The sequence below is a fragment of the Oncorhynchus mykiss genome, chromosome 7, assembly GCF_013265735.2.
Source record: "Oncorhynchus mykiss isolate Arlee chromosome 7, USDA_OmykA_1.1, whole genome shotgun sequence".
Classification (NCBI taxonomy): Eukaryota; Metazoa; Chordata; class Actinopteri; order Salmoniformes; family Salmonidae; genus Oncorhynchus; species Oncorhynchus mykiss.
The window spans coordinates 37,015,804-37,257,473 of record NC_048571.1 but is presented as its reverse complement, the minus strand read 5'-3'; the positions used below and the strand labels follow the sequence as shown (position 1 = coordinate 37,257,473).

At 42.1% G+C, this 241,670-nt stretch overlaps 3 protein-coding genes across 4 annotated transcripts; all 3 read left to right on the top strand.

The window, feature by feature from the left end:
• The first annotated feature begins 9,018 nt into the window (after positions 1-9,018).
• LOC110527696 (inhibin beta B chain) lies at positions 9,019-17,909 on the top strand. The gene is made up of 2 exons (XM_021609137.2): positions 9,019-10,001; positions 15,111-17,909. Exons 1-2 carry the CDS (start codon positions 9,503-9,505, stop codon positions 15,911-15,913), a joined length of 1,302 nt encoding a protein of 433 aa, XP_021464812.1. The 5' UTR covers positions 9,019-9,502; the 3' UTR covers positions 15,914-17,909.
• Positions 17,910-48,521: 30,612 nt separating this feature from the next.
• Positions 48,522-169,726, top strand: gli1 (GLI family zinc finger 1). 2 transcript variants are annotated; one of them, XM_021609135.2, is made up of 17 exons: positions 48,522-48,904; positions 117,773-117,913; positions 124,299-124,525; positions 124,754-124,843; positions 125,020-125,218; positions 125,668-125,815; positions 137,420-137,527; positions 141,647-141,784; positions 142,057-142,206; positions 144,162-144,326; positions 144,643-144,888; positions 146,712-147,030; positions 153,529-153,783; positions 165,741-165,991; positions 166,410-166,577; positions 166,702-167,850; positions 168,023-169,726. In XM_021609135.2, the coding sequence occupies exons 2-17, from the start codon at positions 117,843-117,845 to the stop codon at positions 168,923-168,925; spliced, it is 4,587 nt and encodes a 1,528-aa protein (XP_021464810.2). In that variant the 5' UTR covers positions 48,522-48,904; positions 117,773-117,842; the 3' UTR covers positions 168,926-169,726. The 2 variants fall into 2 exon arrangements, with proteins under 2 accessions (XP_021464810.2, XP_021464811.2); XM_021609136.2 differs by lacking the exons at positions 48,522-48,904; positions 117,773-117,913; positions 124,299-124,525; ... (2 more) ...; positions 125,668-125,815; positions 137,420-137,527 and adding an exon at positions 139,240-139,421.
• Positions 169,727-218,664: 48,938 nt separating this feature from the next.
• On the top strand, positions 218,665-226,200 carry LOC110527694 (zinc finger E-box-binding homeobox 1). The gene is made up of 7 exons (XM_021609134.2): positions 218,665-218,919; positions 220,503-220,717; positions 220,968-221,076; positions 221,338-222,692; positions 222,908-223,144; positions 223,423-223,606; positions 223,869-226,200. Exons 1-7 carry the CDS (start codon positions 218,736-218,738, stop codon positions 224,567-224,569), a joined length of 2,985 nt encoding a protein of 994 aa, XP_021464809.1. The 5' UTR covers positions 218,665-218,735; the 3' UTR covers positions 224,570-226,200.
• The last annotated feature ends 15,470 nt before the right edge of the window (positions 226,201-241,670 follow it).

Here is a 241,670-nt window from a genome sequence, read left to right as displayed (position 1 = left end):
GTCAGTAGTTGTGTGGACGTGTTCAGTAATTGTGGTGAGTAGTTGTGTGACTGCAGTCTGCAGTTGTGTGGTCAATATTTGTGTGGTTGTGGTCAGTAATTGTGGTCACTCTCTTCACCCTCATCATAATTGTTGCCTTCTGCGGCTATTGTTGCCTTCTGCGGCTATAGAGTATCCATAGTAACGGTTCGGTTCAGGCTGCTCAATGATGACACAGAGAGCTGTTAGTAGATGTTAACTAGCCACTTTTTGTCACCCTAGAAGCTATTCCTAATCCGCTCTATCCAATCAGAGGGGTACAGCCCACCCGTGTCTTTAGAGACAGGTAAACTAGCCAGTTGGGTTATATAGAGCATGGAGCTGATGCATGATCCTGAGAAGGAGGACAAAGCAATTGAGCCTTAGAAATATTATCTTTATCATTCCAGGTCGTCCAGACCCGGGAAGCATTTGAAATCTTACCACTAGCTGTTCGGTCTGAAAAAGATTCATAAATCATGGGAATTTGTCGAGCTATGAAGACATTCTCTCCTGCCGAGCAAAGCGTTGCTAGGGAACAGTAGCCTTGGAAACATTGCTCCCTTATGGCTAAAGCAAGTGTGAGAAACATGCTAACATACAGTACGTTTGTGATTTAATACTAAATAAATACTGCACTCTGACGCACAAAATGTATTTGTTAGATTCATGATACTGTTGTTAGACAAAGCAACGAAAGTGACCTTCAAAGTGTGATGTAGTTTTATTGGAATTTGCAGCTGTTGTTGCAGCTGTTGTTGACATGACTTGCTGCATCTAGAAAAAGAGCAGTTGATGGCTAACTAAAACAGCTCTATCTACTATCTGATTCAAGCTATTCCTAAAATGTCAAATGCTCTCTTTTTGCTGCCTTGTTGGGGTAGTGGTCAAAATGGCAGATGTTTGCAAAAACGTTGCAGAAAATGTTGTTGATGTGATTACTAAAACAGCTGTAATGTTTTAGCAGAATATTTTGGGGGGTTGAAACGCCATATGAGTAACAGAGAAGTAAACAAAGATGTAAACGCTCTAAATTTTGTCTACGTTGTTGCAAAGCGCTCAAAGTAGCTGAATTGTGTAAAATTGCATTATTGCATTTACAGTAAATGGAAGTTGGAAGTGATAATGTCACAATAGGGCCTGCAATAATGCCTTTTTGATGGATGACAAAAAGGACAAAAAGTTTAATATTTCAAAAAGTTGTATACAAGCAACTCAAGCGTGACCATTATGCACATTTTAAAGTTTGAGCTGCATTTCTAGCTTAAGCGGTGTAAGAGGAGTAGTGTGCTAAATATGAAGAAGAAGACGAAGAAGAGGTATGTCAAATGATTGAAGCTGGAGATTTTGATTTGCAAGCTTCACAATAACTTTTTACAAGTAAAGTTTTGAGGCTTGCTAAAGCTCTTTAAAATTATTTTTGTGGTGGAAGTTTAAAACCTTTTACTTTACTATTTAAAGCAACAAAAAAATAAAGTATGTATGGTTTTGAAAAACATTATAGTAGTGGTAGTGTCTGCGGTAGTAATTGTGGTAACTGGTTATAGCTAAAAAAGTAGGTACATGAAAAGTTAGGATAGCATGAATAATATGAAAGTTTATCGGTGTATCTAGCTTGAACGAATCAAGAGTTACAATTATTATTGTTAGGTATTATATGCTAATTTATACATATTAACGAGTTATATTTTATAGTGCAAACCAGTTAGACCAAAGCTAGTGCGAGCCAGAGTAAGCTAGCTATGCCCAGGACCAGAGCTGGACAAGAGCTAGTGCTGAGCAGTAGTTGTGGTCAGTTGTTTTGTTGTGGTCAATAATTATGTGGTTGTGGTCCTTAGTTGTGTGGTTCAGCATTTGTGTAGTCAGTAGTTTTGGTAAGTAGGTGTGTGGTTCAGTAGTTTTGGTAAGTAGTTGTGTGGTTGTGGTCAGTAATTGCGGTCAGTAGTTGTGGTCAGTAGGTTTGTTGTTGTGACCAGTAGTTTTGTGGTTGTGGTCAGTCGTGTTGTGGCCAGGTAGTTGTGGTGATTTAGATGTGTGGTCAGTAGTTGTGTGATTGTGGTCACTCTCTTCACCCTCGTCATAATCTTTGCCCTCTGTCTGTGAGTATCCATAGCAACGGCTCTGTTCGGGCTGCTTAATTAATGATGACACAGAGAGGTGTTAGTAGACGTTAGCTAACCACTTTTGTCACTCTAAACTCTGATAAACAGCTGTAACTGTTTTTTGGTAGAAGCTATTCCTAATCCGTTCTATCCAATCAGAGGGGTACAGTTGAGTTATTTAAAGCACGGAGCACGATCCTGAGAAGGAGGATTAAGCTAGTGAGCATGAGAAATCTTCTCTTTATCATTCCAGGTCATCCAGACCGGGGAAGCATTCGAAATCTTTGCAATAGCTATTTGGTCTAAAGCCGTTTCACCGATCATGTGATTTTGTCGAGCTATGAAAATGTTCTCTCCTGCTGACCCAAGCATTGCTAGGCAACAATTGTCTTGACAACACTGCTCCCTATGGCTAAAGCAAGTGTAAGAAACATGATAATTTACAGTATTTTTGGCCTTTAATACTAAATAAATGCTGCACTCTGACCCACAAAACGTATTTGCAAGATTCATGGTAGTGTTGTTAGACAACGCAAGGAATGTGAAATTCAAAACGTGATGTAGTTTTATTGGAATTTACAGCTGTAAACTAATGTTAATCTGCTAGTTTCTGACATGACTTGCTGAATCTAGAAAGAGAGCAGTTAATGGGTTATTAAACAGATTTATCTACTGATTGATACAAGGTATTGCTAAAATGTATTCTGTTTTGAAAATCAGAGGAAAATGTCATACACTCTGGGTGGGCTGCACCAACATGGTTTAAATTAATCTAAGATTAGAGCTAATCTAGGTTTTGTAAATCTAGGTTTATAATTAATCAGATATGTGTTGCACCACTTAATTTTAAATCTGGATTAGTAAATATATGATTAACGGTTTTAAACTGTGATTAATAACAATGTAATGTTGTTAGAACTACTGCAACTCCATCGTGAAAGGTTATCATGGGTTGGCGGATTTGAAATAAAATCCGTTATTTGCCTGTACTAGACCAAAAATGTATTTGTTAGCTAACGGTAACTACTGTAGCTAGCTAGTTTATGATTTATTGTTGTCATTACTTAACTTTATTTAGGCATTTTATTATTTGTCCGCTAGCCACCTGATCATTGCACGTCAAAGAAGTTCACATTTCTCCGCTCATGAAAAAAACCTCTTGTCGGAGCTGATGGAGGAATTTAGTAACATACTTGGGGATGAAAAGACAGACAACACAACTGTCAAAAATAAAGAAAATGTAATGAATCGACACAGATTAAAGAGAAGATGGACCCAAATCGGATGAAGATGTGCTTGAAAAACTTCAAAGTGAAAGCCAAAAAGAATGTGGCAGAGGAGAGGCGGGGGATAATTCAGACCGGAGGGGGGGGGGGGGCTCCGTCCAAGGTAATTGATCCTCTCTCCCAGAAGATATGTGAAATGATTCCCCAGCGGTTTGCACCTCTCCTTAACCCCTATGATGTCGGCAGACAACTACTGTAGAACCACCAATACTTAGTAAGCATAAATAACTCTACCGCACCTGCTGTCTCTAACTCTGAATGATCGGCTATGAAAAGCCAACTGACATTTACACCTGAGGTGCTGACCTGTTGCACCCTCTACAACCACTGTGATTATTATTATTTAACCCTGCTGGTCATCTATGAACGTTTGAACATCTTGGTCATGTACTATTATAATCTCCACCCGGCACAGCCAGAAGAGGACTGGCCACCTCTCAGAGCCTGATTCCTCTCTATGTTTTTTCCTAGGTTCCTGCCTTTCTAGGGAGTTTTTCCTAGCCACCGTGCTTCTACATCTGCATTGCTTGCTGTTTGGGGTTTTAGGCGGGGTTTCTGTATAGCACTTTGTGACATTGGCTGATGTAAAAAGGGCTTTATACAGTTGAAGTCGGAAGTTTACATACACCTTAGCCAAATACATTTCAACTCAATTGCTCACAATTCCTGACATTTAATTCTGGTAAAAACTCCCTGTCTTTGGTCAGTTAGGATCACCACTTTATTTTAAGAATGAAAAATGTCAGAATAATAGTAGAGAGTGATTTATTTAAGCTTTTATTTCTTTCATCACATTCCCAGTGGGTCAGAAGTTTACATACACTCAATTAGTATTTGGTAGCATTGCCTTTAAATAGTTTAACTTGGATCAAACATTTCGGGTAGCCTTCCACAAGCTTCCCGCAATAAGTTGGGTGAATTTTGACCCATTCCTCCTGACTGAGCTGGTGTAACTGAGTCAGGTTTGTAGGCCTCCTTGCTCGCACACACTTTTTCAGTTCTGCCCACACATTTTCTGTATGATTGAGGTGAGGGCTTTGTGATGGCCACTCCAATAACTTGACTTTGTTGTCCTTAAGCCATTTTTCCACAACTCTGGAAGTATGCTTGGGGTCATTGTTCATTTGGAAGACCCATTTGCGACCAAGCTTTAACTTCCTGACTGATGTCTTGAGATGTTGCTTCAATATATCCACATAATTTTTCTTCCTCATGACGCCATCTATTTTGTGAAGTGTACCAGTCCCTCCTGCAGCAAAGCACCACCACAACATGATGCTGCCATCCCATGCTTCACAGTTGGGATGGTGTTCTTTGGCTTGCAAGCCTCCCCCTTTTTCCTCCAAACATAACAATGGTCATTATGGCCAAACAGTTCTATTTTTGTTTCATCAGACCAGAGGATATTTCTCAAAAAAGTACGATCTTTGTCCCCATGTGCAGTTGCAAACCGTAGTCTTTTTTATGGCAGTTTTAGAGCAGTGGCTTCTTCCTTGTTGAGCGGCCTTTCAGGATATGTCGATATAGGACTCGTTTCACTGTGGATATAGATACTTTGTACCTGTTTCCTCCAGCATCTTCACAAGGTCCTTTGCTGTTGTTCTGGAATTGAATTGCACTTTTCGCACCAAAGTACGTTCATCTCTAGGAGACAGAACGCGTTTCCTTCCTGAGCAGTATGACGACTGCGTGGTCCCATGGTGTTTTTACTTGCATACTATTGTTTGTACAGATGAACGTGGTACCTTCAGGCATTTGAAAATTGCTCCCAAGGATGAACCAGATTTGTGAAATTCTGAGGTCTTAGCTGATTTCTTTTGATTTTCCCATGATTTCAAGCAAAGAGGCACTGAGTTTGAAGGTAGGCCTTGAAATACATCCACAGGTACACCTCCAATTTACTCAAATTATGTCAATTAGTCTATCAGAAGCTTCTAAAGCCATGACATAATTTTCTGGAATTTCTCCAAGCTGTTTAAAGGCACAGTCAACTTAGTGGATGTAAACTTCTGACCCACTGGAATTGTGATACAGGGAATTAAAAGTGAAATAATCTGTCTGTATACAATTGTTAGAAAAATTACTTGTGTCATGCACAAAGTAGATGTCCCAACCGACTTGCCAAAACTATAGTTTGTTAACAAGACATTTGTGGAGTGGTTGAAATACACTTCGGTTGGAGTCATTAAAACTCGTATGTAAACTTCTGACTTCAACTGTAAATATATTTGATTGATTGATTGAACTGGTAAATATCAATGACTATAATGAACGTTAATGCTACTTTACTACAATCTGACTGTTATCAGGCCTGTTACATCATCATTCGTACCAAGGCTGGGCATATCATAAGCCCCAATTCAATTGTTGTACACAATTGGCACGTAAATTGCCTACTAAAAATGAGTTAATTTTCTTTCCTTTAGTTGAGCCGACACCCTGTGATCTGGAGAAACAGCCGTGCCTGGATATTGCGCCAGCAGCAAAAACACAAGACAGGTGCTCATATTGAAGTTTTGGAGCTGGAGAGAGATCAATCTTTAATTTTATTTTATTTCACCTTTATTTAACCAGGTAGGCCAGTTGAGAACAAGTTTTCATTTACAACTGCGACCTGGCCAAGACGAAGCAAAGCAGTGCGACACAAACAACACAGAGTTACACATGGGATAAACAAACACAATACAAAAAAAAACACAATAGAAAAAGATATATACAGTGTGTTCAAATGTAGTAAGATTAGGGAAGAAAGGCAATAAATAGGCCATAGAGCTGAAATAATTTCAATTTAGCATTATTAACACTGGAGTGATAGATGTACAGAAAATTCTACTGCACATTGAGGTCCTGAATTTACAAAAAGAGCTACTGCAATTTCAGAAACAAAAACTCCTGCAGAGTAACACATGCCCACTGTGTAAAGAATGCTGATCTTTTTATTTATTTAAACAATAATTTATCAAAACAAATGCTTTCCCAAGCAATTTTGTGTCCTCCAGTCTTGTCCCCACTCTTGTGTTCTGGTGCTTCCAGTTCCACCCTGTATGGTATTGAGAATAACAAAGTCTTAATAATACATTTGAATACAGATAGCCTAGTTAGGAATTGTGAGTTTCGATCAAAACATAATATTGCTTTTTACATGTTTCCAATGTTACATTATGCACACCTTTGGCTGCAAAATGGTTCTCAATCAAGGTTCTCCTCACAGCATTCTCATTTGCATTGGCAGCATTTTGCACCTGGCCATCTTCCTCATTCTCCTCAGGTAGGTCCTCCTCAGGTGACTCATCTCCTTGTCTCTTGCCAAAGTTATACAGAACCGCCACTGCAATAATGATTGTCAGGGTAGTGTCCATCTTCGTGCGGGGCCCCTCCTTTAGGCAGGGGAATCATTTTTTTCCACACTCCCAAAAACTCTCTATATGAGACTTCTTGCCAGGATATGAGAGGGGTTGTAATTCTCTCTCTTCAGATGTCTGGGGTTTTAAAAGGGGAGTCATAAGGTACCCACGACAGGCATATCCATTGTCACCGAGTAGGTGGCCTTCATATGCCCCCCTTTCCAGCATTGTCAAGGATTCTGCTGTCATGGGTGGACGATTTGGCGTGGTCTAGTGGAATAACATAATCTCCCGATTGACTCTAGAAAGTTACACATTTTAAAAATGAAGGACAGTCCAAGGTCATTTTACCCCTAATTTTGAGAAATGATCATACCATACACTTTTGGAAAACATAAATAGTAAACAAATTAAATAACAGTACACCAATGTCAGTTTCCATTCATACAAAGTGTTGGGTAAATTGCCACAGTAGATTTGCCATGCTTGTAAAATAGATCAATCAACCTTAGTCTGTTAAAAAAGGACTAAATTGTTCCGATGACGATACCAACCAGAGGGTAAATATATCTTGAAAGACTTTTGTTGCAAGCAGGACTAAAGCAACGAGGAAGAAGTGAAGCGAGAGGGTTCACTCTCACCAAAATAAGACCAATGCATTTCTATGCGTTTAATATGCAAACTTAAACTTGTTGCCTGCTTCACTGCCTTTGGAACGACTTCCATTGTTAGGGCGGAGACATGAGTTTCTCGTCATTATTTACATATCTCTGACTAACACCGAAGTCATCTTTATTTAGGGAGCAGCTGAGCGGGACCGACCAATAATAATTTGCAGAGGTGGGTAGAGTACTGAAAATGTGTAGTTATAAGTAAAAGTGCAGTGACTTAGATTGTAATTTACTCAAGTAAAATAGCCTTAAACTACTCAAGTAAGAGCAAAAATGTACCCGGTCAGAAAACCACTTAACTACTAGTTACATATTTAGTTTGGTAATGTTTTACACCTTATGGTAAACTGTGACAGCAAACAAAAAGGACAACAACTTAGTGCACTTCTGCACTAGGCCTTTACTAGTCACCTATTAGCGGACCGATTAGCGCGAGCAACAAAAGATGTCATTTCACAAGCCACAATAATAAAATGTGCACCTTACTGTAGCCTCTAGTGTTGCAATGCCTGTTGTAGTTTCATTCTAGTATCCACAACTCCCCACATGGTGGCGAGGAAGTACTAGTCTGGGTACCAGTCTTTTTAGCAAACATTCCACTCCAATCCATTCCTGTCATTTGCCAAATAATCATTTGACCAATGACTGGAGTGGCAAGGAGTGGAATGTAATAGTTGAATAGAGATGGCAATCATGCAAGGCAAGTATTGAGATGTGATAAAATAACCATGTGAATTATTATAAAACTACACCTCTGGTTCCACTAGGGTTCACATAGGCCTACAATTTAGGATAATTGGTTACACTATGTGAGTGTCTTCTATTGTGCTGTTATTGTGAATGTCATTGACCTGGTTCAGATGTGTTAGTGTGCAGTGAGTGGGCAGGCAGAGGCAGGCCTATTGGCCAAGGCCTATATACACAGAAATATGCTTGGTACAAAATCTGTCTTTTATTCATAATCTCTTCTTGTAGATGCAGGCTAATATTGTGCTAACATTGTATGAATAGCTGCTTATCTCTATCAATCCCCTTTCAAGCCAATTGCAGCAATGCTTGTTCACCATGGAGCCATTAATAACTTTGAACTGTGTATTGTGAGTTTATTGGACACCATTTTGCATTTTGGCTAAAAACGCAAGCCTTGCTTTACAGTACACATAGCCCATAATAATGGCCACCCAATTCAGACCCTGGCAATAGGCATTAGGCCAAAAATGGTTTTATTTATTTTTAGTTCACCTTTATTTAACCAGGTAGGCTAGTTGAGAACAAGTTCTCATTTACATCTGTGACCTTGCCAAGATAAAGCAAATGATTCACATGGTTAAATACATGATACAGAAAAAGCATAGAATAGAATACACAAGACTTCGATTAACATAAGTACAATTTCAAATTGTAATTGAGAGAGTACTTCAGTTATCAATACTGGCCCCTCCCTCTGCAGAAACCTTCCCGACAGAGCAATAGGCCTAATTGATTGCATCATATTTATTGTAGGCCTACATGTGCTGATTTACATTATCAAGCTATCTGACCAGATGGAGCTTGAGTAAAAAGAGGGGTAACTACCTGGGATAAAGTTCACAGTTCGTGACGCGTCGCGCTGAGTAATACCTTGGCTCCATGCCATTATTCAAATAATGACGCGTCAAAGTTGCCTACGCTTATGGGCTACGTGGCATGCCACAAGTGTTTGGCAACTGGAGTTTATTATTCGGTGATATAGTGTAGTGATGACTGTGATCGATAATATACCCTCTCTTGTCCTTCACAGCACTGTGCGTAATAATGTGGCCAATTTGATCACTGTGCGCTAAAGCGCATGTGCCATGCTCAACCGCCGTCTCTCTCTGCTTTGTGTGTGTGTGTGTGTGTGTTGTCAGAGACAGTGCCTGTCATTTCCTTGATACGCTCATTGGTGTGTTCCTATAACGTGTCACAACTTTTGGTGGATTACCCCAGTTCTGTGGAGCATCATTAGGTGTTGAATTACCACTCACGCTCTCTCATCCTTGTCTTCGAGGTATCCACCTGCAGGAACAAGGTCCCTCTGACTGGAACAGTTCAGGAACTGAATGAATGCAAATAGATCAACATCCAAAGCAACTCGGGGAACAACTTTTTCAAACATGCTCTCTTTAATATTATCGGATCTTAAACTTGCGCCTGCTTCTAAAATACATAGTATCCATGTGTCTAGAGAGCCCACCAACATGCTATTTTCTTCTTCCACATTTCTAATGTTTTCATTGATGACGTCTCTGCTGGTGAAGGGACTGGAGACTGCGACCACCGCAGGGACCACGTCTGGCTGCGCGTCTTGTGGCATTCCGCCGATGGAGAAGAATTCGGAGCAGAGGCTCCTGGTTGAGATCGCCAAGCAACAGATCTTGAACAAGCTGCACCTGAAAGAGAGACCGAACATCACCTCGACTGTGCCCAGCGCTGCGCTTATCACGGCTCTCCGCAAACTGCACGCGGGGCGAGTCAGACCGGACGGCACCATTGAACTTGAAATGAAGATCAATGATACAAAAGATCAGGGATATGAAATAGTGAGTTTCGCAGAAATGGGTAAGTTAAGTTATTTTGAACATTATAGTGTAGCCTACACTAGTGTCACTTTTGTTTACTTTCTTATGGACTTTATTGGGCGTTTGGTTATTACCTCCATTGTGGACTACTGACTGAATCGAATGCGCTTTTGGAGAATTGGAAATAAGCCAGGTCAATTAAAATACTGAGCTCAGACATTTACATTGAAACCCTGACTTGAGATAACTGGGGAATATCAAGGTAGGCCTACAGATGTCTAATCTTAACTTGATCACTATTTTGTTGGCAATACTTTTCTAGATGCTTCAGGAAATTCAAATGAACTTAGTGATTCAAGCTGGTCTCAGAACATTTTGTATTATTCTGTATTTAAATTTAAGACCCTCGATTTAGTTTAATAAGCTACCTTTCTTATTGTATTTATTAATCAGATGGCCATCCTATCCATGCTAGATTTCAGAGATGTAAATTATACATCGGCAGGTAAGGTAGAGCTGCTAGATGTTCTTTAATATTCCGCCATCAGATTTGCCACCAATGCTAATTTAAGGACACATCACTGCACTCTATACTCCTCTGTAAATCTCTGTATTTTATTTTTTTATGTTATTTTTGCCTTTTATTTAACCAGGTAGGCTAGTTGAGAACAAGTTCTCATTTACAACTGCGACCTGGCCAAGATAAAGCATAGCAGTGCGACAAAAACAACAACAACACAGAGTTACAGAACAAATGTACAGTCAATAACACAAATGAAAAATAGAAAGATCTACATAAAGTGTGTGCAAATGTAGAAGTGTAGGGAGGTAGGCAATAAATAGACCATAGAGGCGAAAATAATTACAATTTAGCATTAATACTGGAGTGATAGATATGCAGATGACGATGTGCAAGTAGAGATAATGGGGTGCAAAAGAGCAAAAGGGTAAGTAATAACACAGGGCTGAGGTAGTCGGGTGTGCTATTTACAGATTGTCTGTGTACAGGTACAGTGATCGGTATGCTGCTCTGACAGCTGATGCTTAAAGTTAGAGGGAGATATAAGACTCCAGCTTCAGACATTTTTGCAATTCGTTCCAGTCGTTGGCAGCAGAGAACTGGAAGGAAAGAAAGCCAAAGGAAGTGTTGGCTTTGGGGATGACCAGTGCAATATACCTGCTGGAGGTGTGCTATGAGTGGGTGTTGCTATGGTGACCAGTGAGCTGAGATAAGATGGGGCTTTACCTAGCAAAGACTTATAGATGACCTGGAGCCAGTGGGTTTGGCGATGGATATGTAGTTATGGCCTGCCAATGAGAGCATAGAGGTCACAGTGGTGGGTGGTATATGGTGCTTTGTTGACAAAACGGATGGCACTGTGATAGACTACATCCAGTTTGCTGAGTAGAGTGTTGGGGGCTATTTTGTAAACAACATCGCCAAAGTCAAGGATTGGTAGGATAGTCAGTTTTACGAGGGTATGTTTGGCGGCATTAGTGAAGGATGCTCAGTTTCGAAATAGGAAGCGATTCTAGACTTAACTTCTGATTGGAGATGCTTAATGTGAGTCTGGAAGGAGAGTTTACAGTCTAACCAGACACCTAGGTATTTGGAGTTGTCCACATATTCTAAGTCAGAACCGTCCAGAGTAGTGATGCTAGTCGGTCGGGCGGGTTCGGGCAGCGATTGGTTGAAAAGCATGCATTTAGTTTTACTAGCATTTAAAAGCAGTTGTAGGCCACAGAAGGAGTGTTGTGTGGCGTTGAAGCTCGCCCGGAGGTTTGTTAGCACAGTATCCAAAGAAGGGCCAGATGTATACAGAATGGTGTCGTCTGTGTAGAGGTGGATAAGAGAATCACCAGCAGCAAGAGCGACATCATTGATATATACAGAGAAAAGAGTCGGCCCGAGAATTGAGCCCTGTGGCACCCCCATAGAGACTGCCAGAGGTCCGGACAACAGGCCCTCCGATTTGACACACTGAACTCTGTCTGAGAAGTAGTTGGTTAACCAGGCGAGACAGTCATTTGAGAAGCCAATGCTATTGAGTCTGCCGATAGGAATGCTGTGATTGGCAGAGTCAAAAGCCTTGGCCAGGTTGATGAATACGGCTGCACAGTACTGTCTTTTATCGATGGCGGTTATGGGGGGCACGTTGCTGCAGTTGGTGCTGAGGTGTAGGCCGGAGTAGGGGTTGCCAGGTGGAAAGCATGGCCAGCCGTGGATAAAATGCTTATTGAAATTATCGATTATCATAGATTTATCGGTGGTGACATTGTTTCCTATCCTCAGTGCAGTGGGCAGCTGGGAGGAGGTGCTCTTATTCTCCATGGACTTTAGTGTCCCATGACTTTTTGGAATTAGTGCTACTGGAAGCAAATTTCGGTTTCAAAAAGCTAGCCTTAGCTTTCCTAACTGACTGAGTATATTGGTTCTTGACTTCCCTGAAGAGTTGCATTTTGCGGTGGCTATTCGATGCTAATGCAGAACGCCACAGGATGTTTTTGTGCTGTTCAAGAGCAGTCAAGTGTGGGGTGAACCAAGGGCTATATCTGCTCTTAGTTCTACATTTTTTTGAATGGGGCATGCTTATTTAAGATGTATAGGAAAGCACTTTTGAAGAGCAACCAGGAATCCTCTACTGACGGGATGAGGTCAATATCCTTCCAGGATACCCAGGCCAGGTTGGTTAGAAAGGCTTGCCCGCTGAAGTGTTTTAGGGAGCATTTGACCCACGCATGCAATGAGGCAGTGATCGTTGAGATCCTGGTTGAAGACAGCAGATGTGTATTTAGAGGGCAAGCTGGTCAGGATGATCTCTAAGAGGGTGTCCATGGTTATGCATTTAGGGTTGTACCTGGTAGGTTCCTTGATAATTTGTGAGATTGAGGGCATCTAGCTTAGATTGTAGGATGGCTGGGGTTTTAAGCAAGTCCCAGTTTAGGTCACCTAACAGGAACCACTCTGAAGATAGATTGGGGGTGATCAATTCACATATTGTGTCCAGGGCACAGCTGGGGGCTGACGGTGGTCTATAACAAGTGGCAACGGTGAGAGACTTGTTTCTGGAAATGTGGATTTTTAAAAGAAGTCATTATGGGGTATTGTGTGTAGATTGAGGATTTGTATTTATTTAATCAATTTTAGAATAAGGCTGTAACGTAACAAAACGAAAAAAAAGGCAAGGGGTCTGAATACTTGCACTGTATATGGTAGTCGAGACATTGGAATAATTTTACGATTTCAATAGCGTTAATTAAAAAATGTTCACTATATGATTTCATGTATATGTGATGGTGAATGCATACTAAAGTGTGATGTTTTAATTGTTACAAGTGTTACAACAGTCAAACAATCAATACCGAAATGTCACTTTCAATCATGTTACTAATATGGAAATCAAAGACGTTTCACCATGGAATTAAATTTAAGTTAAAAGTAGATATAGATATATTTTTTTAGCTAGCTACATGGTTGACACTGCAGCTAGCCATCTTAGTCAGCTTGGCAACCTACTGTAATAGCTAGTTAGCTATTGCCACACACATTCGATTAATCTGTTCACTCTTTATGCCAATAACTAGTTGGCCAACAAACAGATCATATGGGGAGCTAAAAACAGGAGATTAAACTTTGTCAGATTGTGGATTAGCCAAAACTAGTTAACTAGTCCTCGAAACACAATTTCAATAGCAGAAATATATCTTATAAATACTTATCTTACTCCAGAAATCTATAATATTACAAACGCTGAAGGTAATTATTAAAGTGTAACTTTCCTCTGATTGAGTCTGGCTAAGAACCCACGAACAAAGATATCCTCAGGAGAGAAGTGAGCGGTGGTGGAGATAAAACTTGGTTTAACGGACAACTTGGAGAGCCAATGGACTGAGGAGTTTGGATGACAAGCTATTTTGAATACATTTCATCGGTCAAGGGGTTGTGAAACGTTCATACAGACGTAAAGGGGAACCAATAGTATCGATTAATGTGTAAAAAAAAAAAATGAGTTAGGTTATCTGACAGTGACGATATAGATTTATATTACTATGTAACTGAAGTTATTTGGTATAAATAATGTAACAGAGTAAAATGTAAGTTGCTTCATTCAGAAATTACTTGAGTAAAAGTACAGCCTACAGAGAGTAACTAGAAAAGTACTAGTTCCTTCAATTTAAAGGGCAGTAGTGGGCCAGATTTGAAGCCATGCCTACATATGTGTGCCATTGTCAGTGGCTGTACCCGCTGGACCTAAGATAAATTAATGGTTATCTCGCGTATTACTTGCCTTCAATATATAATAAAACAATTTATTTTAAAAAAACGGATTATCCCAAATGAAAAATACATCTTCACCCTACAGACATTGGCAATTTATTATATTCCACATAAGAATTCACATGAGACCTGCTGTAGCCTGCACATAGCTTACATAGGCTACTTGAACTGACACCCAGTGAACCTGCGGTCTAAGTAATTGTATAAGCTCCAAACACTGCTTCCAGCTGCCCCCTGGCGGCAATTCTAAATATTAAATGTCCATTAAAATCCTCCAGGAATATTTTCCTCCTGCGATTAAATATTAAGATCCGACATCTGTACCTCGAGCTTTAGCTCATGTCATTTCTATTTGACCTCATTCCAATTGAAACTATTAATGATTTGATTTCAATTTTGAACCTGGATGACGTAACATAGTAAGGTAAATCCAGGACACTTCAATTAGTGTGATATGTTACGTATTTTGAGATTGTATCTTTGCTTAAATAAATAACATGCTGTAACTTTGACTTGTGAACTTATATGAAAAATATTGGCATCACTTAGAACTACCCTGAAAGACTGGTACAGGGTTACAGCAGGGCTGTCAAACTCATTCCATGGAGGGCCTAGTTTCTGCCTGTTTTTGTTTTTTCCTTTCAATTAAGCCCTAGACAACCAGATGTGAGGAGTTCCTTACTAATTAGTGACCTTAATTCATCAATCAAGTACAAGGGAGGAGCGAAAACCCCAGACACTCAGCCCTCCATGGAATGAGTTTGACACGTGATTTACAGTAAATTATATATACACCTACAGGTAATACTGTTTATTGTGATAAAATGCCAAACCAATCCTCACACTCTGTATCTGCTCTCTTTGATCTAGATGAGATGGACACTACTGGTGCTCAGCCACGCCTCACCTTCCAGTTCCTGCAGGAGCAAGGCCACAGCATTCAGGTGCTCCAGTCAGCCCTGTGGCTGTACGTCCGCTCCTCTGACGCCCCTAACTCGGGGCCCCGCCCCACCGTCACAGCCCACATCTACCTCTCCGGGCCTGGGGAAAGCTGCTCTAACCGCACCCTCCTCCTAGAGAAGATCCTGGATGTGCAGAAGAGCAACTGGTACACCTTCCCCATTACACACACCCTGCAAGCGTTCATGGACGGGGGCCAGCGGCTGCTACAGCTGGAAGTCACCTGCGCAGAGACTGGGGTAGCCGGGGAGAATGGCGTTAGCCAGAACCTGTGTGAGCTGGGTAAGACCGTGGACATGGTCCACCAGCCGTTCATGGTGGCCCAGGTGCGGCTCCGCGAGGACCCCAAACACATCCTCCAGAAGAGGTCCCTGCAGTGCGGAGATGATGTTACAGTCTGCTGCAAGAAGGACTTCTACGTGAAGTTCAAGGATATCCAGTGGCAGGACTGGATAATAGCTCCAGAAGGGTACCACATGAATTACTGTATGGGCCAGTGTCCCCAGGCCCTGGCTGGGTCTCCAGGCATCGCGTCTTCCTTCCACGCTACAGTCTTCAGCCAGCTCAAAGCCAATGGCATCAATACAGCAGTGTCTTCCTGCTGTGTGCCCATCCAGCGCAGGCCTCTGTCTATGGTCTACTTCAACTCACAGCACAGCATCGTCAAGACCGACGTCCCTGACATGATCGTAGAGTCCTGCGGCTGTACGTAAAGAAATGGAAGAAAGAGAAAGACGAGACATTCAGCTAGTTATGCTTTTAGTCTGAGAAGACTAGATTGAACGTGTCACACATGCACAGACAGATGCAAACACATACATACATACATACTTCACGATCATGTAGTATAGAATTTAAGATATTCCGTCTTCATCAATTCGATAGAGGGTTTTTGAATGCCAATGGGGAATAGTACTGAGTGCTCAAAGGGGTTTGTTCAGTCAATTGGTCATACACAGATAGCACATGACAGAAAGAGGAGAGAGATTCATGTATCGCCTTCATTCCTTTTTTAATTTACTGTAAAACTATGAGCTGTTATTATTGTATTTACTTTTATACTTTGTTTTTTTTTGTATTACTGGTGAGCGTGAGGTGAGCTAAGACAGTAAGATTTATGCAGTCAGTGCCTGGACCTAAGGGAAATGGAGTAGAGCTTACTCTTTTTCTTTGTTTCTAATAAGATGTGTGTTGCATTGACAATTTCCACACATATCCCACGTACATATCCGACTGAGAATGCCCATCATAATATAGTGCCATTGTATACACTAGTATACAAATCTTAAGTTGAAAGTTGTCTAACTCCTTCTAGTCCATTACAAGTATAGTTACATACATTGTAGAGCATTTTGGACTTCCCCACTGTTTTGTAATTTAGAAGGCAAATTGGGTGTTCTGATTCTGAATTCTAAACTGTCTTGAGAGCCATAGAGGAGCTACGTTCTAGAGACTCATGCAATTCTGATGATTTATACAACACAAGACAGCAGTAAAAGCTTTTAAAAAATCTCACTCCTGGGAAACCACCCAGACAGGAGCAGATATCTGATGTGGATAGGTTAAAAATGGTTTCATCAGCATCTGCACTGTATTATTTGTTCAGATAGTCAGTTAGGCAACAGTCTGGCTTTGACGGCATGAACTCAAGGTTATTACTCAGCTGTACAAGCAAACATTTAGCTATTGCCACAGTGTCAGGGAACGTGAAGGTCCATGAAGCACACAGGTCAACAAGCATGTGCATGTTCCAAGGCACATTGTAGTTTGCATTTTCCAAAATCTAAAGTTTAGGGCTGATGTAAATTAGATTAATCCATTCAAGAAAATGAAGTATCTATCTTTGTTTTCGTGCTATAATGTTTACACTAAATGGGTATAATGTGTGTTTATGATAAGTTTAAAGCTGAAACCTCTTTGCTGCTTTGTTACTGGTGTGCATCTTGCGTGTGGTTGGCAGTAACCGTGTATACTGTACTGTAGACTTTCCTACCCTACCCTGGACTATGGTTCAAAAGTCCCCATATTGCATTGCAGTATGATATGCTAGCATGGCCCTCAGGATCCTATAGCAAACACATCCTGGTTACCTTGCTCTTTAGAACATTAGAATAATAGAACATTATATTGTTTTTCTGCAAGCACTTCCTGTCCTAGAGCTTAATGTATGTCACATTGAGGAGCCATCCTTCCATAGGGAACATGTACTGCAGTCTGGAATGTACCATGATGATAACTAATACCGTTGATTGTGAGACCAAAAAGTGAAAGTTTTTCCAAACAGAAAGCGTCATAACTTTCATGATTGGCAATGATTTCTTCATGAGCACTTTATCGGCTTACTGTATATTTATGAGATTCTGCAACGGGTTGTTCTCTACTGCCATTTCCTATTTTTGGTACTCAGTCACTGCATGTTTAGAACAAGGATACTGGCCAAAATATTGTTATCGGGTTATTTTCGTAAGCCCTTGCTTTATGTACAGTATGTATGGCCCTTGAAATAACTTCATATTGAATCTGTTGTAAACAGAATTTCTCTATACTGTAACTGGATAATGACACCAGCATTTTGATTGAATATCAATTCCAGTAGATTCTATTGTCTTTTTATATTACATGATATTTTGAATAATTTGTATTAATAAACTTTATTTTTTTATGTGTCTATTGTACTGTATTCCATAATTCTATTGAAAATGTATTTTAAACAAAACAAATAAATATTTTTGACTTGACACTGATGATGTTTTTGATTTCTCAAGGAGTTGCACTTCCTGTTTTACCAGAAAGAAAATGCTTACAAAGAACAACACAACACTGCAACTTAAGGGGAAAATTCATTTAAACGTTTTTTTTTTTTACCTGTGGACTTATTTTCACTCTTCTGTCCTTGTAGTTTTTTTTGTATTTTGTTTTGTTACATAGAAAATTGGTTGTCATCACTTGCCTTTGACTACAATGCGTTATGAAAATGTTTAAAGCATGTTAGAAAACACAAACTCTAAACTCATATTACATCAGAATCCCATTCTGAATGATTTCTCTGCACTCAATTTTGTAAAAAAAAATATCCACTGTCCCATAAATCAATATTTGCATATTTTTGTTATTGTTGTAAACAGTATCATTCAAACATGGATTTATGGCACAGTGGAATATATATATTTTTTTTATTGAGTGCAAAGACATCATTCAGAATGGGATGATGCAATATGAGTTGGTGTGGAGAATTGTAGTGTTTTCTAATACGCTTCAGACCTATTTGCATATAGCATTATAGTCAACTGCAGGTGATGACTCGGCAACTTCCCATTTTAATGTTTACACAGCTATGACTTCAAACATCTTCATGAAAATACAAAATTCTAAGCTACTCTCTTTGAAAAGACAGTAACACAATTCAACTTCCCATATTTAAACCGCAAATTACTATGACAGTGATTGGATTTATTTGTATATATATATATATATATATATATATATATATATATCAAAAACGAAAATCAATAGCGTCTGAAAGGCAAAGAGCGTGTTTGCCCGGACAAATACTGGAAGTGGTTTTATGGACTGTCTGTGTTTGTCAGGTAAATAGTTGCCATATTTCTGGCACCCAGCAGCCTCTGTGAGCATATCATGCATCCACCCGCACCCGGGCCCCAAAGGTCAGAGAGAAATAGGTTATGGTCAGCACGTAAATGCTCTGGCGAAGGCCGAAAGGTTGAAAAGTTAGAATGATAAAACTTGAATAGTTGACGCACTCAGTTTGCTGGAGTTTCCGAAAGTTTATCTGGTATGTAGTAGTGTAGTGTTTCATATCACACCAAGTTCTCTATAATCACAAGCTCTTCAAAATACATAGTTGGATACATTGGTAATATATACTGAACAAAGATATGAACGCAACATGCTGCAATTTCAAAGATTTTACTGAGTTACAGTTCATATAAGGAACTCAGTCGACTGAAATTAATAAATTAGGCCCTAATCTATAGATTTCACGACTGGGAATACAGACATACATTTGTTGGTCACAGATACAAAAAAAGGAAGGGGCATGGATCTGAAAACCAGTCATTATCTGGTGTGACCACCATTTGCCTCATGCAGCGTGAAACATCTCCTTCGCATGGAGTTGATCAGGCTGTTGATTGTGGCTCTTTAGAATGTTACCTCACTCCTCTTCAATGGCTGTGTGAAGTTGCTTGATATTGGCTGGAACTGGAACACGCTGTCGTACACGTCAATCCAGAACATCCCAAACATGCTCAAAGAGTGACATGTCTGGTGAGTATTCAGGCCATGGATGAACTGAGGCATTTTCAGCTTCCAGGAATTGCATACAGATCCTTACGACACGGGGCCATGCATTATCATGCTGAAACAGCAGGTGATGACGGCAGATGAATGGCACTACAATGGGCCTTGGGATTTTGTCACGGTATCTCTGTGCATTCAAATTGCCATCGATAAAATGCAATTGTGTTCATTGTCCGTAGTTTATACCTGCCCATACCATAATCCCACCGCCACCATGGGCCCTCTATTCACAATGCTGGCATCAGCAAACAACTCGCTCGCACGACGTCATACATGTAGTCTGCGGTTGTACGAACTAGCAAATTCTCTAAAGCAACGTTGGAGGCGGCTTATGGTGGAGCAATTAACGTTCATTTCTCTGTCAACATGGACATTCCTGCAGTCAGCATGCCAATTGCAAGCTTCGTCAAAACTTGAGACATCTGTGGCATTGTGTTGTTTGACAAAATTGCACATTTAGAGTGGCCTTTTATTGTTCCCAGCACAAGGTTCACCTGTGTAATGCGGAATCATACTGAGTCATGCTGATCATTATACATTTTTTGAGAAATAGGCTTTTTGTGCGTACGGAACATTTCTGGGATCTTTTATTTCAGCTCATGAAACATGGGACCAACACTTTACATGTTGCGTTTATATTTTTGTTCAGTGTCTTTCTTTTGCACTGAAAATCAAGGGGGAATTCCAACTCGAGTTAAATTGAATATAATTTCCTTTTTATACACTTTTATCTCTACGCTTCTTCTGACTTTGACTTAATTCCCTTACAATTCCACCACCTTTGTGCGCAAGAAATAAGATCGAGCAACCTGTGGAACAACATCTACTTTATTTTTCCCGATCGAAATAACACCATTCTTCATGCACTTTAAATTACAAATTGATAAGAGCCTGAGCTATTGATAATAGCTAGGTAAATGAGTAAGCCATTTGGATACATATTTTTTTAATTTAACCTTTATTTAACTAGGCAAGTCAGTTAAGAACAAATTCTTATTTACAATGACGGCTTACATGACATTCTAGACGATCCTGTGCTTCAACTTTGTGACAACAGTTTGGCGAAAGCTCTTTTCTGTTTCAGCATGAGAATGATGAGTAAGTTATTTTGAATCAGATATGTTGTGCTAGGGCAAAAACCAAAACGTGCACCCAGGGGGGCCCCTAGGTCCAAATCCTGTTGTCGATTATTTAGGCAAATTTTGGTCTGAGTTCCATAATGATTCAAATAGGCTAGATGTCCCAAATTATTGCACAACATTAGTGTAACATGATCCACTAATGCTAGCGACCCTCAGGAACAACTACACAGAGGTGACAGAGGAAAGAAAGGTCAACGGAATGGAATGATGCAAAATGTAGGCTACAATTCAAGGAAACTAGCACTAAGTGACAGTTATGAATGTATGTGGGTATTAGTGATGGTGGATTCCGATACTGGCTAATATTTAACATGATACAAATTGTAAAATAAAACAGAGAAAAGCCTGGGCATAAAATAAAAACATTTTAAAGTGCACACCTCAACTCGGCAGGCCTTCAAATTTCATCCACGCAAATTATGAGGAAATAACGGCACAGCTATTTGTAGCCTACTTGTTGAAAAAGGGCCACAACACATGTCATTTTTATATGATTTTCAGTTGACTTCCATATGACTGGTTTCACATTAGTCTCCAGTGATCATAAGGAAAAAAATCATCTAAAACAATTTACTTTGTGTATTTTACAATCCCCTTCTACAAACTACTTACTCATTTACCTGTAGCTCTTATACATTTATAAATGACAGTGCATAGAGAATGCTGTTATTTCTATCTGAAGAAAAAAAAACAAAGTAGAGGCTTTTTCAAATTGGGACTGGCACGTTTGATCTACCTTATTCATGGTTTCCTCGCACTTGAAGGTGGTGGAATTATGAGGGAATTAAGTCATGGTCAGATTAAGGCGTATCTGTAGACACACCTTCATTTCTTTCATTTCCACTCCACGCCGAATGAATAGCAGGTGAATAGCACACTATTCTCATGCTTAAACTGAAGGTCAGAATACGCATAGAGATAAAACGTTCCATTACGAGCACTTAACCCCCCCCCCCCCCCCCATTTAAAAAGTATTGTTGAGTGATGCAAATTCCATACATTTTACATGTCAATAATAATCACTTTGGGATAAACATTTGTTAAATAATAACATGAAAACCATCTCTGCCCATGCACAATTATGCAGCTGTGCTGCATGTGTTCTTCAGTTTGAGGACAGTAGCTTTATGTTGACATGTGAGGCATTCACTGCAGGAGTGGCCTACACACTGCCCCAGGAAGTGAATTCATGGAAAGTAGATTGAGCTCCAGTGGAAACAAACCTAGTGAATCACTGATATACTGACACACTAACCCAGAGACCCACTACACTGTGTCACTAAAACCCTAATCCTAATCCTGGCCGCCTGCAGCACTCTACTTAATCTCCAACGCAAATCCCTAATACAGGGTTTAGAAGTCAGCCGCAACCTGTATACAGGATGTATCCCTTCAGGTGACAGATACTGTATATAGTAAATCAAGGAGAGATGGAATGATAAAATAGGCTTCCATCTAATTGGCAAAAGATTTATTTCAATATTCTAAATTCTTGATGAAACAATATGAGCATTTTCCCACCAGAGAGTGATTTATTGTGGATAAAAGGCTGTAGGCCTACATGATGACGTACAGTATCAGTCAAAAGTTTGGACACACCTACTCATTCAATGGTTTTTCTTTATTTGTACTATTTTCTACATTGTAGAATAATAGTGAAGACATCAAAAACGAGGAAATAACACATATGGAATCATGTAGTAACCAAAAAAGTGTTAAATCAAAATATAATTTATATTTGAGATTCTTCAAAGTAGCCACCCTGTGCCTTGATGAGCAGCCAACAAGCGCTCAGCATAACTCCTTCAAGACAGTTGGAAAAGCATTCCAGGTGAAGCTGGTTGAGAGATTGCCAAGAGTGTGCAAAGCTGTAACTACTTTGAAGAATCTGAAATATATATATTTTTTATTTGTTTAAATGAACACTTTTTTAGTTACTACATGATTCCATATGTGTTATTTCATAGTTTTGATGTCTTCGCTATTATTCTACAATGCAGAAAATAGTAAAATTAAAGTGAAACCCTTGAATGAGTAGCTGTTTCCTAACTGTTGACTGGTACTGTAGTGCACATAAAAATAACTTGTGGTTAAATTCCCATATACCAAATAAAATGTTAAATGGTTTTCCTTCACATTTTCATCTCTACTGATGTTTTTTCCCCCAAACTGTTGCGTTATACAGCAAACGTGCCCACTCTTGTCTTGGCACATGGCTCTAGCCAGCAGATACAGTGCGGGTAGTTTACCTACATGATGAGATTACTTTCAGCAAGATTATTGTTAATTGTCAATCGGCAGCCAAGAATCAATCCTCATGTCACCAGAGTAACACCCTCTATTTATTGGAAAGGAGCATCAAGCTCTTCACCGTGTACTTTCACCACCCCATAACTTATTTCATCTGCAGCCTAATAAACTGCATGCTTGCATGCCCTGATCTTAACCCTCAACATAGTGATATGCTTCCTGGTGTTGATAACTGGAGTTCATAGGGCTGTACGTTTCACTTTATTAAGAGTAGCCCGAGACAAGGAGTGAAATCTTTGGAGAGGGATAGAAGGCCAGCCCTACCCTGCTGGTAGAACGCTCTCCCTGTAACTGTCAGGTAATATCAACAAAAGGAAGAGGAAGCACAGGATGCTAACAAATAGGCTACTGAGAATAAAACTTAACACTACAGAGAAATTTATAGCAAATACAAACAATCTGGCATCACCAGACTGCAACAGAACAGCATTGCAATCATATGTCGTCTCACACACACAATCCTGTGGTGTGTAACAATTTCCATTCGACTTTCCCTATGTGCTATAGGAATGGCAACAGTGTCTTTTTGTAGAGCTACAATAGAGCTTTTACCCTGGTCCCTGGCCACTGTTGATGATGGAAAGGTAAATCCCTGCAGGCCACAGAGCTCAACTATTAAATTACTTGGATTCTGCCACCTCACCTTTTTTGTAAATAATTATTTCACCTTTATTTAACCAGGTAGGCCAGTTGAGAACAAGTTCTCATTTACAACTGCGACCTGGACAAGCAGTGTGACAAAAACAACAACACAGAGTTACACATGGGATAAACAAACGTACAGTCAATAACACAATAGAAAAATCTATATACAGTGTGTGCAAATGTAGTTAGATTAGGGAGGTAAGGCAATAAATAGGCCATAGTGGCAAAATAATTACAATTTAGCATTAACACTAGAGTGATAGATGTGCAAATTATGATGTGCAAGTAGAGATACTGGGGTGCAAAAGAGCAAAAATAAATAACAATATGGGGATGAGGCAGTTAGGTGGGCTATTTACAGATAATACTAGGTACCTGCATGCATGTACCTAGTATTCCATGTTGGGCTCTTTATCTCAACCATGCATGCAAATGAAAAGATAAATCAAATATATGTTCAAAATATAGATGTTATATAGCCTACACATTACAGAATATTTGAATCATGCACATATGATCCTATCTCTTAAGCGTAGTGCACCATTATTCACTAACAAATTATGTCAATGTACACATACAACAGCCAATGTAAACATACAAGGCCTACGGTTAAGGCTGCTTTTGCCTTGTGATGTGCTAGCCACTTCAAATAACTCTTAATCACCAGGCTGATCCCATTACGACAGACAGACCCAGTTATCTGATATACATCAGCCCTGTGTTACATCACTAAAGGGCTAGTTGCTCCACATTGAGGTGAACTAGCTCAGTACTCAGTAGGGTTTAATATTTTCCGGGTATTTCCCGCTAAAACCAGAAGTGTCACTATAAAAGCATCGAAAACAATAGACAGAATCATGTGCCATTCTATGTGCCGTCTGTAATCCCTACAGTGAAGCATGGTGGTGGCAGCATCATGCTGTGGGGATGTTTTTCAGCGGCAGGGACTGGGAGACTAGTCAGGATCGAGGAAAGATGAATGAAAGCTAACTGCGGAGCTCTCAGGACTGCAGACTGGGGCAAGGTTCACCTTCCAACCAGGCAACAACCTTAAGCACACAGCCAAGACAACGCAGGAGTGGCTTCGGGACAAGTCTCTGAATGTCCTTGAGTGGCCCAGCCAGAGCCGGGACTTGAACCCAATTGAACATCTCTGGAGAGACCTGGAAATAGTGGTTCAAACCTGACAGAGCTTGAAAGGATCTACAGAGAAGAATGGGAGAATCTCCCCGAGTGCAGGTGTGCCAAGCTTGTAGAATCCTACCCAAGAAGAATCAAGGCTGTAATTGCTGGGGTCTGAATACTTACGCAAATGTGATATTTCAGTTTTTTTTATTTTATAAATTTGCAAACATTTCTAAAAACCTGTTTTTGCTTTGTCATTATGGAGTAGCGTGTGTAAATTGATGAGGAAAAAAGCAATGTCATCAATTTTAGAATAAGGCTGTAACGTAACAAAATGTGGAAAAAGTCAAGGGGTCTGAATACAGGGCGAACTCCAAATACTGTTGCCATGTTGTGCAATGCTGTGCTCAAGCATGAATTCCACATCACTTGGGAGTTTCTCCCTTTTCAGGATTCACTTAATAATAGGCATGTCAGAGACAAGTGCGTCAAAAATACAGCAAGGTGTTTTTTACTCTGCCGCCCCACAGGCACAGGGTGTATTAAGCTTTCCTCGTGCTCTAGTGGAAGTCTATTGTCAACGGTGACAGCAGTGGCCACAGGCAGAACATCACTACCGGTCCCCACCAACGTCTCCACCCGATCACAGAGGGTGAAGTATGTTTTCAACATGTTGACACGACACAGACATGACAGACACTTTTTTTCCTGTACGGATGATTTAATCCAAATTAAAAAAATAATTACACTATGGGGTAATGGCCTGAAAAGCGAGCTTCCAACTGTGACCCCAGAACTGGCAACAAAAACAGGACTAGGTCACCCACATCTAAAGTGCGGCTTCTGACCTTTTGATTGTACCAAACTTTCCTTTTAATTTGCGCACTTTCCAGATTCTCACTGGCAAACTCACAGGCACGGTTCAATCTGTATCGAAAAGCGCTAACATGCTCCAACAGATGTGTTTTTGTGTTTAAGGTGTTGCCCTGCAACAACCTCTCTCTCAGGACCTCTGACGTGATATCCTAGCATGAGGTCATTCTGACTAAAACCGAGAGTTCCCTGAACAACCTCCCATGCTGCAAACAGCACAAGAGCGATCCCGTCATTCCAGTCGTTCTCAAACTCAAAAGCAGTAAGCTCTCAACATAGACTTCAAAGTCTGCTATAATCTCTCAAGAACACCTTGAGACTCTGGGGTGTAGGCACTAGAAGGAAAATGGGCAAACCCCCAACGGCTGTAGCACTTCCTGGAAGTTATTTGACATACAATTCGAACCTTGGTCTGAATGCACTACTTGAGGAAGTCAAAACATTGAAAATAACTTCACCAGGGCCTTAACAATACTGGGAGCTGTGATTTTCCTCAGTGCAATGGCCTCAGGGAATCTAGTGGCAGCGCACATGACGGTCAAGAGAAACTGCTTATCACTCTTTGGTTTGGGCAAAGGACCAACGCAGTCCATCAGAACAGTTCGCTGAAAGCTTTGTCAAAAGCAGGAATAGGCTGCAAAGGTGCAACCGGTACAACTTTATTTGGTTTACCCGTCCGCTGACAAATGCAACAAGATTTACAGTAAGCCACAACATCCTGTTTCAGACCAGGCCAAAATAAGTGACGCATGATATGGTCATACGTCTTGTTGACCCCAAGATGGACTGCCATACTTCTGTCATGAACCAACCTCAGCATATATTGTCGAAGTGTAACTGGAACGACAATTTGAGATACACTGGACCAATTGGCTGTCCCAGAAGTGGAGCGAGAATACCATTTCCTCATTAGAACACCATCTCTGTCAAAGTAACCCACACACAAACGTCATCATACTCCGGACGAACAGTATCTCAGAAAAGAGTCTGTAGAGGGAAACATCTTTACTCTGTTCAGCAATGAGCTGCTTCCTAGACTTTGATGTGCCAACTGCAGGGACCCTCTCTGTCTTCAGTGGTCCTACAAACTCGCTCACCTTTGGGGTTTTCAAAGGAGAGGTCAACTCAGGAGGTTTACCGAAATCAGGATCACACAAACGTCTTGGACAGATCGACCATGGTGGGATCAGGTTCCTCTACTCTGGGTTCCTTACAAACAAAAGGATTTGGCATGACCTTCCTTCCAGACAAATCATTTCCCAAAATTAACGAGACCCCCTTCACTGCTAGGCTAGGCCTCACTCCAACGACAACGAAACCAGAAGCAAGATTAGACTTGAGGTCCACTAACACACTGTAACCAGTTGATGAAGTGTCAGACAAAGGCATAACATCCTCCAAAATGAAGGATTGGGATGCCCCAATATCTTGCAGTATCTTACCGGCTGCTTAACATAATTGCCACTTGGCAGAGACACGAAACCGTCTGAATCAAGGGGTTCATACACATTGGATCCAAAATATTGTTTAGGTGATACACCAGTCCCAACTAGAGACTTGATGGGCTGGAGGGCTCCCACAAGAATAAACTGCTTTTTCTCTCCCTCTCTCTCTATTTCAACTTTGAACACGGAAGGACATTGTGTCCTTTGTCACAGCAGTAATGACAAACTGGTGGATACTTAAAACCAGTTTTCTGCTGATCCTTATCTTTTGGGATTGTTGAAAAAAGACTGAAACCTCACAGTAGGACGTGGCTCCTCTGGATTGCTTTTTGAGTAGTGATAACTACTGGGTGCTTTATTTGTGAAGGAAGTTTTATGTGTCAACACAAACTCATCTGCAAAGACTGCAGATTTCTCAGGAGTGAGATCCTTGTGCTCATTAATGTAGGTACCAACCCTTTCATAAAGGCAATTCTTAGACTGCTTGAGACGTATGAGTGTCTTTAATTAAATCCTCAAGGTCCTTGGCCTCTTGAGAACCCCACCACCAATCAAAAAGTCATGCTTGTTCCCTTGCGAACTGAACATGGCTTTGTGATTCGGTCTTTCATAATTTATGGAACTCTTGTCTGTATGCCTCTGAGACCAACTCATATGCTTGAAGGATAGCAGCTTTAACTGTGTTATAATCTGAGCTCTGCTCAAGAGATAAAGCGGTGTACACTTTCTGGGCTTTTCCCACAAGAACGCTTTGGAGGATCAGTGACCAAATATCTTGTAGACGTTTGAGGGATGTGGCAATCTGCTCAAACAGGGTAAAATATACATCCATTTCCTTTTTTGTTGAAAGGCGGTACAATCCGGCTGTTCCGACCAAGATCAAACTCTGTTGGAGTAGGACGGCCTGATTTGATTCGGAGTACTTCCAGATCTATCTCTTTTTGTCGCGCTTCCAGCTCCATCTCTTTTAGCCTGTTAAGGATGATGCAGAATCTAATCCCAGTGCAGGAACATCAATCAGCGGAAATTTCAGAGCGCCACCTATAGTTTTCGATAAAACTCAAACTTTCATTAAAACACACATGCAAGGTACTGAATTAAAGCTACACTCGTTGTGAATCTAGCCACCAAGTCAGATTTGTAAAATGCTTTTCGGCGAAAGCATGAGAAGCTATTATCTGATAGCATGCACCCCCCAAAATACCAGAACGTCACCTAAACAACAGATTTTGCGGTAGCCGGTGCTACACAAAACGCAGAAATAAAATATAAAACATTCATTACCTTTGACGAGCTTCTTTGTTGGCACTCCTACATGTCCCATAAACATCACAATTGGGTATTTTTCCCAATTAAATCCGTCAAAGTATGCCAAAAATGTCCATTTATAAAGGCCGTCTGATCCAAGGAAAATGCACCTTTACACGACGCAACATTACTTTTTAAAATTAACAAAGTTGCCTATAAACTTTTACAAATCACTTCAAACTACTTTTGTAAACCAACTTTAGGTATTAATAAACGTTAATAATCGATAAAATTGATCACGGGGCGATCTGTATTCAATAGCAGCAAGTCTTGAAATCATCGTCCATTTTTTTCACTTTCATAATTTCCTGGGTGCACCCCAAGACAGGAAGTGCCTATACGTCATCCCACCAAGGATAAACGTGCAAAGAAATGCCAGTATTGGCGACATCGTGTGGAAGCTGTAGGCGTTGTAAACGCCTCATCTATTTGCTATCGCCTTAGACAATTCAAAGACTGGCGGATGAATTTTTTTTGTGTGTTTTTGGTGAACAGTTTTCCCTGGGATTTTTACTCCTGAACACGTTCTGTTATAGCCACAGACATGATTTAACCAGTTTTAGAAACTTCGGAGTGTTTTCTATACACACATACTTATTATATGCATATACTATATTCCTGGCATGAGTAGCAGGACGTTGAAATGTTGCGCAATTTGTAAAAAAAAGCTGCGAAAATTCGCAGCATCCTTAACAAGTTTTAATCAGATGGCATGTGCACGTTCTCCTAGTTCTTGTTCTAGTCTGCCTGTACCTCTTTCCATTTCCTTGTGCTCAAGGTCTAATATCTGTTGATTCCATTTTGCCTTTAGTTCCAACTCTCACAGTTGCACGTCTACAGGGTGTACTCAATCACCCATAGGATCCTTTTCATCATCCTCCACCAAAGCAGTATAGACCAGCATACTGACTAGAACGTGCACGTGTGTCCTCCATCGCGCGCATGTTGATTTTGTCCATCCACACCAGACACGATCAGGACACGCAGTTTGAAATATCAAAATTAACTCTGAACCAACTATATTAATTTTGGGACAGATCGAAAGGCATTAAACATTCATGGCAATTTAGCTAGCTAGCTAGCTTGCTGTTGCTAGCTCATTTGTCCTTGGATATAAACATTGGATTGTTATTTTACCTGAAATGCACAAAGTCCTTTACTCTAACAATTAATCCACAGATAAAAAGGGTAAACCGAGTTAGTTTCTAGTAATCTCTCCTCCTTCATTCTTGTTCTTATTTTGACTTTATATGGCGGTTGGCAACCAACTTTGAGGTACATTACCACCACCAACTGGACTGGAGTGTGGACCTCAGTTCATCTTTCAATCACCCACGTGGGTTTATGCTCCTAAAAACCAATGAGTTGGCAGAGTAGGGACTTGCAGCGTATCAAGCGTAAAAAATAGAACCAAGTTCTATTTTACCTCCTAGCTATGCAGATGCAAGCAGTTTGGATGAAATGGTTGAATAACATGTACAGTAGGGCAAACAAGTATTTAGTCAGCCACCAATTCATTACCTGTATTAATGGACTGAATCTGACTGAATCTGCAATAGGTAAGCAGCTTGGTTTGAAGAAATCAACTGTGGGAGCAATTATTAGGAAATGGAAGACAAACAACACCACTGATAATCTCCCTCGATCTGGGGCTCCACGCAAGATCTCACCCTGTGGGGTCAAAATGGTCACAAGAGCGGTGAGCAAAAATCCCAGAACCACACGGGGGGACCTAGTGAATGACCTGCAGAGAGCTGGGACCAAAGTAACAAAGCCTACACCGCAAGGGGCTCAAATCCTGCAGTGCCAGACGTGTCTCCCTGCTTAAGCCAGTACATGTCCAGGCCCGTCTGAAGTTTGCTAGAGAGCATTTGGATGATCCAGAAGAAGATTGGGAGAATGTCATATGGTCAGATGAAACCAAAATATAACTTTTTGGTAAAACCTCAACTCGTCGTGTTTGGAGGACAAAGAATGTTGAGTTGCATCCAAAGAACACCATACCTACTGTGAAGCACACCCGGGGGTGGAAACATCATGCTTTGGGGATGTTTTTCTGCAAAGGGACCAGGATGACTGATCCGTGTAAAGGAAAGAATGAATGGGGCCATGTATCGTGAGATTTTGAGTGAAAACCTCCTTCCATCAGCAAGGGCATTGAAGATGAAATGTGGCTGGGTCTTTCAGCATGACAATGATCCCAAACACACCGCCCGGGCAACGAAGGAGTGGCTTCGTAAGAAGCATTTCAAGGTCCTGGAGTGGCCTAGCCAGTCTCCAGATCTCAACCCCATAGAAAATCTTTGGAGGGAGTTGAAAGTGCGTGTTGCCCAGCAACAGCCCCAAAACATCACTGCTCTAGAGGAGATCTGCATGGAGGAATGGGCCAAAATACCAGCAACAGTGTGTGAAAACCATGTGAAGACTTACAGAAAACGTTTGACCTCTGTCATTGCCAACAAAGGGTATATAACAAAGTATTGAGGTGAACTTTTGTTATTGACCAAATACTTATTTTCCACCATAATTTGCAAATAAATTCATAAAAAATCCTACAATGTGATTTTCTGGATTTTTTTAATCATTTTGTCTGTCATAGTTGAAGTGTACCTATGCAAATTACAGGCCTCTCTCATCTTTTTAAGTGGGAGAACTTGCACAATTGGTGGCTGACTAAATACTTTTTTGCCCCACTGTACATATAAGTATATGGATGAGCGATTGCCGAGCGGCATAGGCAAGGTGCAGTGGATGGTATAAAATACCGTATTTACATGTGATAGGTGTAATGTAAGATATGTATAAATGATTAAAGTGGCATTATTTAGAAATGTGGAAAGTGGTATTGTTAAAAGTCACTAGTGATCCATTTATTAAAGTGTTCAGTGATTGGGTCTCAATGTAGGGAGCAGCCTGTCTGAGTTAGTGATTGCTGTTTAACAGTCTGATGGCCTTGAGATAGAAACTGTTTCTCAACCTCTCGGTCCCAGCTTTGATGCACCTGTACTGACCTCGCCTTCTGGACGATAGCGGTGTGAACAGGCAGTGGCTAGGGAGGTTGTTGTCCTTGATGATCTTTTTGGCCTTCCTGTGACATCGGGTGCTGTAGGTGTCGTGGAGGGCAGGTAGTTTGGCCCCGGCAACCCTCTGGAGAGCCTTGCAGTTGAGGGCGGTGCAGTTGCCGTACCAGGCTGTGATACAGCCCAACAGGATGCTCTCAATTGTGCACATGTAAAAGTTTGTCAGGGTTTTGGGTGACAAGCCAACTTTCTTCAGCCTTCTAAGGTTGAAGAGGCGCTGTTGCGCCTTCTTCACCACACTGTCTGTGTGGGTGAACCATTTCAGTTTGTCTGTGATGTGTGGAACTTAAAACTTTCCACCTTCTCCACTGCTGTCCCTTCGATGTGGATAGGGGGGTTGTTTCCTGAAGTCCCCAATCATCTCCTTTGTTTTGTTGATGTTAAGTGAGAGGTTGTTTTCCTGACATCACACTCTGAGGGCCCTCATCTCCTCCTTGTAGGGTGTCTCGTCGTTGTTGATGATCAAGCCGAAAATTATGAAAATGTTTGTGAGTAGTCTCACAAAGAGGGAGAAAGAGTTTTTAACAAATTAATTTCTTCAAAAATGAAGGAGAAGCAAGAGAGACCGAGAGAGAGAGAGAGAGCTATCTATATTTTGCAGTATTTTTTTCCTCACTTTCACTTACTTTCACTTTCACTAATGCAGCTAGCTAGTTTAGCTTACTCAAACACCCAGCTCAAATAGAGAGGGATACTATATTAGCTAGCTGGCTATGGCTATGGCTATCCAACACTGGATCTCTTCCAAGTCAATGTAAGCTTTTGGTTTGATACATTTATTGCCACCGGGACTCGCCACTGCAACTGCTAACCTTATAATGCATTAGTCAACATAGCTACAAGAACTATGATGTTAAAAGTGTGACAAAAATGTAGGTGTGTTGCAGTTATGATAAGAAGGTTTGGTTTGTTAGGTTTTTTCACCTGGTCACAGAGCTGATGTGTTGTGCACTAAAGTCCACAAGCAAAGGGCAAAAGTGAGAGGATTAGAGCACGTAGATGCAAGACGGAATTGTACAATGATCAAAGGGATCATGCTGTTTGTACAGTTGAAGTCGGAAGTTTACATACACCTTAGCCAAATACATTTAAACTCAGTTGTTCACAATTCCTGACATTTAATCCTAGTAACAATTCCCTGTCTTAGGTCAGGTCAGAAGTTTACATATACTCAATTAGTATTTGGTAGCATTGCCTTTAAATTGTTCAACTTGGGTCAAACGTTTTGGGTAGCCTTCCACAAGCTTCCCACAATAAGTTGGGTGTATTTTGGCCCATTCCTCCTGACAGAGCTGGTGTAACTGAGTCAGGGTTGTAAAGGCCTCCTTGCTCGCACACGCTTTTTCAGTTCTGCCCACACATTTTCTATAGGATTGAGGTCAGGGCTTTGTGATGGCCACTCCAATACCTTGACCTTGTTGTCCTTAAGCCATTTTGCTTCAACTTTGGAAGTATGCTTGGGGTCATTGTCCATTTGGAAGACCCATTTGTGACCAAGCTCATGTCTTGAGATGTTGCTTCAATATATCCACATAATTTTCCATCTTCATGATGCCATCTATTTTGAGAAGTGCACCAGTCCCTCCTGCAGCAAAGCACCCCAAAACATGATGCTGCCACTCCCCTGCTTCACGGTTGGGATGGTGTTCTTCAGCTTGAAAGGCTCCCTTTTTTCCTCCAAACATAATGATGGTCATTATGGCCAAACAATTCTGTTTTGTTTCATCAGACTGGAGGACATTTCTCAAAAAAGTACGATCTTTGTCCACATGTACAGTTGCAAACCGTACTCTGGATTTTTTGATGGTGGTTTTAGAGCAGTGGCTTCTTCCTTGCTGAGTGACCTTTCAGTTTAAGTCGATATAGGACTTGTTTTACTGTGGATATAGATACTTTGTACCTGTTTCCTCCAGCATCTTCACAAGGCCCTTTGCTGTTGTTCTGGAATTGAATTGCACTTTTCGCACCAAAGTACATTCATCTCTAGGAGACAGAACGCGTCTCCTTCCTGAGCAGTATGACGGCTGCGTGGTCCATTGGTGTTTATACTTGTGTACTATTGTTTGTACAGATGAACGTGGTACCTTCAGGCGTTTGGAAATTGCTCCCAAGGATGAACCAGACTTGTGGAGGTCTACAATTTCTTTTCTGAGGCATTGGCTGATTTCTTTTGATTTTTCCATGATGTCAAGCAAAGAGGCACTGAGTTTGAAGGTAGGTCTTGAAATACATGCACAGGGACACCTCCAAATGACTCAAATTATGTCAATTAGCCTATCAGAAGCTTCTAAAGCCATGACATCATTTTCTGGAATTTTACAAGCTGTTTAAAAACACAGTCAACTTAGTGTATGTAAACTTCTGACCGCTGGAATTGTGATACAGTGAGTTATAAGTGAAATAATCTGTCTGCTAACAATTGTTGGAAAAATTACTTGTGTCATGCAGAAAGTGGATGTCCTAACCGACTTGCCAAAGCTATAGTTTGTTAGGAAGAAATTTGTGGAGTGGTTGAAAAACAAGTTTTAATGTCTCCATCCTAAGTGTATGTAAACTTCTGACATCAACTATATGTGCCTGCTATGAAAGTGAACGGTGATTGCGTGTGATCAGGGGTGTGTTCCTTCCGCCGATTTTGTTGAAAAACGTTTCTTAAAGAAAAGTAAACGGAACGGAGATAAGCATACCTGAATTTATCCAATATAAACTCTCGTTTGCAACTGTTGGACTAATGATTACCCCCTAGATCAGCTGGATGCAGGCAAGAGCGTGCAAGGCGGCAATGAATGTGCCAATGTCTGTCACTTATGCACTTATGTTGTAAACTTTCATTCATAGGCTAGGTTGTACCGCTCCTCATGATGGGTATAGGGAATATTTGAGTGTCATGTAGTAACCTAAACCTTTCAATTATACATTGTTCTGGGTGAATGGAACATGAATGACAGTCATCCAATATGCTGAAATAGAAATAATAGAAATGCTCATAAAAAATTAAAAAATCGTCCTCCCTCATCTTAAAACGGCACCGACTGACAAAGAGGAAGGTTCATGATGAATTGTTGCACAAAGATGCCAGGGACTAGCAGGAAATGGAACTGGAGAGAGAGAAGTCCCTAATGCAGATTGAAGAGGAAGCGGCGTGAAGCCCAGGACAAACATGACCAAGCCATGATCAAGATGCTCACTCAAGTGATGAGCACTGTTGCTTCAAGCAGTGCTTCTGCTCTCCCTTACCGCCATGCATGAGCCTAACCCCATGCACCAGCCTAAAGATCATAGTCAGGAAACTTCTGCTGCCAGTACAAGCGAGCAACCACTCTTGTCTGCCTTGCATGAGCTAAATAAGTATAATTAACAGAACTAAATATGTTGTTTCAGGCATTGGCAATGCGTCATTCAGGGCAGGTGGGGCCTTTTTTGTGTCCCTGTTTTGCATGTTATTTTGCCGTTATTACGTGTCACATATCAGTTTGCAAACAATGTAAAAAAATATTAAAAATAATGAATTCATAAAGCCGGATTCAAACATGGTATTTTTTTTGCTTTCTTGAGTAAGGCAGCTACAAAATGCAGATGTTTCAGCCTAGCTCAGTGATTTTTGTGGTGGTGGGGCTGCCAGAGGAAAATAGGGAGCGTACGGGTTGGTAATGTTCTCTTGTTGCGCTGTGATTGGCTCAGTGTTCTGTCACTCATGGGGACACTACATTACCGCAAAATCTATAGGTAGAGCTCAAAAATTCAAGCCTCTTGGGTGCTGCCATAGACTTACATTAGAAGTGCCCATCCAAGAAGGGAGAAAAAATGACATCAAATCTGTCAGCATACACAAGGTTACAGTGCCTTGCGAAAGTATTCGGCCCCCTTGAACTTTTGCGACCTTTTGCCACATTTCAGGCTTCAAACATAAAGATATAAAACTGTATTTTTTTGTGAAGAATCAACAACAAGTGGGACACAATCATGAAGTGGAACGACATTTATTGGATATTTCAAACTTTTTTAACAAATCAAAAACTAAAAAATTGGGCGTGCAAAATTATTCAGCCCCCTTAAGTTAATACTTTGTAGCGCCACCTTTTGCTGCGATTACAGCTGTAAGTCGCTTGGAGTATGTCTCTATCAGTTTTGCACATCGAGAGACTGAAATTATTTCCCATTCCTCCTTGCAAAACAGCTCGAGCTTAGTGAGGTTGGATGGAGAGCATTTGTGAACAGCAGTTTTCAGTTCTTTCCACAGATTCTCGATTGGATTCAGGTCTGGACTTTGACTTGGCCATTCTAACACCTGGATATGTTTATTTTTGAACCATTCCATTGTAGATTTTGCTTTATGTTTTGGATCATTGTCTTGTTGGAAGACAAATCTCCGTCCCAGTCTCAGGTCTTTTGCAGACTCCATCAGGTTTTCTTCCAGAATGGTCCTGTATTTGGCTCCATCCATCTTCCCATCAATTTTAACCATCTTCCCTGTCCCTGCTGAAGAAAAGCAGGCCCAAACCATGATGCTGCCACCACCATGTTTGACAGTGGGGATGGTGTGTTCAGCTGTGTTGCTTTTACGCCAAACATAACGTTTTGCATTGTTGCCAAAAAGTTCAATTTTGGTTTCATCTGAACAGAGCACCTTCTTCCACATGTTTGGTGTGTCTCCCAGGTGGCTTGTGGCAAACTTTAAACAACACTTTTTATGGATATCTTTAAGAAATGGCTTTCTTCTTGCCACTCTTCCATAAAGGCCAGATTTGTGCAATATACGACTGATTGTTGTCCTATGGACAGAGTCTCCCACCTCAGCTGTAGATTTCTGCAGTTCATCCAGAGTGATAATGGGCCTCTTGGCTGCATCTCTGATCAGTCTTTTCCTTGTATGAGCTGAAAGTTTAGAGGGACGGCCAGGTCTTGGTAGATTTGCAGTGGTCTGATACTCCTTCCATTTCAATATTATCGCTTGCACAGTGCTCCTTGGGATGTTTAAAGCTTGGGAAATCTTTTTGTATCCAAATCCGGCTTTAAACTTCTTCACAACAGTATCTCGGACCTGCCTGGTGTGTTCCTTGTTCTTCATGATGCTCTCTGCGCTTTTAACGGACCTCTGAGACTATCACAATGCAGGTGCATTTATACAGAGACTTGATTACACACAGGTGGATTGTATTTATCATCATTAGTCATTTAGGTCAACATTGGATCATTCAGAGATCCTCACTGAACTTCTGGAGAGAGTTTGCTGCACTGAAAGTAAAGGGGCTGAATAATTTTGCACGCCCAATTTTTCAGTTTTTGAATTTGTTAAAAAAGTTTGAAATATCCAATAATTGTCGTTCCACTTCATGATTGTGTCCCACTTGTTGTTGATTCTTCACAAAAAAATACAGTTTTATATCTTTATGTTTGAAGCCTGAAATGTGGCAAAAGGTCACAAAGTTCAAGGGGGCCGAATACTTTCGCAAGGCACTGTATGTCTACAGTGCATCAAAACAAGTATAATGTGAAGGTGTGAACTTATTTAATTGGACATGAACTGAAAATAATATATTTGTTAGTGTAATTTGGGTTAATAAAATATTAATATTAACACCACAAAAACAAGACAATATAAATTTAATTACTTTTTTAAAGCAGAATATGACAACGGCATTGTACAGTGGATAAGCATACACATTATGTAGGCTATTACAGATATGTTTAGCTAATCTCTTCATAGTTGTGCAAAATACTCTGTCAGAGGTCTGCATAGGCAATGTGCATCGACGTTGTCTTAAATAGGCTACTCCTGGGGCTGCTCGTCCTCTTCATCCCTATTCTCCAGAATATGTGCCTCAAATGCTTCCCCTCTTGCTCTCGCATATATTATGCTGTATACAGCAAGCTGCTACGATGGTCTTCCAATTGTTGATATTGTGATCATTTTTTTTTCAGTAGGATCTTCTACTGAGCTTTAAGCCTGCCAAAAGCACACTCAACACACATTCTAGCTCCACACAGTTTTCATTTCTGCTCTGGAAAAAATAATGCGATACTAGTATTGTCCCAGCCCTATTCGCCACTCTGTCTGTCTCCAACAGACACTTTTGATAGGTAGGCCTACTTCCAAGAGTAGGCCGTCCTTAACAGATCCCCATGTGAGATATCTCACTAATATCAGAGAACAGGGGTTACGCAAGTAATCTTACGTTTTGGTTTGCTCAGATCTTGGACTGGTTTGACTCGTGCTGTGACCCTGATAACATGGCAGATTTATTTTGCCCCTTTTTATTTTAAGAATAGCCTTTACAAACATATTGTGCCAAATTTGTGTTATTAGTTTTAGCTTTTATTAGCTTTTATCCAGGCTGTACCTGTAATGAGTACTCATGGAGAAAAGGTGTAGGTTCACACGCAGAGCACGGCAGATGTTTATTAAGCCGTCACAGAAGGCAGGAGTCATGGTCACAGGCAGGCAATGGTCAAACACAGGTAGGTAGTCAAAAACAAACAATAACCTCACAACCATACAAACAGAAAGAACTGAACTAAATAGGGAGCTGATGAGACCAGGTAAGAAACGAATACAGGTGAAATCAATGAAAAAAAATGAAAGACAGGACTAAGTTCCAGAACACAAAGAAACAGGGCTACGTTCAAGAACACAAATAAAAAGAACACAAGGTTGACTAAGAAAAGAAAAGCAGAACTTTATAGTATCACAACCGGATGTGATTGTGAGTCCCATAGGGCAGAGCACAATTGGCCCAGCGTCGTCCGGGTTTGGCCGATGTAAATAAGAATTTGCCAATCAAAAAATCAAAAAATATATTTTTAATTTACATTTGATATTACTCACCATTTGTCCTCTTGACTGGCAGTCAGATTACACATATTTTTTACCTCTACATCTCTGATTATAGTACAGGACTATGTTTGAGTGACACTTTCTAATATTGTTTGTCAACAATGAGTCTTGGAAATATAGATTACTAATGAATGACAGACCTTGTAGTATAGCCTACAATACCTTAACCCTCCCAGTCTTGCAGTTATGCAATCACAGCCTAAGGTCTCAGACAGACCAATAGCGTTTGATGGCCTGAGAGCACTTAGCACCTCTGAATGTAATTTGTTAACTAAGTGCGCACTAATTTTACATGAAGAATCACATGAAAAATCTCGGCAGGTGGTCCCTAAAACAACGTGCTGAAGATCGGCAGACGAAAGGCAGATCCAGTTTCGGTGTGAGCCTTAAGACATGTGTGGATCTATGTCAAGAACATTTTGTTTAGTCTTCGTGACGACTGCAGCTGAAGCTGAAGTGTTGGTCCTTGGCCTCATTATGAAACCAAACAGTATATGAACCTATACAGTGTGTACAGCAGCAACAATTTGACAGACTTTAACTGTGATTGATCTTATTTTCTCTGACTGTCACTCAATACCATCAACATGCACCATAAGTGCTCACACCTGCACACCAATGCAATCAGGAAGCCTTGGTAGGAATTGTAATGGAGACACTGGGAGCCGAGAAGCAGGTCCAGGTGGTGAGTTTAATAATGCAATGAACATGGAACAATACAAACCACGAGTAGTGTCTGGACATGAAACACATAACCAATACTGCCTGTGGAATAAAACTAAGGGAGTGACAGATATAGGGCAGGTAATCAGTGAAGTGATGGAGTCCAGGTGTGTCTCATGATGGGGCGCAGGTGCATGTAACGACTGTGCCAGGTGTGCGTAATGATGGTTGTCAGAGCCAGTGATTAGTAAACTAGCGATGTCAAGTGCCGGAGAGGGGAAGGGAGTAGACGTGACAGATCCACACTTCTTCTGCACACTTCTGGAAGATCACATGACCGTCCCTCTGCTCTCGTGGATCCCGAGTTGGGACGTACCAGATACTGCTGAAGCTGGTGCCCCCCTTGACCAAAATAGGGACAGAGCCCCAGCTTTTTCCGTCTGCGTTGCTCAGCACCGAGGGAGGCATGTGACCCCTACCTCCATCTGATAGAGTGTGGTCACTGAGGGAGGGAGAGAAATGATGAGGATACCGACGCTCCCGAAGTAGGTTATACAGATGGATGGCCATCGCGATGCGTGCGTCTTGACGTCTTCACTATTATTCTAAAATGTAGAAAATAGAAAAAATAAAGAAAAACCCTTGAATGAGTAGGTGTCCACACTTCTGACTGGTACTATATATGTATATATATATATATATATATATATATATATATACTCACATAAAAAAAATATGTAAGCCATTTCAATAATTTCGTAATTTAATTTTACGCAAAAAATTCTGAAAAAATCAAACAAACAACACGTTGCTCAAAATCTTTATGAGGAAACAAAAAAAGACAGAGAAAATTGGATGATTTTAATTTACAACATTTTTATTTATAAGATACTTATAAAATACTTATAGGTTACATTAACTTAAGAATTTTAAATTCTTGAAACAACTTCCCACGTGGATTGTGGGTTGTGGGTAATTCAACTTCGATTATTTTACATAATGTTGTGTGTGCGTGTTTGAAGAAAGAAAATAATATTTCTATGTTAGTTTTAAGCAGCTTGTTCTGCCATGTGTAATGGATCCTGATGAGTGAATTTCGAAACCATCAGAGAAATTGACTTTTAATGATGAGACCACCCTTTCCCACCATTAGCACTCTGAATGGCAGAGTTCAATGCAGCATCCAGCAAAACTTGTGGCTCTACCTCAAGTTACTGCTGGTGGATTGAGTACTGTGTTCAACAGCGCCTGCCAATGTTAATTTTTGAAACACTATTGTTGGGTATACGAAATATTTGTGTCACATCAACTCATATTTGATTTATTTGATCAGTAAATCCAACATATTTTAATGGCTATTAGGCTACATTTACACCAGCAGCCCAATGCTTATAGTTTTTTCACCAGTCAGATCAGCTCTGAAAAATATTTGAAGTATAAAGATTTTATGTGATTGGTCAAAAGACAAATTCGTGGGAAAAATAACAAAGTTGGGCTGCCTGTGTACATTAATTCATTGGGCTTACTTTATTTGTGTAAATTCAAACAACTCATTAAAAATAGTAATTTACATAAACTCATTAATATTTAGTGTCTTCTTGTTGCCTTGTTTTTTAAAAGTAGATTCAACACCTTATTTTTTACAGTTTATTTTCCAACGAGGACAACGTACAGGGGCTACTAGATTCAAATAGTCCAATGATCCAGCGAGAGCCTGCATCAGCACACTTCAAGGAATTAATGTTATGGTCTTGTTCTTCCAACCTTAACCCTCACTTACAGTCTTAAGGCTTGCAGACCACACATCGCACCGAATGTGGATCTACCATTCGTCTGCCGATCGTTTAGCGCGTTGTGTGTTACGGACCACCCTCTGTAGATGTCTGACTGGCGACATTTTTCACGCGATGCTACATGTAAAAACGGTGTAAAGTCTGTTCGCAAATTACATTCAGAAGTGCTAAGTATGCCTACTCTCGGTCAGCAAACGTTATTGGTCTGTCTGAGCCCGTTTATACAGCTCTTACAGCACCGAATTTCTTGGGGAGACCTAAATTCTTTCAGTTTGAAGTGAATGGAAAATACCTGGCAACCTCTTAAAGGGGCCATCCGTGATTGGTATATCCATTATGGATTTTTAAATGTAGCCATTGATTCTTGAAGAATATAATTTATGAGTTTATGTCATATAACTAATGATCTTAATTCAACTGTCTTACCCCACCAGAGCCCCAAAATATACGATTTCTTTACTTTGTTGTTTGTAAACAATGTCATTGTAAACTAACAAACTAGCTAGTTAAAACTGTTAGTCCTTGTATCTAGAGCACTGTATTAACTTGGCAGCTCAGGCCATTCGTTGTTTTTTTGAATCCCAGACTGCTGCTTTAATTTGACAGCTAATGGTAAGTGGCAGGTAGGGAGGGTTTCTAATTCAAATCAAATTTGTATTGGTCACATACACAATTTTAACAGATGTTATTGCGGTTGTAGCGAAATGCTTGTGTTCCTAGCTCCAACAGTGCAGTAGTATCTAACAAGTCACAACAATACACACAAATCTAAAAGTAAAATAATGGAATTAAGAAATATATAAATACTAGGACGAGCAATGTTGGCTGCCTAAAATACAGTAGAATAGAATACAGTAGGTACATATGAGAGGAGTAAAGCAGTACAGTATGTGAACATTAAAGTGACTAGTGTTCCATTATTAAAGTGGCCAGTGATTCCATGTCTAAACGTGAAGGCTTCTCCTGAACTCTTGAGTTAACCAAATGCATGCAACATGCTTTTTTAAGGAATAAACCTTTTATCACATGTATATCTACTAAACTCACATCCCCATCGTGATCTGTTTAAGACCTGTTAGTGGACTATAAGGAAATAGAAGATACAATATAAGATATAGCCTATGTTAACATAATATACAAAGGTCATGTACTGTAAAAACAGCTTTTAGATTATTTGCTACACAGCATGTTGTATATTAACTGTTATTCTCTGTGATATTAAGGATCAACAATAGGATTTGTAGTTGCAGTCAATTTATTTGCACTTATTTGCACAAAGGCCTGTGTTTAATTGCTTTACTTGTATTATATCAGCTTCATCATGACATTATTGGTTGTGGTAGTATACCGTATCTGTATCTACTGTATACTTGGTATAGATGGATTAGCTGACAAGGTCACAAGAATTATGTGCGCACTTCCATGGGGCAGAAGTCAGCGTGTTGTTGTGATGGCCAGATTGCTAGCAAGAATGACAAGAAACTGTCATGTGGGGAATCGTATCATTGTCAGCTAGTGTCAGCTAGTTTCATCTTGTTCTTGATACCATGTCTTGTTTTGAGGTGTTTTGACTGTTTTCATATCAATGCTAATATGGCTAGCTAGCTAACCAACAACTGTAATGGTGTATTTGAGAGACAACAAGTGCTCATCGTGCATATGTATTTATTTTTTCAGGAAACATTGGAGACGAAATATAGCTTATCGTCAACACCCAAAGCCAACTGTCTGTTTTGCCCCATAGTTGCACATTCATCAGTTTTGTTGCTAAACAACCAACCCGTCAATTTGTCCTGCACATTATTAATGTTTTAAATATCAGCGCTCTTGTGAGTACGATTTATAATGTATTCATAACAAAAGGCAAATAAACTTAACCTTGAATTGTTTTACAATCCAAATGACATATATGCATGGCTAGAGGCCAAATGGTGGTGTAACGTTGTCTTTATATCAATATGGGGTATCTATAGTTGAAGTCGGAAGTTTACATACACTTAGGTTGGAGTCATTAAAACTCATTTTCAACCACTCCACAATGTCTTGTTATCAAACTATAGTTTTGGCAATTCAGTTAGGACATCTACTTTGTGCATGACAGAAGTAATTTTTCCAACAATTGTTTACAGACTAGATCATTTCACTTATAATTCACTGTATCACATTTACAGTGGGTCAGAAGTTTACATACACTAAGTTGACTGTGCCTTTAAACAGCTTGGAAAATTCCAGAAAATGATGTCATTGCTTTAGAAGCTTCTGTTAGGCTAATTGACATAATTTGAGTCAATTGGAGTCTGGTTCATCCTTCGGAGCAATTTCCAAACGCCTGATGATACCATGTTCTTCTGTACAAACAATAGTACGTAAGTATAAACACCATGGGACCGCGCAGCCGTCATACCGTTCAGGAAGTAGGCGCGTTCTGTATCCTAGAGATTAACGTACTTTGGTGCGAAAAGTGCAAATCAATCCCAGAACAACAGCAAAGGTCCTTGTGAAGATGCGGGAGGTACAACAGTATTTATATCCACAGTTAAACGAGTCCTATATCGACATAACCTGAAAGGCTGCTCAGCAAGGAAGAAGCCACTGCTCCAAACCCGCCATAAAAAAGCCAGACTATGGTTTGCAACTGCACATGTGGACAAAGATCGTACTTTTTGGAGAAATGTCTGGTCTGATGAAACAAAAATAGAACTGTTTGGCCGCAATGACCATCGTTATGTTTGGAGGTCTCACGACTCCGACCGAAGGTGGCTCCCCTTCCCGTTCGGGTGGCGCTCGGCGGTCGTCGTCGCCGGCCTACTAGCTGCCACTGATTCTTTCCTCCCCCTCCTTATGTGTTTATTGAGTACACCTGTTTTGAGTTGGGTATAATTAGTGAGGCTTTATTAGTCAGCCAGCCCGCCTGGTTCTTTGTGCGGGATTAATTATTGTGACCTTCTGTTTTGTGTAACTTGTGTGCACGTCTGTGAGTTACATGTTTTCCCATTTCGTGGGTTTTGCTGGACAGGTTAAGTCTCCTTGTTTGGGGCGTTTGTTTTGTTATACGCCCTGTGTTTTCGTGGGGTTGGCTTATGTTCGCCGTTTTGTGCATTAAAGTAGCACTACCCTGAACTCTCTGCTTCCTGCGCCTGACTTCTCACCCACTACACTCAGAACGTACAGGAGGGAAAAGGGAGAGACTTGCAAGCCAAAGAACACCATCCCATCCGTGAAGCATGGGGGTGGCAGCATCATGTTGTGGGGGTGCTTTGCCGCAGGAGGAACTGGTGCACTTTACAAAATAGATGGCATTATGAAGATGGAAAATTATGTGGATATATTGAAGCAACATCTCAAGACGTCAGTCAGGAAGTTAAAGCTTGGTCGCAAATGGGTCTTCCAAATGGACATTGACTCCAAGCATACTTCCAAAGTTGTGGCAAAAGGGCTTTAAGGACAACAAAGTCAAGGTATTGGCGTGGCAATCACAGCGCGTGGGCAGAACTGAAAAAGCGTGTGCGAGCAAGGAGGCCTACAAACCTGACTCAGTTACACCAGCTCAGTCAGGAGGAATGGGCCAAAATTCACCCAACTTATTGCGAGAAGCTTGTGGAAGGCTACCTGAAACGTTTGACCCAAGTTAAACCATTTAAAGGCAATGCTACCAAATACTAATTGAGTGTATGTAAACTTCTGACCCACTAGGAATGTGATGAAATAAATAAAAGCTGGAATAAATAATTCTCTCTACTATTGCGCACCAGCGACTCCTGTGGTGGGCCGGGCGCAGTGCGCGCTAGCCAAGGTTGCCAGGTGCACGGTGTAGCCTCCGACACATTGGTGCAGCTGGCTCCCGGGTTGGATGCGCGCTGTGTTAAGAAGCAGTACGGCTGGTTGGGTTGTGTATCGGAGGACGCATGACATTCAGCCTTCGTCTCTCCCGAGCCCGTGCGGGAGTTGTAGCAATGACACAAGATAGTAGCTACTACAACAATTGGACAACCACGAAATTGGGGAGAAAAAAAAAAAAAAGATAAACTTGGCTATTGAATCACCAAGACCTGTGAAACACATACTGAGTGTTATTAAGTTAAGCAAAGTTGATAATTTAATTAATATATATGGAGCCAAAGTCAGACTAGATAAATACCTGTTAAATATTCTTAGAATTTAGCACGTTTGTAAGCTAGCTAGCTAAAGTAACTTAGCTAGCTAAACTGAAAAAGCTAGGCTACTTTAATTGGCCACTTTACAAGCTTGCCAGCTAACTCTTTCAAATAAACATATTTTACAAAATTATGGGATAGGCCAAATAGAGCTACAGACCTAGCCTGACATTGGCCTATATTTCATGACGCCATTAGAAGAATGTTGCAGACTGAGAGGAGGTATGTATAAATGATTTATAATACATTATGTATATTAGATTATAGTATTCTATTGATTTACATTTTTAATACCAAGTGGGTCAGTGCATCTTTCCTAAAGTTCCACCTTGATTACTCTCAAAGCACACAATCACAGTTACAGAGGATGTGAGATGTATGTCACTTGTGTATATCTGCTTTCTCTGTGTGACACTGCCCTCTGGTGATGGTGACTAAAAGCACAGAGATTGTATTGAATGTAAGTATTTGTCCCATACCCATGGTTATATAATACATTTGCAGTACTATTTGTCATTTGTATGATCATCAAAAGTTAGATGTTTTACATACATTTACAATGACTTGAAAACAAATTGTATTATGTTTAAATTACCTTTTATTCTGGAAAAGTTTACGTTTATGTATCATAAGAGTATATGTATTTTATAATTGTTATGTTTAAGGCCAGAAGGACCATACTCTAATAGGGTAATCACCCCCCCTTTATCATATCACAATCAACTTCTACCAGTTGAATATGGACATGAATGTAAGGCTTTTGTATACTTTTTTCTTCTGACATATTGTATTAAAATATGCAAATTAGGTGACACCTTTTTAAATATGTACATATTTGTGGATAACCACACACAATTTAATGAATGCATATGCTTCTGAGGCTGAGAAAAATGTGTGTGGGAAGAGTCTGACATTAAGAAAATGGCAGTTAAAGACAGTGTGTTTTATTAAGTGCATTTTGGAAGTGCCATAGACATCAAATACTGCATTAATACTGTATATACATGTGTTTACATACAGTACTAATCAAAAGTTGATATATCTACTCATTCAAGTTTTTTTTTACATTTTTAAAAACTATTTTCTACATTGTAGAATAGTAGTGAAGACATCACGTAGTAACCAAAAAAGTGTTAAACAAATCAAAATATATATTACTTACTCAAAGTAGCCACCGTTTGCCTATATGACAGCTTTTCACACTCTTGGCATTCTCTCAACCAGCTTCATAAGGAATGCTTTTCCAACAGTCTTGAAGGAGTTCCCACATAGGCTGTGCACTTGTTGGCTGCTTTTTCTTCACTCTGCGGTCCAACTCATCCCAAACCATCTCAGTTGGGTTGAAGTCGGGTGATTGTGGAGGCCAGGTCAATATTATGTTTACCATATATTAAGTATATAAATGTACATCTACCATAACTAACTATATTAAACTATTGCATACAGATGTAAAAAAAAACACAACTTATAACACACATAGACATATAGTAACCATCCCAGCTAGCTCAGGAAAACTAGACCAGTAGTAGACCTATAGGACATGTTACTAAGGCCCACTAATGTGCTCCTATTGAAAAGCATAAATCCACTTGACTTGAATGAAACGTCTCTGCACTGACTGTGTGGGATCTTCTGCCAAATTGCAGAGTCAGGTGAAGCATATGGTTGCTGCATCTGTTGAGTCTGTAAGCTCACATCCTATGTTGGGACCAAAGCCATGACATTCATTCACAATCTGATTTAAACACTGGCCATATGTTGTCAATTGACTCTTCATTCCTTAGTCAGCTCACCAACTGGCTTGGCTCACCTCTCATCTTTCACCTGAGGGTGAGTAAGCATAAACAAAAAAATAATTATAAGATATAATTATATATACATATTCATGAATGCATATATATAATGAGTATATATATATATATATATATATGAATGTATATATATAGATTCATTAATTCATGATATACATTCATGAATTCTTGATATACATTCATGAATATGTATATCATTAATGAACAATAAATATACTGCTAATATGTTAGGTTACAATAGATGCAAGCTATATATGTTAGCTTTTCATGTAAACACTTTGGTAACACTTTATATTATAAGTTGATCTTAATATGTGATATGTTACAATGTTGTTACTAGAGTAATTACAATTTTACTCAGGTAAAATAACTTGATGTTAAGTGTTACCAAAATACAATAGCCTACTCTAGTAACAAAATTATATTAACATGCTGTACAGCAATTATGAACGTTGCATCTCAAATTTTTCTGTATGTATTTGTACAAGTTTACTATGACTATTTTTCCATCTATTTGGCAACAGATTTTCATGCGAATATTTAAAAAAAAATCCCAACAGAGATGCTTACATCAAATGGACCTGTTGCAGATACAAGGCTGTGTGTGATGACATAGTTCACATAAAAATACGTTTTGCAGTTAAATTCCCATGTACCGAATAAAGAATACAAATTAAATGGGTTTCCTCGTATTTTCAACTCCACTGAGGGTTTTGTCAACAACAACACAACGTGTGTTATATTCCAAATGTGCCCACTCTGGTCTTGACACATGTGCTCTACCGAACAGCTGGCAAATACAGTGTGGGAGAATAGCCTACATGATGAGATTATTATGGACAAAATAGCGAGATTTTTTTTATATCTGTCAAAAGGTAGCCAAGCATCGATCATCATTTTTCCAGATGAAGACCCTCAATATGTATTGGAAAGGAGCACCAATCACCGCGTGCTCTTTCACAGCACATTGTGAAATTGATCATAATTGGTTTAATCTGTAGCCTAATAAACTGCATTCGTTCCCAAGTGGGGAAACATATAATCGCGTAAAGTGCGCATAAAGGCATTTCCTTCGCTATTTCTCGCATTATTAATTTTACCGACACAAAAAGATACCACCTGTTCTATAGCATTTTATTTTGACAACATTTTGAAAGTTTACTGACAAGTTTGCTGTTTCCAACAGGCCTGGGGTGACATTTTTTTATCCGACATATTTTAACTCGCACAAAAAGGTCGGATGGAAACCTGGTTCTAGATCAATATTATTGCAATGCGCCTTCAATCTTCAAATGTATTGCGTTCCTAACCCACTGTATGCATTCCCTCCTAAAACGTGATGGTCTGACTCCATTCCAGGTTTTGCGGTGCACCTTGGATTCCAGTAAGGCGTAACATGCAGGAATCAGCATCCCTAGTGCCACACACGCTGCTGTTCAAGAAAGAAAAGTTTTATACCCAAGCGTCAAATGAGACCCGTATCATTTTAAAACCACCATATGACCAAACAATTTTATAAACGGTTATAGATAGGTATCATATGGTAAATATGATAGTGAATTATGATTGTAATTGTCAGTAAAACAAACTGACTGACTATGTAAAAAATAATATGTAATTGTACTATTTATCTGTTTTAACATATGGTTAATTTTGTTCGCTTGCATTGCATGGTCTTTAGCTAGTGGAAGAAACTATTATTGCACTCCAAGCAGCCAGCATGGTCTTTCTTTTTTATAAGAAAAACAAAAAGTGAACTTCCTGTTTCGGGGTGGTCCACATACTTTGAGAAAGGAGGGAGGGAGGGAGTGGGGAGGAGAAGAGAGGTCTCGCATTCCACCATTGACTGTGCAACCAACTTCGGGTTTGCGGGAGTTTGGTTACCGAATATGGGGTTTGTTCAATGCTGTCCTGCACACTGATTTCAAGAATTACCTATAAAGAAAACGATGGAAAGAAGCTCCTACAAATTGGACAAAGACGTGAATTGAACACGGGAGGAATAGAAGAAAGAACTAAAGGATCATTCCTGCAGCTCCATCTGTATGTCTGCCAGAACGCAGAGAGAGAGGGAGCTTTATTGGAAATTCTTGAACCCCCAGCGGGACGCAAGAGATCTCACCCCCAAACTTCCAAAACTTCCAAAGTCTTGGGATCAAGTCAACAAACTGATGCAGACGTCTTCAACTTTTCATAGAAGGTATTGCCATGCTTAATCTATTCCATATACTCCATTCTACGTTACCAAAATTCGTCGATATGAGTGGTTTTGGAAGGAAAGGGGTGCTGAAGGTGTCTTTGTTGTTTGTTTCTATGCAAGTCTTATTTTGATTTCCCAGTCATGTAATGTCATGTTGACTATATATTTATGGCTATTGTCAGATTGCTGTCACCTCCGGTGAGGATGGTCTAATTGGGATACATTCAATCTAATAGGTGATGGTGGTGCGTGTGGTGTTTACTTTGAATAAACAGAATTAATCAATGTTAGCCAAAATTCTGCAAATTTCATTGTCTTTAGTTATTTAAGTTTATTGATTATAGGCTATTGCTGCCAGTGGAGCACATCTGAAATATCTTCAATGAATAGTACATTTCAATAGCCTACCTTATTTTAACTAGTGAAGAATGCCTCTCATTTTTAACTGAGCATTGGACGTTCCCAACTCATCTCTCACTTCTTTTCTTGGCTTGTAATTCTTTCAAAGTGTTGATGGTTGAGAATAGCCTTTCAAGAGTCAATGCATGTTTTGGCATTTGTCTTTGCTTGAAGAGATTTTGCTTATCGTGCCTAAAAAAAAATAACTAGAGAATTTTGGAATTACACGTCTCACATGTCCCACCACTACCTCAACATATGCTAGTAGAGGTTTTGGTAGTCTATTCGGCCTGTGACACAGCCACACAGACTCAAAAGCCATCGGCCTGCACAGCTCCTCGCCATGTGTGTCCCAGAATTCCACAGAGGGGTTGTAGGGGCGCATGATAACAGCTGTTTCTCGTAACCTGAAATACTTGAGGTGCCAATATATTTTTCAAATGTCATCTGTCAGGACACCCACAGCCACAGCAAAACAACATCATTATTGACCAGATATGTAGGCCTCTGACATAAGATCCAAGTCCTTTGGTGATCATGTTTTTTAAACTGTCTTTCTTTCTTTCTTTCTTGAGAAATGGCCAAAACCATAATATGAAATCACACATGAAGCTTGTTAATCTCAGTAATTACTCTTAAAGAGTTTTTAGGCGTTGATCTGCTAATATGTTCAGATTATGACCCTTTATGAACTTTAAACTAATATAGAGGGTTTGTCAATACTAGACTGACCTCAACAGGCAAACACCTTTGTATCCTTTATTGACAAGGAGGAGAGCCAGAAGACTGTTGTATGGCAATCAACACACTCCACAGCCACAATATCGCTCAACATCAACAAATAATGCCTGAATGTTTATCTGGTCTGGTCACACAGTCAGGGAAAACCTAACCTTGCGACCTGACAAGAAAAATCTCCTGGCCTTATGGGACAACATGGGACATAATTACTGATGAAATGGAAAGGGATTGAGATTTAGAGCAGCAAGGAGAGGAAAAGAGAGGAGGAGAGGACCGAGGAGAAGAGCAGAGAGGATGAGAGAGCGAGAGGAAAGGAGAAAATAGGAGAGGAGAGAATTGCACTTGTCCCACGACTGGTCTGTGGTCTGGTTGGTGTGAAAACCTCTGCAAAGGATCTTCCTCCTCCCCCTAGTCTTTGTCAGAGTGTGATGGGCCTGTGTTATGGCCAAAAGGCTCCCCGCTAGGACAGGGCCTAAACAAATAAAGTATACAGGAAGTATCTCTCTTCCTCCTATATGGTGGCTACCTATCGGAGCAGTAAGATGACTTGTACTCTGTTTTATCACCAGCTAGCTGAAACGTCTGTTTTCTCATTTTACCTCAGAGTTGATCTATCCTAGTTATTTAACCAGGTGGCTCAGCTAAGAAGCACATTCTTATTTAGATGATGTAATTGAGAGGCAATATTTGTATTACTGTATTATTATTCATCATTAAAGAAAACGGTTTGATCGTAAACATAGACTATAATGTTTTTAGAAGCCTATTTATCATACACATACATATTGTGACTAACGGGTGAATGTTTTTGGAAACATAGGGAAGTGGTCTTGAATTATGGTTGGAGTTTTCAACGAGGCGAGCTTTCAGCGGAGTTAGACACACTCCGGGGATTGTGTTAGTCTGGAAGTCCCTTTCCTACAAGAGAAGACCACAAACAAATCAAAGTGAATACAAATCGAAAGTCCAGGTAAAGATGTAGAAGGAACCAGATTTTGGAAGCTGGCACTTAGCACACACTGGACCTCAGGCCAGACAAGACCATGGCAGACCACTGCCAGGCAGACCAGGCAAGCAGCAACAAGTGGTGTGTTTTTGTCCAGCAGATTCCATTTTAGTCCGCTAAGCGTGGTACACGTCACGTGACTCGCAGCATTGGTCACATCCCCCCTCCCACCTCTCCAAAAGAGAGCGAGAGAGAGACCACCCTCACTGGGATCAGAGGCCCTCAATCAGGCCCTTTCACACCCTGTGAACCTGAAACAATCCGGCTTTAATAGCAGCTGTCTTTCCCAGGCCCATAGACCTTTAGAGCGGCTGCAGCACTGCCATAGGCCCTCTCAGAGCAGAGCGGCTGCAGCTAGCCTAGCGCTGTGTGGTGCAGAGAGCCAGGGACTGGGACTGGGCTGTGGATGCACCAGGGGAGTCACACACACGTGCTAGCTAGCACATGATTCTCGATGCTCCGAGACCCCTCTCTTTCTTTCTTTATCCCCCTGCATCTCTCCTTTTCTCCCTTCATAATTGTGTGTCATTTTCTGTGAGGATTAGACAAAAGAAAGAAAGGGTGTTTTTTCCTGTTCATTTCTCTCTTGCCGTGGTGTTTTAGCATTAAAGCGTGCCCGGTGGCAGTGCTGTTTCTCAGTCTCTTCCTCTCTTTCCACCTCTTTCTCTCGCTCTCGCTCCCTCCCTTTCTCCATCTCCTTGAATGCCTCCTGTCGATCAATTGAAAGTTGTTGGATTTTTTTTTTTGTTACTCTAATGTAATAACCAAGTTATTGGTCACATTCATTGAATGCCTACTGCGTACTAACTTAGTTATAAACTTCTTCCCCATAAAACCTTGATGAAAAAGCTAGTGTCCTTACTCTGCCTCAGAAGGAGGGGAGGAGTGGGGGAGAGAAAGAGAATAGAAGTGGCGGAGGAGCACTTGCTTTACTAAGTAGATGGTTGACACAAGAGGGCAAAGGCATTAGACATTTTGAAAGGTTGAATGGCATTAGCTGTGGATCACACAGAATGGAATGAGAAACGTCATAGTCATGGGAAATATCTGGAACATGGTTTGAGAAATTAAATTAAATGAACTTTCAATTAAAGACATTTCATTTACATATTCTCATCCCCAAAAATGGTATTTATTTAATGTTCATTTTTTACCAGGCAAGTCAGTTGAGAACACAAAACCTTTCATCAATGCCTAATGATTGTGTCTCTCTAAGCATCTATTTTTATATCAGTTGTAACACAATCAACCTTAATGATTTACAAGTAGTTAAGAGCAGAGGAAGCTCAAAGTGTGTGTGTCAGTGTGAGGTGTATGTTCAGAGCCCGCAGGGTGTCCTCTCTGTGTGTGCGTACGTTTGTGTGCGTATGTTTGGCATGCACATGTGTGTGTGTGAGTGTAGTAGCATGTGTCAACGGAATGTGTGGTGTAGTAGTTCGGGTTGAGAGAGAGGCAGAGAGATAGAGATAGGGGGAGAAAGAAGGAGGGAGAGAGAGAGAGAGAGAGAGAGAGAGAGAGAGAGAGTGAGAGAGAGAGAGAGAGAGAGAGAGAGAGAGAGAGAGAGAGAGGGGACAATTGAATTAAAAGAGAGAGAGAGTACTGCTGCTCACAGTAACATGTGGAAAGGGGGATACCTAGTCAGTTGTACAACTGAATGTCTTCAACTGAAATGTCTTCCGCATTTAACCCTCTGAATCAGAGAGATGCGGGGTTCTGCTTTAATCGACATCCACGCCTTCGGCGCCCGGGGGGGAACAGTGGACTGGATCCACCTCTTCTCTCTCTGATCCAACAGGCCTTTGAATGAAGGTGGCGGGCTGGGAGAGACAAAGGGAAAGAGAGATGGAGAGAAAGAGAGAGGCTGCTAATGTCCCATGTGGTTGATATTAAAAATAAAGCGTTGGTAATGGGAACCAGGTGAGGGACACACACACACACACACCCATGGGAGTCGTACGCCACGGTGATCCTTGCTAATTTCCCTGTTGTGTTAGCATAGCCCATCACAATGAGGTCCTAGGAACTGATCAGGGTTTACAGACTGGTACTGATCAGGATCAGTCAGTGGATTGTACCGGGGTCAGATAGAATAGGACTAAAGCAGAGTGAAACATTATGAAATTAAATGGCAGTCAGTGGATGAAATGGAAGTCTATAGTGGAGTAAATGGTAGTCTAGTGAATTGGGGTTTGATAGCCAGCCAGGGCACAAGCTGAATGAAACATGTTCTATCTGTGTGTGATGAAAGAGAGAGGAGGTAGAGAGGAGGATATAACTACACCTCTTTGGATTTATTTTCTTCAGATCACAACTTGCATTGTCTTGAATTTAGAATAATGGTTGGCTGAACAGGTTGAAGCCATAAATTGTCAACATTCTCCATCATCCAGTTGATGTTAATTAGAAGGGCACATGCAAGAGAGAGCTTCGTATCTGTACCGATTGTGTTCACTTTTGAGCTAAACAAGCATATCTAAATGATTGAATTGGAATATTTGTAAGTTAACAATAAGTCCTTATCCCTTCATATCTTGTACAGGTTATACCGCACTTGATTGAAAACATCGACACGAAATACAATGAAGACATTCTATTTGGGGTTGCTGAGTTACTGAGTGATCGCTTTATCTTTAAACTGTGTGTGTGTGTGTCTGTGTGCGTGCATACGTGTAAGTGCGTGCGCATGCAATCTGTGTGTGAGTTTGTGTGTTCTCTCATGAAATGCTGTTGATGACTCACACGGTGTCGTTCTCCCTGCAGACAAAAAAGAGACGACGAGACAGTGTTTTTTATTTCCTTCTGTTGCAATGGCAACCGTGCGCTTGGGTTCCGTCATCCGAGTGACTAGAACACTCTGAATTTTGAATGTTGATGTTCTCCCCTCTTTCCTCTTCTCTTCCAGCTTTCTGTAAAAACTGAACAGATCGGAGAATCCTCCAGAAACAGATCACTAATCCAAATGCCCTCAGTAACATTTAACACGGGTCTATAAGACTGCTAAACTCAAGTCAATAAAGGAGCCGAGAAGTTCATACACAGTCACTTAATTTCCACAGCGTTTATGTGATAAGCTATTACATTTTTATTGCTGGAACAATTATTGCCGACTTCCAGTGGAACTGGAAGGAACGCAGACTTCCGCACACACACGCACGCACGCTCGCGCACACACACACACACACACACACACGCACACACGCACGCACGCTCGCGCACACACACACACACATGCACACGCCCACACACACACACACTCTCTTCATAGCCTCGGCGGTTAGCACATTGCGTGTGTCGATGGGCCTCCAACCCTCCACAACAAATCTACTATCACAGCTCTGAGATAATGATCCAGATCAGGGAGTGACTTGGCTGGCAGAGGTCCTGATTCCTGAACTGACAGCCCTGTTCTGTCCTCACCAGTCCCACTGACTACAGGAAGAAGATTCTCTGTCCTTTCTCTTCTGTGTGTGTGTGTGTGTGTGTGTGTGTGTGTGTGTGTGTGTGTGTCCCCTCTACCTCTGTCTCTGTCTGTCGCCCTATCACTCCTTATCTCTCTACCCTTTTTTTTACCTCTCTCTCTCTCTCGATCCTTCTCAGACTTTGTATCACTTTCATACAGTATGCATCTCCATTTACTTGTCGTTCATATTCTGTTTCGCTCTTTCGGTGACTAGTAGTAAAAATAGTAGCTTTAATATGTTTGTAAATATGTTGTTTTAATAGGTTGTTGGGTAGAAAGTCTCATGATCGCACACCTCTTAAATCAGATCAAATCAGCACACGTGGTCATAACGTTGTAAATGACACACACACACACCTAGATAAGTTACCAGGTAGTTATAGATAGATTTATGTCGAAAGTAAAGTAAATCACTGAAGCTGGAGACTTATATTTCCCTCACTAACTTTAAGCATCAGCTGTCAGAGCAGCTTACTGTACCTGTACACAGCCCATCTGTAAATAGCACACCCAACTACCTCATCCCCATATTGTTATTTAATTTTTTGCTCTTTTGCACACCAGTATCTCTACTTGCACATCATCATCTGCACATCTATCACTGCAGCGTTAATACTAAATTGTAATTAGTTTGCCACTATGGCCTATTTATGGCCTTACCTCTCTAACCTTACTACATTTGCACACACTGTACATAGATTTTCCTTTTGCGTTATTGACTGTACGTTTGTTTATCCCATGTGTAACTCTGTGTTGTTTTTGTCGCATTGCTTTGCTTTATCTTGGCCAGGTCGCAGTTGTAAATGAGAACTTGTTCTCAACTGGCCTACCTGGTTAAACATTTTTCTTTAAAGGTGACACCCAAGACTAGAAACTGTACTTCACTAGTTGTAAGTAAAAGGACACACACACGACTAGATACTTTACTAGACGTAGATAGAGTGATAGGACACACACACGACAACTAAATGCCACAAGCACAGTCACCCCAAACAAGTTGTAGATAGAGTTATGGTCTATTCAGACAACCAGTGGCCATCGTTAGCAATGTCGGAAGTAAGGTGAGGCACAAACATGCAACTAAATGCCACAAGAACTATCACGTACCATCTCCAAGGGCAAAATAATTATTAAGAAAAAAGACAAAAACATACAAAATAATTTATCTTTCTTCTCTCTGTGTTTTATACATTTACTTCAATTTCCAAGGGCTAAATGTATCTCACCGGAGAAAGCATTCGAGAGAACGAAACAGTGCCCTTCAGTATGTGTACACAGTCTATCTGATGCTGTCTGGACAGAAAGACTATGATATTGTTGCTGCCTGAGTGGTGCAGCGGTCTAAGGCACTGCATCTCAGTGCTAGAGGTGTCACTACAGACCCTGGTTTGATTCCAGGCTGTATCACAACCGGCCGTGATTGGGAGTCTCATAGGGCGGCGCACAATTGGCCCAGCGTCGTCCGGGTTGTAAATAAGAATTTGTTCTTAACTGACTTGCCTAGTTAAATAAAGATTAAATAATAAAAATAAATAATAATATTTGAATGCAAGGGAAGCCAGTGAACATCTGGCCTCCATTTTTTAAAATAATAATAGCCAATCAGCGTTGAGCTAAATTGAGTGAGCTCAGATGTGAATGGTCCTGGCACACCCCAAAAAAAGTGTTAAGGGAAGCCAGTTTGGATTTGGCTTCAGACCAAATGCCATTATTGACAGAAAATTGTTGTGTCTTGTTGTGTTGTTGTCCTCCGGTGGCTAGCAAGATAGCTAGCTAAAACTGTCCCTTTCCTAAATTAGCCTAAATTAGCCAGGGATTTGGACTGGTGGTTTTACTTAATTCTCCGTACTGGCCAATAATTATAAAGGTGATTCTGATCCAACCATAAATTCATACATTGTACTCGTGGCCTGAGAGGATAAAAGTTAAACGTTTAGCTAGATGTAGTATGCTAATGTTAACTAGCTGGCCTGGCGTATTGTTGCCCATGAAAGGAAGTTAGGCTAATGAGCAAATATTTTTGCATCACCGTGCTTGACTATGCTGTAGATCATGTAACTGTTTGTTACATGCAATATGTTTTGTGGACTTCACCGAACAGATGTTGCTCTCCGGTTTTGTAATGAAACAAATGTGTGGTTGAATTTATTCTGCCACCGTGTCTTCTTATTGCCTCGGCCTTCGGCCTATTTGTCACAGTGTCAAGGCATGTGAACTAACAGGTTATAGAGCAAAAAACGCAATTATTATTAACACATAGGTTGTAATATTTTTTTTCTTTCTGGATTGGCTTCCCCGGGTGATTTTACCCAAACGTTGCTACTGCTGAGAAGAGCACTCAGTATGAAACCATGTCCAGAAGATTCCTACTATTTACTAAAAGTGTCTTTTAGAGAACTCTAGAACTGACTTTATAGAACAGACTACAACTGATTGTAGAGTGATTAGAATTAGAACTGACTCTAGAACTGACTTTATAGAACAGACTACAACTGATTCTAGAGTGATCAGAATTAGAACTGACTTTATAGAGCAGACTACAACTGATTCTAGAGTGATTAGAATTATAACTGACTTTATAGAGCAGACTACAACTGATTCTAGAGTGATTAGAATTAGAACTGACTTTATAGAGCAGACTACATCTGATTCTAGAGTGATTAGAATTAGAACTGACTCTAGAACTGACTTTATAGAGCAGACTACAACTCATTCTAGAGTGATTCTCTAGAACTGACTGTAGAGTTCTAAACTGTTAATTGTACACAGTGCTTTGATGTGACAGGAGGAGATTTACACCTCTCTATCTGTCTGACATACCTTCTAAACAAAGGAACTTCTGAAGATTACAAATATTTACCAAAAATACAAAATCTGTATGATTTTATGATTTTCAGAATTAAACGTTTAACATCAAGCAAGGTCCAGGTGATTGTGTTTAGTTATAGATTTACTATTTTAGCCATATTTGTAATCAGACATAATTTTAAGATAAACTAAAGCAGGATACACAAAACAACAGCAAACACAATAAAGCTCTCATTGTAATTTTGGGGGGGTTAAATAGACTGAAAGAAGTTGAATGAATTGTTTGCTCTTTCAAGCTACATCTGTGCTTTGTATTACGTTTCTGTTTACTCATGTTGTATGCAAACCGGTAAATGAAACTAGTAAATTAATGTATAAAGGAATAGTTAACTTCCTCTTTGAAAAAAATATTAAACATTGAGACAGACAACTGTTAGTAGTTTTTAAGGGGTGGAAAAAACTATATGGAAGTTACATTTACCCCTTTTGATCTTAACGCGTCTACCAACGTACATTCGAATCTTTATCTAACACGTTATGTGGCGAAAGTCGAACAATACAAGTCTCTCACACACACACACACACAGCTAGCTACAGACACACTGATAACACACACACGTAGCTAGCTATACACCAATACCAATACTGTTTCTGTTCATTCAATGCAACTCACAAGACAAACCCAATTTAGCTTAGCAAAATAATATTGTTGGCAGGAACTGAGAAAGAGTTCTGTTTCATTTACCGCTGGGATTCTCTCTCTGATAACGACGGCACCAAATAGAGTGAATTTGAGATCATTTTAGAGGGGGAAAGGAGAGAGAGGAGAGATAGAAAGAGAGGGAGTGAGAAAGAGAGTGCATTTTAGAGAAAGTGAGTAGGAGAAAGAGAAGGAGAGAGGAAAAGCAGAGAGAAAGGGAGAGGGGGGAGCTAGAGACGCAGATTGTTTTAAATCCGCAGTGAGTCAAGCTTTCAAATTTATGCCCATAGGCTGCTTCTTGGGTGGGCTGCAGGCAGCAGCGGGGAGAGGCTGGAGTAGGAAAGCAGGGGAAGGGAAAGTTGCTGACTGATTCCAGACTACTCAGCTTCAGCTTTCCTGCTGGAACACATTTTACATCTCAACCGTCCTGGTCTGACTGGCAGCACCCCCCCCCCCCCCCCCCTCTCTCTCTCTCTCTCTCTTTCTCTCTCTCTGTATCTCTGTCTGTCTCTCTCTCTCTCTCTCTTTCTTGCTCTCTCTCTCTCTCGCTCTCTCTCTCTCTCTGTCTCTCTCTCTCTCTTTCTTTCATTCTACTCCTCCATGGGGCTTGTTTTTTACTCATCCCTTCAGTCTTATTAATATTAGTATTGTCTCTGAAATAGTATTTCCTTTAGGTTAAGACCACAGACCACAGACCTTTGGGTCCCGAAAATGTTAGACTTTTTGGATCAGAAATACAGTGTAGATGTTGTTAATGTTGTAAATGTCTATTGTAGCTGGAAACGGCAGAATTTTTCATGGATTATCTACATAGGCGTACAGAGGCCCATTATCAGCAACCATCACTCCTATGTTCCAATGGCACGTTGTGTTAGCCAATCCAAGTTTATCATTTTAAAAGGCTAATTGATCATTAGAAAACCAGTTTGCAATTTTGTTAGCACAGCACCGGGGCCTCCCACTCCTCTTTCTATTCTGGTTTGCGATGTTCTGTGAAGGGAGTTGTACACAGCGTTGTTCTAGATCTTCAGTTTCTTGGCAATTTCTTGCATGGAATAGCCTTCATTTCTCAGAACAAGAATAGTTCTTTGTTTCTGGCCATTTTGAACCTGTAATCAAATCCACAAATGCTGATGCTCCAGATAATCAACTAGTCTAAAGAAGGCCAGTTTTATTGCTTCTTTAATGTGATAACATAATTGTAAAAGGGTTTTCAAATGATCAATTAGCCTTTTAAAATTGTAAACTTGGATTAGCTAACACACATTGTTGCTGATAATGGGCCTCTGTACGCCTACTATGTAGATATTCCATAAAAAAATCAGCCGTTTCCAGCTACAATAGTCATTTACAACATTAACAATGTCTACACTATATTTATGATAAATGTTATGTTATTTTAATAGACAAAAAAATTAGCTTTTCGTTAAAAAACAAGGACATTTCTAAGTGACCACAAACTTTTGAATGGTAGTGTACCTTGTTTACAAACATTGGTGGAAAATAAGCTTATATTTTGGGTTCTGGTGGGGTACGACAGTTGAACTAATCCATAAGGCATTCATTTCTAAGTTATATTCTTCAAGAATCAATAGGTACATATCATTCATTTATAAATCCAAACATGTATTGAGCAACTGTAGATTGCCCCTTTAATGTTATTCAAGGCTGGAGTGTGTTCTTGTTAACTCATGCAGAAAAGGAATGAGGAAGAGTGTGTGTGCGTGAGTGCGTACGTGCCTGTGTGATTCTGTGCATGCGTACTGACTGTGTGTGTCCTCTTGAAATATGCTCTCCATTCCAAATAACATGTGTTTACATAATAACTATGTTCTTTTCCATAAAGTGAAAGCAAGTAGTTCATCCAATGGTCAAAGAAACTACATGATTTGCCAAACTTCTACCTCGCTGAGAAGAGGGTATACTAAGTGAAATGACACACACACAGAGAGAGAGAGAGAGAGAGAGAGAGAGAGAGAGAGAGAGAGAGAGAGAGAGAGAGAGAGAGAGAGAGAGAGAGAGAGAGAGAGAGAGAGAGAGAGAGAGAGAGAGAGAGAGAAATCCTCCAGTCAGGCCTTGGATCAGATAAGGAGTAATTCTGCCTCATGGGTTTCATGCCAGTATCCCAATGTTTGTTTTGTACACCATGAGAAAGATCAGGCTCGTCTGCTCAACTCAAAATCGGCCTGTCAAATGTTTTTAAAAAAATGTAATCGAGATAATCGCAGGAATTTGCTTTGATTAATCATGATTAATCGCAAATTCAGAATTTGATCACATTGTGCTGTAATTCCCGATTTTTGTATATATAAAATATTGACGTCTTGATCTTGTCCAAAGTAACGGTTAGCAAAATCAGGTAAAATGTTAAAGCACACTTTCTTTAACCTCAATGTCAACTTTGTTTTGACATGGTTGTTCTTCACTGTAGAGATGACACATTTAGGATGTTTACAGTGTACTTAGAACACTTCCAGACAATGTTATTAATCAAACGCATTTACACATTTTCAAAATACATCAAAAATCCCTTTTAGGCCTGTCTATTAAATGTAACAAAAACCAATGGACGGCTAACAATAAACAGAAGATACAAATAGCTAGCTAGGATGAAATGGAAGGCTAGCTATCGCCTATCTGTCTGTAAACAATTGTTGGAAAAATGACTTGTGTCACAAAGCAGATGTCCTAACCGCCTTGCCAAAACTATAGTTTGTCAACAAGAAATTTGTGGAGTGGTTGAAAAACGACTTTGAATGACTCCAAACTAAGTGTATGTACACTTTAACTGTATGTGTATCTTATAAGCACGTACTCACAATGTCTGGATGTAGCATTTCTATCTTCCAAGCTGGATGTGCTAGGTATATTGGATAGCATAGCTAGCTGTGAGGGCAAGTTAACCAGCTAGCTTAAAATGTGATTTTCACACGTCTTTTGAAATTTCTCTCTCAATGTGCTCTCTTTATTTCTCTCTCTCTCTCTTTCCACCTCCACATTGGTTGCTCTATTTCTATATGAGCTGGGCAATGTTAACTCACTCAGCAACAAACAAATTATGAAATTATGTTTTCCTTTCAAGATTTAGAAAGGACGGTCCAAAACGACGGTCCAGAGTGAAATGTCTAATGCTGTCATTGGAATGAAATGGTGAAAAACAGTGTAGTACAATCATTTCCATTCGATATCCTGACTAACAGCTAAAATAGATGTTCTTGTGTAGAATAGATTTCTGAGTAACCTCAGTTTCTGCATTCTCTTACATTGAAGGGCCATGTTTCATGTTCTCGGTTCCCTCTCTGCATACCAACCTATGGGCCCTGGAGACCATTTTACTAGCCCTGTGTTGTTGGTTATCGGCTAGCATGAAGTGGAGAACCCTTTCTAGTAATTAATGGCCACAATTATGCAATGGACGCAATGGAGGAGGAGAAGAGGGGTCTCGGGGGTCTGCTCTCTACTCTGCAATGAATACCAGATGCCTCCCTGCCTGGCCCGGGTCTGGTCTCTCAAGAGTTCAATTGTTCTCAAACACTTACAGTGGGGTCAACCTGTATACCATGGCTGTTTCCCAAATGGAACACTATTCTCTACAGTGCATTACATTTGACCAGAACTCCAATGGCCCTGGTCAAAGTAGTGCACTACTTTGGAAGCCATTTGGGATGCAAGCCAAGCCCTCGGTAGCCCAGTCCACCCCAGTCAATCTATCCCCCAGAGGCCTACGACAGTAAATAATAACCACCCCTTAATGGTTTACAAGTCTTTCAATAACCCTAATGCCCTCATGTTGAATTACCTCACAGAGATGTAGACAGACAGGCTTGGCCGTGCTGGCGCAGGAGGGTGAAATATGTGCCGGGGTTGCTCCGCTTTGACAAAGATGGTAGTTGAACTAAGGCCTTGAACAAATATTGAAGTGAAACATTTTTAAAAGTCTCTCTCTCTCCAGTTTTCGCCACTTCTCATGGCACTTGTTTCAGTGTAGTGTGTCTGTTCAGCGTATGTTGTGGTGAAACCAACGTCTTAACTTCAGATTATTCATTCATTCAGCTGAGCCAGCGGATTCAAACAGCAATGAAGTCATCCTAGTTGGTTGTCCAAAGTAACGGTTAGCGAAATCAGGTCCATTGTTAAAGCACACTTTCTTTAACCTCAATGTCAACTTTGTTTTGACATGGTTGTTCTTCACTGTAGAGATGACACATTTAGGATGTTTACAGTGTACTTAGAACACTTCCAGACAATGTTATTAATCAAACGCATTTACACATTTTCAAAATACATCAAACATCCCTTTTTAGGCCTGTCTATTAAATGTAACTGGTTCTGGTGTAGTGCCTTAATGAAGGAGAAAAAAAAAACGTGTTTAAGTGCGGGAATTTAAAGAGTGTCAAGTTATTGGACTGCAGCCGATAGGAATGTGACGGCCCAAGTCAACCGTGATGCAATAGCCTGAAGACAAATCATTGGCAGAACACATCAATGAATGCCACTCAACAACCTCAATAGCAAAATGTGTCTTCAGTAAACAACAAATGCCTCTTCAGTAACTAACAAAAATACAGGGCATTAAAAGAGACACGGCAGCTAGTTTGACTAAATTAGAGAGTGAGTCTGGCCTTTTGGGGACCGGGTCCTTTTTGACCACACACCAAGCTCCGCAGGTCTCCTCTCAGGGTATAAGATTCATCACCTGCATGTTGTGGTTGGCTGGAGACTGATGCGATGGGGTATGAAGGAGCAGTAGGTTTCACACCACTGACTGGCTAGAGACAGCGACTGTCTCGCTACTGTGTGCATGTTACTACTGGAGCGAGACCTTTTACCAGGTCTACACTCATCACTTGCTATTTTGTTTGACTAATTTGTGCTAAATCTCTTAGTAAGTCTCCAAACCTAACTATTTTTTAGTTATTTTGTTATTTTGTTTACAAAATTATCTAAGATTTTTTTTTTTTTATGAAAACAAAATGTATGGTAACATTGAAAAGAAATGGAGGGAAATTGGAATTTCAGTTTCCTTCCTGAACTGCCTGAAGTGAAATGTAGTTTAGGAAGTTCAATCAGGAAGGCTGGTCTGAATGGCTCGCCCATTTTTTAAATTAGTAATCTCATATAATTCACATTGCTTCCTATCTCACTCATCAGCATAGAAAATATTTACACTGAGTGTACACAATATTAGTAACACCTGCTCTTTCCATGACATAGACTGACCAGGTGAATCCAGATGAAAGCAATGATCCCTTATTGATGTCACTTGTTAAATCCACGTCAATCAGTGTAGATGAAGGGGAGGAGACAGGTTGAATAAGGATGTTTAAGCCTCTAGACAATTGAGACATGGATTGTGTACTGTATGTGTGCCATTCAGAGGGTGAATGGGCAAGACAGAAGATTTAAGTGCCTTTGAACGGGGTATTATAGTAGGTGCCAGGCGCACTGGTTTGAGTGTGTCAAGAACTTCTACGCTGCTGGGTTTTTCACGCTCAACAGTTTCCCGTGTTTATCAAGAATGGTCAACCACCCAAAGGACATCCAGCTAACTTGACACAACTGTGGGAAGCATTGTAGTCAACATAGGCCAGCATCCCTGTGGAACGCCTTCAACACCTTGTAGAGTCCATGCCATTGAGACTGTTCTGAGGGCAAAAGGGGGTGCAAGTCAATATTAGGGTTCGATTCCATGCTGTTATCAGCATCTGGCTCTGAGGAGCATTCCTCAGAGACGAGGTCTACCACAAACTATTTAATTATATTCCATATTGTATTCTGTATCTGTTGTCATTCAGTTAACCCTGTACTCGATTGAAATGGAATTGACCCTGTCATTCTAGTCTCCTCAGACCCTTAGTGTGATGACCTGTGGCTGCGCTCTGCTTGAAGCTAATTTTGGAAATACAGTGTAACTGTCCTGCCCCTCTGCAGCTGTTGTTACAACCTCCCTCCCAACCTGTCATCTTCTCCTCTCCTGGAGACTCCCCCGCTCTTTTCCTCCTTCTCTCCTTCCTCTACCTCTCCAAGGGGACAGGAGGAGTGCACCTGCCATTGGAGGAGCGGGGGAGTGTGAGAGAAAGAGAGAAAGTAAAAGAGGAAAGGAAAGGAAGGAAGGAAGGAAAGAAAGAAAGGAAACTGGTGGGGGGAGAGAAAAGAAGAGGAGGAAATTATCCCAGTTAGTCAAATCAAATCAAACTTTATTTTTATTTGTCACATGCATGTACAACATGTGTAGACCTTACCGTGAAATGCTTACGTACAAGCCCTTAACCAACAGTGTGTGTGTGAGCGTAGCCTGTGACAGTGTGTTGAAGCTCAGTTACTGTGTGTATGTGTGTTTGTGTGTGTGTGTGTGTGTGTGTGTGTGTGTGTGTGTGTGTGTGTTGAAGCTCAGTTAGTGTGTGTGCGTGTGCGTGTCTGTGGAAGGGAGAGTGGAAGGGTGCGAGAGAGACAGTGAAAGGGAAAGTGTGTGTATGTGTGTGGGAGGCTGTGAGATTGTGTTGTGGCCCTGTGATGCAGGTCTCTCTCTTAGTGTTGGCCTGTTGTGTAGATCCCAGTCTCCTGCTGGGCGTTTACACCCTGCTCACCCTGCCTGGCTTTAATACAACAGGGTCAAAACAAGACCTCTGCTACGCTCCACTGTGCTCGGCCCTGCTCTGCTTCTCATAGGCAAGTTCCCAAGTTCTTCTGGGTTCCCATCTCTTTTCATGTCTTCTGTGCAATGCAAATATCTTCCCAGAGTAGGAGTTTGTACCAATGTTGCTTGTCGAATAGTAGATTCAGGACGTTTTCACAGAAGAGTTCACTCTGAGAGATGTAGAAAGATTCTTATCTGTGTTGTATCTTGAGTCTATTGTTCTTTATAGTTGATAAAGGTGTGTGTGTGTGTGTGTGTGTTGGGGATTTGCATGTTGATTCCCGTCACACCTGAACAAACACTGCGAGGCTACCTGAGACCCCCATGTATGGCCCGCCAGGTAACAGACCCATATTGACATTCTATCTTACAATCTCAGATGCTTCCTTCCCTACATGAGGGAAGCTCTGGCACCCAGCCACTCGGTCTTGTGAGGTTGCAAACTTGAACAGGGATGCCGTTACTGCACTTCCTGAATTGACTGAATGGAAAACTGAATTGACCCAAACCCTGACCCACATGGGGCTGCAAGTGCTCTATAGCGGATGACAGTGTACTTGCCGGGGCAGGAACTGTGGGACTGCGGGCCGGGACCCCGGGTCCTGTTTCCCAGGGTTTTGATCTGAGCTGAGTGTTTCTACAGCCCGAGTAGCAGGTTCAGTCCACTTGTCTAGTTCACTTGTCTTGTTTTGTCCACTTTGGATGGACAGTTGCTCCAATGTGGCACATTTATTATCATTTATGGACCCTAATTATTTGGCACCACATGCAAGAGTCACTTTCCTTTCCACCAGGCCCTAATTTAGTGACAGACAATTACCTGCTTTGGTTTGATTTGGTGAAAGTTAAGCTTTGACAAAGACCACACATGTTTTTTAAAAGAGCATCATGTAATTCAATTCATATATCATTGTTGTTCGGGGCTCCCGTTGCTCCCGACTGGCGCAGGGGTCTAAAAAACTGCATCTCAGTGCTAGAGGGGTCACTACAGACACACTGGTTCAAATCCAGGCTGGATCACAACCGGCCATGATTGGGACACCCAAAGGGCGGCGCACAATTGGCCCAGCATCGTCCGGGTTTGGCCGGTGTAGGCCGTTATTGTAAATAACAATTTATTCATAACTGATTTGCCTGGTTAAATAAAATTAAGAGTTGCGTTCATCTCTTGGTGTTGCTGTTATTTTCATTTGTTTGTAAGGCTCTTATATGGGATCAATATCATGCCAAATGTATTCACAAATGTAAATCACCAATCCACAAATGTGAATCACTTTCCACAAATGTAAATCTCTATCCAAAAATGCAATTCACTATCCACAAACACCTTTTGATTTGTATCTGTAAATCAATATATTGCATTATAATTTATTTATAACTGCAGATATGCAGGTCATTTCCAAAGGCCTTAAGGAAAATGACTGCCATGAAGACAAATAGTTCTCACACATAGAAAGCGTTTTGTAGTCGTAGAAGAAAAGTTTATCCCAATGATGCTGTTGACCCGGACCACTGGTTGCTGTGGAAAAGGAGGAGGTCAAAGGGGGTGAGTGTAACCGGTGTGAAATGGATAGCTAGTTAGCGGTGCGCGCTAATAGCGCTTCAGTCGGTGACATCACTCGCTCTGAGACCTTGAAGTAGCCTTGCTCTGCATTGGTCGCAGCGATGGGTAACGATGCTTCGAGGGTAACTATTGTTGATGTGTGCAGAGGGTCCCTGGTTCAAGCCCAGATTGGGGCGAGGAGAGGGATGGAAGCAATACTGTTACAAAGTCTGATCCCATATCCTAGTCTTCCCCTCTACCTTTTTACATGCCTCTCCTGGGGAAACGGTTAGAGGCCTCAGGAATACTTATGTCTCCTTAATGCTCATCGTCTGTGCAACATGAGACAGCGGATGGTTTATAACCACTTACAATGTATGACATATCCTTCACATTTAGTGGTGCTATCACACTGGCCAGCTAATTCAACTATTTGGGTGATGAATGGGTGTAGACCGCAATAGTGTTGCAAATATAGAGTAATCTAGGGATATGGTTTCTATTATTTACGTTGGACATACTATGGTTGCACGTATGGTTAACATATTATGGTTACCGTACTATAATGTCTGCAGCCTTGAAAGGCAGGCATCAACGTGGTCGAACTAGAGGCTGCCATCAATTTATAGAAATCACTTTCTATGGGTACAAACCTTTTTTTCTATGAATACAAATCGCTTTCTACGCGTGAGAACTTTTCTTCTACGCATGAGAACTTTTTGTCTATTTCTTGTTGTCAAATCCCTACCAAATGTCAGGTGACCTAAGCACTTCCAAATATGGAGGTGCAGGTTTTCCATATCTGTCATGTTTGCGCATTTCTCTCCTACGTGCAAATCTTTATGGCAGTCATTTTACTTAAGCCCTTGGAAATGACCTGCATATCAGCAGTTATTAAAAAAAATCTTACGCAATATGTAGATTTACTAGTACAAATCAAAAGGTGTTTGTTTGGGGATAGTGAATTGCATTTGTGGATTGGTGATTTACATTTGTGGATCGGTGATTTACATTTGTGGATTGGTGATTTACATTTGTGGATTGGTGATTTACATTTGTGGATTGGTGCTTTACATTTGTGAATAGATTTGGCATGATAGTGATCCCATACTCTTAAGCTGAGTTAAGTCATCATATGAAGGAAATATCTCTCATGTAAGCACATGCCCTCTCAATCAGTTAAAATGTATTTATCGATGGCTGTCTCTCACCGCAGCTGTAAAAGAGAGATCTGCTCAGCGCATGTACCGTGTGTGACTGGGTGTTGGGGGGGGTTGAGGAAGGGGGTGGATGTTGTGCAATAAAAAGGACGTTTGTTCATTACTGGCAGAGATCTGAGGTCCAGGTCCTCAGGGAGAGGGCTCAGCCAAGGGTAGGTCATCGTTAGGCTCCGTAGTGTACTGGACTCCTCCTTGGGTTAAAGGGTCATGGACTCGATGTCCAGCTAAACCTAGGGTATGGAAAAGTGTGTGTGTGGGGGGGGGGGGGGGGGGTTATTTACTACATTTCTACATAATTTAAATACTATAAAATTATAATTGGAGAACAGCAAAAACGAACAAAAATGACCCAGCCATTAATCATCCCCGCATGATTAGGTTTAAATGTCTGTGCAATGGCACATACAATGTCAACCACTACTCAACCTCATCGTAAATGTACTCATTTACTTGTGGAGCAGCGCAGACAGTGCAACATGAAATAGATGCATAATACAAGGCCGCCTTCAAATGCCGACATCCATAGGCGGCGGCAGTTTCAAGTTTGGGGAGAGAGGAAAAATCACCATAAAACTGCACCTTTAAAATAAAGGACTGTATCTATCATCACATTTGCAGACTAATGTTAGGCTACTATTCCTAATGTGATGAGTCGATATGCTTAGCTAATAATATAACTCAATCACTGTTATAACTCAATCATCCATATAGTTATACATTCTAATTCCATTCCTTTACTTAGATGTGTGTGTATTAGGTTTTTGTTGTGGAAGTGTTAGATATTATTTATTAGATACTAGAGGTTGACCGATTATGATTTTTCAATGCCGATACCGATGCCGATTATTGGAGGACCAAAAAAAGCAGATACCGATTAATCGTCTGATTTTATTTATTTATTTATTTGTAATAATGACAATTACAACAATACTGAATTAACACTTTTATTTTAACTTAATATAATACATCAATAAAATAAATTTAGCCTCAAAAAAATAATGAAACATGTTCAATTTGGTTTAAATAATGCAAAAACAAAGTGTTGGAGAAGAAAGTAAAAGTGCAATATGTTCCATGTAAAAAAGCTAACGTTAAAGTTCCTTGCTCAGAACATGAGAACATATGAAAGCTGGTGGTTCCTTTTAACATGAGTCTTCAATATTCCCAGGTAAGAAGTTTTAGGTTGTAGTTATTATAGGAATTATAGGACTATTTCTCTCTATACCGTTTGTATTTCATATACCTTTGACTATTGGATGTTCTTATAGGCACTTTAGTATTGCCAGTGTAACAGTATAGCTTCCGTCTCTTTCCTCGCCCCTACCTGGGCTTGAACCAGGAACACATCGACAACAGCCACCCTCGAAGCAGCATTACCCATCGCTCCACAAAAGTAGCGGCCTTTGCAGAGCAAGGGGAACAACTATTTCAAGGTCTCAGAGCGAGTGACGTCACCGATTGAAACGCTATTATCGCACACCCTGCTAACTAGCTAGCCATTTCACATCGGTTCCACCAGCCTAATCTCGGGAGTTGATAGGCTTGAAGTTATAAACAGCTCAATGCTTGAATCACAGCGAAGAGCTGCTGGCAAACACACGAAAGTGCTGTTTGAATGAATGCTGACGAGCCTGCTGCTGCCTACCACCGCTCAGTCTGACTGCTCTATCAAATATCAAATCATAGACTTAGTTATAACATAATAACACACAAAAATACGAGCCTTAGGTCACTAATATGGTCAAAATCCGGAAACTATCGTTTCGAGAACAAAACGTTTATTATTTCAGTGAAATACGGAACCGTTCTATATTTTATCTAACGGGTGGCATCCCTAAGTCTAAATATTACTGTTACATTGCACTACCTTCAATGTTATGTCCTAATTACGTATAATTCTGGCAAATTAGTTCGCAACGAGCCAGGCGGCCCAAACTGTTGCATATACCCTGACTCTGCGTGCAGTGAACCCAAGAGAAGTGACACAATTTCCCTAGTTTAATATTGCCTGCTAATCTGGATTTCTTTTTAACTAAATATGCAGATTTAAAAAATATATACTTCTGTGTATTGATTTTAAGAAAGGCATTGATGTTTATGGTTAGGTACATCTGTGCAACGATTGTGCTTTTTTCACAAATGCGCTTTTGTTAAATCATCCCCCATGTTTGGCGAAGTTGGATATCTTTGTTAGAAAGAAATAGTCTTCACACAGATCGCAACGAGCTAGGCGGCCCAAACTGCTGCATATACCCTGACTCTGTTGCACAGCACGCAAGAGAAGTGACACATTTTCCCTAGTTAAAATAAATGAATGTTAGCAGGCAATATTAACTAAATATACAGGTTCAAAAATATATACTTGTGTATTGATTTTAAGAAAGGCGTTGATGTTTATGGTTAGGTACACATTGGTGTAACAACAGTGCTTTTTTCGTGAATGCGCTTGTTAAATCACCCATTTCGCGAAGTAGGCTGATTCAATGTAGGCCGAAGTAGGCTGATTCAATGTAGGCCGAAGTAGGCTGATTCCAAAAATGCAGATTACCGATTGTTGTGAAAACTTGAAATCGGCCCTAACTAAATCGGCCTTTGCGATTAATCGGTCGACCTCTATTAGATACTGCTACACTGTCAGAACTAGAAGCACAAGCATTTTGCTACACTCACAATAACATCTGCTAACCATGTGTATGTGACCAATAAAATTTTATTTGCTTTGAGCAGAACAGACAGCTCTGAACAATGCATGCCTGAGCGCGTAGTGACATGGGCCTAATCAGAGACGTGGGCCTAATCAGAGACGTTTCTTCTCCTTTCGTTGCACGGGAAAGATGTGGCCTTTCATCCATTTCTACTAAACTTTATATGACTGGAGACATAAGCAGCATATTGTTTAATACAACAGAAATTAGAAGCCTGCTCTGCTGAGACTAACACACAGATCAGTATAAACCGCCTTGTCTCGTATGCAACCATCTAATCTAGGCCTACGAAAAGGGGGAACACAAATTGTAGGAGGAAGAAATTATTGTTGGCCAAAACACTTTCCAGTGGTACTGTTACAATGATAAAGACAGTGAATATGCTTGCACTATGGCTGATGCTCTTCGTTGGTGGCAATAAGGTAGGCTACTGTTCGCTCAATTGGGAGTTGAGAATTTGGATAACTAGAGACAGATTAGAGTATTTTCTTTGTCTTCTCGGTAACAGGGGGGGGGGGGGGGGGGGTCCTTACTACAGTTTAAATACATATGTAATTGCACTGTAACAATTAACAATTATTGTAATTATGAGATGGGCTTACAAAAAAAAAAATCAAAAAGGACTGATTCGAGGTAGAAGGAGTTGGAGCACTCAACAAAAAAAGCAGAGATTGATTTGTTTTAGCTCACTTTAATCCATTGTACCTTTAGGAAGTCTTTTTGGTAAGTTCCTCTCATGATTTTTGTCATTGTTGTTGAGCACCTCCCCTTTCCTTTGTTTGCTATAGTGCGAAGGCCCACCTGAACAAGTATTGTAATGAATTGTAATAATGAATAGTTAAGCTGTACTAACAACATGTACAGTGGGGCAAAAAAATATTTAGTCAGCCACCAATTGTGCAAGTTCTCCCACTTAAAAAGATGAGAGAGGCCTGTAATTTTCATCATAGGTACACTTCAACTATGACAGACAAAATGAGAAATAAAATCCAGAAAATCACATTGTAGGATTTTTTATGAATTTATTTGCAAATGATGGTGGAAAATAAGTATTTGGTCAATAACAAAAGTTTATCTCAATACTTTGCCAGCAAAGGGTATATAACAATGACAGAGGTCAAACATTTTATGTAAGTCTTCACAAGGTTTTCACACACTGTTGCTGGTATTTTGGCCCATTCCTCCATGCAGATCTCCTCTAGAGCAGTGATGTTTTGGGGCTGTTGCTGGGCAACACGGACTTTCAACTCCCTCCAAAGATTTTCTATGGGGTTGAGATCTGGAGACTGGCTAGGCCACTCCAAGACCTTGAAATGCTTCTTGCGAAGCCACTCCTTCGTTGCCCGGGCGGTGTGTTTGGGATCATTGTCATGCTGAAAGACAGAGCCACGTTTCATCTTCAATGCCCTTGCTGATGGAAGGAGGTTTTCCCTCAAAATCTCACGATACATGGCCCCATTCATTCTTTCCTTTACACGGATCAGTCGTCCTGGTCCCTTTGCAGAAAAACAGCCCCAAAGCATGATGTTTCCACCCCCATGCTTCACAGTAGGTATGGTGTTCTTTGGATGCAACTCAGCATTCTTTGTCCTCCAAACACGACGAGTTGAGTTTTTACCAAAAAGTTATATTTTGGTTTCATCTGACCATATGACATTCTCCCAATCTTCTTCTGGATCATCCAAATGCTCTCTAGCAAACTTCAGACGGGCCTGGACATGTACTGGCTTAAGCAGGGGGACACGTCTGGCACTGCAGGATTTGAGTCCCTGGCGGCGTAGTGTTTTACTGATGGTAGGCTTTGTTACTTTGGTCCCAGCTCTCTGCAGGTCATTCACTTGTGATCATTTTGACCCCACGGGGTGAGATCTTGCGTGGAGCCCCAGATCGAGGGAGATTATCAGTACTCTTGTATGTCTTCCATTTCCTAATAATTGCTCCCACAGTTGATTTCTTCAAGCCAAGCTGCTTACCTATTGCAGATTCAGTCTTCCCAGCCTGGTGCAGGTCTACAATTTTGTTTCTGGCGTCCTTTGACAGCTCTTTGGTCTTGGCCATAGTGGAGTTTGTAGTGTGACTGTTTGAGGTTGTGGACAGGTATCTTTTATACTGATAACAAGTTCAAACAGGTGCCATTAATACAGGTAACGAGTGGAGGACAGAGGAGCCTCTTAAAGAAGAAGTTACAGGTCTGTGAGAGCCAGAAATTTTGCTTGTTTGTAGGTGACCAAATACTTATTTTCCACCATAATTTGCAAATAAATTCATAAAAAATCCTACAATAAGATTTTCTGGATTTCTTTTTCTAATTTTGTCTGTCATAGTTGAAGTGTACCTATGATGAAAATTACAGACCTCTCTCATCTTTTTAAGTGGGAGAACTTGCACAATTGGTGGCTGACTAAATACTTTTTTTGCCCCACTGTAACTGGTGGTAATTGCAGTCTGTAATTACAAAGGTGTAACAACAAATGCTTGTTACCATGCTTGTTACAAATGCTCACGTTTCCGATAGCATCCGACTGCACAATGTTTCAGCCTGCATAAACCACATAAGTGTTAGCCAATTGAAAACCAACCACCTCATTGACACAGCTCTGCTATAAAGGACTCTGGAGACTGATGCCCACCCCCAGGTCAAGCTTTCATTTGAAATGCATGGCAGCTTATGAGCACTATGACAATAAACAGTGCATTTGACCTGAATAGCAACAGTAGCTAAGGAGGGCGGGGCTTAACAATGGGTGATTTACTTTATTTTTAACAGTACTAAACAGTTACAGTTAAAACTGTGAGAAAGTCATTCAGTGCTTGCCAAATTGTGAGCCTATAAAAGGTCCAATGCAGCAGTTTTATCTGAATATCAAATCATTTCTGGGTAACAATTAAGAAGCTTACTGTGATTGTTTTCAATTGAAATGGAAACTAGCTTCTTAGTAAATAGAAATTCCTCAAGCAAGATTTAGCTAGGACTGTCTGCAAGTGGTCTGAGTGGCGAGGGGAAAACTGAAAACGAGCTGTTATTGGCAAAGTCGTTTGGAACTCTCTTTCTTCTTGGTTTATTAATTAATTTACCGCCACCAGGCAGGCCAGAACTCCATTCCAACAAAACAGGCTGTATTTTCAAGTAGCTCTTACAGTAAAAGGGCATTATAATAACTTTCACAATTTCAAAGTATTATTTCAACTTTGTGTGGAAATATGTATAAAACACAGGAAAATCTCCGTTTTGAGTGCGCTGGGTCTTTAATGTTGTTCAAGGCTGGAGTGTGTTCTTGTTAACTCATGCAGAAAAGTAATGAGAAGGAGTGTGTGTGCGTGTGTGCTTGTGTGTGTACTGACTGTGTGTGTCCTTTTGAAATATGCTTGCCAGTCCAAATGACATGTGTTTACAGAATAACTATGTACTTTTCCATAAGTGAAAGCAAGCAGTTTATCCAATGGTCAAAGAAACTACATGATGGTATATTAAGTGAAATGACACACACACACACACACACACACACACACACACACACACACACGCACGCACAAACACACACACACACACATAAATCTCCAGTCAAGGCCTTGGATCAGATAAGGGATAAATCTGCCTCTTATTTGTTTCACGCCAGTATCCCAATGTTTGTTTTGAACAGCATCTCCCTCTCTCGCTCTCTCTCTTCCAATGTGTATTTATTATACATTTCTCTTTCTCAGAATATTGACTGTTAAAAATAGGGCTGTCAAACGGAAAAAAAATGTAATCGAGTTAATCGCAGGAATTTGCTGTGATTTGTCACGATTAATCGCAAAATTTGGAATTTGATCAAATTGAGCTGTATTTTAAGATTCTTCACCATGAAAGGCCAAAACACCCTCACTTCAAAACAGGCTGAAATTTCAGGCAGTCTTCAAACAGTTCTTACACTAAAAGGGCATTATCATAGTTTTCACAATTTCGCAGTATTATTCCAACCTCGTAGGGTGGATGTAATGCGTCTGTGTGTAGCTGGTGAGATGAGTCAGGCGCAGGACAGCAGATATGAGTAATGAAAGCAATTTTACTCAATAATATAACAATACACGTCGTATAAATACAAGGCCACAAATACGGACCGCAATAAAATAAACAATTACTCACAACAAACAAACATGGGGGAACAGAGGGTTAAATATTGAACAAGTAATTGGGCAATTGAAACCATGTGTGTAAGACAAAGACAAAACAAATGGAAAATGAAAAGTGGATCGACGATGGTTAGAAGGCTGGTGACGTCGACCGCCGAACGCCGCCCGAACAAGGAGAGGGAACGACTTCGGCGGAAGTCGTGACAGTGGAATATATATAAAACATAGATAAATCAAATTTTTGACTGCACTGAGCCTTTAAGCTTGGTTGAATAATAGTTTATAAATGCACTTAAAATGGTTATAAGACAACCTCTTATTTCATCATGTAACCTTGCATGGGTTTCGCGGTTGAAGAACATTCTTACTTTTCGATGGGATGCATTAGTCGACTTATTTATCTCAGGAATTAAGGCATCATGTCAAGATCTGCCCATTTGTGCAACATGCTCGAAATAACAACAACCTTGAATGTGCCCATTATATTCACACTGACATCCTAGTGACAGCAATAGCGGTGTGTGGGTAAAATCACTAGGGAAGCCAATTACGTTGTTTGCTCCATAACCTGTTAGTTCATATGCCTTGCCACCGTTATATATAGGCCTAAAGCTGAGACAATAAGATGACACAGAGTCAGAATAAATTCAACCACACTTTTGTAACATCACAAACCTGGAGAGCAACCTCTGTCCGGTGAAGTCCACAAAACATATTGCATTAAACAAACAGTTACATGACCGAAAACATAGTCAAGCACGTTAATGTTTCCAACATTTTTTTACTAATAAACAACAATTGATTTAGAACCAGGGAGAGTTACCATCCTCCTCTCTTTCATGTTGACGAAACAATCTATGACTCATACATTACATGCCTTTAGTTTTTGTTTTCCTAGGCTACCTGGCTAAAAGGCTTGCTCGGTAGCCTAACTTCCTTTCATGGGCAACGATGAGCCAGCTAGTTAACTTTAGGATTCTACATCTAGCTACATATTCAACTTCCACCCAGGGGCACAATGTATGAATTGATGGTAGGATCAGAATTGTTGTTATAATCATTAGACAGTATGGAGAATTAAGTAAAACTACAAATTCAAATCTCTATCTCCAGCCATGGCTAATTTAGGAAAGGGCCAATTTTAGTTAGCTAGCTAGCCACCGGAGGACACTAACACAACGAGATGCAACAATTCAAGTTTTTTCTGTCAATTACATTTAGCTCTCGATGTGATTGCTGAGAAGCCAAATCCAAACTGGCTTCCCTTGACACAGTTGAGCTCACTCAGTTTAGCTCACCGTTGATTGGCTATGATTTTATACCTTTTTATCAAGGGAGGCCAAAGGCTTGCTGGCTTCCTTTGCATTCAATGCTACGGGTGGCAACGATACATAACACTTTTTGGCCAGACAGCATCAGATAAATGGGCTATACATACAAAGACAGAGGAGCGCAGTTTCGCTCGCTCGGAGGCTTTCTTCGGTGAGATACATTCAGCCTCTTGCAAATTGAAGTAAAATTATGAAACAAAGAGAGATGAAAGATACATTCTTTTACATGTTGTTTTATTTTTTTCTTGGTCAATTTTGTGGGGAAGCCAGGCTTTCCTTGGCATCCATGAATACATGCCACTGAGTGACAGTGCACAAAGAACTGGGTTGAGATCGAAAATAAGGTTTTGTGCAAAATCCAGACATAATAGATGGCCTTGAAAGAAACAAAGGGCTCTATTCAATCTGTAAAGCTGAAGCATTACAGATTCTGAGATAAAAATTGAAAGGTCATGTTTCGATTGAGCCTCCGCTAAAGCGGGAACATTGCCTAAACATTTAAATCTAGCTGTAAAGCCGAACTTCCGCAATGCAGATTGAATAAAGCTGCAGACAAGAAAAAAATGTCCACGCACGAGAGCGAAGGTAGGTTTTCCATGTAATTTGTTAATATTTTGGATACAGAAATAGTGGCAAACGCTAGCTATCTAACCAACTACATGCAATGTTTAAAAGGGGAATTAGCAAATGTTAGCTAGCTAGGCTACTCATCATACTTACTATGGGCTGAAGATTTGAGTCACCAAATAGTTATTTTATGTTATTGAGTAGGCCTATATTTAAAAAAAAATCTAATTCATCAAATTATTAATACAACAATAAAAAATATTATTATTTTGTAAGAAATGTAAGATATTTATCCATGTTGCAATAAGGTTGAAGCTCATCTTTTGTTTTTAGCTATTTCACTTGGTAATGATTAGTAAGTAAGTATATGGTAATTGCTCATCGGTAACTAGGGAAAATCTAGTCAGTTGCACAACTGAATGCATTCACACAAAATGTTTAACCAAACCCCTCTGAATCAAAGAGGTGCGAGGGCTACCTTTATTGACATTCACGTCATCGGCACCCTGGATGCAGTTTTTTTTGTGGGTTAACTGCCTTGATCAAGGGCAGAACGGTATATTTTTGCCTTGCATATATAACCTTGCAGGCCTTGAGGGTTGACACCTTTTGGTTACTCTTAACTGCTAGACTACCTGCAGCCTAACTATATATGTAGGTACGGTACCATGTAGGTACACAATAATTACAAGAAAGTACCCCTCAAGATACACTTCTGTTTAACTAGATAAATCATGTGTAACACTTAGCAATTACATCGTACTGGCAGATATAACATGTATTCTCTGTTTACATGGATGGTGCGCATCCAGAAGCTTTAAAATGAGGACCATGCTGTTAAGATGGGTAATGGGTTTTATGGTAGTTTTAAGGCATGTATTGAAGAAAGAGTATCTAGTTACCATGGAGACGGCCTGACTAAAAGAGATCTCTTTAATTTTGTGACATGGCAACTACAATCAAGACAGGATAACCAAATTGCTTCTGAAGATAATAAACCATGTTTCTTGTGGTTACTTTTTTCTCAACTTGTTTATATTACTTTCTAGTACATCAAGCTAGTTTACAGATTAGCTATAGCTAACTAGCCAGCTAGCTTTGTAGCCATGGATTGTGCACCTTTCGTTTATCTTAGTAGCTAGCTGGTTGTTGTTTTCCTTTTGTAGTTAACCAGAGCAGATGAAAGCAACATTCACCTCCACAAATGCTGTTTAACATTGATATCCATACTGAATGAAGCAGTAAACGGGTTAGTAAACCGCCGGAATGATGGGAGTAGGATCGATGGACTGGTCTTCAGTGTCATAGATGCGGGACAGCGCGTCGGCCTTAGTGTTGAGGGAACCTGGTCGATACGAGATCGTAAAACGAAATCTGGTGAAATACATGGCCCACCTTGCCTGACGAGGATTCAGTCTCCTAACTGATCGGATATACTCCAGGTTACGGTGGTCAGTCCAGATGAGGAAAGGGTGCTTAGCCCCCTCAAGCCAGTGTCTCCACACTTTCAGGGCCTTAACCATAGCCAACAACTCCCTGTCCCCCACATCATAATTCCGCTCCGCTGGCCCGAGCTTCTTCGAAAAAAAAGCACAAGGGTGGAGCTTCGGTGGCGTACCCAAGCGCTGTGAGAGCACCGCTCCAACCCCAGCCTTGGATGCGTCCACCTCTACTATGAACGCCAAAGAAGGGTCCGGATGTGCCAACACTGGCGCCTCGGTGAACAGCGCCTTCAACCTACGGAAAGCTCCGTCCGCCTCTGCTGACCACTGCAAATGCACCGCCCCCCCCCTTCAGCAGTGAGGTAATAGGAGCTGCTACCTGACCAAAACCCTGGATAAACCTCCGGTAGTAATTGGCAAACCCTAAGAACCGCTGCACCTCCTTTACTGTGGTCGGAGTCGGCCAATTACGCACGGCCTTGACGCGGTCACCTCCATTACCACCCCCGAGCTGGAAATGCGATAACCCAGGAAGGAAACGTCTCGTTTGGAACACTCACATTTCTCCGCCTTCACGTACAGGTCATGCTCCAGCAGTCGCCCAAGAACCTTGCGCACCAGAGACACATGCGCCGTGCGTGTAGCGGAGTAGATCAAAATATCGTCAATATACACCACCACACCCTGTCCGTGCAGGTCTCTGAGAATCTCGTCAACGAAGGATTGAAAGATAGCTGGAGCATTCTTTAACCCGTACGGCATGACGAGGTACTCATAATGGCCAGATGTGGTACTAAACGCGGTTTTACACTCATTTCCCCCCCGAATACGCACCAGATTATACTCGCTCCTGAGATCCAGTTTCGTGAAGAACCGCGCTCCGTGAAATGATTCCACTGCTGTAGCGATGAGAGGTAGTGGGTAACTAAAACCCACCGTGATGGAATTGAGACCTCGATAATCAATACACGGACGCAAACCACCATCCTTTTTCTTCACAAAAAAGAAACTCGAGGAGACGGGTGACATGGAGGGCCGAATGTACCCCTGTCCCAGAGCTTCCGTGACATATGCCTCCATAGCCAACGTCTCCTCCTGGGATGAAGGATACACATGACTCCTGGGAAGTGCAGCGTTTACCTGGAGGTTTATCACGCAATCCCCCTGTCGATGGGGTGGTAATTGGGTCGCTTTCTTTTTACTGAAAGTGATAGCCTAATCGGCATACTCAGAGGGAATGTGCATGGTGGAAACATGGTCTGGACTCCACCGTTGTTGCACCGATGGAAACTCCTACACACCTGCCTGAACACTCATCAGACCACCCCTGGAGAGCTCCCTGTTTCCACGAAATCATCGGATTGTGAATAGCCAGCCAGGGAATCCCCAGCACCACCGGAAACGCAGGTGAATCGATAAGGAACAGACTAAACCGCTCCTTATGATTCCCCTGCGTAATCATCTCCAAAGGAATTGTGGCCTCCCTGACCAGCCCTGACCCAAACGGTCGACTATCTAAAGAGTGCACGGGGAAAGGGGGTTCTACCTTAACTAACGGTATCCTCAACCTCTGAGCGAGTCCCGCGATCTATAAAGTTCCCAGCTGCGCCTGAATCGACTAGCGCCTTATGCTGGAGAGAGGGAACAAATTTAAGGAAACAAATTAATAAAAACATGTGACCAACAGGAAACTCTGGGAGAGTGTGGTGCTGACTCACCTGGGGTAACCGAGGAGTGTTCTGCCTGCCCTCTCGACTCCCAGATGAACTCCTCCAGCACCGACCTGAAGTGTGCCCTCTCCGGCCACAACTGGTACAGGAGGAGCCTCCTCCTCCGATCTCCCTAGATGCGGCGGCCCCTCCTAGCTCCATCGGGATAGGAGCGGGAGGGTCAGGAGGTGGAACTAACAGGACCCTTTCAGAACGTCCGCGAGCAGCTAGCAGATGGTTTAACCGGATCGACAGGTCTATCAGTTCATCCAGGCTGAGCGTAGTGTCCCGACAAGCCAGCTCCCTGCGGACGTCCTCCCTCAGGATACACCTGTACACCTGTAATGGTCTACCCTCCCTGTCGTTCCACCCTGCTCCAGCGGCCAAGGTCCGGAAATCCAGCGCAAAGTCCTGCGCGCTCCTCGTCCCCTGCCGGAGATGGAACAACCTCTCACCCGCCGCTCGGCCCTCCGGGGGGTGATCGAACACGGCCCGGAAACGGCGGGTGAACTCCGGGTAGTTGCCCCTCGCTGAGTCGGGCCCGTTCCAGACAGCATTGGCCCACTCCAGGGCTCTACCCATCAGGCAAGAGACGAGGACACTCACGCTCTCCTCGTCCGAGGGAGCCAGCCGAACAGTGGCCAGGTAGAGCTCTAGTTGTAGCAGAAATCCCTGGCACCCCGCCGCCGCTCCATCGTACTCCCTCGGAGGCGTGATGCGCAGAGCGCTGGCACCGGATCCCGCTGGAGGAGATGGTAGAGTTGGGGTGGGGTAGTAGGGAGACCACTCCTCTCCCAACGGTCCATCCTCTCCATCATTTGATCCATCGCTGATCCGATGCGATGGAGGATGAACGTGTTCCGGGTTGGATGCGCGCTGTGTTAAGAAGCAGTGCGGCTTGAGTATCGGAGGACGCATGACTTTCAACTTTCAACCTTCGTCGAGCCCGTAAGGGAGTTGTAGCGATGAGACAAGATAGTAGCTACTCAAACAATTGGATACCACGAAATTGGGGAGAAAAAGGGATAAAATTCAAAAAACAAAAAACAAGTGAGGGATTTCGGTAACAGAAATGGCTGTAATTATGTAGCAGCTCCAGCAACACGGACAGCGCGACTGTTCGAGGTTGTGGACAGGTGTCTTTTATACTGATAACAAGTTCAAACAGGTGCCATTAATACAGGTAACGACTTAAAGAAGAAGTTACAGGTCTGTGAGAGCCAGAAATCTTGCTTGTACGTAGGTGACCAAATACTTATTTTCCACCATAATTTGCAAATAAATTCATAAAAAAATCCCACAATGTGATTTTCTGGATTTTTTCTCAATTTGACTGTCATAGTTGAAGTGTACCTATGATGGAAATTACAGGCCTCTCTCATCTTTTTAAGTGGGAGAACTTGCACAATTGGTGGCTGACTAAATACTCTTTTGCCCCACTGTAGGTACACATTAATTACAATTAAGTACCCTCAAGACACATTTCATTTTAACTAGCTAAATACTGTTTAACACGTAGTAATGACATTATACCGTAAATATAACATGTACTCTGTGGTGTACTAGTGTGTTTATCCTCCCACTTGGAGGGCAAGAAGGTTCAGGTTGTCATAATGGGTAACGTACAAATTAATTGTAACTTTCCATTCCCTAGCTCAAGACCAAAAATAAAAAGTAGCCAAAAAATATTTGACTCAAATCATTCCAATCCAGGTTAAAATGCAACAGCTTTTTAATCGTATTAGTGGCTGGCTGTAGGACCACGTAGAGCATCGCTCGGAGAGCAGCTGCCAGCCTGCTCCCTTTTCTCTAACAGAGACAGAGACAGTGCCAGAGACAGAGTCGGTGCCAGTCTGCTTTGCTAGTCAGCCATTTAGGCAGTGCGCCGATTCCTTTGAATTTGATGTCGGCATTTGAACTCGGCCGTGTATACCTTGTCGGCCGTGTATACCATGATAGCCATGGGTACTTTGAATTAGCATTTGGGAGGTGAGGGAGCCCTCCTTTTTTGGTGACCATTCAAAACCAAAAGCTATTTTATTGCTATTAAAATATAGGCTGTGATATCTGTAGGCCTAATTGATATCTTCATTAATTTGCCCAGTAGGCTAGCGCAATTTTGGTTTCATGTATTGGTATGAAAATTAACACAACTGAACAACTTGCTATTTAGAGCATTTCCCCAAAAATAAATGTCTTGGCTTCAAAGATGTTTAACAATTGTATGCTGTAACACATGTACGTTGTCATGCAATGGCGGAAAGATAATATATGCAAATCATTATTGAATTAATTGTATTAATGTTTTTTTTTACTACTTGCTGTAGGCCCACTTCATCATCATCCTCTGCCTGCATCCCTAATCCTTACCTGTAGCCCACCTGCTTCTGGTATAATACATTTCCACCTTTTACTCTATCAGTCTTGTTTGTCCATCTTCCTCAATTAAAATTAGATACTTTTACAGATAAATCTTGATGGCAAAACGTCATTAAATATTGCTAAGTTATTTAGCTATAGTGTGGATGTAGGGTTGTTTTTTTAAGTATAATAATCACCCATATAGTGCAACTACTGCATAGGTAATACAATAATATCAGACAGAGACAAGCTGGCCCGTCACAAATACGCAAGCCGGCCCTTCGAGGCTAGTATTTTGAAATCAATATTCTTGGCGCCACATTGTTCATACAAAATGTTTCTATATTCTCAAAGCCTCCTTGTTGACGCTTCAATATTCGCAGAATGTTTCCTGTCCCTGGCGAATAATGCAACTGCAAAAATTAGCTGGGCGTACACATGAGGAACATCTCTGAATCCAGCTCAACGAGAAAATGTTGGTGGGAAGCGAACGAGACAATAACACTGTCATGGTACACTATAGGCCAATGCTCCATTCCACAAGGGTGGCTTCACATAACCTATAGCAGGGGGTCAGGAAACTTTTTCATGTGGAGTGGCAATTTACAATTGATCCTGCTAAAAATCTGTGAGCCAGTTATGATTTTCATATATGATTTATAGGCTACCTAACTGTGGCCCCAATTTTTTTTTAACTGCCCAAAAATGAAATGATTCTATAGCTGGCTACTAGACAGAGGCTCAGTCGATTGTGCACCACGCCATGGAGCTCCACTATGCCTACTTGTACCGAGGCGCTGTCCATTCAGCACCACGCCACGGAGCTCCACTATGCCTACGTGTACCGAGGCGCTGTCCATTCAGCACCACGCCACGGAGCTCCACTATGCCTACTTGTACCGAGGTGCTGTCCATTCAGCGGTGCTGAATCACAGGCGCGGTCTTGGCTCCCTTTAAAAAGGCATGTGTAGATTTTCCTTTTGTATTTCATGATTTTCGTCATTCTTTGGTCTAGTTTGTTTGTCTTCATGCGTCCTTTTTGATTGCGGGCCAAAGTCAATTCTTTGATGTAGGCTATGCCTTTTATACATGTGTAGGATTTATCTGGCATAGTTTGCATTCGAGGTCAGCTGTTTTATGCAGCAGTTCCTGTCACATTGATGGTGGCATTTGAAGAGTGCCTAGTTGTGACTCGATAGCGTGTATTATGCCTCTATTTCTTGTTGAGCCCATACGCAGTTCCACAGAGCTTTAAACCTAATTAATGTCATTTTTGTTTGTTTTTGCTGTTCTCCAAATAGAGTGTGCAAAACTGTCATCAGGGCAAAGGGTGGCTACTTTGAAGAATCTAAAATCTCAAATCTATTTGGATTTGTTGAACACTTTTTTGGTTACTACATGTGTGTGTTCACTATTATTCTACAATGTGGAAAATAGTAAAAATAAAGAAAAAGGTGTGTCCAAACTTTTGACTGGTACTGTATATTATATAGCCTATTGGACGTCATCAATGTGAAAGTAACCAGTGCATAAAACAGCTGGCTGCGAGACTTACAAGGCCAAGTTGAAATGCTGACATCAAATTCAAAGCAATCGCCAAACTACCTAAACGTGATCCTACAGCCAGCCAACCAATACGCTGCCGTTGCATTTGAATCAAGATTGGAATGATTTGAGTCTACTTTTTTTTGGCTACTTTTACGTTTTTGATCTTGCGCAATCGACGCCCTTCTCTCACTCACTCACTCACTCACTCACTCACTCACTCACTCACTCACTCACTCACTCACTCACTGACTGCTTCTCCTTCTGACGAGAATGAGGGTGCAGTGTTTGTCCTCCAAGGTAACCAGTGAGAGAGAGAGAGTTCGCTCTGCCCTCAGTGTAGACCATAAGAAATGATCAGCCAGGGGTTTTATGGAAATCTCTTGGCCTGTGAGCACAATTTTGCATTATCGAATTATTATTACATCTTTATTGTTACATATTATGTATTTAAGGATGTTTCTAAATTGTATTTAATTCCTAGACATGTTCTATGTATAGTGGAGCCCTGCCTCTCACCTTTTGTGTCCTGCTTCTCAAGCCTTTCACTCTGGCTTCCTGTGTGATATACGCCTGCAGGTAAAGAGAACAAGTTCAGTCACACATGCTGAATCTTGTCTGTGTGTGTGTGTGTCTTTGTGTGTCTCTCTGTGTGTGTGTGTCTTTGTGTGTGTGTGTCTTTGTGTGTGTGTGTGTGTGTGTGTGTGTGTGTGTGTGTGTGTGTGTGTGTGTGTGTGTGTGTGTGTGTGTGTGTGTGTGTGTGTGTGTGTGTGTGTGTGTGGTAGACATAGGGGTGTTTTCTTACTTGGGTGGGGGAGCATGTCTGTCTGTCTGTCTGCAACATGAACATTTTATATTAATTTGCAAAAGGTCACCACATCTCAGAATCAACTGTCTCAGGTTTCCTAAACACAACGTTTTGTTTGTGAGTTTTGTCCCTCAGACAGCCAATGGTCTTCTACGAGACAGTTAAACATTTACTATCTCTGGTTACAATGGAAAATAAACAGGGCATGTCAGCTTGATAGCTGGGCTGTACAGAGGAGGTTTTCTCATCAAATTATCCCTCAAGATTTAAGCCAGATCATCAGTTACAAGGAGTGATTTAGGAGAGAGTCTGTGGCATAATATCAATTAGAGGTCGACCGATTAATCGGAATGGCCGGTTAATTAGGGCCGATTTCAAGTTTTCATAACAATCGGAAATCGGTATTTTTGGGCGTAATTTTTTTTTCTTTTTTAAACATTTTTTCTTTTTATACCTTTATTTAACTAGGCAAGTCAGTTAAGAACACACTCTTATTTTCAATAATGGCCTAGGAACTGTGGGTTAACTGCCTCGTTCAGTGCAGAACGTCAGATTTTCACCTTGTCAGCTCGGGGGAGCTAATCTTACAGTTAACTAGTCCAACGCAATAACGACCTGCCTCTCTCTCGTTGCACTCCACAAGGAGACTGCCTGTTACGCGAATGCCGTAAGCCAAGGTAAGTTGCTAGCTAGCATTAAACTTATCTTATAAAAAACAATAAATCATAATCACTAGTTAACTACACATGGTTGATGATGTTACTAGATATTATATAGCGTGTCCTGCGTTGCATATAACCTGACTGAGCATACAAACATACAAGCATACAAGTATCTAAGTATCTGACTGAGCGGTGGTAGGCAGAAGCAGGCATGTAAACATTCATTGAAACAGCACTTTCGTGCATTTTGCCAGCAGCTCTTCGTTGTGCATCAAGCATTGCGCTGTTTATGACTTCAAGCCTCTCAACTCCCGACATGAGGCTGGTGTAACCGAAGTGAAATGGCTAGCTAGTTAGAGCGCACTAATAGCGTTTCAAACGTCACTCGCTCTGAGCCTTCTAGTAGTTGTTCCCCTTGCTCTGCATGGGTAACGCTGCTTCGATGGTGGCTGTTGTCGTTGTGTTGCTGGTTCGAGCCGAAGGGAGGAGCGAGGAGAGGGACGGAAGCTATGCTGTTACACCTGCAATACTAAAGTGCCTATAAGAACATCTAATAGTCAAAGGTTAATGAAATACAAATGATATAGAGGGAAATAGTCCTATAATTCCTATAATAACTACAACCTAAAACTTCTTACCTGGGAATATTGAAGACTCATGTTAAAAGGGACCACCAGCTTTCATATGTTCTCATGTTCTGAGCAAGGAACTGAAAAGTTAGCTTTCTTACATAGCACATATTGCACTTTTACTTTCTTCTCCAACACTTTGTTTTTGCATTATTTAAACCAAATTGAACATGTTTCATTATTTGAGGCTAAATTGATTTTATTGATGTATTATATTAAGTTAAAATAAGTGTTCATTCAGTATTGTTGTAATTGTCATTATTACACATTTAAAAAAAGAAAATCGTCAGATTAATCTGTATAGGCTTTTTTGGTCCTCCAATAATCGGTATCGGTGTTGAAAAATCATAATCCGTCGTCCTGTAATATCAATTGTATACATTTGGAGCAAGTGTAAGTGTGGTGTTAAGTACAGTGTTAAATCAATCTGTAGACACAGTGCGCTATAGCCTGTTTGCTTCTTATTTTCTCTTGGTAGCCCATTAAGAGTTGACTGTTGGGACATCTGAGGTGTGTGGGTGTGAGGCTAACCACTGTGTCATAGGATATGCTGGGATGGTTTTCTCTTCTGTACACACACACACACAGACACACACACACACACACACACACACACAGACACACACACACACACACACACACACACACACACACACACACACACACACACACACAGAGAGAGACTGACAGACACATACTGTACACTGCATATGCACACATGTAAAACACACACATCCACACACAAACACTCCTTCGGGCCCATTTATACACACTACACACACTGGTCAACAAGAGTTGTTTTAACCTCTGCTCCCTGTTCTCTCCTCACGCACGCTCTTCACACAAGAAGAAGTACACACACACACACACATTCCACCACAGTCCTCAACCCGCAGACAGTGATAATTCACTGCCTCATCCCTCGTCACCTCTCCTCTTTGCAAACACACCACAAAAAAAGAGGAGAGCAAACGGTGTTAACTTCACTCGGAGAGTAGCGTCCTCTCCTCAGAGCTCTTCCGCTAACTGACCCAGGCCCTCTGAAGAGCTGCAGTATAACAGGCATGAAACAGGCTCTAACATTGGCTTTTGTGTGTTAGGAGGGTCTTTACATAACCCACATAACCAAGCCGCATTGTCTAGCAACCAGCCGGCTGCTGAAGAGGGAGCCTTGTAAAGAGAAGAGAAGGAGGGTGTTTGTGTGGAGGGCTTGTTGAGGGGAGAGGAGAGGTCTCTAGACCCAACCGGCAGGGAGGGTTATCTGGGATGCAGGCCAAGCCGTTAAAATGCTAATGCCCTCTGGGTAGCCTGGTCTGGCTAGTCACAGGCTTTGACACAGCTCTCTGCTAGATAGATTAGCAGTACAAATCATGGCATCATTAGGACATTTCACCTGTTTATATTGAGATGAGTTACGGCCTGTTAGGAAACTGCTGCCAATTTGAAATGGTTCATGCTTGTAAAATGGAAATACCTACATTAAATTGTATTTCAATAATAAATTGGTATGTGGAAAATTACATTGGTATGTGGAAAATTAGTATAGTGTATAATGAAACGCATTATTTTAATACTGTAAGATGCATTTTGATAAAGAATGAATAGAGGATTAACAGTGATATGGGATAAACATTGATAAAAAGAAGGCTACTGATGCTCTGACTATGTTAGCTACGTCCCCAGAGTGACTGAGTGTGTGACTAAGTGAGGAGCCACCCTGTCCCACCAGGTGTTCCTGGTACTTTATAACGGCATCATTGTGACTTCCTGCTCTGATGATAATGGTCCATTTAGCTGAGACTGTCAACCCTCCTGTTCACCTCACTATTCCCCTCCTTAGTATTCTGTTCCTCCTATCCGTCCCCCTCTACTCCCCACGGGATAAAAGGAAGTGATTATTACCTCTGTGACATGGCACCATTGTCTCCCAATACACAAAGACAAGCTGTCCCATTGGCCACTACCACACTGCTGTTCTCACTATTGTCATTTGGCTGTTTAGGCTGTGATCAGGGATGAGTAGTGGGATAGAGGGGTACAGGGTGTCGTGGAGAGGTTGCGGGGACTAGGGAGCCTACCTGGGTTCAAATACTATTCAAAATCTTTCAAATTACTTTGAGCGTTTGCCAGATGGGTGGGATGTACAATTTTGGGACTTTTCTATTGGTTTCCTCACAACAGGCAAGCTCAATCAAGCAGAGTTGTTTGAAATGATTTCAAATAGTATTTGAAACCAGGTCTGGTGGGATCTAGGGAGGTGTTGATGGAGAGGTGGTGGGTGTTAGCTGCTATAGAAGCTTTGTAAAGATGGTGTGAAATGGGAGCATTGGTATTAAGGGTCTTATCCCAGTCGGGGGTCCATTGTGTGACAGGCTGAGCCCCCCCCCCCCCCCTACCAGCATCCATGATCTCCCCCATTCTCTCTTTCTCTCGCTCTGTATCTCCTTGTATCTTCTCCCCTCCTCCGTACTTGACAAGCTGTCCCAAACAGCCTCCTCTTCACCTCCCTTCCTTCTGCCTGTAGATGGGATACACTCTCTTTCAGGATTTACAACATACCTGCTAAACCACAGCCACAGCAACAGGCAGGATTCACAGTTTAACACCACACTTTCTTGGGATGACACTTGCGGTCTCTCAGCAGTGTGTCATTGTCCCATTTGCCAGTTTAGACACATTTCATCATTTATATATAGGGCCTTGAATTTTTCCTCACCAGGCGACCTAGTCAGGGAAAACCCATGGCCCTATTGTGTAATGGCTATTTACAATGGAAACATAAGTATGATGAAGGAGCTAGGTTTAGCTAGTGTCACTCAACAGGTGGCCCAGTGAAATCTCACATCCTATCAAAAAGCCTAAAGGATTGGTGTCATAAATCGCTAGCTTTTCTCTCCGCCACTTACGTCCGCAGGCAATAGCGGTGCACTTGAATGTGTGTGTTTGGGAGATTGCGGGTCGGTCGGGTGTGTGTACATACACATATTTGCACAGTGTTATCCAGTTTGTGTGGGGCCAACAGGAGTTGTGCGATTGTCAATAGTGGAAGTCTATATAAAACTCATTGACAAAGAGTGAACAAACAGCAGTGGTTTGCTCAGGACTTCCTAACAAACACTCCACACGGAGAGAGAGGGAGAGAGTCCGATGGAGAGGGAGAGAGAGAGAGCGAGAGAGAAAGAGGGAACATTGATGGAGGGAGAAAAGAGGGAGGGACAGAGGGAGCCTTGGATGGGAGAGAGCGGCCGGCAGGGTCCGGCTTAGGTTACGCCCCGATTCTCTACCCTTCTCCCAAAGTGTGCGTCTGTCCACGGCATGGCAACACTCACGCACCCCCAAATAGAAGAGTTGTCCTCAGGATGAGGCTACTGTGTACTACCGGGGATGTTGGCCTGATGATTATGTGACAGCAGCAAATGTTACTGCTCTATCGGTTGGGCTGAGTACAGGTCAGGAGAGAGGACGGGAAAGGAAAGTGGAGCCTCATAGAAAGTTTCACTCGTAATAAGACTGCGTGGAGTGGAGTAATGTTGTTGTAGTCCCCCCATCCCCATAGTAGTGGTTTGGCCCTGCCCCTGGGCTGCACTGTCTCTTGGGATAAACTACTACAATAGGGGGTGTTAGGGTTAGAATGCTAAAGCTCTTGTGCAAACAGAGTTCTTGAATGAAGGGGACATACAAAAAATCTCTCTCTTCAGCCTCCACTGTCAGATCATGACCATCACTTTCCCTCCCCGTTTGAGACAGGAATTTGGACAGGATCCCTGAACTTTAAATGGGAAAATAGTTCCATCCTTTTTGGGTCTGGAGGGAAATGAAAAGGAAAGGAGGCGTTACAGTATATAAGATATGGGCTTAGGAGCAGGGGATGAGTGGGGAGACTCAGGAGAGAGAGAGCGATAGAGAGTGAGAGTGAGAGAGATAGATAGAGGATTCAGACTAAGAGGTGAAAGGCAGGGTGATTCAAATTCATCCCACGGTGCAAACAAAAGAAGGAATGAAAAGAGAGAGAATGCAGCAGGAGAGAGAGAGAGAGAGAGAGAGAGTGGAGAGGGGGGAAAAGATTTGGGTGAAGAAAAGATTGTAAGCCTCCCTTGTAACCCTGCGGATCCCTGAACAGTTCCCCCTAAATCACAACCCTTTGACTCAAAACACAATTACCCCTGTAGAAAACGGAAGAGAGGAGGCGAGAGAAGAAGGGGAATAGATGGATGAAGAGGGAGGGAGAGAACATTTATTATTCCACAGCCCCCCCCCCCCCCCTCACCAAAGTTCCCTCATTGCTGAACAGGAGGTCAACAATTGACTCGATTACTAGACAAACTTTCCAAGGGCCCCTCTATACACTGCCCCGTCCTCTTTTGGGCCCTACACACCATGTACTCACACAGCCCCCATGGCAGCCCCCGGACTCTTGGGACCACTGTTGATTTTTTTCTAGACCCCTTTATTGATGAGCCAGGTCCTTAGGGGTAAATGTTTGGCCCTTTTCAGGTACCCCTGTCTGGCAGTCGCTCTCTCTACTCTGGCCACACACTCCTCCCGCTCGCTCTAGTTTAACCTTTTCAGCTGGTGAATGATTCTCCTCTCCCTCCTTTTCTTTCTGAAGAGCTGGAGGGAGAAGGGAAGAGAGGGACTAGAGAGAGAGAGACTGTAGAGAGAGAGCAGATGAAGGACTAGAAGCCCCCTTTCTTTGTCTGTCTTTCTAGTAGCTAATGAATAGGAAATGGTGGATGTCCCAAAATGATTTTTTTTAATCACACAGGTGTTTTATTCCCGATTTTTCTTAATCTTGTATCTTGTGGAAATTAAATCTTGTGGAAATTAATACTGATTCAAATGCACATATGAATGTCTGCATTCCTTCCAGCACTTTATATGAGTGAGTATTTTATAGATTTATCCTAACATACTATACCAAAAGCAAATACCACTAGCCTATGGTTGTGGCAATAAATTAATCTGAATCTGAATGTAAAATGATGGAGAAATATAATTCAGCTGCTGCTGACACAATGTGAATGGGTGACTCAATGAGGTAAAAACACAAACACACAGCTGTAGGATGGGGTGGGCTGTGCTGATGACCCTACATTTATAAGGTCAGACAATACAGTGAGGAACGGCCTCCAACAATAGCCTTCAGTCTCTCACGTCACTCAAAAGGATCGTTCAAGCATAGAGGAGGACGAAGGCTCGCTCTCTTTCTGTGTCGTTCTCTCACTTTCTCTCCTTCCCTATTTCTTTCACTCTACTTCTCTTTTTCTCTCTCCTCTCGCTCCCTCCTTTACTTTTCAATCTTTCTCCCTTTTCTCTCTCTTGCTCTCTTTCTCTCCCCCGTCTTCTCTCTCCCTCTCTCTCTCTGTCCCCCTATTGCTCTCTCTCAGTGGGAGAAAGAAGAGGGGGGCATAAATGCCACACACAGTCATTGACTCACCCGCCCTGCACAGCTAACAGTGCTCTACTCACAGACAGATTTGTGAAGCACTCTGCTTCTTCCTTTCAGATAGGGAAAATATTTTATTCTCCTTTGCGTGTGTGTGTATGTGTATTGTGTGTATTTATATGTGTACATATGTTTAATTTGTATCTAATGGCTGCATGCTAACCGCTAGCTAGATTAGTGATAGGCAATAGCTAGCCTTCTATTTCATCCTAGCTAGCTATTTTTAGCTTCTGTTATTGTTAGCTAGCTTTTGGTTTTTGTTACATTTAATAGACAGGCCTAAAAGGGATTTTTTATGTATTTAACTAGTCAGTTAAGAACAAATTCTCATTTTCAATGACAGTGGGTTAACTGCCTTGTTCAGGGGCAGAACAACAGATTTGTACCTTGTCAGCTCAGGGATTTGAACTTGCAACCTTTTAGTTACTAGTCCAACACTCTAACCACTAGGCTAACCTGCCAGTTACATGTGTGAATGTGTTTGCTTTTGGAATGAATGTAAACAAATAATTTTCTACAAAGATATGCTTTTGAAGTAGGGCTGTCAGAGTTAATCAGTTAACTCTAGTTAACTTTTTGTCATTTTTGTCCACAATTTATTTTGAAACGTGATTAATCACATTGTCTGGGAGCATTCAAAATATACTGAAAACGTTCAAAATGGGTCATCTCTACAGTGAAAAACAACAATGTCAAAACAAGTTGACATTGAGGTTAAAGAAAGTGTGCTTTAACATTTTACCTGATTTTGCTAACCGTTACTTTGGACAAAAGCAGGACACCAATATTCTTGAAATGCATTTTACAGTATATAATATACAACAATCCTAAATGACAGCTCAATTTGGTCATATTCTGAATTTGAGATGAATCGTGATTAATCAAAGCAAGTTCCTGCGATTATCTTGATGACATTTTTCAACGTTTGACAGCACTTTTTTTTAATTGAACAGTCGAGCCTGATCTTTCTCATGCTGTACCAAGCAGACATTGGGATACTGGCATGAAACACATAAGAGGCAGAATTACTCCTATATATGATCCAAGGCCTTGACTGGAGGATTCCTCTGCCTCTCTCTGTGAGTCTGTGCGTGTGCGTTACGTGCGAGCGAGCATGTGTATTATGACTAGTCCACCCCCACGTGTTATGGTTGGTTTGAATGGTTCATTTGCCAGTTAGTTGCTGACGAGGATTATCCCCATAACTTACCCATTTGTGTTGATCCCTCCCGCCACCCTTCAACCCCTCTACTCCTCCACCCCTGCTCGTCTGCCTGCACCCTATGCTTCACTGACTAATGCTAATGATAGAGAGCAAGGAGTCAGGAATTTTGAATTTGAATCTTTCAAAACTCTCATGTGATGGGATGTGTGCTCTGAAAGAAATGCATTCTTCAATCAGACTGGTTATGTGGTCAAGGTTAGCAGAGTTTGGAATATTTTCCACCTGGCGTATTGTAATACACAGCATTTTACAATCTAGTTTATTCTAATATCAATGATTCCGATTAAATTCTCATCATCAGGTTCACACTCTCTCAGCTTCGTCTATATGTTATATGTAGTTACAGTTGTGGGCACTAACAATTTGTTTTGTAAATCACTGTAATGCGCTACAGGTTTTTGTGACAAACTACTCGCTAGAAGACATTAGACTAGAGCAGTGGTTCCCAACTCCGGCCCTTGATACCCACAATAAAAATGTGTATTGTTGGGGGTGCGCAAGGACCAGAGTTGGAAACAACTGGACTGGAGCACTGTGTTATAGACACATTGTGGCAATTGTTCTGCCAATACTGCAGCGGTAACTCCGTTTTTAGATCAGTTTCCCGCTGTTTAGCTTCCATCGGCAGTAGGCCAGACAAGAGCTTCTCCAAGTGACACTTCTCTGGAGAGGTGCAAGTCGATCTCTGCTCTCTCACTCATGATCTCTGTTTTCTGTGTATCTCTCTTTGTGAGGACACACACACACACACACACACACACACACACACACACACACACACACACACACACACACACACACACACACACTCTGCATTTTCAGAGTCCAGGGCCAGTTCTGTTGATGAGGTGATTTGTTGCCTCTTAGTTATGTAAATGGCCCTTAATTGTGGAACTGTTGGGATGCCCCCACTGCCTATCCCCTCACCACCCTCTGTCCCTGTGTGAAAGGAGACATTCTGGGCTTCAGGAGTTGTGTGAGGGAGAACAATGGTTCTCTGAGAGAGTTTGGCTGGGCTCAGTGGCTGAGAGGAGATCTGTGACACTGTGTCACAACACTGGCTACAGGTGTCCTTCTTAGAGGACAGGGGGACAGAGGGTAAACACTCATGCCTTTATCATCTGTGTGCACACATGGTGATGAGGGAGGGATTAGTGGTGTGTTAAGGCGTCACCCGAGCTCAGCTAGCCGAACTGAATGAGTGTGCTCGCATACTCCCTTAAAAAGTAGAAATAGTACTGTTTGTTATTTTTGAGACGCCTTAGCTAGTATACACTTCCTCAAAATAGTCTGAATTAATCTAAGATAATGTTTTCACCGGTCATATCTTTGACACGCAATTTTACATTTAACTAAGACGGTTGGTGCAGTATTTTTCAATATAAAAAAAGTTTGTCTGAAAACGAGTCGTCTCTCGTTGAATGACAACAAAGACTTTATTGAAGAATCCCTACTGTTGACCAATCACCAACGAAGGGGCGTAGACTTCGGCTCCAAACTTCGTCTTGCCTCCAGAAAAAAATTTGTGTGCCCAAACAGCCGGAAAAACCCTCAACAAAAACGTCACAAAATGTTGTCATAATATATTCAGCCTTTTGTCTGCAAAGCCTATATCACTGGATGTCTTAAACGATGACTACATTGTTCTTATGTTGCATTTTAAAATTGGCATGAATCGTACTCTACACTTTTAGAAAAACAAGTTCCATAGAAACAATTTTTTTTTTAGCACTTCCTTCATTTATGGAACCCCTTAAAGATCTAAATAGAACCCTTTTGTACTAACAAAATAGTAATATTACTATGGAAATAATATAATAAGTGATGAAATAATGCACACATGAATGTCATTATAATCACATTCAAACACAAAACAGTTTAGGTAATGCAAACTGTTTGGAAAGTTCCACTGGTGGCCAGGGAGGCTCTTTGTTTGAATGAGAGCCAACACCAATATCGGTCATTCTGGATGCCTTCAGTGGGTTTATGCCTTATTTATGGAGCAGTACAGTATGGGTTAATGCCTGTTGACATCCGCATCAGCCAATAGAGGGATCCTCTCTCTGCCTGATAGTTGAGTTCAGCGGCAAAATGGACATTCGTGTCCACCTTGAAATACTGAACTAAAAAAAACAATTAGCTAATTGCCTATGTCAGACTGGGTCTGTAGTTCTATTTGGCACGTTCTATAGGTAAAATGAACGTTTATTTGTAAGAGTTAGCTGGCTTGTAAAATGGCTAGCTAATTAAAAAGGGTCTTAGCTAGCTAACAAATGGTAGTCCAGTGGTCACCAACCTTTTCTGAGTCAAGAACACTTTCACAGTCAAAAAGCCAGCCAAGATTTACCGCTCAGATTTATTATTATAATTATTATAATTTTTTTTTTGTTGAATTTTGACCCCTTTTTCTCCCCAATTTCGTGGTATCCAATTGTTGAAGTAGCTACTATCTTGTCTCATCGCTACAACTCCCATACGGGCTCGGGAGAGACGAAGGTTGAATGTCATGCGTCCTCCGATACACAACCCAACCAGCCGCACTGCTTCTTAACACAGCGCGCATCCAACCCGGAAGCCAGCCGCACCAATGTGTCGGAGGCTACACCGTGCACCTGGCAACCTTGGTTAGCGTGCACTGCGCCCGGCCCGCCACAGGAGTCGCTGGTGCGCGATGAGACAAGGACATCCCTACCGACCAAGCCCTCCCTAACCCGGACGACGCTAGGCCAATTGTGCGTCGCCCCACGGACCTCCCGGTCGCGGCCGGTTACGACAGAGCCTGGGCGCGAACCCAGGGACTCTGATGGCACAGCTGGCGCCACCCGCCAGCTGTGGGTGGTACAGCGCCCTTAACCACTGCGCCGCCCAGCTCAGATTTATTTAAAAACAACTTTAAAAATACAAAAATAAACCTAAGAAAAACAGTTCTGTAAGAATGAGGTTTGGGCTATATGCCTGGCTTGCCAATATTGTTCTTCTCAGACCATATTATATTTCAAAACTTGAGCTTTGATAACAAAATAGATCAGTTGGCGTATCACTTCCGTATCACTGCGGAGCATAAATTAAAATAACTAGCTTTTTTATTTTACTGGACTGATGGTACCTGCATGTGATGGTCATGGTGTTTTCAAGACAACTGGGAACTCTGGGGGGGGGGGTGTCAAATAATAATGTTAGTGATCTTCAGGGCGGAAAGTCGGAGCTCTAAAAAGATGCCAGAGTTTCCGATTTGGAATTCCGAGTTGGATGAACGTTAAAAATGATTTTTCACAGTCGAATCTAGTTTTTTCTTGAGTTCCCAGTTGTTTTGAACACGGCGTTAGTATGAGCGTAGGGAGGGAGAGAGCAGCAGAGGGTCCACCTCTCACGGTCCCTGATCTCTCCTTCCTTTCCTCCAGTGAGACTGACCAGAGAGAGGGGACATCATCTTCCACCTGATGTCAAAACTCAAGTTTCTGCCTCATGCACAAATTTATGTTGTTCCTATGACCAGAGTAAGTGAAATATGCCTTGATATTAAAATAGTCATGATGAGTTGCTAATAATACAAAAAATGCTGGGCTATCGATACACTTGGCTACGCATTCATTGCAGCGCGTGTGGAAGTACGGAGAAGCTGTAATGCGCTACAGGTTTTTGTGACAAACTATTCGCTAGAAGACAGACTAGAGCAGTGGTTCCCAACTCCGGCCCTTGACTACCCACAATAAAAATGTATTGTTGGAGGTATGCGAGGACCAGAGTTGGAAACAACTGGACTGGAGAACTGTGTTATACACACATTGTGGCAATTGTTCTGCCAATACTGCAGCAGTAACTCCGTTTTTAGATCAGTTTCCCGCTGTTTAGCTTCCATCAGCAGTAGACCAGACAAGAGCTTCTCCAAGTGACACTTCTCTGCTGGAGAGGTGCAAGTCGATCTCTGCTCTCTCACTCATGATCTCTGTTTATCTCTCTTTGTGAGGACGCGCGCACACACACACACACACACACACACACACACACACACAGGATTACCAGTCCAGAGCCTGTTTTGTTGATGAGGTGATTTGTTGCCTCTTATTTATGTAAATGAGCCTTTATTGTAGAACTGTTGGCATGCCCATCCCCTTGGCAAAATTCTCAGTGTTTGTAGAATGAAGCAAGCATGAACACTGCTCAAGCTGGACTTTCTTTAGTAATAGGCCTACTAATTCCATACAATTCCCTTGTGTTTCGAGTAAGTGTGTGTAGTATTTCAGACGAGAAAGGGGCGATGCGGACTGTAGGGAGAGAGTAGCAAAATGACATGAGCCCTTGTGAATGTGTTGGTGACATAACATAATGAGACACACGTATCCACAAGCACACACGCACACACGCATGCACACATACAGCACACACACGGTACACAAACACTCTCCACTGTCTGTCTGTGAACTGATGAAGACAAGTCTTAACATGTGCTTTCAGCTGCTAGTTCAGATACAAGGCAATCATGCAGAGACATAGGCAGACTGCTGCAGGAAGAGAAGGAGTCCTTGCCGATGCTTCTCGAGGACAACATCGTTTGAAGTAGACATTTTTGGCAAAAAATGTACTTATTTCAAATTGCTGATAAAGGGCCCCTAGGTTATAACTACGAAAACTTTGGGCCCTGCCTGAGATATCAGGAAGTTTCTCATGTCCGCCATGCTGTCGCAGTAAACTAAAGATTTGGGTCGACGTCCATCATGGTTTCTCTCACAGTCTGCCCTCTACACTCGCACACACACACACACACACACACACACACACACACTCAGGGTGTGTATTTCCGCTGTGTCCACCCCCGTACCCCTGAAATCCCTCTTCCTCTCTCTATTGTCCAGAGGTTTCTAACAGCTGCCTAATATTCCCCTGTTAATGCCGACTCTACTCTGGGCCCTGTTATAAAAGTGGAAACAGACAGGCTAAAAATACCCTCCTAGTTCCCGAACTCCCCTGCTCTGGCCACCCAGGACCAACCGTTATGATTATTATTTCTCTTGTAATCACTGTGGTGAACTATAAACTGAACACATTATTATTTGGTTTGGCTTCTCTAGTACTCCCTGCTTAAAGGGAAAGCTCTGTGTATGCATGTGTTTGCATTGCGAGCACGTGTGTGTGAGTATTGTATGCTGAGGCTTTGATGAGTATTGTACATAGCTCAAAGTGACATTGGCGACCTGGATATGGCAAGGACAACAGAGAAGGGAAGAATGAGTGAGAACAGCGAAAGACAGAGAAAGCGAGAGCGAGAGATAGACACAGAGGAAGAGAGAGAGGCTCTCAGTGACGTTCAGAAGCGGTGGTGAAGTTGAGGAGGGGTGCTTTTGGGGGGGGGGGGGGGGATAACGATGACAAAGTCCTTTTTTCCCCCTGATGGGTTTTGGTTGTTTATACATTGGTGCTGTTCCCTCAGAGAGCTGCAGCTGGTCCACAGCTGTGAATCAGTCTATTCCAACACACACTCCTCATCTGCTCTATCCAACCAACCCTCCCGCCCTCTTCTCTCCTTCCCTATTTCCTCTCCCTCACCTCCTTAAATAGAGTTCAAAGAGATGTTTGTGGTTTGGGATAGTACCAACCTGATAGGTTACAGGGCTCTGGTAGAGAGGAAAGTGTAGTAAGATGGAAGGAGATGAGGAGGTGGTTGGAGGTAAAGAGAGAGAGAGAGTGCGTAGAGAGGGAGGCCAGGGAGGAGGTTAAGAAAGTGGAGAAAGAGAGAAGGTAGAGGTTAGGAGAGTGTAGTGAGAGAGGAGAGGGTGGAGGTATAGTAAGAGGAGTAGAGAGGGAGGAGAGGAGAGGGCGGCAGGAAACCACCGGTATGTGCAGGATGGTGGGTGGGTGGCCTGAAAAGAGGGAGAGAGGTAGGGAGGGAGAGGAATAGAGAGGGAATGCAGTGGGAGTGAGTAAAGGAGGGAGAGAGGGAAAATTGAGACGGTAGAAATGGAAAAAAGGAGGGAAAGGAAAACCTCCACAAAATGTTTAGTCACATTTTGCTATTGCTGTATTACTGCAGTCTCTCTCTTTCTATACAGTGAATGCTACTGTGTTAACCGATTAACAAGCATGAGGTATATGCTTCTAGCAGGTGACAGGAGGGACAGGTGTGTGTTGCAGTGTGTTTAAAGGTGTTGAGCAGCATGTGATCTGTCATCAGTCACTCAGTCTCTGTAGCAACAAGGGATCAACGTTTCAGTCTGACAGTTATCCTGAACACAGCATGGGAAAATCAGCAGCAGCCTACCAGCCTATCAGAGTTAACAGTAGTCATAACACACACACACACACACACACACACTTTTTCACGTGTATTAGTGATGCACGGGTTGACTCATAACCTGCAGTCCCCGCGGTTACATCCTTATATCCGCAGGGAAGGTGGGTTTATGGTCATGAAATATTGTGTGGATGAAAGGCGGGCGGGTTGGCGGGCGGGCGGGTTGAATACAGATAAAACAATACATTAAAAAAAATCCATAAATATATAATTATTGTGCAATTCATAGGCTACATTGAAGTTTTTCTTTCATTATTTTAATTTGCCATTAGTGCATAAATCTAAGCTTTAGGGCCTAACTGTACGCACGCCAAATACACGCCAATCCCCAAATGCCTTTTGGGGACTTCGGCAGGAAAAGTTACCGCCGATCCACTGAGGCAAAAAGGACAATGTCGGAGTTGAATTCCACAAGGACATCGTCGGAGTTCTCAAGAGTTGAATTTAATAAGAGGAAAGCTATGAAATGGAGAGTTGAAAATAAAGAGAAGGGAGGGCCAGAACAGTAATGTTTTGGAAAGATTTTGTGAGGTGGTAAAAGAGAATGATAGTAGTGCCGGCTATTTTATGTGTGATGATTGTGAGGTGCTATACAAATTAGATGGGGACTTCAAATATGGCACGTCAAGGGAACTGTAGCCTTCTGTTCAGATGGGTTAAATGGAATAGGAACTGAAATGTAGGTCTATAATCTCTCACCTAATATAATATAATATTAACTCCTGCAGAATTAATAATTTCTTGCAGTAAAATTATACACCAAATGTACATTTTGACTCAGAAACAGGAGTGGAGAAATAGGATTGCTTTCTTTCAGCATCTTGACAGAATGTGAATGCGCAGTTAGGGAAAGTCTGTAAAGGTGCAATCATTATCAGCATCATAAAAGCTGATAGTATTTCAACCACATAAAATATGTATCCAAGCTGACCAGGAATCTTATCAGAAACATGTTGGGTCATGTTCACTGCTTTTCATTTCCTTAATACCGCTCAAACTCATGTCATTTTGAAATTTTGCTGAAAAATGTGTCCAGATTTTTTTTTGGGGGTGGGGTTATTGCCTTTTCTTCCAGGTTCCTAAACGTCACTTGGGCGATAGAAGCAGAGATGAAAGAGAACTTTACCGATGCCAACTAGATTGAAGCATTCATCGACTTAGGGTTTATTTAGTCTTCTAGGACAGTAACGACAGAAGAGAAGCTGCATGTATCTAATTATAGACTAACAAATAGTCTACCAAAATATCGGAAATGATCATCCAAAACATATCTGAATTAGGCTTAAAAAAACGAAATCACGCACCCCCTGTCAAAAAACATTCCGCCATCGCTGACTGTACAGCACATTTTCTATCGGCCTATTTGCAGGTTATGGTCAGAGATTTTCACTTTATCACATAACAGTATGCAGGAAGAGTTATGGCAATGTACGGCATACACTGATTATAGAAAACCTTAAGAACACACGACATAGACTGACCAGGTGAATCCAGGCGAAAGCTATGATCCCTTATTGATGTCACTTGTTAAATATACTTCAAATCAGTGTAAGTGAAGGGGTGAGACAGGTTAAAGAAGGATTTTTAAGCATGGAGACAATTGCAACTCAATGCTATGAAGGTGTTCCTGATGTTTCTTATACTCAGACAGGTTATTAGCAATTGCAGGCGGGTGCGGATGAACAAACAGCTTACCCATGCATCACTAACATCTATCTAATCCCTGCAGGAATTGAACCCACTACATTGGCTTTGCTAGCGTCACACTCTTACCAACTGAGTCACACAGGACCACACATATGGACACATACATCCAAGAGCTTAAGTAGGTGGAACACTTGGACAGGGGGATTCTCATAGACTTGTACAGTAATAGCCACATTTTTGTAATTTCTTGCCAATGGGTCCAACTCCAAATGCAGTATTAATATGAATCATACCTTAATATACTAGCTACAATGCTTCCTCTTGGAGAAAAAAAAGTGTATAATTTTTTACAACAGTTAACTGTTCACTTGTGTTGTTTGAGGCTGGCTTGTCCAGCAGGGCAACAATGTTTTTAATTTTTGTCCTTTATATTGTTACTGTAGTCCGGTGGCTGGACTGTCTGGCAGGGCGTATACAGTATGATACAATGGCGTCTCCACACTGGCCTTTAGTCCTGTAGATACTCACTGATTGGCCCCCATTACCCCAGCTGACAGGAATTCAGAGAGGGAGTGGCCATGGGGAGGAGGGAGAGAAGAGAGAGGGGTGGGGGGTTGACGGGGAAGGGGGGGGGGGGGGGATACATTTAAAAACAAAGTTTACCACTGAAGGAAATCAACAGGATTGAAAAAGTGGGGGAGCAAGAAGAGAAAGAGAGAGATTGACAGAAAAAGAGAGACATAAAGCCGGACATCTCTCTCTCTCTCTCCCTCCCTCTCTGGCCTTAACACAACAGAATCCCCCACAAGTGCAGCCACATCAGGAACGGCTGGCTACATTATAGCTCCCATTATCGTCTCCCAAGTCATAACAGCCTGAGAACACCCACTTCGACTGCTGCTCCGCTCAGAGGCTCAGCGCTCAGCCCAGAGAGGGGAGGAGGCAGGTTGCAAAAGCAGGAATGAGCCGAGAGACGGTGGGGAAGAGGCAGAGAGATGTAAAGAGCGAGGGAGGGAGCGAGAGGGGGAGAGAGAAAAAGAGAGAGAGATGGAAAAAAAGGGGAGTGAAAGAGGAGGAGAACAAAATACTTTCAGATGACTGTTTATGTTCCTTAACCCGTTCCAAAGATGTGCTTTAGTTTTACGCAGTATGTACGTCTGCCTGTCTGTCTGCGGGGCAGATATATAAATTGGTTATCACTTTGACCACTTTGTAAATACGTGTTTTTATCACATTGCAAATGTACATCTTGTTAATGTATGCCTTATTTGTAAAATAAGATTAAATTCAATTCACACATTTTCTCCCAAAGAGTAATTAAATGTAACAGAGGAATGGGCCAAAAGGATTTGGAGCTAATGTGGGATTGTCCCCCCAAAAAATTATCACGAAGACACATTTCTCTCAAATCTCAAATTGGAATGAAAGAAACGTATTTCCCCACTTAAGCCTCTTCGTTCCTGGAGCAACACACAGAAGAAGGCTATAAGGCAGTTATAACATGTGACTTATGTGAGAGGTAGTTCTGTGTTACCTTGGCAGCGAGGTGGTCAGAGAGAGCAGGGCTGTATTATATTTGGGTAGTACTTTGTGTGCGCGAAGTCACTGGGCTATGCAGTCACTGGAGGAGCAGCTAAGGGAATATAGAACACACACAGTCACACATGCACAAACACACAAACACACGCACACACACCTTGGAAATATGAATGTCATTAAGTCAATAGTAATTTGGCCAAAGTTGTTGTTGATTTTCCTGCTAGGTTTTTAACGACAATGGTGGCTGTCTGTGGTGAGGAGTGTGTGTGTGATGATGTTGAGGAGTGTATTTGGCCAGGTTTTGTGGTGAGGTAGGCACAGGTAGAAGATGTGGAATATGCTAAAGGGGTTGCCAGATCCTCCTGTTGTGTCTCTTGTGGTGGTTTAGCACCAGGTTGTGACTGAGGGCTGGCGGCTGGGTGCTAGGGGCTGTCTGGCAGAGAGACTTTGCTTTGGGTCTCTGGGCTTGGGGCTTAGGGCTAGAAGATGGTTTGGGGAATGGGGTTGGCTAGGGGCTAGTTGGTGGTTGGTTGGGTGTGGATAGAGGCTGAACATCCAGGCCTGCCCTCACTGACCAGCTCCTATACCCTCAGGGGAGAGAGAGTTGTTTGGTTAGCAGTTTGATTTATGGGATTGGGTTTTTAATATGCAGCCCTAGCCCACCTCTCTCAACCCTGTTAAGTTTGAAGGATAGACGCAACCACAGGTGTCAGAGCTAACTGTACTCTTAATCGTAACGACAACTGAACAATACAGAACGTGGGGGGCGTAACATAACCCCAGGGTCAACCACTGTTACAATAATATATTGTGTGACTCTCCTACTGTACGTACTAAACAGAGAAAACAACCCTCCCATATCAAACCGGGTGTGAAACACATTCACAAAGTCATGCAGACTAGAGGTCGATCGATTATGATTTTTCAACGGCGATACCGATTATTGGAGGACCAAAAAAAGCCGATACCAATTAAAATTGGCCAATTTTTATTTTAAATTTGTAATAATGACAATTACAACAATACTGAATGAACAGTTATTTTAACTTAATATAATACATCAATAAAAATCAATTTAGCCTCAAATAAATAATGAAACATGTTCAATTTGGTTTAATTAATGCAAAAACAAAGTGTTGGAGAAGAAGATACAAGTGCAATATGTGCCATGTAAAAAAGCTAACTTTTAGAGAACATATGAAAGCTGGTAGTTCCTTTTAACATGAGTCTTCAATATTCCAAGGTAAGAGGTTTTAGGTTGTAGTTATAGTATTTATAGGACTATTTCTCTTTATACGATTTCTATTTCATATACCTTTGACTATTGGATGTTCTTATAGGCACATTAGTATTGCCATTGTAACAGTATAGCTTCCGTCCCTCTCCTCGCTCCTACCTGGGCTCGAACCAGGAACACAACGACAACAGCCACCCTCGAAGCAGCGTTACCCATCGCTCCACAAAATCCGCAGCCTTTGCAGAGCAAGGGGAACAACTACTTCAAGTCTCAGAGCGAGTGACGTTTGAAACGCTATTAGCGCGCGCCCCGCTAACTAGCTAGCCATTTCACATCGGTTACACCAGCCTAATCTCGGGAGTTGATAGGCTTGAAGTCAAACAGCTCAATGCTTGAAGCACAGCGAAGAGCTGCAGGCTAAACGCACGAAAGTGCTGTTTGAATGAATGTTTACGAGTCTGCTGTTGCCCACCACCGCTCAGTCAGACTGCTCTATCAAATCATAGACTTAACTATAACATAATAACACACAAAAATACGAGCCTTTGGTCATTAATATGGTCAAAACGTTTATTATTTCAGTGAAATACGGAACCGTTCCGTATTTTATCTAACGGATGCCTTCCCTACGTCTAAATATTCCTGTTACATTGCACTACCTTCAAATGTTATGTCATAATTATGTATAATTATGGCAAATTAGTTCGCAACGAGCCAGGCTGCCCAAACTGTTGCATATACCCTGACTCTGCGTGCAATGAACACAAGAGAAGTGACACAATTTCACCTGGTTAATATTGCCTGCTAACCTGGATTTCTTTTAGCTAAATATGCAGGTATAAAAATATATGTGTATTGATTTTAAGAAAGGCATTGGTGTTTATGGTTAGTTCCAGTCAGGCAACGATTGGGATTTTTTTTCGCAAATATGCTTTTGTTAAACCATCCCCCTGCGTTGCATCGATTATATGCAACGCAGGACACGCTAGATAAACTAGTAATATCATCAACCATGTGTAGTTAACTAGTGATTATGTTAAGATTGATTGTTTTTTATAAGATACGTTTAATGCTAGTTAGCACCTTACCTTGGCTCCTTACTGCATTCGCGTAACAGGCAGGCTCCTCATGGAGTGCAATGAGAGGCAGGTGGTTAGCGCGTTGGACTAGTTAACTGTAAGGTTGCAAGATTGAATCCCGGAGCTGACAAGGTAAAAATCTGTTGTTCTGCCACTGAACAAGGCAGTTAACCCACCGTTCCTAGGCCATCATTGAAAATAAGAATGTGTTCTTAACTGACTTGCGTTCTTAACTGACTTCTGAAAGCCATCAGCTAAATCATATATATTTTGGATACAGTGTCCATCAATTTAGCTTATGCTATGGTAGTCACTTCTAGACCTTTAGCAGAGTAACGTACACATGTTTGTTAGTTCTATCTTTGACCAACATTAGCTAGCTAGCAGTGACATGTTTCTTTGCGGCAGGGACACTGTAACCGATACTGTTTGTAAATCATGCTATTCCTTTGTATTTCAACATGTTGATCGATTTTTGTACAGAGAAAGGTCTCACTTTGAACATCTATAGCTTTTTACAAACTGTGATCAAAATGTTTTGATTCATTATCTGATTAACAGACCTAACCGTCTAATGCCAGTTCCCTACTACAGGATGGAACCACTACAGTACCAGAATCCTACAGGATATTTTCTCCTTCATTCTGTAGGTTGCATTATTCTAGTTCAGCCCGATTTGGCAATGTTCTCCTACTAGAGAACCAGAATAAGATAACTAAGCTGAACCAGGCAGAACTAGAAGTATGCAACCTACAGCTGAAAGTATTGTATTGGCTCCTGGGTTTTTTAAATTAAAATTAAAGCGAAACCTAAAATGTGTTTGGCCTGGCTTTTTATCAATCTTCTAAATATGTATTCCTGTATAGATTCACAGAAGATATTTACTCTGAGTGTATAAAACATTATGAACACCTGCTCTTTCCATGAATTCAGGTGAAAGCTATGATCCCTTATTGATGTCACTTGTTAAATCCACTTCAATCAGTGTAGATGAAGGGGAATAGACAGGTTAAATAAGGATTTTAAAGCCTTGAGACAGTTGAGACATTGTGTGCTATTCTGAGGGTGAATGGGCAACACAAAATATTGTAGTGCCTTTGAACGGGGTGTGGTAGTAGGTGCCAGGCGTAACGGTTTGTGTCAAGAACTGCAGCGCTGCTGGGTTTTTCACCCTCAACAGTTTCCCATGTGTATCAAGAATGGGCCACCCCCCAAAGGACATCCATTGGAGTCAACATGGGCCAGAATCCCTGTGGAACGCCTGCGACACCTTGTAGAGTCCACCCGTGACCTTAATGTCTTATACACTCAGTGTATATAAACTGTGCAGGGCTCTGTAGCATCAAACAGATGCTAGACATTTAGATGTATCCAAATAATGTTCATTTGTCAAGGGGAATGTACACTAATGCTAACTCAAAAAGAGAATTGGGTATTCAACAAGAATGTTGTGTGGTAAAAGTAACATACAAAAAACTACAAGATGAACAGTGTAGTGCATTTCAGTGTGTCCGAGTATGTCTCCTGTGTAGTAAAGTGGTCATGATGAAATTGCCATTCAAAGACACGTACAGTACGACAAGTGCAGTAAAGTTCAGGGAATAGTTGTACAGCTGTGTGACTTAGCAACAGCTGCTGTGTCGTGTGTGAGCGTGTCTGAGGTAAAAAGTGCAGACATCTGTGGATCAACAAATGACGGGAGGGGTGTGGTCGTGATCAAACTGCCATTCAGCTCCTCTTGAGTCATCTTCTGCTTGAAGTCCAGCATAATGTCCAGTCCATTGAGAGGGATACAGATCATGGGATACTGTTCTGCTCCAATGACACACGCAGGCAAAGGAATTCTGTTTATGTACCTAGAATCAGCTCCAGGAAGAAGCCCAGGCAACACAGACAAAAAATAAATTACACTTATGTAGGCAGGTGTGTGCCTTTCCAAATCATGTCCAATCAATTGACTTTACCAGAGGTGGACTCCAATTAAGTTGTAGAAACATCTCAAGAATGATCAATGGAAACAGGATGCACCTGAGCTCAATTTCAAATCTCATAGCAAAGGGTCTGAATACTTATGTAAATGTTATCTTTCATTTTTTTTTGTTATCTTTAATACATTTGCAAAAAATTCTACAAACCTGATTTTGCTATGTCAATATGGGGTATTTGAGTGTAGATTGATGAGGGGGAAAATTATTTGATACATTTTAGACCAAGGCTGTAACGTAACAAAATGTAGAAAAAGCCAAGGGTTCTGAATACTTTCCGAATATACTGTAACATTAAAAAATTCTTAAGATGACAAAAAAATTGTTGGCACCTTCAATCCCTGAACATTTTCACATAACAAGTAGATTTCAACACTCTGCCGCTCAGGCGAATTTGACAAACTACAGAACTTGGAACCAATCAGAACTCTCGTACTTACCCCTCGTGATGAAGGCAGCCAATGGCCGGATTCTATATATTGTAACGACCCTGGGTTTATAAGCACGGAAATCGACCCTGCCGCACGAGCATGCTTTTGCGGCACAGTCGATAGCGCGCCGGACCTCGGGCTCAAATGTCGAGGGTTCGAGACCTGCGTGGGATCGGACCTCGCATCCACGACAGTGCGTGTGCTTGGCCGGTGAGCTTGAAAGGAGGGAGTAGTGTAACTTGGCTGATCTCTGGGAGCTGGACACAGGAGAGCTGAATAGATCATGTGAGACAAAAGTGAGAGACAAGAATTAATAAATAAATCATCACAGCAATGGAATGTGTTTATGAGCTAGAAAATGAACATCCCAACAGTCTGAGGGAGGGTGCTCTGCAATCATCCTACTCCAAATATTGACAGGGATAATGTGGCATTTTTTATTTGTCAGTATGAATGAAATTAGTGGGTCCTGCCTTGATGACTGTATTAGATTTACACTACTTGTCCAATAGATTTTGTAGTTATTAATTGTAATAAATTGACAGCTAAAACGCTCCTTGTCCCAGAATGACATGTTAGCTAGTGATAAAGCGATCTGTTCCTGCTAGCTAGCTACATTACCAAGGTTGCTGTGTTCTAAGTTGAGATGTCACCAGCTGTCTACTATCTTAGATGCGGATAACGTGATTGGCAGACTTGACCAGCAGAGATTGTAAACCAATCAAAACTTGTGTACTGTTTTGCTAGCGACCATAATAATAATTTGAAATAAAGAGTTGACTTTGTCAACAAACGGAAATGTGTTTTGAATAAATAAATATACACAATATGTAAAAAAACAGATCCCCTCTCGACAGAGATCGATCATCTAAAGCAGATTGCTTGCTACGGCCCACCACCTACCACTCTCCAGAGAAATATGCAATCACACACACGCACATGGACATGCGTGTGTGCACACATAAGGTGGCAGGTAGCCTAGTGGTTAGAGTGTTGGGCCAGTCACCCAAAGGTTGCTAGTTTGAATCCCCGAGCTGACAAGGTGAAAAATCTGTCATTGTGTCCTTGAGCAAGCACTTAACTGTATTTGCTCCAGGGTTGCTGTTGATAATGGCTGACCCTGGCCATAACCCCACTCTCTGAAGGGTGTCTCAGGGGGAGTAGGCATATGCAAAAAAAACATAGGTCAAATATGAGCACCCACCAAATGATTATGCCACACACACTTCTCTAAAGATCTTAACTCCTCTATATACAAGCAAGTTGTCCCGCTGTAACACAATTTTCTGTCACATACTCCGACACACACACACACACGCACAACCATTGAGATTTCATTCATAACCCCACCCTGTCATACGCACGATCTCTGGCGTAGACATATGCTAAATACCTTTACAAAATAAAACATGAAAAATACATGTAGTTTTCAGACACGTGTGCAGTTTCACATGGCTTTTCACATGACTCAGACATGCGATTTCCCAACATTCCACATGTGATACTCTCAGTTTCATATGTGTGCTTTTGTGACCAGCAGGATTAGAACCCAAGTCTCCCAAGGGAGAAGCCAATTAAACCAAGAAGGCTGACACTGGATTTCTCTCCCAATGTATATTTTTTATAAATTTGTCTCAATCTCAGAATATTGACTGTTCAATTCAAAGTAGGGCTGTCAAATGTAAAAAAAAAATAATAATAATACATAATCAAGGCACAATTAATCACACATTTTATTTCTTATTTATTTAACCTTTATTTAACAAATGCAGAATTTGCTGAAATGGAAGAATATTGACGTCTTGATTTTGCCCAAAGTAGTGCAAAATCAGGCGAATTGATAAAGCTTTAACCTCAATGTCAATTTGTTTTGACATTGCATTGTTGTTGTTAGCTGTATATATTATATAAAAGTATCCGTTTACATTCATTCCAGTAGCAAACACATTCCCACATGTTCAAATACATTTAAAATCCCTTTTAGGCCTGTGTGTTAAATGTAGCAAAAAACAAAATGGACAGCTAACAATAACAGAAGCTAAAAATAGCTAGCTAGGACAAAATGGAAGGCTAGCTATCACACATACACCAAAATGACCAGAAAACTCAACACAGTTTTGCTAAACATGTTATCTCTGGATTTTGAAAGCGTGACCGTGCATACAAACCCGGAAAACAGCATACAAAAATATAAGGAGACATGGAAAGATAGACAACTTCTCTCTTCTTTTCACTGGGCTTCTTCCAACGGTCATGGGACAAATGTACAAAGAAGAGAGGCCCACGCCTGCAGACGTAACACTCCGAATGCCTCTCCCTAGCAGTACCACTAAGTATAAAGTACATGCATATCAATGCAACACCGTGGAGGACTACAGTAATATAGGAGTGGATGGCTCAGAAATAAGAAATCATTGTTTTGGATACACTAATTATTATACTCAGGTAGGCTAAGTAACCATTTTACAAAATGGCATTACTGGATTTGCATGCACATGTGGAAACATTGCTACTGCAACATGTTAACACCAACTTTTCACATGTGATGAGAATAACGCTATCTCACCCCCCCCCCCACACACACACACACAAGTTAAAATGCAATTCCGCATGTGAGAATTGTGATTTTCAAATGTTAATGTTTGTCAAACGTGAACTTGCAATTCCACATGTGAAAGTGAGATTTTCGTGAAACTGCAAATGTGAAACTGGCATGCATCTTGTTGATATTAGCCATCTGTTTACAGTGAAAGGCAAGATGTGTTGCTCTGTTCTGGGCCAGCAGCAGATTTTCTATGCTCTTATTTGCAGCTCCTGACCATATAACCGGGCAATAGTCAAGATGTGATAAAAACCAGAGCCTGCAGGACTTGTTTGGTCGAATATGGTGTTAAAAAAGCAGAGCATCTTTATCACAAACAGACCTCTTCCCATCTTTACAACAATTGAATCAATATGCCTTGACCATGACAATTTACAATCTAATGTAACACCAAGAATGTTAGTTTCCTCAACTTGATCAACAGCCACATCATACATTACCAGATTCAGCTGTAGTCTAGAACTAAGGGAATTATTTTAACCAAATGCAATGCTTTTAGTTCTAGTTCAGGACTAGTTTATTACTAGCCACCCATTCCAAAACTGACTGCAACTCTTCGTTTTAGGGTTGCAGTGATTTCAATAGCTGTGGTTGCTGCTGTGTATCATGTTGAATCATCAGTGTACATAGATACAGAGGCTTTGTTTAAGGCTAGTGGTAAGATCATTAGTAAAAATAGAGAACAGATTACCACACTTTGCATGCTTTACGTTAGATAAGCTTCAATTAAAGAAGACCCTCTCAACCCATGATATGGTAGAGGATGTATAGCCATAACACACACGTTTTTCCAATAACAGATTATGGTCATTAATATCAAAGGCTGCAATCTCACAATTTTATTTTTATCGATTGCTTTCTGCCAAGTATCAGTAATTTGTGTCAGCGCAGTAATGCCAGTACATGTTGAGTGCCCTTCTCTACAAAGATGCTGAAAGTCTGTTGTTCATTTGCAATTTAATGTCATTTGTTCACAGAGAAATAGCATTGTATCTGGTCAAACAATTATTTTCAAAAGTTTGCTAAGAGCCTGCATGCAGCAAGCTGTTTGGTCGGCTATTAGAACCAATAAAGGGCACTTAACCATTCTTGGGTAGCGGAATCAGGGCTGTACCCAGGGTTTGAGTTTTAGTGTGGTCTGGAAGGGTGTGTCTCCAGGAATTGTCCTTTATATATATTTTTTTAAACGTTAAAATGCTGTTTGGAGAACAGCAAAAAGCAAAAAACGACCCCATCCATTATCACCTTGACTGCTGTAGGTTCATTCACATCAGTCTATCTACAAACACATAGCCTATTAGCTATACAATTGCAATGTTATACCCCTGAAAGTGGGGAAATATGGGAAATCATTCACACTGATACGTAGCATCAGCGACTGTTCAGTCAGTTGTAATGATGAATTGCATGAAATCATCAACTCTTTACATAGATATCTCTTTTCTTAAATTATATAGCGTTCACATTTGTATTCCTAGGCATTACTAATCAAGCTCCGAACAAACAGACATCAATGGAGCACACAGATTATGACAGTCACGTGAATTATTCAAATATTATTTACAATTCTGTATTAATATCAGTGATGTAGTGATAAAAAAAAAGGTGGTTAATGGGTAAACTAAAAAATCTAGAGGTTGATCGAGATACAGTGCCTTGCGAAAGTATTCGGCCCCCTTGAACTTTGCGACCTTTTGCCACATTTCAGGCTTCAAACATAAAGATATAAAACTGTATTTTTTTGTGAAGAATCAACAACAAGTGGGACACAATCATGAAGTGGAACGACAATTATTGGATATTTCTAACTTTTTTAACAAATTCAAAAACTGAAAAATTGGGCGTGCAAAATTATTCAGCCCCTTTACTTTCAGTGCAGCAAACTCTCTCCAGAAGTTCAGTGAGGATCTCTGAATGATCCAATGTTGACCTAAATGACTAATGATGATAAATACAATCCACCTGTGTGTAATCAAGTCTCCGTATAAATGCACCTGCATTGTGATAGTCTCAGAGGTCCGTTAAAAGCGCAGAGAGCATCATGAAGAACAAGGAACACACCAGGCAGGTCCGAGATACTGTTGTGAAGAAGTTTAAAGCCGTATTTGGATACAAAAAGATTTCCCAAGCTTTAAACATCCCAAGGAGCACTGTGCAAGCGATAATATTGAAATGGAAGGAGTATCAGACCACTGCAAATCTACCAAGACCTGGCCGTCCCTCTAAACTTTCAGCTCATACAAGGAGAAGACTGATCAGAGATGCAGCCAAGAGGCCCATGATCACTCTGGATGAACTGCAGAGATCTACAGCTGAGGTGGGAGACTCTGTCCATAGGACAACAATCAGTCGTATATTGCACAAATCTGGCCTTTATGGAAGAGTGGCAAGAAGAAAGCCATTTCTTAAAGATATCCATAAAAAGTGTTGTTTAAAGTTTGCCACAAGCCACCTGGGAGACACACCAAACATGTGGAAGAAGGTGCTCTGTTCAGATGAAACCAAAATTGAACTTTTTGGCAACAATGCAAAACGTTATGTTTGGCGTAAAAGCAACACAGCTGAACACACCATCCCCACTGTCAAACATGGTGGTGGCAGCATCATGGTTTGGGCCTGCTTTTCTTCAGCAGGGACAGGGAAGATGCTTAAAATTCATGGGAAGATGGATGGAGCCAAATACAGGATAATTCTGGAAGAAAACCTGATGGAGTCTGCAAAAGACCTGAGACTGGGACGGAGATTTGTCTTCCAACAAGACAATGATCCAAAACATAAAGCAAAATCTACAATGGAATGGTTCAAAAATAAACATATCCAGGTGTTAGAATGGCCAAGTCAAAGTCCAGACCTGAATCCAATCGAGAATCTGTGGAAAGAACTGAAAACTGCTGTTCACAAATGCTCTCCATCCAACCTCACTGAGCTCGAGCTGTTTTGCAAGGAGGAATGGGAAAAAATGTCAGTCTCTCGATGTGCAAAACTGATAGAGACATACCCCGAGCGACTTACAGCTGTAATCGCAGCAAAAGGTGGCGCTACAAAGTATTAACTTAAGGGGGCTGAATAATTTTGCACGCCCAATTTTTCAGTTTTTGATTTGTTAAAAAAGTTTGAAATATCCAATAAATGTCGTTCCACTTCATGATTGTGTCCCACTTGTTGTTGATTCTTCACAAAAAAATACAGTTGTATATCTTTATGTTTGAAGCCTGAAATGTGGCAAAAGGTCGCAAAGTTCAAGGGGGCCGAATACTTTCGCAAGGCACTGTATGACAAACAACCACAGATATAAACAAAACGTATTACATTTGGATTGCATTTTAATGTAGGCCTAGGGCATTATGGAAGACAGGCCATGTTGAGATGTTCATATTGAAACATATCATATTTTTATAAAGTTCCTAATTTGTTTGATAAGATTAGTACAGGTTTTCTTAGGGCCCCGACCCCAAGTTCAGGATCCACTGTACTAACCTCTCTCTTTGATTGCTTCCTCTCGCTCTGTCTCCTCTGCTTCCTCTTGCATGCATCGCTGCCTGCCTCAGCCTCACCACATCACTGTCTGTCTCAGTAGCCTACTCTCTGTAAAGCAGTTATTATAAAAACTTGGTAGCCTATTTTTTGCTCCTGCTGAGGTAGGCTCCATTTAACGTTAGCTTCCTACTTCATCCTCCTAGCTGGCTAAGTAAAACTAGCCAGAGCCCTTCAATTTTACTGCTAGCCACCAGTTGTGCACTCATTCTCTGAAAGAAGGTTTTTGGTTGTTTGGGATGTCTATAGACATGGCAGAAGTCGCAGGACGGTTTTAAAATGGCCTTTTGTCCGGCATCTCGCAAAAACACAGTCATCAGCGTCTCTAGTTGCTTATTGGAGCCGACTCCAACCTGGGGTAGTTCATTTCACATCTCAGGCCCTCGGACTGTGCCGCGAGAAGGCGTAGTTTGGCGCCGTTTGAGAAGTGGTTAATGTGTTGCTAAAAAGGCAAATCCGGGGACTCAAGCAAATCAAGAATATAAGCATTCTGAGCTTTGATCAATGCTTTGAGCTATATTCAGATGTTGACCCATAATTAATTTTCTTTATTGTATTAAAAATATATATTTGTATTATATTTTATTTAAAAAAAAAATTATTACGTAGGTTCGGACCTCGGTGTCCTCATACTGCATGTACAGTAGTTAGGGTACTGAGAGGAATGCATTTATGTCTGAGGACAAAGGCTCAGATTAAAGATATGACAAACAGGACTGGAAATATAGTCCAATACCATCCTCAGTAGCTTTCCATCTGTTGTCAATGTCAGGTGGTTTCTCATTATTGATGGACAACAATAATTGTTCCACCTCTGCCACACTAACTTTACAGAATTCAAAATTACATTTTTATTTAATTATTTGTTTTTTTTATGCATGAATATGATGGCTCACAGTTTTTTGAGTTTGATTACTTTGCCAATGAAATATTAAAATAAGTGGCAATAACAAAAGGTTTTGTGATGAATGAGCCTTCTAATTCAATGAAAGATGGCGTTGAATTCGTCTTTCTGCCCATACTTTTATTTAAAGTACTTCAAGGCTTGTTAATCAGCCAGACATTAGCCACTCCTTTTGCTTCTAGATGTTCCTTCTCACAGACATCAGACCAGCAACTATTTTTCACAACTTAGTCCCAGCCTTTGGAACTTTTGATTTTCTGGATGTAACCATTACACTACGGTCACTATATCCAATGGGTATGGATACATTGGTAAAAATGTGATCAACACACGTGGAGGATGTAGGTCCTGCACTATTTGTAAATACTCTGGTAGGCTGATTGCAACATCCCTAAATAAGAACCTTTTGATGAGTCGGGTAAACTTGTAACCACAACACTTCAACAACATTAGACATTTGTCATGGGGTCCTCTCTAAGATTTATAGGAATATGGCTATGAACATATAAAGCAACACACCTCCCCCATAGGCATCCCTGTCTCTTCTGTAGTTGTGATATCCTTGTATTGCTACTGCTTTATCATTAAAGGAATGGATCTTAGACAGTTTCAAAGATGGCCAATATATGAATGTCATCCAATGTTAGCACGTTATTGATGTAATATGATCTATTTTTAGGCCTTTCCTAGGTAGCTCATCGAAGACGGACATAATAAGAAGAAAGAAAACACACAAATCATGACAAGAACGTGGTTTGCCTAATAGAGTCAGTCAATCAGGCACTTGCGAGTGACAGTTGGTGTACGTGTGTGATGTTGTGCTTAAGCTACTGACCTGGAAGCTGAGCTCTCTCACTCCTCCCAGTCTTTTGGGAGGGAGAGTGGACAATGAGCCCATGGTAGGGAATGTAAGCAATGTCCCCAAGCTCTCTGGCAGCTTTCACGGCTGGGATAAGTTCTTTCTGCCTCTGGCGCACATCTCCTGAGTAGTGCTCGTTAAGAAGGAACATGTTGGTTCCTCTCAAGTTCTTGGCTCTCTCCAGAACAGCCATCTTGTTCTAAACCTCAGGAATTTGACCACTATCGTCCTGGGTCTGTTACTTGGGCTGGTTGCAGGTTTTACAGACCTGTGGGTGCACTTCACCTCAATCTTCTTATGATCCATCTGCAGCTTTTCAGTGATCATTTTTCTTAATTTCTCCTCAGACTTGGCCCAGTTCTCATGTGAAGACTCTGGTATGCCATCCACAACAATGTTATTCCTCCTGGATTGTCCCTCTAGACAGTCTGTTTTCCAAGTCATTGTTAATAATGACTCACAGACAGGGCTGATGTCCTCTCGTGTGGACTTACAGTTTGCTGTCATCTTGCTGAAAGTCTCTTTCAGGACATCCACCTGTGCATGGGGGAACTGCAAACTGTTCTTAAGGTCTTGTTCAGATTGTCCATCAGTATTTGGACAAAGCTCTTGAGAGAGACAGGGTGAAGAAGGGAAGAAAGAGAGAGAGGGGAGATAAGTGGGAGAAAGAGTAGAAGAGAGAGAGGGAGGGAAAGAGAGGAGGGGGAGAGAGGGCGAGAGGGTGGAGGGTGTGAAAGAAGGTGGGGAGGGAGAGAGACTGGAGTGATAGATGTGCAGATGAGGATGTGCAAGTAGAAATACCGGTGTGCAAAAGAGCAGAAGAACAAAAACAAATATGGGGATGAGGTAGGTAGTTGGTTGGATGGATGAGCTATTTACAGATGGGCTGTGTACAGCTGCAGCGATCGGTATGCTGCCAGTGAAATACAGTGGGGCAAAAAAGTATTTAGTCAGCCAACAATTGTGCAAGTTCTCCCACTTAAAAAGGTGAGCGAGGCCTGTACTTTTCATCATAGGTACACTTCAACTATGACAGACAAAATGAGGGGGAAAAAAATCCAGAAAATCACATTGTAGGATTTTCTATGAATTTATTTGCATATTATGGTGGAAAATAAGTATTTGGTCAATAACACAAGTTTATCTCAATACTTTTTTACATACCCTTTTTTGGCAATGACAGAGGTCAAACGTTTTCTGTAAGTCTTCACAAGGTTTTCACACACTGTTGCTGGTATTTTGGCCAATTCCTCCATTCAGATCTCCTCTAGAGCAGTGATGTTTTGGGGCTGTTGCTGGGCAACACGGACTTTCAACTTCTTCCAAAGATTTTCTATGGGGTTGAGATCTGGAGACTGGCTAGGCCACTCCAGGACCTTGAAATGCTTCTTACGAAGCCACTCCTTTGTTGCCCGGGCAGTGTGTTTGGGATCATTGTATATCTGCTGGAGCGCGTGCTATGGGTGGGTGTAACTATGGTGACCAATGAGCTGAGATATGGCGGGGCTTTACCTAGCAAAGACTTATAGATGACCTGGAGCCAGTGGGTTTGGTGACGAATATGTAGCGAGGACCAGCCAATGAGAGCACAGGTCGCAGTGGTGGGAGGTATATGGGGCTTTGGTGACAAAACGGATGACACTGTGATAGACTGCCTCCAATTTGCTGAGTAGAGTGTTGGAGGCTATTTTGTAAATGACATCCCCGAAGTCAAGGATCGGTAGGATAGTCAGTTTTATGAAGGTGTATTTGGCAGAGTGAAGGAGGCTTTGTTGCAAAATAGGAAGCCGATTCTAGATTTCATTTTGGATTGGAGATGCTTAATATGAGTCTGGAAGGAGAGTTTACAGTCTAGCCAGACACCTAGATATTTATAGTTGTCCACATATTCTAAGTCAGAACCGTCCAGAGTAGTGATGCTGGTCGGGCGGGCGGGTGTGGGCAGCGATCGGTTGAAGAGCATGCATTTAAATTTACTAGCATTTATGAGCAGTTGGAGGCCACGGAAGGAGTGTTGTATGGTGAAAAAGCTTGTTTGGAGGTTTGCTTACACAGTGTCCAAAGAAGGGCCAGATGTTGAATGTTCAGAATTAAACCCTGTGGCACCCCCATAGAGACTGCCAGAGGTCCGGACAACAGGCCCTCCGATTTGAGACACTGAACTCTATCTGAAAAGTAGTTAGTGAACCAGGCGAGGCAGTCATTAGAGAAACCAAGGCTGATATGTCTGCCAATAAGAATACGGTGATTGACGGAGTCGAAAGCCTTGGCCAGGTCGATGAAGACGGCTGCACAGTACTGTCTTTTATCATGGCGGTTATGATATCGTTTAGGACCTTAAGCATGGCTGAGGTGCATCTGTGGCTAGCTCGGAAACTGGATTGCACAGCGGAGAAGGTACGTGGGATTCGAAATGGTCGGTGATCTGTTTATTCACTTGGTTTTCGAAGACTTTAGAAAGACAGGGCAGGATGGATATAGGTCTGTAACAGTTTGGGTCTAAAGCGTCTCCCCCAGAACAATGTATTGACATAAGCGTCAATAGACTGACACTCATCCTTTCCCATTGACTGCAAATATATTGATAATAAGCTTCAACCCTGTGACACTCATCTTTTCCCATTGACTGCAATCTATTGACATAAGCGTCAATTGGTTGATGCTCATCTTTTACCATTCGCACCGCAAAGCTTGCTGGGAGCATGGCTAGTTGACATAAGCATCAATCAGTTGATACCTAACTTTTTTGCAAAAACGTAACAGGATACATTTTTTAGGCTGATAATGGGCTGTCTTATGATAGATTGCAGTTCCTCATGTCCTGAAGTTCTCTGTTGGCTGACTGTGTTTGATGTCTACTCTGTGTGTACTGTAATATGTTGTACTAATTGCTGTGTTAAGTTCCTACCAGAGCCTACAGCAATAATAGTAATAGTACCTGGAGTGATGTGGGTGGTTGTAATGAGCAGGTGCTCACTAGCTTTCTGAGGCTAATTGCCCACGTAGAATTCTACACACACGCACGTGCACAGTGCCCAAATCATGCCTGTTGATCCCTTGATTTCTGGTAAGGCTCCATTGTGGCATTCCTCTTCAGTTTGGGGACACAGAGACAGTCCAATGGCTCTGTATACTGCAGCATGTCTCTTTTGGCCTGTGTCTTCGGTTTGGAGACAGACAGAGAGAGATTGGCAGTGTGGCGAGAGCTTAATGCAGTAAATCATTGTTTGTGTCCCTAAAGACAGGCTAATCTCTCATAGCCTGTCCAGGCATGTCAACAGTAGGATCACAGGACTTCATTACCACGCGAACACTTTGGGTGGCATCAGAAAAAGCTCATTTAGACACTCTGTGCCTCGTGTACAGGCAAGACAAGTGTGTTTGTGATTCAGCATGTGTCTACAAGAGAGTGTGTCTATGACAGGGTGATTGTGAATAAAAAGTACAATGGTGTGTGTGTGTGTGTGTGTCTACTCATTCATATTTCAGTTCAGCATGTGTTTTCCAAAACAATGCTATCGTTAGCCTAAGACACATTTCAAGAAGTCGTTAGATGGCTGCGGATCCCCCCGGTGGTTATAGTTCTAGGTTCTAAGTTCAAATGTTTGTTTTCTGTCATTGTGTTCCCTAACGGTGGTTCTAAGTTCTAAAAGTTATTATTGTGTTTACGTCTCCTAACGGTGGTTCTCGTTGTCGCTCCCTCAGGGCGTAAGGCTGCTGGCTGGCTGTCCTGTTCCGTCACAGAACAGAATACTGAGCAGAGGACAGAGCCCCAATGCCAGTGGACATGCAGCCACATCAGGGGCTGTATCATTATGAGTCTACACCCAACCAGCCGGCCAGAGGGTAAGATATATTTTGTGACCAACTTTTGATTTTGGTGTGTATACAAAAAAAATGCATAAACAGAGAATCAAAAGACAGAAAATAAGAACAAGCATACAAGACAAAACGCCAAATAAAAACAAAAAGTTAATGAATGAAGTCAATAATTGTCCTGTCTATCCCATCCAGAGGGTAAGACAACACAACAACCCCATCAACAACAACAACAACAACAACCACTCCTCCTCCTTGTCCTTAGTCTAACCAGTCTAACCTAAAACTATCAACACTTTTCTATCATAATCCCTGAACTTTAAATCAAATCTGGTGCACTGGCCAGCTTCTTACTGTGATATTATGTTATTGTAACATGTATCACACAAGAGACTGTAAAGACACCAACAAACAGACAGATATGAATGATTCACTCTCGTTCCTCCATACGTACTGTAAAACAATCTGACGACTCGTCTAGTCCAGGGGCTCAAATCTCTTTATTCTACTCACAGACAGACGGCATTCTCTGAGTAGCTAAAAGCCTAAGCTGCAATTGTTTTGGAGATAGAGAGCCTCTCTCTCGCTCTCTCTCAGCTGCTAATTACAGGCCGGCCAGGCCCCGCTGAGCTCTGCATGACTGCCCTCCCTCCCACCCTACCGTTCCCTGCTCAGGTTACTCTTGATAGCGGGTAAGAGGAAGAGAGGGATAGAGGGAGAGAAAGTAAGGGAGGGAGAGAGAGTGAGAGAAAAGAGAGAGTAAGATGTGAGAAGGAGAGAGAAAAAGGGGACAGGGAGGCAGAGAGAAACAGAGGGAGAAAAATCAGAGGGAGGTGGAGAGAGAGAGAAAGCGTGAAAGAAAAGCTTAATTTACTTCTACCAGAAATCGAGAGTAAGAAAGAGGGAGCGAGAAAGGGGGAGAGAAAGCGGGAGGAGGAGGAGGAATACACAGTGCGGAGAAAGAATTAGAGAGCTGAAAGGGAGACTTAGAAGGTACAGGGATGAATGAAGTCTGCTCTGCAGGAGAGGAATATAGGGAGAGAGAAAGAAAGACAGAGGGGGAGCGTGAGTGAGAAAGTGTGTGTGTGTGTGTGTGTGTGTGTGAGTGGAGAAAAGTTCTGAATCCAGAAAGAGAGTGAGAGAGAAAAGGGAGTAAAGAACACATTGAAATGTATTTGGAACGTTCCAGCTAGGCTTCCCTAGTCTGTTCAGCTGAGAAGGGAAACCCCCATCTGGGTAGCTATTAGCTACAGCTATAACAACATTACTGTGAATTGGAGTACATCACCATCTGGTGGGGAGTGGGAAACGTCACAACACCTCAGAATTCATGGGTTTCCCAAACTCGGTGCACATTTTGGTTTTTGCCCCAGCACTATACAGCAGATTTATATAATCAAAGATTGATGATGAGATGGTCATTTGAATCAGCTGTTTAGTTTGCACTGGCAATTACACCGTTTACGGAAATAATTAGACATGACCCAAATGTAACAGGTATCAGTATTGGTAAACATGAAAATAAACTAAAGGTATTGAAACTCAATGCCCCCCTTGCTAAAAATATTTTCAGAGTACTCTAAAATATCAGGATATTAAATGAACGTGAAAAAAACCCAGGACATAATGGCAATAGGAAAAATAATAACTCATTATCTACAACAATTCTTTAAGTGGACCACAAAAAATATCAAATACTTAGGATGCTTAATAAGTGACAACAAACAACAAACATTTAAGTGATAATGGCCAAAAAGGCTGTTCATTGGGGGATATATTGGCACGGGTTTTGTTAGGCTCAAGACAAAGTCAAAACGTGCCAATATATCCTTGAGGGATATATTGGCATTATCATTTGAGGGCATTATCATTTTTATACAACGGGTTACCAACATATTCAAATAAGAATTATGTTAAAGAATTAATTCATACAATATCAGCCTTCCACAAGATACAGTCCTGACACAAATCTATGGTTGCTACCCAAGCCGGCTGGTCTTTTGGTGGGACAGCTGGAGATCGAATTTCAATACTGAAACAATGTTGCAAATGTCAGAGAGACAGCCAGCCAGGTTTATACAAATGTTCGCTACTGAAAACGAATTGCTAATCTAAAGGAAATGGGAGATAATATCTAGATGCTTTTTACAGTGTAGATCAAATTTATAAATTGTCTGGCTGGGCAAATGAGACAGTGGATTGCGCTGTCAGATGGAGCATTTCAACATCATAGCTTTAGCCGGTGGTAACTTGTGCAATAGACACCGGCTGGAATGCGGTTTTGACCAACCAGCATCCAGAATTAGACTCACCCGTTGTATAAATAAAGATAACTTTATCCCATTACTCAACAAAATGAAAGCGTGAATAAACCTCTTCAGAATGGCATGGCTCCCAAAGTCTTTAGATTTATTCTCTGTAATACCAGTTAGCTCACTGAAGACATTCTTTCAAAAAGTATATATATCATAACATACTTCATATGGGCAAATAAAACTCATAGAATGAAAAGCAAAGTCTGACATCTTCCTAAGACTGAGGGTGGTTTTAACCTTCCAGACTTGGAATTGTATCAACTCGCCTCCCAGGGCTTTTACTTACATACACTGAGTATACAAAACATTAAGAACACCTTCTCTTTCCATGACAGACTTACCAGGTGAATCCAGGTGAAAGCTATGATCCCTTATTGATGTCACTTGTTATATCATCTTCAAATCAGTGTAGATGAAGGGGAGGAGACAGGTTAAAGGAGGATTTTTAAGCCTTGAGACATGGATTGTGCATGTGTGCCATTCAGAGGATGAGTGGGCAAGACAAAAAATGTAAGTACCTTTGGACGGGGTATGGTAGTAGGTACTAAGCTAACATATGCAATTATTTTAAGATGGTCATACCATGGATCATTTAGCCATTTCATTTGGAATTTTAGGAGTCCTTTAGGTATATAAAAAAATTGTCAAATATTATTTGATAAAATATTGAATTTGGCTTTTACTGCTACTGTACCCCATAGAAATCATTGAATAACACATTCATAAATGGCAACAGAGACAGTAAAACTAATTAATCACAATTAAGGTTTTGAAGTGTCTGTCCTATATCTAGGAGATATTAGAAAGCTCTGGAAATATATATAATATTTGACACATATTTAACCCTTTATTAATAGTTTGTAGGCCAAACCGTTCAGACGCTGCAGATGTTTTCGTGAGAAGACCAATTTTCGGTATGTCTCATGGTCTAACAAAACACCACTGTAGCTCTGCCACCTTCCGCCGCAGATGCGGTCGATTGAGACACAGCCCATGCAAAAAACCTGATATCTCCATCTTAAACTGACAGATTTCTATGGGGATTTTTTTATTATGTTACTTAGATTGACGCACGGGTGCATCAATAGACTTAATATAAGGATTTTGAAATGATTTATACTTTTACTTTTGAAACTGTTGGTAGTATATTTTAGCAATTCCATTTACTTTTGATACCTAAGTATATTTAAAACCAAATATTTTAACTTTTACTGAAGTAGTATTTTTCTGGGTTACTTTTACTGGAGTCATTTTCTATTCAGGTATCTTTACTGTTACTCAAGTATGACAATTGGTTACATTTTCCAACACTGGTATTCAGGACCAAAAGTGAATTGCTTTGCCAAATTTTTGCAGTATTACTTCAGTGCCTTGTTGCAAACAGGATGCATGTTTTGGAATACAGTATTTTATTCTATACAAGCTTCCTTCTTTTCACTCTGTCAATTAGGTTAGTATTGTGGAGTAACTACAGTGTTGTTGATCCATCCTCATTTTTCTCCTATTACAGCCATTAAACTCTAACTGTTTTAAAGTCATGGTGAAATTCCTGAGCGGTCTCCTTCCTCTCTAGAAACTTAGTTAGGAAGGACACCTGTATCTTTGTAGTGACTGGGTGAAGTGATACTCCATCCAAAGTGTAATTAACAACTTCACCATGCTCAAAGAGATATTCATTTTGACCTATCTACCAATAGGTGCCCTTCTTTGCGAGGCATTGGGAAACGTCCCTGGTCTTTATGGTTGAATCTGTGTTTGAAATTCACTGCTCGACCTTACAGATTTTTGTGTGTGGAATACGGAGATGAGGTAGTCATGTTAAACACTATTCTTGCACACCGGGTGAGTCCATGCAACTTATTATGTGACTTGTTAAGCATATCTTACTCCTGAACTTAATAAGCTTGCCTTAACAGAGGGGTTAAATACTTATTGACTCAAGACATTTCAGCTTTTCATTTTTTATTAAATTGTAAAACAAATTGAAAAGCATTATTCCACTTTGACATTAGTGGATATTTTGAATTGAGTCCCTTTTAAATTCAGGCTGTAATACAACAAAATCTGGAAAAGTCAAGGGGTGTGAATACTTTCTGAAGGCAATGTAGTTAAATGCACTAAAGAGGAACGATGGGTACATATTGAAGATAGGTGAAAATATTCTGGGGATGAGCATCATCATTAATCATGCCAAATAACGACAGGTATTCAGGTTTCCACAAAGGTACCAAAGGATAAAGCTAAGAGCATTAACTTTTTCTGATTAATGTATTTTCATACATGCAACTTAAAAGGTTTCTATTTGACATTTTTTGGACATCAGAGCAAAATTGAGGGAATCCTATTTGAGTCAGAGAAGGATGTTCAATATGATAGGGAAAATATACAAAACCTTAAAGAATGCATATCCAACTGACAGTCTCTTAGAAAAATATAGAAACTATTGGAACCAAGACTTAAAAATAACTGATATTGGCACAAGATGGAGGGAATGTTGGAACATAACTAACAAAATTACAGTTAACTAAAATGTACTCTTAAAACCTCTTAAGGTTCCGGCCCTTTTTTTCAATTTTCGCCTAAAATGACATAGCCAAATCTAACTGCCTGTAGCTCAGGACCTGAAGCAAGGATATGCAAATTCTTGATACCATTTGTAAGGAAATACTTTGAAGTTTGTTCAATTAATGTAGGAGAATAACACATTAGAGGTGGTAAAAGATAATAAAAATACATGCGTTATTTTGTACCATCTTTAAAATGCAAGAGGAAGGCCATAATATATTATGTCAGCCCAGGCACAATTTGGATTATGTCCACTAGATGGCAGCAGTGCAACGTTTCAGACTGGTCCAATGAACCATTGCATTCCTGTTCAAACTGTTGTATCAAGACTGCCCAAATGTGCCTAATTGGTTTATTAATACATTTTCAAGTTCATAACTGTTCATTCTCCTGAAACAATAGCATGGTATTATTTCACTGTAATAGCTACTGTAAATTGGACAGTGCAGTTAGATTAACAAGAATTTAAGCTTTCTGCCAATATCAGATATGTCTATGTCCTGGGAAATTACCTTGTTACTTACAAACCTCATGCTAATCACATTAGCCTACGTTAGCTCAACCGTCCCACAGGGGGACCCACTGATCCAGTAGAGGTTTTAATCCAGTATAAACTAATGGGAATGCTATGAAGTCCAAAAGTTATGGGTGGGTTTAGAAGGTTGGCTGTCATAAGTATTAAAATGTAAATGTAGTTTTAATTAATCTGTCTGCATATTTCAAGACATGGCATATGGGGGTTCATAGTGAGATACCCGATGGGTTGGACGATACTTTTCTCATCAATCATCTTGAAAAAACGTATACTTAAAAACTGGAAATCAACTAATCCTCCTTCGTTAACACAATGGAAAGGTCAATGCTTTATTATCTAAATGTTGGAAGTGTGTGTGCAATGGAGAGAAACAAAATGGTGCAGTTTAAGGCCATGTGGCGGAGAGTGATGCGGGCGCTGGAGATGAGGGTGTGAGCAGGTGGGTCTGGGCAGAGGGGATGTTGTGGATGTTTGTGTGCGTCTGTCTGTATGTTGTCGTTTGTACGTGTATGTTTTGTATTGTTAATCTTACCAAAAAAAATGAATTAGCTGTGTAGTGTTAGGGCACAAACCAAAGCCTTCACCCAGGGGGTGCCCCGGGACCGAGTTTGGGAAACACTGGTTTAGATCACTGTTCTTTAATCCTTGTGTGCAGGCTTTTGTCCTAGCCCAGCACTAAACACACCTGATTAAACCAATCAACATATGATCACAACCATGAATCAGGTGGGTTAGTGTTAGGCTAGAAGGACCAGAATCGAAGAATACTGACTTAGAGAACATACCAGCCATACTTTAGCTTGGCTCACCCTTACATCGGAGTGACTAAGAAGTTGTTATCTTGGTTTCTTTGTACTGAATGTCTGTATGGGTATGTTGCTTTCTATGTATGTCTGTGTCCCTCTGGATGCCTCTCTGTCTGTATTTCTGTCTTTTTGCATGTCTGTCTGAATGTCTCTCTGTATGTCTCTCCGTCAATGTCTGTCTGTATGTCTAGCCTTGCTTCTTCAGGAAGGTCTCCCTACAGTGAAGTGTCATCCCTGCATGCTCCGCTCCACAATGGCCATCCTCAGGACTGCAGGAACATGTATAACCCAATGACCCCTAACCCCAGAATCAATCCTAACTCCGGTGTCAACCCAATGGACCAGTACATGAGACCCCCTCTGGCTCCCCCACTGCACAGCATGATGGGACACCGCAGCATGAATCAGTCCTCCGACGGTGAGTCAACAGTCCTGCGTCACGTGAAACACTTCTTGACCTTACCCTCATTATAACCAAAGACGGGCTCTATCTCAATTAGTATTTTCTCCATTCCTCCGACTCTGGTGAATTGAGAAAAAAAACAGAAGAAACCTCTTCGTGATGCTCCGGTCCCTCAGGAGTCAGTATGGCTGTGTTCGAAAGCCTGTAATAATGTATTATTTCTTATCCTCTGTGTTTGTCCAGGTGGTAATAGCACCCCCTACTGTCACAACAACCTCATGTCATCCCACCACGGCTTCCCCCATGGACAGGGATTAGACCATGTGGGAGACGGTAAGAAAATAACTGGATCGTGTTTATTTCCGCTGCAAAACGCTTTAAAATGCTTTCCGTTGCAATTCCCCCTCTCCGCTCCTCATCTCCTCGCCTTACCCATCCTTTACCTCCCAATCTCCCCCACTCCCCGTCTCCTCTTTTCTCTCCCCCGCCTCCTCCTTTCGCCTCCCCAGGCTCGCGGTTCTCAACGCCTCGCTCCATGCTGAAGCTGAGTAAGAAGCGTGCCTTGTCCATCTCGCCGCTGTCTGACGCCAGCGTGGACCTACAGACGGTCATCAGAACCTCTCCTAACTCCCTGGTGGCCTTCGTCAACTCACGTTGTGGACCCAACGGAGCCAGCTCCTACGGACATCTGTCTGTGGGCGCCATGAGGTCAGGAGCAGGGACCCTACACTATACTACGCTATGACATATACACCACAATGTATTGCACGATACTATATTACACTGTACTCACGCTGCTGACCCAAAGGAGCCAGCTCCTTCGGACATATGTCTGTCATGAGTTCAGGAACCAGAATAATATCATGTATAACGCAACACTACTTTACATTCTTTGGCATCAGTCACTTTGTATTGAAATGCATACTTTCCCAATGAAAATGTTAACATCAGTTTTAAATCAGTAACATAACCTGTGATCAGTGTAATATTCTTAAACATCATGATGATGATAATATATATATATATATATATATATATATATATATATATATATATATATATATATATATATATATATATATATATATATATATATATATATATGCCCCCATGCACCTGTGAAACTGTTTATGATACCCCTATCTCTTGTATTGTAGTCCATCAATGGGTTACTCCAACTCAATGAACTACCAGTCCAGACAACAGAGCTCTATGTATGGTGGACACACCCCTGGACCCTGCCACGCTCCTCCCCCCCGACTACCCCCCCACAACCCCCGCCTCCACGCACCAAAACATGGACACGTAAGACTATTTATGATTGTCTTCAGACACTTGCTATGGGCTCCACTTGCTACTAACAGCTTCGAGAGAGTGCATACAGAAAGATAGAGAGACATTCTAAAGCTTGTACCAAAGTACTGTATGTACATGTACTTGAGTAGACCCATTTCCCGGCCGCGTCATGAAAAGCCGTGCATGCAGTTGGTCATCAGAAACCTCTGTTTACCTAGCAGTGGATACGATCACATACAACTTCAAATGCAGATCGTGCAAGTTAACAAAACACATCATCAGATGGTTATTGACTACAATTTCTTAGATGTCATCAGAGGAATGATTACCTAGCACGCTTGTAAGCCAGTGAGGCAATGTAAAATATCACAAATAGAGCCAGAAGAATAAAATATAGATGTAGGATCTTAATTTGAGCCAGTATGCTACAGCAGGAAAATACATGTGAATTATTATGTGGATTATAATTAATGGACATTTTTGTAGGGGTTGATACATTTTTTGTTACGGCAAATCAAGTCTAAAATTTCAAAGTGGAAATCAATACACTCAAATACGCTACAAGTTTGCATTACCTGCTGAGCGTAAACATTCTCAGCAACAAAAGAGTGATCAAATTATGATCCTACATCTGTACTTGTTGAACATAGCTGTAGCCATCAGTCTTGTGTGTTTTCATGCTCATCACTTACTCACTATTCAGTTTGTCGGGGGACATCAGCGTTAGATATTTTAATTACATTTCTTTAGGGGGTAGATCAGCTTTAATATTGCAGATAGATTGAAGCTTCCATCAATGTAATTACAGTGCCTTGCGAAAGTATTCGGCCCCCTTGAACTTTGCGACCTTTTGCCACATTTCAGGCTTCAAACATAAAGATATAAAACTGTATTTTTTTGTGAAGAATCAACAACAAGTGGGACACAATCATGAAGTGGAACGACATTTATTGGATATTTCAAACTTTTTAAACAAATCAAAAACTGAAAAATTGGGCGTGCAAAATTATTCAGCCCCCTTAAGTTAATACTTTGTAGCGCCACCTTTTGCTGTGATTACAGCTCTAAGTCGCTTGGGGTATGTCTCTATCAGTTTTGCACATCGAGAGACTGAAATGTTTTCCCATTCCTCCTTGCAAAACAGCTCGAGCTCAGTGAGGTTGGATGGAGAGCATTTGTGAACAGCAGTTTTCAGTTCTTTCCACAGATTCTCGATTGGATTCAGGTCTGGACTTTGACTTGGCCATTCTAACACCTGGATATGTTTATTTTTGAACCATTCCATTGTAGATTTTGCTTTATGTTTTGATTCATTGTCTTGTTGGAAGACAAATCTCCGTCCCAGTCTCAGGTCTTTTGCAGACTCCATCAGGGTTTCTTCCAGAATGGTCCTGTATTTGGCTCCATCCATCTTCCCATCAATTTTAACCATCTTCCCTGTCCCTGTTGAAGAAAAGCAGGCCCAAACCATGATGCTGCCACCACCATGCTTGACTGTGGGGATGGTGTGTTCAGGGTGATGAGCTGTGTTGCTTTTACACCAAACATAACGTTTTGCATTGTTGCCAAAAAGTTCAATTTTGGTTTCATCTGACCAGAGCACCTTCTTCCACATGTTTGGTGTGTCTCCCAGGTGGCTTGTGGCAAACTTTAAACAACACTTTTTATGGATATCTTTAATAAATGTCTTTCTTCTTGCCACTCTTCCATAAAGGCCAGATTTGTGCAATATACGACTGATTGTTGTCCTATGGACAGAGTCTCCCACCTCAGCTGTAGATCTCTGCAGTTCATCCAGAGTGGTCATGGGCCTCTTGGCTGCATCTCTGATCAGTCTTCTCCTTGTATGAGCTGAAAGTTTAGAGGGACGGCCAGGTCTTGGTAGATTTGCAGTGGTCTGATACTCCTTCCATTTCAATATTATCGCTTGCACAGTGCTCCTTGGGATGTTTAAAGCTTGGGAAATCTTTTTGTATCCAAATCCGGCTTTAAACTTCTTCACAACAGTATCTCGGACCTGCCTGGTGTGTTCCTTGTTCTTCATGATGCTCTCTGTGCTTTTAACGGACCTCTGAGACTATCACAGTGCAGGTGCATTTATATCGAGACTTGATTACACACAGGTGGATTGTATTTATCATCATTAGTCTTTTAGGTCAACATTGGATCATTCAGAGATCCTCACTGAACTTCTGGAGAGAGTTTGCTGCACTGAAAGTAAAGGGGCTGAATAATTTTGCACGCCCAATTTTTCAGTTTTTGATTTGTTAAAAAAGTTTGAAATATCCAATAAATGTCGTTCCACTTCATGATTGTGTCCCACTTGTTGTTGATTCTTCACAAAAAAATACAGTTTTATATCTTTATGTTTGAAGCCTGAAATGTGGCAAAAGGTCGCAAAGTTCAAGGGGGCCGAATACTTTCGCAAGGCACTGTATCTGCATCATTTCCAATCCTCCGTATTTTTGTTTTGTAAATATATATACACACACACATACGTGTATATATTTTTTTACTATAATTTTTTTAAATAAAAACATTCCTTTAAATTTTCTCCTAACCCTTCCACCCATCCCCTAATTTGAGTAAACTACTGACTGGATAACAACACAGGCTTCTACTTCCAGTTTAGACATACTATAAACATTTTATGAACACAATGAATTTTACAATAGTTATCTTTGTTTGTTTTTAATCCCATCCTTCAGTTAACACAGACAATTGTTTTCCTTCTATTTGCCATTTTTTTTTTCAACTGTGCTGTGATGTTTCACAAAACTTCTGAACCTTTCTATTCTCATAGTTTCTACAGATTGTAAATTAAATTTACATTTTGCTAAAATTATTATTATATTATTGATCGATTGACTAGGACTTTTCAAATCACCCAGCAGTGTTATTTGCAGAGTTAGCTCCAGATAAACGTTGCAATTCTTCAGCCATTCCTGGACCTGCGACCAAAAACAAGCTACACATGAACAGTACCAAAACAATGATCTAATGATTCTGTTTCTTCACAAACAAAATCTGCAGAGCTGGGATGGTTGTATCCCCCCATTTACAGTATATAACATTCTATTGGTTGAAATCATTTTATAATAATTTAAATTCTACGTTTTGAATATGCCGTCATTTTGCGTATCAGTTCATAAACCATTCGCCTTGGAATCGGTAAATCAAAATAATTTCCTAACTATTTTGCAATCTATATGGCATAACTGTACATTTTCTGGTCCTTAAATTAAACTGGTGTACTTTTTTTATTTGTTACAATTTTCTTTAACCATTTTTGCAGTAATGCTATAGTTAGTTGGCTGTAATTTTGGGTAGAGCAGATATTTTTGTTAGCTGCATGTGTGACATAACTCCACCAGTCCTATTTATGATATAATTTACAGAGATTATACCTTTTATTTTACTTTTATTCCAAAAATAATGTTTATTATCTATTACTATACTTGAGTGTCTTTTCTGGTGGATTAAACTGAAATTGCAACCAACTTCCTATGGCTTGTTTTAGTTTATATAAATAGTTTATATAATTTGGAGATTATTTAACTTTTAAATAAGAGGTTTTAATCTGAATGAAGGGAAAAGGGCCATTCTTGACCATGGGGCGAGACATTCTTACTAATCTGCAAGAGAACCAGTTCGGATTTAAGTATAACTTTTTATGATTGAAGCCTTTAGTGAGAGGTCTAATGCTATAATATTTAATAATTTCTACCCTCCAAAATCATATTTATGATATAAATAGGCCTGTTTAATTTGGACTGGCTTGCCATTCCAAATAAAATTTTATATTTTTTTGCGCATAATTATTATTTTTTTAACACACAAAAACAGGTCGCTAGGTGTAGGCAAGGCCATAAGAAACAACTAGAGAGTTAAGGGTGATTGTTCCACAAATACACAGGTATTTTCCTTTTTTTGCTAACTTTCTATTAAAATGTATCATAGTGAGACATTTTTATTTCGGGATATGAATACTGAGTATGTCCACATCACCGTCCGACCTTATTATTTATTGGTAAATCTAAAAGTTATATATTTTTTTAGTGATCCAATATGTAATATAGTACACTTATTATAATTTGGTTGTAATCCAGAGAGCTAAGAAAAAGTTCAATGGTCAATGCAAATAGTCTGGGTATCCATTTGATTAGCTGTTCAGGAGTCTTATGGCTGGGAATAGAAGCTGTTAAGAAGCCTTTTGGACCTAGACTTGGCACCGTTACCGGTTGCCGTGCTGTAGCAGAGAGAACAGTCTATGACTAGGCTGGCATCTTTGGCAATTTTTAGGGCCTTCCTCGGACACTGCCTGGTATAGAGGTCCTGGATGAAAGGAAGCTGGCCCCAGTGATGTACTGGGCCGTATGCACTACCTTCTGTAGTGCCTTGCGGTTGGAGGCCGAGCAGTGCCAGGCGGTGATGCAACCCGTCAGAATGCTCTCGATGGTGCAGCTGTAAAACATTTTGAGGATCTGAGAACCCAATGCAGAATAATTTCAGTCTCCTGAGGGGGAATAGGCATTGTCGTGTCCTCTTCACGACTGTCTTGGTGTGTTTGGACCATGATAGGTTTGTTGGTGACGTGGACACTAGAGCCCCGTCAATGAGAATGGGGACTTGTTCGGCCCACCTTTTCCTGTAGTCCACAATCATCTCCTTTGTCTTGATCACGTTGAGGTAGAGGTTGCTATCCTGGCACCACACTGCCAAGTCTCTGACCTCCTCCCTATAGGCTGTCTCATCCCTGTCGGTGATCAGGCCTACCACTGTTGTGTCATCATTAAACTTAATGTTGCTGGAGTCGTGCTTGGCCAAGCAGTCATGGGTGAACAGCGAGTACAGGAGAGGACTGAGCACGCACCCCTGAGGGGCCCCCGTGTTGAGGATCAGGATGGCAGATGTGTTGTTACCTACCCTTACCACCCGGGGCGGCCTGTCAGGAAGTCCAGGATCCAGTTGGGCATAGCGACTATGGTGGTCTGCTTGAAACATGTTGGTATTACAGACTCGGTCAGGGATAAATTGAAAATGTCAGTGAAGACACTTGCCAGTTGGTCAGCGCATGCTTGGATTCAATCTTAGTCCTGTATTGACGCTTTGCCTGTTTGATGGTTTGTCCGAGGGCATAGAGGGATTTCTTAAAAGCATCAGGGTTAGAGTCCCGCTCCTTGAAAGCAGCAGCTCTACAATTTAGGTCAGTGCGGATGTTACCTATAATCCGTGGTTTCTGTTTGGGGTATGTACATACGGTTGGTTACCTTGGGGACAACGTCATCTATGCACTTATTGATGAAACCAGTGATTGATTTGGTGAACTCCTCAAAGCCATCGAAAGAATCCCGGAACATATTCTAATCTGTGCTAGCAAAAGAATCCTGTAGCTTAGCATCTGCTTCATCTGATCACTTCCATATAGAGCGAGTCACTGGTACTTCTTGCTTTAATTTTTGCTTGTAAGCAGGAATCAAGATGATATAGGTATGGTCAGATTTGCCAAGTGAAGGGCGAGGGAGAGTTTTGTATGCGCCTCTGTGTGTGGAGTAAAGGGGGTCTAGAGTTTTTTTCCTCTTGTTGCACATGTAACATTCTGGTAGAAATTAGGTAAAACATATTTAAGTTTACCTGCATTAAAGTCCCTGTCAACTAGGAGTGCCGCCTCTGGATGAGCATTTTCTTGTTTGCTTATGGCCTTATACAGCTCATTGAGTGCGGTCTTGGTGCCAGCATCGGTTTGTGGTGGTAGATAGACAGCAACGAAAAATATAGATTAACAATCTCTTGGCAAATAGTGTGGACTACAGCTTATTATGAGATACTCTACCTCAGGTGAGTAAAACCTCAAGACTTCCTTAATATTAGATTTCGTGCACCAGCTGTTATTGACAAATAGAGACAGACTGCCACCCCTTGTCTTACCGGAGGCAGCTGTTCTATCTTGCCGATGCACGAAAAACCCAGCCAGCTGTATGTTATCCCTGTCGTCGTTCAGCCACAACTCGGTGAAACATAATATATTACAGTTTTTAATGTCACATTGGTAGGATATTCTTGATCGGAGCTCATCCAGTTCATTATTCAATGATTGCACGTTGGCTAATAGTACGGCAGGTTACCCACTCGGCGTCAGATTCTTACAAGGCACCCAGACCCACGTCCCCTATAGCTCTCTCTCTTCTTCATGCGAATGACAGGGATTTGGGCCTTGCCTGGTGTCCGACTCGTTAGATTTTTTTATTTTTGTCCAGTACGAGATGAGTAATCACTGTTCTGATATCCAGAAGCTCTTTTCGGTCATAAGAAACGGTGGCAGAAACATTATGTACAAAATAAGTTACAAATAACGCAAAAAAACACACAATAGCACAATTGGTTAAGTACCCGTAAAACGGCAGCCATCTCCTCCTGCGCAATTATACATATTTTAATACCTAACATTTTGATGGCCACAATCAATAGATAAACAGTAGAGGACAACCTTGTTTTACTCCTCTTGACGGTTTAATAGTTTCTGAGAAGTAGCCATTATTTACTATTTTCAACCTAGGATTACTATACATAACCCATTGTATGAGAGCTTTACCAAAATTGAAATATACCAGCCATTTATATATAGATTCCAGTTGTACTTCATCAAAAGCCTTTAAGTCAGCTATGAATACAAGGCCTGGTTTTCCAGATTTTTAATATTGTTCTATTGTTTCCAGTACTTGTCTTATATTATCTACAATGTCTCGTCCATGTTAAAAACCTGTCTGATTTGGATGAATAATATCTGCCAAAACCTTTTTAATTCTATGCGGTATGCATTTTGCATCACAACACTGAAGTGGGCCTCCAATTTTAAGGGGCCTCCAATTTTAATGAACTGGGTCTTTATATTTACCACTTGCGTCCTGTTTCAGTATTAATGAAATCAGACCTTCTTGTTGAGTATCTGACAAGCTACCATTTTGATAGGAGTGGTTAAAACATGCTAATAACGGTCCTCTGAGTACATCAAAAAAGGTTTGGTATACCTCAACTGGTATGCCATCCAGCACAGGAGTTTTCCCGGACTTAATAAATCTTCTTCGGGATCCTGTGTCCCTTCCACGGGATGGTTGAGCTAACGTAGGCTAATGCAATTAGCATGAGGTTGTATCTGATATTGGCAGAAAGCTTAAATTCTTGTTAATCTAACTGCACTGTCCAATTTACAGTAGCTATTATAGTGAAATAATACCATATTGTTTGAGAAGATTGCACAATTTTGAATATGAGAAGTTATTAATCAACAAATTTGGCACATTTGGGCAGTCTTGATTAAAAATGTTGAACAGAAATGCAATGGTTCATTGAATCAGTCTAAAACTTTGTGCATACATTGCTGCCATCTAGTGGCCAAAATCTAAATTGCACCTGGGCTGGAATAACACATTATGGCATTTATTTTCTTTGTATTATCTTTTACCAGCTCTATTGTGTTATATTCTCCTACATTCCTTTCACATTTCCACAAACTTCAAAATGTTTCCTTTCAAATGGTACCAAGAATATGCATATCCTTGCTTCAAGGCCTGAGCTACAGGCAGTTAGATTTGGGTATGTCATTTTAGGTATAACATTTTTAAAAAAAAGTCTGGATCCTTAAGAGGCAGATCCTTGAAGGCTTTAATTGCATCAAGAAGTTCCTCCTCTGTAATTTGGCCTTCACATGAGTCTTTCTGCACAGCTGTTAATTTTACATTATTAATAGAAACAAATCCATACAATTAACTTCAGTTAGTGGAGATGGAGGAGACTGGAACATATGCTTAAAGTATTTGCTTCCTCTTTCAAAATATAGTTTGGTGAATCATGGGTGACTCCATTTGTAACAAGTTTCAGTAAATTATTTTTGGAAGCATTTCTATGTTGAAGATTTAAAAAATAATAGTGCATTTTCCCCGTATTCCATCAGGGTTGCTTTATTTTATACAATATAAACTAAGCAAAAAAAGAAAAGATCTTTACAGATCCTCATTGTAAAGGGTTTAAACACTGTTTCCCATGCTTATTCAATGAACCACAAACAATTAATGAACAGACAGTAGGCAATTAAGGTCACAGTTATGAAAACTTAGGACACTAAAAGATACCTTTCTACTGACTCTGAAAAACACCAAAAGAAAGATGCCCAGGGTCCCAGCTCATCTGCGTGAACGTGCCTTAGGCATACTGCAAGGAGGCATGAGGACTGCAGATGTGGCCAAGGCAATAAATTGCAATGTCCGTACTATGAGACGCCTAAGACAGCGCTACAGGGAGACAGGATGGACAGCTGAACGTCCTTGCAGTGGCAGACCACGTGTAACAACACCTGCACAGGATCGGTACATCTGAACATCACACCTGAGGGACAGGTACAGGATGGCAACAACAACTACCCGAGTTACACCAGGAACGCACAATTCCTCCCCATCAGTGCTCAGACTTTTTAATAGGCTGAGAGAGGTTGGATTGAGGGCTTGTGGGCCTGTTGTAAGGCAGGTCCTCACCAGACATCACCGGCAACAACCTCGCCTATGGGCACAAACCCACCATCGCTAGACCAGACAGGACTGGCAAAAGGTGCTCTTCACTGACGAGTCGCAGTTTTGTCTCACCAGGGGTGATGGTCGGATTCGCGTTTATCATCGAAGAAAGGAGCGTTACACCGAGGCCTGTACTCTTGAGAGGGATTAATTTGGAGGTGGAGGGTCCGTCATGGTTTGGGGCGGTGTGTCACAGCATCATTGGACTGAGCTTGTTGTCATTGCAGGCAATCTCAACTGTGCGTTACTGGGAAGACATCCTCCTCCCTCATGTGGTACCATTCCTGCAGGCTCATCCTGACATGACATTCCAGTATGACAATGACACCAGCCATGCTGCTCATTCTGTGCATGATTTCCTGCAAGACAGAAATGGCAGTGTTCTGCCATGGCCAGCGAAGAGCCCGAATCTCAATCACATTGACCACGTCTGGGACCTGTTGGATCGGAGGGTGAGGGCTAGGACCATTTCCCCCAGAAATGTCCGGGAACTTGTAGGTGCCTTGGTGAAGAATGGGGTAACACCTCACAGCAAGAACTGACAAATCTGGTGCAGTCCATGAGGAGAAGCGCTGCAGTACTTATTGCAGCTGGTGGCCACACTAGATACTGACTATTACTTTTGAACCCCCCTCTTTGTTCAGGGACACATTAATCAATTTCTATTAGTCACATGTCTGTGGAACTTGTTCAGTTTAATGTCAGTTGTCTTGTTATGTTCATACAAATATTTACACATGCTATGTTTGCTGAAAATAAACTGATTTGACATTGAGAGGACATTTCTTTGAGTTTATTACACTTGATCTTTCTTGAATAAGTTCCTCCATTTATTTTTCCTCTAACTGTAATGAATGCTCATGGAGGAAATGTGTAGATTCACGCACAGATGTTTATTAAGCCGTCACAGAAGGCAGGAGTCATGGTCACAGGCAGGCAATGGTCAAACACAGGTAGGTAATCAAAAACGAACAATACCTCACAACCATACAAACAGAAAGAACTGAACTAAATAGGGAGCTAATGAGACCAGGTGAGAAACGAACACAGTTGAAATCAATGAACAAAAAATGAAAGACAGGACTAAGTTCCAGAACACAGAGAAACAGGGCTACGTTCAAGAACACAAAGAAAAAGAACACAAGGTTGACTAAGAAAAGGGAAGCAGAACCTTACACTAACTTATTATGTGCCTCTATGGTACTGTTTTTATTGCTATCTATCTGTACTCTTCGTCCTTCTATTTCCTTTTGTTAATATGGACTCTTGACCTAAATTGCTTTTGTTTTAGTATTGAATTGCATGGCCTCTTAAGGCACATTTAAATGTGTCCTATACAATAAAGGGATCTTCTGTACTAATGTAATGTTGGAAAAAGTCAGTTAAAAAATATTCTGTCCTACTTAAAATCATGTTATCATCCAATAGGCTTTGATTACATTTCGAATATCCTCACCCACGTGGAAATTCTGTTAGAGGAATGTAATATGCCAATTATTTTATGGTCCAACTGCATTCTGTCCCCTATCAACATTTTTATATTTTGGTGCCAGCGAGAATGACATAAGAAAGTAGTCAAGACGACTAATTTGATTGAGCTTCCGCCATGTATATCTCACTAGGTCAGGATATTTAAGCCTCCATATATCCACTAGTTCCAATATATCCATGATGTTCATGATTTCCTTAAGTGCATGAAAGTTCGTAGTGTGATTTACTTTACGGTCCATTGAGGTATTTAAAACCCTATTATAATCTCCCACCATAATAATTGAGTCTTGTATTGCTTGTAGGTTTGATAAAGTAGTATATATATATTTCAAAGAAGCATGGATCATCATTATTTGGACTGTATAGATTAATGATCCAAATCTGTTTACGGTCCAATATTTTTTTTTAAATAATCCATCTACCGTGCCAATCTGTTTGGACAATTTGCACATTCTGATCAAAATAGTTGTTAATAAATTGAGTTTCTTTGCCCATGGAAGAATATATATACCCCCTGTCCTTTTTCTACAAAACCTCATCTGAAATTGTTGTTCCCTGTAAACAATAGATATTATACTCCTTCTCTTATCTGCTAAGCCATTACAATTATAACTAGCTATACTTATTTAACAATTTAACATAATGAAAAGTTTCAGTTCTATTTATCATAATATATGTTTGTAAACTTGTTTGTAAACCATTAAAAAGTAACATCACGATTGAGTGTTCATATAGCTGTACCATGGTATTTGCACTGCTAAACACAACCAGTCATGATGTGTTCATCTGATTGTCAAAGAATCACTTCAAAAGATCGCTCCTGTTGGCTACCCGCGCACGTTTGTCCACTCACAAAATAAATCCAAACAGTGCACTGCAATTTGATGAATGGAAAGAGACATCTGTAACAACAAAAAACTGAAATTGTAAAGGCATTCAGCGATTGATGCATCCACTGCTGTACACGCGTCTCGGTCTTGGGCCACTTTTCTCCGCCTTGGCAAAATGTTAATGTTCTCGTCAAACTGCAACACAATTTGGAGGTTATACCGCCCGTTTTCACTGTGTGCTCTTTTTGAAGGACGGCTCTCAGGGGCCCTGGGATCCAGGGGGACAGGGGTGGTCTGCCAGTCACTGGGACGACAACCCAACTTGGTATGGGGAGAAGTTTTAATGGGTGGAATAATGGAGAACAACTGGAGGTTTACTTAGTAGCAAAACAAATATGGACACTCAATCATTATTGTACTTATTAATGGCATGTTTACAAGCATACGGTTAGCAATCCTGCTTATCTTTTGATGTCAGGATATGTGCGCGTCACTCGAACGCAACGTTTGATGGTGAACAAGAATTGGCTCTATATAGTCCTGACCTGTTTCTCTGTGTGTAGCCAAAGACAGAGGTGGTATTGGGCATTGTGATGTTTTACCAGACATTCTAACGTACCAATGTTGTAACTGAGTGCAATCCTGTCTTTGCTTTTGTGTGTGTGTGTGTGTGTGTGTGTGTGTGTGTGTGTGTGTGTGTGTGTGTGTGTGTGTGTGTGTGTGTGTAGCTAAAGACAGAGCCAGTGCTGGGTAGTCTGATGGATGGGATCAACATTAAGAGTCTGGAGGAAAGGTCTGAGGGTGACGTGGCCAGCCCATCCTCTACTGGCACACAGGTAACAGGTTACACTACACACACACACACACATACACACACAACCTCAGGTAACACTACGCTCATTACACACACATAACATACAATAGGTTACACTACACTATCCACAATACACACACAACCAGGGGTGACAGGGTTCAGTTCTTGGGCCGACTCTCTTCTCTGTATACATCAATGATGTCGCTTTTTGCTGCTGTTGAGTCTCTGATCCACCTCTACGCAGACGACACCATTCTGTATACTTCTGGCCCTTCTTTGGACACTGTTAACAACCCTCGAGGCAAGCTTCAATGCCATACAACTCTCCTTCCGTGGCCTCCAATTGCTCTTAAATACAAGTAAAACTAAATGCATGCTCTTCAACCGATCCCTGCCTGCACCTGCCCGCCTGTCCAACATCCCTACTCTGGACGGCTCTGACTTAGAATACGTGGACAACTACAAATACCTAGGTGTCTGGTTAGACTGTAAACTCTCCTTCCAGACCCACATCAAACATATCCAATCCAAAGTTAAATCTAGAATTGGCTTCCTATTTTGCAAACAAAGTATCCTTCACTCATGCTGCCAAACATACCCTTGTAAAACTGACCATCCTACCAATCCTCGACTTTGGCGATGTCATTTACAAAATACCCTACTCAACAAATTGGATGCAGTCTATCACAGTGCCATCCGTTTTGTCACCAAAGCCCCATATACTACCCACCACTGCGACCTGTACGCTCTCGTTGGCTGGCCCTCGCTTCATACTCGTCGCCAAACCCACTGGCTCCATGTCATCTACAAGACCCTGCTAGGTAAAGTCCCCCTTATCTCAGCTATCATAGCATCACCCACCTGTAGCACGCACTCCAGCAGGTATATATCTCTGGTCACCCCCAAAACCAATTATTTCTTTGGCCGCTTCTCCTTCCAGTTCTCTGCTGCCAATGACTGGAACGAACTACACAAATCTCTGAAACTGGAAACACTTATCTCCCTCACTAGCTTTAAGCACCAGCTGTCAGAGCAGCTCACAGATTACTGCACCTGTACATAGCCCACCTATAATTTAGCCCAAACCTATTTCCCTAATGTATTTATTTTGCTCCTTTGCACCCCATTATTTTTATTTCTACTTTGCACATTCTTCCACTGCAAATCTACCATTCCAGTGTTTTACTTGCTATATTGTATTTACTTTGCCACCATGGCCTTTTTTTTGCCTTTACCTCCCTTATCTCACCTCACCTCATTTGCTCACATCGTATATAGACTTGTTTCTACTGTATGATTGACTGTATGTTTGTTTTACTCCATGTGTAACTCTGTGTCGTTGTATGTGTCGAACTGCTTTGCTTTATCATCTTGGCCAGGTCGCAATTGTAAATGAGAACTTGTTCTCAACTTGCCTACCTGGTTAAATAAAAGGTGAAATAAAACAATAAATAAATAAGCCAGTTTGGTATGGTCCGGTATGGTGTCCCAGGAAAATAAATAGTTGGGGTACGTCATACCGGTAAAACGTGAGCCTATCACAATAATTAAAATGTAATGCCAAGAAAACTATAGGCAATTACACCATTATTTAACATTACCACATGTCAGTTGCATTCAAAAATGCAAACTTACTTGAAAACGGGCGGTATACCCTCCAAATTGTGTTGTGGTTCGGTGAGCCGAGACCGAGACACGTGATGCATGAATCGCTGAATGACATTACAACTTCAGGTTTTTTGTTACAGATGTCTCTTTCCATTCATCAATTTGCGGGTGCACAGTTTGGATGCTGGATTTATTTTGTGAGTGGAAAAACGTGCGCGGGTAGCCAACAGGAGCAACCTTTTGAAGTGATTGTTTTGACAATCAGATGAAATTCATCATGACTGGCTGTATTTATGCCACATTAAAAGGTAATGCATGATCAAAGTTACGAAATATTTGTACTTGCCTACTAGGCCCACGGAGATTATACTAAATCAATAGGGATTCTATATGTAATTCTCTGATTGGACCCATAAAATGTTTGAAAATAAATAGTAGGTCCCTTACCGATACAGGCACACCGAGAAACCTGACTGCAGATAGGTACTGTGCTTAGCACAATAGGAGGCTGTTCCTTCTCTTGCTAGAACAAAAGCTATCCCTGCTGTGTACTGACCTGGTACCAACGATCCTGCCGTTTATGCTTGTAGAATCGCAATGCTCGTCAGTGGCCAAGAACTTGACTTTGAGCCAATCAGAGAGCACAAACCTCCATGTGCTGGAGCCGACAGAAGTGACAAGAAAAAGGGACAAAATAGGTCCACATTTCCCAGTGTTATCCACCCCCTTTTCATCTGTATTGTTCTTAATGAAACATATTTTTATCCATTACTCCTTTTACATCTAGCTAAGGAGTTTTGTGTCTGAATAAATATTTTTTTGTTAGGTTCAGTTTGATAATATGCATCTGCTCATTTTGTTAGCTAGCTAAATAGTTAACGTTAGCTTGATAACTGAGCCAGGAAGTCACATACAGTAAATATGAAACTAAGGTGGTAAGTGCAGCACAATGCATACAACACTAACTGCTTGCCTTTACCAAGCTAGCTTTATACCAATAATTGATTTCACTTTCCATTATCCCGTACTGTCAATGCCAGTTCGCTTGCTATCTAATTTTAGCTAAATGGTTAGCACAACATAGCTAGCTACTCCACCGACTCGACAGCTAACAGGCATCTGCTTAATTCAAAAACAAATCCATTGTGATTTAATTATAATGTTGCTACCTACACCAGTTATTTAGTTGTGGTCATCTGGTTAGTGTCAATAAGGGCTTACTACAAATTCTAGCTAGCTAGCAACAACATTAGCGCAGCTTGCCAGTTAGCTTACATTAGCTACAGCAGGCACAAGCCAAACTAGCTACTGCCCCCTTGTGGCTGGGAGTATTTATGCGAAGCAAAAATCAGAGGTAAAACTGATTTCTCTGTGGGTCTGACCCGTAAGAATGAAATCTTCTGCACACAAAACACACACACTTTGAAAAGAAGGTTGACAACATCTGCTCCTCATTCACTCAGCCTATTGAGTCCACTGTCCCACTCGCACAGATCTACCCTACGCCTGGACCTCTTTCTCCCCTCTCTCTCCAGATGAAATCCTGCGACTAGTGAGGTCTGGCCGCCCGAAAACTTGCCCGCTTAGCCCCATCCCGTCTCCCTTCTCCAGACCATCTCCGGAGACCTCACTTTCCTCATCAACTCATCCCTGACCACTGGCTGCATCCCCTCTGACCACAAAATGGCCGCTGCGTGCGACAGTATGTTGCTCCAAAACATATCCATCATGGTTGACCACTCTATGGTGTCCCCCTCCCAGAATGCAAAGAACCTTGTAAACATCAAAGTAGATACTTGCCCTGGCAGGTTTATGCTCTACAACATCCGTAGAGTACGACCCTACCTCACAAAGGAATCGGCGCAGGGCCTAATCCATGCAATTGTCATCTCCCGTCTGGACTACTGCAACTCTGTCTTGGCTGGGCAGTCGAAGCTTTCATCCACTACAAGACCATGGTACTTGCTTATGGAGCAGCAAGCAGCAAACCCTAAACCCAACCTGAGTACTCTGTTCTGCTACCTCTGGTCTCTTGGCCCTCCCACCCCTACCGGAGGGCATCTCCCGCTCAGCCCAGCAATGGTGAAACCAGCTTCCCCCTAATGCTAGGGTAGCTGAGTCTTCCGAAAACATCTGAAACCCTACCTCTTTAAAGAATATCTAAAATTAAGATGAATGCACTAAATGCACTGTTAAGAGTGTCTGCTAAATGACTAAAATGTACATATTTAATGAAGAACATAACACACAGGTAACAGGTTACACTACACACTCAATCACACATGGTAACACTCAATCACAATGTTAAAACATTTTTCTAACAAAATGTGTGAGATTGTCATTGTGAGAGAGAGAGAGAGAGAGAGAGAGCGATTGTGTGTATGCACCTGCATGTGTGTGTGTGCTATGTGTCTCAACAACTGTTTCAACTATGTGTATTTAATGTTGCTCATCTGAGAACTGCCCATGTACTTCCTGTTGTGTTGAACCCTGACTTCTAACCAATGACCCGTGACCATTGACCTCTACCCAGGATCCTCTGATGGGTCTGCTGGAGGGGCGGGAGGATCTGGATAAGGAGGATAAACCGGAACCAGAGGCCATCTATGAGACCAACTGCCACTGGGAGAGCTGCAGCAAGGAGTTTGACACGCAGGAGCAGCTAGTCCACGTGAGTATGGACAGGACAGGAGGCTTTCCTGACTACGTGACTTGGCCTGGATAAACTCGGGGCCCCCGGCACTAGTTAGAGTTTTTCTGGTCAGGTCATGAGGAAAAAGTGTTGGCCTTACATATACACACTGTATGAGAGAAGGGAAAGGAAGGGAACCATTGGTTTGAGTCTGTTTCGAGTCTGTCTCGAGTAGCGAGTCTGTCTCCAACTATGGTCCAAAACACAGGGGTCCGTGTAAATCAACAATAACATTCCTTTGTCTTCAACAGCACATAAACAACGAGCACATTCATGGAGAGAAGAAGGAGTTTGTGTGCCACTGGCAGGAGTGTTCCAGGGAGCAGAGACCTTTCAAGGCCCAGTACATGCTGGTGGTTCACATGCGCAGGCACACAGGAGAGAAACCTCATAAGTGTACTGTGAGTATACTACAGTATCCTGATCGCTCTCTCGCAAACTGAGCTTTGAAATTGATTGTTGAATGAATTCAAATTCAGTTTAGACTCAAATTTCAAATTCATCAAATAATGAATTTCATAAATCAGTTTGAGAGAGAAACACAGTATAGGTAGTATACTCACAGTGCATGTATGTGGCTTTAATCGAAATGTGCTACCCGACAGTGATTACATCAGACCTTGTCTTTCGGTCTACATTACATATTGGTATTTGTACAGTATGTGTGTTTCAGTTTGAGCTGTGTTATAATGTGTTATGTGTGTTTCAGTTTGAGGGCTGTAATAAGATGTGCGTCTATAGTTTCAGTTTGAAGGATATTATACAATGTATTCGGAAAGTGTTCAGACCCCCCCTTGACTTTTCCACATTTTGTTACGTTACAGTCTTATTCTAAAATGGATTAAATAGGGTTTTTCTCCCCCTCATCAATCTCTTTTTTCCTCACACAATACCCAAATAATGACAAAGCAAAACATTATTTTATTTTTTTGCAAATGATTAAAAAATGTAAACTGAAATATCAAATTTACACAAGTATTCAGACTCTTTACTCAGTACTTTGTTGAAGCACCTTTGGCAGCGATTACGGCCTCAAGTCTTCTTGGATATGACGCTACAAAGCTTGGCTCACCTGTATTTGGGGCATTTCTCCCATTCTTCTCTGCATATCCTCTCAAGCTGTGTCAGGTTGGATGGGGAGCGTCGCTGCACAGTTATTTTCAGGTCTATCCAGAGATGTTTGATCGGGTGCTCTGACAAGGCCATTCAAGGACATTCAGAGACTTGTCATTCAGTGACTTGGAAGGTGAACCTTCGCCCTAGTCTGAGATCCTGAGCACTCTGGAGCAGGTTTTCATCAAGGATCTCTGTACTTTGCTCCATTCATCTTTCCCTCGATCCTGATTCGTCTCCCAGTCCCTGCCACCATGCTTCAGTAGGGATGGTGCCAGGTTTCCTTCAGACGTGACGCTTGGCATTCAGGCCAAAGAGTTCGATCTTGGTTTCATCAGACCAGAGAATTTTGTTTTGCATGGTCTGGGAGTCCTTTAGGTGCCTTTTGAAAAACTCCAAGCGGGCTGTCTTTTACTGAGGAGTGGCTTCCGTCTGGCCACTCTACCATAAAGGCTTGATTGGTGGAGTGCTGCAAAGATGGTTGTCCTTCTGGAAGGTTCTCCCATCTCCACAGAGGAACTCTGGAACTCTCTCAGAGTGACCATCGGGTTCTTGGTCACCTCTCTGAACAAGGCCCTTCTCCCTCGACGGCTCTGGTTGGCCAGGCAGCCAGCTCTAGAAAGAGTCTTGGTGGTTTCAAACTTCTTCCGTTTAAGAATACTGGAGGCCACTGTGTTCTTGGAGACCGTCAATGCTGCAGAAATGTTTTGGTACCCTTCCCCAGATCTATGCCTCGACACAATCCTGTCTCGGAGCTCTATGGACAGTTCCTTCGACCTCATGGCTTGGTTTATGCTCTGACATGCACTGTCAACTGTGGGATCTTATATAGGCAGCTTTTCATTTCGTTTTCATTTTGTCATTATGGGGTATTGTGTGTAGATTGATGAGGGGGGGGGAATGATTTAATCTATTTTAGAATAAGGCTGTAACGTAACAAAATGTGGATAAAGGTAAGGGGTCTGAATACTTTCCTAATGTACTGTAAGATTGAGCTGTGTTGTAATGCATTATGTGTGTTTCAGTTTGATGGGTATTATAAGACAATGTTAACCTCTGTTTCAGTTTGTGGGCTGTAATAAGGCCTACTCTTAGTATGGGTCTTGTGTGTTTCAGTTTGAGCTGTGTTGTAATGCATTATGTGTGTTTCAGTTTGATGGGTATTATAAGACGGCCTACTCTTAGTATGGGTCTTGTGTGTTTCAGTTTGAGCTGTGTTATAATGCTTTATGTGTTGTTTCAGTTTGAGGGCTGTAATAAGGCCTACTCTCGCCTGGAGAACCTGAAGACCCACCTGCGGTCTCATACAGGGGAGAAGCCGTATGTCTGTGAACACGAGGGATGCAACAAAGCCTTCTCCAACGCCTCAGACAGAGCCAAGCACCAGAACCGCACACACTCCAACGAGGTACAATCAATCAACCAATCACTCAGTCAATCAATCACACTATCTCCAACTACTGACATCATCACCTGCTTAAAGGGATTGTTCACTCAAATTATAGCTTTAAATGGTTTTATGAATAGCTAGTGAATGATCTATCAGCATCGATTACATTGAAATCTATGATTTATCTCACAGATTTATCTTATGTTTTGACATCATGAGAGACTATTTGAAAGATGGATGGCATAAGAAATAACTTAAAATAGCTACAAATGTCTGACATCTACCTGAATTGTTTCCATGTCCAATCATGTTGTGTCCTCCTGTCCCACTACAGAAGCCGTATGTGTGTAAGATCCCCGGGTGTACGAAACGCTACACAGACCCCAGCTCTCTGCGGAAGCACGTGAAGACAGTCCACGGCCCTGAGGCTCACATCACTAAGAAGCACCGAGGGGACACTGGGCCCCGGCCGCCTGGCTCATCACTGACCCCTGGTGGACAGTCTGGTGAACTGCTGCTGGAGAAAGAGGAGACTAGACACAGGGAGGACTGCAAACTGCTGGCGCCTGAATCTGCTCTGGTGAGTGAGGGAAGGAGAAGACGGCTCATAATAATGGCTGGAACGGAGCAAATGGAATGGCATCAAACACTTCGAAACCATGTTTTTTATGTATTTGATACCATTCCACTCCAGCCATTACCACAACCTTGTTCTCCCCAATTAAGGTGCCACCAACCTCCTGTGATTTAGACTGGAGAGCTGAGAATGAAATCATCTTCTGACTCAACTCCTGCCCTCTGTGCTGTCCAGCTGCTATAGAGTTCTTCCAAATGTTTGAAGCTACATGTACAGTGCCTTGCGAAAGTATTCGGCCCCCTTGAACTTTGCGACCTTTTGCCATATTTCAGGCTTCAAACATAAAGATATAAAACTGTATTTTTTTGTGAAGAATCAACAACAAGTGGGACACAATCATGAAGTGGAACAACATTTATTGGATATTTCAAACTTTTTTAACAAATCAAAAACTGAAAAATTGACCGTGCAAAATTATTCAACCTGTGTGTAATCAAGTCTCCGTATAAATGCACCTGCACTGTGATAGTCTCAGAGGTCCGTTAAAAGCGCAGAGAGCATCATGAAGAACAAGGAACACACCAGGCAGGTCCGAGATACTGTTGTGAAGAAGTTTAAAGCCGGATTTGGATACAAAAAGATTTCCCAAGCTTTAAACATCCCAAGGAGCACTGTGCAAGCGATAATATTGAAATGGAAGGAGTATCAGACCACTGCAAATCTACCAAGACCTGGCCGTCCCTCTAAACTTTCAGCTCATACAAGGAGAAGACTGATCAGAGATGCAGCCAAGAGGCCCATGATCACTCTGGATGAACTGCAGAGATCTAAAGCTGAGGTGGGAGACTCTGTCCATAGGACAACAATCAGTCGTATATTGCACAAATCTGGCCTTTATGGAAGAGTGGCAAGAAGAAAGCCATTTCTTAAAGATATCCATAAAAAGTGTTGTTTAAAGTTTGCCACAAGCCACCTGGGAGACACACCAAACATGTGGAAGAAGGTGCTCTGGTCAGATGAAACCAAAATTGAACTTTTTGGCAACAATGCAAAACGTTATTTTTGGCGTAAAAGCAACACAGCTGAACACACCATCCCCACTGTCAAACATGGTGGTGGCAGCATCATGGTTTGGGCTTGCTTTTCTTCAGCAGGGACAGGGAAGATGGTTAAAATTGATGGGAAGATGGATGGAGCCAAATACAGGACCATTCTGGAAGAAACCCTGATGGAGTCTGCAAAAGACCTGAGACTGGGACGGAGATTTGTCTTCCAACAAGACAATGATCCAAAACATAAAGCAAAATCTACAATGGAATGGTTCAAAAATAAACATATCCAGGTGTTAGAATGGCCAAGTCAAAGTCCAGACCTGAATCCAATCGAGAATCTGTGGAAAGAACTGAAAACTGCTGTTCACAAATGCTCTCCATCCAACCCCACTGAGCTCGAGCTGTTTTGCAAGGAGGAATGGGAAAAAATGTCAGTCTCTCGATGTGCAAAACTGATAGAGACATACCCCAAGCGACTTATAGCTGTAATCGCAGCAAAAGGTGGCGCTACAAAGTATTAACTTAAGGGGGCTGAATAATTTTGCACGCCCAATTTTTCAGTTTTTGATTTGTTAAAAAAGTTTGAAATATCCAATAAATGTCGTTCCACTTCATGATTGTGTCCCACTTGTTGTTGATTCTTCACAAAAAAATACAGTTTTATATCTTTATGTTTGAAGCCTGAAATGTGGCAAAAGGTCGCAAAGTTCAAGGGGGCCGAATACTTTCGCAAGGCACTGTATTAAGCTACATTATCATCTCTCTTTCTTCCAGAAGTCTCAGCCCAGTCCGGGTGGCCAGTCGTCCTGCAGTAGCGAGCGTTCTCCACTGGGGAGCGCGAACAACAACGACAGTGGTGTGGAGATGAACCTGAACGCAGCAGGGAGTCTGGAGGACCTGACCGCTCTGGAGGACGGAGGGGCGGGAGGAGGGGAAGCTGGGGGAAGAGGGCAGGGTATGGCAGGGATGGGGGGCACGTCGTCTCAGGCCCTAAAGAGACTAGAGAACCTGAAGATAGACAAGCTGAAACAGATCAGGAGGCCCACTCCACCCGGACGCTGTGGTAGGAGTAGCAAGCTACCAGCACTCACAGGTTTGTAAAGTCGCTTATATAGATTGAAAAACTATGGTTGAACCAGTGATTTTAAACCTGGTCCTTGTCTATAGAGGACCATTTACCTAAAATCAGACCCGGGAGTAAGATGCTTAGCTTGGATTCAGTAACACAATACTTATGCTTTCCTCTTGAACAACCCTTGAAGAGTACGGCTAACTAAAATGTATGTGTTACCCTTCCAAGGAGCTTGTCATATAAACTACAATGCGAAAAGTACGGTTGACTTCACTCGTAATCATGTCAGCACAGGTAACAGCTGTTTACAGTCTTACTTTAGTTTTTCGTTCTTACTCTTCCCAATTCACTTAAACTGTATTTCTTTATTTCCCATGGGCTTCACCAGAGTACCCCCTAGTGGCTGGAATACAACTGTATTAAGCCCCTTATAACACCCTCCTGCAAAAACGAAATGTTGTCCCAAACATTTCACTGGCCTCAAAACAAACAGAAGATGTAAGTACTGGTCATGAGAACAATGGCGAAAAACTGGCCTAACAGCCATATAACTATCTAGACATGTCCAGCCTGCCTTTATGGGCAAAGACGAAACCCCCACTAAACATTATCACACTGTGATTAGTAAAGGTAAACAAGAAAATATATACACATCAGAACATCTCTAGTTGGTATCCTGATAAGAGCTTGGCAGCCCTAAAGTGTCATAGGTTAGAATGTCTCTGGGCCTCCTCTGCCGGGCTGAACGGCGGGGCAAGGTCATGGGTGACCCCAATGAATCAGTGTCCACTTCATCATGAGCCCTCAGCTGTTTCCATATTTACCCTTGTCCTCTCCGGGCTCTTTTTGAGGACTGGCACTCCTTCATAGTGAGGTTTCTATCAGTCTGACCCCGTTCCTCACTATTATCTGGTACTAGTTGTGTGCTACTCTGTCTGCTTTATTCATCCCTACGTGGCCTATTGATGAATACTGGATAAGAATCCTCATCTGAGCTCTCAGACTCAGCGCTTTCCCCATTTTGCTGCTTTTGCTGGGGTGGTTCCCTTCTCCACAGACCTCTACCGGGTGTTTCAACAGGTTCTTCAAATGGTAGGGAATTACATGACATGAGCATATTGCGATGCAGAACACTGGCCCTGCCTTGTACCACTCTCAGGTTTTACCTCATAGACAGGGCTGTCATCACCTTTCCTGGTTACCACCACGTGTATTCGGTCTTCCCAGTGTGATCTTAGCTTTCCCGTCCCCCCACATTCTGACATGTTCCTCACCAGTACACGATCCCCTGAAACCAGAAACGAACTAATTTTCTTCCGATCGTAGTAGGTTTTTCCCTTTGCTGTTGACTTCTCCATGTCTCTACTGGCGATGTCATAGGCTTCAGCCATCTGTTGCTGCCACTTCTTAGCTCAATCCTGGTATGATTTCTCCTGTTCCTTTATCTGTAACTCAAAGACAAGGTCAACAGTGGAGCCCTTCCAAATAGCAGGAAATACGGTGAGAACACAGTAGCATCACTGGTGGTACAATTATATGCATGAATGACATTGTTCAGATAATCACCCCAGCTGGCCTTTTTCTCTTCATCTAGTGTGCGCAACATTGACAACAGTGTACGGTTAAATCTCTCCACCGGATTCCCCTGTGGATGATATGGAGATGTTCTGGAATTGGCTATTCCTGTACAGTTCTTCTAGGCTCTGAATAACTGATTTTCAAACTCTCTTCCCTGATCGTGATGGATTTTTGACACAAAGCCAAACTTGGGAAAAAATAATCGTAAAGCTTTTTTGCTGCAGTTTTCCCTGACTTATTTCTGGTGGGGTAGGCTTGTGCAAATTTTGTAAAGTTATCTAAAATAACTCAAATGTACTCGTAGCCCCCTCTGCTTTTCTCCAAATGCACATAGTCAATTGAAATCATCTGGAAAGGAGCTGTAGCTCGTACATGTTGCATTGGGGCCCTAGTTATTACACTGGGTTTATTTTGTTTGATACACTTACACACTTTGGTGTTCAATGTCATGTTGCATTCTCGTGCTAAGCGTTCTCGTGCTAAGCGTTCTCGTGCTAAGTTCAACACTCTCTCTGTTCCTAGATGGGCCATTTCAGTGTGTAAGTACTTGTAAATCAGTGTTCTATACTGACTTGGTACCTCAACTTGTGTCCTTTTTGCTGTTTTCCTTTGTAATAATCCATCTGGTGAGACATGGAGCCTGTTCCATTCTTGCAGTAACTGTTTGACTTTGTATGACTCTTGTTGACATTCTGTTGGTTTAGGCTTAGTTCTTTGACTTTTCAGTTCCAAGATTCTCCATACAGCCGCTTCCTTTAACTGAGCCTGCATGATATCGTGTGGAGACCGTCGGTCTGTAACTGTTCGAGAGCGGGACAGAAAGTCTTTACCTTTCCAGGAAGATACTTCAGTGTGAGATTCAAGTCGGACAGCGATGGCCGGTGGCATTCAGTCTCACTGTAGTTAAAACACATGTCAAGGGGTTATTATCACTGGACACTGTCACAGACGGAGGATAAAATAAGGCATCTCGGAACCACTCAGTCACTGCCCATTTGAGGGCCAAGAATTCCAGTTTCCCTGAGCGAAGGTGATAGTTTCTCTCTGCTTGAGTCAGGGTGCGTGAGCCTTATCCAATGACTCTCAGTTTGCCACTTTGTCGTTGGTATAACACCCCTCCCAATCCCTCTTTGGAGGCATCAACATGCAGGATAAAAGGGTCCTTGAAATCTGGGTGGGCAAGCACAGGTGGATTAGTCAACACACTCTCCAAGTGTGCTAATGCTCTCTGGTGAGCATCCTCCCATATAACTTTCTGGTGGAGCAGAGCCTGTCCCGACTGCATTGGTCCTTCGCTTCCCGGATGCTGGGGTCTCCGACTTCACTGCTAGTAAGTCATAGAGACATTTAACATGTTGTGAAAAGTTATGTACGTAACCCCTATAGTACCCTAGAAACCCCAGTCGTTTCCTCAGCTCTCTCATGTTTGTTGGTGGCCTGTTTACCAGTTCTTGCACTGCCTCAATTTCTTTAACATCCATTCTGTAACCCTCAGCAGAAATGATTTTTCCTAAATAACGGACCTCATTCTTGAATAGGTCACACTTATTAGCCCCGAGTTTAATACCCCATTTCTTTTGCTGCCTGAGTACCTGACGGACATCTTCCCCATGTTGTTCAAATGACTGACTAAAAATAAGAACGTCATCCAAATATGGGTATACAGATTCTACCTCTTATCCCCTCTAAACCTTCCTCCATGCTTCGTTGGAAGGCAGAGGGGACTGCTTGATAAGTCAAAGGGAATTCTATTCCATTCATATAAGGCCCAAGGGGTGCTGAAGGCACTGTATTTTCTGGACTCTCCCACAAAGCCGTGGTGGTCTGCCTTTCCGTAAACCATGAGTTCCCTCCCAAACCATCAAGTATTTCCTGTATACGGGGGTATGGGATGCCTGTCCAGAACAGTCTTCTTGTTCAATCCCCTGTAATCAACACAAAGTCTTAAACTCCCATCCTTTTTTCATACGCGGACCAAAGGTTGACTTCCTGATTAAGTTTTTGTTCAGGAGCCCCTGAAGGTGGCTTTTCACCTCAGCATACAAGGGGCCTGGCACACCGTTGTATCTCTTTGCCACGGGTATGTTATCAGTCAATGTTATCTCCACTCTGAGATGTTCAATACACCCTATGTCCATGTCGTCTTTGGCGAAAACAGCTGATTCCTCTCTGAGCATCCGTTTGACTAATTCTCGTTGTTCTTGGCTCAAGTGCTGATCCTCTACAGGTGGATCCCACCACTCTATTTGACCGTTGTCAGGGCCAGGCTCCGTTGGGGATCTGTCCTGAACCTGTGCTGCAGTAACCTTTTCTCCACTGGGCACAGGAACCGGGTGACTCTCTGTAATGTCCCTATCACTGTTTGTCTTGGTAAGGTAATGTCATGTTTGGTAGTATTCACTACCGCAATGTCAACTTTTCGAGATGGCTGTTTTGATGTTTTCACGACCTGGCTTTGCAGGTCCAGGCCCCAGAGCACTCTCACGTCCGGTTCAAATAACACAATTTCATCATTGAAGGGAGCCACTCTTGGGATACAGGGATGAATCCATTTTGTTTGTCCACCTGGAATGACAACGTCACCTCTGCCTGAGGTGAGCAACATTCCTCTGTGTACTCTGAGTGCTGAAGCAGATTGAGTAGAGCCTTTGCCTTTCCCTGTCCTAGCTTAGGTGCATTTCTATGCATCTTTACTATATACATCAGCTCTGAGGGCTCCTTGTTACTTTTTGTTTGAACTATTTCTTCAATTACATTAAACCCAATGATTGGTTTCTCCAGTCTTTCATTTGTGACTAATATCGGAACCCTCAACTGTTTTCCTGTAATGACCTCAGCTTTGGAATCAAGCAAACTCAAGCAAATGCCCATCCAACCCAGAAAGGGAATTTCAGTGCCATTGGCTGCCTTCAGATCCAGTTTCTCTGTATTGCCCATGATTTCTGCCAGTGGTCTAATTTGTGTGCGTGGCAAATTATGTTTTCTCCATTCCTCACTTATGATGGACACCTGAGCCCCTGTGTCCCATTGTGCTAGAGTCTTTACACCCTCCATATAACACCACACTTGAATTTTTTTTTACCAATGAGCTGTGCTATATTACAATGTCCTGTGGTAGCTGGGGTAATTGGCACCCACTCTCGCTGTGTCATGGGACAAGGACAGTTGTGGTTAGTCTTGCAGGAAAGTCTTACATGTAGGTTGGTGCTGTTTCCAATGATCCTGTTGGCACACTTTGGAACAATAGGCAGCTTTATGACACAAGGAACACAACTTCAACGCTGAGATTCTCTCTACCTTTGCACTGCAGCCACTGCAACACTGGATGGAACTAGATGGATCTGAGGTCACTCCCCGTTCCATGGTTGTGACCCCCAGGCGCTTTCCCGATTGACTGGTGCGTTGCCCCTGCTCCTACATCCTACTGCCCAATGGCTATCACTGCCACATTTGTAGCAATGATGGCAAGTCTGTTGACCAGTCTCAAAACGTTTGCATTTTCTTTTCTCCCTGTTGTTTGGACTTGGTTTTCTGTTGGAGCGATTCCTAACTGAACTGTCACCCTGCCCCTGCACTGACTGTACTTATGAGGCAACCTGACAGGTCAGTTCTTTGACTGCTTCATTGCTCGCATCAATTTTACTCAGGAGAGGATTAAATTCATTTTGTTTTCGGACTGTGGTCTGTGAGGGCTCTGCCTGTGCACATTCCTCTCCGCTACCCCCGTTATCCTCATTCTGTACTGCTTTCACTCGTGTGGGTGTGAACTTACGGGAAATCCAGGCCTTTTGCATGCGTTCACTTTAAATTTGCCGTAGTGTGTAGAGTGTCATGTCTGTTTTTCCCTTCAAAATAACTCCTCATCTTAAGCCCTGGGCTCACAGCTCTGATTAATGCTTCTATGAGTTCTAATTCATGGTACCCTTTTCTCCGTCCTTTTTCAATCTGATGTTCTAGGCTGCTAAAGCTGAGCTTATCATTTTGATTGTGATCTCCGATCTGTCCATGAATTTTAAACTCTTTATTACTGGACATACTCACTCCATTCTCTCTCTGTGGCGGGTGCCTTTCTGGAGCCCCTCCCTCTTCTTTTCGCTCTGCTGCTGCTCCCGTCTCTCCACTGGGTTCGCTGTCCACTTGCCTTGTTGGCGCCGACTGGCTGGGACTTGTAGGCAGACTTTTCACAGTATCCTCAGAGTCCGATATTCCTTTGATTTCGTCTTTCAGTTGAAGCAGACAAGACATTCCCTCATCCTCTGATTCTATTAAATCCTCCTTCTCACAGGAATCTTCCGTCAATTTGCGCCGCAAAGCGCGATGATTCTTTCCTTTTACTTCAGTCAGCTACACCTCCTGTTCCACAACGTACACACAAGTGCCGTAAATTGTCTTCAGTTAAATTCCATAAACTCTGTTTGATTTCATCCAACAACGTTTCCCTCTCTTGACTCATATGTCCTACTCACGTGGCAACAACGACAATGCAGGCAATGGCAAGATAGCTACACTCCGTTAGCTAGCTACTCTCCCAATGTCTCTCACTCGTTGTCTGTTCCAGGAATATGGGCCGGTGCTCACATGAAAATAAATCTCAGCAGTGCCTCCAAATTTGTTACCCTTCCAATGAGCTTATCATATAAACTACAACCCGAAAAGTACGGTTTACTTCACTTTTAATCACGTCAGCACAGGTAACAGCCGTTTACAGTCTTTCTTTTGTATTTCGTTCTTACTCTTCCCAATTCACTTGAACTATATTTCTTTATTTCCAATGGGCTTCAACAGAGTACCCCCTAGTGGCTGGAATACTACTGTATTAAGCCCCTTACATATGCACTACAGTGCATAGATGCAAAAAATGACATTCACTCTCAAATTGTAGCAGTATTTTCTGTGCCAGTCATTGAACCTGATGATTCTCATCCTGTCTTGTTTCTCCAGGTTGTCCAGGAGAGATGATGGGAGGGATGTGTACTCCCTCGCCCCTCCTCTCCAACCGGCGCGTCATGGAACTGTCCAATCACGAGCAGGGCGGCGGACCCTCTGGCATGCCCCCCCCTCTCAGTGACCGGAGGGGAAGTGGCACCAGCAGCCTGAGCTCTGCCTACACAGTGAGCCGTCGTTCTTCCATGGTGTCCCCCTACCTCTCCAGCCGGCGCTCGAGCGAGGTCTCCCAGTTAGGAGGAGGTGGAGGAGGTAATATTTGTGTTTTGTAACTGTCTTCTTTTAATCATTACATGTTATTTGTTTACCCTTGGAGGACCACTTTGTAAACAACTGTTTTAATGAATGTTTTTAAAGAGATTCTCTTGTACTTTTGTATACTTTTTAACCAGTAGTTCTGAAAGTAGTACTCATGAGCCAAAATGTGTCTCCCGGGGGATATATGTGCAGATACAGTACCAGTCAAAAGTTTGGACACACCTACTCATTCAAGTTTTTTTTTTATGTTTACTATTTTCTACAGGGGGGCTGAAGCTCATTGGCTAGAACTTGTGTTTTTTACATTGGCTAAAAGTAGAGACACAGAGCTAGAAAATGGTATATGATACACTACAGTTGAGGAACAATGGGAAAGTAATTCTGCTTTGGAAGTTGATAAACATGTAACCTCAATTTTGAGAAAATGGCCCTTGAATGTTTTGGTACACCTACTGGACAGGTCTTCTTTGTCTACACCCATTCAGCATCGTTCACACCCTCTAAGGCAGGGGTGTCAAAGTCAAATGGACGGAGGGCCAAATAAAAAAATCAGCTACAAGACGAGGGCCGGACTGTTCGAATGTTCATTGAAAAATTTTTAAATGACGCATATAGTCTAGTGAACCTAATTGAACCTACTGAAAACCTAACAAATATATTACAATATGATCAGATAAATAAAGCAATATTTTCTTATGGCTCTGTCAGTAATCTTTAATTTTCAACAGACACAAAAGACAAATTTCCTTTATATAAATATCCCCATAACATGAACATTAAATGAAAGAAACCGGTATTCAAGGCACCATCAGTAGACTATATTTTCTATTTTAGCAAAAGTGGGCTAAATTTACTTCAAAGAAAAAACAATAATAGCAATTTTCTATCATCCACTCAACTGAAATATTTTTAAAATATAATTGGATTGAAATACAAAAAAATAAAGTGCAAAAATCTATTAATCAAAAACAACACTTTGTTTAAGGAGAAGTAACATGCAGTGAAAACAAATATTACATTTTAACTTTTAAACTTGAACTGAGTAAAAACTCTAAATATGTGATTGCACAGTAATGTTCACTTGTTTGAGGTTGAGGGTGATACTTGGTGGTGTCCCATCTTTTCCACAAGTTCATCAATGTTCGGGGTAAGGCTCTGAGCTGAAGAAATCCTCAGAATTGAGTGGAGGTGTTCAGCAGTAAGTCGACTTCTGTGTGATGTTTTGTTCAGGTTCATCAAAGAAAACAGTTGTTCACACAGGTATGTGCTGCCAAACATAGACAACGTTTGAGCAGCCTGGATGCGCAGCTGGGGCATTGTGCCGGGGAGGAAACGGGCGAACTCCGCAGCACCCACTGCCGCATATTTTGCCCTCAGTGCATCATTGCATTGGAGGTCAATCAACTCCATTTGGAGGTTTGGTGGTGAGCTTTCCACGTCAACAGCAAATGGGTTACCGAGCAGTTCCAACCTGCTTTTTTGTGCTTCAAAGTCAGCAAATCGGCGTCGAAAGTCAGCGGCAAGCATACCTATTTTATCAGCCAACTGTGTGCTCGGGAACGCACTGGTAGAGAGCTTCTCTTTCATGGTCTGGCAGCTGGGAAAGTGGCTCAAATTTTCTTTCCGCATCTGCGTCTCCCACAGAGTCAGTTTGGTTTTAAATGCCTTCACTGTACTGTACATATCAGAGATGACACGATCCCGACCCTGCAGCTGCAAGTTTATTGCATTCAGATGACTCGTAATGTCACACAGAAAAGCCATTTCACACAGAAACATTTCGTCTCGGAGTTGTGTTGTGTCTTTCCCTTTGCTGTCCAAGAACAGACAAATCTCCTCACGAAGCTCGAAACATCTTTGAAGCACCTTTCCCTGGCTTAGCCATCGCACCTCTGTGTGATAAGGCAAATCACCATGCTCCGTTTCTAACTCCGTCAGAAATGCCTTGAACTGGCGGTGATTCAAACCTTTGGCTCTGATAAAGTTAACTGTGCGCGTGATGATGCTCATTACATGCTCCATTTTCAAGGCTTTACCGCACAACGCTTCCTGGTGTATGATACAATGATAAGCTGTCAGCTCACCTGTCGCGTTTTCCTCTTGCATCTTTTCCCGTATCTTCGCCACCAGTCCGCTCCTGTGTCCACACATCGCAGGTGCTCCGTCGGTTGTCAAACCCACAAGTTTTTCCCAAGGCAGCTCCATCTCATTTACACATCTTGACACCTCTTCATACAAATCATGCCCCGTAGTTGTGCCATGCATAGGACGTAAAGCCAAAAACTCCTCTGTCACGCTTAGGTTGGAGTCCACTCCGCGGATGAAAATTGACAACTGGGCAATGTCAGAAATGTCGGTGCTCTCATCCACAGCCAAGGAATATGCAATAAAATCTTTTCCCTTTTTCACAAGCTGCTCTTTTAGATTGATGGACAACTGGTCTACTCTCTCGGCAATGGTGTTTCTGCTCAGACTCACATTTAAAAAGAGTTGCCTTTTTTCTGGGCAAACTTCGTCACAAACTTTAATCATGCAGTTTTTGATGAAATCCCCCTCCGTAAATGGCCGGGCTGATTTAGCGATCTCTTCTGCCAAAATAAAACTGGCCTTGACAGTTGCGTCCGCGTGTGTGTCCGCGTGTTTCGTTTCATAATGTCGTCTCAGATTATACTCTTTCAGTACCGCCACACTTTCTCCACACAGAAGACACACAGGTTTTCCAGCTACCTTCGTGAACATATACTCCGACTCCCACCTTGTTTGAAACCCCCGGTTCTCAGTATCCACCTTCCGTTTTGCCATTTTTGATGGGTATCTGAAAGTTAATTTTACTGTGATGCTGACGACTGCTGTGCCAATAAATATTGAAATGAAGCAGCCTACTGCTCGGTGCGTCACCTTTGCATTGTGGGAAATGTAGTATTGGTGCGTGTAAAAGATCTGCGGGCTGCCGGCTTGCTGCTGGCCGGTTCTAATAATAAATCAAGATCATCCCAGGGGCCGTAAAAAACCTTCTTGCGGGCCGGATGTGGCCCGCGGGCCTTGACTCTGACATATGTGCTCTAAGGCCTTATCTTTAAGGATTCACATGTGAAGCTGTGTACTAAACAACCAAAGTTTCAAGACTAAAGCCTGGTTTACACTACGGGTGTGTTCGTACATTTAATCTGGAGTGCCAGAGTGTGCTCAGAGTGCCCTCTGGATGTTCCTAAACCCAGAGCGTTGTCAGATTGCCAATTCGTAAATTCACAGCGTTTCGCTCTTGTAGCATTGAGAGCGCACACTGGACACTCTGGCCGAGTAGGGTTGATCCGAGTGTTCTGACCTAACTACAGCAGTCAAGCATCCAAGTTAACCTTGACTAGCTTGCTAGCTACTTCCAGACACAAGTGAGAGAACAGCTCACTGACAATTTTACTCGCCCTAGCAGAGCTGGGGTGGCTGTTTTTATGTTATCCAGAGTGTTGGTGAATGCAACTGCTGCTGGCAACAATATAATTATGCTTTTTTGCCAACGTTTACTGACACCAGCCATATTCAACGGGTGTTGAGCGTTCGTAAATTTGTCAGTTATTCTCCACTCTCGAATTTACCAGCTGCCTCGAATTTACCAGCTACCAACTGTCTATCAACAGTTGTCGCAGTGACATCATTAACATTCTACTGAAATCGTTACTTGCATAGTGCGATCTTTTGTTCAGACAATGAACCATAATCCCAACTCATAACGTTACTACTTTGCATGAGTCTGGAGGTAGCTAACCAACCAGGTTCAATGTTAGCTAAACTCAGCAAAAAAAGAAATGTCCTCTCACTGTCAACAGCGTTTATTTTCAGCAAACTTAACGTGTGTAAATATTTGTATGAACATAACAAGATTCAACAACTGAGACAAACTGAACAAGTTCCACAGACATGTGACTAACAGAAATTGAATAATTTGTCCCTGAACAAAGGGGGGTCAAAATCAAAAAATAACAGTCAGTATCTGGTGTGGCCACCAGCTGCATTAAGTACTGCAGTGCATCTCCTCCTCATGGAATGCACCAGATTTGCCAGTTATTGCTGTGAGATGTTACCCCACTCTTCCACCAAGGCACTTGCAAGTTCCTGGACATTTTTGGGAGGAATGGCTCTAGCCCTCACCCTCCGATCCAACAGGTCCCAGACGTGCTCAATGGGATTGAGATCCGGGCTCTTCGCTGGCCATGGCAGAACACTGACATTCCTGTCTTGCAGGAAATTACGTACAGAACAAGCAGTATGGCTGGTGGCATTGTCATGCTAGAGGGTCATGTCAGGATGAGCCTGCCGGAATGGTACCACATGAGGGAGTAGGATGTCTTCCCAGTAACGCACAGCGTTGAGATTGCCTGCAATGACAACAAGCTCAGTCCAATGATGCTGTGACACACCGGACCCTCCACCTCCAAATCGATCCCGCTCAAGAGTACAGACCTCGGTCTAATGCTCATTCATTCAACGATAAACGCGAATCTGATCATCACCCCTGGTGAGACAAAACTGCAACTCATCAGTGAAGAGCACTTTTTGCCAGTCCAGTCTGGTCCAGCGACTGTAGGTTTGTGCCCATAGGTGACGTTGTTGGAGGTGATGTCTGGTGAGGACCTGCCTACAACAGGCCTACAAGCCCTCAGTCTAGCCTCTCTCAGCCTATTAAAAGGTCTGAGCACTGATGGAGTGATTGTGCATTCCTGGTGTAACTCGGACTGTTGTTGTTGCCATCCTGTACCTGTCCCGCAGGTATGATGTACGGATGTATCGATCCTGTGCAGTTGTTGTTACATGTGGTCTGCCACTGCGAGGACGATCAGCTGTCCGTCCTGTCTCCCTGTAGCGCTGTCTTAGGCATCTCACAGTACGGACATTGCAATGTTTTGCTCTGGCCACATCTGCAGTCCTCATGCCGCCTTGCAGCATGCATAAGGCACGTGCACGCAGATGAGCAGGGACACTGGGCATCTTTCTTTTGGTGTTTTTCAGAGTCAGGGGAAAGGCCTCTTTTAGTGTCCTAAGTTTTCATAACTGTGACTCTAATTGCCTACCGTCTGTAAGCTGTTAGTGTCTTAACGACCGTTCAACAGGTGCATGTTCATTAATTGTTAATGGTTCATTGAACAAGCATGGGAAACAGTGTTTAAACCCTTTACAATGAAGATCTATGACGTTATTTGGATTTTTATGAATTATCTTTGAAAGACAGGGCCCTTTCTTTTTTTGCTGAGTTTAGCTAACAGTAGTCTATAACTAGCAATGCAAATGGCTCTGAGATACGAATAATATAACTACACAGATCATACATGTAACGTTAGCTAGCAAGCCTGCCAGCTAACGTTAGCTAGCTAGCTAACAGTACACTAACTTGAAATGAAAACGGAAACAGTAATCCGGAAACAGGTGTTTTATACAGCAGCCTTCTGTGTGTTCTCTTTTCAACTCCCTCTGCATATTTGCATTCAAACGCTAGAATTTTCTCCATCTCCTTAGCTATCATGCTGTAATTCCACTGATTTCAAAACTCTGTCCTCCAGAAAGTGGAGAGCAACACTTATCACGTAGTTGAACTGCATATCTTTCAAAAAAGCTGCATTAGAAAGGATTTCCTTGGCCTCCCAAGAGGCGCAGCGTTCTAAGGCACTACAGTTCCGGGTTTGATCCTGGCTGTGTCACAGCAGGTTGCGACCTGGAGACCCATGAGGCGGTGCACAATTGGACCAGTGTTGTCCGGGTTAGGGGAGAGTTTGGCCAGCTGGGATGTCCTTGTCCCATCGCGCTCGAGCGACTGCTTGTACCGGCCAGGTGCATGCACGCCGACCTCGGTCGCCAGCTGTACTGTGTTTCCTCCACACATTGGTGCGGCTGGCTTCCGGGTTAATCGAGCAGTGTGTCAAGAAGCAGTGCGGCTTGGCGGGGTCATGTTTCGGAGGACGCATGGACATTTTTGCCAAAAATATACTTGCCTCTGCTAGGAGGCTGAAACTTGGCTGCAAGTGGCTCTTCCAGCAAGACAATAACCCCAAGCACACATCAAAGTCCACTAAGAAATGGTTAATTGACCACAAAATCAACATTTTGCAATGGCAATATTTGTCTCTGGACTTAAACCTCATTGAGAATCTGTGGTTTGAATTGAAGAGTGACGTCCATAAACACTGACAAAGGATCAGGAAAGAGCACTTTTGACAACAACTTAGAGCGTATGACATCTGTTATTTACATCTGAAATAAGAACAGATCAGATATAACCTCTACCAATCAGGAGGTATGGCTGTTTTAGCAACCGCATCCACTACATTCATTAAGCTAACTACCCACTGTTGAATTAACTTTCATAGAGCTTTAAGAAATTTCAAATTTTTGCACTTGGGGAGCACAATCGAAACATGAGACGATGAGTTAACATTGTGACTTTTGACACAAATCAGCTACTTTGACCATTTTCCCAACAAGCTAGATAAAAACTTAGAGGTATGAAATCTTAGTCTACTTCTCTGCTATTACAATCTGAAATCAGAATAGAAACATATCTTACCAATCAAATCATAGCCTTGGGGGACAGGGTTGGGTAGTAATGGATTTAATGTAACAGGGACTATGGAACCGATTACAAATATGAACTGTAATCAGCTCGGATTACTTTTTCAAAATGTGTAATCGGATTACAGTTACGTTCTTAAAGATGTCTTCCAGTGATTATTTTATTTTTAGTGTTTTTTAGACAACTATAAACTTCAAGGAGTAGGGCGTTCAAGGAGTTGGTCTGATAGGAATCTGTGTGTTCGGCCTCCCCCTTGCTTGAGGAACAATAGAGGAGCTGCCCCCCCCACTCCAGCTATGTCATGATTTACCAGGACCACCTATTGAGAAGTAAACCAGGTGTTAAATGAGGTGAAAATGAGACTTCATCTAATATCAAAAGGAGGAATTTATTAAACGGTCAGCGTTGCTGTCATTTAGCGCACCCTCAAGACATCTCACATGCTTAAAGATTTTATTGTTCTGCTGATTGGCCATCAAGGGTTGATAGCTAATCTTGTATTCGAACACGTTTAATGAAGGCCCAATGGCCAATCAAACAGTCATCTGGACATCTGAAAAAAAGCTCAATGCGATAGAGGAATAAACACTGTCTTGAACGCAACCACTGTTGTTACTGTAGAGGAGAAGAGGGCCAAGATTTCTGTAGGTCTGAATATTATGTATCAACTTAATATTGAACACGCCGGCCACTCAAGGTGAGTGCATTCAATTTGATATAAATTACGCTGCTAACTATAAGTAGCCTAAATATTAGTCTATATTATTTAGAGTAACTGATCTAGCTAACCACTTCCTCAGGTGGTGAATTAGACCCAAATGATTTAGCCTATGTGATATTAGTGCCCAAAAAGATACATTTGTCTATCTCTATTGAACAAACATTTTTATAAATCAGGAACCCTATTTTGGCAGTAAAATAACAGGCTTGAGGTCAAGGCAGGCGGGTACAGAGTCCAGAAACAGGCAAGAGTCAAAACCGGGAGGGCTAGCAAAAAGAGAATAGAAAAAGCAGGAACACGGGGAAAACACGCTGGTTGACTTGAACATACTAGACGAACTGGCACAGAGAGACAGGAAACACAGGTATAAATACACCGGGGAAAATAAGCAACACCTGGAGGGGGTGGACACAATCACAAGGACAGGTGAAACAGATCAGGGCATGACACTTTGGGCAATGAGGAGTTCGGGATCTTACCCCCACGGCCCTTTCCCCCACATGTTTCCATGGCAATTCCATTGTTTTGATCGAGTTTGATTGACCTCTTTACCACATTTATGCTTTCACACATATATAGAACATGTGAATTATAAGATCTTTCTGCTCTCACACTAGTCCCCAATTTGTAAATAGTCATGTTAGGCTACTAAACAAAATAATGCTATAGTGATCAAAAAGTAATCAAAAGTGTATAATTTTGAGTAATCCAAAGGATTACGTTGCTGATTACTTTATTTTACCTGTAACTGTAATCATTAACAGATTACATTCTGGGGGTAATCAGACGATCACTGCTGAGGGAGCATATACAGTATGACTGATTATGCCACACAGCTCACTCCAACCCACTAAACTAACACACTATAACAACCCGCACACTCACTAACCAAATAGCGACTCCACTTACTATAGCTAACCCATGGCCTACATACAGTGCATTCAGAAAGTATTCAGATCCCTTGACTTTTTCCATATTTTGTTACGTTACAGCCTCATTCTAAAATAGTTTCCGTAGTTTTTCCCCCTCATCAATCAACACACAATACCCAATAATGACAAAGCTAAAACAGGTTTTTAGACATTTTTGTAAATGTATTACAAATATCACATTTAAATAAGTATTCAGGCCCTTTACTCAATACTTTCTTGAAGCACCTTTGACAGCGATTCCAGCCTCAAGTCTTCTTATGTATGACGCTACAAGCTTGGCACACCTGTATTTGGGGAATTCCCCCCATTCTTCTCTGCAGATCCTCTCAAGCTCTGTCAGGTTGGATGGGGAGCGTCACTGCACAGCTACTTTCAGATCTCTCCAGAGATGTTTGATCATGTTCAAGTCTGGGCTCTGGCTGGGCCACTGAATGACATTGAGACTTATCCATTGTCCTGTCCTGTTGGAAGGTCCTGAGCAATCTGGAGCAGGTTTTCATCAAGGATCTCTCTGTTCTTTGCTCCATTCATCTTCCCTCAATCCTGACTAGTCTCCCAGTCCCTGCCGCGGAAAAACATCCCCACAGCATGATGCTGCCACCACCATGCTTCACTGTAGGGATGGTGCCAGGTTACCTCCAGACGTGACGCTTGGCATTCAGGCCAAAGAGTTCAATCTTGGTTTCATCAGACAAGAGAATCTTGTTTCTCATGGTCTGAGAGTTTTTAGGTGCCATTTGGCAAACTCCAAGCAGGCTGTCATGTGCCTTTTACTAAGGAGTAGCTTTAGTCTGGTTATTCTACCATAAAGGCCTGATATGTGGAGTGCTGCAGAGATGGTTGTCCTTCTGGAAGGTTCTCCCATCTCCAGAGGAACTCTGGAGCTCTATCAGAGTGACCGACAGGTTCTTGGTCACCTCCCTGACCAAGGCCCTTCTCCCCCAATTGCTCAGTTTGGCCAGGCTGCCAGCTCTAGGAAGAGCCTTGGTTCTCCAAAACTTCTTCCATTTAAGAATGATGGAGGCCACTGTGTTCCTGGGGACCTTCAATGCTGCAGAAATGTTTTGGTATCCTTCCCCAGATCTGTGCCTCGACACAATCCTGTCTCGGAGCTCTACGGAGAATTCCTTCGACCTCATGGCTTGGTTTTTGCTCTGACATGCACTGCCAACTGTGGGATCTTATGTAGACAGGTGTGTGCCTTTCCAAATCATGTCCAATCACTTGAACTTACCAAAGGGTTAGGGTTAGGGTTAGATACTGCATCTCCATCTGTAGAACTCCTTGAGTGGTCTGGACCTGGCTGCTCTCTACCCAGGGCTCTGTTCAAGTTGTAGAAACATCTCAATGACGATCAATGGAAACAGGTTGCACCTGAGCTCAATTTTGAGTCTCATAGCAAAGGGTCTGAATACTTACATACAGTGCCTTGCGAAAGTATTCGGCCCCCTTGAACTTTGCGACCTTTTGCCACATTTCAGGCTTCAAACATAAAGATATAAAACTTTATTTTTTTGTGAAGAATCAACAAGTGGGACACAATCATGAAGTGGAATGACATTTATTGGATATTCCAAACTTTTTTAACAAATCAAAAACTGAAAAATTGGCGTGCAAAATTATTCAGCCCCTTTACTTTCAGTGCAGCAAACTCTCTCCAGAAGTTCAGTGAGGATCTCTGAATGATCCAATGTTGACCTAAATGACTAATGATGATAAATACAATCCACCTGTGTGTAATCAAGTCTCCGTATAAATGCACCTGCACTGTGATAGTCTCAGAGGTCCGTCAAAAGCGCAGAGAGCATCATGAAGAACAAGGAACACACCAGGCAGGTCCGAGATACTGTTGTGAAGAAGTTTAAAGCCGGATTTGGATACAAAAAGATTTCCCAAGCTTTAAACATCCCAAGGAGCACTGTGCAAGCGATAATATTGAAATGGAAGGAGTATCAGACCACTGCAAATCTACCAAGACCTGGCCGTCCCTCTAAACTTTCAGCTCATACAAGGAGAAGACTGATCAGAGATGCAGCCAAGAGGCCCACGATCACTCTGGATGAACTGCAGAGATCTACAGCTGAGGTGGAAGACTCTGTCCATAGGACAACAATCAGTCGTATATTGCACAAATCTGGCCTTTATGGAAGAGTGGCAAGAAGAAAGCCATTTCTTAAAGATATCCATAAAAAGTGTTGTTTAAAGTTTGCCACAAGCCACCTGGGAGACACACCAAACATGTGGAAGAAGGTGCTCTGGTCAGATGAAACCAAAATTGAACTTTTTGGCAACAATGCAAAACGTTATGTTTGGCGTAAAAGCAACACAGCTGAACACACCATCCCCACTGTCAAACATGGTGGTGGCAGCATCATGGTTTGGGCCTGCTTTTCTTCAGCAGGGACAGGGAAGATGGTTAAAATTGATGGGAAGATGGATGGAGCCAAATACAGGACCATTCTGGAAGAAACCCTGATGGAGTCTGCAAAAGACCTGAGACTGGGACGGAGATTTGTCTTCCAACAAGACAATGATCCAAAACATAAAGCAAAATCTACAATGGAATGGTTCAAAAATAAACATATCCAGGTGTTAGAATGGCCAAGTCAAAGTCCAGACCTGAATCCAATCGAGAATCTGTGGAAAGAACTGAAAACTGCTGTTCACAAATGCTCTCCATCCAACCTCACTGAGCTCGAGCTGTTTTGCAAGGAGGAATGGGAAAAAATTTCAGTCTCTCGATGTGCAAAACTGATAGAGACATACCCCAAGCGACTTACAGCTGTAATCGCAGCAAAAGGTGGCGCTACAAACTTAACTTAAGGGGGCTGAATCATTTTGCACGCCCAATTTTTCAGTTTTTGATTTGTTAAAAAAGTTTTAAATATCCAATAAATGTCGTTCCACTTCATGATTGTGTCCCACTTGTTGTTGATTCTTCACAAAACAATACAGTTTTATATCTTTATGTTTGAAGCCTGAAATGTGGCAAAAGGTCGCAAAGTTCAAGGGGGCCGAATACTTTCGCAATGCACTGTAAATAAAGGTATTTTTGTTATTTTTTTTATGTGCAAAAATGTCTAAAACCTGTTTTCGCTTTGTCATAATGGGGTATTGTGTGTAGATGGATGAGGGGAAAATAATTTCATCAATTTTAGAATAAGGCTGTAACTTAACAAAATGTAGAAACAGTCAAGGGGTTTGAATACTTTCTGAATGCACTGTAACTAAAACATGCACTATTAGTACTGCAATATACTGCTACTAGTACTTCTGGGCTATTTACTAAAAATAATACTATTATCTAGTCTCCCACTGAAGGCTCCAATCAATTATCTAGAAAACACTACTACACCAGCCTAAATTTTTCAACACAAACTAAATTGTTAACTTCTTCCACTAGACGCACCATCATATTTCTCTCCCCAAATGATAGCTTAAAACTTTTCTAATTCCTTATTAGTAAAAGTATAGTTATTTGCGCTCTAATATGTGATCTAACTACCCCATACTCCAAAGTAATAAGGTTTATATAGTAGTCGATCAACGTAATCAGACCAGATATATTTATTTATATGTTAACCTTTGACCATATTTTCACTTCTTCAGTAAAAAAATGTAAACTTCCTCCACTACCGCAAAAATACTTTTAAAGAGCTGAAGCAAGTCCCACAATTTTTCTTAATGGAAAATGACCTTCTAGTTTAGTTTAATAACTCAATTTCTAATTCAATTTAAGGGTTCCTGGGTCCTGACCAGGGAGGAGGTGACCCCCTCTCCCCTGAGACCAGCCGCCGAAGAGGGCTCTGCCATGGTGTTGGAGGGGGAGGAGGGTTGCCAGGTCTGCCATGTCTAACACCCGCTCAGCAATACAGCCTGAAGGCTAAGTATGCAGCAGCAACTGGCGGCCCACCCCCTACCCCGCTGTCCAGTATGGAACAGGGAGCAGGGACACCCGGGAGACGAGGAGTGCTCCTCAGCGAGTACCAGGTGCAGACTTATCTTGTTAGTTTGGTTTTTAATTAGTCTGGCTTGGGTTGCAAAATTCTGGTAACTTTCTCAAAATGTCCAGCTTTTCTGAATTCTGGAAAACCTGGGAATTTTGGAATTTTGCAACTCTCAATATGGCTAGTTTTGTATTCTTTTGAATATCTTATTCCTATGTATTTTTTTTTTAGCATTCTTTGCTTTTAGTTATTTTATTATGGACAGCAACTTGATTTAGAGGCAGGTAGCCTAGCGGTTAGGAGCGTTGGCCCAGTAACTGATAGGTGAATAATTTGTCGATGTGCCCTTGAGCAAGGCACTTAACCCTTAACCTCCTGTAAGTCGCTCCTGATAAGAGCATCTGCTAAATGACTCAAATGTAAATGTATGAAATGTGCTATCAAATTATTATTATCCCCAGGGTCAGCCGCTACCTGCGTTCCTGCAGCAGGGGGGTCAGAGAAAACACAGTGCCAACACGGGGGAGTATGGCACTGGGGTCATCTACCCGCACCAAGCCCCAGGGAATGCCACCCGGCGCGCCAGCGACCCTGTCCGCTCCACCGGCGACCCACAGGCCCTTCCCAAGGTTGTCGTTGTTCTTGGTAGAAGTAGTAGATTAAATTACTAAGACTGCTTTAATGTTGTTGCTAGCTATGTATTTGAGTATTTACACTTTTTAAATAAATGTTGATTTGATTTTGTTTCTCAAGGTGCAACGCTTCAACAGCCTGAATAATGTGGCCATGATGGGCAGGAGGAACGCCCTGCAGCATTGTGGGTCAGACGCCAACATCGCACGCCACATGTATTCGCCGCGGCCACCCAGCATTACAGAGAATGTCATGATGGAGGCCATGGCTACAGACTACCATGGAGGGACCATGGATTCCAGGAACCACTGCATGATGCTTTCCCCAGGAGAGAGAGGCTTCCTGGGCTACCAGTCCCACCACATGGGGGGTCCCACCAGCCTGTTATCACCCAGCCACGACAGCCTGGGATGCGCAGAGCAGGGCTACCAGACACAGGGACAGATGTTCATGCAGGGTGGGCACTTCCAGGGCACCTCCAGAGGACCAGGTCAGGGCCAGGTGGGGCAGGGGGGACCCATTCACCCAGAGGGGATGTCCAACATCTTGCTGCAGCAGGCTGAGTACAGTATGAGTACCTGCCAGCTTAGTCCCTCTGGACCACACTACCCCAGCCTGGACCAAGGTGGCCCCGATGGAGGTACAGGGGCCTGGGTAGAGAGCAACCAGGTCCAGACCACTCATGGAGTTCTTCAGACGGAGATGCAGTATCAGGACCAGGGCTCTATGCAGGGCCAGACACAGGGTCTGTACACCCAAGAGCCTGATGGCGGACACAAACTGATCATCAAACCAGAACAGCAGCAGTACCACCCAGCCCTAGCCAACCCAGATGCCTGCCAGAAGCAACTCCATCAACACCAGCAGCAGAGGCCCCATCCAGGGCAGACACCCATGCCCATGCGACCCATGTCCTCCCAGAGCAGTTACCCCCAACAAGGGCAGCCTGGCCAGGGCATGATGAGGACCACCAACCCCAGCTGTGACTTCCATGGAGGAGGCATGGAGAACCAGAACCAGGCCTCCATGCAGCAAGGGAAGCAGCAGGGTTCCTTCCCCCAAAGCGGCGGCATCAACCTGGGGTCGGCTGCGCTGGGTGCTGGGGGTCGCTCCCAGACACCCATGATGCAGGTGAAGGAGATGATGGTGAGGAACTATGTGCAGTCGCAGCAGGCTCTGATGTGGGGTCAGGAGCAGGACCAGAGGGGGATAGGAGTGGACGGGAAACCTCTTCCTCTGTCAGACAGCATGGACATGACAGGACAGCAGGTGACTTGTTTTCCCTCTCCCTTTTTCTTCTGCTCTTTGTTCCCCCTCTTTTTGTAAAGTGTTTTGTGACATTTTCAAAGAAATTTCCTGAAGAAAATGTGTGTGTTTGTTTGTCTTGAAGTATTTATCGTAGCACTTTAACTAAATGTTGATCTCATTTGATTTGTTTCAGGTGGCCATGATGCAGCAACAGCATAGTCCTCAACACCAACATAATCTCTACCCCAACCCAGGCTCCAGCTACCCAGGCTACCCTACCAACCAGAACCTGATGAGCCCCCCAGCACACAACCGAGTCCCCAGCTCTAGCTCCTCCATCCCCCAGACGGAGGTATCCATGACGGGTCTGCCTGGAGGCCCAGGGTCCTGCTACGGCCAGGATATGGGGGCTCCTGTAGTCCCAAGACCCCCCCAGTGCCGGAAGCCCGTCAGCAGGCAGAATAGTCTCCAGTCCCAGGGAGGTGGAGCGTACCTGGGCAGTCCTCCCCACCTCAGCCCAGTCCACTCTACCTCCAGCCCCAGACGTGTGGTCCGTCTGCCCCCTGTCCAGGGCCACATGACCCCCCATCAGACCCACCAGGAGATCTTCCCCCCCTTAAACAACATTAACAATAACATGTACTACTCTGGCCAGATCCACATGGAGCACTCTGACATGGACAAGCAGCAGATCCAACAAATCAGCCACCCTCACCAGGACCCAACTCAGACCGGGCCCTGCCTCAACCAGCACCAACAGCACATGGTAACCCACATGGATCACCAGGGCAATAAGTCTGCGTCCCTAGCCTACCTTCATGAGTCGACCCCCATCTCCAATGCTCTGGAGAACCTAGATCTGGACAACGCCCAGATAGACTTTACCTCCATCATCGATGACCCAGACCCCTCGTCATTCAGCCCCATCAACCCTCCTCTCCACGGGGGTTCGTCCCAGACCTCGTCCCGCCTCACCACCCCTCAGACATCCATCACCATGCCCCCCTCTGGGCTCCCAAACATGGCTGTAGGAGACATGACCTCCATGTTGACATCTCTGGCCGGAGAGAACAAGTACCTTAATACACTGTCTTAGAACCCAAAGACTCGGTTCTAGAACAATAACAGAACCTGAACACACTCATAAAGTTAACTAGATGGGCTAAGCTCCCCGGGGGGGGGGGGGGGAGGAGAGAAAGTACCTAGACATACTCTCGTAGGCTCATCTCCACTGAACAAGTACTGAAACATTTGTCATTTACTAGACAAGTACCGAAACACATTGGTCTAGAACACGTGCGTGTGGATGGACACACTGTCATAGACTAGACTAGGGGGCTCAGCTCGGTGGCTCTGGTGTTAGGTCACCTATAAAGATAAAGGTACTGTAAATATTACCTTTCCTTCTTGACCTCCCACACACTTTTTCCCAGCTACTCCTAGAGACTTTCAACCCAAACCAATGGTACCTATCGATCTTGATCTTGCTCACGGTGTACTATACTCTACTCACATTTCTGGCTCGCAGAGTAGGGGAAGGGTGACAGAATTGTTTGCCTAAAATGACTTGCAGAATGTTTCCATGGGACTTCAACACCATAACGACATCATCTCCATAATGGCGTCATCAGCATAACGACATCATGACCGTAATAACATTGTCACCATAATGACACCAACACCATAGTGATGTCATCTCCATAATGATTTAATCCCCATAACGACAGTCATTCCAGTCACAGAGGGCAACAGAGGATAATATGTAAATAAGTTATACATTTACATATACAGTACAAGTCAAAAGTTTTGACACACCTACTCATTCAAGGTTTTTTTTGTTGTTTTTTTTGTTACTGTTTTCTACATTGTAGAATTATAGTGAAGACATCAAAACTATGAAATAACACATATGGAATCATGTAGTAACCAAAAAAGTGTTAAACAAATCAAAATATTTTATAATTGAGATTCTTCAAAGTAGCCACCCTTTGCCTTGATGACAGCTTTGCACACTCTTGGCATTCTCTCAACCAGCTTAATGAGATGTAATGGATTTCAATTAACAGGTGTGACCTGTTAAAAGATAAGTTGTGGAATTTATTTTCTTCTTAATGCGTTTGAGCCAATCACTTGTATTGTGACAAGGTAGGGGAGGTATACAGAAGATAGCCCTTTTTGGTAAAATAAGTCCATATTATGGCAAGAACAGCTCAAATAAGCAAAGAGAAATGACAGTCCATCATTGGTTTAAGACATGAAGTTCAATCAATTCGAAACATTTCAATAACTTTGAGTAGGTATGTCCAAACTTTTGACTGGTACTGTATGCTGTGTACACTACATATAAAAAAGTATGTGGACAACCCTACAAATTAGTGAATTCGGTTATTTGCGCCACACCCGTTGCTGACAGTTGTATAAAATCCAGCACACAGCCATGCAATCTTCATAGACAAACAGTGGCAGTTGAATGGCCTTACTGAAGAGCTCAGCGACTTTCAACGTGGCACCGTCATAGGATGCCACCTTTCCAACAAGTCAGTTCATCACATTTCTGCCCTGCTAGAGCTGTCCCAGGCCAACTGTAAGTGCTGTTATTGTGAAGTGGAAACATCTAGGAGAAACAAACGCTCAGCCGCGAAGTGGTAGGCCACACAAGCTCACAGAACGGGACTGCCTAGTGCTGAAGAGTGTTGCGCACTGGAAGCAATGTCCTTCACAAGAACTGTTTGTAGGGAGCTTCATGTCATTTGTTTCCATGGCCAAGCAGCCGCACGCAGCCTAAGATCACCATTGCGCAATGCCAAGCATCGGCTGGAGTGGTGTAAATCTCGCCACCTTTGGACTCTGGAGCAGTGGAAACGCGTTCTCTGGAGTGATGAATCACGCTTCACCATCTTGCAGTCCGACGGACAAATCTGGGTTTGGCGGATGCCAGGAGAATGCTACCTGCTCAAATACATAGTGCCAACTGTAAAGTTTGGTGGAGGAGGAATAATGGTATTGGGTTGTTTTTCGTCATTCGGGCCAGGCCCCTTAGTTCCAGTGAAGGAAAATCTTAACACTACAGCATACAATGATATTCTAGACGATTCTGTGCTTCCAACTTTATGGCAACAGTTTGGGGACGGCCCTTTCACTGTTTCAGCATGACTATGCCCCAATGTACAAAGCGTGGTCCATACAGAAATGGTTTGTCGAGATCGGTGTGGAAGAACTTGACTGGCTTGCACAGAGCCCCGACTTCAACCCCATCGAATACCTTTGGCCTGCACAGAGCCCAACATCAGTAACCGACTTCATTAATGCTCTTGTGTCTGAATGGAAGCAAGTCCCTGCAGCAATGTTCCAACATCTAGTGGAAAACCTTCCCAGAAAAGTAGAGGCTGTTATAGCTGCAAAGGGGGGATGAACTCCTTATTAATGTCCATAATTTTGGAGATGAGATGTTTGACGAGCAGGTGTCCGCTTACTTTTGGTCATGTAGTTTATATGACAATGTTGACGGAACTCTACTGTATCGTGGACTGCTAAGGGAATTCCGAGGCCAACAGATCAGATTCTAGATTCTCATTCTGGTTCCGTAATAGGAACTGAGGTCAACAAATCTGTTCCGAGGAAGAATGTTTTGTAGAAAGTGTGCCAGATAAAAAATATTGACTGAAAAATGCATCAGTGCTTTGAAGCTGTATCTATATCCCTAGGGGCACAACCCTGTCAGTGACACACAAAACATGATGACACACACACGATCGTGATGACACACGCACACATACAGTTGAAGTCGGAAGTTTACATACACTTATATTGGAGTCATTAAAACTCATTTTTCAACCACTCCACAAATTCCTTGTTAATTAACAAACTATAATTTTGGCAAGTCAGTTAGGACATCTACTTAATGCATAACACAAGTAATTTTTTACAACAATTGTTTACAGACAGATTATTTCACTTATAATTCACTGTATCACAATTCCAGTGGGTCAGAAGTTTACATACATACACTAAGTTGACTGTGCCTTTAAACAGCTTGGAAAATCCCAGAAAATGATGTCATGGCTTTAGAAGCTTCTGATAGGCTAATTTACATAATTTCAGTCAATTGGAGGTGAGGTGTACCTGTGGATGTATTTCAGGACCTACCTTCAAACTCTGTGCCTCTTTGCTTGACGTCATGGGAAAATCTAAAGAAATCATCCAAGACCTCAGAAAAAAAATTGTAGACCTCCACAAGTCTGGTTCATTCTTGGGAGCAATTTCCAAACGCCTGAAGGTGCCACATTCATCTGTACAAACAATAGTATGCAAGTATAAACACCTTGGGACCACTTTGGTGCGAAAAGTGCACATCAATCCCAGAACAACAGCAAAAGACCTTGTGAAGATGCTGGAGGAAACTGGTACAAAGTATCTATATCCACTGTAAAAACGAGTCCTATATCGACATAACCTGAAAGGCCGCCCAGCAAGAAAGAAGCCACTGCTCCAAAACCGCCATAAAAAAGCCAGACTACGGTTTGCAATTGCACATGGGGACAAAGATCGTACTTTTTGGAGAAATATAACTGTTTAGCCATAATGACCATCATTATGTTTGGAGTAAAAAGGGGGAGGCTTGCTAGCCGAAGAACACCATCCCAACCGTGAAGCACAGGGGTGGCAGCATCATGTTGGTGGTGTGCTTTGCTGCAGGAGGGAGGGAAATTATGTGGATATATTGAAGCAACATCTCAAGACATCAGTCATGGGTCTTCCAAATGGACAATGACCCCACGCATACTTCCTAATTTGTGGCAAAATGGCTTAAGGACAACAAAGTCAAGGTATAGAGTGACCATCACAAAGCCCTGACCTCAATCCTATAGAAAATGTGTGGGCAGAACTGAAAAAGCGTGTGCGAGCAAGGAGGCCTACAAACCTGACTCAGTTACATCAGCTCTGTCAGGAGGAATGGGCCAAAATTCCCCAAACTTATTGTGGGAAGCTTGCGGAAGGCCACTCGAAACGTTTGACCAAGGTTAAACAATTTAAAAGCAATGCTACCAAATAATAATTGAGTGTATGTAAACTTCTGACCCACTGGGAATGTGACAAAATAAATAAAAGCTGAAATAAATCATTCTCTCTACTATTATTCGGACATTTCACATTCTTAAAATAAACTGGTGATCCTAACTGACCTAAGACATGGAATTTTTACTAGGATTAAATGTCAGGAATTGTGAAAAACTGGGTTGAAATGTATTTGGCTAAGGTGTATGTAAACTTCTGACTTCAACTGTACATAATGATGACAGACATAGCGTAATGATGACATATCATATCAGTATTCACTCAGAGGCCTGTTTGGCATTAATCTGCCTCCATACTCTGAATCTGTTGTACGGTAAAGTACATGTTTTTAGACCTGTTACATGTTTATTATACCTAAGTGTTCTTAAAGCAGCTCACTATTTTACAAGTATAGGGGTTATAGGATAAGAATATCAAAAAGTGCCTTTGTCTAAACTTATCCATGATGCTCGAGAGGTACAGAGAATAAAAGAGAGAGAAAGAAAGGTGGAACTTCTGAATGAAATCAAATATTGCATCTGGTACAGTATCATACGACCCAACTTGGTCACATATTTGACAGGGTCTTAAAGATACCTTCCCTCACCCCGGAAAACCTTAAACAGGATTCATAATGGATTGGGGGTACGGCGTTGAGGTACTTTAGCGTGTACAGTATATGGCGGTGAGGCTCTCTGACCATAGAAATAGAATCAGTCCACCTATTATGGCATCATTGACTTGAATGGGGAGGTCCTTTCTATAGATTCTAGAGCCTCTACCTCTGACAGCCTGTCCGCAGCCAACCAGTAGAGCTGACATCACATGACATCATACTGTAGCATTGCACTGACTGCAGCATTGCGTGGACGTGGACGAGTCTCTCTCCTTGACTTTGTGACATAGAGACTGTCTAGAGGCCAACACATTGGCCAACATGGCTTTGATTTCATGTAGCATCAGCTTGGAGGATGATGGAATGTATCTTACAGTAGTATCTATCTGTTTGGATGGTTATTCTAGATCACGTTTACACACAACTACAGGAGATCTTATGAGGCTGTATTTCAAATCAAAATGTATTTGCTCACATACACGTATTTAGCAGGTGTTATTGCAGGTGTAGCGAAATGCTTGTGTTCCTAGCTCGAACAGTGCAGTAATATCTCAGTATTGGTGCCTTTTCAATCATGCTTTATTATTTCTAGTACTTTACTGTTGTTCTTAATGCAGGATTAGAGTTAGTAGTCAGGAAAAACTAATCTAGTCAGGAAAACTGTGTACAACCTATCAACCAACCAAAGACGATTTGAACTAACAATATTCAAGGAGAAAGAAAAAAAAAGATGCACAATACTCATAGTCACGGCTATGAAGGTGTGAATGGTTTGATAGTGCCGTTACTTAGAATGTATGAAATGTTTTGTATAAAAGTAACATGTCCTCTTTTTGTTTCTATAAGAATGACCTTTATCATGGATATTTGCCTTTCTTCTCTGTGTTGTGTGTTTTGATACCTGCCTGTCACCGTTCAATCAGACTTTTTTGCTGGCGAAATAATATTCTGTTAAGCAACAAAGGTTATGATCGTAGCGTTTTCTATTTACACATGATATATTTTGTGTACAATTTTCTAAATTTTATACAAATGTACTATATTTTACCAATTAAAAAATACACATGTTCAGCTTGGGATGGATGAAAAAATGTCTGTCAGAACTTTCTGTATCTTGCTATATATTTCACTTACTGGATCTTACTGTATTTGTAAGAGGTTCTTATTGTCCTTTATTGACTTGGATCCACACCGCCTCTCTTGAGAATGTCTGAATACATGTATTGTCTCCATACAGCCACCAGAGGTCAGTGGAGTATGATACAAATGGTAAATAATCCAGGATGCCAATGATAATTAACTTGTGTGACAGTAACTGTATATTTGGATGGGCAGCCAACCAGATGTGGAAATGTAGGGGAACCCCATTATTTAGGTCTATGGGGAACCTGAGGGAACCACGTTCTGGCAGGGAAATCATTTTGCCATGTTAAAATGTGCATTTTAAGGTGAATTGGACAATTTTTCATTGTTGGGTTCCTGGAGTAACTTTTTTCCATTTCCACTCCTGCAGCCAACACAAACCTACAGTGCCTTCGGAAAGTATTCATACCCCTTGACTTATTCCACATTTTGTTCTGTTACAGCCTGAATTCAAAATTGATGAAATTATATTTCTTCTCACGCGTCCACACACAATACCTCATAATGCAGTGAAAACATGTTTTGAGACATTTTGGAAAATGTTTTGAAAATGAAATACATAAATATCTCATTTGAATAAGCATTCACACCCCTGAGTCAATAGTTTGTAGAAGCTCCTTTGGCAGTGATTACAGCTGTGCGTCTTTCTGGATAAGTCTCTAAGAGCTTTCCACACCTGGATTGTACAACATTTGCCCATTATTCTTTAAAAAATTATTCAAGTTCAAATTGGTTGTTGATCAATGCTAGACAACCATTTTCAGGTTTTACCATAGATTTTCAAGTAAATGTGTTTTAGGTTATTGTCCTGCTGAAAGGTGAATTCATCTCCCAGTGTCAGGTGGAAAGAAGACTGAACCAGGTTTTCCTCTAGGATTTTGTCTGTGCTTAGCTCCATTCTTTCTTTCTTATCCTGAAAATCTCCCCAGTCCTTAACAAGCATACCCATAACATGATGCACTCATCTTTTCCCCAGTCCTCAACGATTACAAGCATACCCATAATATGATGCTTCCTTCTTTTCACTCTGCCAATTAGGTTAGTATTGTGGAGTAACTGCAATGTTGTTGATCCATCCTCAGTTTTCTCCTATCACTGCCATTAAACGCTGTAACTGTTTTTGGCCTTATGGTGAAATCCCTGAGCGTATCTTTGTAGTGACTGGGTGTATTGATTCACCATTCTAAAAGGGGTACTCCATGTCTACCAATAGGTGCCTTTCTTTGCAAGGCATTGAAAAACCTGATCTTTGTGGTTGAATCTGTGTTTGAAATTCACAGCTCGAAATGAGGGACCTTACAATTATCTGTATGTGTGGGGTACAGAGATGAGGTAGTCATTCAACAATTATGTTAAACACTATTATTGCACACAGAGTGAGTCCATGCAACTTATTATGTGACTTGTTAAGCTAAGGTTTATGCCTGAACTTATTTAGGCTTGTCATAACAAAGGGGTTGAATACTTATTGACTTAAAACGTTTCAGCTTTTCATTTTTTATTCATTTGTAAACATTTCGAAGAACATAATTCCACTTTGACATTATGGGGTATTGTGTGTAGGCCAGTGACAAACAATCTCTAATTAATCCATTTGATTTACTTAATTGTCTTTTTTCTTTTTAAAATGTCTTAAACGCTAATTAGAAAAAGGCATTTCCTCTTTTCCCATTAGAAGACGGTTATAAAGTGGTTATAAAAGCAGACCAGCGTGAGGGTGACCACTGAAAGTGACATCAGCTTCTGAATGGGATCCACTGTGGTCAGTGGGGCTGGCAGGCATGTTCCTCTGAGGCCAGTAGGGATTGGCACCTTGAGCTGGTCCATGGTACTTCCTTAACCCTAGTGCCTTACCCTGGTGCTCTGGGGCCACAGGGGCTGGCAGACCCTAGGCTCTTCATTGGTCCTGGTCCCTGGTTGCTGGCCCTATGAAGTTAGTAGAGTTGGCACCCTGGGTTGTTCCTCTGAAATCAAACCGCATATTTCTGGAGTGCACTTCGTCTAACTTCTCTCCCGTGTGAATGAGGGTTTGATTTATGAGTTGATTATAAAGGGTGAACCTAACAACACTCCTGACCAAGAGATTTGAAAGGCGACTTTGATGGCATATTCTCCCGAGTAGCAATCTGCCTTAATAAACATGTAACACCACACAGAGAAGATCTGATGCTGGGCCCATCTGATCATGTAAATAAGAGAGAAATAGTTATCTGAACAACTCAATATCATCCTGTATGCAATGGTATCTATCTTTTAAACATAATAATATTGATGAGAGGATAGCGTGAGCAGTACTGAGGCCCTTTCCCCTCACAACTGCAACAACGTGACTTATACAAATGTAAATCTCCCAAAATAAGTTATTTTTTTCAAATGCTAAAAAGTTTCATAGGCTGAGAATAATCACTTTTTTTACTTTCTTGTCTTGCCATCTATTCAAGCGACAGCTTTTTCTCTGCCTTTGTCCCAAAGGTTGGCATATAATTAACTTGTGCTTAATATGCGGTTAAAGAGGTCTCCTCCCCATGCTACCAGCTTTGAACCCTGGCCACAGACAGGGACCAAACCCCAGTGAGTGAGTGAGAGAGAGAGATGAACACTTCATGACTCTAGGACTAATCAAGGTAATTCAAACACCTTGTGAAGTTATGTGACTTCAAAGCTATGGATCTGAAAATGCACTTTTGTTTTTTTTAAATCCAGGATGCCAACGATATGTTTGGATGCTTAACCCATCAATGTGTACACTCAGATCCACACTACTGGTATGTACAGGCACAGAAGTAGAGGGAGCAGCTTGGCGTGTTTTGTCGACACAATCAAAAGCATGGAGAGAGGTAATAATGTGTATGCAAGAGTTATCTTTTATAAAACAAAGTCAACTCTTGGGTTTTAAATTGCTGCCGGTGGTGGTGTGCTTGTTATCAGCTCTCCCAGGAGTTCTGCACTCCTAGCTCAGTCCCCTGACCTACTGGGTTTATGATGCACCCCACTGCCCCCCTCTTCCATCCCTGGACAAAAGGGCCATGACCTCCCTCTCTCTCTCTCCCTGCTCCCCTCCCTCTCTCTCCTTGCAACTAGGATGCATCTAGAATCGAGATGGCTTTTAACAAGTCAGAGGATAGCTGTGAAGACCACAGAGAAAACATTCTTAATTTGGGAAAAAAAAGAATAATATAAACCTACAACAATAATATGAGTGATTGCAAATTGCACAGATATGATGCTGTGTTTTCAACAAGTTTGCAAATGACAAACTGACAATTTGACAGGGGGGATTAAAATGCATAATAAAACATGTATAACAAGAGAAAGAAACATTACCATGACATTGTCCTTCTGTAAAAATGTAAAATGTAAAAGGTGACTCCCATGTCCCACTCGGATTATCATGATCGAAAAACAGCATCCAGGGGTTTTCTAAATATTCTAAAGGACACCTGGGAGAAGTGGGGGTTCTATTGGTTCTACAAGGGTTAGAATGCCAAGGTAGGGGTCCTCAACACCGTGTTAGCGGTTTTTTTTTTCTCGAATGTTTTTTTCAGTTGCAAAACAGATTACGGTCCAGTTCTTCACACAAAAGACTGACAATTCCCCACTTCCTCGAGCTATCCAGGGGTGAATAGGGCGCAGGGCAGGGGGCACGACAGGGCACTTAAGTGCAGGTGCGATGCCTATAACATTCAGGCCACAAAGCATCAGGGGGGCTATGCATTCCCTTCGAATACCTACAGTGACCATATAAACATGTTTGCATTTGGTAATGCCGATTTGTTGTGTGGTGTTTGGGATAGTTTGCAAGTTTTGCAATGTCAAACTTCTCCGTTTGGCCATATGTTTGGCCATATGCAGCCTAGCGCTCAACATGAACAATTATTTAACAAATAAATGACAAAGAATAGGTTGTTCGCATATGAACCTATTTTTAAAATTGTATTTACTGCAAGAATTTGTTAAAATATTATTGGACAATATAATGTTTCCAAAGAAAAAAACACAAGAATATCAGATATTAAATAAAGAGTCTTAGACCACCAAAACGCGGCTTGCTGCTTCTTTGTGCAAGCCGTGCTCTATTTGTGGCTGGAACTCGATAGAATTGAGAGATGATAACTTAGAATTGACTGTGTATAACTTCAAACCATAACTTTTAAATTGCGTTTTTAGATGCCACAACGAATGCGCCGGTGGAGAGAATCCACTCACTATATCACGGACAGGAGGGACTAACCTTCTCCAATGACATCACTCACTTCTCTCCTCGCTCTCAGCTCATCGACTTGAGGTTACAGAAGGGTTATAGTCACCCGCTGCGGACGCAGGCAATGTTTCACACCATTCGTTGTCAATTGTCACGCACCGACACTCCAAAAAGTGCTTCTTCGGGCAAAGGGAGCCTTTGGGGGCATGATGGCAGAGGAGAGCAGGGGCAAACGAAGGAAGCAAGCGAACCCGAGAAGGAATCAAGGTATGGAATATGACTTGTGCAGCGCATTATGTAGTTGAAGTTGTTGAACACATTGCCATTACGTCCTTGTGATGTCGTTCACATCTCATGATGTAGCGGATCTTTCATTATTGAGACGGTATTGAATAGTAAATGACTCGGGTTGGTTTCTCTAAGTAGACGTTTTTCTCATTTAAAAACTTTGGGAAATAGCAGCACATTCTAGAGAAGTATAAACATGTGGTTTCGATGTCACTGATATTGTCATTATGCATTTTTTTTTGCCATAACAGCAATTGATGGCATGTTTAGAGAGAGAGATTTGCAAAACAGCGAAACATGCCAAATTTAACCAGTAGACTAGACACGTGCCATTCAAGAAATAACCCTAAAATTCCAGAATTGTGCGGCAACGTGAATGCAGTGCATGCAGTGCGAAACTGAACATCTTTGGGCTACTTACTGTTTCCAAGTTTCCAAGTGTTGATATTATAATTAATTATAATAAGACGTTCTTATATTTAAGTATAATGCCTTGTTTGAAAATGAGAACATATTTTGAACTATAGCCTATTGTCATAGGATTTTGCACCCACGTTTTTTGTTCGTTTTAATTGTCTCTCCGTGATTGTTGTAGTATATCGGAGTATTTATTTTAAAACACGTGTAAAGTATATTGTAAAGAAGAACGGGATAGACATGAACAGCAGCATTTGAAATGCAACAGGTCGCAAGCAATATTTCCTCCAAGACAACAATGTATAACAGGCTTACATTTTGTTTACAGTGATCATTGCGCTCATAATAATAACTGGTTTTGAACATAATAACTCAATTGAAACATATGTTACAATTATTAAAAGCTTTGTATTGGTTATATCACCCAAACAGAATTAAAACCCGCTTATTCTAGACACGACAAAAGACACAAAGAGCAAAGGGACTGACTGAGTTGGACAGGGTAGATATACAAACAAATGAAACGATTATTTACAAAAATCCTAAGAGGCCTACTATTGTGATACATTGATCAAAAATAGATAATCGTATTCCTGCATCATTTATATTTAGCAAATTATTAAGAATAACATCATTCAAATGAGTTGAAAAATAGAACAGATAAATACTTTTGACTCCTTTACCAAATAAAAACGCATTGTATTATAATATACAATTCTCTTTTTTTGCGCGAGTATTGCAAGTTAATATATCCATCTATTTGATTAACTGTATTTTCAAACAAACAAAAATAACTACATTTCATAGATGTACCAATGCGATATCCAAGTCCTACCTCATTTCCCCACACTCGTAGTCTACAATTAAAACATGCATATGCATAACACTCTATTTGTAATGTATGTAGGTTATTACTGAGGTAGCTCAGTGTTTTCATATGTAAATACTGAATAGCTTCTCATCAAACTGATGATGTCAATCACTTAACAGTGACAAGTGGAGCTGAAGCCAGAGAGTGCTACAGTGGGTCAGATAGGGTCTCTCTCTCTCTCACACACACACACACACACACACACACACACACACACACACACACACACACACACACACACACACACACACACACACACACACACACACACACACACACACACACACACACACACACACACAGTAATGAGAAACTGTAAATTATACTACAATTTTTTGAATTATCAACAATAAAATACTCAAACGTTTTACTGCAGGACACTGTAAATGCGTTTTGGGAAATGTTGTGTGGGGGAAAGAATCGCTTTATCATGATACCTTATCTTTGGAGCTCCAACAACCTTTTGACCACTAGTGGTGCATGGCACAGTAGCAGTAGCAATTCTACACATTTTGCCATGGGGCAACAAGAAAATGTTGCAGTATTATAGATCATTTTATGTTACTCTACACTTTTTGCCATGAGGTTGAGAGAAGAATTTGCTGTTTTAAAGCTAATTTCCTGCAATTCTACACATTTTGCCATTGGGCAGAAAGGAACATGTGCAGTTTTATAGATAATTACATGCTATTCTACACATTTTGCCATGAGGCTGGGAGAAATGTAGCATTTTTTACAGCTAAAATATACTGTAGGTGTTGACTGTGATAAAGGCACTGGATTGTTTTTTAATTGTATTTTATTGAACCATTATTTAACTAGGCAAGTCAGTTAAGAATACATTATTATTTACAATGACGAGCTACCCTGGCCAAGCCCTCCCCTAACCCGGACAACGCTGGGCCAGTTGTGCACTACCCTATGGGACTTCCAATCACGGCCGGTTGTGATACAGCCTGGGGTCGAACCCAGGTCTGTAGTGATGCCTCTAGCACTGCAATGCAGTGCCTTAGACAGCTGCTTTGCACTCAGGATTTTGAGCTGTCTTTTTGCGAAATGGACAGATGAAGAAGGCAATGGCATGGTGCGTATAGCCATAGAAACATAGTGACATATGCCTCAGTACGGTCATATTCATGACTTATTGGGGGTGTGGCTTTCAGTTACTTATTTTCGGCCACCCATCCCATGAGAGTGAATGTCATTCCAGTTAATCTGAATGTCATTCCAGTGCACTGCTTGCTATGAATTCTATCAGATGGTGTTAGCATGTTTAGGTAGAAAGTAGGTAATGTCCTGTTTGGAACACTGACAAGTAGAGAGCATAAAAAAAAAATGCTTGGCATGCCTCCATGGCTTTGTTTCTGGCTCATGAATATATTTGGAGGTGTGCCTTCAAGAGGTTATATTTGATGCACCCATGAGTGAGAAGGCAGTACCAATTGAACTCCTATGTGGTTATAGTACCCCGTCAATGTAAAATGTATATGAGACAGATTGGAGTGGCAGCAAGTCTTAAACCTTACATGGTTGAGCATTTTGCCATGTCCTTTTGTTCTGTTTTGCCCTGTAGTCACTGCAAGTTTGGAAGCCTTTGTTAAGGCCTCTACTATGAAATACAAACCCCTCCTCATCCATTCATTAATTCATTCCGATTACGGTAGCATTTACTGTTTTACAATATCATACAGTAAATGTTATGGTATTGTACTTTGTGTCATTACACAGTACTTGCTTTGCTACCGTATTTCTATTACAGCAGGTGTACTTAATTTTATTTGCCACTGGGCTGCTTGTAGGCTACTGTTAAATTCATGCAATGTTGACTTTAACTATGGCTGTGATGAGATGAAGGCTACACACAACAGTTGACTGCTAGGAGTGTTCCCCAATTTTGATGCAGAGCGAGATGTGTGTGGTTGTGTGCGTGCTCCCATCACTGTCCCCTCCTTGTTAAATATAGCACCCGTCTTCCCAGGACCTCCTTTTCACAGTTCTACTCACACTAACGTAAAGATAGTAAAAAAAAAAAAGACATATTACCGTAATTACTTACAAGGAACTAGAAACAGCAACCACCACATTACTTGTAGATCAGGGAAGTTCCTCTCATCAAACCAAGAGATTGAGGTGTGTATAATTTGATGATGCATGTTGTGTTTAGAGGCACGGTCAGAACTTGCTCGTTGTTTCTGAGACAAATAAGTTCAATTACTTTTCTTTGTGGATTTAGGGGTCAGCTATAGTTGAAAGTTAAATGGTGTTGTGACTGTCGCAACTACTATCAAGGAGATATTCCTACCATGAAACAGAAAATTTTGTGACTGAATATAATACGACTATAATGCCTGGGATATGTGTTTTGTTCATTCACACAACAAGACGAGGTGAAATGGCTCCGACACATTGCCGCCTCAGATGTTTGCTGATGCTTCCTCTTGTGGTGGTACAGGACTTAATGCAAATGCACAACAGATGGAAGTTAGAGAAGAACATACATGAAAACAGTCCTAAATATTCTAAATTTTCGAAGATTTTTTTAACAATGTATATTTGCATAGTTTGCTTCATAGACAAATATTGATGGCAAGAGATGGTGAAGGGACATTTTTAATTGCCGTCTAAAGAATGATCAGGTGATGGGAGTATTTATTTTTTGTAGTATCTCCCTTTTTTTGTAGCTTTCATTCTCTGAGCCGTGTGTGCTTGAGTGTGCATGTGTGCATGCGTGTGTGTGTGTGCGGAAACCTCTGGAGAGAATGTGTATGTGAGGAGTGGGGCCCCATATATAACCAAATGAATTTGGCAACACTAACTCAACAAACAGGGATTAAAGTGTCTGTCCAAAAAAAGAGATGCTACGACGTTGTTTCTTCTGTCTCCATGACTCTTATTGATTACAGTCTCTGTCTTCCAAATAAAAATGTCAATGTCCACAGATATCAACCAAAGTTGAGATTATTGCTGTCTATTGTCTCCAGAATGCAGGAGATCATGTTATAGGGTATTTATGTAGACAAGTCTCATTGAAAATGGTGTACAATTTCAATAAGATGTGACTTCCCTAGTTTGATATGAGAATGGTTGTAAGCATGGTGATGCAGGTACAGGTTTGCACTCCATGTGTGACATTGTTAACACTTCCTACGAATACCTTCTTCATAATGCATATACGCACATTTGTAATGCCTCGTGAATGGTGTGTGGTGCATTATAATGCATGGCATCGCAATAACAACTGCCTAAATAAATAACTACATTCATGAAGTGTACACATATTATATCTCACAGCACTGTCTCTGAGTAGTCTCTGAACTCTGAACTCTCTGAGTTCACGTTGTGCTAAGGTGCAGCAAGAGTCACCCCCCCCCCCCCCCCCTTTGACCTCTTTACCATACTACTTGATCTTGGATTCATTTACAACTGTACTGTACTGTTGAGCTGATAGTCAATTTAACTTTTTCCTCACAGTTCTCTCTCTCTCTCTTTCCCTCACTCACTCTTTCTCGGTTTCTTCTTTTGTCAAGTGCCAATTTATTTAAACTCTTTCCACTTTTTCTTCTTTCTCCTTCATTGATTTCCAAACCCCAGTCTTTGTGTGCAGCTGGGGCCCAGCTGTGTGTGTGCATGTGCACACATGTATGTGTGTGTGGTGTGTGTGTGTGTGTGTGTGTGTGTGTGTGTGTGCGCCCAAATGTGTCTTTCTCTGGCACAGAATTGTCACAGGGGGCATGAGTACAGGAGAGAGAATCGAAGGGAGAAAGAGAGAGAGTCGTAATGAGTGAAAAACACATTGAGAGAAAAGAGAGAGAGAGAGAGAGAGAGGGAGATGGTGTGGTATTATATGAGCAGCAGAGTGAGTGAAAGTCTATATATCTATAGCAGCACTGTAACGAAAAACTTTAATTTATATGGTAATTTTAGGTAAATATCAAAAGTAAACAACTCTGAAATAGTTAACTGCAGCATACTATGAATTATGGTGCACTGTGGGAAAATTACTATATTTTGAATGGTACTCTAATTCCACCCCACAGAATACAGTGCGTACCGTATATTTAGAGTGTCTAAAACTTTTTGACCACTAGTGGGTGTATGGTATTGTTGTTTCTGCCTCATTAATATATTTGGAGGCGTGCCTTGTAAGAGGCTATATTTGTTGCACCTGTAAGTGAGAATGCAGTACCAATTTAACTCCTATGTGGTTGTAGTGCCCCATCAATTGAAAATGTATAGTGGACAGATTAGAGTTGCAGCAAGTCTTGAACATGAAATGGTTGAGCATTTTGCCATGTCCTTTTGGTCTGTTTGCCCTGTAGTCGTTGCCACAATCTAAACACCTTCTGTGCCACCGACGCAACACCCTCCCATGGACTGACTGTGGGCTCTCGTTCTTTGTGGTCGACGTGAGTAAGACATTTAAGCGTATTAACCCTCGCAAGGCTGCCGGCCCAGACGGCATCCCTAGCTGAGTCCTCAGAGCTTGCGCAGACCAGCTGGCTGGAGTGTTTACATATATTTCTAGTCTACTGTTCCCACTTGCTTTAAGAAGTCCACCATTGTTCTTGTACCCAAGAAATCAAAGGTAACTGAACTAAATGACAGGGCAAACAGCACTCACTTCTGCCATCAGGATCATATTGATCTTTCTGTCATTAAGGATCATATCACCTCCACCTTACCTGACACCATAGACCCACTTCAATTTGCTAGCCGCCCCAATAGATCAGGGCACTCACATCCGCCCGAGTGGCGCAGCGGTCTAAGACACTGCGTCTCAGTGCTAGAGGTGTCACTACAGACCCTGGGTTGATCCTGGGCTGTATCACAATTGGCCCAGTGTCGTCCGGGTTAGGGGAGGGTTTGGCCAGGGTAGACCAACATTGTAAAATAAGAATTTGTTCTTAACTGACTTGCCTAGTTAAATAAAGGTACAAAATTAGATCCACAAGCGATGCAATCGCCCTTGCATTGCACACTGCCCTATCCCATCTGGACACAAGGGACACCTACGTAAGAATGCTGTTCATTGACTAAAGCTCAGCCTTCAACACCATAGTACCCTACAAGCTCATCATTAAGCTCAGGCCCTGGGGTCGGAACTCTGTGCACCTGGGTCCTGGGCTGCCCCCACTACGCTAATCCTCAACACAGAGCCCCACAAGGGTGCATGCTCAGCCCCCTCCTGTACTCCCTGTTCAACCATGACTGCGTGGCAATCACACCTCCAACTCAATCCTCAAGTTAGCAGACAACATAACAGTAGTACCTGATTACCAACAATGATGAGACAGCCTACAGGGAGGAGGTGAGAGCCCTGGCGTAGTGGCCAGGAAAATAACCTCAAAGTCAACAAAACAAAGGAGATGATCGTGGACTTCAGGAGACAGCAGAGGGAGCACATCAACAGGACCGCAGTGGAGAAGGTAAAAAGCTTCAAGTTCATTTGCGTACACACCTGATAATCTGAAATGGTTCACCCACACAGCCAGTGTGGTGAAGAAGGCGCAGCAATGCATCTTCAACCTCGGGAGGCTGAAGAAATTTGGCTTGTCCCCTAAGACCCTCAAAACTTTTACAGATGCACAATCGAGAACATCCTGTCGGGCTGTTTCACCGCCTGGTACTGCAACTGCACCGCCCGCAACCGCAGGGCTCTCCAGAGGGTGGTGCGGTCTGCCTAACACATCACCGGGGGCACACTGCCCGCCCTCCAGGACACCCACAACACCCGATGTCACAGGAAGGCCATCCTGTCACAGGATATCACCCCCCAACCCATGGCCTGTTCACCCTGTTATCAACCAGAAGGCGAGGTCAGTACAGGTGCATCAAAGCTTGGACCGAGAGACTGAAAAACAGCTTCTATCTCAAGGCCATCAGACTGTTAAATAGCCATCACTAGCCGGCTAGCACCCGGCTACTCAACCCTGCACCTTATAGACTGCTGCCCTATGTACATAGACATGCACATAATGGAACGCTAGTCACTTTAATAATGTTTACACACTGTTTGAATCATTTCATATGTATATACTGTATTCTACTGTATTTTAGTCAATGACACTCCGACATTACTCATCCTAATAGATTTCTTAATTCCATTCTTTTATTTTTAGATTTGTGAGTATTGTTGTGAATTGTTAGATATTACTGCACTGGTGGAGCTGGGAACACAAGCATTTCGCTACAACCGCAATAACATCTGCTAAAATATGTGTATGTGACCAATACAATTTTATTTTTGAAATTTGGAAGCCTTTGTTAAGGTGATATAAAACACCAAATATTCAATAATATGTTGTAATGTGTAAACACTTTACCTAGCAGCCAACCTGCTTGCACCAGTCCCTTGTAATTACAGTAAAATGCTGTGAAATACAAACCCCTCCCCTCGATGAATTTCAATCATCCGTTCATGAATTCATTCTGATTATGCTACCATTGACCTTTTTACAGTATAATACAGTCAATTCTAAGGTATTGTACTGTTTGTCATCACACAGTACTTGCTTTGATAATGTATTTCTATTACAGTAGGTGTGCTGTAACATGAAATACAGACTTACTCATCACTAAGCTGCTTGTAAGATACTCTCAAATTGCGTAGCTGCAGCACTGAGTTAGGCCAGATTCCCACAGTGGTAGGAAGGCAAGACCAGGGGAGAGTGAGACAGCAACAAGCCCAGGCACCAGGCCCTATTTACTAGCCCTCTTCACGAGGCTCGACACAGGCATCAGACCCAGTGAGCGAGAGGGATGGAGGGAGAGGAGGAGGATAAGAGAGGATCAAGTGCTGTGGTCAGGGTGAGGGATGGAGTGAAGGAGCGCAGGAGGGGTGGAGGGGGTTTGGTGGGAACAGAGCAGAATTGGATAGAACTGAGGACCAACTCGAGCAGCATTTATTTTCTTTCTTTTTTTTGTAGCAGGGACCAGTAGATCTCACAGATAACATAACTGGGGAGGTGTGTGTACTGTCATAGGCAATATTCACACCTTCAAGTCTTCAACTGTATTTCCTGTGGTCTCTCACTCATTTAGATGTAGCTATTTTCATTCAGTATGAAGATAAAAAATCCACATCATATTGATACATTTAAACAAATTGGACAATTGCTACCACTGCAATGACACAACTTTGCCAACACGTCCCATTTGGGGTTGCTATTTTGGATGCTCCATCCTGAATGCCCCATGCAGGTGAAAATAATCTGCATTAACTTTGCAGACTGTGTTGCATGTACATGTGTTTAGCAGAGAGAGGCTTTTCAAACAGCCAGCCGGCTAGGGTTGGCTGGCTGACTAGCTGACTGGCAATTTATAGATATGTGCCGTTTAATCACACCTCAAATTAAACGTGGAAACCCTACTTCAGCTGTCATGTGTTACAAGACCCAGATGGGTGCCAGAGAGAGAGAGAGAGAGAGAGAGAGAGAGAGAGAGAGAGAGAGAAAGCTGTTAACAAAACATTTGAAATGCCTTCATATTATTCATACCTTTGTGACTGCAACGTAAACTGTTCATTTCTATTGTTGTTTTTTTATTTATTTTTTATTCTATTTTTTTTCTTGTTTATTTCACTTGCTTTGGCAATGTAAACATATTTCCCATGTCATTAAAGCCCCTTTGAATTGAATTGAATTTAGAGATAGAGAGCACGACAGAGACAGAGAGAGACAGATACAGACAGAGGGAGAGAGAGCTAGAGAGAGAGACAGAGAAGAACAAAGAGAGAGAGCTAGAGAGAGAGAGAGAGAGGTGAACACGTCACCTAACTAACCAAACTTCACCTAACTGACTTGTTTACTAAGCTGATGTCAGTGTTGACTAGCAAGGGAACTAGATGTTGAACTAGAGGTTGGATGGGCATGTTGTGGGTAGGATCTTGCTCTGATCTAGACTGTATCAACAGAGAGAGCAACAGGTGGGCATTTGCTCAGGACGTTTGTCTTGATCACCCCAACAGTGCTGTAAACATTACACCTGCTAGGAGTGGACATGGATGTACCGGGCCAGATTAATGCATGGGTTTACAGTGGGTGAAGCCCCTGGGGCCAGGCCCGTAGGTGCCCCAAGAGGCATTATATAGATATATAAATAAAACACAGTATATATTATATACAGTTGAAGTTGGAAGTTTACATACACCTTAGCCAAATACATTTAAACTCAGTTTTTCACAACATTTAATCGTAGTAAACTCAGTTTTCCTCACATTTAATCCTAGTAAAAATTCTATGTCTTAGGTCAGTTAGGATCACCACTTTATTTTAAGAATGTGAAATGTCAGAATAATAATAGAGAGAACGACAGAACGCATCTCCTTCCTGAGCGGTATGACAGCTGGTGTTTATACTTGCGTACTATTGTTTGTACAGATGAACATGGTACCTTCAGACATTTGGAAATTGATCCCAATGATGAACCAGAATTGTGGAAGTCTACAATTTATTTTCTGAGGTCTTTGCTGATTTCTTTTGATTTTCCCATGATGGCAAGCAAAGAGGCACTGAGTTTGAAGGTAGGCTTTGAAATACATCCACAGGTACACCACCAATTGACTCAAATTATGTCAATTAGCCTATCAGAAGCTTCTAAAGCCATGAGATCATTTTCTGGAATTTTCCAAGCTGTTTAAAGGCACAGTCAACTTAGTGTATGTAAACTTCTGACTTACTGGAATTGTGATACAGTGAAATGATCTGTCTGTAAACAATTGTTAGAAAAATGACTTGTGTCATGCACAAAGTAGATGTTCTAACCGACTTGCCAAAACTATAGTTTGTTAACAAGAACATTTGTGGAATGCTTGAAAAACGAGTTTTAATGTCTCCAACCTAAGTGTATGTAAACTTCCAACTTCAACTGTATGTAGTATATATATATATATATATTTTACTGCAACTGCCAACCACAGGAGGACTTAGGAGCCCGCTCTCAATGAGTTTAGACAGCCTGTTGCTGCCTGGTGCCGCTCTGCTAATCATCAGATGTGGGAGGAGAAGAGGTAGGGGGCCTATGTGTGTAACTGAGGGAGAGACAGGGCCAGACCTAGCCTTTTTATTCAGGGCCGGCCCAAGCCTTTAGGGGGCACTGAAGCGAGATTTGGTTGCTCAACAACCATTTTCAAGTCTTTCCATAGATTTTGAAGCAGATTAAGTTAAAACTGGAACATGGCCACACAGGAACATTCGTTGACGTCTTGGTAAGCACCTCCAGCATAGGTTTAACCTTGTGTTTTAGGGTATTGTCCTCCCAGTGTCTGATGTAAAATAGACTGATTTTGGTTTTCCTCTAGGAAAACTCCATTCCATTAATTTTTTATCCTGAAACACTCCCCAGTTCTTAAGAATTACAAGCATATCCATAACATGATGCAGCCACCACTGTGCTTGAAAATATGAAAAGCGGTACTCGGTAATGTGTTCCATTGGATTTGCCCCAAACATAGCACTTTGTATTCAGGACAGAAGTTAATTGCTTTGCCACATTTTCTGCAGTATTACTTTATTACCTTGTTGCAAACAGGATGCATGCTTTGGAATATTTTTTATTCTGTACAAGCTTCCTTCTTTTCACTCTGTCATTTAGGTTAGTATTGTGGAGTAACCACAATGTCTGTTTATCCATCTTCAATTTTCTCCTATCACAGCCATTAAACTCTAACTGTTTTAAAGTCACCTTTGGCCTCATATGGCCCCTGAGCGGTTGTCTTCCTATCCGGCAACTGAGTTTGGGAGGACGCCTGTATCTTTGTAGTGTATTGTGTATTGAAGGTAACATCCAAAGCTTAATTAATATCTTCACCATGCTCGAAGGGAGTGGCCCATTGGTCTAAGGCACTGCATCTTAGTGCCAGACACCCTGGTTTGAATCCAGGCTGTATCACAACTGGTTGTTGTCCGGGTTTGGCCGGTGTAGGCCACCATTGTAAATAAAAATATGTTCTTAAAACTTCTTCAGCCTAGGGTCTATTTTTCTCAATTTCCACCCGACTAACGTGCCCAAAGTAAATTGCCTGTTGCTCAGGCCCTGAATCCAGGATATGCATATAATTGGTAAAAATAATGTAGGGGACTATAACACAATAGATATGGTAGGAGAAAATCCAAAGAAAAACAACCAGATTTTTTTTTGAGACCCCAATCTAGCTCCATGTAACGATTCTCGTCCTCCTCTTCTGAGGAGGAGTAGTAAGAAGGATCGGAGGACCAATGCGCAGCGTGGTAAGTGTCCATATTGTATTTATTATATGAACACAAAACAAAAACAACAAGAACGAAACGAAACAGTCCTGAACGGTGAAATACAAAACACAGAACAGAAAATAAACACCCACGAAACACAGGTGGAAAAAGGCTACCTAAGTATGATTCTCAATCAGAGACAACTAACGACACCTGCCTCTGATTGAGAACCATACAAGGCCAAACTCAAAACACAACATAGAAAACTGAACATAGACAACCCACCCAACTCACGCCCTGACCATACTAAAACAAAGACATAACAAAAGAACTAAGGTCAGAACTTGACACTCCCGGTATGCAATTCCTATAGCTTCCACTGGGTGTCAGTAGTCTTTGTTCAAGGTTTCAGGCTTGTTTCTTCCAAAACATAGGGCTGATCAACGTAAATTTGTGTATGCACGCGAGACGAAGAGGACACACACCTGCTAATATTGTTTTCCTATTGAATATACTTCTTTCCGTATGAAACATTATATTTTATTTCCATTTTAGGGTATCTAAGAATTATATAGAAACGTATTTTGACTTGTTTTAACAAAGTTTAGCGGTAGCTTTTTGGATTCCTTTCTCTGCATGTTGAACGAGTGGAATACTCAAATCGATGGCACCAACTAAACAGACTTTTAGGGATATAATGAAGGATTTTAACAAAACGACACTACATGCTGTAGCTGGGACCCTTTGGATTACAAATCAGAGGAATATTTTTTAAAAGTAAGTGAATATTTATTCGCTATTTGTGAATTTATGAAACCTGTACTGGTGGAAAAATATTTTGATGTGGGGCGCCGTCCTCAAACAATCGCATGGCGTGCTTTCACTTTAAAGTCTACTGTAAATCGGATGGTGTGTCACATCTGCTCCTGCTACGCCCCTTAGTGGACATCCGGTGTCTCCTTGACCTGCAGCCATTCCCCCAGTTCTCTCCCTCTCCCTCTTGTTCTCTCTCTGTGTGTGATTGTGTGGTTGGAGACAGGTGTACTGGAGTCAGAGCAGTTCCCCACCAGCTGCAACTCGTTCCATAATCAAGACCTCTACAAATACTCAGTCCTGCCACTTCCACTTTGCCAGATCGTAATCTCCATTCAGTCAGTCCTGCTTCTAGCTATTTGTTGTTATTTAAGATCCTGTATCCTGCTGTGCCTATTTCCTTGCCCGACGCTGTTTCTCATCTCACTGCAGTTTTTCTGCTCTGACTCTGGTTCTTGTCTCCTGTTCCACATCTCACCACTCTGCTACCCTGTTCTGAATTCAACTCATCATCACTCCCTTGGATTCCCCTCCAGACCTGTTTACCCTGTCCCAACCCAGCTCAGTCCAACCTCAGCCTCCACATCGGGTTTCCTACAACTCATCCAAGCTTCCCTGGACCTGCACTTCATCTCTCCCTGTGTTACAATAAATATCTTGGTTCATTCATCCCTGTTTCCTGGTCTGAGTCTGCTCTTGGGTTCCCCTGTGCTGCTCCGTGTAACACAGTGCAGTTAGATTAACAAGAATTTAAACGTTTAACTGCTTTAAGACACTTGTATGTACCTACATGTTTAATATCCATAATTTTAATGATTTTTATTTGAATTGTGCGCCCTCCAGTTTCATCCCACTAGCGGGACGCCTAGCCTTAAGAAGTCTGGCTTGCCTAGTTAAATAAAGATAAAAATTAAATTAAAAATATATCCAATGTCTGCTTTTTTTTACCCATCCACCAATAGGTACCCTTCTGTCACATCTGCTCCGGCAACGCCCTCTGCTGCTCATCATGTGTCTCCTTGACCTGCCGCGACTACCCCAGTACTCTCTCCCTCTGTGTGATTGTGTGGGCAGGAGTGAGAGCAGATCCCCACCAACTGCAACCTGTTCCATAATCAAGACCTCCACAAATACTCATCCCTGCCACTTCCACGCTGCCAGATCGTAATCTCTGCTCAGTCAGTCTATGTTTCTAGCCGTTTGTTCCTGTTAAGATTCTGTTGGGCCTGTTTTCCCTTGCCTGACGCTATTTTCCTCTCGCTCCAACCTGGTTTCATGCAACCCACCCAAGCTTCCCCTGGCCTGCACTCCATCTTCTTCCTGTGTTTCAATAAATACCTTGGTTGCTTCATCCCAGTCTCCTAATCTGAGTCTGCTCTTGGGTTCCCCTGTTCCACTCCGTGTAACACCTTCTTTGCAAGGCATTGGAAAACATCCCTGGTCTTTATGGTTGAATTTGTGTTTAAAATCCACTTCTTGACTGAGGGACCTTACTGTATCTGTATGTGTGGGGTCCAGAGATTAGGTAGTCATTCAAAAATCATGTTAACTATTATTGCACACAGTGAGTCCATGGAACGTATTATGTGACTTGTTAAGCACATTTTTACGTTTACTCTTGAACTTATTTAGGCTTGCCATAATGGGATTGAATACTTATTGACTGAAGACATTTCAACTTTCCATTTGTAATTCATTTGTAAAAATTTCGAAAAACATAATTCCACTGTGACATTATGGAGTGAGACCGACTAACAAAAAATGAATGGGGGCCCCATGGAATTCAAGGCCCCTGGGCATATGCCCTGCATGCCCGGTCGGTATTCGGCCATTTTTACTACAAGACTAGACTCATTTATCAATTTTAGCTGACATGGCTAATTGAGTGACATAAGAGAAACTGCTGATGCGTAACAGCATTTAAAAATGCACCTTGTTTATTCTAACTGTCAACAGTAGGTTGAGAGCCTGACTGAGTCCCCCCCCCCCCCAAAAAAAAAAAAACAGGCGCCTATGATTTGTTAATCTGGCCCTGTGAATGTTTGCTGCTTGGTGTCTCCCTCTATGTCCCTGTCTGTCTCTCTCCCTCAATCCTTCTCTGTCATTGTTCCCCCTATCGCTTGTTCTCTCTCTCCTCTCTCTTCTCCCTCTTAACCTATTCATCAGTTTTCTCTCGCACTCTCACTTACACATGCACATACAAACACACCCGTTTCTGAGGTTTTGCTACAGTGCAGTTCAGGTGAACTCAGAGCTGACAGTGAGAGAGCGTGGCATTGGCAGAGACTTGACTGTTGGGTGTACTTTACTCCTACCTCTCAGTACCTGTGATCAACAGGTACCACCTTGATATGCTCTTTACACTAGCTGCCCTGTAGACCAGCTGCTCTGCCGTGCCCTCACTCCCACCTACAGGGAGAGAACACATTCCATCAGCTGCCCTTCACCTGTGGTATTACTGATAAAGGAAGACTGTGCATCCCAAATGGCACTCTATTCAATATATAGGGTGTTACTTTTGGCCAGAGCCATGGTCAAAACTCTTGCACTTTATGGTGAGTAGGGTGCAATTCAGTGGGGCTTACCTGAACAACACATTTGTATTTATGTAGAGCAATTAGGCCATCATTGTAAATAGGAATTTGTTCCTAACTGACTTGCCTAGTTAAATAACGTTTTTTGTTTTGTTGACAGATTCTAACGGAGTAGGTAGAAGTTGCTGTTCCCAACCACAATGTCACACATATTTCTTTATATATTGAAAAGCGCTTCAACTCTTGTGCTACGTTGTTACAATTTGCTTGATTCTAACTAAATAGGTCGAAGTTGCTGCTCATAATCACTGATACAGAATCTGGTTAGGGATAATCTGACCCTAGATCTGTGGTTAAGGATATGTTTTAATTAACCGAAGAAGTTGTAACTGCTAATCAATAGCAGAGAGCAATACAAACAGTAATGTTGTGAATGGAATGAACTGCAGAAGGAGGTCTTTTTTCAGCTTTCTACAGAATTAAGACGAGACATTTTGATTAGATAATCATTGCTAATGATCAGTGTAGTTCAGGTATGATAGGGGGAACAGGATCCTCGAGGCCGGAAACTGTGTGTGAGAAATTAAGGCTTAAAGATTTTACACATTCTTTTTTTTTATTTGCAATGTAATTTCTGGAAATGTCCATAATATATCTGCAGTAATAGTGGAATGATAGTGTTTCACAGTATTACTTAGCCGCCAGTATTGTGTTTGGATGTGAGATTCGCCTATTGATTTTAAGCCAGGCCGGCATCTATAGTCAAAATGCGAAAGCTGTTTTGACTTTGCGGCTGTGTTGTCCAGTGGAAACTGGGGCGCTCTGTAATTTCCTGGTTGCAAAAATCCAGGTAATGTCAGGTAATGTGAGAAAACAGGCACTGAATAGTGTAGGGAATCATTGTACCATCTAAATTGATGTGAAATATATTTTCAATAAAAAAAACATTGTTTTTACACATGTTTGAAGCTGGTGGACTAAAACCCGAAAGTAAAAGGCTCAAGCGTGAGTCTCCACCATGTTAATGGGAAATGGGATGCGGGGGGATATATTTTTGAATGCAGGCTAGTGCTGTTTCAATTTGCCTAACTTCCACATAGGGGAGAAATTCTATGTGTAGCACATTTAAGGTCCTTTGACAGTCAGTGACTACAGTAGTGTTAGTTGAAGGAGAGAAACAACACAAAATGTGTAGACCCTGATGTTGCTTCTGTAGGGCATGCAGGCTTAAATGGGAGTCAAAGTCCCACCTCTTTTAGGAACGAGGAAATACTGGCTGTGCCAGCCTTCCTGGACCTCTTACATAGGAACCTCTCGGATTGCCTGATTCTGGAGAAGGGAAGAAACCTCCTCCCTCAAAACAGGGGCTGAGGTCTTGGGAGCAGTCGACGTGATGACTCAGTGAAAACCTGGGGGACGCACAACGTCACTGTTTGCATAATACAGGGCTTCGACATAGAGAGTGAGTGTCCCGTAAAGTGCCATCTGAAGGGGCCGAACGTCAATTTGTGGATTAGGAGAATTTGGGATTTTTTTTCATGCGTTTTTTTATTTCCACCACTCTCAACCACTGAGTGTCTGTCTGTGAGGAAGGGACTCTTTTTATTAAGCCCACATGGAGGACACAGCACTCTTGACACCAGTGAACACTTGGGGTAGAAATCATGTGTTTAAGGGCCGAGTTTGCCTGAAGCTCGGTCCAGTCTGGGTTCGAGGGCTTCGGCTACCAGTGTCTCCCCCTGATTGGCCGTGCCACTTGGGGGTACTGTTGTCACAGCGAACATCTGGGGAGGGGGGGAAAGGGGAACTCCAGTCCGTGCCACCTCCACTCTCATTGCGCTAGCTGAGCAAGGGCTGCTGCCTTCCCAGCTCCTTGCAGGGACCAGCTTTCACTTCACCCTTGGGCGTAACCTGCGACAAAGTCAATCAAAGTTGCCGCTGCCCCATCCACGGTAGCCCCCATGCCAAGGGACATGCGCAACGGAACATCTAGGAGCTCAGCATGGGGCAGCCAGAACCATGGCCAGGTCAGCCAACAGCTCAGTCTGGCAAACATGCAGCATTGTGAACGTGTTCAGGGACTTGGCCACCACCCCCCTGGGCCCAGTGCTGCTCCCCCGAAAAACGACTACGCTTATTCGGCAGTGACGGGTTATGGTTAGCCATCCCTTTATTAGCCAACGGAGCTAGGTAGCCAGCTAGCTTCCCTTCCCCCGGAGGCGTGTAGACAAGCCCTGCCCCCTCCATCCCCTCCACATCCATGAAGTGGGAGACCCATGCAACATCAGGTTTGCTGAATGCGGCTGGGCCCCATTAAGGTCTTTAGCTCATCGACAAAGTCTGGAAAAAGAGACAAGCGGAGCTAAGCAGTGCCCAAAAACTTGTCAAAGACCCCAGTCACCCAAGTCATAGACTGTTTTCTTTGCTACCGCATGGCAGGTGGTACCGGAGCTAGGTCCAAAAGGCTCCTTAACAGCTTCTACCTCCAAGCCATAAGACTGCTGAACAGTTAATCAAATGGCCTCCCGGACTATTTATATTGACACCCCCCGCTTTGTTTTTACACTGCTCCTACTCACTGTTTGGAGAGGAAGGTCAACTTCAGTCAACTTCAGTCCCACCAAGCCTTCTAAGGAAGGCCACATGCCTATCGAGTGAGCTTGGACGCAGCCAGCAACAGTTGTCGCACAAGCTAGTTCGATCCAGGGAAGCCTGAGCATGCACCCAGATGAGAAATACAAAGCAACACTCGTGAGTACCATTCAAAGACACTGTGAAACCAGGTGACTGTGGGCAAGGTCCTGAACTTAACAGCCTGCTTGTCATTTTACTTACAACAAGTTAGCGAGGCTAAACAGGCAGAAGAATAACTAACAAATTGACCCTCTGTAAAGATTGACTCAGCGATATGACTTAGATGCAGAAAACAAACAGCATAGTGTGTCGATTTTCACAACAACTAAGAGCATTAATGCGCAAAGCTCAACTTCTCTGCTCTTTTGGTGTATGGTGCCCTGGCTACCACGCTGTGAAAAGTGAGAAGTGATCCCGTGCACGTGCACAAAAAAATCCTGTACCAGCTGTGGAAGACTTCAGGCGAGGCACGGTGTTCATTGGCATTGTCAGGCATGATTCTAATGTTTTTCAGTAGAGGGCGCTAGCGAGCAAACTCCTCATTAGCTGTTGTACCGAGTTGACCAACTGACTGAAAGGGAACCTCTGGTTATCACTGTGAAATAACAGGATTATCTGACATGTGAGGAATTGAATTGCTTACGTAAAACAGTTACCTTTATTGATTTTTATTGAGAAATCAAACAAATTTGAGAGAGCTCACAGGGGTGTCCAACGTAAGCAAAATGTATAGTTGCAGTATAGCTAACATGAATATGAAACCCCAAATTACTTTTTTAATGCACTCGTCATGGTACCTAATAGCAGGATTTTCCGTCATAGGTAGAGAGAACACATATTGAAACCTATAATGAATTTTCTTCAGGCTCTTGTCACAGTGGTCATGGAGCAGTGGTCTCACTCACTCACACACACACACACACACACACACACACACACACACACACACACACACACACACACATTGGAGGGGAAGGGTTCTACCACGTATTGGAAGTGTATCTGAGAATGGTTGCATCATCACAGTATGTGTGTGTGGATGATATCAGAGCTCTGACTGTGCCTGGTCCCAGATCCTGGATCTGAAAACCACCCAGCCGGCAGTGGCACGCACTCAGCCTTCTTCTTCTTCTTCTTCTTCTTCTTCTTCTTCTTCTTCTTCTTCTTCTTCTTCTTCTTCTTCTTCTTCTTCTTCTTCTTCTTCTTCTTCTCTAGCATTCCTTCTCCTCCTCCCTCCTTCTCTCTATCCCTTTTCTATCACTCCCCTTCCCTCCTTCACTCTCCTTCCACCCTGGTTGAATCCCCCTCAGCCGGTGCTGTCGCCACCCTGGCTCCCCCCCGGAGCTACCATGGTTGGGTCTCCCCACACTCTACCTCTCCTCCACCCCCCGCTCCCCAGCCCTGTGCTGTCGCCACCCTGCCTCTCCCCCCCTCCCTCCCCCTCCCTAACTCTCCCATGTCTCCCACCTGCCCTCCCCCCCTTGCCTCCCGTCTGTCCCACTGACGCCACACGCTGCTCCCATCCCTCTGCTAACCACTTCAAACACCACAGCACAGCCATCAAAGCCCCATGGCCAGGCACACAACTTCTGCTTCGACTTAACACAGCTCTAATCCCAGTCACAGGGCTTGTGATATACTTCAAAGATACTCTTAAACTCCCAGTTTGCTTTTTAAACCGAACCCTTTTTTTCTAGTTGAATTTGAGTTTTTATTCCATAGATTTTTTTTATTTCTTTTTTTTTATCCCTTGCCACACACACGTGTGCATGGACACATGCACACACACTCTCTCCCGCTCTCTTCTCTCTCACTCTTTCTTTGTTCTGTTCTTTTTTTTTCCGATCTGGGTCAGTGTCAGCAATTCAGGCAGTAATGACATGCACATATTCTCTCTCTGGTGCGGTGGTTCTGCACTTTTCACACAGTTTAATTAGTAGATTTTTTAAGGTGTTGGCTCTGTTTCACACGCACATCACCACACACATACAAATACACACACATAAATGCACTGTTGCTAGAACACACACACACATACACACAGACACACGCCCCCACATACACACAGTTGCTAGCATGCTCACATATGGCAGACGCTCACAATTGCAATCACACATGACTACACACACATGCATGCACGTATGCACACACACACATGCACACACACACAAACACGCCAGGTTGTTTGGGAGGTTAAAAGTCCTTAATGTCGTTTTATTAGACATCAACTCAAAATTCTAGAAAGCACTTCAACACTTCAGCAGCTCACTGAACTGACGTTTTCTCATAGGGCAGAAAGCACATGACTCAATTTACACTGTATCCTATCAGAGTGTGTGTGTGAGATCCTACCAACAACATGCTTGTGTGTGTGTGTGTGTGTGTGTGTGCGCGTGTGTGTGTGTGCGGTGCGCGTGTGTGTGTGGTCATATCTATAGCAAGGCCCTATATATTGGTGTTAAATTAAGTACAACATCAGCCATGTAGTCCATGGCTCAATTTGTCTTGTGACGATTTGTTGAATTCTCTTTTTTTCCTCCTTCAACCGTATTGAAGGAGAAGGTCCATGGTCCCGCCCCTCAGACTTTCTTCTCCAATGTGTTTTGAGATGGAGGAGAGGAGAGAGGATGCATCTAGGAAAGATGAATTGTGAAAAATCTCTTCATATATTCACCTGGGCGGCATCACCAAGAAAAATGATAAACAGAGGCTGAGTTGTGTCATGACTGTGAAAGATGATCTATTGAAACAATGTAATACCAGTATGTACCAGATGGGGGTGCCCAGTATGTGTGTAAAAGGAGGGAAAGATTGGAAGAGTCATGGGCCTCGTTTGAGTGGTAAGGCGAAAGCAACCGGCTGTAGAGGAGTGAAGTCGGGGGAGGTGCGTCTGCGACAGCCGAAAAGTCGGACACTGATGTGGTTTTCCAACAGCAAGGCTCAGTGCAACATAGCAGTGTTACCATTGTTTATAAAAGTTGTTATTTTTAATGTCGGAATAAACATGTCTCCAACCCCCAGATCACAGTCTCATAAACGGAAAATATCAATCAAGTGGTGAGAGAAAGCCTCAAATATCATCATTAGAGCATATCCACTGTACACGTAAATTGCGGCAAAGTAGGTTCCTGTTTCAGTCACTTCTTTGGTCACGTTCGCTTGAGTCAAACAAAATACCCTAATGACTGCTTCACAATAGGCTCTATTGCTCTATTGTGAAGTTGGTGAAGAGCAACTGCAGAAACTTGCAGTCGACCTTTGGTCACATGATTTCTGTAAAGTTCATGTAGTGAACCCCCCCCCCCATAAAGCAACACAATTTGAAAGGCGGTGACCAACAATGTCCAGTGTTTCCTTTTCTCCATGCTGATGTGCTGAGTCACCCAAGAGTACCATGCAGCAAAGAACAACTCAGAGAAACAACCTTTATAGATGTTTACTTTATGTTTAAATCTGATCCTTCTGTTGTCTAGATTTAGTTTTGGTCGATAAAGCAAAGGCTTTTGATGACTTTAATGCAACATTTCATCCCATTGTGTTTATTCCTCTGTGTCTGTGTTTGTATTGCTGTGAAAACACCTCAATTCCTAATCTCATAAAGATGTTTTAGATCATAAAGATGTTGTAGAGAGACAAAAGGTTTCTATAGGGAATAGGGAGCCATTTGGGATTCACCCAGTGTTGTGGATACCAGGCATACCAGTCAGACCTCAGCCCCCCATCTCTCGGACCGTAACAGAAAAGAAGTTGCAATTCAACTAGAAACTAAACCCATAACTGTCCCACATTATATAGCTGTTAAACTCAAAGAGGAGTTTTATTTAAGACTACCCTATTAAAACTTCAAACCTTTTGTCTTCCCCCTGGAGAATGTTTTAATATTCTAGACGCAGAACCACCATTGTGTGGTTTTGTTCAAATGTACAAAATAAAGAGCCCACATCAGAAAGAACTGGAAGATGCAGTGAAGCATTTTCATGTGCTGAAAAAAAGGGAAAACAAATTTTTGGGGGAAAGTAAGGTATTTATAGAGTGGTGTGAGAGACTTTGAGATGACAGAGCAGTTAATGAACTGAACTGGAGTTGGGTTTTTGATTCATATGCGGTGTGGTGTGTGTTTGTGTGTATGTGTGTGGTGAGTGTGTGGGACTGGTCCCTCCATGTGTCCTTGCATTCCTACCCAACCCAACATCCCACCGCTCTACACGGAATAGAACAGAACTCAGGCAAGGCACAGCTGCACAGGGATAGAGCAAGACACCTCAAAATAATGTGCACAACTCCACTCACTGACATTTGAGGGGCGGCAGGTATTGGGACAGTAACCGAAAGGGCACTGGTTTGAATCCCAGAGCTGGCAAGGTGGAAAAATCTGCCGTTCTGCCCTTGAGCAAGGCAGTTAAAACCCAACAACAACTGCACCCCGGAGTACGTGGGTGTTGATTAAAGCAGTCCCCCGCAACTCTCTGATTCAGAGTGGTTGGGTTGAATGCATTCAGTGGTGCAACTGACTAGGTATCCCATTTCCCATTACACACACAGACACATGCATGCACACACACACACACATACATACAGTACCAGTCAAAGTTTTAGAACACCTACTCTTTCAAGGGTCTTTATTTATTTGTACTATTTTCTACATTGTAGAATAACAGTGAAGATATCAAAAATATGAAATAACACACATATAATCTTGAAGTAACCAAAAAAGTGTTAAAACAAATCAAAATATATTTTAAATGTTATGATTATTCGAAGAAGCCACCCTTTGGCTTGATGACAGCTTTGCACACTCTTGGCATTCTCTCAACCAGATTCACCTGGAATGCTTTTCCAACAGTTTTGAAGGATTTCCCACATATGCTGAGCACTTGTTGGATACTTTTCCTTCACTCTGTGGTCCAACTCCTCCCAAACCATCTCAATTGGGTTGAGGTCGGGTGGTTGTGGAGGCCAGGTCATCTGATGCAGCACTCCATCACTCTCCTTCTTGGTCAAATAGCCCTTACATTGCCTGGAGGTGTGTTTGGGGTCATTGTCATTTTGAAAAACAAATGATAGTCCCACTATGCACAAACCAGATGGGATGGCGTATCGCTACAGAATGCTGTGGTAGCCATGCTGGTTAAGTGTGCCTTGAATTCTAAATAAATCACAGACAGTGTCACCAGCAAAACATCCCCACAACATCACACCTCCTCCTCCTTGCTTCATGGTGGACCACACATGCAGAGATCATCTGTTCACCAACTCAGCGTCTCACAAAGACATGGCGGTTGGAACCAAAAATCTAAAATTTGGACTCATCAGAGAGATCCTTGATGAAAACCTGCTATAGAGTGCTCAGGACCTTAGACTGGGGCGACGGTTCAAACTTCAACAGGACAATGACCTGGAGTGGCTTCGGTACAAGTTTCTGAATGTCCTTGAGTGGCCCAGCCAGAGCCCGTACTTGAACCCGATCGAACATCTCAGGAGAGACCTGAATTAAGCTATTCAGCAATGCTCCACATCCAACCTAACAAAGCTTGAGAGGATCTGCAGAGAAGAATGGGAGAAACTCCCCAAATGCAGGTGTGCCAAGCATGTAGTGTCATACCCAAGAAGACTCGAGGCTGTAATTACTGCCAAAGGTGCTTCAATAAAGTACTGCGTAAAGGGTCTGAATACTTATGTAAAAACCTGTTTTTGCTTCATCATTATCGGGTATTGTATGTAGATTTAGAGTAAAGCGGTAACCTAACAAAATGTGGAAAAAGTCAAGGGGTCTGAATACTTTCTGACTGTGCTGTATACACAAGTGCATGCATTCACACAAGTACACACACACACACAAACAGATCCATATAGGCTAATCTCTCACACCATATCTCTCCATTTCTCCAAATTTAGAATATATGGGGAAATAGTGGGAAGAAAGTGAGGTTTTCTTGGCTTGCTATCTAGATGATTTTGGATAATTGTTGTTTGTGTACGTTGCCATACGATCAGGTGTTACACTGTAAGCACCTAATGTGAAGTCCCTGTCGAAGAAATCAAACTGGGAGTTGAAGCCAAAACTCTTCACTCTATCTACAGTGGGGCAAAAAAGTATTTAGTTAGCCACCAATTGTGCAAGTTTAATTTTCAAATAAATTCATTAAAAATCCTACAATGTGATTTTCTTGATTTTTTTTCTAATTTTGTCTGTCATAGTTGAAGTGTACCTATGATGCAAATTACAGGCCTCTCTCATCTTTTTAAGTGGGAGAACCTGCACAATTGGTGGCTGACTAAATACTTTTTTGCCCCACTGTATTTGCCTATCTTCTCCTTCTATTGTCCTTCTCATTCTGTTCTCAGCCTCCCCTCGCTTCACAACACAGTGAGTGAAATGAGTCAATATGAGACTGAACAACAGTACAGGTACATCCGTTGTTAACCCTTTCTGTGGTTTGGACTGTTGCTGTGCATTTCCTTCATGAGACCCCGATCCCCTATCACTGATGTAGATAGATAGATACAGTAGATTGGTGCTCTGCACTTTCTAATCCTCTAGACCTCCTGCTCACAGTCATGTTGCATTGCCTGAAGAAGATCTGGTTGAAATATGTTGCATGCTGTCGATGCCAACAGACCTGGCTCTTAGATGGTGACAGACAAGGGAGTCCACACGTTGGCAATTAAGGAGAAACAAAAATATTAAATCCCTACAATTCTCATTGCAATAGTCGCACATGTAGCCGCTAACAAAAACAAATCCTTATGACATTCCCTTGCCTGCATACGCCAAAGCATACATACAGTCGCAACCGTATAACATTGAAATAATTTCTGTCTCACCAGAGCCAACCAGAGGAGGGCTCTGGTTTGTTCAGACAATTATTAAAGCCTCTACCTGTCAGGTCCGGCGTTATGGGTGGGCCTTAGGAGGCCTGGCACACCCTACCGCACGACCTTGCCTGTCCAAATAAAATATAGAAATATTAACAGTTCATTTGAGCGAGACACGCGCCTACAGAAAGACGCAACAGCGCACCTCTGTCTCAGTCTGTGTAGACCATGTACAGTTGAAGTCGGAAGTTTACATACACTTATGTTGGAGTCTTTAAAACTCGTTTTTCAAGCACTCCACACATTTTCTTGTTAACAAACTGTAATTTTGGCATATCGGTTAGGACATCTACTTTGTGCATGACACAAGTACATTTTCCAACAATTGTTTACAAACCGATTATTTCACTTATCCAGTGGGTCAAAAGTTTACATACACTAAGTTGACTGCTCCTTTAAACAGCTTGGAAAATTGCAGAAAATGATGTCATGGCTTTAGAAGCTTCTGATAGGCTAAATGACATCATTTGAGTCAATTGGAGGTGTACTTGTGCCTGTATTTCAAGGCCTACCTTCAAACTCTGTGCCTATTTGCTTGACATCATGGGAAAATCAAACTTATTGTGGGAAGCTTGTGGAAGGCTACCAGAAACTTTTGACCCACTGGGAATGTGATGAAAGAAATAAAAGCTGAAATAAGTTACTCTCTACTATTATTCTGACATTTCACGTTCTTAAGATAAAATAAAGATCCTAACTGACCCAAGACAGGGTATTTTTACTAGGATTAAATAGAATTGTGAAAAACTGAGTTTAAATGTATTTGGCTAAGGTGTATGTCAACTTTCGACTTCACCTGTATCTGATACTGTCTGGACCAGAAGAGTCATACTATTTCTGTCCAGACAGCATCAGATACATTAACTTCATATAGAGGGGCGCTGTTTCACTCGCTCAGATGCTTTCTCTGGTGACAAACACTACATGACCCAAAGTATGTGGACACCTGCTCATCGAACATCTCATTCCAAAATCATGGGTATTAATATGGAGATATAACAGTCTCCATTGTTCTGGGAAGGCTTTCCATTAGATGTTGGAACATTGCTGCGGAGACTTATTTCCATTCAGCCACAAGAGCATTTGTGAGGTCGGGCGCTGATGTTGGCCGATTAGGCCTGGCTCGCAGTCAGCGTTCCAATTCATCCCAAAGGTGTTCGATGGGGTTGAGGTCAGGGCTCTGTGCAGGCCAGTCAAGTTTTTAACATCCATTGTGAATGATAGTTTTAAGTATTTGAAATATCTTTTTAGCAACACTCTCGGCTTCGATAATCACCAAGCCTTGGTGTGAAAGAGCATAATGATCTGATGATTCCATAAATCCAGTGGAAACGTCATTAAAAAAGAGCTGTCTGTCCCGACGGTCTGTCCTGAGCTCACTGGTGCGGGAAACTCTGAGGGCCCGGAACAGGTTAGTTGATGTAATGTTGCAAGTTCGCTAGCTACAGCTACAGCTTCCAGTTGATGATTTGATACAATGTTGCACTTCACTATTAATAGCTCAAGTCAAGGCAGATAGAGATGAAGGCAGACAGGCGGAGTAGAGAGATGAATGTCAAATATTTTCGACTGTTTTTATTTGTCGACTTTAGGCCTATTTACATATTTTACTTAGTTGACGATGAATATAGGCGATGTTATAGGCTTACTGCTGCATTGGCCTAAAGGCTATCTCTGAGCTCTATGCACTAATTTCTTTAGCCGCCAATGGATCACAGTGTATCAATGTGTCCATATGGCAGAGGCTGGGGCTCTCGCCTTAGTTGAATTTGAACTTTTATGATTTTTATGATTAACCATGTGATAATGATTATAAGGAACGAAAACGTAACTGACACGCTGATCGGGAGAAATGTTTGGATAAATTATAAACTTCCCCAAACTTGAAACTCACGAGCTGCCTACGGTCTTTAATACAAAGCACATTTTAACAAGTTAGGAACGAGCAAGCACGTACACACATAGGAGGTCCCGCGAAAAAACCTGCCAGCCTATGGAAATCAAAGGCCTGTCCAACTCATTCTTTCTGGTGCCGACTCTGCTTCCTGTACTGGGTTTAGTGAGTAACATCGTCGACTATGTGGGCATGAACTCATACTTAGACACTCCTCTGCACAGACTAAACCTATGGGCTAAACATGACTGGCAGGAAAGATACAAGGTGCTCAATTCCTCCCTGCAGCTCCCTTCTTTCTAGTTTTCTCTCTTTCTATGTTCATCTCTTCATCTCTGACACAGCAATCTGTGTGTGGGTTACTTAATAGGGTGATGTCTTTTTAATTATTACATCATGCTTTTCTGAGGACATCAAAAGAGAGAAGGAGTGACTGATCTGTGATGCTGCACTGTGTCTTTTGATGCAGTGGGTCTGGTCTCTAGCTGACATGAGAGAGCTCAGGGAATTTCCCCTGATATCTTCTTTCGTTTCAATATCCAACAGAGGTTCTGAGACAGGGGCAGCGTGACACACTATCTCTTGTTCTCTCTCTCTCTCTCTCTCTCTCTCTTGTTCTCTCTCTTGTTCTCTCTCTCTGTTAACAGCTTTGTCTCTCTGTCTTTCTCTCTCTCTCTCTCTCTCTCTCTCTCTCTCTCTCTCTCTCTCTCTCTCTATATATATATATATATATATATATATATATATATATATATACAGTGGAGCAAAAAAGTATTTAGTCAGCCACCAATTGTGCAAGTTCTCCCACTTAAAAAGATGAGAGATGCCTGTAATTTTCATCATCGGAACACTTCAACTATGACAGACAAAATGAGAAGGTAAAAAATCCAGAAAATCACATTGTAGGATTTTTAACGAAAATATTTGCAAATTATCACACTCCAAACTCCACTATGGCCAAGACCCAAGAGCTGTCAAAGACTGAATCTGCAATAGAAAGACTGAATCTGGGAAGACTGAATCTGCAATAGGTAAGCAGCTTGGCTTGAAGAAATCAACTGTGGGAGCAATTATTAGGAAATGGAAGACATACAAGACCACTGATAATCTCCCTCGATCTGGGGCTCCACGCAAGATCTCACCCCATGGGGTCAAAATGATCACAAGAACGGTGAGCAAAAATCCCAGAACCACACGGGGGGACCTAGTGAATGACCTGCAGAGAGCTGGGACCAAAGTAACAAAGCCTACCATCAGTAACACACTACGCCGCCAGGGACTCAAATCCTGCAGTGCCAGACGTGTCCCCCTGCTTAAGCCAGTACATGTCCAGGCCCGTCTGAAGTTTTCTAGAGAGCATTTGGATGATCCAGAAGAAGATTGGAAGAATGTCATATGGTCAGATGAAACCAAAATATAACTTTTTGGTAAAAACTCAACTCGTCGTGTTTGGAGGACAAAGAATGCTGAGTTGCATCCAAAGAACACCATACCTACTGTGAAGCATGGGGGTGGAAACATCATGCTTTGGGGCTATTTTTCTGCAAAAGGACCAGGACGACTGATCGTAAAGGAAAGAATGAATGGGGCCATGTATCGTGAGATTTTGAGTGAAAACCTCCTTCCACCAGCAAGGGCATTGAAGATAAAACTGGGTCTTTCTGCATGACAATGATCCCAAACACACCTCCCGGGCAACGAAGGAGTGGCTTCGTAAGAAGCATTTCAAGGTCCTGGAGTGGCCTAGCCAGTCTCCAGATCTCAACCCCATAGAAAATCTTTGGAGGGAGTTGAAAGTCTGTGTTGCCCAGCAACAGCCCCAAAACATCACTGCTCTAGAGGAGATCTGCATGGAGGAATGGGCCAAAATACCAGCATCAGTGTGTGAAAACCTTGTGAAGACTTACAGAAAACGTTTGACCTCTGTCGTTGCCAACAAAGGGTATATAACAAAGTATTGAGATAAACTTTTGTTATTGACCAAATACTTATTTTCCACCATAATTTGCAAATAAATTCATTAAAAATCCTACAATGTGATTTTCTGGATTTTTTCTCTCATTTTGTCTGTCATAGTGTACCTATGATGAAAATTACAGGCCTCTCTCATCTTTTTAAGTGGGAGAACTTGCACAATTGGTGGCTGACTAAATACTTTTTTGCCCCACTGAATATCTCTCTCTCTCTCTCTCTCTGTATCTCTATCTCATTATCTCTTTCTTCCACAAACACATTCACGCCTACGCAGTTGCAGAGAGAAGCCACACACTCCACAAAGACATTTACTGATCAACACCCACGTATTACTAATGGTAACTTATGCTCTCCACCCCATCATACATGAAACTGATATGACAGACAAGCCGTCTTCATCAGGGTATAATGACAAACATATAATGTTCGAAACATTATGTAGTTTGAAAGGACACACAGGTGTGTGTAATCATGGCTGGCTGTGGCTTGATTTCATTGGTTGATTTAGTGATATAAATAGAACATATAAAAAAAAAGCATGAATGGATAACATTAGATCATAAATACAATTTGGCTACATAGGCCTGCAAACATGATTTTACAATGGATAGCAATAAAGACATTGATCACACGACTGGCTTCACATGGATCTCTACACTGAGACCGAAGGGAGCAAAGGTCTTAGCTGTCGAAACATTGCTTATAAAATGATTGCATCTGAGCTCCCAGAGTGTGCAGCTCTTCTCATCTTTTTTTTTCAATCGTTCTTCTCTGCATGCCAGCACCAGGCCTGAATAGGTGTTGCCTTTCTTTCGCCTCCAGGGAGTCCATCCCAGTAGCACAGTTTTATAGCATGAACGTTCACTCTTCTGCAGCAATACAACAGTGTGGCCTACTGCACAGTACATCAGGGCAAGTGTCTCTGCAAGTCTGACGGTAGTGTGCCTAAAATATACACACTTACGGTAGTGGGCCTAAAATGTACACACTTACAGTACAGTATCTGTCCTGTTAATAACCTGTAGGTTATTTATTTGACCATCAATAGACAGACACTTGTTCTACCCTTTACTCTACAGTAAGAATGTTATAAAGCTGCAGCTAAATATAAGGCTGTTGTAAAAGCTTTATCGACATGAGTTTGATGCAGAGTAATTATTAAGGATTTATTCTACCACCAATCAATTGAACAATACGAATGGTTGTTCTGCATATTAGTTGAATATGTGTGGCCAGTACTGTAGTTGATGTCTAATCTATTACCAGTTTATAATTTAGAGGCAAATAGGCATCTTTGATATACTGAATGCTTTGCTATAATGTCCTGGTTCCCTCTCTGCAATGTGGCCTTGCTCTCTCTGTGTGCTATCAGACCAGGCCAAACGAGGGCAGAGAGAGCGATGGACCTGCCTGCCTCCCTGACAGACTGACAGTGTTGATAGAAGCGTTGGAGTGGGAGGTGTTTGTTCTTAGATGTGGTGCCTCTGACTCATTGCAAGAATGTCAAATAGCTGCTTTGGTATTTGCTATAATTCAGACATTGCGTTGCATTAGTGTTTTGGGCTAGTTGATCTCTAAAATGTCCTAAATAAATCCTCTTCATCATCATCATCATTGTGGAACTTCAAGATTAATGCAGTATGGATCTTCTGCCTGTGCTACAGTCATCATAGGTAGGCTACTGAAACTATTTCCTGCTTGCTCCTGCATGTGTGTCTCTGTCTAAATATGTGTCTTGTGTAAACATAGCATTTCACATTTTGGTTATTGTGAGAGAAATGGTATCTTGTCTATTAGGGAGTTTGTTTGTTTTTCAAAACATTATATATATATTTTAAAGTAACTTGCGCATTTCTTCTAATACGTTCCCTGTACCAATAAGATGTTTTTTTTTTATTGAACTTGCACAAGAAAAGTACATTAATGTAGATAACTTTTATGAGTTTTAGTTCTATACTGCACAAGCGTGTGTTTTGCTCGCCCCACCATTACAATTTCCTCTGTGTCTTGAGAAATGCTGCTGCCATTCCTGTCAATGTGGCCTCCTCTCCTATACCTTCATGTGGTAACACGGTTGTAAAATTGTGAATTTCATTTCTATTTCTTCAGAGAGTTTGAGAAACATACGGATTTTCTGGACGTTATGTTGAACAACAGTTGGCCGTGTGAAAGCGCTTGTTTACGGCTGCCCCAATGGCATCTTTGCCATGTCTGATTGTTGCTAAGTAAAGGCATTCAGATATTTTGAAAAGTGTACATTTGACATTTTATCCAAATCGTTCACCCCTTTAGTATCACCCCTTTAATTAATCTGAAATACGGTTAAAAATACTTAGCCTTTTGACTAATTTAACTGTCCCCCACGAGGAAATCGGGGAGGTGACCGTGGATCTGTCTCTCTCCGTTAGGACATTAGTCACACGTGATATCTCAGACACCACTGGCCCGATTAGGACGATACTTGGATGAATGATGCGTTTAGCCACAGAGATTCGGCCTTTCCAAAATTACACTGAATGGCCCAAGGCGGGATCTATAGTAATTAACAAAAATGTGGTAGTCACATGCAAATCTCAATTGACCCATGGGGGGGCGCTGCATAATTTGTGGGGTACGGCATGTTTACTGTTGCCTTCAAATCAAATCAAATTGTATTTCTCACATGCGCCGAATACAACAGGTGTACCGAATACCTTTCAGTGAAATGCTTACTTACAAGCCCTTAACCAACAATGCAGTTTTAAGAAAAACAAGTGTGAAGTAAAAAACAAACAAAAAACAAATAACAAATCATTAAAGAGCAGCAGTAAAATAACAGTAGCGAGGTTATATACAGGGGGTACCGAGACAGTGTCAGAGTCAATGTGCAGGGAGCACAGGTTAGTCGAGGTAATTGAGGTAATATGTACATGTAGGTAGAGGTAAAGTGACTATGCATAGATAATAACCAGAGAGTAGTAGCAGCGTAAAATAGGGGGTGTGTCCGGGTAGCCATTTGATTAGCATTTCCTTGTTTTTTTTGTCATTGCGTTGCATGTCAGATTCCTCAAGATCAATAATAGTGAGTGACTTCTTTTCCCCTCCACCATTTGAAATCAACAAAATATGCATAATTCCCTCTTTTTTTCATTGATCTTTTTAGCTGTAGTGATGAATTAATTTACTGTCATATGGGGCCCACATGGTTTCTTCTCCTTTTCGTAGATTGGTATTTTATTTCCTTGGAAGTCATCAAGTCTGTGCAAATCTCCGAATCTCTGAAGTATAATTTAGGTTTATAATAAAAATCAAAATGTTTGAGTGAACCAATTTCACTTTTAGAACTTTTAATAATAGAGTTTGAAATATATACAGCGAGTTCTAAAAGTAATTGGACAGTGGCACGTGCCGGTGTTTTGCCTCTGTACTCCAGAATTTAGGATTTTAAATGATACATGAGGTTAAAGTGCAGACTTACAGCTTTCATTTTCATCGATATCGGTTGGCACTTGCAAATTACATAACTTTTTGTACATAGTCCCCCATTTTAGGGAACTAAAAGTATTTTGAGAAATTCACATAATTGCAACCCTTGATATAGATGAGCAAAAAAGACTGATATGATATTATTTTGTACAAATATAACTAATATAACTAATATAAATGCTCAGAGAAAGAGATTTGTTTGAACAAGTTCTAAAAAAAAGGAATCTAAAAAATGTTGTGGTCAAAATGATTGGCACCCCTGTTTTCAGTACTCTAGCATCCTCCCCTTGCGAGGATAATGACACTGGCCTTTTTTTATAAATGTTTTATTGAGATTGGAGCACACGTTGGGAGGGATGTTAGACCATTCCTTCATACAGAATTTTCCCAGATCCTTTATATCCTTCATCTGCACTTATGGACAGCCCTCTTCAATTCAAACCACAGGTTTTCAATAGGGTTCATGTCCGGAGACTTGAGATCACCCTTGCAAAACATTGATTTTGTGGTCAATTAACTATTTCTTTGTGGATGTTGATTAGTGCTTGTAGTTATTGTCTTGCTGGAAGATCCACTTGCGGCCATCTTGGTATAGTTCATGATGCCGTTGATCTTGAAAAGGGCCCCACGACAGTGGAAGCAAACTAGCCCCATAACATCGAAGATCCACCACCGTATTTTACCACCAAATATGGTCAAATATATACATATGTATATTTTTCATCAATTATGGTAAAATATGGTGGTGCATATTTGATGTTATTGGGCTATTTTGTTCTCCAATCTCATAAAACATTTTAGGAAAAGTATTGTTGTCGTTATCCTCGCAAGGGTAGGGTGCTGTAGTAGTGAAAACAGGGGTGCTAATCATTGTTAGCCCTAACTTTTTTAGATTTGTAAATAATGACTTCTTAAAACGAAATCTCTTTCTCTGAGCAGGTGTATTATTATAAAATCATTTCAGGGGCCTTGATCTAATTTATGAAAGGTACCAATTTAATTAGGACTTTTACCAATATGAATGATTAATGGGATAATTGACTTATCAAAAGTTTTGCTAATATTGCATTTATATAGCTTTGTAATGACGGACTGACAGAGAATGGAGTAGGCTGCAGAATTGCTTTAGATTTAAACTCTTTTCAAAATACAAGTTATTTTAATCTATTTTATAGTCAAATTTAACGTCAACTTTGTTGCCACACCACATGGTATAATATCTTGCTACAGTACAGTATATGGCTCCAGAGTTAGGCTTGGTCGCTCCTACTGTATCTCCCTTCACTGAGATCTAGCTGAACTGTGGAAAGACAGAGAGACTACATTACATTCCCTTTACATGGGATGAAATTGTGATCCAATCTGTTTCCTGAAACGACGCGAGATAGAGAGGTACAACTATATGGCCCATGTTGCAGCATGTTGTTGAGACGAGACTCTAATTCCTGCTGGGATTTCTCTGTAAGACATATAGTACACCCCAAATCACACCCAACTCGCTATATAAGCGCACCACTTTTGACCAGGGCCCATAAGGCTCTGGCCAAACGTAGTGCACTATGTAGGGAGTAGGGTGCCATTTGGGCTCAGCCATACAGTCAGTCCCAACCTACCAGTGAGAGAGAGAACTTTGCTCTGGTCCACATTACCTCCCAAATTGGATTACATTTTTCTCTCCTATAACAGTGATTGACACTGTACGGCATGTGCTGTCATTAAAGCAGCATCACACAACCTGGCCTGGGGATTGCTTTCATTATCTGCACACTTGATTTATTTATTTGGATAGCAAGTGCATTCTTCGCAAACTCTTTTATATTGGGTAAGAACCAATAAATCCAAGAGAGGCTGAACAGTGCAGGGGCTAGGAAGGAGAAGACAGGAGAGAAGGAGAAAAAGAGAGAAGGAGAGGAGAGGAATTGGAGAGTAGAACACAAGTGAGAACACAGGACAACTGTCATTTTGCATGTTTCGTGGGATGGGATTGTAACCTTTAATCGCGCTACTCTGCTGCATCACATGGTTGAGGTTGTTGATCAGTGAGTCCTCAGGGGACTGTTTGGAGGACTGTCTGAGAACAAGAACACTCACCATATTAATATCTACATCACTGTGCTGACACCAACTTCAGTGATTAGACAGACAGAGGAGATGCCTAACAACTCGGCCCAGCACATCCTCATTTTGGCTCTTCAAAGTCTTTATAGGAGTTATCTCACACTCTCAGCTCATAAGCAGAGCAGAAAAATAGCTCCCTCTGTGCTTCTAATATCTGGTACGGCAGTGAAGAGTAATCTTGTTTAATACGGAGTTGATGACTAGTGAATTTAGCGTGGGGCGTTGTGAACCATGCTCCCTGCAAGTCAGCCGGAGCATGCATTTACAGAGCGAAACTGAGGATGCTGGAAATTATATAGCTGCATTTCTGGGCTGCCCCTCGAGCCCACCGGCCCACCTCTCCACGACAGTCAAAGCATCACAGTCATAACTATAAAGGTCACGTCTGAATTTACTCACCTCAGCTCTTCTGTATATGCAGTCAGTGAGAATGATACAAGTGTGTCCCATCTTGATTACTCATTTGACCAATAAATTGTTTTTCTTCTAAAATGGCAGTGGGTTCCCCAAACATGAACTCAATCTGCTTACTCACCATGTGTGAACACAATCACATAACGTAAGACAAAAACCTAGGGGGTCATTTCAATATATATATTTTTTTTTTAATGAGAAGAGAATAGAAATCCAGTCATACCTAGAGTCATTCCTTGGAGATGTAAATGTAAAACGGCTTCATAAATAGCCATTTACGATGTACTCGTAGCAAAGCTGCAAGTAATTCACATGCCTATGAACTGAATACAGGCCAGTGATTAATTCCATGACTTCATAACAGTAAATACATCACAAAAACATCTAATTCAAAAGTGTGTACACATGCTGTACTGTACACATCCCTCTCCGAGTTCTCATTTGCTAAGGTATCGACGTCTGTGTTTAGGTTGTATGTTTGTGTTTATTTAACGGAAAATATGTAGCTTGTGTGTTTGCCTTCATTTGATGTCACATGAACAGTAAGGAGTTTTAAACAATCAATACACGAGGAAACAAACTGCAGGATGACATTTTTACTTTGCCAACACTGCTCCTATCAGTGCCAATTCAGCACATACTGTATCTAGTGGAAAATATTGTCAAAGTCACACACATCAGAGCTTCGTCTTTAGTGAAGGGTTATATGCAATGATGTACTGTATATAAACCCATCAAAGTGAATGGTTCTGTGCAGTGCTAGACACATCAAAGTGAATGTATGGTTCTATGTGGTAATGATTAGATATTGCCAATGCGGTCAGAGCGAAGCTGAAAATGTTTCCCACTTTATATATCAATGCCATTTAGCAGACGCTTTTATCCATAGCATCTGAAAGTCATGCCTGCATATATTTTAAATATGGGTGGGCCCAGGAATTGCACCTAGTACCCTGGCATTACAAGCACCACCCTCTACCAACTGAGCTACAATTCATAATTCAGACGCAATACTTTCGTTGAATGTCTGTACAAATACATGCTCTACAAAACCGTATGTGCGAGTTCTAATTTTAACAGGGACGTAAATTTGCTTTTAGAAGTGAGGGGGACATAACTAAATATGATTATATATTTTTTTATATCCAGCCGGATAAAAACTCCAAACAGCCTACCCGACAGCTAGGAGGTGTCTGCATGGTCCTAAAGCACAAGTTTCCTCGTTTTGTATCATATTCTAATGATACAACTGGGGGGTCAAAAATGCCATTTCAGAATGTGGAAATGTCCCCGCCATACCCAGTAAAAGTTGCAGAGCTGAATTGTATAGTTTATGAACTGTTGTGTTTTTGTTTGGCTTTGTTTGAAGTGACTTACACCGTTTTTCATAGAGAAACATAATAAACACATATTTTCATTTGCCAACCCTGTGCCTAAAAGAGCTGCCCTGTTAAAAAGTAAAGTTCTATATTAACCCATCAAAGTGAATGCATGGTTCTATGTAGTAAGGATTAGATATTGCTAATCAGAGTGAGGGGAAAGAGATAGAAAGAGAGAGACCTCAGAAGAGTTTTGGAAATAAGAGTCTACAGTTGAAATCCCCTGCATGTGTTTGTGATCCACATGAATTGTCTTCACAATGGGAAAAAAGTGGCTTATATGGTCCCTCTCAGATGTGTGTGTGTGTACTTGCATGTGTGTGTGTGTGTGTGCGTGTGTTTGATAATCATTCATTGTCTCCACGGTGGGAAAAAGTGGCCCTGGATACAATAGCACTCTCACACTTTGATGTGTTGTACACTCTCTAGTTATGTCGCTGCATTTTGCCTTTTAAAATGTTCTCTCACTGTGTTAGATACAGTATGTCAGTAACGCAATGTCAAAAATGAGAGGAGAGTTCTATTAACCCTGTGAAAATAGTCACCACTTGAACTAATAATTGAGGGGAATTGAGGGGAATTACATGGTTGCAAGGTTTTAAATGTAAGGTTTCTTTTATAATGTAATTTTTTTTGTACTTTATTTAAGTAGACTCTTAATTAATTTAGATTCTAACGAGAGTGAAATAAAATGACCTAATATGTAACTTATAAACCTCCTTTCCACCCTCCTCTCTCTCTCTCTCTCTCTCTCTCTCTCTCTCTCTCTCTCTCTCTCTCTCTCTCTCTCTCACACTCACACACGACAGTGGACATTGAGCAGGCCAGTTCGCTGGGCTCGGAGGGGAAGGATGATGATAAGGTGGGTTTGTGGAGCCTAGAGGTCCAGGACTATCAGGACAGCCTGGACAAGACCAGTCTGACCCCCAGCGAGGGAGAGGGTGACGGGGAGGGGACTGAGCCAGCAGGCAGCCCCAGCCCTAGGGGACTCTCAACTCGGCCCCACAACCTAAGCCTCAGCCCCAGCCCCAGAGAGGGCCACTGGGCAGAGGGGGCCGAGGAGGAGGAGAGCCCTGGGAGTGGGCTAACCATGGAGGACAAGGATGGAGAGAGGGAGCAGGGATCACTCAAGACCTATAGTAAGCTTATCAACAAAGGTCACACTTTTTCTTCTTCAGTCTTGGTTTGTCCCTATTCTCTTATAGACAGACTACTTAAACAAGGATGGTACCATAGATCTGCCATGACACAACGGGATGCGTGAGATAACGAGCAGTATTAGTTTCCGGTGCTTTGAACAAATCACGATTTCGCAGGTTTTTGTATCTTTAGAATTTTGGAAGGGGAGGGGACATTTGGCCTATAGACTTACCTGCAACTAGAAAGAAAAAGGGTGGAGCTTTTCGTTCCGGTTCCGATACTCGTTTTATGCCTTCTCTTAACACATATGATCCAGAACTTTAATTGAGCATCTGACCAATTATGCAAGACTTTAGTTCTGGGTTAACCAAGATTTGTTTGTCCCAAATATCCCAAATGGCACCCTATAGTGCACTACTACCATAGAGCTTTGGTCAAAAGTAGTGTACTATACTGAACAAAAATATAAATGCAACATGTAAAGTGTTCCTTGAGCTGAATTGAAAGATCCCAGAAATGTGCCATGTGCACAAAAATATTATTTCTCAAAACTGTTTTGCACAAATTTGTTTACATCCCTGTTATTGCCAAGATATCCATTGCCAAGATAACCCATCCACCTGACAGGTGTGGCATATCAAAAAGCTTATTCAACAGCATGATCATTACAAAGGTACCCCTTGTGCAATAAAAGGCCACTCTAAAATGTGCAGTTTTGTCACACAACACAATGCCACAAATGTCTCAAGTTTGTGCAATTAGCATGCTGACTGCAGGAATTTCCACCAGAGCTGTTGCCAGAGAATTTAATGTTCATTTCTCTACCATAAGCCACCTCCAACGTCATTTTAGAGAATTTGGCAGTATGTTCAACTGGCCTCACAACCGCAGACCCTGTTTTTGGCGTTGTGTGGGCTAGCTGTTTGCTAATGTCAACATGGTGAACAGATGCCCATGGTGGTGGTGGGGTTCTAGTATGGGCAGGCATAAGCTATGGAGAACAAACACAATTGCATTTTTATTGATTGCAATTTTAATGCTCAGCGATACAGTGACAAGATCCTGAGGCCCATTGTCGTGCCACTCATCTTCCGCCATCACCTCATGTTTCAGCATGATAATGCATGGCCCCATGTCACAAGGATCTGTACACAATTCCTGGAAGCTGAAAATGTCCCAGTTCTTCCATGGCCTGCATACACACCAGACATGTCACCCATTGAGCATGTTTGGGATGCTCTGGATTTACATGTACAACAGGAGGAGTGTGTTCCAATTCCAGCCAATATCCAGCAACTTCACACAGCCATTGAAGAACATTCCAGGCTGATCAACTCTATGCAAAGGAGATGAGTCACGCTGCATGAGGAAAATGGTGGTCACACCAGAAACCGACTGGTTTTCTGAACGACTCCCCTACCTTTTTTTAAGGCATCTGTGACCAACAGATTCATATCTGTATTCCCAGTCATATGAAATCCATAGATTAAGGCCTAATACATTTATTTCAATTGACTGATCCCGTTATAAGAACTGTAACTGAGTAAAATCATTGAAAGTGCTGCATGTTGTTTTTAGAGTTGTTCAGTATATATAAGGTATTAAGTGCCATTTAAGATACAAGCATAGTCTTTGAATATGCTGCAGCATGACAAAAGAGTCATCCCACCACAATGTCGCAATATTTCCATGCACCAAAGAGGTGATGTTACCGTACCGAAATAAGAACGGAGCAGAATCTGAGAGGCTTTCCCTTTCATTTTGCTCAGAGACACACACACTCACACACACTTCCCTTTTATTTAGATAGGAGATCAAAGGCTCACACAGCTCGCCTCCTAACAATCACTTGTTGCTCCCTTTTCTCTTTCTCTCTCTCTCTCTCTCTCTCTCTCTCTCTCTCTCTTTCCCTCTCTCTCTGTCTCTCTCTGTCTCTCTCTCTCTCTCTCTCTCTCTCTATCACACACACACACACACACACACACACACACACACACACACACACACACACACACACACACACACACACACACACACACACACACACACACACACACACACACACACTCTTTCTCTCTATCTCTCTCTCTCTCCCTTTCTTTCCCTCTCTCCTCTCTCACCTCATGTGATTTGTCTGTGCCTGATGAATGCAAAGCCCAATTTTTACAACACTCAACCACACAGGCTCTTCCCTCGCCACATGAAGAACAGATCAAAATATGCCAACATCTGCAAACATTTGAAAAAACTTCCTCAAAGTCTGTCACATGCAGGCAACTCAGTGCAGAGCAGAGCACTCTGATTGTGATAGAAAGCAAAGCGCCCTCTCGTCTCTCGTCTTCTCTTCACATGACATTACATCTGTGGGTTTCGCTGCCTGTTACAGCACTCAAGGTCAATGACAAAAGCTTCTTGGCTATTCCTGCGGATGCCCAGAGCAGACAACTTCTCTCTTTCGTAGTTGTTCATAAAATTCAAAATACAGTATAATGTATTTTTATCTTATCTAAGAGTGTTAAACAATTACTAAAACATTGCAAGCACAAGGGTGAAATATTCTCTAGATAGTGCACTACATTCGACCAGAGTAGTGCCCTTCATAGAAAATAGTGTCATTGTGAATGTGCCCTCTCTATCTGTTCTATATCGTTTACTATCTGGAACCAGACCAGTTGACTATTCATTAAATTCACTACACATAAAATACTGTAATTTGGGATTTGCTCACAGTCTCTGTTCATTTCATATCATAACATCATATTTAAGCAATAGGGCATGAGAGCTTATGGTTTATTTGTTGGGTGTCCTTAGGCACAGCACATGTTTTTATCCCCTATCCCTCTTTTTCCCAGCAGGTCACAGGTCAGACAGTCAGGCCCTGGAGGACATGGCCCACTATGACTTCCTGGTGCAGCTGAGAAAGGAATCCTCCCACCACTACCACCAGCACCATCAGCCCCCTAACGGCAGCGCTACAGCCCCAGCCATGTATCACCCTGGCAGCCTGAACCTCCACGATGACCCCCTTCCCATCTGGTCTCCTGGGACGCAGCGCTCACCTGAGGGACAAGGTACTGTAGGCTACTCTCTGCCTGCTTTGACGCAAACACACTGCATGTCTCTATCTACTGCTTGCTAATAAGGCTAGTTTTCCAGGTAGACGACTGTCTGCTTTCACACAAACACCTTTCCCGTAATCTCTATTAAGGCTTGCTACAAGATTCATAGAGCTACTTTTTTTCAAAATGGCAGGGGGAAAAAATGTGAAGCCTATCTTTAGAGGCCTATAGATATACGTGCAGTTGAAGTCAGAAGTTTACATACACCTTAGCCAAATACATTTCAACTCAGTTATTCACAATTCCTGACATTTAATCCCAGTAAAAATCCCCTGTTTTAGGTCAGTTGGGATCACCACTTTATTTTAAGAATGTGAAATGTCAGAATAATAGTAGAGAGAATTATTTATTTCAGCTTTTACAGCTTTTATTTCTGTCATCACATTCCCAGTAGGTCAGAAGTTTACATACCACTCAATTAGTATTTGGTAGCATTGCCTTTAAATTGTTTAACTTGGGTCAAACATTTTGCGTAGCCTTCCACAAGCTTTGCCATCTATTTTGTGAAGCACACCAGTCCCTCCTGCAGCAAAGCACCCCAACAACATGATGCTGCCACCCCTATGCTTCACGGTTGGGTTGGTGTTCTTCGGCTTGCAAGCCTCCCCTTTTTCCTCCAAACATAACGATGGTCATTATGGCCAAACAGTTCTATTTGTGTTTCATCAGACCAGGGGACATTTCTCCAAAAAGTACGATCTTTGTCCCCATGTGCAGTTGCAAACTGTAGTCTGCCTTCTTTATGGCAGTTTTGGAGCAGTGGCTTCTTCCTTGCTGAGCAGCCTTTCAGGTTATGTTGATATAGGACTCGTTTTACTGTGGATATAGATAGTTTTGTACCTGTTTCCTCCAGCATCTTCACAAGGTCCTTTGCTGTTGTTCTGGGATTGATTTGCACTTTTTTCCCCAAAGTACGTACATCTCTAGGAGACAGAACGTGTCTCCTTCCTGAGCGGTATGACAGCTGCATGGTCCCATGGTGTTTATACTTGCATACTATTGTTTGTACAGATGAACGTGGTACCTTCAGGCATTTGTAAATTGCTCCTAAGAATGTACCAGACTTGTGGAGGTCAGTCTTGGCTGATTTATTTTGATTTTCCCATGATGTCAAGCAAAGAGGCACTGAGTTTGAAGATAGGCCTTGAAATACATCCACAGGTACACCTCCAATTGACTCAAAGTATGTCAGTTAGCCTACCACTAGCTTCTAAAGCAAGCTGTTTAAATGCACAGTCAATTTAGTGTATGTAAACTTCTGACCCACTGGAATTGTGATATAATCTGTCTGTAAACAATTGTTGGAAAAATTATTTGTGTCATGCACAAAGTAGATGCCCTAACCGACTTCCCAAAACTATAGTTTGTTAACAAGACATTTGTGGAGTGGTTGAAAAACGAGTTTTAATGTCTCCAACAGAAGTGTATGTAAACTTCGGACTTGAACTGTATGTAGATATAGTTTGAGAACTGGACATTGTATCTTCCTGAAGGTTTAGTTCACCCTCTCTCTCTCTGGTGGGTGTGTACCCTAGATGGCATCCCTCTGAGTCCGGATGCTGTGAGGAACCTTCAGGCATGTCCTTTCTGCCAGCGCACCTACCACCTCGGTGCATCTCTACGCGAGCACATCAAGTTCTGCCATGAGCGGGACGGGGGGCACATAGTGTGCCCGGTCTGTGGGTACACTCCCCGCTATAGGGCACAGATGGAACAACACATGGCACTGCACAGTCAGGTAGAGGATAAGGTGAGACACTGGAAGAAATATAAAATAATTATTTTGGAGTCCATCTACTACAAGGTGGCACTCTTTTTTATGGTATTTTGAGCTAGATATGAACCTGCTCCGAAAATGACTCCGAAAAGAGTGTTGTGTTAGTTCATTTAGTTTGACTGTTGAACATGCAATGCCGATCTCATGTGAATTCTTAATCTCTTGTAGGCAGGCCTACTGATTTGACTGTATGTATGGTTATGTCTGTGTGTGATTGGTGCAGCACCCTGGGTCCGACCATGGCATAGAGAGCAGGAAGTTCAAGTGTCTTCAGTGTGGGAAAGCCTTCAAGTACAAACACCATCTCAAGGAGCACCTCCGCATCCACAGTGGTAAGGAAATGGACAATCCAAATCAATCCCGTCAACTTTACGTCGTGTCAGATAAGGTACTGTAGGTTCAGTAGAATCTTATATAGGTAGTGCCTTATGTACAACAGGGTAATTATTAAGGATAGGTGGTTAAGAGGGTAGAATCAAGAGCAGAAGAGCATGATCTCCTCTATTAAGTCAAATCAGTTTTTTTGACAATTAAATGTTTTCTGAACTGTAGTATCTTGGATTGATATTCCCTGTCTGCGCTTCTTCCTTTAGGTGAGAAACCGTATGAGTGCTCCAATTGCAAGAAGCGTTTCTCTCACTCTGGCTCCTACAGCTCACACCTCAGCAGTAAGAAGTGCCTGACCGGAGGAGGAGGAGGCAGCGGAGGAGGAGGAGAGGGGAGCTATAACAACGGACATGGCCACCATGGGGCCTACTACTCCTCCCTTGCGTCGCCCTCTGCAGGTAGTGGAAGGAACAGCAGTAGGATGGGCTCTCCCTACCCTCCCCACACCCAGGAGGAACGTCCTCCAATGGGGTTAGAGAGGAACCTGTATCTCCCTAGAGACCATGGTACGCGTCTCCTCCGGGGCCAGGAGCTAGGCTGGGAGTTGGGCCGGCGGTGGGACCCCACGCCGGAACGCTTTCTCCGGGCCAGTGTGTTCAAGGAGTCCACCCTGCTGCCGTACCTCCATGCCGGCACCGGGGAAAAGTTTGAGCAGATGCTGCAGGCGATGCTGCACAGGGAGGAGGGAGGGTCAGGCTCAGCCAGGGAGGAAGGAAGACTGGGGGTTCACAATGGCGGGAGAGATGGGAAGGCATCACCGGAGGCTCCGTTGAAACTAAAACGCGACCGTGCCGGCTCGGGTGATGGCCAGGGGGTAAGTGGAGGGGTAACATGTCGTTGGTGCTCCCAGCTCTTTCCCAGCCCCGCCATCTTACTCCAGCACGAGCGCTACCTCTGTAAGATTTACCGAGAGGCCATGGAGGTGTCTGAGGATCCTCACAGTAAAAAACACCTCTCCCCCCTCTACTTCTCCACCAGACCCCCTCTCCACCCACCACCATCACCAGATAACCACAAACCCCCAGCGATGACCAACGGTTTCCCGAAAGACAAGTCTCCTCTCCAGAGACCCAGCTGGAACTCTGTCCCTCAGCAGCTGCTGGTTGCCATGCACTCCCCCTTCCCGCCCAGCCCAGACTCACTTGCCATGAGGTCACATTGGTCCAGCCAGGAGAGTGGCAGGAGTGACGGCAGCCCTGGCCAACCAGCACCAACCAGCCCTGCTACAGACATGTCATCCCCTCCCCCATTGGGGCGAAGACGGGTCCCCTCTTCAGGGTTCGGCTCGCACCTCTGCCTGGACCTGTCCTCTGCCATTCTCAACACTCCTGCAAGCAGAGCCGCCCCCCAGGGAAGGACCCACCGGTCATATAGCTCTGAGAATGACCAACCCCTGGATCTCTCCCTCCCCAAGCCCCAGGAGGGGAAAGCCATAGAGGACAGCAAGCCCTATAATGGACACCCTCACTGGGAAGAGAAGAGACAGAAGACCCAGAGAGACCAGGCAGAGAACCAGCACCACCGGAGGCTGAGTGTCAATCTCAGTCCACCTCCTCACCAGGTAGAGTAGCTGCTACATGTGCAGTAGCTAATGGGGATCCTAATAAAGTAAACCATGTGCGTGTGCAGATGTGGGGCAGGAAGTTTATGTCTGACTATGGACTGTTGTTTGTTTCGTGCTGTGTTTCTATGCAGTTTATGTATTTAATGTGTGAGCACTGGTAAGAATTGCCTCCTTAAACTACAATCTACAGTAATCTACTCTAATCCCACCAGCATCATGCAGTCTACAGCGGCGCTCATATTGTCGGGGGTTCCATCTACAGTGCCTACCCTCTGTTTAACCCTATGATGCCTGCTGGGCTAGCTGGCTCAGAGCACGATGGGGTTCCCTCCCTGCCCCTCAGCCGTCCAGTTAGCAACCAGGGATTCCTCTCACCCATGACCTACATGATGGAGTCAGACACAGACGCTGTGCTGAAGAGGATCCACCAGGAGAGACGAGCATTAATGGTAAAATTGATGTTTTTTCTTAGATGGGCTGACAAATACTGTACATGTCACTTCCAACAGTGTAACTGTATTTCATGTCACCTCCAAGCGTAGATATTCCAAACAATGGATTTTACATGGATCTTGTCATGAAAAACAAGGCTTAACCTAGTTAACCAGTTGGTATAAGTATACAACTAGAAAATAACATCATCAAGATGTCATGTGCCAAAGGTTTGCCAAACATTTGCCCGTTGGGTAGAGACCTCTCCGTCTGTAAGTCTGTGTGTGTCCTGCAGGGTGAGGTGATTGGCCGCGGGGGTCTGGACTACCTCTCTCTGATACAGGAGGGAGGAGAGGGCGAGGGGGGACCAGGGAGGAAGAGACTACAGAAGACAGATGAAGGCCTGTACGCTTGTGACATCTGTGACAAAACCTTCCAGAAGAGCAGCTCTCTGCTCCGACACAAGTACGAACACACAGGTAAATACAGAGTCTACTGTAACTATCTTACTCAATGTATTTTGAAGCATGTGATTGATATTGATAGATCATGTTTCTGTTGCGTTGCTAAATTGAGCAGAGTGTTCCATGATCAGGCAGATATGATCCAAACCAGAACAAGGAACTGAACTGCATACACATAAAGGATCTTTAACAATTGCAACAAAACAAAAACCAAATGTACTAGATCAAGAAATTGCCACAGTTACACATCTGCCTCTGTTTTGTCCTATTCCCACAGGTAAGCGTCCTCACGAGTGCAAGATCTGCAAGAAGGCCTTCAAGCACAAGCACCATCTAATTGAACACAGCCGCCTGCACTCTGGAGAGAAGCCCTACCAGTGTGACAAGTGTGGCAAGCGCTTCTCCCACTCGGGCTCCTACTCCCAACACATGAACCATCGGTATGCCTACTGCAGCCTGCACCAGGACCAGGAGGGGGGTGAGGAGCTTCCTCTAACCCCAGGAGGGCCCACCGATGTGGGCCACATGGCCGTGGACACCCCCCTTTCCATGGAGGACACCCCAACATTTCTTAGTGACTCCAGTCTAGATGGGGGGATAGAAGGGAGAGTAGATGAAGAGGAGGAAGAAGAGGAGCACGTGACAGAAGAGACTGAAGGCGGACGTATGAAGGAGGCATGTAGTTTGTCAGGGTCAATGCCTGGTGAGGGATTGGGGCCGAGCCCCAGTCTGGTACAGGGGTCCCCTGTGGGGAGGGACAGTGAGAGAGAACAGAGGGAGAGAGACAAAGAGCAGGTCGACAGACACAATGAAGAGAGAGAGAGTGCTGGTCTAGGGACTCACGGACTAGAGACCAACCATCACTGGGACAAAGACACATTGGAACGAAATGGAGACCAGAACACAGACACATACGAGCTGAGCCCGGAAGCTCCAGTGTCACAACAGTGGACAAGTGTGCCAAAACAATGCATCTAGCTACATGTACAAATAAGGATTAAGAGCTGTGTGAAAATATATTTTAAAAATGCACTGTTCAAAATATAGCAAAACTTATACTGTACAGGTACAGGAAGTGACTTCCAATGCAAAGCCATATGAACACAACCAAAATATGAACCACATGAACTGACAGCATAACACAAAGTGCATAGTAAGAGCCATGGGTATGATATTCACGCTGGTCGGTATGTTAGCATGCGCAATGTTGACTACTACATATCTGTCATCACAGCTACCAGTTGACCACTTACGACTGGTTTAAGGTAAAGGTAAAGGAGTATGCACTGCAAGGTGATGTTCATGTTGTTCTGTAGCAAGCAGTGTTGTTCAATGTGTTTCCAGTTGCCTTATCAGTATAATACAGTATTTTTTATTTGGCAATACAAGTATTCACTTTTGAAGGTTTTTATATCAGATTTGACATCATGTTCTCCAAAGACCATGAGGTCTCAACTGTATCAAACAATCGACCTCTGTGCTTTAAAATGAATAAGCAATAAATAATAACTATTATTCAAATTAGAATAAAGGATTAAATATGTATTATTTTTTGCCAAAGCTACAAATTGGTTCAGGATATATCCATTATGACTGTGGTCAGCTGTGCATTAATTATGGGCGTTAGTATGCAGATAGATTAGTGCCAAATTATGTAAATGAGTTAGTTAGTTATATTGGCACTAATATACTGTATCTCCATACAAACACAGATTTACCATTGGGTTTCCATGGTGACTAATGAATGGCTAATATACTGTCTAAAAGATCAACAGGGAAGCCGGTCACTACAAACGCTCACTGACTTTTACACTGAGCCATTAGGAAGTTGAATGTTGGGTAGCCACCCTAAGCCTGGTAAAGTAAATCGATGTATCCATCCATACCTTACCATATTTCTACACACAACAGAAAAACGAGAGTCCAAATTAAAATGGTTTTATTTTGTTTTCTTTGAAGAAGGTACAAATAAATTAAACTTGTACTGCCTCACAAAATGTTCCATATCTCTTAACAGACATGTGGAGTTGCTTTGTCTCTATTAGAAAAACGCAAATACATTGTCTCGCTCTATGAAATATAAGTGCAGTATTATGCTTGTAACACAGTGTAGGTTCTACTACAGTTGCCCTCAAAGATATTAGCACCCTTGCACGATTCACTATTTCTTCTCAAATAAGTGGAAATTGAAAATAGTTTAATGTTCACACGTTTATTTGTTTGGTTAATAACTGCACAGGACCAAGATCATTTTTAAAGGTCCAATGCAACCGTTTTTATTGCAATATCAAATAATTTCTGGGTAACAATTAAGTACATTGTTTTCAATTTAAATGGTTGAAAATAACCAAAAATATATTTTTAGCAAAGAGCAATTTATCAAGCAAGAATTTTGCTAGGACTGTCTTAGAGTGCGGAGGGGAAAAGTGAAAACTAGCTGTTACTGGCAAAAAGGTTTGGAACTCTTTTGTCTTTTTGGTCTATTAACTAATTTACTGCATGGTTATGTCACCAGGCAGGCCAAAACTCCTTCCCACCAAAACAGACTGAAATTTCAGCCGATCTTTTCAAACAGCTCTTACACCAAAAGGGCATTATAATTTTCACAATTTCACAGTATTATTCCAACCTCATAGTGAGGAAATACAGTGCCTTGCGAAAGTATTCAGCCCCCTTGAACTTTGCGACCTTTTGCCACATTTCAGGCTTCAAACATAAAGATATAAAACTGTATTTTTTGTGAAGAATCAACAACAAGTGGGACACAATCATGAAGTGGAACGACATTTATTGGATATTTCAAACTTTTTTAACAAATCAAAAACTGAAAAATTGGGCGTGCAAAATTATTCAGCCCCCTTAAGTTAATACTTTGTAGCGCCACCTTTTGCTGCGATTACAGCTGTAAGTCGCTTGGGGTATGTCTCTATCAGTTTTGCACATCGAGAGACTGAAATGTTTTCCCATTCCTCCTTGCAAAACAGCTCGAGCTCATTGAGGTTGGATGGAGAGCATTTGTGAACAGCAGTTTTCAGTTATTTCCACAGATTCTCGATTGGATTCAGGTCTGGACTTTGACTTGGCCATTCTAACACCTGGATATGTTTATTTTTGAACCATTCCATTGTAGATTTTGCTTTATGTTTTGGATCATTGTCTTGTTGGAAGACAAATCTCCGTCCCAGTCTCAGGTCTTTTGCAGACTCCATCAGGTTTTCTTCCAGAATGGTCCTGTATTTTGCTCCATCCATCTTCCCATCAATTTTAACCATCTTCCCTGTCCCTGCTGAAGAAAAGCAGGCCCAAACCATGATGCTGCCACCACCATGTTTGACAGTGGGGATGATGTGTGCAGGGTGATGAGCTGTGTTGCTTTTACGCCAAACATAACGTTTTGCATTGTTGCCAAAAAGTTCAATTTTGGTTTCATCTGACCAGAGCACCTTCTTCTACATGTTTGGTGTGTCTCCCAGGTGGCTTGTGGCAAACTTCAAACAACACTTTTTATGGATATCTTTAAGAAATGGCTTTCTTCTTGCCACTCTTCCATAAAGGCCAGATTTGTGCAATATACGACTGATTGTTGTCCTATGGACAGAGTCTCCCACCTCAGCTGTAGATCTCTGCAGTTCATCCAGAGTGATCATGGGCCTCTTGGCTGCATCTCTGATCAGTCTTCTCCTTGTATGAGCTGAAAGTTTAGAGGGACGGCCAGGTCTTGGTAGATTTGCAGTGGTCTGATACTCCTTCCATTTCAATATTATCACTTGCACAGTGCTCCTTGGGATGTTTAAAGCTTGGGAAATCTTTTTGTATCCAAATCTGGCTTTAAACTTCTTCACAACAGTATCGCGGACCTGCCTGGTGTGTTCCTTGTTCTTCATGATGCTCTCTGCGCTTTTGACGGACCTCTGAGACTATCACAGTGCAGGTGCATTTATACGGAGACTTGATTACACACAGGTGGATTGTATTTATCATCATTAGTCATTTAGGTCAACATTGGATCATTCAGAGATCCTCACTGAACTTCTGGAGAGAGTTTGCTGCACTGAAAGTAAAGGGGCTGAATAATTTTGCACGCCCAATTTTTGATATGTTAAAAAAGTTTGAAATATCCAATAAATGTCGTTCCACTTCATGATTGTGTCCCACTTGTTGTTGATTCTTCACAAAAAAATACAGTTTTATATCTTTATGTTTGAAGCCTGAAATGTGGCAAAAGGTCGCAAAGTTCAAGGGGGCCGAATACTTTCGCAAGGCACTGTATATATAAAACACAGGGAAATCATGTTTTTGACTGCACTGGGCCTTTAATCAAAACTTAATTGAGTTTTTTCACTTCAAATGGCCTGGAATAAATTACTCACAGTTCTAATTAATTTGGTTGGAGGCAGGTGATTCTCGTTTACTGTGTAATTGATCTAATCTGTGGTAAGTAGCAGGGTAAAAATAGCCATTCAACCAGTTTTGAAAAAATCCATTCTGATCCATTTATTGTAAAGTTTAAGGGTGCCAATAGCACAACTGTATATGCCACCACAATGAAAGCAGTTCTGGTGTAAACATAAAAATAGAATTACTAGAACTGAACATTCCCATTCTTTCAGTCTCTATTTCTATGGGTGTGTCCACAGCGACAGAGTCAAGCAAGGTCTCAGAACAGATTCTATAACATTTATCATCTTCATACTTCCTCAATCTGACTGTGGTGTAGTCCATGTGAAAACCGCCTCGGATACACAGTATTCAGCCACTGTGAGTCATCTGTAACTTCTCTGCTACAGTCGATAAGATTGAGTTACAGAGAGCTGAGATGTGACCAAGCCAGTGTCTTCAGTACATACTTGACTACTGTACCTGTGTGGTAGTCCTGCTAACATCTAATGTGAAGTCTTCCTGATTTCAGAGTCTGGAAAGGCTGTTTTGATGTTGTCAGCACGATGCGTCGACAATTAAGTGGGCTGTTACTTTTACTGGTTGGCTCTCCTCCGTGTCTTTCTCACTCAAACACCCACATGCACAGCCACACACAGCCCCCTGAGCACAGCCCCCCTTCAATTACAGTTGGAATACTGTTGGAATTTCAAATCCAAACAATGAGAGGTCTCAACTCCCCAGGAAAAATAATCAAACATTTGAGAGAACCAATTAATGCGTCCACTCAATTTCTGAGCAAATATTGCATGTACAACGGAATCCTGTCCAGACCAGTGTGTCACCCAGGGCCGTCATACCTTTGCTCAAGACCAAACATTTAAAGTAGGCTGAACAAATGTACTAAAATCATTAAAATCCCAATTAAAATGCATAGCAGAGACCAGAGACAGTGTCAGTCTGCTTTGCCAGTTAGTGCATCCGATTGCTTTGAAATTGATGTAGGCATTTGAACTCTGCTGTGTAAACCTTGTTGTAATCTGATAGCCATGTGTTCATTTAATTGGGAATTGGGAGGTGAGGGATCCCTCATTTTTGGTGACCATTCAAAACCAAAAGCTAATTTATTGCTATTAAAATATAGGCTGTGATAGCTGTAATACATTTCCACCTCTCACTCGATCAGTTTTCCTCGATTAAAATGAGATACTCTTACAGATCAATCTTGATTGCAAAATGTCATTAAATATTGCTAAGTTATTTAGCTATAGTAAGAATGAAGTTTTTTTTGTTGTATAATAAAGTATAATAGTATAAGAGTATAAATGTATAATAATCAGCCATATAGTGCAACTAATATTAGTTAGACAAGCTGGCCCGCTCCAGCCGTTACCACGAGCTCATCCTCCCCAAGTAAGGTGCCACCAACCACCTCGGGGGTGGCAATCAATATTATCGGAGCCGCCTGGTCGATACAAAACGTTTCAATATTCTCGGAGCCGCTTTGTTCGTTGATATAACGCTTCAATATTCGCAGAATGTTTGCCTTCCCTGGCGAAAAATGCAAGTGCGACAATGAGCTAGGCGCACACTCGAGGAACATCTCTGAATGCAGCACAATGAGCGCACAATGAGCGCACGAAACAATGCCACTGTCATATGCGCCGTTCCACAAGGGTGGCTTCATATATAACCTTACATAAGACAGATGGTTACCTTAGACAAAATCAAAAGGAGGGTGGATGGGGGGGTTCGTTGAGAGTTTGAATCTCATCACAGATAACGTGAATGTCTAGTAACCCAAAGGTTGCGAGTTTGAATCTCATCACGGACATTTTTAGCATTTTACCTCATTAGCAATTTTTAACTACATTTAGCTACTTTGCAACTCGGTACAGAAAGGCATAGTGCTGAATGGACAGCCCTCTGTCTAGAGCCAGCTATATAATTATTTCGTTTGTGGGCAGTTTTTTGGGCACCATGATGTTTTAATAAATATCTTTATTTTGCATTCAAGCCTCAGTTTTTGATTTATTCCTTTTTTTCAACAGTGTGCGGGTTTCCATGTCCAGTTGGTGGGCAGTTAGACATTGTTGGGCACCGTTAGGTAGCCTACAATACATTATTGAAAATCATAACTGGCACGCATCTCTTTAGAAATTGTAGGATGGTAAAGATACCCGATAAATAAAAAAATACTCAAGTAGAAGTGAAAGTCACCCAGTAAAATACCTCGAGTAAATAAAGTCTAAAAGTTTTTGGTTTTGAATATACTTAAGTATCGAAAGTAAATTGAATTACTAAAATGTACTTAAGAGTCAAAAGTCAAAGTAAAGTAGAAAACCATTTCAAATTCCTTATATTAAGCAAACCAGAAGGCACAATTATTTTAGACATTTTTATTGACGGATAGCCAGGGGCACACCAACACTCAGACATAATTTATAAATGAAGCACTTGTGTTTAGTTAGTCCACCAGATCAGAGGCAGCAGGGATGGCAATGGATGTTATCTTGATAAGTGTGTGAATTGGACCATTTTCCTGTCAGGGTAAATGTATGGAGTAATAAGTACATTATTTTCTTTAGGAATCTAGTGAAGTAAAAGTAAAAGTTGGCAAAAATATAAATAGTCAAATAAAGTGCAGATAACCAAAAAAAACGACTTAAGTAGTACTTTAAAGTATTTTTTACTTATGTACTTTACACCACTGTGTTTTGTATGGTATGTATTCATTTGTGGATGTCCACCACCAATTTCGTATGATATTTTAGTAATTATAATTGGTATTATATGTTACAAATTTGCAAAACGTACAAAATATGTCACGAATTTGCAAACAAATGATATGTTATGAATTTTAGCTAGGTGGCTAACATCAGCTAGCTCTCTAGTGTTATGCATTTGTAGATTTTCCTTTTGTGTTTCTTTATTTTCGTCATTCTTTGGTCAAGTGTTGTTTGTCTTCATGCGTCGTTGTCGATTGTAGGCCTAAGTAGGTCCTTTGATGTAGGCTATGCCTTTTCTTTCAATGCAGGGTAGGATTTATATCTGGCATAGTTTGCATTTGCGGTCAGCTGTTTTATGCACAGGTTACTTTCACGTTGATGTTGGCATTTTAAGTCGGCCATGCAGTGACTTGATATTGTGTATTATGCCTCTATTTCATGTTCACTGTATTCGCTGTTCCACTAGTAAATGTTTAAATTCATGATGAGGTTGAGTAGTGGTTGACATTGCAGCCTATTTTGTTGTTGTTGTTTTTTTGTTTTTTTGCTGTTCTCGAAATAGCATTTTAGAGTTCTTCAATTGTGTAGAAATGTAATAAATGAGCTTCAACCTCCTAAAAAAAATCATACTTTGCCATATCCTAGGTTTAGCTGAACTGACACCACTGGTGTCACAGCTCTTCCTGGACTGTGTCAAGTCAGTCATGTCAGCCAGGGTACCTGTGTGGAGCCATACTAGTGCCAAAAGAAATGAGATTTTAATTCAATAATTGTGAATTTGTATTCAGAAAGTGAATTTGAGTTCAATAGTTCTGAATTTGTGTTGTACAAATTGAATATGCCTGACACTTACTCTATCACTATGAATTGAAAGCCCATCATGGGCTTGTCTATATTTAGTAACAGAGAGTGTAGTCATATATCCAGTCAACCAACTTCAAGATGATCGGATTTTGTAGTATTGAACTGCAAGCCTACAACTGCCTCATGCCACCAGCTGTTGTTAATTTCATTATATTTATATCTGCACAAAAATACTTTTATCAGGCTGTATTTTTTTTATCAACTCAGCTATGCCTTTTGTATTGAATTACATTTAGTATTGTTTTTTAACCTGTGGATATATTTGTAATAAAAATGTACATTTTGCTTTACCCTTTGATGAATTATTTCCCAAACTGCATCACTGGATAGGACCACACATTATCAGCTTCAGGGATAAACCAATCAAAATGTTCACAGTAGGCCTATGTGGTTTTGGTAAAATACCTCAGTTCCCTCTATATGGTAACCTCACCGCCTCAATTCTCTGCTCAAGGGGACTAAATGTACAGAATTGGTGGAGATGTTTTACCCGGAAACATGTTATGGCTGTGCCATGCAGACAAGACAGTGCTCAGTAACTGTTTTAACTCACAGATAGCTTAGTCATCAGTCCTTAGTCACTCCTCTAGTGTAACTAGAAAGACAGCAGGGACATATTTCATTCAACAGTACTAAAAACAAACAACAAAATAGTACATAGATACATTTGATTCAGACTTAGGAAATGTATGCCTTTCCTACGGATTTTTATTTAAGCACATCTCACTATTTGGTAATCAGACTTTACCTTACGTAGGTGTGCAACAAGCACAAAAAAAATGTATTAGGTGAACAATAGGTAGGTATAGAAATAAAACAACAGTAAAAAGATAGGCTATATAAGTACAGTAGCGAGGCTATAAAAGTAGTGAGACACCGGTTAGTCAGGCTGATTGAGGTAGTATGTAGATGTAGATATGGTTAAAGTGACTATGCATATATGATGAACAGAGAGTAGCAGTAGCGTAAAAGTGGTGTTGGCGGGTGGTGGGTGGGACACAATGCAGATAGCCCGGTTAGCCAATGTGCGGGAGCACTGGTTGATCGGCCCAGTTGAGGTAGTATGTACATGAATGTATAGTTAAAGTGACTATGCATATATAACAAACAGAGAGTAGCAGCAGCGTAAAAAGAGGGGTTGGGGGGGAACACAATGCAAATAGTCCGGGTAGCCATTTGATTACCGGTTCAGGAGTCTTATGGCTTGGGGGTAAAAACTGTTGAGAAGCCTTTTTGTCCTAGGCTTGGCACGCCGGTACTGCTTGCCATGCGGTAGTAGAGACCGGGGTAGCTGGGGTCTTTGACCATTTTTAGGGCCTTCCTCTGACACCGCCTGGTGAAGAGGTCCTGGATGGCAGGCAGCTTTGCCCCAGTGATGTACTGGGCCGTACGCATTACCCTCTGTAGTGCCTTGCAGTCAGAGGCCGAGCAATTGCCGTACCAGGCAGTGATGCAACCATGCTCTCGATGTTGCAGCTGTAGAACCTTTTGAGGATCTCAGGACCCATGCCAAATCTTTTTAGTTTCCTGAGGGGGAATAGGTTTGTCATGCCCTTTTCACTACTGTCTTGGTGTGTTTGAAACATTCTAGATTGTTGTTGATGCGGACACCAAGGAACTTGAAGCTCACAACCTGCTCCACTACAGCCCCGTCGATGAGAATGGGGGAGTGCTCGGTCATCCTTTTCCTGTAGTCCACAATCATCTCCTTAGTCTTTGTTACATTAAGGGATAGGTTGTTATTCTGGCACCACCCGGCCAGGTCTCTGACCTCCTCCCTATAGGCTGTCTCGTCATTGTCGGTGATCAGGCCTACCACTGTTGTGTCATTTGCAAACTTAATGATGGTGTTGGAGTCGTGCCTGGCCATGCAGTCGTGGGTGAACGGAATAAAGGAGGGGACTGAGCACACACTCCTGGGGAGCTCCAGTGTTGAGGATCAGCGTGGCAGATGTGTTGCTACCTACCCTCACCACCTGGGGGTCCAGGATCCAGTTGCAGAGGGAGGTGTTTAGGTTCAGGATCCTTAGCTTAGTGATGAGGTTTGAGGGTACTATGGTGTTGAACGCTGACCTGTAGTCAATGAATAGCATTCTCACGTAAGTGTTATTTTTGTCCAGGTGGGAAAGGGGAGTGTGGAATGCAAAAGAGATTGCATCATCTGTGGATCTGTTTGGGCGGTATGCAAATTGGAGTTGTCCGGGACAGCTGATGCTCTCATGCATGCCTCAGTGTTGCTTGCCTCGAAGCGAGCATAGAAGTGATTTAGCTCATCTGGTAGGCTTGTGTCACTGAGCAGCTGGCGGCTGTGCTTCCCTTTGTAGTCTGTAATAGTTTGCAAATGTAATTCAACCACTGAAAACCTTCCCACTTTCTGGCTAACAGATTTCCCCATGGATTTTTAATTCACAGGGTTTTCAGTACATTTATCTAAAGTCATCCCTTTAAATACAGTTTCATTAGAATTTTATCAACATACTCACTGTAATATATAGAGAGAATGGGATCAGAGTAATAAGGATCAATAAAAGAATGCCCTTAAAACATAGGCCTATAATATAATTAATATCTCCGTTTCAGCACCAATTTGTAGATTTAAAAATGATCTGATCTTGTAGACTATTTAGGGTTAGGAATGTATTCAGTACTCAATTCATAAAAAAACAGGTTTGGATAGCCTTTACGTACAAAATGTATTAGTACATCAAAAATACAGTGGTTTGATTAATCCTGAAAGTTGCCATTCAGTTGTTCAATCCATTAAATATTAAATATTGGAAAGGGAGAAAACAATAAAAGTTGACCAATAGTCCTATAAATCTACCCTAATCCTCACTGATCATGTAACTGATATGACAATGATCCAGTCATCGTAAACCATGCGCCAGGCTCCAGGTTCAAACTGCCAGGCTCCATGATGATTCCATGAAGTGGGCTACATGTCCCAAATTATTGAACAACTTGTTATACGTTATACTATCCACTGTTGCTAGCAACCCTCAGGATCAACCACACGGACATGACAGAGTAAAGAAAGGGAAACCAACAGTGTCATGGAATGATGCCAAATGTAGCCTACAAATTGAAGGGAACTGTGACTTAAGTGACAGTCAAAAATGTGTGTGGGTATTACTGATGGTGGCTACCAATAGTGGCTAATATATAACATGACACAAATTCCGGCCTGAAATTTAAACATTGTATAGCACAAAAAATGTGGCCTAAAATTTGGCCCGACTGTCATTATGCACAGATTTGGCTTGTCATCTAATTTGGCTTGCGTCTTCAAGATTCATCCCTTCAAGTTATAAGGCCACACAACTTCAATTCTGCATTACGGTGCAGTATTTCATACACTTCACTGTGGGAAAGGGGCACACAATGACGAGTAAGAAAGTTACAGATGCACAAATATCATACCCCCCCCCCCCCCCTCAAAACGCAAACCTCCTTGTTATTGTAATGGTGAGATGTTAGTATGTCTTCAGGATAATAATATTTGTGAGTGTGTAACGTTCTCACTCATCATTATTCATGATTAAGTCAGGACTATCTGTAATCATTGTAGCATCCACATTAATGTAGAAGTGTTTAGAAACATATTCTATTCTTATTTACAATAAAAGTGACTCCAAAATGACACAATGCGTTATTTACCATTAATTTCTTTTGGGCAAAACAAACAGCATCCAATGAGATTGTAGAGTCACAAGGTTTATGTAATCATTGCATACTAGGAATATTACTGGTCACCATAGCAACACCCATGCGCTCCAGCAGGTATATTTCACTGGTCATCCCCAAAGCCAACACCTACTTTGGTCGCCTTTCCTTCCAGTTCTCTGCTGCCAATGACTGGAACGAATTGCAAAAATCACTGTAGCTGGAGACTTATATCTCCCTCAATAACTTTAAGCATCAGCTGTCAGAGCAGCTTACCGATCGCTGCCCATCTGTAAATAGCCCATCCAACCAATTACCCACCTCATCCCCATATTTGTTTTTGTTTTTCTGCTCTTTTGTACACCAGTATTTATATTTGCACATCCTCATCTGCACATGCAGTGGGGCAAAAAAGTATTTAGTCAGTCACCAATTGTGCAAGTTCTCCCACGTAATTTTCATCATAGGTACACTTCAACTATGACAGACAAAATGAGAAAGAAAATTCCAGAAAATCACATTGTAGGATTTTTAATGAATTTATTTGCAAATTATGGTGGAAAATAAGTATTTGGTCAATAACAAAAGTTTCTCAATACTTTGTTATATACCCTTTGTTGGTAATGACAGAGGTCAAACATTTTCTCTAAGTCTTCACAAGGTTTTCACACACTGTTGCTGGTATTTTGGCCCATTCCTCCATGCAGATCTTCTCTAGAGCAGTGATGTTTTGGGGCTGTTGCTGGGCAACACGAACTTTCAACTCCCTCCAAAGATTTTCCATGGGGTTGAGATCTGGAGACTGGCTAGGCCACTCCAGGATCTTGAAATGCTTCTTACGAAGCCACTCCTTTGTTGCCCGGGCGGTGTGTTTGGGATCATTGTCATGCTGAAAGACCCAGCCACGTTTCATCTTCAATGCCCTTGCTGATGGAAGGAGGTTTTCACTCAAAATCTCACGATACATGGCCCCATTCATTATTTCCTTTACACGGATCAGTCATTCTGGTCCCTTTGCAGAAAAACAGCCCCAAAGCATGTTTCCACCCCCATGCTTCACAGTAGGTATGGTGTTCTTTGGATGCAACTCAGCATTCTTTGTCCTCCAAACACGACGAGTTGAGTTTTTACCAAAAAGTTATATTTTGGTTTCATCTGACCATATGACATTCTCCCAATCTTGATATGGGTACCCTAAAATTAAAGCTGACAGTCTGCACTTTAACCTCATAGTTATTGTATCAGTTAAAATCCAAAGTTCTGTAGTACTTAGATAAAAAAAAAAAACGGGTCATTGTTGTAACGGGCTTCTTCTGTTGAAGGAGAGGTGGACCAAAACGCAGCGTGGTTATTGTGATACATCTTTAATAAAGATGAAAATAGAACAATATACAAAAAAAAAAGAAGATACCGTGAAAAACCGAAAACAGCCCTATTTTTTTATTTTTATTTTTTTATAAAAATAATTTATTATCATCAATACCATTCATTCTGTACAACTCATAATTTCCATACAAACTCAAATAGTGGTATTTTAATTTAAACAAAACAAAAACCCCAAACAAAACCTCAGGGGAGCATCTTCCCTCCCCGTCATCCTACAAACTACCTTTCCCTATCTCCCCGTCCCTAATCTATCCCCTTACAAATCTAAATGACACCCAGCCCTAAACCCCCCTTCCACCTCTCCCGGGCAGCATGCTGCCCCCACTTCCTCTCCTCCCTCTTCATCCTCCCCCTCAAATCTCCTTCCACCCTCCTCACTATCCCTTCCACCCCCCAATCTCTCCCTGTCTTCACCATGTTCTGCCTGGCTTCCCACAGCCCCCGTTTAAAGAGACTCATGAGAAGCCAGAGCAGAAACCTGTCCCTATCCGTCCCTCTCGCTCTCCCTACACCTCTCTCTAACCTGGCCCACGTCAATACAAAATCCCCCCTTACCAAACCTAACAACACCCGTGCCCTAGCCCATACTACTCCGGCAAAGGCACAGTCCCAAAAGACATGGCGCACAGTCTCCTCCCTGCCACAAGAAGATCTTGGACAGGTGGGGGATTGCACCAAACTATACCGGTACATGATGGAACGTACCGGCAAGCACTTATGGAGGCTCAACCAATTCAGGTCCTTGAGCCTGTTGTCCAGACCCCGCGCCTGCACTCCCTCCCAGACCACTTCCGAGATGCCCACTACAGGCGCCGGACTCCCTGCCTTTCTGACCTCCTCGTACAGGTGCCTGTGATCTAAACCTACTCAGGCAACTTCAACCTCAGGGTGCTCACGCAGCCACTTGGCCGCATGACCAAAGTGCCACGGCAGCTGTTCCGCCCGAGGACCCGTGTTAGACCACACCATTACGCTTCTCGCCTGATACGAGAAGAACACCCGCAGGAGGTAACCGGACGGGTGTATCACTGGATGAGCAAGCTCCGTTAACAAGAAAGAAACAAAAATTGCGTCCAGCTTGAGGGGGAAATGTGGTACCCCCCTACCTCCCTCCCCGATGGGACAAAGCATGCGTGCCCTGGCGACCCACTCGCACCTGCCACTCCACATGAACTGAAACACAAGCCTCACTAGAGGCCTCCTCAGACTAGCCGGCAATGGGTAGATGTACGCCAAATACAAAAGAGACGGCAACACATCCACCTTTAGAACCAGGACTTTGCCCATAAAAGACAAATACCTAGCCTTCCACATTGCTAGCTTCCTCTGTACCACTGCGATACGCATGTTCCAGTTTAGCGTCGCTGAGCCGGAGGTCTCAAAATGGACCCCGAGAATCCTCAGGGCCCCCTCACAGAGAGATAACCCCCCGGGCACATCCGTTCTACCGCGCCATCTTCCGAAAAACTTGACGGAAGACTTTGCATGGTTCAGAACTGTTCCCGACGCTCGGGTGAAATCCCCAAAGATGGCAAGGGACCTTGTCAGGCACAAGTCCTTGCACAGCAGCAAGGAAGTGTCGTCGGCGTACTGCGTCATCTTAACACGCAGCCCACCACTTCCAGGGATCAACAAGCCTTCCACCCCTGTGTCTGCCCTAATGGCAGCCCCCAGAGGCTCCATGTACAGAACGAAGAGGAGAGCCGAGAGTGGGCACCCCTGCCTGACCCCAGACGAGAGGTCAAAAACGTCACCCAAGTGACTATTTACACTAACTCGGCACCCCGCTCCGACATATAATGTACGAATCCATCCTATGAACTTCTCCCCAAATCCTAATCGACCTAACACTCTGAATAAAAATGATCTATTCACGCGATCAAAGGCTTTCGCCTGATCTAGCGCTGCTACCATTAAAGGCAGTCCTCTATCTTCAACCCAAGCGATGGAGTCCCTGATTAACTGTAGGTTCCATCTAATAGAGCGGCCCTCTACCCCGCACGTCTGATCCTCATGGACGACGTAGGGAAGGGCTGTGCGCAACCGGTCTGCTAAAACCTTTGCAAGTAGCTTGTAATCTACACACAGCATGGTCAACGGCCGCCAGTTGCCAAGGTCTGTTACTTCCCCCTTCTTATATAAAAGTGACAGCACACCAACAGCCATTGATCCCCCCGGGACCCCCGTCTCAAGGATGGCCTTCAAGACTTCGAGGACCACTGGTGCAAGTAGACCCCAAAACTTGAGATAAAACTCAGCCGGCAGCCCATCTATCCCAGGCACCTTCCCTTTTCCCATCCTCCTAAGAGCGCTCTCAACCTCTTCTAGTGAGATCTGGGCCTCCATCACTTCTCTAATGTCCTCCGGCAACCGCCTGGACAAGTGTTCTAAAAACACATTTCCCTGCTCTACATCTATTTCCCTTTCCTTAAATAAACCTTGGAAATGATCAGTTGTCACCCTGACCATATCCTCTGGTTCTCTAACTATACTACCATTTTCTTCCCTAACGCCATGCATTACCTTCCTACTCTGTCTGGCCCTAACCGACTTAAAGAACATAGCAGAACAAGTCTCATTATGTTCTAGAAAGCCACTATGCGCACGCTCCAGGAAAGCTCGAGCCTTCCGCTCCTGCAACTCCCTGAGCTGCGCCTTTAGGGTTGCGGATCTCTCCCAGTCAAACGACCCGCCGAGGTTGCCTGCCTCGTACTCGAGTTCAATTAACCTTTGGATACGATCCACCTCCCTCCTCTCCTCCCTTTTTTTCCTCTTGCAATATCCTATTATAAAAGCCCTAATCCTCACCTTAACTAAATCCCACCACTCTACCACCCCCTCGCACATGGACCGGAGACCCTCAAGCCTCCAAAAGAAACCATAAAACCCGTCAACAAAAGCCTGCTCCTCCAGCACATCCCGATCTAGCTTCCAGTACCCCCTACCAAAGAGGCAGACTGGCGACCCCACCTGCAGGAGCACCCCGACGTGATCCGAAAAGAAAACAGGCAACAGCCGCCCAGACAACTTACCCAAAGACCTGGGTACAAAAATATAGTCGAGCCTCCGCTCAACCCCCCTGGAGTTGCGCCATGTAGGACCGTCCATTTTCGGAGTAGTGTGCAGACCACCATCTACCAGACCATGGCAAGCCATTAGCCTGGCAATGGCGCCTGCACTGCTATCCCCCCCTCTTCCTAAATCTGTATTAAAATCCCCCCCTATCACTAATTTCCTATTTGTGACACACAGGGGCGTCAGACAGTCCACCATCTCCCTCCTGTCTGCCACCACCTGTGGTCCATACACCACCACTAATCTAAAATTACAATCCCTTATCGTGACATCCACCCCTATAACCCTCCCCTGCATTACCACAAAAGAATCCTCCACTTTAACCTCCCTGTGCCCACACAAAATCCCTACCCCCGATGAGTGCACCCCCCCCAACACCCCAAACCGACTCCCCCTTGTCCCACTCCCTCTTAAACCTATTAACATCCCCTCCATCCCTCAGGTGAACCTCCTGTAAAAAACAAAAATCAAACCCCACACCCTCCAAATAACTAAAAACCGCCCTCCTCTTAACACAATCCCTTAAACCCCTTACATTTAAACTAACAAAAGTAAAATCAGACCCCATGAAAGAATAAAATAAAAACATGTAATACACTCAAATTCTAAACCCAGACAGAAAAAAACAAAAACAGGAGACTCACCCGATGCTCCCCTGCTCCATATCTACCGGTGATGACACCATCTGTACTCCCAACATCCCCCCCTCTTCCTCCATCTCACCAACCCAGGATGCAGGAATAGTGTTTGGCTCCGGGGTGCCCTGCACCCTGGGTCTACCCCCACAATCCTCCCCCTCCCCAGTGCTGCAGCTGGATTGGAAAAAATTCAGGGAGGCTGAGTCCCCAAACAAAAAACTCCCCACCTCCTCCTGTACCCAGTCCTGAGTCCTGTTAGGTGTATCCCCACCCAACAGATATTGAGAGCCTGTGGAAACCAGCAGCAACCCAGAGGTTTCTCCCACCCCCATCACTCTCTTGGCCATCCCCTCCCTCTCACTGTCGGCCAATCGCTCCCTCCTCTTCATTCTCTTCTTTGGTGATGACGGCAGTGGAGAGATACCAACCCCCCCCCCCGCCAGCTCCTTCACCATACCCCTCATCTCTTCCACCAGGGCACATTCCCCCCAGTCCACTTGCTCTTCCACCGTCTCCTTCTCCACCACTCCTCCATCGCTTTCTTCTCTCTCATGCTCCTCCACTCGGTTGCCGTCTTCCGCCGCTTTTCCTGGTTCTCCTACTCCCGTGCCTTCCGTTTCCTTCTCTCTTCCTTCCGCCGCTTCTTGCTCCTCCTCCTTCCTTGTGGCCTTCCCCTCTGGACCTGTACTCTGATCATGAGGCGTGCTTCCTTCCCCTCCTCTTCTTCCTCCATCCCCCGCCCCTGCTCCCCCCCCAGCCGCAGACGCATATGACCGCTGACGGGCCGGGCACCCCCGCCACAGGTGTGCTGACGAGCCACACCCATGGCACGTCTTAGGCTTGTCACAATCCCTCGCCTCATGATCCTCAGATGCACAAAATCTGCATTTTCTTGTACTGCATGAGGCGAATATGTGACCGTAGGCCATACAGCGTCTGCAAAATGGGGGCTGACGTGCATAAAAATACATCCCCCTGTCAGCCCCTAGGGAGAACATAGCAGGAGGATGGAGGTAGCCACCATGTCCCTTTGGGTCCTCTCTGAGGAGGGCCTGGAAACCTCTCCTCCCATTCCAAAACCCAAGGGAGTCTTTGAGGTGCCTTGCTGAGGAGACGTTATCCATATATCTCCCCAGAAAAGCCCTCACCTCTTCGTCCTTAACGTAAGGGTTGTAAATGTTGACAGTTACAACCCTAAAATTATTCTTCGCCAGGCTTGTTATTTCGTAGTGGCACATCGGCCTCTCACCTCCCACTGCTCTTGCCCTTCTCAGGATATCATCGTGTTTTGCCTCTGTATATAGTGCCACGTCGTATGCTCCCTCCAACGAGTTGCCTTGGAAACAA

Bases quoted from the DNA above. Each gene is read 5' to 3' on its own strand.
- LOC110527696 (XM_021609137.2), top strand. From the start codon at position 9,503: ATGAATGCAAATAGATCAACATCCAAAGCAACTCGGGGAACAACTTTT. The intron at 10,002-15,110 runs GTAAGTTAAGTT...TCTTTGATCTAG, and splicing joins AGTGAGTTTCGCAGAAATGG to ATGAGATGGACACTACTGGT.
- gli1 (XM_021609135.2), top strand. From the start codon at position 117,843: ATGCCAGTGGACATGCAGCCACATCAGGGGCTGTATCATTATGAGTCT. The intron at 117,914-124,298 runs GTAAGATATATT...CTGTATGTCTAG, and splicing joins CCCAACCAGCCGGCCAGAGG to CCTTGCTTCTTCAGGAAGGT. The intron at 142,207-144,161 runs GTGAGTATACTA...GTGTTGTTTCAG, and splicing joins AGAAACCTCATAAGTGTACT to TTTGAGGGCTGTAATAAGGC.
- LOC110527694 (XM_021609134.2), top strand. From the start codon at position 218,736: ATGGCCCACTATGACTTCCTGGTGCAGCTGAGAAAGGAATCCTCCCAC. The intron at 222,693-222,907 runs GTAGAGTAGCTG...TAATCCCACCAG, and splicing joins TCAGTCCACCTCCTCACCAG to CATCATGCAGTCTACAGCGG. The intron at 223,145-223,422 runs GTAAAATTGATG...TGTGTCCTGCAG, and splicing joins AGGAGAGACGAGCATTAATG to GGTGAGGTGATTGGCCGCGG.